Raw genomic sequence first — 287,488 nt, forward strand, 5'->3', positions numbered from 1 at the left:
GTGTCACAATCAATCAATCAGTCATTAGGCTGGGCTCTGTGACTCATGTCTGTAATCCCAGAACTTTGGGAGGCTGAGGCAGGCAGATCACCTGAGGTCAGGAGTTTGAGACCACCCTGGCCAACATGGTGGAACCCTGTCTCTACTAAAAATACAAAAATTAGCCGGGCGAGGTGGTGCGTGCCTATAATCCCAGCTACTCAGCAGGCTGAGGCAAGAGAATCATTGGAACCCGGGAGGCAGAAGTCACAGTGAGCCAAGATCACGCCACTGCACTCCAGCCTGGGCAATAGAGCGAGACTCTGTCTCAAATAAATAAATAAATAAATAAATAAATAAATAAATAAAATTAAAACCCTGGTGGCTAAAAGAGGACAGGAACAGAATCTGGAATAGAAAAGACCCAAAGCCCTGTATTTCCTGTTATAGCTTATTTGCTGATAGATGTCAGAGCAATGGAGGAATGGCAAGTGTGTTTTTAACCTATCTCTCTGAATTTTCTTTGTATTCTCAAAGAACACGAAGGCCCTAAAGCAATAGTTCTCAACCTTGTTGCACATTAGAATCACTTGGAGCCTGAAAAAGTCCTGATGCCCAGACCATACCCTAGACCAGTTAAATCAGAATGTCTGGGGCGTGAGATCCAGGCATATGTGTTTTTTTAAAATATAAAACAATACTTCATTTCCTTTATTACCTAGTTGTATCGTTAAAATAAGAACAAATACAGTGGAATGGAATACTTCATATGACTTCATGTGAAAAATACTTCATTATACAATAAACAACCCTCATGCATTTCAACATTGCCACCAGTAACACTAAAGACTCCCAGTTCTATTCATATGTGATCATCACTGCCCTACACCCCAACCCCAGCTCCTCCAAGCTTCAACAGGCATCAGTATTTTTCGTAGCCCCTGGCTTATTCCATCATGCAGCCAATGTGGGAATCTAGAGATTGACTTCCTTGGAAACAGAGGCTCTAGAGACTAATTCTTATTGGCTCAGCTATAGACACGTTGGCAGCCAGACACGTTGGCACACTAGTCTCATGGTACTATAAGCATTTTTTAGAGGTATAAACTCAAACAGCACACTCAAGTGTCATTTATCTTTGAGTGATAATTTAACAGTTGGCATTTGGTGGCCCCACATAGCTAATGCTAATCTGAAAGTGTCCAACTGAAGTCCACAGGTTAATTGCACACTTAGCAGGATATGGTGTGATGATCAGAGAATTCTTTGAGATTCACCAGTGTAAAGAATTTAGCAAAAATGTGGCTGGGCATGGTGGCTCTCGCCTGTCATTGGATCCCTTGAGTCCAGGAGTTCAAGGCCAGACTGGGCAACATGGTAAGACCCTGTCTCTACAAAAAATACACAAATTAGCCACATGTGGTGGTGCACACCTGTAGTTCCAGCTACTCAGGAGGCTGAGGCAAGAGAATTTCTTGAGAATTTCTTGAGCCCATCAACAGGTTTTGAATGTTCCAGTCTTTTTTTTTTTTTTTTTTTTTTTTTTTTTTGAGTCAGGGGTCTCATTCTGTCACCCAGGCTGGAGTGCAGTGGTGCGATCATGGCTCACTGCAGCCTCAACCTCCTGGGCGCAAGCCATCCTCCCCTCTCTGCCTCCTGAGTAGCTGGGACAACCATGCCCGGCTAATTTTTTTTACAAGACCACTGTTAAAAGCCCGGAAGAATCCTGCAGCTCGCTGTGGTGGGCTGTTTTGCGTGTGCTAGAGTCTATTCAGCATTTCAGACAGAAAAGCCTCAGCATTCCTCTTCTGTGGGTCTCCACCGTAGCTCCTTTGAAATCTCTGCTTTCTCACACTTTCCCATCTGAGTCTTTGTGCCATGGCCGTCCCCTCCTCTCCAATACGAAGAGCCCACACTCAGTTTCCCTCCCTCCTCCTCCATCCCACACTGCCCGAGCACCTCACCTCCCAATGACTGACTCGTCCCCGGTCTTGCACACACCTGGGGAGTGTAGCTGGCCTGTCCTGCACACCAGCCTTGCAGGCTCAGTGAGTAGACCATCCTTGTCTGCTCTTGCCGGGTGCAGCTGTGTGTAGTGGCCCAAGGGGGGGTCATCTGGGAGGGCACCAGGAAGCATAAGTGACATGCACCATGAGGAAGCGTAAGTGATGTCCACCACAAGAGGTGTGGGGAGCGGCAGCAGCGCGTTCATCCACTGTGCTTGACTTTGTTTATTTCCCCGATGACCTTTTCCCGGACTTCCTAGCTGGATCTCCGTGAGTGCCAGGGCTGGGTCTGGGAAGGGTTTGGGACCCAGCACATCACCTGGCACAGTCAGTGTTTGCTCAATATTTGCTGAGAGAAAACCCCAGCCATGTCACCGACTTACAATAGGAGCTTCTCGTACGGAGCAGAAATGTGTTGTTGCCTGTGGCTTTGCAGGAGCTCCGAGCAGTGGCGAGAGGAAGTCATGGGTGACCATGGTAGGCATTACCGCCTGATGGGGTTGCTGGCTGGTCCTGAGCTCATCACCGTCCATCTCCTGCATCCACAGTGATTTCTATTAAGTGCAGCTTTTCGTCAGGCAACCACCAACGGCACTGAGGGGTGGGATGATGGCAAATTGACCAAAACGCTCAGGGGGTGCTAGCCACGCGGCGGGTGCAGATGTGGACTCCCCAGCCCCACGAGCTTGGAGTGCCATTCAGCCCCGCTGCACCCCCGTCTGTCTCCAAGGCGGAGGAACTGGGGTGGGAGGAGGAGGCACAGAGCTGTCTGAACACAGCTAGAGCCACTCACTGGCCCCTGCAGGGGAGCAACGCAGTGGGGAAGCCTGGAGGGAGGGAAGGTGCAGTTGCAGTGGGTGGGCACGGGGGCTCAGCTACTGGCACAGAGAAACACAAGGGAACTACGAAAGAGCAGGAGGGAGGACGCGGGGGTGGGCGCAGGGCTGGAGGACCGGGTGGTCCACAAGGTGGTCAGGACCTCAGCTGGTGGCTGGGCTTGGGAGGGGCTGGCATGGAGTCACGGGCCACCATCCCCTAAGTGTTTCCATAGGCAAGGTTCTCATTCCCCTAGTCAGGGGAGGGGACGGGTACAGAGAAGCGCAGCAATGAGCCAGGAACAGAGCTGAGATGAAACCTCAGCCTCCCGTCTTCAGAATGAGAATTAATCCACAGAGGAGCTAAGGAAAATGCCGGGCACCGAGTTGACGGGTGAGGGGTGTGAGCCATGTGGCCGGCATGGCCGCCCCACCACCAGCTCCATCCTGAGCACTTCACAGACATGGCCCTCTTCATCCACACAACTGCCCCAGGAGCCACTGAATGAGGCTCGATGAAACCTCAACTCGCGTTGCAGCGCACGTCTGATCACACTCGCCTTTGATCACTTTTATCACTGGGGATCCTGCAGTCAGGGCTTTGTGTCTGCAGCGGTCCCTGGGAAACAATCTACAACTCGAAGCTCCACCAAACTCACTCAGAGTCACAAAATTTCTATCACTGACTGCTTTCCTCCAAGGCCCAAACTGGATTTATAAACTTCCAAAGAAAACTTCATATTGAAAAAGCGATGTACCCACAGCATTGTAGAACGATGTTCACAAAGGAAAAACAAGGCCGGGCGTGGTGGAGTGAGGCTCTAGTCCCAGCTACTTGGGAGGCTAAGGTGAGAGGGTGGTTTGAGCTCAGGAGAAGCTTGCAGTGAGCCCAGATGCACTTCAGCCTGGGCAACAGTGCTAGATCCTGTGTCAAAAATAATTTTTTTTTTTTTTTTGGTGGCTCACATCTGTAGATGCAGCTACTCAGGAGGCTGAGGTGGGAGGATCAATTGAGCTCCGGAGGTCGAGGCTGCAGTGGGCTGTGATTGCACCACTGCACTGTAGCCTGGGCGACAGAGCAAGATCCTGTCTCCAAAAAAAAAAAAAGGAAAAACTATTGTTTTTGCCATCGCCACCCAGTAAACATAGTTACTGATATTTTTACTTGCAGTGTAACTTTCTGGCCCCTTCCCATAATCACATGTATTTGGTAAGCTTTTGTTTTCAAAATAAGCCAATAACATTTAATAAGAAACAACAGTATATTTGTCTGTTTTCATGCTGCTGATAAAGCCATACCCGAGACTGGGTAATTTACAAAGAAAAAGAAGTTGAATGGACTCACAGTTCCATGTGGCTGGGGAGGCCTCCCAATCATGGCAGAAGGCGAAAGGCAGGTCTTGCATGGTGGCAGCCAAGAGAGAGAATGAGAACCAAGCAAAAGGGGTTACTCAGGAGCCTGTGGCAGGAGAATGGCGTGAACCCGGGAGGTGGAGCTTGCAGTGAGCGGAGATCGCGCCACTGCACTCCAGCCTGGGTGACAGAGCAAGACTCCGTCTCAAAAAAAAAAAAAACCCATCAGATTGGCTGGGTGCAGTGGCTCACGCCTATAATCCCAGCACTTTGGGAGGCTGAGGTGGGTGGATAGCTTGAGGTTGGGAGCTCGAGACCAGCCTGGCCCACATGGTGAAACCCCATTTTTACACTACACTACATTTTTAGTGTAGATCCCAAATATTTAGCGTAAGTATGGTTTGTGTAATATTTAGGATGCTCATATTTTAAAACGGTGATACTGGAATGCTTCTCCCCACCGTCATGAAGCTGGCACTTTCTTACCAGCTGGGACTTGGGTCCAACGGGGTCTTTTCTGACCATGTTGTGTAACGCTCACAACCTCCCTCAGTGGAGTCATCGCTGGCTTATCACCTGGTTTCATTTTCATCCAGCACTTATCGCTATCCAAAACCATCTTCTTTCTTATGTACATATTTGTTTATTTTTCTGTAAACTTGCATAGAGAAGTACCTATTTATTAATTAATGTTTACTAATTTTCTTATTCCACCAGAAGGCAAGCTCCATGGGAGCAGGGGTTTCCCTTTCTTGATTGATCCTTTCTCCCTACAAAAGACCACACAGCACACAGGGGTCACGGTGCACCTGGGAAGCATCTGGGAAGGTGGACGATTAGAAATGGGCTTTTGGGCTGGGCACGGTGGCTCACGCCTGTAATCCCAGCACTTTGGGAGGCCAAGGTGGGAGGATCACAAGGTCAGGAGATTGAGACCATCCTGGCTAACATGGTGAAACCCTGTCTTTACTAAAAATACAAAAAAAAAATTAGCCGTGCATGGTGGCAGGCGCCTGTAGTCCCAGCTACTCCGGAGGCTGAGGCAGGAGAATGGTGTGAACCCGGAAGGCGGAGCTTGCAATGAGCCAAGATCGCGCCACTGCACTCCAGCCTGGGCGACAGAGCAAGACTCTGTTTCAAAAAAAAAAGAAAAGAAAAGAAAAGAAAAAAGAAATGGGCTTTTGGATCCAAATGATAACAACAGTGACTCCACCGCCTGACATTTTGTCTAACATGATCCCACCCCTGGTCACAATTGATTGGACAGGGATGGGCACTCAAACCATGCTGGACCAATCAGAGCCCCTTCCTCAGTCCCGCTCCTAATTAGTGCAGGGCTGGGCCAATCAGAGTCACTGCTCTGGGAATTTAGAATCTGAAGTGAGCAAGAACAGGAACAGTGGCTCCCCAGTGGCTGAATCTCTAACAGGTAAACTTTGAAAGCTGTTTGGTACATTTTCATTTTTCAGTCTTGAGGACCAGAAAGCAGAGAAAACATCTGTAGAGAGCGAGGCGACACTGACTTCTACCTAACTTCCCCAAAAATATTCACACCCAGGCCTGAGGGAAGAAACAGGAGCTACATACAGAATGGAGATGGAAACACACATGTGTTCACACACGCACACACAACACACGTGCACACACATGTGCACAATGCACATGAGCACACATGCACATACGTATACACACATGCTCATGCAGTGCACACACGCATACCCGCACACGAACACACACGAACACATGCACACACGGGCACACACACATGAACACACATGCACAATGTATACACAGTGCATATGTGCACACATGCACATGAACACACACATGCACACACACGCACATGAACACACACACATGCACACACACGTGCACACACATGTAGTCGTTTTAGGAACTAGACTGCCAGTTTATGAATTTGCAATGATAAATCACTTTCCCGGGATATAAGCGTGATGGTCACATCCTTTCCTCTCAGTCCAGGGGTCGTCCTTGAACTGCACAGCCACAGTGCCAGTCCCAACAGTGCCAAGATTCCCCTCCAAGGAATTCACTCTTCCCGTCTCTCATCTTGAAGCTGCCGATTTGTGCCCCACTAGAGGAGCCAAGACGTCCCTAGAACCTCCTCCTCTCATGCGGACAGCCTGGCAGGCACCCCCCAACTCCGGGCTCTCAGGCCTCGTTTGGATTTATTTTGAAGGAAGCTATTGTTTACTAAATGCTTAATTCTCCCGGAATGGTGCCAAGCGCTTCATACAGCCCTGCCCAATGAGCTGGGCCCTCCCGCACCTTTAGGGAATGAGCTGAGCTATCTGCGGGGGTACTCGAGGTGGGACAGGCACAGTGTGGCAGCGCGTGGATCTGGCTGCTGTTTTCCTTTGTGACTGGCACCTCTCCTCTCCCCCTTCCCTCCTCCCCACCGCTTTGCTCCCCCAGCCTTTCTTCCTTGGCCTTCAAGGCCATACACACTCCCTGGAAAGAGCCCTTGCTGCCACCTCTGTTACTCATCGTCCTTGGCCCGTGCTTGCTCCAAGTGCTGGCACCCCCAGCTCCTAGGAAAACTGCTGGCAGTGTCCCCACCAACGGAAATTTCCTTGGCCTCTCTGTTTGTTTCGCTTTGTTTCTGGCCCTGCCACGGTGTGGCCCAGGCCTCGGGAGCCTGTCTGTGTGCAGTTCTCTGCACCTTGTCCGCTCCCTTCCCTTCGTCTTATGGGCACTGCCCCTCCTTCCATCCAGGGTTTGCTGTGTTTTCATCTCATTCTCTGTTTCTCTCTGAAAACCTTTCTCTAGCCCTACCTGTCCTTCATCTGAGGTTCTCATTCCCTCCATCCCCAGCAGCTCCAGATTCCCAATCTGGGTGAACAAAGAGGACAGAAAATCTGTGAAGGAGAGGACCGAGAACCTGGAAAAATCAGCTGCAGAGACGGGGAGGGGACCGGGAGCAAGTGAAGCTGAGTAGGAGAGAAATAAAAAGGAAACTGGGTTTTGGAGAAAATGACAAATAAAGTGAAACCAGATTGGCCCACGTGGATGGGAGCCAAGGGAGGGATGACCCAGCTCATTTCCATGGCCCGGGAGAGACACCGGATCCTTCTTTCGGTCTGTGGCAGGGAGGGCCTAGATCCTTTGAGCAGATGTGAAGCCGGTGGGGAAGCCAAAAGTGGGGTTGGGACAAGGTCAGAGGCTGACACTGGGAGACAGAGACAGCAGCAGTGGCCTTGGACCTGAGAGCAACCGAGTCAGGGAGGGGCCGAGGTCAGCTCGGGGTCCATGGCCAGGACGCACGTCCAGTGAGGAGGGCGCCCCATCCTCACTCTGGGAACAGCGTCCTCGGCTGTCCTGCGGGAGTGCTGCCTCCCACTCTCCAAGCACACCTTGCTCCAGGCGGGGTCACCCTCGGGCTGGCCAGATGAGCAGCCAAAGCCGGGCCCCTGAGAATCAGCCCTGGGATGGTGGCTGGAACTGCCGGGAAAGAGGTGACGTCGCTCCACTGGAGGCCAAGCCACAGCCTCGGGTGGCCACCATTGCCCCATCAGGGAACCCCCATGAGTGTCCCCTGGGGAAAGCAGAGCCTGGGGGAGCACTCAGAGCCCTGGCAGTCGACAACCCCTGCACCCGGTTGCAGCCCTGACTCTTTAGGATCGGAGCTGGCAAATCTCCCTCTTCTTTGCTTAAGCCAGTTTGAGGTGGGGTTCTGCCAGGTAAACCAAAAAGAAGTCTTAAGAAGCCTTACTGGAATTCCTCACTTGGAGAGCAGCAGTGAGATCCCAGGCTGCAGGGACAAGAGGGAGGAAGGCAGGGGGCAGTGACGGGTGGGAGATGGTGCATGCTGGCTCTGGAGCTGACTGTGCAAATCTCTTCCCAACTCCACTATTGGTGACTGCACCTTCAAAACTTGAACTCGGCCATGCAGGGGTAATTGCACCATGGAAAGTGGCGAACACCACACATCACCGCTCTTGTACCTCCACCCAGCCCCGGAAAGCCAGCTGCTAGGCCTGTACCAGCATTCCCCACCCATGGACTCAGGAGGGCCAGGCTTACCTGGGACCACTTCTGAAAGTTGCACCAGCCCCAGCTTCCCTGAGGACAAGGCTGAGTCACGAAGCATGGACGAGGCTGAGCTGCAGTCTGCACAGGTGGAGTTAAACAGGCCATAGCCAACTCGCCCCTCACCCAGGGTCTGCACAGACCTCACCTGCAGCCAAATTACATTTGAGCACACAGTAAAAGGATGGAAACTGATGATCCTCCTGCTCCCTCCCTTCCATTTCTTTGCTCTCAGTTTAGTCACTGTTTTTTGTTTGTTTGTTTGATTGTTTGTTTGTTTTTGAGACAATGTCTTCTTGCTCTGTCACCCAGGCTGGAGGGCAGTGGTGCAATCTCAGCTCACTGCAACCTCCGCCTCCTGGGTTCAAGCAATTCTCCTGCCTCAGCCTCCTGAGTAGCTGGGACTACAGGCACGCACCACCACACTTGGCTAATTTTTCTATTTTTAGTAGAGACGGGGTTTCACCATGTTGGCCAGGCTGGTCTGGAACTCCTGACCTCAGGTGATCCACCTGCCTCTGCCTCCCAAAGCACTGGGATTACAGGCATGAGCTACTGCACCTGGCCAATTTAGTCACTTATTTTATTTTATTTTATTTTATTTTTTTTGAAACTAAGTCTCACTTTGTTGCCCAGGCTGGAGTGCAGTGGCGTGATCTCGACTCACAACTTCCGCCTCCCAGGTTCAAGCAATTCTTCTGCCTCAGCCTCCCCAGTAGCTGGGATTACAGGTGCTTGCCACCACGCCCAGCTAATTTTTGTATTTTTACTTTTTTTTTTAGACCAGGTTTCACTCTTGTCACCCAGGCTGGAGTGCAATGGCACGATCTCGGCTCACCGCAACCTCCACCTACCAGGTTCAAGCGATTTTCCTGCCTCAGCCTTCCAAGTAGTTAGGATTACAGGCATGCACCACCACGCCTGGCTACTTTTGTATTTTTTGTAGAGATGGGGTTTCTCCATGTTGGTCAGGCTGGTCTCGAAATCCTGACCTCAGGTGATCTGCCCGCCTCAGCCTCCCAAAGTGCTGGGACTACAGGCGTGAGCCACTGCACCCGGCCAATTTTTGTATTTTTTAGTAGAGATGGGCCTTCACCATATTGGCCAGTCTGGTCTTGAACTCCTGACCTCAAGCAATCCACCTGCCTCGGCCTCCCAAAGTGTTGGGATTACAGGCATGAGCCACTGCACCTGGCCACTTTTATTTGCTTGTATCAGGACTCTTGGAAGCAAGTGATAGGAACTTAAATCAAACTGATTTTAAAAAGAGGCTTATTAGTACAGGGGTTGACTTGGCTTCAGGTACAGCTACATTCAGAGGCCCCGAAATTGGCTTGGGCCTTGATATCCCCCACCTTGGCTTTGCCCTCCTGTGTGGACACTTTCTCAGGAGGGCCCTCACCTGCTGCGGGGCACAGCTATGGAAATAATCTCTTTAAATACGTCCCAGAAAAAAACTCCTTGGCTCTCATTGGCTGGTCTTGAGTCACGTGCCCATGCCTGTACCAATTGCTGCAGCCAGTGACAGGGCTGTTCTGAGTGGCCATGCCCAGGTCCCCACCCACTCCTGTCTCTGGACCCCGTGAATGGGAGTCGGGGATGGGCTCCCAAGGAAAACAGGAATGTTGGACCCAGGACGCAGGAGGATGGAAGCCGAGCCAGCAACACAGCAGATACCCTTACAAAGCCACGGACTGGCGGGATCAGCGGCACCTGGGAGCCTGCTGGCATGAGATTCTTGGATCTGCCTTGCACCTGCCAAGTCAGAATGTCTAGAGGGAGCACAGGTTGTGTTGTGTGTATGTTATTGTTATTATTATTATTTTTTTTGAGAGACAGGATCTCACTGTGTTGCCCAGGCTGGAGTTAAGTGGCACAATCCCAGGTTACTGCAGCCTCAATCTCTTGGGCTTAAGCAAGCCTCCTGCCTCAGCCTCCCGAGTAGCTGGGACCACAGGCATGCACCACCACGTCCAGCTAACTTTTTTATTTTTATTTTTGTAGAGATGCATTCTCGTTACCCTCCCGCCTTGGCCTATCACAGTGCTGGGGTTACAGGTGTGAGCCGCCGGGCCGACAGGAGTCTGTGCTCCAACACACTCTCCAGGGGATGTTGGTGCACACTGGTGTGTGAGAACTGTTTGTCAGCCCCCCACTAAAATTAGCATTTTATTCACTGATGTGAATAATATCCTCGCCAGGACCAGGTGTAGTGGGGAAGGGGAGGTTCCAGGGAAAGTTGCGAGGCTGTTCCTGAGGAGGGTGTGCCACACAGACAGGCACGCAGGTTGAGATTCTTGACCAAAAGCAGCCTTTGACTAGTGATCCTGGGGGATAATTACCATCTGCAGTTGTCTTGTTTTCTAGCCTAAAACCTGAGCCTGGGTTCCCTTGGGGATACAAAAAACATCTAGATTCCAAGGCACACCTGCTGCCACGAGCTGAACAAAAAATAACAAGTGTGCCCTTAAAGCACTGCAGGGATGTTCCTGCTCCACCGCCAACAGGGCTGAGGCGTGGGCTTGTTCTTGCCCTGGGGGGTGAGGGACGGGCCTCCCGTGCAGACCTCAAGGCCCAGTGGACACAGCCTCTGCTGGGCTTGAGCCAGAGGCCCATCTGGGCCCTGGGCCGGCTGCCGGCTCTCCTGGGGACTGACTGTGACCTTGGCCTCACTCACCCAGAGTGCTGGTGCTTCCTCTCTGCATGGGGGTCAGCTCCTGGTGGCCTCCTGCTGGATTTTGTGGATGTTCGATGCAGATTATTTCTCTAAAGGGTGCCTGCTCCCCAGATTCCCTTCTTTGCAGAGCACAGAGTCCCACTGGGAGGCCTCTGTGGCCTCTGGCCAAGGAGTTCCCCAAGCCTCCTTTTTCCCCATCTGTAAAATGGGGACTGGTCTGTGTCTCCCACGACTGTTGAAAGGAAGACTGCAGTGGTGCAAGTGAAGCCCTTGGTGAGGAGAAGTGAGTTGGTGAAGGGCTAGAATCTGCAGTCGAACGGAAGCCGGCTCCTTGCACTGGGTCACTCACCCTTGGAAGTCGCCCCTTCTCTGAGCCTCCATTTCTTGCTACATAAAACGAGGGTCCCGCAATACTCTCTCTAGTGGCTTCTGTTTTGTGCCATGCTGCTATTCATAGATGGCAGTGCTTTTTTTTGTTTGTTTGTTTTCCATGATGGAGTCTCGCTCTGTCACCCAAGCTGGAGTGCAGTGGCTCAATCTCTGCTCACTGCAAACTCCACCTCCCAAGTTCAAGCGATTCTCCTGCCTCAGACCCCCGAGGAACTGGAACCACAGGTGTGGGCCACCAACCCAGCTAATTTTTGTATTTTTAGTAGAGACGGGATTTCACCATGTTGGCCAGGCTGGTCTTGAACTTCTGACCTCAGGTGATCCACCCACCTTGGCTTCCCAAAGTGCTGGGATTATAAGCATGAGCCAGCTCATGCCAGGGTGGGCGAGCTGGCTTGAGGTGAGCCGAGATCACACCACCGCACTCCAGCCTGGGCGACAGAGCGAGACTCCGTCTCAAAAAGAAAAAAAAATCCACCTCCTCCAGCATCAATGTTTAAAAGTACCTACCTCTTCAGCACACAGGGATCAAAGGGGACGAAGGTGTCCAGTGGGTTTGTGCAGGTCTGCACTGAGTCTCCTCCAGTGGTACTCCTAATGACTGGCAGCATCTGGCGATTGTTCCTCTCGATGATGGTGTAGCAGAAGACGAGCTGGTACTTACTGTGGAACAAAAAAACAACACAGACAGAGGCATTAACATGCTGGAGTGACTCTGCGGATGTGAGCTGCATGTGACAACTGTACCTACCACAGAGAAATTGCTGAATATAACAAGTGCTGGTAAAAATAACAATATAAAGCAGAAAGTAACACTTTTAGGGTACCGTTCTATGGGTCTTCTATCTGCAAGTTTGCTAAGGAGAAAGAAAACGTGGCTATCACTCAGAATGTGAAACTGGGCTTATATTTTAATGAGTAATAGATATTATTCATTAAAAATAAATGTTTGCAAGGCAAAACTCTTAGATTACATAACTACAGGTGTCTTTATTTTTACTGTTTGCAAAAGAATTAGAAGGTTGGTGGAAAAGGGATTCAGGAGTTACTCAGGAGGAAATAGTGGTTGGTGAAGAGACTTGCTGAAGAAGCACTGAAGAAGAAATAAGCCTTTACTGAAGGAGGGACATGGGGTTGACTAAGTCATGACCTCAAAAACAGGCACAGAAAGGACTAGGCATGCCGAGTGAGAACAGTTAAATGCATAGAAGAAAACATAAAATAAAGACAATTATGTTTTTAATTTTTCCAGTAGTTGTCTCTAAATGATTGAGCAACTTGAAAAATTATTTATTGGACAGCTTCTCCAAGATGAGGACTTAGATCTCACTTCTGTCACTCTCCATCTCAGGTTCTCCGGTCACCATGGCAACTTCAAGCCACATACTTTGATTTCTGTCCTGTTAGCCAAGGCTCACGGCACTTGACCCCTCCTCCTGGTGGAGGACACATCAGCAAAACCACACTGGAGGGTGGTTTGCACTATCAGGTAAAGTTGAAGATCTACATCTCCTACAACCCCGCAGCTGACCGCACTTCCGGGTGTGTGACAAGGAAGCGTGTGCCCACACACAAGAATGTTCCTGAGCACTAAAACACTAACACAGCCGGCTGGGCACGGTGGCTCACACCTGTAATCCCAGCACTTTGGGAGGTTGAGGCAGGTGGTTCACTTGAGCTCAGGAGTTTGAGACCAGCCTGGTCAACATGATGAAACCCCGTCTCTACTAAAAATACAAAAATTAGCTGGGTGTGGTGGCAGGCGCCTGTAGTCCCAGCTATTCGGGAGGCTGAGGCAGGAGAACTGCATGAGCCTGGGAGGTGGTGGTTGTAGTGAGCTAAGATCACGCCACTGCCCTCCAGCCTGGGTGACAGAGCAAGACCTTGTCTCAAAAAAAAAAAAAAAAAAAGACAAAAACTAACAGATGAAATCCCAACAAAGACTCAATAAAAAAGATTCCCAGAACATAACACAGCAGTTAAAATCAATATAAAGCTTTGTGTCAATATGGTTCAATCTCAAAAGCATCAAGCAGGCAAAAGCAACAGCTACAGAATGGTACACGCCTTTATTTACCATATCTGTACCTAGGCAGAGACTTTTATTTCAATCCCCTGCTCTTAGCCTCACATCGCATCACACTCTGTCCCTCCAATGCGCATGCCAACCCCAAATCGAGAGCCCCTGGACCAGATGGTTCACAAATGCAGTCCTCTGTCCCCACCCTGAGAACATACCAGGGGCAGCGGCCTCTGCTTTGCTTCATCCATCCTCACTCTTTGAGCTGCTCACCATCTTAACCAACGTGCTGAAGCCTCCACCCACTCACCGCCGTTGCTTATTGGTCTCTTTATGCCTTTTCCTAATCCTTTACTATCACTGAGACTCAGAAGAGAGGACACCTTGAACCAGACGCCTAGCAAAGGAGAACTAAAGAGGCTGACAGAGCTCAGCAAGCTGCTGGCTCTTATCTGTTGAAGATTTTAAGCTATGATCTGGCCTAAATATCCTCATTGAATATTCAATTCTCCAATTCGCTTTCTCCATAAAGCAGAATAACTTAGTGAAAGCTTACAAAGGAGCCAGACTACATTTAAATCTGTGCTGCCAGTCTAGCTCTATGACTTTAGGCAAGTGATTTCACCTCTCTGTACCTCCACCTCCCTGTTGATAAACAGGGTTTCATCCTAGAGGGTTGTTTGAGGATCAAATGAGTTCTATGTAAAGTGCTTAGAACTGCCTGGCACAGAGGAAAGGCTATGGATTAGCCATAGCTACCAGACCTGAGAGAACAGAACTCTCTAAACCAATCTCTTACAGGTCAACATTTGCCTCATGTCCAGTTTATTTCTATTACTATTACAGGAGTCACTCTAATAAGCATCTATGGCTTTGCCCCTCTCAGCTTACTGGTTGCCATACTTATTTCAAAGTGCTGCCCTTTGGATAAGAAGTAGTAGTAATTTCCAATGCCATCAAAGTATAAAAACAATAGCTGTATCACAGTATTTCCTGTAAGGACTGGGTTGTTTTTGTTTGTCTAAGAGACAGGGTCTCATTCTGGAGCCCAGACTGGAATGCAGTGGTACAATCAGGGCTCACTGCATCCTTGACCTCCTGGGCTCAAGTGATCCTCCTACCTCAGCCTCCTGAGTAGTTGGGACTACAGGCACAGGCAACCACACCCAGCTAATTTTTAAAATTTTTTTATAGAGATAGGGTCTCACTATGTTGCTCAAGCTGGTCTTTTAACTCCTGGCCTCAAGCAATCCTCCCACCTCAGCCTCCCAAAATGTTGAGATTACAGGTGTCAGCCACCACGCCTGGCCTTTTATAATGTTACTAATTTCATAGAAATTTAACAGACTCTTACAATACTAGATAAACATAAATAAAAATATTTTAAATAACTCCCATCAAGAAAGCGTAAATAACTTACTTTGTGATTGCAGCAAAAAAGTTAACCACTGAGGGCAGGCAAATCTTCAGGGGATTTAGCTGGCTCATCACTATCCGCTCAAAATTCAGACTCTGAAGATACTGCAAACCTTTGGTTTAAAAAAAAAAAAGATTTTTTAAAGGTACAAATAAGTGAAAAGTGTAAGATATCTTTAAAAGCACAAATTATCACACATTTAAAAAAAACTTAAAAAAATTATTTGCAGAAATGCTTTCAATAAAGGTCCATGCAGATAGTCACACAGTATATGGCCCAGAAGAGTATCACTAGGCTAACCACATTCATTGGTCACCAAGGCAGCTTCTCTAAAGGAAACTTAGGAAGTAGCAGGCTGTAAGATTCCACGACAACGTGAAGTTCATACGTTTGTAAGCTCAGTGTATGCTGAGCTAATACAGAGGGAGAAAAAGACCTTGTGATTTGGTTTCAGCTAACAATCACGACAGGCAACAAAACAAAACAGCAATTTGATTCTAGCTTGCATGTCTCGTTAGTGAAGCTGAGTGCTGTTTTCAGGTGCACAGTAGTCATCTGTAGTTTTTTTTCTAAACAAGAAAACTCCAAATTTGCCTTCTACCTCAACGGACGGCAAATTTAGACAGAAGCCACTTTCTTAGACTTAATAAATACAATTCTTTCCTACATGAGTAAAATAAAGACATCACATTTATTTTAAGAGGCAAGCTGACCAACTTGTACTTAAGTATATTTTCTTAGGAGTTTCTTTGATGCATATTTCAATAAAAATTACCTAAATGGGATGTCACTGCTTACAAAAACAAGATATTTAATTCAGATTCCTGGCATTAATTTATACAAAGAAAAGCAGAGCTTGTATTTACTTACCTTGTGATAAAACCTCATCCTACTAGTTCATACAACATCTTTTAGAAGCATGTAGGATGTAGGTAAACATATATAATGCAACACGTACAACTGTCAGTTTAGAGCTGTGGCTGTTAACCTAAGGAGACTGCAACCCCCACAGAGGACACCTGGCAGTGTCTGGAGACACTTTTAGTTGTCACAGCTGGGGGTGGTCAGGGACTGCTGTTGGCAGCTAGTAGGTGGAGGCTGTTAAACATCCTACAGTGCAGAGGACAGCCCCCGACGATGAAGGATGATGCAGCCCAAATGGCAATCATGCAGGGTTGACAGACCCTGGTTTAGAGGAAGTGACCCACAAAACCATATGAATTATTCATAAACATAAACAGAACAATTTACAATGACTTATAAACACTGTTCTTGGAGACTCTCTTCAACTAAAATACGCTAATCTAGTAAGTTTCAACTGATAGATTTGAATTATAAGTAACTCTTAGAAATTAGCAAAACAATACTGGTCAATTAAGTCTCAAGGCTTCAGGCAGAGTGTAATCTATATAAACTCAAACTTTAGGGTCAGCTGAACCTGGCTTCAGTTTTCTAATCCTGCCAGTAACCATGTGATCTTGGGAAAATGACTTCCCCGTGCTTTGGTGCTGTCTGTAAAGGGAGAATACCTGCCATTTACTGGGCTGTTACAAGGACAACAAAGAGAAGGTGCATCCAACTGAAGCTTTGTACAGGGCGCTGGCACAGCCCAGGGCTCAGCCTCACCTCTGGAGACATCTTCACATTTCAAACCTTCAAAGGCAGAAACCTCTTTCTTAACCTCAAATCCATCTTAAGGGGTTTGTAGGGTTCTCAAGCTCAAATCTATCTTAAGGGGTTTGTAGGGGCCTATGAGCTGCTTGAAATTATTATTAGAAGTTTGAGTGTACATGCAGTTTTCTGAATCCAGTTTTTATAAAAATCTCAAAAAAGTAATGAATCACCATTCTGAAGGGTGACAAGAACACAAGGAAAATCCAGTCCAGCACTCCCACAACACTGACCTTCTTTCAGGTTTCCGCTCAAAAGCTGCTTGTGTCTAAAAACAAAGGTGTAGAACACAGCTTGGCAGGCTGAGTAAAATGGTCCATGGAGAGCAACATTGCAGAATGCCTTTGTTCCCGAATCCTGGTTATTAAGGTATATGTGCAGCCAGTTAACCAAAAGATCTAGGCATGGTTTTACAGTACTAGAGAAAAGAAAAATTCAAGTCAACTTTACACTTCATAAAAAAACCAGAATAACATAAAAACACACAACTGCCTTTCATTACAAACCATGCTAAGTAAGTTCATAGGTTTCTTTAAATAATACCCATGGGTACAGAGGAAAAGCAAAGAAAGGAAGGATAAGGATGGGTGCGTAGGAAGACAACCTTCCAATTACAAGGCAGAGTAGCTCTGACCTTCTAGGAACAGGTGAGCCCCTAAGAACGTCCCAAGGGATGGAAAGCAGGTTCTCCTAACCATCTCAAAGGCACCCCTCTTAGGGTGATTGGCCAAATAGGACATGTTCACCAACACGTCTCAAGAGAAAGACAGTCTGGTGGACTTCAGTATTCCCTGATGCATCCAGTCAAGTCCTATGGTGAATAATTTTGTTCTTGGGGAAGGGATTCAACAGCATCCTTGTCCAAAGATATCTTCATGGGCCACTGAAAGAAACTGGCCTCCTAGATAGGTCTATTACCTTTAAAAGGGTTTTTCTTCAGCTTTAACAGATACAATAGATTTGGAATGCAAATGAAAAAATGACAAACCTACAAAAAGAATCAAAACAGTATACAACACTGTCCTCTATCCACAAAACAAATGGATCTTTAAGTGCAACCACACAAAAGAGATGACAAAAGCCTTACATACAGGGTTTTATATATAAAAAAGGAGACACTTTATTCTAAAATCACCACTTAGAAATATAAACATCTTACACAGAGTAGGAATTTTATTCACTTTAAAAACATGCCAAAAACATATGGGAGATATTTCTGACTTGAGACAATGCTATACTCTTTTTAAAGCATGATATTAAAAAGTACTCGGAAAATTAGGCTACTTACATAAGAGGAATAAATTTAGCTCTTGCCAAAAAGCTTCCAATATAATTTCCAGCAGCCTGCCTGATGATGGCAGGATTACTTGGATCCTGCAATTTTTTCCAAAGATGTTCCAAAAATGCCTCTGCGAATCCCTATAAAAAGAGAGGGCGTCGGTGTGATATTTTTTAATGCCTAAGATAATCTGACTATCAAAATCCCAAGATTTTTACTTCACCAATGTAGGGAAAAGTTCTACTATCTCATAACTATCTCATGCGCTTCATTTTTAAAACACGTTGAGAGAATATCATTAGAAACAAAAGGCACCTCGGGTGTTAAATAATCCAATGGATCCCAAACCTAGCTAAGCATCAAAATCAACCCAGGGCCAGGCACAGTGGCTCACGCCTGTAAATGTAATCCCAGCACTTTGGGAGGCCGAGGCGGGTGGATCACCCAAGGTCAGGAGCTCGAGACCAGACTGGCCAACATGGAGAAACCCTCTCTCTACTAAAAATACAAAAATTAGCCAGGCGTGGTGGCAGGTGCCTGTAATCCCAGCTACTTGGGAGGTTGAGGCAGGAGAATCGCTTGAACCCAGGAGGCAGAGGTTGCAGTGAGCTGAGATCATGCCACTACACTCCAGCCTGGGTGACAGAGTGAGACTCCATCTCAAAAAACAAACAAACAAAAAACAACAAAAAATTCAACCTGGGAGGTACAAATTCAATAGGTTTGTGACAGGGCTTTGGAATCCACATATTATAAAAACTCTTCAAGTGATTCCAATGTCAGCCAGAACTGGTGACCAACAATAATTCACATCCCATGGAGCTCCACATGGGCACTCCTGTGAGTGCAAAGCACCTTCCGGTCTCTGGACACACTGAACTCAACCATGAACAGAAATACGGACTAACGTACAGCTGGTATTTGAGTTAATTATGCCAATCATGGAAAAAAACAGACACAGCTTCTCACCAAAGGGTGTAACTTCCAACTTCTCCTAAATAGCGCTGTTCTAAAGCTAGGCACGCCCATGTGGGCAGACTGAATTCAACCTTCTTTCCCATGACCAACACTCTCCTGACCTCTAGGAAGCCACAAAATCGTTGCAGAGAAGGAAAAGCCTTCTATATTGTTTCCCCCACCAAAAAAAAAAAAAAAAAAGAAGAAGAAGAAGAAGAAGAAAAGACAAAGCCTAAAGTTTTTAAAATCCCGGTGCTTTCCGGGAAGCGTTCGGGAGAAAAGTGTGTGGCCGCACTAGTGGAGATCCCCGCCGACAGGACCCGCCTCTCTCCCCAGGCCCGGCGGGGCCGACCCCGCTTCTCGCTCCCAGCATACCGTGCGATAGCGGCGGCGCGGCCAGCGGAGCCGGGAGGCGGGTTAGCAGTGGCCTTGTGAGCGTGAGGAGCTGCCGCCACCGCCTGCTCCTCGTCGTCCTCGTCCTCCGCGGCCCCGGCGACGTGGGCCGCGCACGGCCCTGGAAGAGACGTCGCCTCCCCTTCATCCACCTCTCTCTCACCGCGCCGCTCCCGCCTCCTCGTCCTGTGCTGCGGGCTCAGGCGGAACCCGGAACGGTCGTCCTCTTCCCCCGCCCGCCGCCGCCTCCTCCTTCTCCTCCTTCTCGGCTTCCTCCTCAGCCCCGGGCCGGAGCGGGGTGTTGGCGGCGGCCGGTTCGGGCGGCGACTCGCGCTTCTCTGGGCGGCGGCGCTTGGCCATGTCGTGTCGGGGAAGGTAATGAGCCGCAGAGCCCCGGGGTCTCGGCTGAGCGGCGGCGGCGGCACCAACGGCACCAACTATTCGCGGAGCTGGAATGACTGGCAACCCAGGTGGGTGACCGGCCCGGGACCCCGCCCCGACCTCCCGGGCTCCGCCTCGGGCGGGCCGAGGCCTAGGCCCTCCACCCCCGGGAGCCGGGCGCAGCTTCCTGGGTCTCCTCCGCCCCGGCTGGGGGAGGAAGGCCGCGGGGAGGCGAGGCCTAAGTGCCTCTCCCCTCCCTGCTTGTTCAGCCCGGGGCTGAAGCCGAGACCCGGGGCTCCCGGCGGTGGCACTGGCCTAGGGTCGGGACCAGGAGGTGAGAAAGAGGCGGGGGTGGGGGGGCGGGGGGCATTCCACTTACCGCTTCCCCCTGACCCCGAGTTGGGAGATCCTGAGAGTCCAGGACCCTCCCTGTTACTCATTCACTTTCTCGGTTCCCCAGTCTTTCAGCCGCCACGTGAGAGCTCTTCTAACCTCTGTTCCTTTCTGTGACCCCCACGTGGTAATATTGAAAAAACCAAAACAAAACTCCAGCTAAGGCATTGCTCTGACTTTAGGCAGAACATTCATTAGTGGAGCGTGAGATGAGATTGTGTGACTGTTGATGGGATCGACCTACTCTGGTCTTGGGCGATGGAAGTTTTCCCTAAGTGCAAGGCCGGTTACTCTGGTGAATCGTAATTCATACCTGGACACTTGAGTGAACTCTGGGCACCCACTTAGAAGTCTAGAGAATTTCCTCTTTTATGGAGGATTTGATGTCAGACCGTTTTGGGGCTTAGTTAGATTTGAATATATTAGGAACATTAACTTTTTAAATAAATGTAATTTCCTGTCTTTTTGATCAATGGGGGGAGGGCAGCTGTGCCTAATTTAGGATTGATTTATTCTAACCTCTCTTACTAAATAAATGCTTGTATTCAGAGTCTGTTTGGAATTTAACCCAATGCTTAGAACTCCTTAAATATACAGAAATATATTTTAGGGGTAATTGATTCATGGAACTCTCCTACTTTGGAGCACAATTGTATTATAATTGTCCGGAAACTGGCCAGATAATGTAGAACGCACAAGTTGTTGAGAAGCCCTTTTGTTTCCTGATAGTTACATGTAATTCCAGCAGTATTTGGAAATAATTTGCTAAGATGTTAGAATGTAACATTTGAAGACTTGTTAGAAAAATCAATAAAATTATCTTTGGCTAATGGGTAGTACACATCTTAGTCTGTTTAATATGCCTTTCCAAAAAAAACTGTGTCTGTTGAGAATTGGTGTATATAACTACATGACTTTAATAATTAGTGCCTGAGTCTAGAATTGAGATGTTTAGTCGTAAAAAAAAATATTGTTCGATAAACAGCGTTGACTTGTCTTGTACCACTTAAGAGTTTGTGAGTGCTTTAAATAAAATTAGTTGATTAAGTATTTTTTTCCTATGATTGACATGCTTAGTTTTGCCTTTTTATTGAAATGTGTAAAATTTGGTTTTCTGGCATCTTAACAAATTAGGTGGTAAATGAATGACAATGGATTTTCTATTATTTTTCAGTATTGTGATCAGTATAAGTATATAAGAGAATTTAGTAACCTTTTAGAAGAATAAAGTGCCCTTCCCAAATAGTCCTACAGCTTTTGGAAAAGTGTAAATTGTAGTTTGTAGTTCTAAATAAATAGAGAAGAGTCGCAGCCACGTGCTAGGGCCAGCTGACTTCATTGCTGACAGGTATGAAGCCAAATGGCTTATGTAGTTATGGAATATGTACATGAGCTATTAATAAATATTATCCATGTTGTTTCTTTCAAGTGCTTTATTTCTTGGCTCTGGGGAGGGGCGATGGGGGAAGGGAGGAGCTTACAAGAAAGCTTGCAAGGTTTCTTTGAAGCTGTGCTTTTTGTAGGAAAGTTTCAGGATGTAACGCCTTGGTAGACGATACTGTGATACATTTGGTTACAGGCAGTAACAGTTTGTTAGGATGTTGGAAAAATTTGATTTTCTCCTGTTGTAGAGGGAACAGGGAAGTGTGGACATACCCCATAGCATAACTTGATTTGTTGCTAAGATTGTCATAGCTGATTTGTTAGTCAATAAAAATACCTGGGGTGTTTGCCAAGTCATAAATTTTTATTAGTTAAATTTGAGGTGATTCTGTCCCCTATTCAGAAAGATGACAGACTCCAGGTAACTGACGGAACAGATCTTGATCTTGCTTCTTGCTTAAATGAAGGTTTAGAACATCTTCAGATGCAGGCACATTTATTATTGTTCATCTGAATAATTTTGGTGAAAATTTTTTTGCCTCTTATGTACCATTTTGTCCCTGGTGTTTTGGTTCTGTTTTCCTTGATGTAGGCTTTTTTTTTTTTTTTTTTTTTGTCTTCCTGAGATGGAGTCTTGCTCTGTCTCCCAGGCTGGAGTGCAGTGGTGTAATCTCAACTCACTGCAGCCCCTGCCTCCCGGTTACAGGGAAAAATTCTCCTGCCTCAGCCTCCTGAGTAGCTGGGATTACAGGCGTCCAGCTAATTTTTGTATTTTTAGTAGAGACGAGATTCCACCATGTTGGCCGGCCTGTTCTTGGACTCCTGACTCAGGTGATCCGCCTGCTTTGGCCTCCCAAAGTGCTGGGATTACAGGTGTAAGTCATCGCACTCAGCCGATTTAGGCTTTTGAAAAAGCAATACTTGTTGATTTCTTTTAGTGTTAGTTTGCCAGTTGGTGTGGAAAATGACTGTTGAGACAATTTTGACCACACATGATACTTCACACATACTGACAGGAAGTGTTCCAGGTGGCTGAATATGTGAATGTCATATGGCAAGAGAGCAAACCCGTGTTCCATAGAAGCATACCTCCAACAGTAAGCATTTATATGGCACTGGCTTATAGTCTTCCTTTTCATTCACTGTGCTCTCAGTCAACTCTTCTGTCAATTTTTTTGAGACGGTCTTGCTGTGTCACCCAGGCTGGAGTGCAGCGGCACAGATACTTGGCTTACTGCAGTCTCGACCTCCCAGGCTCAAGCCTCCTGCCTCAGCATCCACAAGTAGCTGGGGCTACAGGCGCTTGCCAACAGCCCGGCTCATTTTTGTATTTTTTGTAGAGATGGGGTTTTCACCACGTTGCCCAGGCTGGTCTTGAACCCCTGAACGCAAGCAATCTGCCCACCTTCAGCCTCCCAAAGTGTTGAGATTACAGGTGTGAGCCACTGCACCCGACATTTAAGAATGGTTAAGCAGGCCGGGGGCAGTGGCTCACGCCTGTAATCCCAGCACTTTGGGAGGCTGAGGTGGGTGGATCACCTGAGGTCAGGAGTTCGAGACCAGCCTGGCCAACCGACATGGTGAAACCCCTGTCTCTACTAAAAAAAAATAAATAAATAAATTAGCGGGATGTGGTGGTGCATGCCTGTAATCCCAGTTACTCGGGAGGCTGAGGCAGGAGAATCACTTGAACCTGAGAGGCAGAGGTTGTAGTGAGCGACATCACACCACTGCACTCCAGCCTGGGCAGCAGAGCAAGACTCCTTCTCAAAAAAAATAAAAAGTTAAAAAAAGAATGGTTAAACAAATGAGTGTCTTAGGTCAGTTGTATTATTTGAAATCTGTGGGTTCCTCAAGCGTAAAGTTGAGAAGGTTTTGGGAACCACTGGATGCCTCTGGTTTTTTTCATATGAAGAAACAGGGGTGGTGGCTTCTTAGAACAAAGGGATATCTGACCTATGGAGGTGGCCCTCTTTACTCCTCTTCCCTAAAAAAATGACCTATCATTGCCAATAGCTAAAGTCTGTCATTTTTTCCACCTTAGTTTGGAAGATAATCTTCTAGTATCAATCAAGACAGAGATCAGAATGATGTGTTTTAAAATTAAATGTGTAATTCATAATTGTACATTTTAATATTCTAAAGTGACATTGATTAATTTGACATTGGAGTCAAATAGATTGATTAATTCAACAAAGAAGAGAAGGCGTTCAAGTCAACAGAAAACAAGTAGATTTTACTTCTCCACTCGGGGTATTAGGACATTAATTGTGTAATTGGTCTTACTTGTTTAGTAGTAGATCTATATTGAGTGTCTTACTGTGCCCAAACTTAGGATCTTTCTATATTTCTAAAAGGATGAAACTGTATAATAAAAACACCTTCCAATTTTGGTAGATTGTAGACAGATCAGAGTATTCAAAAGTACACACATCTTCTCTATTGTGAAAGACCAAAAAATGGAAATGTGTTGTGAAATTAGAAAAGCTGTATACTAGTATGTCTGATGTTGTGAGAAGCTGGATTTTTGAAACCAGAGTTGTCTATTCAGCCTTTTATCAGTCTGTACTAAGTTTGATGTCCATAGGTACATAATATAGGGAGATACATAAAGGATAAAATTAAGTGAAGTTACATATTTTATACCTATTAGGTAGGTGCAAAAGTAATTGCGGTTTTGGCAAAAACCGCAGTTACTTCCACACCAGTCTAATATTAAATGGAACTAGAGTCAAATAGAATTTAGCGATTGCCAGTTCTGTTCCACAGATTTCAAAGTACACTAAGGAAAATTTCAGCAAATTGTGTATGGCTGTTTTACTTGGGGGAGAGTAAAACAGCCATAATAAACTAAAAAATAAAAATTAAAACTAAAGGAACATTTGTTTTTATGTTTTTCTTTTCTTTTCTTTCCTCTTTTTTGAGATATGCTCTTGCTCTGTTGCCCAGGCTGGAGTGCAGTGGTGCAATCACTGCTCACTGCAGCCTTGACTTCCTGGGCTCTGGGAATCCTCCCGCCTTAGCCTCCTGAGTAGCTGGGACCACAGGTGCATACCACCACACCTGGCTAATTTATTTTTCCTCTCTCTCTCTCTTTTTTTTTTGAGACAGAGCTTTACTTTGTCGCCCAGGCTGGAGTATAGTGGCACAATCTCAGCTCACTTGCAACCTCCGCCTCCTGGTTCAAGTGATTCTCCTGTCTCAGCCTCCCAAGTAGCTGGGAATACAGGTGCATGCCACTATGCCCGGCTAATTTTTGTGTTTTTAGTGGAGATGGGATTTCACCATGTTGGCCAGGCTGGTCTTGAACTGCTGACCTCAGGTGATCCACCCGCTTCGGCCTCCCAAAGTGCTGGGATTACAGGCGTGAGCCACCACGCCTGGCTTCCTCTCTCTTTTTCTGAAACAGAGTCTCGCTCCATTGCCCAGGTTGGAGTGCAGTGGAACCATCTCAGCTCACTGCAGCCTCCACCTCCCAGGCTCAATAAGTCCTCCTACCTCACCCTCCCAATAGCTGGGACCACAGGTGCATGTTACCACCCCCAGCTACTTTATTTTTTTTTTGTTTTCTGTAGAGACGGGGTTTTGCCATGCTGCCTGGGCTGGTCTTGAATACCTAGGCTCAAGTGATCCTTCCTCCTTGGCCTCCCAAAGTGCCAGGATTACAGGTGTGACCCACCATGCTTGGCACGCTAATTTTTTATTTTTACTTTTTTGTAGAGATGGGGCCTCCCCATGTTGCCCATGCTGGTGTCAAACTCCTACTCCATTATGAAATAAGTCATTCCTTATGAAACACTTAGTAATTGTATCTTTAAGTTGAACCTTCCCCTCACCCCAACTTTTTTTTTTTTTTTTTTTTTTTTTTTTTTGAGACAGAGTTTTGCTCTTGTTGTCCAGGCTGGAGCGCAATGGTGCAATCTCGGCTCACTGCATCCTCCGCCTCCCAGGTACAAGCTGTTTTCCTGTCTCAGCCTCCCAAGTAGATCAGATTACAGGCATGTGCCACCACACCCGGCTAATTTTTTTATATTTAGTAGAGATGGGGTTTCACCATGTTAGGCTGGTCGTGAACTCCTGACCTCAGGTGATCCACCTGCCTCGGCCTCCCAAAGTGCTGGGATTACAGGTGTGTGCCACTGCACCCCGCCTTTTTTTTTAAAGACATAGTTTCACTCTGTCTCCCAGGGTGGAGTGCAGTGGCACAATCTTGGCTCAGTACAACCTCCACCTCCTGGGTTCAAGTGATTCATGTGCCTCTGCCTCCCGAGTAGCTGGGACTACAGGCGCATGTCACCAGGCCCGTCTAATTTTTGTATTAGAGACAGGGTTTCGCCATGTTGGCCAGGCTGGTCTCGAACTCCTGACCTCGAGTTCCCACCTTGGCTTCTCAAAGTGCTGGGATTACAGAAGTGAGACACCGTGCCTGGACCCGCCAACCCATTTTGTTTTGATTCCTTTATAAATTAGTATAATGGAAGGTTTTTTTGTTTGTTTTTTATAACAGGTAATGAAATACTCTAATTCAGTAAATATTGATGCTTCTGGGGAGATGTGTGTGTGTGTGTGTGTGTGTGTGTGTGTGTGTGTGTGTGTGTATATAATAAATTTTTTTTTTTTTTTTTAGGATGGAGTGTCACTCTGTCGCCCAGGCTAGAGTGCAGTGGTGCAATCTCGGCTCACTGCCAGCTCCACCTCCTGGGTTCACGCCATTCTCCTGCCTCAGCCTCCCGAGTAGCTGGGATTGCAGGTGCCCGCCACCACGCCTGGCTAATTTTTTGTATTTTTAGTAGAGATAGGGTTTCACCGTGTTAGCCAGGATGGTCTCGATCTCCTGACCTCGTGATCCGCCCGCCTCGGCCTCCCAAAGTGCTGGGATTACAGGTGAGAGCCACTGTGCCCGGCGAAGCAGCGTCTCTTTTTAAGGTTGTAAGGTAGCTTGGGTTAGAAATAAAGGCAGAGAGCCACTCCATACCTGTAGTTCTAGCTACTGGGGAGGCTAAGACCAGAGGAATCTCTTGAGCCCAGGAGTTCAAGGCTGCAGTGAGCTGTAATCACACACTGCACTACAACGTGGGCAACATAGAGTGAGACCTAATAAATAAATAAATAAATAAATAAACAAATAAATGCAAGGAGAAAGTCAGGAACTTGGTGCATTTAGGTGTACAATTAGTTGGCATAAACAATTTTTTTTTTTGAGATGGAGTTTCTCTCTTGTTGCCCAGGCTGGAGTGCAGTGGGGCAGTCTCGGCTCACTGAAACCTCTGCCTCCTGGGTTCAAGTGATTCTCCTGCCTCAGCCTCCCGAGTAGCTGGGATTACAGGTGCCCGCCACCACGGCCAGCTAATTTTTGTATTTTTAACAGATGGGGTTTTGCCATATTGGCCAGGCTGACCTTGAACTCCTGACCTCAAGTGATCCGTCCGCCTCAGCCTCCCAAAGTGCTGGGATTACAGGCGTGAGCCACTATGCCAGCCAAGAATTTTTAAAAAAGGAGTTTCATTCAGCCCACCTCATTCCTCTGCAGGGCACCTGTGTGCAGGGCAAAACTGCCCAACCCTACTCAGAAGCCCTGTGAAAGCTGCTGAAAGGATGAGCAGATTGAGGCCTGAACTGTATCTTGGATTTAGCAGCCTGGAGGTCATAATGGATTTTGCCAAGAGTGATGGGGCAGAAATTGGACCAGTGTGTGTTAAGGAGCTAGAAGAAGTGAAGAAATGGGAGAGGGGAATCTAGACAACTTTAGTTTGGCTGCAGCAAGTAAAGGCAGATTGTTTGATGGAGGGACGTGTGGGATTGATGGAGTTTTTCCTTTTTATATGTTTTTGTATTTTTCAATGGAATACATTAGAAAGTGTTGCATGTTTATGGGGGGGATTTAGTTCAGTGGGAAAAGTATTTGAAAAGTTACAGTAAGGTGGAAGTAGATGGAATCCTCAGTAAGGTCTAGAATCGGGTACAGGTATTTTATGGTATCTTCCTCACCCCACCCCGAGACGGAGTTTCGCTCTTATTATTGCCCAGGCTCTGGAGTGCAGTGGTGCAGTCTTGGCTCACTGCAACCTCCACCTCCTGGGTTCAAGCGATTCTCCTGCCTCAGTCTCCCATGTAGCTGAGATTACAGGTGCGCACCACCACACCCAGCTAATTTTTGTATTTTTAGTAGAGATGAGGTTTCACCATTTTGGCCAGGCTGGTGTCCAACTCCTGACATCAAGTGATCCACCCGCCTTGGCCTCCCAAAGTGCGGGGATTACAGGCGTGAGCCACTGTGCCCAGCTGGTACCTTTTTTCTTGTTGGTGAAGTAGAATGTGTGTATGGGGAGGGGAGGTGATAGGATATTTTGGAATTTGAAGAGAATGGGAATGTCTGGATAGTGCATGTATAGAATGGGAAGTAAACACTGGAGGACCTGGGAGTGTGGTGCTTATTGATGGATCGTTGGGTTTATCCAGGATTGGGGTTTTGCCAGATGGGTGTGATGAGAATCTTAAGAGTTAAGGGTATAGGCAAGAGTGTTGTTGAAATGATACACAATGAAATCTAAGCTGGTTAAAGAAGTGAAGAAGGGGCCGGGCACGTTGGCTCACGCCTGTAATTCCAACACTTTGGGAGGCCGAGGCGGGTGGATCCCTTGAGGTCAGGAGTTCGAGACCAGCCTGGCCAACATGGTGAAACCCCGTCTCTACTAAAAATACAAAAATTAGCCGGGTGTGGTAGCAGGGGCCTGTAATCTCAGCTACTTGGGAGGCTGAGGCAGGAGAATCGCTTGAACCTGGAGGTGGAGGTTGCAGTGAGCCAGTATTGCACCACTATACTCCAGCCTGGGCAACAAAGTCAGAGTCTGTCTCAAAAAAAAAAAAAAAAAATGAAGTGAAGAAGGAGGAGAATACTTGGATTGGGATAAAGTAGAAAGAGTCACTGGATTAAAGTTAACTAAAAAACTCATAAACTTTAGAGTGGTATTGAGAAATTGTAGGGTGAACTGAAAAAGGCTCATGGGATTTTAGAGCCAAGAAGGCCTTGAGTGGCAGTTCCTACCTTAGTAGGAATAGCTTCAGTGGTGTGTTGCAGGTGGAACCCAGATTAAAGTGGGTTAAAAAGTAAATGAAGGCAAGGAAGATAAATTTTTCAACAGGTTTGTCTGTGAAGAGTCCAGGCTATTAGATTGATAGAGGGAGAAAGGCAGTTAAAGGGTTTTTTTGTTTTTTGTTTTTTTTGAGTCAGAGTCTCACACTGTTGCCCGGTCTGGAGTGCAATGGCGTGACCTCGGCTCACTGCAACCTCCGCCTCCGGGGTTCAAGTAGTTCTCCTGCCTCAGCCTCCCAACTAGCTGGGAATACAGGCGCCCACCACCACACCCGGCTAATTTTTTGTATTTTTAGTAGAGACGGGGTTTCACTATGTTGCCCAGGCTGGTCTCAAACTCCTGACCTCATGATCTGCCTGCCTCGCCCTCCCAAAGTGCTGGGATTACAGGCGTGAGCCACCGTGCCCGGCCTTATTTTCTTAATTTTTAAATTTATTTTATTATTATTATGATTATTTTTGAGATGGAGTCTCTCTGCCGCCCAGGCTGAAGCGCAATGGTGCAATCTCGGCTCACTGCAACCTCTGCCTCCCGGATTCGAGCGATTCTCCTGCCTCAGCCTCCTGAGTAGCTGGGATTGCAGGCGCCCGCCACCACGCCTGGCTGATATTTGTATATTTAGTAGAGACGGGGTTTCACTACATTGGGCAGGCTGGTCTTGAACTCCTGACCTCATGATCCACCCACCTTGGCCTCCCAAAGTGCTGGGATTACCAGCGTGAGCCACCGCACCCGGCCTTTAGTTTTTTTTTTTGAGACGGAGTCTCGCTCTGTCACCAGGCTGGAGTGTAGTGGCACGATCTTGGCTCACTGCAAGCTCTGCCTCCCGGGTTCAAATGATTCCCCTGCCTCAGCCTCCCAAGTAGCTGGGACTACAGGTGCGTGCCACCACGCACAGGTAATTTTATTTTTTCTATTTTAGTAGAGACGGGGTTTCACCGTGTTGGCCAGGGTGGTCTCAATCTCCTGACCTTATGATCTGCCTGCCTTCGCCTCCCAAAGTGCTGGGATTACAGGCATGAGCCACCGTGCCCGGCCATTTTTTGTTTTTGTTTTTGTTTTTTTTAAAGTAAGACTTTTGAGAGTGCTCATATGTTGATGATGTGATAAGCAGTAGTAAAATGGGAGATTTTGCAACGTACAAAAGAAACAGGCCGGGTGCAGTGGCTCAAGCCTGTAATCCCAGCACTTTGGGGAGGCCAAGGTGGGCGGATCACGAGGTCAGGAGATCGAGACCATCCTGGCTAACATGGTGAAACCCCGTCTCTACTAAAAATACAAAAAATTAGCCGGGCGTGGTGGTGGGCGCCTGTAGTCCCAGCTACTCGGGAGGCTGAGGCAGGAGAATGGCGTGAATCCGGGAGGCAGCGAGTCGAGATCACGCCACTGCACTTCAGCCTGGGCGACAGAGCGAGACTACATCTCAAAAAAAAAAAGACAAGACATACCTTGGAAAATGGGGGGAATAGACAGATGATTTCTATGGATAGGAGGTTTATTTGTTCCATTATGCGAAGATGATGGGAAGAAAAGCTGTATGTGCAGATGCAGGTGAATTTGTGGATATATTAGAAGGAAGATGACAGGCAGTGATGGAGTGTTGAAGAGCTCAAACATTAGACAGTACTGGGTCTGAGTTCTGACTCTGCCTTTTGCAAGCTGTGCAACCATAGGCCAGTTATGAAACCTTAGTTATCAAGTTATAACTAATAGGATTGTGTTGAACACGAAATGACATGATAAACATATGTAAACTGCTTGGATCAGTTGCCCACTAGCTCTTGTTAGGAGCTAAAATGTTAGCTCTTGCTGAGGGTGCTGTCAAATGGCTTCTGTTTCTCATGGAGCAGAAATCTATAAGGTCATCCACTGGTAGTGGTGGGAGAAGGAAGAAGGTGCAGAAAGTTTTACAGATGTCTTGGAAAGGAAAGAAACCTGGTGAGGGAAATGTGGGCAGCATCAGAGGCCCACTTGAAGTCAGAGAAAAGGAGCATTGGGGCATGGAGGTGAGGGGGTACTTTCTTCAGCTTTTCTCTGAAGACAATTGTGCATGTGAAACAAGGGTTAAAATCAGATCTATTGCCCTCCTGGATTTATTGGCTTCGTTTGCTCTTTCTGGCTAATTTGATTGGAGTTCTGAAAGTAGAGAATATTAGAGGTTCCTTGGAAGGAAAATAAGCAACACTGAAGTCAAATCTTTATCATGTTTGCTGGAAATGTTATTAAAAAACAAAATTTATGGCCGGGTGCAGTGGCTTATGCCTGTAATCCCAACCCTTTGGGAGGCTGAGGTGAGTGGATCACTTGAGCTCAGGAGTGCGAGACCAGCTTGGGCAACATTTTGGGAATGTTGTAGAGAATGGGACAAAAAAATACAAAAGTTGCTGGGCGTGGTGGAGTAAGCCTGTGGTCTCAACTACTTGGGAGGCTGATGTGGGAGGTTTGCTTGAGCTCGGATTGCACCACTGCACTCTAGCCTGGGCGACAGTGTGAGACCCTTTTTCAAAACAAACAAGCAACTTTTTTTGAGCTACAGTATATTTAATGGTTTTAAATATGAGTGCAGAGTAAGAGGGAGTCCAGTCCATAAGATGACCCTTGCTTCTAATACTAGTTGCAAGTTTGGGGGTTCCCAAGACCACTCTTTTTTTTTTTTGAGACAGGGCCTCTCTCTGTCACCCAGGTGAGAGTGCAGTGGCATGATCACGGCTCACTGCGCCCTGAACTCCTCCCTCCCAGGTTCAGGCAGTCCTCCTACCTCAGCCACCTGAGTTGCTGGATCTGTGGGCACACACCACCTCGCCTGGCTAGTTTTTCTATATTTTTTAGAGACAGTTTCACCATATTGCCAGGCTGGTCTCAAACTCCTGAGCTGAAGTGATCCGCCTGCCTGGGCCTCCCGAAGTGCTGGGATTACAGGCTTGAGTCACTGTGCCTGGCCAAGACCACTCTTAGGTTGGATGATTTGCCAGGAGGACTCACTAGAACTCATTGAAAGCTCTCATACCCATGGTTAGAGTTTATTGCAGTTTAGGGATTCAGATTAGAACGAGCCAAGGGTAGAGGTGCATAGGGCAGAGTTCGGGGAAGTTCCAAATGTTGGAGTTTCTAATTGTCCTGTCCCTGTAGAGTTGTGAAAAATGACACCTTCCTGGTGGCACTGGTGTGCGACCATACTCATGGATTATTGCCAACCAGGGAAGCTCACTCTATTTTTTATGTCCAGCGTTTTTACTGGGGTTCCATGGTTGCATGCCCATGTGGCTAACCTTAGTCTCCAGCCCCACTGGAGGCCAAGCTGATCCATGTGACTCAAAGCCCCCACCATAAGCCACATTATTAGACTGTGCTGTGGCCTAAAGCCCCCAGATGAACAAGGACACTTTCCCCCACCGCCGCCCCCCCCCACTTTTTTTTTGGAGATAGTCTTGCTCTGTTGCCCAGGCTGGAGTGCAGTGGCATGATCTCAGCTCACTGAAACCTCAGCCTCCTGAGTAGCTGGGATTATTACAGGTGCCCGTCACCATGCCTGGCTAATTTTTGTATTTTTAGTAGAGACAGTTTTCACCATGCTGGCCAGGCTGGTCTCAGAATCCTGACCTCAAGCGATCTGCCCGCCTTGGCCTCCCAAAGTGCTGGGATTACAGGTGTGAGCCACTGCTCCTGGCCAGGACCCTCTTATTAGGTATGACATTTCAAGAGTTTAGAGATTACCTTCCAGAATTCACAGGTAGAAGCCAGACCTCTCCTTGGTGAAGATACAATTCTTTACAATTTTACAATAGTTAAATATATTTTATCAGTCTATATTGGCTGTTTAGTTGACAGACAGTTAAAAATTGGTGACAGTCCAGATGTGGTCACTCATGCTTCTAATCCTAGCATTTTGGGAGGCTGAGGTGGGAGGATTGCTTGAGTCCAGGAATTTGAGAGCAGCCTGAGCAACATAATCAGACACCTGTCTCCAAAAAACATAAAAATAAAAAATTAGCTAAATGGAGTGGCATGCACCTGTGGTCCCAGCTGTTTGAGAGGCTGAACCCATGAGGTCGAGGCTGCACCCATGAGGTCGAGGCTGCAGTGAGCTATGGTCATGCCAGTGCACTCCAGCCTGGGTGACAGAGTGAGACCCTGTCTCAAAAAAGGAAACAAATCACCCATAAATGGATAATTAAGATTTGGTTATTATAGACACTTAATACTTAGGTAGCTAAGGTAGTTTTACCAATAAATTATATTAATTTAATATTTCAGTATTGCAAAACTGATGCATACTCATTTACAATTTTGACATGGAATGGTTCTGTTTTGTTTTATTAAATTTGAACTTAAAAGTTCTCTGCAAGAAGAGATTTGTATAATAAATTCTCTGAGCCTCTCAAATTAATATTTTAGCCATAGACTCATATTTAGAGCAGTGTTTCTAATGTAATGATACAAGGCCCAGGGTTATTCATAGTTTCACCGTTTCTCTTATTCCTCATTAAAGCATGTTTGAATCCAGGTAAGAGGCATTACAGGGGAAAACCTTGAATTTATTTTTGAAGGGTAAATCATTTCCAAGTGGTATTAACCATTAGTATGGAAAGCAACATATCCTATAACTGCTCTGTGACAGTGAGACTATCTTTGCTGCTTTAGAGAATAAGTACATTCCTACTTCATTGGCTTTAGTGCAAATCTCATTTCCTGGTTTATATCCATTACAAATTAGATCTCACCATGAGAGCAAAATCCCTTAATAAACCTAGGTAAAAGCAATTTGAAGTAATATGATGCTTACTCCAGTGACACCACTAGGTGTGGTGTTTGCATCAAGTCATTTTGGGGTGCTTTATGGAAATGCTTCCTAGTAGGGAATTCCCTGACTTCACACTTTCCAGAGATGATGCTCTCTCTCTTTTTCTCTCTAATACTTACAAGAATGGACTGCAAGGCTACATTTAGTCAGGCGATACCATCCCCAGCACATGGTGGCTTGTTGGTGTGAGGTCTAAGGATTCCGGTCATTTGAAACGAATGGCCTCCTAGATTTGTGGCATTTTTCTGTATATGGAGAATAGGTAACTAAAATAAGTGGTAACTGTATTTGCATGTGATTTGTATGTGATAGTTAACATTTAAATTCTCTTATGTACTAAAATTTTTTTGGTTGCCACATTAAGCCTCTTTATCCTGTAAGGCACAGAGTGTCTTTCCACCTCAATTTTTGCTTTAATGTATGAACCCTAATGGGACCATAGTTCAACTAAAGGCACCTAACTCATGAATGATATTTGCTCCATGTTTGAACAACAAATGTTTTAACCCACTGTCTTCACTAATATTGTAACTACTGTCTTACAGATTGACTTGATGCACAACATCACAAAGGCGATTTTTGAGGTATGAGCTTTAGAAACTTACCTCTCATGTGGCATGTACATCAGGCTTTAACTTCAGTTTGATCGTTTTGGGGAAATTTATGCATTTCTTTTTTTTTCTCTCCATGATATTTTTAGAATATTAAAGGGGCTGTAGAGGTATTTTTGGTTCCTTGCTAGGATTCTTAGACTTAACAGATAGATTTTCTTTTTTCACTAAATTGAGACACTAATTCTGGCAGATGATATCCCTTTCAGCTCTTCTAACTAACTAGCCTAACATTCATGCCTGCTTCTTGGAGTTCAAATCTGCAGTTTCTATTTTGTGGCTTTGATTGCCTCATTTTAAGTGCTCATTTCCGTTCTTCAACAGTTCTCTATTTATTGGACTGGGATGATCTTGTTGGTGCTAACAGCCTGACATTGACATTTTTTGAAACCTAAGCAGTCAAGATTGTATAAAAATAGAAATTTCTTATAAATGCTAAACCATTTTGTGCTTTTAGGTTCAGAATGCTTACAGCCTGAGTTCTGGTTGGGGATGCTTTGATCAATTTGTATTAAAATAATTTGGCAACTAGGGAGTTTTGAGGTATTTCTGAGACGGTGGCTCTATTCCAGTTTTTTTTGTTATATTTCTGAAAACACAGATTTTTTTTGGGAAAAAAATCTCAGTGTTCATAACTTAGGGGATTTAGAAACCTTATTTCTAACCAACGGGGAAGCTGCTCCTGGTTTTACAGTTTAGTTTGAAATCAGAGGCTTCCTAGTTGGAAACACATTGTTGGTAGCAACAGATTACCTGCTTTCTTCAGTGAAGTATTTAAGTTGCTCTATATTGACTGTAAAAACTTGTTTTGATTATATTCATATACTCATGAACTGTTTGTACATTGTCTTTTAGACTGGAAGCTTTGAGTTTATTTTGTATTATGGTCATAACAACTTTTAACATACCCTGCAAACTAAGTGTTTCTTTATAATTCATTATCTTATTTTAGCCTCACAACAACCTTACATGTTAGATAGGTATCATCCTCATTTTATGCAAGAGACAACCAAGGCTTGGAGATCAAGTAATTTGTGCAAAGGCACACATACTTTTCAGTGCTGGAGCTGGGATTTGAGCCCAGATCTTTTTTTAACTTGTATTCTCTGCTGCCTTATGGTACTACTGTGTCACCAGAAAATGATAGAAACATTTAACTCTTAATAGTAAAGGTAGTGTAGGAGATAAGTAAACATGATGAAAACAGGAAGTGAAGATACGTTTAAATATTGGCAGACTTCAGTTATCTTTGTGTTTCTGAATTAGTCAAGTGCTTATTTTATTCGCTCATCTAATAAGAGCTTACTGTGGCATACATATAAAGTTCAAACCCTGTCAGAAAAGATTATAAGCTCTCTTAACGTTTCAGTCTCCTTTCAGAAAGTAATGGTATGCTATGATTTATATAGACGCATGTTAAGTGTGCTATTTTTAGGTACATAAGGAATGTCTTTTCATTAGTTTAAAAAAGTTATGGTCCATTGAGTTAATATTTTAATGCTTATAGACTTAGTATACTCAGAAAATATTCTCATACATTTTTCTTGAAATTCCATAGATTTTATTTTCCCTTATGTTCGAAGTACTTAGCTTTATGAATAAGTGAACTCTGAATATTAGAAGATACTCCTTATGGAGCCTTAGTCATTTTAGTATGCTAGGTTTTGAATTTCATGAAGTTTCAGATTGAGATCCTTTATAAGTAATGACTTGTACCAGTTAGATATCCAAGTTTAATTGGACCTATTGTCTGCATTCTGTATTAACAGTGATTGCAGTAAGTGCAGATCAAGGTGTCCAACTGATTGAGCTCATGCAAAGTTTTATGTTTAGTATTTTTGGGAGCAAGGAAAGACTAATAAACTCTAAACGAAATATATACAGTATACAAACACTGCTGTCACTTTTACACCATAGAGGGAGGGGCAAAGCGTAGAGGAATAGGTTAGTTTCTGGCCTTGCCAGTGTCCTAAACTTTTCTAAAAGATTCAGGTTCTAAAAGGTTGAGAAAGCATTTTTAGTAAATATCATAGAAGTGATTTTCTTTTTCTTTTTCTTTTTTTTTTTCCTCAAAATTGTTCCTCTCAGGAGAAAATCAGTAGGGGAAGAACTTACTTGGATTTTTCATATGCTATAACAGATTATTTTGTTGTCTTCTTTCTTGATAGTTTATGATTGATGGCTGAAAGAGTAACACTCATGAGAAGTCTTGTAACTAAGCTCTGTTTTACTTATGAGGCAGTTGAAGCATAGAGCAGATACTTAGATGAGGACACACTTTTACCCTTGGCTGTACCCTACTTGTTTACTAATAAGCATCAGGTATTATTCTAAACAGTACCTGAATTTTAAATAGATTACGAACTACAACTTTCTGATATAACTTTATTGCATTTCTGATACCTTTTATTTTCTTAAAATGTCTTCTTTTTTACTTTTTAAAATTTTGATTGCTACTCTTTACAATTAAGGCATCTTCAATGGGGTCTTCAATACTACAGTACCTAATCAGTACTTAGAAAATAACTTGGTAAGACATTGCCCGTCCCTGACATGCTGCCAGTGTTTTTTATTTTTATGACAGGAAAGGCTGAAATGTTTTGACTGATTAACCGTCTCCATGGGGGAGAATTTAGAAAGAATTATTCTTATTATCAAGTCATGTGAGGAGAACACTGGACCAGAGTAACCAATTGTCCTGTTTTGCCTGGGACAGGAGACTTTCAATGCTAAAACCAGCAAAGTCACCCTAATCCCAGTAGTTATTCATATTTCTGAATGGGTCTTTAGAACAGTAGAAGAGAGTGAAAAGTTGGCATTTCGTCCATTGAGACTCTCTTCCCAGTGAAAGACTTCTTATTAGACGGCTGAGTGCTTACATATAATATATAGTGCATATTACACTAAATACAATAGTAATGGTTAAATGTAAAATTTGGGAGAAGAGAGGCTTGTTTAAAGAAAGATTTATTTATGTTATTTAAAGTTCTAATCTTAAACTTTTCTCTTTTTATAGAACTGATAGTGCATCAGCCGACCCAGGTAATTTAAAATATTCTTCATCCAGAGATAGAGGTGGTTCTTCCTCTTACGGACTGCAACCTTCAAATTCAGCTGTGGTGTCTCGGCAAAGGCACGATGATACCAGAGTCCACGCTGACATACAGAATGACGAAAAGGGTATATATATTTTCTTATTGCTACAAGCATGTTTTTTGAACCTACCTATCCCACCTTCCTGCCTTCTTACACCCCCAACTTTCTCGCTTTCTTCTAATATATTTAAAATATGAATAACAAATGCAGTGTTATTTCTGAAAACTTCATAGGACGTTTATCCACTTTATTATTTTTAAAATTTAAAATTTTTCCATACATAATTCATCAATGCAGTTTTCTTACAAAAAAGATACAATACTATTTTTGTTTTTATTTTCAAAAATATTTAGCTAAGGTTGAAGTTCCTCTTGGCTACTGTCTCTAAACTTCAAGAAAGTTTTAAAACAAGGTGCAAAATTTGATTTAATTTAGTTTTCATTTCTTTGCTTATTTTCCAATGAAGGGATCAAAATAAAATTAATTTAACTTCAAAGGTGTATTAAAAGAAATGAAAATGATTTTCAAGGCAGACAGTACAGGAAAAAGGTAGGAGAAGCAAAGGCTGGTTGAGCTGCAGATTGAGTCATAAGATCCTGAGCTATCAGGAAATTGACTGAATGAAACGAACAATCATATTTAAATGACGTACACATGGCTGTTTGTAGGTGGCTACGGTGTCAATGGGGGATCTGGGGAAAATACTTATGGTCGGAAGTCATTGGGGCAAGAGCTGAGGGTTAACAATGTGACCAGCCCTGAGTTCACCAGTGTTCAGCATGGCAGTTGTGCTTTAGCCACCAAAGACATGAGGAAATCACAGGGTAAGGCTGGGAAAACGGGGACCAATCACATACACCTTCCAAAGACTTGTATCTCCTCTTATTCTGGATGCCTCTTACTAATGCCTTGCAAAGGCATAAGTTGATTAGTCTACTGTGCAGGTAAAAATTGTTTACATTCTTTTCCTGTGAATTGTTAATTTCCCACTAGAAAGGCTATAGTACATTTTAAAAGAGAATTCTCTTAAAACAAGATTAGAAGACTGGATAAGATCTTACAGAAAAGGTTTACCCAATTATCGTGGATATTGAATGTATAGTGCATAGTAGGCTCCTACTACAGCAAGTCCTTGAACTCTTGGGCCTGTGGAGGATATAGATATATGTAGAGAGGGGGTACTTTTCTGTCTTTTTTTTTTTTTTTTTTTTCTCTCTTTTAAGTTCAGGGTACATGTGCAGGATGTACAGGTTTGTTATGTAGGTAAACGTGTGCCATGGTAGTTTGCTGCACAGATCATCTCATCATCTAGGTATTAAACCCAGCATCCATTAAGCTATTCTTGCTGATGCTCTCCTTCCCCCCGCCCCCTAGAGTGGGTACTTTTCTGGTTTTTTTGTTGTTGTTGTTTTCAATATATTTTTTTGAGACAGAGTCTTGCTCTGTCACCCAGGCTGGAGCGCAGTGCTGCAATCTCTGCTCACTGCAACCTCCGCCTCCCAGGTTCAAGTGATTCTCATGCCTCAGCCTCCCAAGTAGCTGGGATTACAGGTGCATACCACCATACCCAGCTGATTTTTGCATTTTTAGTGGAGACAGGGTTTCACCATGTTGGCCAGGCTGGTCTCGAACTCCTGACCTCAAGTGATCACACGTGCTCATTACAGGCGTGAGCCACCGGGCCCTGCCTTGAGTGGGCACTTTTCTAAAGTTAAATACACTGATAGCATTTCTGCCTTATGACATAGCCTCACTGTATAGGTGAGTGCCTTGGAAGTTCAGAGGATTGGCCGGGTGCAGCGGCTCACGCCTGTAATCCCAGCACTTTGGGAGGCCGAGACGGGCAGATCACGAGGTCAGGAGATCGAGACCATCCTGGCTAACACGGTGAAACCCTGTCTCTACTGAAAATACAAAAAATTAGCTGGGCGCGGTGGCGGGCGCCTGTAGTCCCAGCTACTCGGGAGGCTGAGGCAGGAGAATGGTGTGAACCCGGGAGGCAGAGCTTGCAGTGAGCTGAGTGCGCCACTGCACTCCAGCCTGGGCGACAGAGCGAGACTCCGTCTCAAAAAAACAACAACAAAAAAGAAAGTTCAGAGGATTAGAGGTAATGATAATTTTTTTCCTTAAAGAGAAATTTATCGGTAAAGCTGAGTTATGGGCTTTGTCAGATGTAATTACTTTTTGGACGTTTAGTTTTTGACTTTTTTTTTTTATTTTTTATACTGTGTGTGTGCTTCGTGTATCTTGGTGAAAATCTTTGTGCCTGTAGCTTTTATTGTTGGTATATAACTTTTAAAAAACTGATTTCTTTTTATGTTTTCACAAGTGGAATGAATTCAAAGGCTATGTATGCTGTTTGTTAAAATAGAGTGTTTGAAGCCTTAGACTTATGATATTATAGAAGCTAAACAGCGACTCTAAAGTAGTTCAGTAGAGAATTCCTCTTCTTCAAAGGCTCAGGGTCATGTAGTTTGCTAGTGACAGAATTGTAAGTAGAGCCTAATTTCCCAGCTGGTAACTTGATGACATATTTGGTATCTGTCCTTATTGAAATACTCTATGGGCTACGGATTTGTAAAAATCCTATTCTTCTCTCAGTCATTGTAGTTTCTTTTTTTTTTTTTTTTTTTTAACTTAAATTCAGGATACAAGTGCAGATTTGTTACAGTGGTAAACTTGTGTCATGAGGGTTTGTAGTATAGATTATTTTATCACCCAGGTATTAAGCCTGGTACCCATTGGTTGTTTCTCTTGATCCTCTCCTTCCTCCCACCCCCCACCCTCCAAAAGGATCCAGTGTGTGTTGTTCCCCCTTGTAGTTATTTATTTATTTATGAGATGGAGTATCTCCCTGTCACCCAGGCTGGAGTGCAATGGCGCGATCTCAGGTCACTGCAGCCTCCACCTCCCAGATTAAAGTGATTCTCCTGCCTCAGCCTCCCGAGTAGCTGGGATTACAGGAGCGTGCCACCACGCCCGGCTAATTTTTTGTATCTTTAGTAGAGACGAGGTTCCACCATGTTGGCCAGGCAGGTCTCCAACTCCTGACCCCGTGATCTGCCCTCCTCGGCCTCCCAAAGTGCTGGGATTACAGGTGTGAGCCACCATGCCCAGCCTTCTGGTTTCTTTTATTATCAATTTTTTCTCATACCTTAGAAATGAAACTGTCAGACCCTTTGTGATTTGTTGTTTACGTATGTATTGGCTAATTATGGTAAATAGCACAGTTGAAAATGTTTTGCAAAAATTGAGTTTTTTGTTTTGTTTTGTTTTTTGAGACAGTCTCGCTCTGTCACCCAGGCTGGAATGCGCTAGTGTGATTTCACTGCAACCTTTGCTTCCCAGGCTAAAGCGATCCTCCCACCTCAGCCTCCTGAGTAGCTGGGATTACAGGCATGTGCCACTGTGCCCAGCTAATTTTTGTATTTTTCGTAGAGATGGGGTTGTACCATGTTGCCAAGGCTGGTCTCGAACTCCTGTGCTCAAGTGATCTGCCTGCCTTGGCCTTCCAAAGTGCTGGGTAATTACAGGCAAGAGCCACCTCGCCCAGCAAAAATCTAGTTTTTAAAGGCATCGTTAATATACTAATAGTATTCACTATTGTTTGCTTGTTCTTGTGATTAAAAAATAAAGGGAGAAAAGTTGTGGTTTGCTACCTTTCTAGTGGAGGCATGCCTTGCATGTGGTAGATGATAATTAGACATTTGTTGAACTAAATGTGTGATTATGGCTCCCCAAAACTTCATCCCAGGGAAATGATGATAATGTGAATAAGAGGCTTTCCTCCAGTGGGATACCTAGATGATAAGTAGAAGCCTATATCCTGTTTTTACTCGATTGAGACTTTATCCATACCCCTTGGAAGTTGTTTAATTTACCTACACCCGGGCTCTTTACCTGCATGTTGAAAACAGTTTGGAATGGACCCAAAGAAAGTTGTTACTAAGGCCTTTCTTTTTTCTCTCCCAGCCAGTCCTCTGGAATGAGGTGTTCAGTTGGCCTAGGGTTATTCATTTCTTGTTTCCTTCAGCAAATATTTTTTTGAGGGTCTGTTATGTGCCAGGCACTCTGCTGGGATTTGGAATACAGAGTTGAACAAAAGAGCGATAGGACCTATATTCCCTGAGCTTTTATTGACCAGTGGACTGTGACTTTTGATGTAATTTTATTTTTGAGAGAGGGTCTTGCTCTGTCACCCAGGCTGGAGTGCAATGGGGTGATCTTGGCTCACTGCAACCTCCGCCTCACGGGCTCCAGTGATTCTCCTGCCTCAGCCTCCCGAGTAGCTGGGACTACAGGTGCACCCCACCTTGGCTGGCTAGTTTATGTAATTTTTTGTGTGTCTGTGGAGACAGGGTTTCACCATGTTGCCCAGGCTGGTCTCAAACTCCTGAACTCATGTGATCTACCCGCCTTCCAAAGTACTGGGATTACAGGCATGAGCCCCCATAATAATTTAATTATTATTTAAATAATTTTTAATTTTAAAAATTTTAAAATTATTTTAAAATTTAAAATTTCCTTTGCTTATTTATACTCAGTGGACAACAAAATGTTTATATATTCACAGAGAGATCGATGTCTTATTGTGATGAGTCTCGACTGTCATATCTTCTTCGGAGGATCACCCGGGAAAACGACCGAGACCGAAGATTGGCTACTGTAAAGCAGTTGAAAGAATTTATTCAGCAACCAGAAAATAAGCTGGTAAGTATAGTATGTTTGGAAATATGAGGATTTTTGTGTTTCCATAATAAACTAGGTAATGCTACCTTGAGTAGTTTAAGAATGGGGAAAGTCTGTATTATGATGATCAAGAACTTAATGCTCTCTAATATGTAATTTCTTTTTCTTCTTAAAGACAAGATCTTGCTCTGTCGCCCAGGCTGGAGTGCAGTGGCACAGTCATAGCTCACTGCAGTCTCAAACTCCTGGATTCAAGCTATCCTCCCGCTGTGGCCTCCTGAGTAGCTGGGACTTCAGGCATGTGCCACTACACCTGGCTGAGGTGGAAGAATCACTTGAGCCCAGGAATTCAGGGTTGCAGTGAGATATGATCACACCTCTGCATGTCAACCTGGGCGACAGAGGGAGTCCTTGTCTCTTAAAACAACAACAGAAATGTAACAAAGTATAGGAAGGGTTAAATTTTTTTCTTCACTTTCTTTACACCAATTAAGAACTTGATATGGGCCAGGTGTGGTGGCTCATGCATGTAATCCCAGCATTTTGGGAGGCCAAGGTGGGTGGATCACCTGAGTTCAGGAGTTCGATACCAGCCTGCCCAACATAGTGAAGCCCCCATCTCTACTAAAAATACAAAATTAGCTGGGTGTGGTGGCACATGACCGTAATTCCAGCTACATGGGAGGCTGTGGCAGGAGAATCGCTTGAACCCAGGAGACGGAGGTTGCAGTGAGCTGAGATCACGCCATTGCACTCCAGCCTGGGCGAAAAGAGTGAAACTCCATCTTAAAAAAAAAAAAAGAACTTGACAATGAGCAGGAGAAAATTAATGAAAATGGTCTAGTGAGGCAGATGACACTTGGATCAAAGCAAGTTTCTCCTCCTTCCAAATTTTATTATGAGTAGTTTCAAATATATAGCAAGTTGAAAGAATTTGACATTGAATCTGTTAAACCCATCATCTAATTTTTGTCGTTAACATTTTACCCTAAATACTGCCTTGTCACATATCTCTCCATCTATCCCTCCATCCGTCAGTCAATTTTTCAAATGGATTTCAAAGTAAATGAAACAAGCTTTTTGAGTTTATTTTTTTGTTGATGATCACAGCTCTATGTTTCCAGTGGGTGAATTTCTTTCATAGGCTGAAAGGAAACATGACATTCCTGATACATGCTCATTGGGGAGTGGGAATAATAAAGAAAGTAAAGTACTGTTGAATTAGAATTTGGAGGGAAGACAAGTAAAAAAGTACACAATGCTATTCTTAAAAGTATAGGAATTTGAAGTTTTTATAAATGTGTTTTCTTTTAAAGGTACTAGTTAAACAATTGGATATCTTGGCTGCTGTACATGATGTGCTTAATGAAAGGTAAGTAACTAATAATGGTTCGGTTTAAATGACTTTAAAATATATTTTTAGAAATTACTTAACAATACACAAGAAGACAAACCCACTGGCTTTGTTTATGAACATTTATTGACATTTCAGTGGGTCTTGTCATTTTTATCTGCATTAATTATGTGTTAATTACGGTTGAATACAAATGGAATCCACTTGAAAAGAATATTTATTTTTTGAGCCGGAGTCTCACCCTGTCGCCCAGGCTGGAGTGCAGTGGTGCGATCTCAGCTCACTGCAACCTCCACCTCCCGGGTTCAAGTGATTCTCCTGCCTCAGCCTCCCGAGTAGCTGGGACTACAGGCGTGCACCACAACTGCCAGCTAATTTTTGTATTTTTAGTAGAGACAGGGTTTCACCATGTTGGCCAGGCTGGTCTGGAACTCCTGACCTCAGGTGATCCACCCACCTTAGCCTTCCAAAGTGTTGGGATTACAGGCATGAGCCACCGTGCCTGGCTGGAATATTTTATTTTTTTAATTTGCTAGTCTCACTGGATAACTGAGTCTTGACTTATGGAATGGCATAAACTCTTGATGCAGGCATGAAGAATAAAATTAGTTTTTGTAAACAAGAGAATTTGAAACTGCTTAGAGAATAGAGGTAAAAAGGAATTTCCTTCTTTGGGTAAGAGTGGATCCAAACCATATATTCTCTGGCTATTAGAGTCTCCAGAGGTGTGTGGTCATTTTTTGTTATGGTGATTCCCAAAGATTTGCAGTGTTGGCAAGTACCCAAAATTTATCTCAGCTGGTCATAAACCTTAGTGCCTTTTGATGGTTTTGTTTTATAGAGTTACTTATTAAAGTTCTATGTAAATCATTACTGTTATCCTTTTAAGTTTCTGTATTTAACTATTACCATTTTTTATTTTATAGTCATTACATATTGGATATTATGTAGAATGTAGTTATGTATAGAGTGTTTTATCTACTTATTTGTTGCTGCCCTTTTCTGAGAGTTATTTAATACAGTTTGAGATGGAATTTAGCATTTTTGGGCCTTCCCTCACTGTTTGTAAATAATTGATTTTGTAAAAAGAAAGTGATGTCAGACAGATACTTGAGGGCAATGCAGGCTAGACAGAATGTAGTATTTAGAGTGGAGAAAATTTCAACCTTTTATGTAGTTTGAATAGAAATTTAAAAAACCACTTAAGACATTCTTTTGTAAGATGTATTACTCGTGTCATCATAGAAAACTTAAGCCTTTTGTGTGTGTTTTTTGTTTGCATTAAAATAAACACAGTAGCAAATTGCTTCAGGAGTTGAGACAGGAGGGAGCTTGCTGTCTCGGCCTTCTTTGTGCTTCTCTGAGCTATGAGGCTGAGAAGATCTTCAAGTGGATTTTTAGCAAATTTAGCTCATCTGCAAAAGATGAAGTTAAACTCCTCTACTTATGTGCCACCTACAAAGCACTAGAGACTGTAGGAGAAAAGAAAGCCTTTTCATCTGTAATGCAGGTAAGAATGAAGGGGGAAAAAATGCATGATATACTTGGGAAGAAAATTGTCCCTTTAACACATGTCCTTGGAGGGGAGCTTGAAGAAGGGAATCATAGAATAGGGGTTATCTACTGATAGGAAATATGTTTTAAAAATTCCTCTTTCTCAGTTTGAGTAAAGGATACACTGTTCAAGGATCAGTGCTACATACATATATGCATATATGTGGAGAGAGAGGGAGAGATTTCTTCTAAAAAATTGGCTTACACGCCAGGCGTGGTGGCTCACGCCTGTAATCCCAGCACTTTGGGAGGCTGAGGCAGGCGGATCATGAGGTCAAGAGATCGAAACCATCCTGGCCAACATGGTGAAACCCCGTCTCTACTAACAATACAAAAATTAGCCGGGCGTGGTGGCACGCGCCTGTAGTCCCAGCTACTCAGGAGGCTGAGGCAGGAGAATGGCTTGAACCCGGGAGGCCGAGGTTGCAGTGAGCCGAGATCGCACCATTGCCTGGGAGACAGAGCCAGACTCTGTCTCAAAAAAAAAAAAAAAAAAAAAAAGATTTTTTTCCCCTTTGGTTTTTAGAAATGTTTTTTTTGAGATTGCTTAGGACCAGAATTTGCAAAGTTGAAAATAGGAACTCCACTAGTAATGCCGGATAGAAGAGTGCTTCACATTTGTAGAGGGAGACAAGAACTAAATATCACAACTTCTTTCTGAGCCTTTTGGTTTGCTAACGTGCCCCAAATTCTTATTCCAAATGGTATAAGATAATTATGTGTAAATGAATACTGGCTCTACTTAGTTGTATTTCATATTTGTGTATCTGAATATATTAAAATGTCATTCGTTTTTTTTTTTTTTTATGCAGAGTCTTGCTCTGTTGTCCAGCCTGGAGTGCAGTGGCATAATCTCGGCTCACTGCAACCTCTGCCTCCCAGGTTCAAGTGATTCTCCTGCCTCAGCCTCCCGAGTAGCTGGTATTGCAGGAGTGTGCCATTAGCCTGGCTAATTTTTGTATTTTTAGTAGAGATGGGGTTTCATTGTGTTGGCCATGCTGGTCTTCAACTCCTGACCTCAAGTGATCCTCCTGCCTCGGCCTCCCAAAGTACTGTGATTAGTGTCATGAGTCACCACACCTGGCCTAAAAGATCATTGATTTAGTTTTGAGTAAGATTTTAAGTGATTAAATTATGGTATTGTTGTGTTTGGAATATCTGATATTAGGGTTTTTTTTTTTTTTTTTTTTTTTTTTACAGTTTTTGATATGCTTTATTTTGGGTATGTAGTTTAAAAAATATAAAGGAAATATAAGGAATATTCTTTTTTTTTTTTTAAAATAAAAAATGTATTTTTAACTGGGCATGGTGGCTCACTCCTGTAACCCCAGCACTGTGGGAGGCTGAGGCTGGTGAATTGCCTGAGTCCAGGAGTTTGAGACCAGCCTGAGCAACATGGTGAAACCCTGTTTCTATCAAACAAAAAAAAAAAAAAAAAAAAAAAGGAAAAAAAATAAGTTGGGCATGGTGGCATGCACCTGTAATCGCAGCTACTTGGAGGCTGAGGCAGGAGGATCACTTGTGCCTGGGAGGTTGAAGCTACAGTGAGCTATGGTCAAGCTACTGCACTCCATTATAGGCAACCCTGTCTCAAAAAAGCAAAACAAAATGAAACATTTTCCCCTTGATTATAGAGGTTTGAGAAAAATTTGAGGGAAGATTCAGAAAATTACCTGTAACTGAACAGAATGCCACCAGCTTGGGCTTATTCTGCATGCATAATTATGAACATTTTCCCAGCTCTTGTGAAAATTCTCACATTCATAGAAAGATAGATGCACCAGTAAAATAAATACCTGTAAATACGATAATAATTTCATAATATATGCTTCACCTAGATTTACCAGTTACTAATATTTTGCCACAGTTTTATTTTCTCACACACTTTTGTTGAGCATCTGAAAACCATACACATGATGACAGTTCACCCCATAATGTTTTAGTATGCATCTCCCAAGAATAAGGTTTTTCTTCTGTATAACAAGAATATTGTAATCATACCTAAGAAAATGAATTTTATTACATATGTGTTCTATATTCAAATTTCTGTAATTACCCCAAGATGTCTTTTAAATGATTTTTAGCATTGATAGTCTGTGCCTGTGTAGATTATAACATTGGCTATTGCAAAATAATGGTTTTCTTTTTCTCTTTTTTTTTTTTTGAGACGTAATCTTGCTCTGTTGTCCAAGCTGGAGGGCAGTGGCACGATCTCGGCTCACTGCAACCTCCGCCTCCCAGGTTCAAGCAGTTCTCTTGCTTCAGCCTCCTGAGTAGCTGGGATTACAGGCATGTGCCACTGTGCTCTGCTAATTTTTATATTTTTAGTAGAGACGGAGTTTCATCATGCTGGCCAGGCTGGTCTTGAACTCCTGACCTCAGGTGATCCACCTGCCTCGTCCTCCCAAAGTGCTGGGGTTACAGGTGTGAGCCACTGCACCCAGCCTAAAATGATGGTTTTCTGATTCTAGCATTTCTTTGATAAGATTGCTATGTAAAGCACAGCTTTTCCTTTTTTAGGGAAAAATGTTTTTTAACAGCTGCAAAATAAATATTCTTTCAATGGAATGACAAATAGTTATTTATTATTTTATTTTTGCCATATATTTATTTTAAAAATTTATGTATAATGGTAACCTGAGCCTGCATGTTATTCATGTGTGGTGCCATACTGATCTTCCTTAATTTTAATATGAAGCAAGTACTAATATACTAAAGCATAAATTATATAAAATTTGCTTTATATTTTGGATTGCAAAGTAATTGTTGTACTTTATAGAAAAGTTTCCCAAATCCATTTTACTTTTTTGTATTTGAAATTTAATCACAGGTAGAATCTTAAAGAGAGCATTTAGGGATATTGTAAACAGATGTTATTAAGGACTAATGTTAACTGATGTCAAAGGACTAATATTAACAAACATTGAAGAAGAGAAAACAGTATCTGTTTTTAGCTTAACAGCTTAGTGGAGCGAAATATTTTCAGTTTATTTATTTTATTTATTTATTAATTTTTTTTTTTTTTTTTTTTGAGATGGAGTCTGGCTGTATTTCCCAGGCTGGAGTGCAGCGGTGCAATCTCAGCTCACTGCAACCTCTGCCTCCTGGGTTCAAGCAATTCTTGTGTCTCAGCCTCCCAAGCAGTTGGGATTTACAAGTCAATTCTTTTTTTTTTTTAACTAAAACTACAGAATCTATTTTTCTTGGTCTCATACTCAGGTTTTTATGTAGGCACTTCGTAAATAATGAACCTAATTTGCTTGTTTTCTCCCTATTTTGTTGAATGTTCACGGTTTGTAACTTTTATTTTTAAGCTTGTAATGACCAGCCTGCAGTCAATTCTTGAAAATGTGGATACACCAGAATTGCTTTGCAAATGTGTTAAGTGCATTCTTTTGGTGGCTCGATGTTACCCTCATATTTTCAGCACTAATTTTAGGGTGAGTTCCTCATTCCGCTGTTCAGATCATGGGGTGAGGGGGATGGTTGTGTGTGTGAGGAACTGAGGAATCAGATGGAAAACAGTGCCTCTGCTCCTTTGAATATAATCAGTGATATTTGAGGTTCCAGGGTTAAATGCCGCATTTTTCTTTCTGACGTTCGTACCTTAAAATATTTGAAGAAAATAAACTATTTCATTGTTGTCAGAAATGTAGTTCTTTTATTTTCCTGCCCCTCTCCCCTTTCTAAGTTTCTAGAATGTCAAGTAGGTAGAACATAGATGCTCCTTTTAGGATCTTTTGCTGTGAAATGGTCCACAGGTGGATTGCAGTAATATCTTAAAATGATTGGCCCCCTCTCTCTTTGTTTCCATCAAGGATACAGTTGGTATATTAGTTGGATGGCATAGAGATCATACTCAGAAACCTTCGCTCACGCAGCAGGTATCTGGTAAGTCTTGCAGCCTATACCAGTTATTTAAATACTGTCGGGGAGGAGCAGTGGTCCCCCAGTGACCATCTATCAATACCATTTCTTTAATAATGCAAGAAAACTAATTCAGAGAAATGTTTTATTGTAAATGAACATGACTTGTTAGCTAAATATATATTTTCAGAGGAAATTACTAGTAGGTGGGTAGAGTAAGTACAGACAGGACTTACCCAAGTTATTTGTAGTTTGTACTGGTAGGAAAGTATATGGTAAGAATATATTGCAGTGGCAATACCCTGAAGTGGACAATGGAAGATCCAAGTTATTTGTCACATTTTATTGTTTTTCTGGTTATTTTTTTAAAAAAGGAAATATAGGGTTAATTTGGAGAATTGTCATAAATGAGAAGTGGTTTTGTTTCCCACTTTTTTGGAGTTAAGTGAATGACTAGCGTGGCTCATTTGCACATTTCAGCTTGTTTCAAGTGTCATAGTTTCTCGTAACTTACTTGGTGTAATAAACTTTTGAAAATAAGATATTCAGGTGATAGTGGTCTGTTTCATTTTCACTGAGGAGATGAGTATACACCTTTAATGGTTAGATGTGGCCCTGGGATTAGCCGGGCCAATGGTAGATTGTGGCATTTTAGTCTTAAGTCATGTGTAGTGACAATATAGATATGAAATTTACTGAAAAAGTAAGGAAATAACATTTACCTGTTAATTTCTGCAGAAATTAAGGAGGTATTAATTAAAGAGGTATTGGTTAATCGTGATCAGCATGTTTAGCAGTCTTAATTTTATGATATAGGACATGTTTTAGGGTATGCTGCTTGAAAACCAGATACTTTTTAAAAGAAGCCTCTTATATTTTTTAATTTGGATTTTTTGGTGTTTTTTCTCCCCCCTACCCTTTCACAATTTCTTACGCGATTCCAAGGGTGGTTGCAGAGTTTGGAGCCATTTTGGGTAGCTGATCTTGCATTTTCTACGCCTCTACTTGGTCAGTTTCTAGAAGACATGGAAGCATATGCTGAGGTGAGTATATAGAAAGCTGTTTCTTAAAATTTTGGTTAAGAAAAAATCTTAAATTGTGCTAGATTTATTTTAAAATGGCTCAGACCTCCTGACATTTAAGCAGAAATTACAAGCCCATTGCAATATTTTGAAAAATTTTTTCTTTTTGAGACGGAGTCTCGCTCTGTCACTCAGGCTGGAGTGCAATGGCACGATCTCAGCTCACTGCAACCTCCACCTCCTGGGTTCAAATGATTCTCCTGCCTCAGCCTCCCGAGTAGCTGGAATTACAGGTGCCCGCCACTACGCCCAGCTAATTTTTGTATTTTTAGTAGAGACGGGGTTTCACCATGTTGGCCAGGCTGGTCTCAAACTCCTGACCACTGGTGATCCAGCCGCGTCGGCCTCCCAAAGTGCTGGGATTATAGGCATGAGCCCCCGTGCCCAGTCAGTATTTTAAACATTTATTTCAGATGTGTTTAAGTTACCAGGAGAATTACTGGAGAGACTAAAAGAAACGTTGCAAGCTTCGTATTTCGCAAAGCTTTACATACTCTCGGTAGCTGGTATTTTTCTAAAGACATATTTTGTTATTTATTTTTATTTTTTGTTCCCAGTCTTCAGAGTCTTAAAGCAAATTGATGTTGTGTTATAAAAAAACACAAAACACCAAAAGCTCCTAAAGATTTTCCTCTTACATATGTACAGGAGATCTTGAATCGTACTTTGGAGGACAAGCCTTGGCTTCAGCCAGCTTTTGTGGCTGTACGAATATAGCATAGGAGCTTTAAGAGCGCTGCTGAAGCCTCTGTTACTGGTACTTGGCTTTTCTGGCCCCACTGTCATGGCTTAACTCTGTGCCATCTCTTATCTGAATCTCTTTGTGTTTCTCCCTTATTCAGATCAACCAGTCAAGGCTCCCATAAAGATTTTGGCCTCATCTTGTTTTTTTCATCTTTGCTGCTTGTAGTCAACAGGAATTCAGTACCTTTAGCTGTACTGATGTGTTTACTCTTTCCTAGAAAAGCAAGGAAATGTTTTGCTTCTGCGTTGTTTTTTCTTTGCCCCCACACCTAGAATGTCTTTTTTCACAGCCCACGTTTAAAGCTGATCTACCTCTCATAAGCCACACATTCTAGTTTGTAGAGATGCTTCCCCTTGTTATCCTTAAGATCTCATTCTCTTCTGTTATTTTGGTGCTTAATTTTAGGTAGATGTATACATTGGTTCTGGTATCCTAGTTTTTGCGAATCTTGTCCTTTTCATATATCGTACTTCTTCAGTTACACATCTGTAGACCAGGTCTTGTAATCTCCCTTTGCTCTTCATGTGCATGCTCTTGGTTTGGAGGACTTACTGTTGAGCTGAGTGGCTCAAAGAATACCTAGAATGAGATTTTTAGCCAAAAACTAATTCAGGAGTGGCAAAAGCTTCCGTCTTCATTTATACCTACATATAACTAGAGCATATGTGCTAGAATTTATTTTTCCCCAACAGCTTTCTGAGTTGATTTAAGAGATTATTTCCTTAATTTGTTGTCTATTGGGTTTAATGTTGGCTTTTTGAAATAATTAGGTAAAACCCATTTTTATATTCAGAGTCATGAATATTCTCATGGGCCACAGTTCTCTTTCTAAAAGCCTAAAAATCTATTCTAAAATGAATTGATTGAAATATTTTAGAGTTTTTTTTTGTTTTGTTTTGTTTTTTTAAACAATGTACTACTTATTAAGAATGCTGTGAATTCACATCTAGGACCTCAGCCATGTGGCCGCTGGGGAATCAGTGGATGAAGACGTCCCTCCTCCATCAGTGTCATTACCAAAGCTGGCTGCGCTTCTCCGGGTATTTAGTACTGTGGTGAGGAGCACTGGGGAAAGCCTCAGCCCAATTCGGGCCCTCCAATTACTGAGGCATACGTAACAGATGTAAGTGCTTTTGGGCATTTGAAGTGTCATTCAAAAATAAAATTGTTTTACATTGTAAATGCTTCTCTTTACCAGGTGAACTGTTATTAATCCTTCATTTGTTTAGCATGTATGTATGTATGTATATATGTATATATTGTCTGACTGCTTTCTTAAACAACCAGAAAAGCAGGGAATCCTGTTATATCTCATCCTCCTTTCATCCAACTCCCCTACCCTCCCATGACAAAAGGCCACTCTGAATTTTTAAATCTTATTCTTTCATTTTTAAATAATATTTCTTATAATTTTACTTTTAAATTATTGGGTTTCCTTTTAGTTTTTCAACATATTACGAATAGCACACTATAGGAGAAGCCTCAGAAAGTAATCTTCTCTGAGCATAAGATGGAACTCATATGAAAACTTGTGTATCTTTATATTCTTTGATAGCCTGATATCAAAGAACATAAACAAATTAAAAATGAGGTAGCTAGATTGCCACACTTCAGCAGCCTCAGACATTAGCTGCACTGTATATAGCACATCCAGTGAGGGTTCAGTGGAAAAGACACAAGAAATGAACCCCAGGCATTGTACTCTGCTTTGAATAAGGAGAAAGAAGCATGTGTGATACCGTCATAAAAAATTTAATCTAACTGATGAAAATTTTACCGTTAGGATAAAACTTGCTTTTAGGAGCATATACTTTTGCTGAACATGTTGCTAAATAAAATAGGATATTGATTATATAGTAAGTTGTGTACTTGAGCAGAAATGTCAGAACTTAAAGATAAATGAAACCAGCATATCGGTATTTTAAACCAATATGGTTTCAAAATGGTTTAATATCTTTGCTTCATTTTTAATGTCTAAAAGGTGGTTGTTTGAAGACTGTACAGAGTTGAAATAAAAAGCCGTTAATTCAGACATAAAATAAAGGGGACATAATTTATAGGATAGGTGTATATTGATTTATGAGGATCTTTTAGGCCTTTGAGAATGGTAGAATGGTGGGGTTTTTATTTTTTTTATTTATTTTTGGAGCTGGAACCTCACTCTGTCACCCAGGCTGGAGTGTAGTAGTTCAATCATAGCTCACTGTAGTCTTGAACTCTTGGGCCCAGGTGAACTTCCCACCTCACTCAGCCCTACAAGCGGGTGTCACCATACCCAGCTTTTTTTTTTTTTTTTCCTTTTTAAAGTGGGGTGGTGCCATCACGACTCAGTGCAGCCTCTATCTCTTGGGCTCAAGTGATCCTCCCAGCATAGCTCCTGCTAATTTTTTATTTTTGTAGAGATGGGGTCTCAGTGTTTCCCAGGCTGGTCTTGAACTTTTGGCCTCAAGCAGTCTTCCCACCTCAGCCTCCCAAAGTGTTGGGATTATAGACATGAGCCACTGTGCATGCATGGCCAAGAATGCTTCCCCCTCCGCCCTCTCCCCTCCACTCTTTTTTTTTTGGAGACATGGTCTCTGTTGTCCAGGCTGGAGTGCAGTGGCACGATCTTGGCTCACTGCAGCCTTGACCTCCCAGGCTTAAGTGATCCTCCCACCTCAGCCTCTCAAGTAGTTGGTGGGACTACTGGTGTGAGCCACCACACCCAACTAATTTAGAAACAAATTTGGTAGAGATGAGGTGTTGTTATGTTGACATGGCTGGTCTCAAACTCCTGGACTCAAGAGAACCTTCCAGCTAATCCTCTCAAAGTGCTAGGATGATAGATGTGAGTCACTATGCCCAACCTCTAAGGATACTTTTAATGAAAACTATGGGTAGACTAAATAAAATCCTGTATGTATTGGTTGTTAAATATTATAGAAATATTTTTTAACATTTGCTCTGTTTTCTCCCCTATTTTATTAGAAATTTAGTACACAATTATTGGCCATTATAGTTAAGTGGGGGATTTTGTGTGTGTGTGTATTGGAAATAATATGATTTTTGAAGATATTATGTGGCAAGCATGAGAGTGCTTATCTTTCAAAAGAGACCATCAGTAGATAGAAACTTTAATAAGCTTAAAGTGACTTGTATGTTCAGTTTTGAAAGATTGATTCCCAAAAGCCCAAGAGCTAGCTTGTAGTATGTGTGGGCAGGCTATTCCCATGCTGTCAATACCATTACTGTCGTGGTGTATTTCATGATAAAGATTCTGAGCTTCAGCCATTTAGTGACATTGGGAGAAACGAAGTTGGGTATGTGGGAAATAGAGGATGGCAGCTTCCATTTCCTGTCATAGTAGCACTTTAGGATTTTTTAGCCAAGATCATGTTTACATATTGTAGTAAAGGCATCATTATTATTCAGCTACTGAGAACTAGAATATTAAGAGACTGCTGGCAAGGCAAGCAGTTAATTTTCAGTTGAAATTGCATTAAATAGAAAGTATTTTCTTGCTTTGTGGAAGCACGTGAATTTTTTTAAAAAGCTGCTGGTTTTCCCCATTTACAGGTTCTGTACAGAGTAATGAGATGTGTGACGGCTGCAAACCAGGTGTTTTTTTCTGAGGCTGTGTTGACAGCTGCTAATGAGCGTGTTGGTGTTTTGCTCGGCAGCTTGGATCCTAGCATGACTATACATTGTGACATGGTCATTACATATGGATTAGACCAACTGGAGAATTGCCAGACTTGTGGTACCGATTATATCATCTCAGTCTTGAATTTACTCACGCTGGTATGTGAATTATTCTTTTCCTTTTTAATGTGTTGGTTTATTCAGGCCCTTAAATGGATATGTAAGAAATTAAGGGCTTTGTCTGGGTATGGTGGCTCATGCTTGTAATCCCAGCGCTTTGGGAGGCCAAAGCAGAAGGGTTGCTTGCATCCAGGAATTCTGGCACAGCTTGGGCAATGTAGTGAGACCCCATCTGTACAAAAAGTCAAAAATTAGCTTGGTGTAGTGGTGTGCACCTGCAGTCCTAGCTACTCGGGAGGCTGATGGAGGAGGATCGATTAAGCCCAGGAACTTGAGGTTGAAGTGAGCTCTGATTGTGCCACTGCACTCAGCCAAGGTGACAAAAAAGGCCCTGTCTCCAAAAAAGAAAAAAAATAAGGGTTTTGCTTTATTATATAATTTTTTTAGAGTACATTCATCAGTCTTATAATCTGTGCTTTCATTTTAGTGTCTATTTACTTTTATTTTTAATGCAATTTTTTTTTTGAGACAGGGTCTCACTCCGTTGCACAGGATGAAGTGCAGTGGCATGATTTTGGCTCACTGTAGCCTTGACCTCTTGGGTTCAGGTGATCCTCCCACCTCAGCCCCCCAGGTAGCTAGGACTACAGGCGTGCACCACCACACCTGGCTAATTTTTTATATTATTTTGTAGAGATGGAGTTTTGCCATGTTGCCCAGGCTGGTCTTGAATTCTTGGGCTCAAGCAATCCACCTGCCTTGGCCTCCCAAAGTACTGGGATTATAGGCATGAGCCACTCTGCCAGGCCTCTATTTTTAGTGGTTGATAGCTAGTCTCAGTGTAGCTTTACTCGTTTTTTCTGAGGAAACATTGCTCTACGCACCAGATTCTTTTTTTCTTTTCTTTTCTTTCTTTTTTTTTTGGTCACAGGATCTTGCTGTATTCCCCTGGCTGGAGTGCAGCGGTACAATCAGAGCTCACTGCAGCCTCAAACTCCTGGGCTCAAGTGATCCTCCCACTCAGCCTCCCGACTATCTGGGACTACAGATGCATGCCACCATGCCTGGCTAACCTTTATATTTTTTGGAGAGAAGGGGTCTCGCTACATTGTCTAGGCTGGCCTTAAATTCTTGGTCTCAAGTAATCCTCCTGCCTTGCCCTCCCAAAGTGCTGGGATTACAGGTGTGAGCAATCATGCCTGGCCTCCTTTAATTTTTTTTTTTTTTTTTTTTTTTTTTTTTTTTGAGACGGAGTCTCGCTCTTTTGCCCAGGCTGGAGTGCAGTGGCACAATTGTATTTTTAGTAGAGACGGGGTTTCACCATGTTAGCCAGGATGGTCTCGATCTCCTGACCTCGTGATCTGCCTGCCTTGGCCTCCCAAAGTGCTGGGATTACAGGCGTGAGCCACCGCGCCCGGCCGGCCTCCTTTAATTTCTTAACCATAAATATCCTCCCCCCACTTTTATTATGGACGTTCTGAAGCACATAAAAATAGGGAGCATAGTATAATAAATTTGTACATATTTAACACTCAGCTTCTATAATTAGAAACAAATGGCCCATCTGGTTTCATCTAGGCCTCTTTGCTATCCTTTCATCTCCAACTGGATTATTTTAAAGCAAATTCTAGATGACATTCTGCTGAGCATTTCTGCCAGAATTACACCTCTCTTTGCTAATGTGAAAAAATGCCCATGATAACTGTAAAATACGTGTGTCCTATTTAGGTGTCTAAACACTTTAATGTCACAGTATTAAGGCCTTAAAATATAGCTTAGATATATTTTTCTAAATTAAAAGACTTCATTTTTTAGATATACAGAAAATTGAGCAGAAAACAGTGAGTTCCCATATACCTTCTTCATCCCAACAGTTTCCCCCTCATTAACATATTGTGTTAGTGTGGTACATTTATTACAAAGGAGTGAATATTGATATATTATTATTAACTAATTTTATAGTTTACTTTGTGTTATGTATTCTATGGACTTTAACATGTGTAATGACATGTTTCCCCTATTACCAGTATCATACAGGATAGTTTCACTTCCCTAAAAATCTTTTATGTTCTACCCACTCCTTCCTCGTTCCCTCTCCCCACTCCTCCCTCCCCCCATCTTAAGCCCATGGCAACCCCTGATCTTTTTACTGTCTCCATCGTTTTGCCTTTTCCAGAATGCCATGTAGTTGGAGTCATATAGTATGTAGCCTTTTCAGTTGGCTTCTTTCACTTACCAGTGTGCCTTGAAGGTTTCTCCATGTCTTTTTGTAATTTGAGAAGCTCATTTTTTAAAAATTTTATTCTTTTAGATTGTTGAACAGATAAATACGAAACTGCCATCATCATTTGTAGAAAAACTGTTTATACCATCATCTAAACTACTATTCTTGCGTTATCATAAAGAAAAAGAGGTAAGTAATACACTGATAATGAATTTTGACAACTTGAGTCACTGAAGAGTTGGACCTAATGTTGCTTACCCCAGGCTATATAAGTGAAATTGAGTGAAATGTGAAATGTTTGATTTAGAATATAGTGATTGTATTTGTTCTTTTAAATTTATATTTCTTGATAATCATACTGAATACTTTCATGAATGGTGTGCCAGATACTCTTTTCAGACTATGCATCTTTTGCTGTTATTAAATTTATTAAATTTTCATAAGGGTAAAACAAGTTGACACATTTATAAAGTTATAAATTAAGAAGTACTGTATATTTGGTAAACAAAAATGACTGGCTTTTCAACCACCCCCTAGTCAAATCCACCACAGACTTTCCTGGTAGATTTAAGAAACCCAGTCTTAAACTGCTGTTTGCATATGTCTTTTGATGTTGATTATTAAAAAAAAAAAACAAAAACGGCCATTTTGGAAATTTCCTATTGACAGTTTTCATTTATAGTACTCTTTATTTGTGATAAAACTTAATAGATTTGAAATAGCATACTGATCTGTGTCAGTTTTCTGATTGGTTTTTAAAAAATTAAAATATTAAATGCTACAGACAGTGAATTGATCGATCTTAAATTTATTTGTATCATCAGCACTAATACAGATAGTGATTTATTTTCCATATAATTTTAGAAGATTTATTTTCCATTTATCACTTCCTTGAATTTTTTGTTTTTCAGGTTGTTGCTGTAGCCCGTGCTGTTTATCAAGCAGTGCTCAGCTTGAAGAATATTCCTGTTTTGGAGACTGCCTATAAGTTAATATTGGGAGAAATGACTTGTGCCCTAAACAACCTCCTGCACAGTCTGCAGCTTCCTGAGTCCTGTTCTGAAATAAAACATGAGGCTTTTAAGAATCATGTGTTCAATGTAGACAATGCAAAATTTGTAGTTAAATTTGACCTCAGTGCCCTGACTACAATTGGAAATGCCAAAAACTCACTAATAGGGGTGAGTCTTTAATTGTAATGACTTTGTTTTATCCACATTACATATTTATGTATTTCACTGTTATGTCAACATGTCTGCAGAATCACTGTATGTAACAAACAGCCATATTTAAGACATGCCTGGATAAATAAAATTGGTAGGAATGTTTTCTTGCCATTATATTTAACTTTTCTTCTTTTTCCTTGACAAATCTTGATAAGTTTTTTTATATTAGTTTTATTTTCTAGAAAATGTCTTATGAATTTCTCCTATTTGCTCTAGCATGCTTACAGAAAATGTCAGTGTTTCTTACAGCTCAAATTTGTATAGTTGTTTTAAAATGCGGTCTCTTTCTTCTTCCCCTGGTACTTTTTTCTTTCTGTGTACTGAAGTTAGTTCTTATACATGGTCTTATATTTTGGCTGTCTCTTTTTCCCTAGGAACATTCATACAGGTTGAATATTCCTTATCTGAAATACTTGGGACTGGAAGTGTTTTCGATTTTGGATTTTGGAATACTTTTTTTTTTTTTTTGGAGATAGTGTTTTTACTCTTGTTGCCCAGGCTGGAGTGCAATGGCGCGATCTTGGCTCGCTGCAACCTCCGCCTCCCGGGTACAAGCGATTCTCCTGTTTCAGCCTCCCAGGTAGCTCGGATTACAGGCATGCACCACCACCCCTGGCTAATTTTTTTGTATTTAGTAGAGATGGGTTTTCACCATGTTAGCCAGGCTGGTTGTGAACTCCTGACCTCAGGTGATCCACCTGCCTTGGCCTCCCAAAATGCTGGGATTACAGGTGGGCACCACCATGCCCAGCCGGAGTTTGGAATATTTTCATAACACTTACTGGTGAGCATCCCTAATCTGAAAATCCTAAATCTAAAATGCTCCAAAATTTGAAACTTTTTGAGCACCAGTATGATGCCCCAAGTGGAAAATCCCACACCCGACCTCATGTGATGAGTCCAAACTGTTGTATGCCCAAAATTATTTAAAATATTGCATAAAATGACCTTCAGGCTATGAATAGAAGGTGTCTATGAAACATAAGTGAATTTCGTCTTTAGACTTGGGTCCCATCCCCCACATATCTCATTTTATATATATGCAAGTATTCTCAAATCCAAACATATACAAAGTCTGAAACACTTCTGGTCCCAAGCATTTTGAATAAGGGATACTGAACCTGTAGTCTTCCTTTTGGTGGTGGTGGGGGGACTTTTTTTTTTTTTTTTTTTTTTTTTTTTGGGGGAGACAGAGTCATGCTGTTGTCAACTGGGCTGGAGTGCAGTGGTGCAATCTCGGCTCACTGCCACCTCTGCCTCCCGGGTTCCAGCAATTCTCCTGCCTCAGCCTCCCGAGTAGCTAAGATTACAGACACTTGCCACTACGACGGGCTAATTTTTGTATTTTTAGTAGAGACTTGGTTTCACCATGTTGGTCAGGCTGGTCTCAAACTCCTGACCTCAGGTGATCCACCTGCCTCAGCCTCCCAAAGTGCTGGAATTACAGGCATGAGCCACCGCGCCCAGCCCGTGTGGTTTTTTTTTTTTTAAGTAATTCGACATGGCCCTGCTCTTGATTTGTATTTATTGTTTATGGTTTGTGTATTTCTTCTTCCTATTGGACCACACAGAGTTGAAAAACATCATTTTTAATAGAAAATAATAGGTGTAGGCTGGGCACGGTTGCTGACACCTGTAAACCCAGCACTCTGGGAGGCCAAGTCAGGCTGATCACCTGTGGTCAGGAGTTTGAGACCAGCCTGGCCAACATGGTGAAAGCTCGCCTCTACTAAAAATAGAAAAATTAGCCAGGGGTGGTGGTGCACACCTGTAATCCTAGCTACTTTGGAGGGTGAGGTAGGAGAATTGCTTGAACCCAGGAAGTGGAGGTTGCAGTGAGCTGAGATCACACCACCGCACTCCAGCCTGGGCTACAGAGCCAGACTCTGTCTCAAAAGAAAAAAAAAAAAAAGAAAGAAACAAAGAAAGAAATGGATGTAATTAGGGAATAAAGTTTTTAGGAGGAAGAAGGTAAAATTTGATGTTTGCGCTTCAATGTGCTCCGTGTTGTTTGATTGGATTGCCTTGTATAATTCCATAGCTGCTTCGCTTATTACCAGTTACAGTTTATGTTTGAAGTCACAATAAACTCTTCTTCAAACATGAAAGCTTGATTTTTGAGGAAAATTATTCACATTATTTACAGATTCAAAGATGTTTATGTCCTGTACTCTAGAAATAAGGAGAAAGTGGGTGGGGATGGGGCAGTCAGGTGGAGTGGAGTGTCTTGGCAGTGTAAAGGAAAAAGATGGATGGAAAAGGTGTAGGGTGGCAGGGTGTGCCTCTGTTTCCTTATTGAACAGGGCACCTTGCCATTTGCAGTATATGGAAAATTGAGGAAATACAGTCTACTTCCGCAAAAGGCACATACAAAGGGCTCTGTTTAGACCAGAGATCAGCAAACTATGGTCTGTGGGCCAAATACAGCCCAGCACCTGTTTTTTGTCTGTTATTTTAAGTGTATAATTCACTGATTTTTACTATATTCACAGAAGTGTACAACCATCACAACACTAGTGCCTGTTTTTGTAAAGAAAGTTCTTGTTGGGCTGGGCGCAGTGGTTCACGCCTGTAATCCCTCGGGAGACTGAGACAGGCAGATCACCCAAGCTCAGGAGTTCAAGACCAGCCTGGCCAACATGGTGAAACCCTATCTCTACTAAAAAAATACAAAAGTTAGCAGGGCATGGTGATGGGCACCTGTAATCTCAGCTACTTGGGAGACTGAGGCAGGGAGAATTGCTTGAACCCCGGAGGTAGAGGTTGCAGTGAGCTGAGATCGCCCCATTGCACTCCAGCCTGGGCGACAGAGCGAGAGACTCCGACTCAAGAAAGTTTTCTTGGAACACAGGTACTCTCATTCCTGTGTTTTGTGTGTGGCTGGTGTTTTGTTTTGAGAGAGAGAGTCTTAACTTTGTCATCTAGGCTGGAGTGCATTGGTATGATCTCGGGTCACTGCAACCTCTGCCTCCCAGGTTCAAGCGATTCTCCTGCCTCAGCCTCCCGAGTAGCTGGGATTACAAGTGTGCGCCACCATGCCCAGCTACTTTTTGTAATTTTAGTAGAGATGGGGTCCCGCTGTGTTGCCCAGGCTGGTTTCAAACTCCTGGGCTCAAGTGATCTGCCCACCTTAGCCTCCCAAAGTGCTAGGATTACAGGTGTGAGCCACAACACCTGACCTGTGGCTGTTTTCTTACTGTAGCGATAGACGAGGAGTTGCTGCATTGCATAGAGATGCTATATTGCACGCAAAGGCTTTACTGACTTCACAAAAAAGTATTTGTCCCAGGTGTAGTGTACTAGATCCCTTCCAATCTGTAATTTTAATTTAAAAATGTCCAAATACCCCTGTTTTGAAGGATAAACTCTGTATGCTTGTGCTTATTTTGGAGAAGCCATAAACTTACTTTGTTTTGTACATGATCAGATGTGGGCGCTATCTCCAACTGTCTTTGCACTTCTGAGTAAGAATCTGATGATTGTGCACAGTGACCTGGCTGTTCACTTCCCTGCCATTCAGTATGCTGTGCTCTACACATTGTATCCTCATTGTACCAGGTACTGTATTCACAAATTTTTCTTAAGAAAAGAACCCCACAAAACATTTTATTTTTTTAATGGATAGATTTTGAAGATGTATGTTGATTTAACTTTGGACTTGCTTGCTTTCTTTGATTAAAGATGAAAAGATAATCTATGCTTTGTCTTTCAGGCATGATCACTTTATCTTTAGTAGCCTCAGTTCTTCCTCTCCTTCTTTGTTTGATGGAGCTGTGATTGGCACTGTAACTATGGCCACAAAGAAACATTTCTCAATTATATTAAATCTTCTGGGAATGTTACTTAAGAAAGATAACCAGGACACGAGGTAACAGATATTATATAGTATTAACCATTCCTAACTTTGTTAATTTGCCTTTATAATTTGAGAAGAAGAAATGTGGATTACAAAAAATTTAAAAAAATGTGGATTATAGAGGTGAGGTAGAGCAGCTTCTTTATTGTCAAACACCTTATAATTTGGTTTTATTATTTAATCTAGGCTTTCTTATTCTTTCTGAAAAGAAATACATGAAAAACCTCAATCCCCCACGCCCAGTGTTTCATAGAAGAATATATATAGATTTTTAATATTCTTTGCTTTTTTTTTTTTTAAGACGGAGTTTTGCTCACTGTAACCTCTGCCTCCCAGGTTCAAGCAATTCTCCTGCCTCAGCCTCCCAAGTAGCCGCGATTACAGGTGCCCGCCACCACACCTGGCTAATTTTTGTATTTTTTTTTTGTATATATGTTAAGGTTTAATACCCAAAGTATATAAAAAACTTCTACAATTCAACAACAAAAAGACAAAACATTTTAAAACAAAATGGTTGTAAACAAACAACAAAAAGACAACCATTTTTGTCCATCTTACAATGGACAAAAGGCTTGAATAAACATTTCTCCAAAGAAGATAAACAAATGGCCAATAAGCACTTGAAAAGATGTCAACATCATTAGTCAATGGAGACATACAAATTAAAACTCCAAGCTATCACTTCACACTTACTATGATGACTATTATTAAAAAATGGAAAATAACAAGTGTTGTTGAGGATATGGGGAAATTGAAATCTTTATAAGTTAGCAATAGGAATGTGAAATGGTGCAGCTGATGTGGAAAACAGTTTGGCAGTTCCTCAATAATTTTTGTATTTTTAGTAGAGATGGTGTTTCACCATGTTGTTGGCCAGGCTGGTCTTGAACTCCTGACCTCAGGTAAGCCACCACGCCCGGCCTCTTTGCTATTATCATGCTGCGTTGGGAGGTTTTCTTAAAAGGCACACAACAATTTTGACAGTAATTTCTATAGTTTCATTTTTTATTTTTATTTTTTATTGTTTGAGATGTTTGAAAAACCAAGAGAAAACCAATGTAAGAAGACTAGGCTTTTAACTTTTTTTTGTTTTTGTTGTTGTTTTTTTTTTAATGTACAGTCAACTGTATATTTTGTGTTTCAGGAAACTGTTAATGACTTGGGCTTTGGAAGTAGCTGTTGTAATGAAGAAGTCCGAAACATATGCACCTTTATTCTGTCTTCCGTCTTTCCATAAATTTTGCAAAGGCCTTTTAGCCGACAGTAAGACTCTGGTTTTTTTTTTCTATTTTGTTTATCAGTCCTTAAAAGGGTCTTTGGTAATGGGAGATGGTCATGAATCGAGCTCTTTTCCTGACCTGAAGATGTGTAATCCTCATTTTAATGACAGATACACAGTCTTGATTTTTTTTCATTCTTAGTATTAGAAAAATGTTTTGAAGTGATTGTCACATTTTTAAGCTAACGTGAATGTTTATAGTTTACATATACTTTTACATTTTCTCTCAGAAAAAGTTTTGTGTGATGACCCATCAGTTACATTACGTGGGTTTTGTTGAATGTGTCATTTTTCCAAATGTGACAGTCAATGAGGATTCTGGACAAGAACAGTGCCTAGTCTATAGTAGGCACTCACTCTTTGTTGAATGAATGAATGGATTCAGATAATTATGACAAACTGGGATATAATTTCTTTTGGCCAGCTGAAAGTAACTGTCTTTTAATGTTTAATAGCTCTCGTTGAAGATGTGAATATCTGTCTGCAGGCATGCAGCAGTCTACATGCTCTATCCTCTTCCTTGCCAGATGATCTTTTACAGAGGTATGAAATTAAGATCGTGTCTTTTGACATTAACCCTAATAACCTGGAACTGTTAACACACCTGCTTTGTCTATTTCGTTCTTTCATAGATGTGTTGATGTTTGCCGTGTCCAACTAGTGCACCGTGGAACTTGTATTCGACAAGCATTTGGAAAACTGTTGAAATCAATTCCTTTAGGTGTTTTCCTAAGGTATAACAGTTGTTTTGAAGCAAAGACATTCTGTGATATTTACAGCCTCTACTGGTTGTCTACTTTAGGAGAAGACAGATCACCTATTAGAGCATTAATGACACATCTTTTATGGCCCTGCTTGTCAGTGATTGAAGTGATGTCAAATAACCAAATTTTGCAGGTCTGCAAGAAAATTAAAAATTTTTAATGAGCTTTATAGGCTCACAATAATTAGTATAGAATAACTCATGTAGTGCCAAAATATGTTTCTTAGTAGCTCAGATATTTGAAAAACTAAACAGTAATCTTTTATTGTTTTTGATCAAGTTGATTTGGGAGCTTTTAAGAGCCTAAACTTGATCCTTTTGTAATAGATAAGCATAATGATTGGGTTTTTATGTTCACATGTTTGATATGCCTCCCTCAAATCCTCTTATGATGTCGGCACATGACCCATCTGAGGTGAATAAAAAAAGGATCTAAAGTTGTAATCACATCTCTGTATCCATTTGAAAGTCTCAATTTTACTATATTTTTACCTCCAGTGAGTTAATAAGTAAATAATCCACTTACAGTATGTGCTAACCTTTTAAGCTAAAATATTTTGCATAACAACAACTTTATTTTCTGTCTACAGCGATAACAATCACACAGAAATTCAAGAAATTTCTTTAGCATTAAGAAGTCACATGAGTAAAGCACCAAGTAATACATTCCACCCCCAAGATTTCTCTGATGTTATTAGTTTTATTTTGTATGGGAACTCTCATAGAACAGGGTAAGACATTTCTTTGACTATTTTATCTGGGAAAGAAAATTTTAAGATTCCCTTGACTTTACATGCAGTTTTGAAGAGAAAATATGTTTGGGGGTGGCAGAGTATCAAGTAACATTCTTCTCATATGGGTTATTTCAGTTTTCATCAATAGGAAAATTGCTTTGAAGATAGCATCTGTAGAAACAAAAATGGGCTTTGAAATTGAGTAATGAAATGTGGTTAACAGTTAACTGATGTGATGTCATTAACACTTTGGGGAGTGGGGTGGGGGTGGAGATATTCTAGAGATGCTTAGTTGCATTGAATGAGTTTCATTCCTGACTGGCATGAGCCGTTTACCCTAATCATCCTTCCACACTGTACCTCATCCTGTTAACTATACAAGACCTCAAAATGAGAGGGGGGGACATAATGCTTCTCAATTTCATAGGTTTTGCCTTTTTTTGGAGTAGGGAAAATTACAGTTCCTTATTCCCATTCCCCTTGCATTTTTTTTTCATTATTAAAATGAAGTTGTCATTGTCTTTTAAATATGAAACTACTTTTCCCAGGAAGGACAATTGGTTGGAAAGACTGTTCTATAGCTGCCAGAGACTGGATAAGCGTGACCAGTCAACAATTCCACGCAATCTCCTGAAGACAGATGCTATCCTTTGGCAGTGGGCCATATGGGAAGCTGCACAATTCACTGTTCTTTCTAAGCTGAGAACCCCACTGGGCAGAGCTCAAGACACCTTCCAGACAATTGAAGGTAACTCGCTCAAGCTTTATGATGTGAATACTTTCAAAGCCTTATTGAGAAATAATGGATTTTTAAATCTTTGTTAAAGATTTGAGGGTATATGATTTTTTTTGAAAAAAGTCAATAATTTTCAGGTTTGTTTGTTAGAATAAGCTTTCATTGAATAATTGCATTGGAAATATGTTTGTTTTTTTTCCAAAACTTATGGGAGTTGTGTGGAAAAAATATATATTTTTTTCCCCTAAAATGAAAGATCTTTCATGTTGGGATTTTTTATTTTTAAATGATGGGTAGACAGAGGATACTTGATAAATGTGAATTGGTCATAAAAAACTCACACTTATTCTAGGAACTTTTAAGATTTTTAAAAATTCAGAATGTTGTCTTTGCTTTCAGGTATCATTCGAAGTCTCGCAGGTCACACATTAAACCCTGATCAGGATGTTAGTCAGTGGACAACTGCAGACAGTGATGAAGGCCATGGTAACAACCAACTTAGACTTGTTCTTCTTCTGCAGTATCTGGAAAATCTGGAGAAATTAATGTATAATGCATACGAGGGATGTGCTAATGCCTTAACTTCACCTCCCAAGGTTGGTTTCCGGGAGATAGTGTTGTTTTATAGCAGTTTAATGGTCACAGCTGGCAGTATGTGCAGAGCTGAAATCACAATAGACTTGTGTATTTGGTTTATATATAGGTGAGACATCCTTACCTACAAATTGAACCAGTCCTGAGCTTTTCTTTCTCTTATCGTAAAGGTCATTAGAACTTTTTTGTATACCAATCGCCAAACTTGTCAGGACTGGCTAACGCGGATTCGACTCTCCATCATGAGGGTAGGATTGTTGGCAGGCCAGCCTGCAGTGACAGTGAGACATGGCTTTGACTTGCTTACAGAGATGAAAACAACCAGCCTATCTCAGGTAAAGTGGTGTGTTTGAAATTCATTTTAAGTCTGTTAATAAGAAAAACATGGTTTAATTCCTTTGGTATGATTTAATCTATGGATAAAATAAGTTAAAGCTTGGATTCATTTTCAAAGGTTTTGATCCTGTATTTTGTAAAAGCAACAACTGCCAGAGTTACCTATTTTATTCGTGTTAAAACAGTGTTAGAAGTCAAAATAATGTTCATGTTTTTGTTCATGTTAAAACAATATTCATGTTAGAACACGTTAAAACTCTATTTCTTCCGTGCAAAGTTTAGAACTTTAAAGGTAATTCTGAAAATTTGTTTATGGGGGAAAATTTTTATTTATTTATTTATTTTTTTGAGACACAGTTTCACTCTGTCGCCCAGGCTGGAGTGCAGTTGTGCGATCTCGGCTCACTGTAAGCTCCGCCTCTCGGGTTCAAGCCTCTTCTTGCCTCAGTCCCTGGGATTACAGGCACCCACCACCATACCCGGCTAAGTTTTGTATTTTTAGTAGAGACAGGGTTTCACCATGTTGGCCAGGCTGGTCTCGAACTCCTGACCACAAGTGATCCGCCCACCTCGGCCTTCCAAAGTGCTGGGATTACAGGCATGAGCCACTGCACCTGGCCAGGAGAAATTGTTTTTATAACGTATGACAAATGCTTGAGTAATTCCTGGCTTGAAAGTGGGCTCACAATAAATAACTGGAATCCAAAAATAACAAAATGTTTAGCAATTCAGGTAATGTCAAGCAGTATTCAAACACATGAAGTTAATCATTCCTTAATTCCTGTTTATTTATATTTCATTTTTGCTTTCTTTTTACTCCATGTGTTATTCCTACAGAGGTCACAGGTTAAATGTTTTTGGGTAACTTTGGGGTGGGGGTACAAACATCCATGTGCTGCTAAGGTTCTGTTAGTCACCCTTTGTGGCTATTTTATATGTAACATTTTAAAGAATTCTGAGCTAAATAATGTGAAAATTGTGACAATAATTGTTAAATACATTTGGCTTTAAGCAGGCACAGACTGTGATCAGTTGTAAATTTTATAGGGATTTATGTTTTAATGGTATTGGGTGACTAACTTTTCTGAATGCGTTTTCAGGGGAATGAATTGGAAGTAAGCATTATGATGGTGGTAGAAGCACTATGTGAACTTCATTGTCCTGAAGCTATACAGGGAATTGCTGTCTGGTCATCATCTATTGTTGGAAAACATCTTCTGTGGATTAACTCAGTGGCTCAACAGGCTGAAGGGAGGTAGGTTGGAGGGAAGGAAATGGGTGATAGAATTACTTTATGTTTAAGTTCTTTGTATTACTCACTGACATTGTAGCCAAATCTTAAAACAGCTTTGTTTGCTTTCAGCATTGAAGCTTGCTATAAATCCCTTCACCAGGAGGCATCTTCAGTTTGTTCTTCAGTTAGCAGCAATACTGGAGTGCCTTTCTTATTTAAGAATTAGTGGCAAATCACACTGTAAAACAAGACCTGTCAGTTGTTTTATAAATGCTTTTGAACTTGATCCCTAGTTGAGCTCCTTCCCCCTCAGAGTCTGATACAAATTACCCTTTATTGTCAGAGTATTTGCTCGTTAGTCCTGTGAACTCTACATTCAGACTCATTGCTTCCTCCGGGTAGAGGAGCTTGTACCATAATATTCTGTGTCCATTTATGTTAGTTTAATGAAATCTTGCGAACTTAGGAAAATAAAAGAACTGCTCATACTTCCATATCTTTGTAGTAACTTCTGTTGTGTGTCCTTTTGTAGTCCCATATTTCCATATCCATACGCTTTGTAATTCTTTTTTCTTTCATGTCGTTTTCTCCATTCTTCACCAAAACATCAGCGTACATAGGCACATGGTTTTATGATCTGTTTTTCCCACTCAATATTTAAAAAAACAAAATTTGCCATGTTAGGTAGGCTGGGTTCGGTGGCTTACATCTGTATTCCCAGCACTTTGGGAGGCCGAGGCAGGCGGATCACCTGAGGTCAGGAGTTCAAGACCAGCCTGGCCAACATGGTGAAACCCCGTCTCTACTAAAAATACAAGAAAATTAGCCGGGCATGGTGGCGAGTGCCTGTAATCCCAGCTACTCAGGAGGCTGAGGCAGGAGAATCGCTTGTACACGGGAGGCAGAGGTTGCACTGAGCTGAGACAGTGCCATTGCACTCCAGCCTGGGCAAGAAGAGCAAAACTTCATCTCAAAAAAAAAAAGTAAGTAGTTAGATAAATAAAGAAATAAGACTGCTTCAATTTGCTTTTCAGGTTTGAAAAGGCCTCTGTGGAGTACCAGGAACACCTGTGTGCCATGACAGGTGTTGATTGCTGCATCTCCAGCTTTGACAAATCGGTGCTCACCTTAGCCAGTGCTGGGTGTAAGAGTGCCAGCCTGAAACATTGTCTGAATGGTGAGCGTTCAGCATTTTTAAATAAAGCAAAAGTTATAGTAATATATTTCGTACTGATGATCTTATCATGTTTTTAGGTTTCTGTGCTCTTTGAAATATTTCTAATTGATCTGAATCTCTCTCTTCTTATTTTATAAAATACTTTCAGGTGAATCCAGAAAAAGTGTGCTGTCCAAACCGACTGACTCTTCCCCTGAGGTTATAAATTATTTAGGAAACAAAGCATGTGAGTGCTACATCTCAACTGCCGATTGGGCTGCTGTGCAGGAATGGCAGAACGCTATCCATGACTTGAAAAAGAGTACCAGTAGCACTTCCCTCAACCTGAAAGCTGACTTCAACTATATAAAGTAAGGCTTTCTGTTTCCAGTTATAAAACAAATTTCCAATAACTATGATGTTTTTCCTATGGCAAAAAAAATATTAAAATTGGTCATATGCAGTAATACTCAAAATGGTTATATTTCTAACTTACTGCCATTATGAAAATGACAACAGGAAACTGACATCAGAGATGAGGGAAGGTATTTGTATAATGGGAAAACACTGCTGAGATAGTCATTTGGTATTAATTTTCAGAACCTGTCGTTCTAAAACCTTAATACAGTTTGAAGATTATGCCAGAGTGAATATAAAGAAAAATTTGTACTGCTTTAGAAAGAATCACATTTGATGGCTTTGTTTCGAAATGAGGTCTGAATATATCAAAAACATTTATTCTAATGAGGACAGAGTTTGTGAACATCTGTAAATTAAACTTTCTTCTCATTCCTCTGTGCTTTTATTAATTCTGTAATTCAAAACTGAGCACTCACTCTGTTGCAGACACTTGGCTGGGAAGATAAAGGTCATTAGACTTTGTCTGATACCCTTGCCTTCTACTGCTAAATGGGTTAATGTGTAATTGCTTCACTGAGCATGTGCTGTGACCCAGGCAGCACATAAAACAGACACAAATTCCAACCTTTTAAAGCAAAGATTAGATAAAGATTATTGATAGAAGGACTAATTGGACCTCACTCACCTTTTCTGTGCCATAAGGAAAGCAGTTAGGTAAAGCTGACCTTCTTTGGAGGGAAGACACAAGGTCAAGACATGCCCATCAGGATGCCCTTTGGGCCTAGACCTGATGTGAGAATGATGGGCTTGGAGTGTTCTGGAAATAGCTGGGAGGCCTGTGTGTTTAGGAGCGCCTTAAACAGTAGGATATAAGGGCAGAGAAGTAGCTGGGAACTGAGAAAAGAACTTTGGCTGTTATTCTAGTAAGACTGAAAATTTCAGGTGGGATTTGAACAGAGTTGTGTTGTGATCTGACTTGGTTCATTCTGCTGTGGTGAAGAGACTGGAGGTGCGGGGCAAGTATGGAAGCATGGAGACCATTAATTTATGGGGGCAATGGTAGAGGGAAGAGAAACAATGCTATTAACTGGAGTAGGAGCACACAGAGAACAAGCCATGTTTTAAGATTTCTAATGAAATGTGCAGATGAGATTGTTGGGTAAGCTGTTAAGAATTGGATTTTGAACTAAGGAGACAGTCTAAGCTTGAGAGATTTGCAGATGATTAGTACACAGAAAAGGCCCTCTTTCCTTTTCAGTCTCTATACTCTAGAGCCTTTGTAAGCAACCAAACCAGAGAGAAGCCTCTGGAGAATAGTGAGTGAAGAGGAAGGAAGGCCTGGGTCAGAATCCTAGTTTAGCATTTTTGTGAAAGGATAGAAGAGGAAGCCATTCAAAAAAATACAGGGACATTGAGAAGGGAAGTGCCCTAGATATAGGACATCCAGATGGGAGTAGTCAGCCTTGTCAGATGCTCTAGGGATTATAAGGAAAAAGAGTTTTGTAGAGAGACAGAAGAAGCTAGATTGAATAGTATTGAGTGGTAGAGACATTTGAAAATGAAAAGCTTGAGGTAAGTTATTTGGTCAGTGAGTTTTTCTTGAAGTCGAGGATAGGAAGCTGTTGCTGGAGGGAAATATGAGATGTTTATTTTAAATGTTGGAGAGATTATGTTCTTTTGGCCAAGGGGAAGGAGCCACTAGAAAGCAGAGGTTGAAGAAACAGGAGAAAGAACATTGATAGATTAACTGGCCCTCACCTTTTCTCTGCCTCAAGGAAAGCAGTCAAAGTTGGTATAGACAGAATTTCGGCAGTGTATGGTGGATTGGGGGTAGGGGTAGAGGAAATTAAAGCCTGTGTTTTTTTGTTTATTTGTTTGTTTTTTCTGAGGACTGAGTCATTAGCTGAAAGCATAGGGCATTATAGAGCATAGTGGGGACTTGGGGAACCTGCCACTGGAGAGGACTTAGGACCTTTTAATGGCAGAAATGATGACTGTGTTGGCAGCAGTTCATCAGTGCCCAGTACTCAAGGGTCCCCCTGAGAAGCCAGTGGTTGCACTGATCTAGGTAGAATCAGGCACAGAATAAGTCAGGTGATGTGCCTTTCTAGCACTGGCCTCAGGCTGAGTTATAAGGGAAGTTACACAGCGAGAGGGACAGGCAAAGATGGAAAAGAGAGAGAGTGAGAAACAGTGTCTTCTTCCTGGCTGGAGAGCCCGTGTCATGAAAATGGGGACAGGGTAAGGGATCTGAAAGGAGCAGCATAGAAGCTGGGAGGATGAGGCCTGTCTTCCTGGCATTGATGCTGCAGAACTACAGGAAAGAATTTCAGAGGTGTCATTATTTTTCATATAAGCAGATGAAAGAGAAGAATTCTTTGAAAAAAGAAAAGTAGGTGAAAAAGGGAGAGACGGAGGGATGCCAGCAGTGAAAGAAGCCAGGACTGAGATACAAGATTGTGATGCTGGGAGAGCTGTGCAAGGGCTCATGCTGTAGGTGAGGAGTGAGGCTGCACAGGGAGCTCACTGGCAGCTTGGAGAGAACTGGGTGTCAAAGTTGTCCTGCAGAGGTCTACTGTCAGTGTGTCAGGCTCTGAAGAGAACAGGCTGCAACACATGAAAACAGGAAGGAGACACAGGGGCGAGTCAGCTCCACTGAAAGTCTGTAGCTGTGACTTTCTGGTTTGCCACTCCAATTTGAGTACTAATTAAGTGGTAGTCACATCTTCAACATAAAAACCAAAATAATGGCATCCTCGTGGAAGGAATTTTGTCAGAAAAGTGCTGTGTACTTTGCTGTCTTCCTAGGATTTGTTCTGTTTTTGTTTGTTTGTTTTTTTTAATGGTTCCACAGGCTGCATAGGAATACAAGCTAACCAATATTTTAATTACAGATCATTAAGCAGCTTTGAGTCTGGAAAATTTGTCGAATGTACCGAGCAATTAGAATTGTTACCAGGAGAAAATATCAATCTACTTGCTGGAGGATCAAAAGAAAAAATAGGTAGGTATTTGAGAAAATAGTTTTAAAGTTATTTTAGTGGACAAGTTGCTCAAAATGTTTGGCTTAGTATATTTTACTGGAAAATCTGGAAGTTATTTTACATTTTTGTGGGGGCAGAATCCCATGTGAAGCAACAAATTTAGGGCTGCCCTATTTATGTTTGATTTGGGAAATGAAAAGCACTTAAAATTAAGTCAAATAAAAAAAATGACCACCTTAATACTTTGAGATTTATCTAGCCATTTTGTTTGATAAAGGACAAAGTAGTGTTTCAGCTAAATATTTTTCTTGATTTTCATCTTGATGTGGCTCGTTAATTAAGTTCTTTATCACAAATGGAACACTTGATAAGATGTTATTAAAAAGTTTAATGAGTATTCTGGATTGAGCAAGATTTGCTAATGCAGGTCTAGATTTGTCCCCTTAAATAGTAGATTGACTTACCGATTTTCTTTTTTGTTGAGACAGAGTCTCACTCTGTTGCCCAGGCTGGAGTGCAGTGGCGCGATTTCGGCTCACTGCAACCTCCGCCGCCCTCTGAGTTCAAGCGATTCTCCTGCCTCAGCCTCCTGAGTAGCTGGGATTACAGGTGTCTGCCACCGTGCCCAGCTAATTTTTTGTATTTTTAGTAGAGACGGGGTTTCATCATCGTGGCCAGGCTGGTCTTGAACTCCTGACTTCGTGATCCACCCACCTTGGCCTCCCAAAGTGCCGGGATTACAGGCGTGAGCCACCACGCCTGACCTCGACTTACTGATTTTTGAGCCTTTGAAGGCAACTGCTTTTTAGGGGTCTGAGGTACAGTAATTTTGTATGAAGTATGATTTTTATATAGCTCTCAGTAATGCTTATAGTGTTTAACTGCCTGAAATATTAAAGGAGCTGTTCATTGGTGATTAGTTTTTAATAATGCCAAACATAAATCAAAATTTATAATAAAAGCACATTAACTTAATGACATTTCATTTAACTTCTGTAGACATGAAAAAACTGCTTCGTAACATGTGAAGTCCAGATCCAAGGGAACCTCAGAAATCCATTGAAGTTCCATTGTTAAGAAGTTCTGTTTGTTTGGCAACTGCTTTAAACCCGATAGAACAAGATCAGAAGTGGCAGTCTATAACTGAGTAAGTTTACTCTTACGGAGGTAAATGTACATTGTGTATATCATGTGATAAACATACATGGGGTGAAGAGGGCTGGAAGGAGAGTTACTAGATTACTAAATACTAGTGCTAATAGCTTCATTTTAGTTGTAGAAGTCATATGATATATGAATGCTGCTTGCCAACAAAAACTGAGGTTGAAATGAAATAAAATGTAAAAATCCCCAAAAGCAAATGTCTTGACTTGCTGATACCATTTTATTATAGAGCAGGCTGCTCCTCTTACTGCCCCCTAACTTTGGATGTCAATTTGATAGCATCTTATCAATTGCTTTATTCTTTGAGTGGTTATGAATTGTAATTTTTATTAATTGACAGTAAATATTTTGTTTCAGAAATGTGGTAAAGTACTTGAAGCAAACATCCCGCATCGCTATTGGACCTCTGAGACTTTCTACTTTAACAGTTTCACAGTCTTTGCCAGTTCTAAGTACCTTGCAGCTGTATTGCTCGTCTGCTTTGGAGACCACAGTTTCTAACAGACTTTCAACAGAGGTCTGTATATTTTTACAAGCACACTCTTATGACTATTAATGGTCATTACTGTAGAACAAAGACCTTATTTTTTGAGTTTTTTGGAATAGGATTTGTAGTTGGGCAAGCTGGTAAATCCAGAAATCTAACATGCTGTTTTCAGGCAGTCTTTCATTTGGGAAGTACATGGGGCAGATGGAAGAACCTGAGATAATCGCAAGGATGGCAAATTGCTCAGTTTTTTCTTCTATTTTTGGGGTGGGAGGTGGTGTATGTAAAGACAGTTCCTTTAGGCAGATCACGTAAATTTTAGATTTGCTGCAAACAAAGATCTCTCCTCTTCATCCTAAATGGGGTAAAGTTCGACCAGAGATGGGGGCTTCTGAATGAATGGTGATCTTCGAGAACTTCATAATAAAGCATTAGTTGTAATGTTTTTCTGCAGTCTGCTTTATAGTAAATGTGCTGTGACTTTTTTTTTTGTAATGTGCTTTATTAAGTATATTGATAAATTAGACTTAATATTCTGAAGAAGATTTCCCTTCAAAACAAAAGGCTTTCTCTTACTGTGTGCTTGCCTCTTGTGAGTAGAAGATAAATGATGTAAGGGTATAGTGTAATAGATAAAACTACTGCAATCAATCTGAAGTAGCCAAACTATATTGCAGTCTTGGACTTAAGACTTGCTATATATCTGCAAACATATCAACAGCCTGTTTTACGTTGAGTAATTTTGGTTTTTCTCTGGCAGGACTGTCTTATTCCACTCTTCGGCGAAGCTTTACGTTCATGTAAACAGCATGACGTGAGGCCGTGGATGCAGGCATTAAGGTATACTGTGTACCAGAATCAGTTGTTGGAGAAAATTAAAGTTAAGTGGTTTTCCTTTTTTTTTTTTTGTAAGAGAAAATTAAAGGTGGTTTTTTTTTTTAAATTTTGCTTTATTGAGGTTTATATTACACATTCTAAGTGTATGGTTTGATGAGTTCTAACATGTCTTCACTTGTGTGACCACCAATACGATCGAGATAGAGAACAGCGTCTTACCCCAGAAGGTTCCCTTGGGATCATCTCCTCATTTGCCCCTGTCAGCAGTTACTGATTTGCTTTCTGTCACTATGGATTAGACTTGTCTTTACTAAAGTTTCATGTACGTGAAATCATAACAACATGTTCTCTTGTGTTTGGCTTCTCTTGCTCAGCATGATATTTTTACGGTTCACCCATATTGCATGTATCAGGAATATAATCCTTTTTATTATTGAGTAGTGTTCTATTGTATGTATATACCACAGTTTATTTCTCCCTTCATCCTTTGCTAGATTTTGGGGTTTTTTCACATTGCGCTATTCAGTATAAACCTGCTCTCAACATTCATGTGCAAGTCTTTGAGTGGACATATATTTGCGTTTCTCTTGAGTGAATGCACCTTGTTGGGTCACGTGGCTTAACTTAAAAAAATTTTAATCACTGTGGTGCATATGTAGTGATTATTAGTGATTATCTCATAATTTTATTTTCTTGTTTAATGATGTTGAGTGTATTTCATTTGTATTTTAGTTTGCAAATGTTTGTTCAAATTCTTCACCTGTTTTTAATGAAGACGTACGACTTATTTTTGTGTTCTGAACATAAGTTCTTTGTCACATAAAATGTGCTATGAATGTTGAGTTTTAAGTACTCCAAATGAATGGCTAGAGAATTACTATTTGTAGAAATATTTATATGTCAAAGGGATGCTAACAATTTACTTTATTGCTCTAAAATAGAAAAGTTGCCAGAATGCTGTGGAGTTTTAGTGGAAAACATGATAGCTGGTGTTACTGAGTAAATTTGAGTGTTAAATGTCAATGTAAGCTAACGGCCAAGATAGGGACCACTGCAGGGTGGTTACTTGCAGCTGTGACTCAACTGGTCCTTCACTGCCAAACATACCTGGGGTTGGATCATTGGCCTGACGTTTGCAAATTGAGGAACCTTAGGGCAAATCAGTGAACTTCTGAACTGCCTTCGTCTTCAGTTATATGGGGATTTCCCCACTTTTGAGATCCTTGTAAGGATTATATGAGATGAAGAGATGAGACAAGGTATATAAAAGTCCTAGCACAGAGCGTGTCATATAATATGGCTTCACAAGTACCCTCATCTCCTTTCCAGTCGTTTTTTGTTTTTGTTTTTGTTTTTTTGAGACCATCTCACTCTGTTGCCCAGGCTGGAGTGCCTCTTCATTTTTATTTCTTTATTCAGCAAGTATTGATCAAATGTGCTTTGTACCAGGTACTGAGCTCTTCGTTGGGATATAATGGTGATCAAGGAGATTGTAGATTCTGGCAGGGAAAACTGACATCAAACACGGCGACCCGACATAGTGAGACCCTGTCTCTACTAGAAGAACTTTAAAAATCACCTAGGTGTGGGCCGGGCACGGTGGCTAACGCCTGTAATCCCAGCACTTTGAGATGCTGAGGCAGGTGGATCACGAGGTCAGGAGATCGAGACCATCCTGGATAACACGGAGAAACCCCGTCTCTACTAAAAATACAAAAAAATTAGCCGGGCGTGGGGGCGGGCATCTGTAGTCCCAATTACTCGGGAGGCTGCAGCAGGAGAATGGCATGAACCCGGGAGGCGGATCTTGCATTGAGCCAAGATCACGCCACTGCACTCCAGCCTGGGCGACAGAATGAGACTCCATCTCAAAAAAAAAAAAGAAACCAAGGATATAGAATAAAACAAGAGTGTAGATTTGGGCATTGAGGCCTTCAAATTGGATTGTTCTCAATGTCCAGAAGAAAAAAAAAATTTAGAAGAGACCCAAATCAGAAAACAAAAGTTGGGCTGAATTCAATGCGAATTATTTTCTAGCTCAATATTAATACTGCTTATGTCAGCTGAATTTCAGCCTTTCAATAACAGCTAGTCAAGTATTTTTTTAGTTGGTTCCTATTGATCGTCATCTTATTTTAGTGGAATCCATTATATTGAAGATGTCAAGTTCCTCATTTCCCATACAAAGAATGTGAGATTCATCTTTCTTGAATCTTTGCTAAGTGTTGAAGGGGACTTTTGGCATCTTTTCAGGAGGACTATAATTGGGCCCTCTAACTAAAAAGTCTCCTATGCCCCTTAGATAGATGAGATTTTTTTTTTTGACCTTGTACCCACCAACATTGGTGGGAGGCTCAGAAGGGACTGTGTTTGTAACTTTGTAGCACTTTCTAAACAGTGACCTGTTGTATGGGCATTATAGGACAGTCCGTGGGGTGGGGCGGGGGATGGGGGAGATGGACAAATGAGGTCTGGTTTAAAGAATGAGAAGTGTGACCAGGCATGGTGACTCATGCCTGTAATCCAGCACTTTGGGATGCTGAGGCAGGAGGATCACTTGAGCCCAGGAGTTTGAGGTTACAGTAAGCTATGATTGTGCCACTGGGCTCCAGCCTGGGTGACAGAACTAGACCCTGTCTCTAAAAAAAGAAGAAGAGGTGTGTATCCTTCTAAATGATAAAACAGATCACTCCCCTGCTTACATAAAACTTTCCGGTGGCTGGCCAGGCACGGTGGCTCACGCCTGTAATCCCAGCACTTTGGGAGGCCGTGGTGGGCAGATCACGAGGTCAGGAAATCGAGACCATCCTGGCTAACGTGGTGAAATCTTGTCTCTACTAAAAACACAAAAAATTAACCCAGGTATGGTGGCATGCACCTGTAGTCCCAGCTACTCGGGAGGCTGAGGCAGGAGAATCGCTTGAACCAGGGAGGTGGAGGTTGCAGTGAGCTGAGATTGCGCCACTGCACTCCAGCCTGGGTGACAGAGACTCTGTCTCAAAAAAAAAAAAAAAAAGAAAAAGAAAAATTAGATGGGTGTGGTGGCATGTGCCTGTAATCCCAGCTACTGGGGAGCCTGAGGCAGGAGAATCGCTTGAACCTGGGAGGCAGAGGTTACAGTGAGCCAAGATTGCACCACTGCAGTCTGCCTGGGTGACAGAGCTAGACTCTGTCTCAAAAACAGAAAAACAAAAAAACAACTTTCCAGTGGCTTCTCACTGCTCTGAGAATAAACTCCAGGCTCTTCCATTGCAACCAACAGGATCTGGTGATTCGACCCCAGCCCCTCTTTCCAGGCCCTCATCACCTTGATCCTCCCTTAACCTATCCTGCTCCAGCTGCACTGGCTGCCTTCCTATTCCTCCAGCATACCAAGATTGTTTCTGCCACAGGGCCTTTGCATCTGCTGTTCTCTTCGCCTGGACACCTCTTGGTTCTTTTTTTTTTTGTTCTTTGAGATGGAGTCTCACTCTGTCGCCCAGGCTGAAGTGCAGTGGCGCGATCTCGGCTCACTGCAAGCTCCGTCTCCCAGGTTCATGCCATTCTCCTGCCTCAGCCTTCCGAGTAGCTGGGACTACAGGCATCCGCCACCACGCCCGGCTAATTTTTTTGTATTTTTAGTAGAGACGGTTTCACCGTCTTAGCCAGGATGGTCTCGATCTCCTGACCTCGTGATCCGCCCGCCTGGGCCTCCCAAAGTGCTGGGATTACAGGTGTGAGCCACCGTACCCGGCCATAGAGCAGCCTCTTCCTTTTCCTGTTGGGTCTCTGCTCAAATGTCATGTCAGAGAGGCAGACCTCTGGGGCGGTCTATCTGAGGGAATGCACCCATCTCCCTTCCTCTGACCAGTTAGTTACCTTGCTTATTCTTTCAAAGCTCTTACCACCACCTGAAGTCATCTATCTGGTTTGGTTATTTTATTGTTTAGTAGCAGTCTTTATTTTATTATCATTATTATTTTTTGATGGAGTCTCACTCTGTTGCCCAGGCTGGAGTGCAGTAGCATGATCTCGGCTCACCAGAACCTCTGCCTCCCAGGTTCAAGCGATTCTCCTGCCTTAGCTTCCTGAGTAGCTGGGACTACAGGCACGTGCCACCATGCCCAGCTGATTTTTGTACTTTTAGTAGAAACGGGGTTTCACTATGTTGGCTGGTCTTGAACTCCTGACATCAAGTGATCCGCCCACCTCGGCCTCCCAAAGTACTGGGATTACAGGCATGAGCCACCACGCCAGGCTGGTAGCAGTCTTTCCTAGAATGTGGATGCCTTGGAAAACAGGGGCTCTGCCTTGTTTCCCTAGAACCTAGAATGGCATCTGGCACACAGCAGATGCTACATCTATTGTAAATGAATGAATGAAAGAAGTGTCCTTGCAGCCACACTGGCAGCCGTAACATAGTGGTTATAAATCTAGACTCTGGAGTCTCAAGTGCAAATGTCATTGGCCTCTCCTCCAGCCTCCTCAAGGGGCACTCAATGACTGGAAGTGCCCTGATATGACTGTGGTTGGACTGACATGACTGCCAGATGGTGGGACTTGGTCTGGAGCAGAGACTACTTGGAATGGTAGAGGCAAAACTCAACAGCCCCTGGAGCTGCGCTTGTGGTGGAGCTGGACCCTGATTTTAGCTGGACCTTGTTTTTAGAGACAGGGTTTCCTTCTGCAGTCTCAATCTCCTAGCCTTGATTGATCCTCCTGCCTTGGCCTCCCAAAGTGCTGGGACTACAGGTGCATGCAACCACACCTGGCTAATTTTCTTCTCTTCTTTCTTTTCTTTTTTTTTTTTTTGATGGAGTCTTGTTCTGTTGCCCAGGCTGGAGTGCAATGGTGCCATCTCGGCTCACTGCAACCTCTGCCTCCCGGGTTCAATCCATTCTCCTGCCTCAGCCTCCCAAGTAGCTGGGACTACAGGTGTGTGCCACCGTGCCTGGCTAATTTTTGTATTTTTAGTAGGGATGAGACTTCACCATGTTGGCCAGGCTGGTCTCGACCTCCTGACCTCAGGTGATCCACCCACCTTGGCCTCCCAAAGTGCTGGGACTACAGGCACATGCAACCACGTCTGGCTAATTTTCTTGAGTTTTAGTAGAGACTGGGTCTCGTTATGTTGTCCAGGCTGGTCCCGAGCTCCTGAGTTCAATCGATCTTCCTGCCTTGGTCTCCCAAAGTGCTGGGCCTACAGGCGTGAGCCACCATCCCCAGCCCAATTTTTGTATATTTTGTAGAGACACAGTCTTGCTATGTTGTCCAGGCTGGTCTCAAACTCCTGGGCTCAAGGGATCTTCTTGCCTTGGCCTCCCGGAGCACTTAATTACAGGAATGACTGCATGTGCTGTTGTGCCTATACTTTCTGGAGATACGTTGTTAGGAATTTATGTAGTTGGCCGGGCACGGTGGCTCACGCCTGTAATCCCAGCACTCTGGGATGCCGAGGCAGGTGGATCACCTGAGGTCAGGAGTTCGAGACCAGCCTGGTCAACATGGTGAAACCCTGTCTCTACTAATAATACTAAAATCAGAGGTTGCTTGCAGTGAGCCAAGATCATACCATTGCACTGCAGCCTGGGCAACAGAGCGAGACTCTGTCTCAAAAAAAAAAAAAAAAGGAATTTACATAGTTGAACAACTATTCTTTGGACATCTTTTAGTCCAGTAGACGGTGTTAAACTTGAAGACAAATAACGATTTGACCTGTGATATTTGTTTTTCCCTCTTATCTTCTAAGCCCATTCATCCAGATCATTCATCACCTTTAAAGGCATCCCCAGAGGGAGGCAGGTCTGGACAGAGCTGAAGATTGCACAGGCCATTTGCAGGCTGGATTAGTTCTGTGGTGACCCACCTGTCTGACTCGAGTTATTTTTTTCCCATGTCTGGACAAGACTGACCTCTGCCCAGCAACTCAGGCCTGGATTTAGTCCAAGGGCCCTCAGTGGCTTTTTTGTTTGTTTGTTTTTTCAGGAAGTGAAGAATTTAGAGGGATAAAAGGCGGAAATAACTTTTCAGCCTCTGACCTTTGTAACAATCTAGTTTCCTTTTAAAGGAGCATTGTTTGGGCCTGGGGCCACCTAGACCTTCTGATGCTCTTTCCCCACCCTTGGAGGAGGAGGAAAGGAAGAAAATGGGCCCTGAGCGATCACCACATACCAGGCCCTGGGGGTCTAGTGGCGAAGGAGGCAGGTAGGGTCTCTTGCTTTCATGGAGCTTCTAGTCAAGCGAGACGCACTAAACAGTAAAGGGACAAATAGGATTACTGGAGGTAGCCCTAACTACTGGGACAGAAACAAGATGGTAAGATAGAGAAGGAAGAGTGGCCTGCTCAGATGGGGTGGTCCAGAGGCCTCTCGGGGGAGGTGACTCCTTTTTATTTTATTTTTTTTGAGATGGAATCTAGCTCTGTCGCCCAGCCTGAAGTGCAGTCGTGTGTTTCATGCGCGTCCGTGTGAAGAGACCACCAAACAGGCTTTGTGTGAGCAACATGGCTGTTTATTTCACCTGGGTGCAGGCGGGCTGAGTCCGAAAAGAGAGTCAGCAAAGGGTGGTGGATTATCATTAGTTCTTACAGGTTTTGGGATAGGGGGTGAAGAGCCATGTTTTGCAGGCAGGGGTGGATCTCACAAAGTACATTCTCAAGGGTGGGGAGAATTACAAAGAACCTTCTTAAGGGTTGGGGAGATTACAAAGTACCTTCTTAAGGGTGGGGGAGATTACAAAGTACATTGAAGAGTTAGGGTGGGGCAGAAACAAATCACAATGGTGGAATGTCATCAGTTAAGGCTATTTTTACTTCTTGTGTGGATCTTCAGTTACTTCAGGCCATCTGGATGTATACGTGCAAGTCACAGGGGATGCAATGGCTTGGCTTGGGCTCAGAGGCCTGACAGTGTGATCTTGGCTCACTGCAAACTCTGCCTCCTGGGTTCAAGCAATTTTTGTGCCTCAGCTTCCCGAGTAGCTGGGATTACAGGTGCCCGCCACCATGCCCAGCTAATTTTTGTATTTTTAGTAGAGACATAGAGTTTCACCAGATTGGCCAGGCTGGTCTCGAACTCCTGTCTCACGTGTCTGTGTGAAGAGACCACCAAACATGCTTTGTGTGAGCAACATGGCTGTTTATTTCACCTGGGTGCAGGCGGGCTGAGTCCGAAAAAGGAGTCAACAAAGGGTGGTGTGATTATCACTGGTTCTTATAGATTTGGGGATAGGCGGTGGAGTTAAGAGCAGTGTTTTGGGGGCAGGAGGTGGATCTCATAAAGTACATTGTCAAAGGTGAGGAGAATTACAAAGAAACTTCTTAAGGGTGGGGGAGATGATAAAGAACCTTCTTAAGAGTGGGGCAGATTACAAAGTACATTGATCAGTTAGGGTGGGGCAGAAACAAATGACAATGGTGGAATGTCTTCAGTTAAGGCTGTTTTCACTTCTGTGGATCTTCAGTTGCTTCAGGCCATCTGGATGTATACGTGCAGGTCACTGGGATATGATGGCTTAGCTTGGACTCAGAGGCCTGACATTCCTGTCTTCTTATGTTAATAAGAAAAATAAAACAAAATAGTGGTAAAGTGTTGGGGTGGCGAAAATTTTTGGGGGTGATATGGAGAGATAATGGGCGATGTTTCTCAGGGCTGCTTCGAGTGGGATTAGGGGCGGCATGGGAACCTACAGTGGGAGAGATTCAACTGAAGAAAGATTTTGGGGTAAGGGCTGATACTGTGGGGTTGTTAGAAGGAGCATTTGTCATATAGAATTATTGGTGATGGCCTGAATATGGTTTTGTATGAATTGAGAAACTAAACAGAAGACACACGGTCCGAATAAGAGAAGGAGAAAAACAGGTATTAAAGGACTAAGAATTGGGAGGACCCAGGACATCCAATTAAGAGAGTGCCCAAGGGGGTTCAGCATAATTATTTGCTTGGTTGGCAAGTTTTTGGACTCTATCCTTGAGTTTTTTTATGTTGTCATATACCAGGCCAGATTGATTTAGGTAAAAACAACACTCTTCATTTAAAAATATACAGAGTCGTCCTTTTTCAGCAATGAGTAAATTGAGGCCTTGGCGATTTTGGAGGAAAGAGAATTGCAAAGCCAGCAATTGTTTCTTTTTTTATTTATTTATTTACTTATTTTTTTAAATTATACTTTAAGTTATAGGGTACATGTACACAATGTGCAGGTTTGTTACATATGTATACATGTGCCATGTTGGTGTACTGCACCCATTAACTCGTCATTTACATTAGGTGTATCTCCTACTGCTATCCCTTCCCCCTCCCCCACCACACAAGAGGCCCCAGTGTGTGATGTTCCCCTTCCTGTGTCCAAGTGTTCTCATTGTTCAATTCCCATCTGTGAGTGAGAACATGCGGTGTTTGGTTTTTTGTCCTTGTGATAGTTTGCTGAGAGTGATCGTTTCCAGCTTCATCCATGTCTCTACAAAGGACATGAACTCATCCTTTTTTATGGCTGCATAGTACTCCATGGTGTATCTGTGCCACATTTTCTTAATCCAGTCTATCATTGATGGACATTTGTGTTGGTTCCAAGTCTTCACTATCGTGAATATTGCCGCGATAAACATATGTGTGCATGTGTCTTTATAGCAGCATGATTTATAATCCTTTGGGTATGTATCCAGTAATGGGATGGCTGGGTCAAATGGTATTTCTAGTTCTAGATCCCTGAGGAATCGCCACACTGTCTTCCACAATGGTTGAACCAGTTTACAGTCCCACCAACAGTGTAAAAGTGTTCCTATTTCTCCACATCCTCTCCAGCACCTGTTGTTTCCTGACTTTTTAATGATCGCCATTCTAACTGGTGTGAGATGATATCTCATTGCGGTTTTGATTTGCATTTCTCTGATGGCCAGTGATGATGAGCATTTTTTCATGTGTCTGTTGGCTGCATAAATGTCTTCTTTTGAGAAGTGTCTGTTCATATGCTTTGCCCACTTTTTGATGGGGTTTGTTTTTTTTCTTGTAAATTTGTTGGTGTTCTTTGTAGATTCTGGATATTAGCCTTTTGTCAGATAAGTAGATGGCAAAAATTTTCTCCCATTCTCTAGGTTGCCTGTTCACACTGATCCTAGTTTCTTTTGCTGTGCAGAAGCTCTTTAGTTTAATTAGATCCCATTTGTCAGTTTTGGCTTCTGTTGCCATTGCTTTTGGTGTTTTAGACATGAAGTCCTTGCCCATCCCTATGTCCTGAATGGTATTGCCTAGGTTTTCTTCTAGGGTTTTTACGGCTTTAGGTCTAACATTTAAGTCTTTAATCCATCTTGAATTAATTTTTGTATAAGGTGTAAGGAAGGGATCCAGTTTCAGCTTTCTACATAGGGCTAGCCAGTTTTCCCAGCACTATTTATTAAGTAGGGAATCCTTTCCGCATTTCTTGTTTTTGTCAGGTTTGTCAAAGATCAGATGGTTGTAGATGTGTGGTATTATTTCTGAGGGCTCTGTTCTGTTCCATTGGTCTATATGTCTGTTTTGGTACCAGTACCAGGCTGTTTTGGTTACTGTAGCCTTGTAGTATAGTTTGAAGTCAGGTAGCATGATGCCTCCAGCTTTGTTCATTGGGCTTAGGATTGTCTTGGCAATGCGGGCTCTTTTTTGGTTCCATATGAACATTAAAGTAGTCTTTTGCAACTCTCATCAGCCCAGTTTAATATTACCTATTTATTATAATGTAATGCTGCTCGCACAACTGAGAAAATACTGTTGCTTTACCCCCTCCAGCTCTGTAGCAGCCACGCAGAAATCATAGAACTGTAAACATATGCTAATTACACAACCTATGTAGGCAATCAATATTAAGAAAAATTTTTACTGCCCGGTATTTCTGTGGTTGAAAATGTAGAGTCTAATTTTGATCCGCAGTAACATCTAGGTTAATGTTGATTCAGAAGGAAAACGTTTGTTGTTGCCATGAGAAGAGGCATTGAAATGCTGAATCACCACCACAAATGTTACCACTATTAATATAAGGAGATACATAGGAAGATGGAATTAGACCATCTCGGACCACCAGGTTTACAATTCCACCTGCAGATACATGCAAGAAGTATTGTCACAATACTTATGTCACGTTATTCCGTTGAGGTCATCACCAACTAAGCTTATAATTAATGTGTGGTCAATTTGGTCAATGTCACCAGCGTAGCATACTAACAAAAACAAGGGTTGCAAAGTCAAATGCCTATAAGGCAGAACGTAAGACGGTAGGAAGCAAAGTCTATAGGGAGCTATATAATAGAGGCTGCAGATTCATGGCAGATTCTAAAGCACAGCAGTCCCCAACATTTTTGGCACCAGGGACCGGCTTTGTGGAAGACAATTTTTCCACAGGCGGCAAGGGATGGGGCGCAGGATGGTAATGGTCTTGGGATGAAACTGTTCCACCACAAATCATCAGGAATTAGATTCTCATAAGGAATATGCAACCTGGATCCCTCGTGTGTGCAATTCACAACAGGGTTCATGCTCCTGTAAGAATCTAATGATGCTGCTGATCTGACAGGAGGCAGAGCTCAGGCAGCAATGCAAGCAATGGGGAGCAGCCAGAAATACAGACGAAGCTTCAATTGTTACCCACCATTCACCTCCTGCTCTGTGGCCCAGTTCCTAACAGGCCACAGACCAGTACATGTCCATGGCCCAGGGGTCAGGCACCCCTGCTGTGGCACATTGCTTAATAGAGGACTGTAGCAGCCATGTGCCCTGACCTTTCCTTTTTTTTTTTTTTTTTTTTTTTTTTTGAGATGCCAGAAACCCAGAATTTTTTTTTTTTTTTTTTTTTTTTTTTTTTTTTAAGACAAGGTCTGGCTCTGTTGCCCAGGTTGGAGTGTAGGAGGGCGATCTCAGCTCACTGTAACATCAACCTCCCAGGCTCAAGCAATCCTCTCACTTCAGCCTCCCACGTTGCTGGGATTACAGGCACACTCCACTACACCCAGCTAATTTTTTTGTATTATTTGTAGACATGGGGTTTCGCCATGTTGCCCAGGCTAGTCTGGAATTCCTGAGGTCAAGCTGTCTGCCCATCTCAGCCTCCCAAAGTGCTGGGATTGCAGGAGTGCACCACCACACCTGGCCTGAAACCCAGATTTTATTTATTTATTTATTCATTTTTTGAGATGGAGTCTTGCTCTATTGCCTAAGCTTGAGTGCAGTGGCGCGATCTTGGCTCACTGCAACCTCCACCTCCCTGGTTCAAGCGATTCTCCTGCCTCAGCCTCCCAAAGTGCTGGGATTACAGGCATGCAACACCACACCCAGCCTGAAACCCAGATTTTTAATATGAAATCAAAGTCTTCAGACCTTGTAGGTGTCATAAAAAGCACGCTGAGGACCACTAGTTTGCAACTGCCAATCTAAAATATCATAGACATTATATCACTTCAACCACGAAAAAAAAAGTATGTGAGGCAGAAAATGGAAGCAACCATGCCTAATTTATTGTTGAATACTTTTTCCGTATACCAAGAGCTTCCTTTGCACTAGCATCTGAAACTATATCCAGAATGACACTGGTTTTCATAAAAGTGTTGATCCTCACACCTCTTTATAGTCTTGCACCTAGCACAGTGGAGTGAAACACTTTAAATAGCACTTGTTCCTTGAGTATATATGGAAAAAAGTGAAGTATTGATAAGTGCTCAGCTAATATGAGCAGCATCTCAGGAGTCTCCAATTCTTGAATTACCAGGGAGTATTTTTACCATTTTCCCCCAGTGAAAGGCCTATTTTGAGAGACTTACCCTCCAAAATGAATGTATTAAGTCATGTTCCTTTTTTTTTTTTTTTTTTTTTTTTGAGACAGGGCCTTGCTCTGTTGCCCAGGCTGGAGTGCAGTAGCATGATAGTTACAGGAAAGGGGTCCCAATCTAGACCCCAAGAGAGGGTTCTTGGATCTTGTGCAAGAAAGAATTCAGGGTGATGCCACAGTGTGAAGTGAAAGCAAGTTTATTAAGAAAGTAAAGGAGGAGGGGCACGGTGGCTCACTCCTGTAATCGCAGCACTTTGGGAGGCCGAGACAGGTGGATCACGAGGTCAGGAGATCAAGACCATCCTGGTTAACACGGTGAAACCTCATCTCTACTAAAAATACAAAAAAATTAGCCAAGTGTGGTGGCGGGTGCCTGTAGTCCCACCTACTCTGGAGGCTGAGGCAGGAGAATGGGATGAACCCGGGAGGCGAAGCTTGCAGTAAGCCGAGATCGCGCCACTGCACTCCAGCCTGGGTGACAGAGGGAGACTCCATCTCAAAAAAAAAAGAGAGAAAGTAAAGGAATAAAAGAATGGCTACCCCATAGACGGAGCAGCCGTGAGGGCTGCTGGTTGCCCATTTTTATGGTTATTTGTTGATGATATGCTAAACAAGGAGTGGATTTTTCATGCCTCCTCTTTTTAGACCATATAGGGTAACTTCTTGATGTTGCCGTGGCATTTGTAAACTGTCATGGTGCTGGTAGGAGTGTAGCAGGGAGGATGATGGGAGGTCAGTCTTGTCTCTATTTTGGTTTTGGTGGGTTTTGGCCAGCTCCTTCACTGCAACCTGTTTTATCAGCAAGGTCTTTATGACTGGTATTTTGTGCTGACCTTCTATGTCATCCTGTGACTTAGAATGCCTTAACCATCAGGGAATGCAGCCCAGTAGTTTCAGCCTCATTTTTCCCGGCTCCTATTTAAGATGGAGTTGCTCTGGTTCACACACCTCTGACATGATCATTGCCCACTGCGGCTTCCACCTCCCGGGTTCAAGAGATCCTCCTGCCTCACCCTCCCAAGGTGCTGGGACTACAGGTGTGTGCCACCAGCTCAGCTAATTTTTGTATTTTTTGTAGAGATGGTGTTTTTCCATGTTGCCCAGGCTGGTCTCAAACTCCTGGGCTCAAGCAATCCTTCTGTCTCAGCCTCCCAAAGTACTGGGATTACAGGCATGTCCCACCATGCCCAGACTAATATTTACTTTTAATCAGACTAAGATAGGGTTACTACTTGAGTTGCTATGGCTCCAGCTGAAAGAAAGCCCGTGCAGTCATATCACGCGTAAACATTTGCTTTATGCTAAAAATATGGTGGACCTGGCATTACAGCTATTACAAATCTCCTAAGATGTCTCGGGTAGTGTATTAGTTACTTTTCATACTGCTATGAAGAAATACTGGAAACTGGGTAATTTATAAAGAAAAAGAGGTTTAATGTACTCACAGTTCCACAAGGCTGGAGAGGCCTCAGAATCATGGTGGAAGGCAAAGAAGGAGCAAAAAGGTATGTCTTCCATGGCAGCAGGCAAGAGAGCACGTGCAGGGAAACTGCCCTTTATAAAACCATCAGATTTAGTGAGATGTATTCACTATCACGAGAACAGTATGGGAAAAACCTGCCCCCATGATTCGATTACCTCCTACCGGGTCCCTCCCACGACACATGGGGATTATGGGAACTACAATTCAAGATGAAATTTGGGTGGGGACGCAGCCAAACCATATCGGGTAGCAACAACCTAGGGTCAGTTTTGCAGGTGGTAAAGCCATTTACCAAGATAGTTGTAGGTAAAGAAGGGCAGATTTATTAGAGAAATTGTGAAAATATGTTGCAGTGGGCAGCTCAGCAGAGAAGGGGCTACCTGCAAAGAGGCAAGGGCTGGAGGAAAGTTTTATAGGGTCCTGCTGAAGGGTGCTACGTGTGGAATGAGGTCATTGTGCCCGCAGGTTGTTTGTGATTAGCTGTCTCTAACAATTGTTCATACAATAATTGTTCATTATTGTTCTCAACTTGGGGCTCTCCCCAACCTGGGGACCCTTCCTTATTGTTGCTTACTTATCAGGTCTCCACATAAAGGTGTGGAAACTTCATTCATTCATATCTTCAACACAAATTGTAGGTAGCCTGTTTTTTAAAACATTTATTCAACAAATATTTAGTCCAAGCCACTATTACTTACTACCTTCTCTACTATTGTATGGACTTTTAACTATCTCTGACACTATTCACTATTCTTCCACATTCTCTATTATTTATACCTATGGTAAAATTTGCCAGTTTGACCATACAACTAATACTCACAGGGAATATATAGAGTCTAGAAGAAAATATACAGGTCCTTAAAGGCTGCCCTGCCAACAAAACCATAACGCAGGAACAAACATCACAACTATGCCAAATAATCAATCCTACAATGTCCAAAATTTTACTTTAAAACTGGAATTACCAGACTTCCTTTCTGCATTAACCAGTTTAACTAGACAGTAACGAAATATTCCTACTTTATGCTGTGATAGTTTGTTTGTTTGTTTGTTTGTTTATTTATTTATTTATTTAAGACAGAGTTTCGCTCTTGTTGCCCAGGCTGGAGTGCAGTGGCACGATCTCAGCTCACCACAACCTCCGCCTCCCAGGTTCAAGCGATTCTCCTGCCTCAGCCTCCCGAGTAGCTGGGATTACAGGCATGTACCACCACGCCCGGGTAATTTTGTATTTTTAGTAGAGACGGGGGGTTTCTCCATGTTGGTCAGGCTGGTCTAGAACTCCAGACCTCAGGTGATACCCCTGCCTCAGCCTCCCAATGTGCTGGGATTACAGCTGTGAAGCCACCGCGCCCGGCTGCTGTGATAGTTGAGATGTAAACCAAAAATAAAATTCTAAGCCACCCAGTCCGACTGAATGGACCCTTCCTGTTGAGCAAGGACATTCCAAAGTAAACTGAAAAGACCAGCTTAGGCCATGATGGGAAGGGGAGGTGTCAACATGCCTCATTCTACCTTCCTCCCTCTGGAATCCAGACACAACTGACCAGCATTAACATTAAAACAGAGATCTTAAGCTGGGCACAGTGGCTCATGCCTATAATCCCAGCACTTTGGGAGGCCAAGGTGGGATCACCTGAGGTCAGAAGTTCAAGACCAGCCTGGCCAGTATGGTGAAGCCATGTCTCTACTAAAAATACAAAATTAGCCGGACATTGTGGTGCACGTCTGTCATCCCAGCAAGGCAGGCGAATCACTTGAACCCAGGAAGCAGAGGTTGCAGTGAGCCAGGATCATGCCATTGCACTCCAGCCTGGTCAACAGAGCGAGACTCCGCCTCATTAAAAAAAAAAAAAAAAAAAAAAATTAGCCGGGCGTGGTGGCGGGCACATGTAGTCCCAGCTACTAGGGAGGCTGAGGCAGGAGAATGGTGTGAACCAGGGAGGCGGAGCTTGCAGTGAGCCGAGATTGTGCCACTGCACTCCAGCCTGGACAGAAATGCATTTCATAATGCATTTTAATTGCATTAGCAGTGATTTAATTTTTTTAGATGCTAAAACTTATGGGTGAAAGTGGATTAAATGTAGCCAAATGCAACATCAAAATCTTCAGGCACAAAAACCCATTAACTTTTTCATACTCTCAGAAGGTGAACCTAATTTCAAATGAAAGCTGCCTCCAGAATATATTGTTAAGCGTATTCTAGATATAATTCATTTTGGCAAACATACTGTAGAAATTCACATAACATTTTACTGTACTAAAAGTAAATTGCCCATGTAACAAAAAATATCTTTTCAGAGCTTGAAATGAATTTTAAAGGATGACTGATGGTCCTTGGAAGAGAAACAGTAAACAAATAAGGTTTGTAGCAATGATGTATGAGTTAGAAATTGCAGTTCCAGATGATCTCTTTATTAAAGAGACGATCTACACTTAATTTGGTCAAGTGTTATGAACATAGTTCATGTTAAGTCTCCATTTAAATACAACCTGAAATACCAAAGTTAATTTTCTTTTCTTTCTTTCTTTTTTTTTTTTTTTAGAAGGAGTCTTGCTCTGTTGCCCTTCCTGGAGTGCAGTGACGTGATCTTGGCTCACTGCAACCTCCACCTCCTGGGCTTGAGCGATCCTACTGCCTCAGCCCCCCAAGTAGCTGGGAGGACAGGCGCAAGCCACGGCACTCAGCTAATTTTTGTATTTTTCGTAGAGATAGGGTTTCACCATGTTGCCCAATTTGGTCTCGAACTCCTGAGCTCAAGTGATCCGCCCGCCTTGGCCTCCCAAAGTGCTGGGATTACAGGCATGAGCCACCGTGCCTGGCCAGAAAATTGTAAACACACACAAACTCTCAAGTGGCCTAATTCCCTCTCACCAAACCAATCACAATACAGATAAAAGAGAATAACTTGTGTTCATTTTTGTACAAACAAAAAAGATATAAATTGTGAATGATGCATGATTTTTAATTACAAGTAAACTGGGCAAATGCTTCTGCATTATTTAAAGCTAAAAGGTGATCAGTGGAAACTTTCCTCTGTTAGTACTCTAATACTTTTTATATTTATCGGCTCACTACAACCTGTGCCTACCAGGTTCAAGCGATTCTCCTGTCTCAGCCACCTGAGTAGCCGAGACCACAGGCACGCACTACCATGTCCGGCTAATTTTGTATTTTTAATAGAGACAGGGTTTCACCGTGTTGGCCATGCTGGTCTTGAACTCCTGACCTCAACCGATCCGCCTGCCTTGGCCTCCCAAAGTTCTGGGATTACAAGCGTGAGCCACAGCGCCCAGCCTTATTATAATTGTTACTATTTAAATCTCTTTTGCTCTCTCCTTCAAGAGAGACCTCATCCCATTCAGTTGCTTCCATTTATTTATTCATCTTCTGCCTCCTGGGCTCGAGAGATCCTCCAGCGTGAGTCTCCCAAGTAGCTGGGACTACAGGCTCACACCACCAAGCTTGGCTAAATTTTGTAGGTTTTGGAGAGACAGGCTCTTGCCACGTTGCCTAGGCTGGTCTCAAACTCCTGGGCTCAGATGATCCACCTGCCTTCGCCTCCCAAAGCACTGGGACATGAGCCACCACGCCCAGCCGCAAGTACTTTTACACAAAATGCAAACACCATTCTTCCATCATAAAAGTGATACCACAGCTTCCGTGAAGTTTTGCCAGGTAGTACTCATAATTACCTTGGGTAAACTTTTTGATGTTAAACTGTATCTTCTTATTACGAGTTTTTCCATTGTATTAACTGCTTTTACAACAACACAAATAACAAGTTATTTTACAAACCATTTAGAAATTTCTGTACTATGGTCCCAGTAATGTAAAAATATATTAATGCCTATTACATTCAGATAAATTATACACTTGGAAACCACATACTTATGACTTACAGAAACTTACATAAACAAATTATAGAAATTATATGCTCAATTTTTAGGTATATAGTCTTAAATTAAGCTTAAATATACATTCTCAAGATAAATTAACAGTTCAGGGCTTCACAACTTGAAATCTGTGGAAGATGACATTGGAGACAACAGAACTCTGGTGGAATTCTTAGATGGAATTTGCCGAAACTTTTTTTTTTTTTTTTTTTGAGATGGAGTGTCGCTCTGTCGCCCAGGCTGGAGTGCAGTGGCGCAATCTCAGCTCACTGCAAGCTCTGCCTCCCGGGTTCACGCCATTCTTCTGCCTCAGCCTCCCGAGTAGCTGGGACTACAGGCGCCCACCGCCACGCCCGGCTAATTTTTTATATTTTTAGTAGAGATGGGGTTTTACTATGTTAGCCAGGATGGTCTCGATCTCCTGACCTTGTGATCCACCCGCCTTGGCCTCCCAAAGTGAAACTTTTCTTTAAAATAGAGATGGGATCTTGCTGTATTGCCCAGGCTGGTCTCAGACTCCTTGCCTTAAGCAGTCCTCCCACCTCAGCCTCCTAAAGTGCTGGGATTACAAGCGTGAAGCATTACATCCAAGTGAAACTTCTTGAGATGGTTACATAATGTCTAAATCTGCTGGTGTAGAAGTTAATAAAGTGTAGAACTGAATAAATATTAAATATTAGATCAAGTTTCTCATGTTTATCTTAACGTATAACGATTTATCTTAAAGCACTGATTTTCACAAAATAACATCAGTGTGAAATTGGAAAAGAAGCCAAATATTTTATTTCATGTATCTGGGAAATGAGGTGCTTTAGTCAACTGAATCTGCCCAAAACTAAAAAGCATTAATTAAAAAGTACTTAACTCAGAAATTATAAAAATAGCAGACATCAATAAAATACATTCTACACAGAATACGCCAACCATACACTACTCTTTTTTGATAATAAAAAATGTATTTACTGAGCCAGTTGTGGTGGCTCACGCCTATAATCCCAGCACCTTGGAAGGCCAATGAGAGTGGATCAGTTGAGGCCAGGAGTTTGAGACCAGCCTGGCCAACATGGTGAAATGCCGTCTCTACTAAGAATACAAAAATGAGCCGGGCACGGTGGCACGCACCTGTAATCCCAGGTACTCCGAAGGATGAGGCAGGATAATTGTTTGAACTCAGGAGGTGGAGGTTGCAGTGAGCCAAAATCATGCCACTGCACTCCAGCCTGGGTGACAGAGTGAGTCTCTGTCTCAAAAAAAAAAAAAAAAGAAAAAGAAAAAAAGTCAGTTGCAGTGGCTCACGCCTGTAATCCCAGCACTTTGGGAGGCTGAGGCAGGCGGATTACAAGGTCAGGAGATCGAGACCACCCTGGCCAACATGGTGAAACCTCCTCTCTACTAAAAATGCAAAAATTAGGCTGGGCACGGTGGCTCACACCTGTAATCCCAGCACTTTGGGAGGCCGAGGCGCGGAGATCACGAGATCAGGAGATTGAGACCATCCTGGCTAACACAGTGAAACCCTGTCTCTACTAAAAATACAAAAAATTAGCTGGATGTGGTGGCAGCACTTGTAGTCCCAGCTACTTGGGTGGCTGAGGCAGGAGAATGGCGTGAACCCGGGAGGCAGAGTTTGCAGTGAGCCGAGATCCCACCACTGCACTCCAGCTTAGGCGACAGAGCCAGACTGTGTCTCAAAAACAGGAAAGAAAACAAAAGAAAATTTGGACTATTGCCAATTACAAATATTTTTAGAGAAGAATTCAAAACAGTAACTGTGGATGATGGAAACAATAGTTATGATAAAAGTCTGATGAAACTTCCCAGTTCACAAGGAAATTTACTTATGTGCAGCATTTTAAGACAGTAATCAGAATCATGACTGACAGCATCATATCAGGGCCAGCAGACTTTTATAAATTTCATACAATCTTCAGAAATAATAACTTTTTTTTTTTTTTTTGGATAGATTCTACCTTTGTCACCCAGGCGGGAGTGCAGTGGCATGATCTCGGCTCACTACAACCTCCGCATCCTGGGTTCAAGCAGTTCTCCTGTCTCAGCCTCCCGAGTAGCTGAGATTACAGGCATGTGCCACCAGGCATGGCTAATTTTTGTATTTTTAGTGGAGACAGGGTTTCACTCTATTAGGCTGGTCTGGAACTCCCGACCTCAGGTGATCCACGTGCCTTTGTCTCCCAAAGTGCTGGGATTACAGGCATGAGTGACGGTGCCCAGCCATTCGTGACATGTTTATACAAATATAACTTTAGCAAATATTTAGCATAACTATCAAAATTACAAATCATATTAAATTTGTATAAATGTATGCAATTTTTGGAACACGCATATCAACAACATACCCATAAATATAACTGAGATGAGATCTAATGTCACCTCACTTGACAGTGCCCTCCCATGCAGTATCGCCACATTTGACAATGCCTGCCCATTTAATCTACCAAATAAATCGAATCACTTAATACCTCTACAAGATGAGAGATACATTCTTTAGACTCCCCAAGGGATGCAGCTGAAAAAAATCCCAAAGTTAGTTTTAAGCCAAAAAGACTTGATTTAGGATTTTGACACTGGAGAAACCCATCAAAGATGTCAAGTTTGAAAACACTTGATCAAAACAGAATCACAGGTCACTATTAAAAGAGTATTAATTTAACCAGAGACTTCCAAAGCAATACAGAAACTTACATGGATATAAAAACCCTAACCCTTTTAAAGGTCAGATTTGCTAAGTGATCAAAAGGGGTACTTGAATTGAATCGACACAGGAAGAGTGTGTACAGGGTTATGAGTGTAGGCAGGTGGTTACTTTGGTCATATCTCCATTTGCCACCTGATTACACATGAGAATGGCATCTTTACTCACCAGAAAGCCAGTATTATAGGAGGTGTAGGAGGCATTCTTGGACTTGAGACAAGAACATTGTTGTGTAGAAATTTCATTGACTGTGTTAAAATTATTCTCCATGGGCTGGAGAACACATAACATGGCCTTTAGAATGAGACGGGCATTGATTGGATGCAAGGTCTCCACACTTACTAGCTGTGTGACATTGGACAGAGTGCTTCATCATTCCGAGACTCAGTTTTTAAAGGAAAAACAACTAACTACCTTGCAAGCTTGCTAGCAGGTTTAAGTGTAATAATGTGTGGGAATGACTGCACCGTGACTAACATGCAGTGACAGCTTAATTAATGTTAACCCTTATCATTATCATATAAGAATGTGAGTTACATAAGAGAGGAGTCCTGTCAGTTCGTTCTCTGCTGTGTCCCCAAGACCATGAATCATGGCTGGCATGTAGTAGGCATTTAATAATATATGTTCAACAAGTATTTGGCAGTCTTGGAGGGCAGAAAAGGAGGTGGGGAAGATTTTTAAATAACATTTTTTAAAAAGTCACATTGTCCTACAATACCGATTTTTCTTGCATATTTAGGAAATTGAGGGTTTTTTTCTAAAACATGCGGACATATGGGAAATAGGATGCAACATTTGCACTAATGTTTCAGACACAGTTAGAGGTTTCCAAGAGATTTTGCGCTGGGGAGGCTGCTTGCTACAAGCTCCCAAAGCTCTGGGAGGACATAGTATTCATTCCTCCCTCAGCAGAAGCGGTGAGGCAAGAAGCTCTGGGGAGCACCCAGCGTTGGACTTTTAGCATAGTGTGTCAGGTCTTCATAGTTTGGGCCCAGGGCACAGAGAAGTCACAGCTCTCCGGCATCCTGTGACCTTTACCCTCTTTGCCAAGGGAAAATGTGGCCCACCAAAGCAAGAAACTTGAGGGCATGGGTCACCCCAGCCCTGGCATCTGCCCAGAGCCCGAGAAGGAAGGAACAATGATCCTCCAGCTACCTCACGGGGCTGGCACAGGTGACCACTGCCCTGGCATCACCCAGCTGTGTCCGGCAGCCTGAACCCCATCTGTGGGGATGCGAGGAGGAAAATACAAAAGTCCTTAGGTGAACACTGAGAAGGCAGATGCAGCAGAAACCTCCAGGCCAGAACTACCCAGTCTTGGACCTATGGTGGAGATAGAGCATAGCTGGCGATCATGTGTACTTACACTCTAAGGTCACCTGGTTGCACTATGGCCTCATCTGTGGCTCTGAAAATGAAGATTTGGAAGGAGATCATCACAGCTAATGTTTAACAAGCCCCTCCTGTGTGCCAAATCATTCACCCCTCACCACAACCGAATGAGCTAAGGATTCTCATTATATATAGTTTATGGAGAGGGAAGTGCAGACATAAAGAGGTGAATTATCTTACCCAGATCACACAGCTGATAAGTGGTGGAGGCAGAATAGAATCTAAACAGTGTGGCTCCGGAGCCCACATGCATTGATTCGACAAGTGTTTATTGAGCACCTGCCGCGGACAAGGCCTTGTGTGATTAAATAGGGTTATAATTAGTAATATAAAAATGAGAAATCACTAATGCTTTTTAGACTTAACATTTTGTTTTTTTGTAGGTTTCAGGCACAGAACTGTATATCCAATAATAGTGAAATGGATCCCACTAATTATGACAGAAATGATGATACATTTAAATGACTTGGATGTTTTATAGGTATGATCTCGTGAAATCTTGAGAGAAACTGAATGACGAATGAAACTATTGTTCCTGTTTCACACAGAAGAAAACTGAGGTTAAAAGGGGTAAAGTAATTTTGCATGGCATGAAGTAGAAATTCAAAGTACAGGAATTTGAACTTGGTTCTGTCCTTTTCTGAAGCCCTTGACCACTATAGACTCAAACATCACCTTGTTTTTCCACTCATTCAACACTTTTTTTTTTAAATTATCTAATAGGTTGGCACTCATCATGAGCCCCTGTTCTCATTCTGCAAATGGTGAAGCTCTCTATTGTCCTGACCCCACAGTTCCTGTCCCATGACCAGGGCCAGCTCACCAAGGAGCTGCAGCAGCATGTAAAGTCAGTGACATGCCCATGCGAGTACCTGAGGAAGGTGAGTGAGTGCAGACAGATGGGGCCTGGTGCCCTTGAGCAGTTCCCGGGTCTCAGCTGCCACACATCTCATAGCCGGTGATGCTGGGGGAAGCTTACGCAGTCACAGTACTGGCTTCTTCCTCTTTTTCTTTCCATACAAGTGGCTTAGGGATGGGGTAGAGTAGTTGACTTATTTGGATGAAAACCACTATCTTCTGTCAGAAACTCAAAAGGAATCATTGCTGGCATGGTAACCTAAAGAAAAACAACCAGACAAGTGCCCAACGACACTTAAAAAGGTGATTTATTATCTTGCCAAGTTTAGGCTGGGCATGGTGACTCATGCCTCTAATCCCAGCATTTTGGGAGGCTGAGGCTGGTGGATCACCGGAGGCCAGGACTTTGAGACCAGCCTGACCAATATGGCAAAACCTCGTCCCTACTAAAAATACAAAAATTAGCCGGGCATGGTGGTGTGAGCCTGTAGTCCCAGCTACTCAGGAGGCTGAGACAGGAGAATTGCTTAGATTCAGGAGGTGGGGGTTTTAGTGGGCCGAGATCACGCCATTGCACTCCAGACTGTGCGACAGAGCGAGACTCTGTCAAAAAAAAAAAAAAAAAATTATCCTGCAAAATTTGAAAAGGAAATTCAAATCAACAGCTTCTAAACTACTTTTTAACATGACTCATAATAATACATTCTATAGTACATATGTATGTTCTATAACTTTGAATAAAAGAGTTAACCACATCACATTTATTTTATAACATGTAATACATATTTTTTATTCTCCTTCATTTGTTTTGAATGCTCTGTGCAGTCTACAAAAAGTCCAATAGTAATAATTAAATTAGTCATTAAGTTGAACATTATCTTGTCTTTTAAAATGATAATCTCAAAAATGATCTTTTATTTTTGAGATTTATATAGATACACACACACACACACACACACACACACACACACACACACACACACACACACACACACACACACATATTTTTTGAGACAGAGTTTCACTCTGTCCCCCAGGCTGGAGTGCAATGGCACAATCTTGGCTCACTGCAACCTCTGTCTCCCGGGTTCAAGCAATTCCTCTGCCTCAGCCTCTGAGTAGCTGGGACTACAGGTGTGTGCCACCATGCCCAGCTAATTTTTGTATTCTTAGTAGAGATGGGGTTTCACCATATTGGCCAGGCTCGTGTCAACTCCTGACCTCGTGATCTGCCCACCGCGGCCTCCCAAAGTGCTGGGACTATAGGTGTGAGCCGCTGCACCCGGTCCAAGTAAAATTATTTTAACAATATACTATGAAGAGAAAAACACTGGCTATGAAAGAATATGCATAGTTTTACCCTGTTTAAAAATAAAGATTGAAAGAATACATATGCAAATAAGTTTACTTTTATTTTTGGTAACACTTTACTGCATTGTCTGAATATTGACAATCAGTATGCATTATGAAGCTACCTGGCTAACATTGTGTACTCACTGTGTGTGCCAGGCCCTGGGTTCAATGCTCTACATGCACTTATATTTCATTTAATTCTCTCTGCAACCTGAGATGGTATAGCCACCTCATTTTACAGAGTTGAAACTGAGGCTCAGAGACTGAAAGTTAAGCCTGAGGTTGCAGTCAATAAGAGGCAGAGCTGGAACTGAAACCTACCTGTGTCTGACCACCAGTTCGTGTTCTGACGGCAGGCTAGTCTGCATCACAGAGTGTGGAGTAGATGGTGCATGCCTGCTAGGATGGGCTAGGTATCACTGTAGGTAAGAAACAGCCCCAAACTATGGAAATGTACACCACTGAAGGCTCTTTTCCTGCCCATGCTGCACATCCTCCATGGCTCTCCTGTGCCCTGTGCCCCACATGCCCTCATCCTGCCACGAGAATAAAGGAGCAGCCTCCATATGGGAGCTGTCAGCTGCTCTAAGAGATGAAGGAGAGAGTGGCCCGTCTCAATGGCTCCCAACTCTTTTGCCTCGAGGTGACACGCTTCACTTCCACGCACATCTCCTGGGTCAAAGCAAATCCCATGGGTACATCCACTTTCAAGTGGCCCAGGAGAGAACCTGAAATACTCGGTGGACTCCATTAAGGCCGTCATATGGTGTCAGCCTGCATGGGAGACTGTGGAGGGGCAGAGGAGGAGAGTGGGGAACTGATGGGAAATGACAGGAGGACTAAGTCACCGCAGATTTGCTTTATCTTCAGCCAGGTGGAGTTTGTCCCAGAGCCGCACAAAATCATCACCAGCATGATTAAACGGAGTAGACTTCAGAAAAAGCAGTTTGGTCGGATGTAATCAGCAGTGAACTCAGAATCAATTGAGTGACATTGAGTCAGTAAATCTCTGACTGCCTCAGTTACCCCATATGATAGTTTTGAGGATGGGAACATTGAGAGAGTTGATTTGGAAGGATATCAAGAGTAAAAATTCCAACATTTTTAGTTCCTTTAAGTTAAATCCAGGCACTGTCTTTCCTGCAAGTCTCCTGTTCCTTTCAGATTGCACAGGTGAGAGTGCTCAGATTAGGGCTGGAGGTTGTAAACCATTGCTCCCACACTGACAGTGCCCCCGTGTCGTGCGTGTATTCTGCGCATTTTCCTGTGCTAAACACTCTCCCAAAACATCGTGGGGCCTGATTCTTCCTCTTTGTTCCAATGGCCCTGGGTGACTCAAGTGCCCATTCAATGACCAGGACACAGAGGTCTTAGAGAGATGCTCCTTGAGGCCCCAGGTGCGAGCCTGTACCCTGCCGGAGCATGAGGCAAGGGACAGGGCATCGTCTGTGGGGATAGTGGGGGTAGTGGGGGTAGTGGTCAGCCAGATTTGGTGACTCTACTTGCTCACCAGACGATCCTACACCTGCCACCTCCGATGGATCCACTGCCTCTGTGCCTGCCTGTACTGCTGATGCTCCAGTGGATAACTCAGCATCCCAGCCTAGGCCCAATGCCACTGAAGATGGACCTGCCCCCTGGGGACCCAGGAGTCCTACCACTCAGCTGTCCCCAGGAGTGCCCAGACCCTCATTCTTATCCAGGACCTAGGAGCCCTACCCCTGGCCTTCCCTCATCAGCCGTAAATGATGATTTACTGCTGTTACCATCATCACTGCCTTCAGTGACCAAGGGCCTTCCAAGGTGCCAGCTCTGGAACGAAGGATGCCCTTGGGAGGTGATGACACTCAGGTACACGGGTGCTCAACAGATTGCTTCCTCCTATCCTCAGACGGTCTTTGCATGCATGCAGCCATTGGCACTCCCATTGTGTGGAAGGAAACCAGCCCAGGGTCACACAGCTGGTCAGCAGCAACATAGCTGGTCTCAAATCTAAGGTGCCTGACCATGCCTCCATGAGGGACCGCCTCCAAGGGAGGTTGATCCTGGCTTTGGGGAGCCTTTCCTGGGCTGCACGAATAACCTCCATTGTTCGAGACCCCAAACTCTGCTCACATCTTCCTTTCCCTATCTCTGCTTGGGCTATGATCACGGTGACTCTAGCAGCCCTTCATGGACATTATAGTACTCTCTGCCATTCACTTTTGCTCTAATCTGACTTCAACCCCCACTTACTTGGTCTCTCCTTTTACAACCACCACAACCGAAATCTAGGGCTGCTTTTTTTTTTTTTTTTTTTTTTGAGACAGAGTCTCATTCCATTCTGTCACCCAGGCTGGAGTGCAATGGTACGATCTCGGCTCACTGCAACCTCCGCCTCCCGGGTCCAAGGGATTGTCCTGCCTCAGCCTCCTGAGTAGCTGGGATTACAGGCGTGTGCCACCATGCCTGGCTAATTTTTGTATTTTTAGTAGAGACGGGGTTTCACCATGTTGGTCAGGCTGGTCTCGAACTCCTAACCTCGTGATCCGCCTGCCTCAGCCTCCCAAAGTGCTGGGATTACAGGCGTGAGCCACCATGCCCAGCCAAATCTAGGGCAGGAACATGGCTGCAGCATATAAAAAGAATTGAATTCCATACTTTTGTTAACCCTGTTTTTTGTTTGTAGTTGTTGCTGTTTTTGAGACAGAGTCTCGCTCTGTCGCCTAGGCTGGAGTGCAGTGGTGCAATCTCGGCTCACTGCAGACTCTGCCTCCCGGGTTCAAACTATTCTCCTGCCTCAGCCTCCCAAGTAGGTGGGACTACAGGCGCCCACCACCACACCCGGCTAATTTTTGTATTTTATTAGAGACAGGGTTTCACCATATTGGCCAGGCTGGTCTGGAACTCCTGACCTTGTGATCCGCCCACCTCGGCCTCCCAAAGTGCTGGGATTACAGGCGTGAGCCACCACACCCAGCCCCTGTTTTGTTTTTGTTTTGCTTGCTTCTTAGGGTTGTTTTTCTATTTATGGTAAAGGCATTGGCTTTCCATTTGTAGCATCAATAGAATATTTCCTGTTTACAATAACCTTATGTCATAGTAAATGGTAAAGGGATTTAAAGCAGTGGTTTTCAGCTGCCAGAGGCCTGAGAGAGTTTGGGCATACTCTGTGTGATCGGGCAGAAGGCCTGTGGGAAGTTTAGCAGAGGACAGGGCCAGGAAAGGTGATGGACAGTGGGGGTCTGTCCTGGTCACCAGGCCCCTGGGTCCTGCCCACCTGCTTGGAGCTCCCCACCCATCACACATGATGCTGCCAAGCCCTCTGGGTATTGTGGGCAAATACCTTAGGAGAGAAGCTGATGAACTTTGTTTCTTGAAATGCACAGATTCCTTGGACGTCCCTGAGAGCTCAGTCATGAAAGTCAACTTGGTTTTCTCCCCCTCATTTGGGTTCAGAATTTAAAGTCCACACACACAGGCAGTAAGATGATATAGATAAGGACGTCATCACTCGGTTTCGGATGTTAAAATGTCTAGGTGGGTTAGCGGTGATTTGAGATCACACAACCTTGTGCCACAAAGAGGAATTCCCAGGCCAGAGGGAGACATTTTATTGCCATGTTATGATCTCATCATTGAGTTGAAAGGCAATCTTGTTTCATTTTGGATTCTTTCTTATGTTTATGTCTTATAAGGGCACTTTGAATTTCCAAGCAAATAATAATTTTGAATTAGCTTTTAATCATTGACTTCTAGCACAGTTATATGATCAGAAACATGCTGTGTGATTTGATTGCTCTCAAATATATTGAGATTTGCTGGAACAAAATAAGTCAGGTTAATTTTTGTAAATGTACCAGGCATGCTTAAAATGAATGTATCTACATTTGTTCCTGAGATACAGGTTGATGGACGGATGGCTACATGGATGTGATGGAGATGGTTTACTATCGGGACCTTCCGCACCCTGCTGATGTTTTGTTGCTTAGGATATGAATGGCTGAGCGGAGGCTGTAAAACCTGGCACTCTGCTTGGGTATGAGGTTCTTCCTGCCATCCTGCCATCATTTGTTTTTTATGTTTTGTCGCCATAAGTGACCTTGAGGAACCCTGGGAGCTCAGGAAGGAAGGAGCGCCCAGAAGCAGGGACAGGGAGCTGGTTGGGGAGGACCAGAAATCAGGTTTGTGAAGGTTCCAGAGAGGACCTGTCTTTGGGAGGAGTGTGGGAGACTGAGATGGGGGAGGGGTCATTGGAATGATGCGGGCGCTACTTGGCATTGTCCATTGTGAGGCACTGTCCATTGTGAGGCACCACCGGGGTCATCAGGGATTGGTGGAGAGGGAGTATAAAGCCCCAGGGTTGGTAAGGGAGGGCCCAGACCGAAGAAGGTTTGGTGGATAGCAGAACCTTTTTGTCTCCCTCTGATTGCTCCTAAGCCTCACGCTCCCTTGCCCCGCGTGTCCTGTTGCTTCCCTGATCTTCTCCGTGACCTGTAGCTAAACCTTCCACCAGCGCTTGAGAACTTAATTTGAACCGGATCCTTTCCCAGACCCCTTTCTTCTTCTCCTCCTCCTCCTCCACCTCCTCCAGGTGCCCAACAGCCCCCTTCTCCTCCTTTCCCTTCCCTTACTTCCCCCCTTCCCCTCCCCTTCCCCTCCCCCTCCCCTCCCCCTCCCCCTCCCCAACTCAGATCCGGCCCCGGTCCCCGTCCCCTTCCCTCCCCCCTGCCCTAAGCCACCTCCACCTCTGTCCTGGCCGCCTCAGGGCGCCCTGAAAGGACCAGGACATGCGGGTGCGGTGGATGCTCTTTTGGCTCCTCTTTGGGCTCCTACTGGAATTTATCAGCCATCAGTGCATCTCTGTGAGTAGACGCTGGACCCGTGGGGTTTCTTCCTTTTTACTGGGCTGTATCACGTGGCATGAAATTACACAGCTCAGGCCTGTAATCCCAGCACTTTAGGGGGCCGAGGTGGGCAGATCACTTGAGTCCAGGAGTTGAAGACTAGCCAGGGCATCATAGCGAAACCCCATCTCTACAAAAAATTCCAATAAAGATTAGTCGGGCCTGGTGGTGCGTACCTGTTATCCCAGTTACTGGAGAGGCTGAGGTGGGAGGATCGCTTGGGCCCAGGAGCTGGACGTTGCAGTGAGCCGAGATGGCCCCGCTGCACTCTTGTTTTTAACAAAGAAAATGGACCAAAACAAAGTGAAATGTCATTTGATTTGTGTCATCTGGTTTGATGACTTTTTTTTTTTTTTTTTTTTTTTTTAGACAGAGTCTCACTCTGTCGCCCAGGCTGGAGTGCAGTGGCAAGATCTCGGCTCACTGCAACCTCCGCTTCTGGGGTTCAAGCAATTGTCCTGCCTCAGCCTCCTGAGTAGCTCAGATTACAACGCCTGGCTAATTTTTGTATTTTTAGTAGACCACCACGCCTGGCTAATTTTTTTTTTTTTTTTTTTTTTTTTTTTTTTTTGAGACGGAGTCTCGCTCTGTCGCCCAGGCTGGAGTGCAGTGGCGGGACCTCGGCTCACTGCAAGCTCCGCCTCCCGGGTTCACGCCATTCTCCTGCCTCAGCCTCCCAAGTAGCTGGGACTATAGGCGCCCGCCACTACGCCCGGCTAATTTTTTGTATTTTTAGTAGAGACGGGGTTTCACCATGTTCGCCAGGATAGTCTCCATCTCTTGACCTCGTGATCTGCCTGCCTCAGCCTCCCAGTGCTGGGATTACAGGCGTGAGCCACCGCGCCTGGCCAAAATATATAACCTTAAGTGTAAGTTTACTAACTTTGGAAAGTACATACACCAGCATAAACCAACCCCCTTTCAAGATCTACATTATTTTATTTATTTATTTATTTATTTATTTATTTATTTTGAGACAGTTTCTCCCTTGTTGCCCAGGCTGGAGTGCAATGGGGCAATATCAGCTCACCGCAACCTCTGCTTCCCAGGTTCGAGCGATTCTCCTGCCTCAGCCTCCCGAGTGGCTGGGATTACAGACATGTGGCACCACTCCCAGCTAATTTTGTATTTTTAGTAGAGATAGGGTTTCTCCATGTTGGTCAGGCTGGTTTTGAACTCCCGACCTCAGGTGATCCGCCCGCCTCGGCCTCCCAAAGCGTTGGGATTACAGGCGTGAACCACCATGCCCAGCCAAGATCTACACTATTATGTCACCCCAGAAAGTGAACTCTCAGTCTTCCCAGCCAGTCTCTTTCTTATCATAGGTTAGCTTGCTTATTCTGGAATTTCGCGTATACAGATGCATGCCATGCCATAGGTACTCTTTTGTGTCTGCTTTGTTCTGCTCAACACCATGTTTCTGAAATCATTACCATTGTTGTATGGTTCTCTAACTTCATCATTTCCATTTCAGACTCAGCATATGCTGAGTTCAACCTGTTGAAGGGCTATCTCTGTTTAATTCACCATCTTGAAAGAAACATTTAAAATTGAGATGTTTTCAAGAATATATAGTTAAATCCTGAGGAATCGACGTAGAAATGTTATCACAAGCTGTCTGAACTTACTCAGGGGAAGTCTTCGTCTTCACTCACATAAGAGTCTAATGGAATTAATATCAACAATCTTAGAGAAATCCCACACTATTCATGCCATTTTCATGATCTCCACCTTGATAATTTTTTTTTTTTTTTTTTTTTTTTTTTTTTTTTTTTTTGAGACAGAGTCTCGCTCTGTCACCCAGGCTGAAGTGCAGTGGTGCGATCTCGGCTCACTGCAACCTCTGCCTCCCGGGTTCAAGTGATTCTTCTGCCTCAGCCTCCCAAGTAGCTGGAACTATAGGCACGTGCCACCATGCCCTGCTAATTTTTTGTATTTTTAGTAGAGACGGGTTTCACCGTGTTAGCTAGGATGGTCTCAATCTCCTGATCTCGTGGTCCACCCACCTCGGCTTCCCAAAGTGCTGGGATTGCAGGCGTGAGCCACCACGCCCAGCCCACCTTGTTAATTTTTAAGCACTAAAATTTGATACTTATTTGTGAATGAAGTAATCTCTTCATTGTATTTTTTTTTTTTTTTACTTATGCTGAGATTTAAATGACAAAGATTCATATAATCCAAGAGAGAAGTATTATTTAGAGGGATTCTTTTACCATGTGATATATAATAAATGCATCCAATGTTATACATCAATTTAAAAAACAAGTAAATAACTTTAAAGAAAAGATAACTACTGGCCAGGTGCAGTGGCTCACACCTGTATTCCCAGCACTTTGGGAGGCCAAGGCAGGTGGATCATGAGGTCAGGAGTTGGAGACCAGCCTGGCCAAGATGGTGAAACCCTGTTTCTACTAAAAATACAAAAATTAGCCGAGCGTGGTGGCAGGCGCCTGTAATCCCAGTTACTCAGTAGCTGAGGCAGGAGAATCGCTTGAACCCGGGAGGCGGAGGTTGCAGTGAGTTGAGATCATGCCACTGCAATCTAGCCTGGGTGACAGAGCAAAACTTTGTCTCAAAACAAAAAGAAAAGAAAAGATAAGATAATTACTTTATACTTAGCTTGTCTTACCCATGAGTGACGGGCTGCATGTGGCCCAGGACAGTTTTGAATGCAGTTCAACACAAATTTGTAAACTTTCTTAAAACATTAGGAGATTTTGGCCAGGTACAGTGGCTCATGCGTGTAATCCCAGCACTTTGGGAGGCTGAGGCGGGCAGATTACCTGAGGTCAGGAGTTCGAGACCACCCTGACCAACATGGCAAAACCCCATCTCCACAAAAAATACAAAAATTTGCTGAGTGCACTGTCAGGCACCTGTACTCCCAGCTACTCAGGAGGCTGAGGCAGGAGAATCACTTGAACCTGAGAGGCAGAGGTTGCAGTGAGCCGGGAGCACACCACTGCACTCCAGCCTGGGTGACAGAGTGAGACCCCATCTCAAAAACAACAAACAAAAACAAAAACAAAAAAATGGCTGGGCACGGTGGCTCACACCTGTAATCCCAGCACTTTGGGAGGCCGAGGTAGGCAGATCGCCTGTCAGGAGTTCAAGGCCAGACTGGCCAACGTGGTGAAACCTCATCTCTACTAAAAATACAAAAATGAGTCGGGCATGGTGGCAGAGACCTGTAATCTCAGCTACTCGGGAGGCTGAGGCAGGAGAATGGCTTGAGCCCAGGAGCTGGAGGTTGCAGTGAGCCGAGATTGCACCACTGCACTCCAGCCTGGGCGACTGAGTGGAGCGGAACTCTGTCTCAAAAAAAAAAAAGAGGTTTTTTTTAGATCATCAGCTATTGTTAGTGTTAGTGTATGTTATGTGTGGCTCAAGACAACTTTGCTTCTTTTAATATAGGCAGGGAAGTCAAAAGATTGGATATCCCTGCTTTATACCAAGAAAGACAACACCCCACATTTGCAATGCCTGAAAACACTACCAGCCATCTGAAAAACATGTGACTTCTAACTTCTGTTCTTTTTTGTAGCAGTGGAATCCCACGGTGATATCTGAGGGATGTGGTTACCTTTTGGAGGAGGTTGACGGTTTCTAAGGATGATTCTTTCTGAGTGAAATATTGTCAGTGTCATTGACCTTTTCATTATTTCAACTATTATTATTCCAGGTTATCAATACTCTGGCTGACCATCATCATCGTGGGACTGACTTTGGTGGAAGTCCTTGGTTACATGTCATTATTGCGTTTCCGACAAGTTATAAAGTTGTCATTACCCTCTGGATAGTTTACCTTTGGGTGAGTATACTAACTTTCTGTAGAGGTATACTTGTAATCACAAATAAGAATAAATTATATAAAACAATTCACATTTCTGGACTTCATTATGAATATGTGGTTTTACCCAAAAAATCAGGGAAATGATTTATTAGTATAAGAATTATGAAAACATCTGCCATTTGCATTATGAAAATTAAATAGGTCGGTGTTTGTTTAATAGAATGTCAACAGAGCTTTTGGTCAAAAATAAGTTTTTTTAACCTTTGTGCTATTTATCACAAATGGAGTATGAGGTTTCGTCACTTAAATAGGAAATTCTTTCTAAACTCTTCTGCTTTATAGTTCTATCGTATGGGTGGAAGGAAAGCTTCCAATCTCCTCTCTGAAGATTCACTGCAGAAATGAGCTGACAACAGACAGCTTAACAGGAAAAGAAAAACATAGAACAGGCATAAACATGGGAACCAGCTGAAAAATGAGACTGCTAGAAGGGCCGGATGGCTGATGCTTAAAGAGCACCCTCTTCTGAGGGGAGAGGGAGATAGATGGAGATGTAGGCCATTTAGAGGGGCAGCAAATGATTTTTAGGGGAAATGAAAGAGGCCAAGGAACAAACAATTGGCCTGAGACAAAGTTCCTGTGAGGTCATAGGGACGAGGTGACAAACTGCCGGAAGGTGAAGGGCAGAACTGCACTGCGTCTCATGATGCAGAGAAAGCCCCAGAGACTCTTAGAACTGCCCTCCAAGAGAATCAATGAAAAGTGTGTCTGGGCAGGGTAATTTTGAATGACATCATTCAAAGTGCATGTTCCGACTTGGAACTGGAGAGAGATCAGTATGTCAAAAGTCTGTACTTGGTAAGAATTTGGCTGCTAAGTTGTGCCATAATTTGTCTTTTGAGCCTTTTTTCCTTTGGGTAAGTTGAGCTCTACATTTTGTCTTGCCATTCATGACAGTAAAAATGTGGTTGTCTGGGGGCTGAACCTCCTTCTGAACAATGATCCAAGATAAAAGTACTAATACCACAATGCTTTTTTATATTCAAGGGAAGAGGAAGTATGTTTCAGTTTTACCACCTAGATAATTACACGTCATTTGGCACTGCCTTTCAAGATATGTAGAAAACAGAAAATATATGAGTTATGAAGATATCTAGGCACATTTAACATTCTCTATGCCACTTAGTCCTGAACAGAGAATTTTCGGTATAAATTGGAGGAAGCTTTTTTCTTTTTTTTTTTTCTTTTCTCACCCCGAAGACGAGTCTCCTTCTGTTGCCCAGGCTGGAGTATAATGGTGTGACCTCGGCTCACTGCAACCTCCACCTCCTGGCTTCAAGTGATTCCCCTGCCTCAGCCTCTCAAGTAGCTGGGATTACAGGTGCCCACCACCATGCCCAGCTAATTTTTGTATTTTTAGTAGAGTCGGGGTTTTACCATGTTGGCCAGGCTAGTCTCAAAACCCGACCTCAAATGATCCACCCACCTCAGCCTCCCAAAGTGCTGGGATTACAAGCGTGAGCCACCACGTGAGCCAGGGGAAGTTTTTAAATTTACCACTTTTTAACAATTCCACTTAGGAAAGTTCAGTTGAGCTGTTGGACTTGGACAACTTCGCACCTCTCATCTTTGTCCTTGTCATCTAGTCATCTATACCATTACCTCCTTAGCAGGGACATCATGGGTGCCATGAAGCATTCATGCGTGATGGCATTTCTTGGCTTCTCATTTCTTCATGTGTTTGACATTTCCCCTAGCTCCAAACTGGGCCAGCTACCTTTCCTATGAAATCTAGCAGTAGCTGTGGGATTGACGTGGTTGCTCTTTTCATCTTTTTAGATTACCCATTGCTTCTCTCGAAATCCTAGTACATGATTTTTTTTTTATCCTATGTGCAGAAATCAGGAAAAAACAAATTCTACAAAGAATTTGAAAGATATTATTTCAGGCCAGGTGTGGTGGCTCATGCCTGTAATCCCAGCACTTTGGGAGGCTGAAGCAGATGGATCATTTGAGGTCAGGAGTTCAAGACCAGATGGGCCAACATGGTGACACCCCATCTCTACTAAAAAGACAAAAATTAGCCAGGCATGGTAGCAGGCACCTGTAATCCCAGCTACTTGGGAGGCTGAGGCACAAGAATCGCTTGAATCTGGGAGGTGGAGGTTGCCGTGAGCCAAGGTAGCGCCACTGCACTTCAGCACGGTTGAGAGTGACACTCTGTCTCAAGAAAAAAGTCATTTCAATGACCACCTCAGGAGATTCATAGGTATCTGACCCACATCTGAGATGGGATTTGCATTGCATTTTAGCTATGATGAGAAGAAATATTTAATATCTTAGAAGATTAAAAGCATACTGTGATAATATGGAAATCTTGGTGGGAATTCAGTCATTAGTGAGAATGTTTTGCGTTAAGTTCAAACCAGCCTCAATGAAGCTGATGTGAGGGAAGGGAAAGTGAACTCTGAGTAGAGCAGGGACAGAAGGAAGATGCTCCAGTGCAGATCAGGAAGGAGCAGGGGATGAAATGTTACAAATTCTAGAACTCAGAGAGCTGAAGGTAATTACTTCCTTTTCAAGTTGTGAAACATGTTAACCTGTGGTAAAATACTTATAAGATGATAATTACCATCTAACCGTGTTGAAGTGTACAGTTCAGTTGTGTGAAGTATATTCATGTCATTTTTTTTTTTTTTTTTTTTTTTGAGACGAAGTCTCACTCTGTCACCAGGCTGGAGTGCAGTGGTGGGATCTTGGCTCACTGCAACCTCTGCCTCCTGGGTTCAAGCAGTTCTCCTGCCTCAGCCTCCCGAGTAGCTGGGACTACAGGCGTGCATCACCATGCTCAGCTAATTTTTGTATTTTTAGTAGAGACGGGGTTTCACCATGTTGCCCAGGATGGTCTCCATCTCTTGACCTTGTGATTCACCCGCCTCGGCCTCCCAAAGTGCTGGGATTACAGGCGTGAGCTACCGCATCTGGCCTATTTTTTTTTTTTTTTTTTTTTTTTTTTTTGAGACAGAGTTTCAATTTTGTTGCCCAGGTTGGAGTGCAATGGCACAATCTCAGCTCACCACAAGCTTTTCCTGCTGGGTTCAAGTGATTCTCCTGCCTCAGCCTCCCGACTAGCTGGGATTACAGGCATGCACCACCATGCCTGGCTAATTTTGTATTTTTAGCAGAGACAGCGTTTCTCCATGTTGGTGAGGCTGGTCTCAAACTCCCGACCTCAGGTGATCCGCCTGCCTCGGCCTCCCAAAGTGCTGGGATTACAGGAGTGAGCCACCGTGCCAGCCTCATGTCATTCTTGTGTGTGTGTGTGTGTATGTGACAGAGTCTCATTCTGTCGCTCAGGCTGGAGTGCAGTGGTGTGATCTCGGCTCACTGCAACCTCCGCCTCCCAGCTTCAAACGGTTCTCTGCCTCAGCCTCCCGAGTAGCTTGGATTACAGGCGCCCGCTGCCATGCCCGGCTAATTTTTGTATTTTTAGTAGAGACGGGGTTTCACCATCTTGGCCAGGCTGGTCTTGAACTCCTGACCCCGTGATCCACCTGCCTCGGCCTCCCGAAGTACTGGGATTATACGCATGAGCCACCGTGCCCAGCCGTCATTCTTATATTATTATTTCCTAGGTGTCTCTCCTGAAGACTATCTTCTGGTCTCGAAATGGACATGATGGATCCACGGATGTACAGCAGAGAGCCTGGAGGTCCAACCGCCGTAGACAGGAAGGTATGGCTCTGTTGGAATCCGCATAGTGTGGAAATGAGTTTGCCCTGGAAAGGGAAAGAACAGCTTCTTGCCCTCAGGTTTCTCACCTTCTCCTCTCCTCACTCTCACCAAGGGCTGAGGTCCATTTGTATGCACACAAAGAAAAGAGTTTCTTCCTTTCGAGGAAATAAAATTGGCCTGAAAGACGTCATTACTCTACGGAGACATGTGGAAACAAAAGTTAGAGCTAAAATCCGTAAGAGGAAGGTGACAACGAAAATCAACCATCATGACAAAATCAATGGAAAGAGGAAGACCGCCAGAAAACAGTAAGATGTGCCTTGACACAAATACTGTTGTATGAACCATGTGCCAATCAAAGTAGACAACTGTAAAGTCCTTGAGAATATTTTCTACAATATTTGTGGCAAATTCAGTGGGTTCAAAATTGAGTTTGTCCTTTCTGCTTCATTAGTTTAAGCTGTATAATTCCTTTCCCTTCCTACATTCTTGTTTTCATTTTTTCGGAGGAAGAGGAGTTGCTAGTACTGGCATTGGTTTTCCTTTCTCTTTTTTTTTTTTTTTTTTTTTTTTTTCCTGAGATGGAGCTTTGCTGTTGTTGCCCAGGCTGTAGTGCAATGGCACAATCTCAGCTCACTGCCTTTTGGGTTCAAGCAATTCTCCTGCCTCAGCCTCCCAAGTAGCTGGGATTACAGGTGCCCACCACCACGCCCAGCTAATTTTTGTATTTTTACTAGAGATGGGGTTTCACCATGTTGTCCAGGCTGGTCTCGAACTTCTGACCTCAGGTAATCCACCTGCCTCAGCCTCCCAAAGTGCTGGGATTAGAGGCGTGAGCCACCACAGCCAGCCTTTTTTTTTTTTTTTTTTTTTTTAATTTTGCGATAGAGTCTCGCTCTGTCGCCCAGGCTGGAGTGCTATGGTGCAATCTTGGCTCACTGCAACCTCTGCCTCCCAGTTTGAAGCAATTCTGCCTCAGCTTCCCGAGTAGCTTGGATTACAGGTGTGTGCCACCACATTTGACCAATTTTTTTTTTTTTTTTTTTTTTTTTTTTTGAGACAGAGTCTCACTCTGTCACCCAGGCTAGAGTGCAGTGGCATGATCTTGGCTCACTGCAGCCTCCACCTCCCAGGTTCAAGCGATTCTTATCCCTCAGCCTCTTGAGTAGCTGGGACTACAGGCATATGCCACCATGCCCGGATAATTTTTGTATTTTTAGTAGAGGCGGGGTTTCACCATATTGGCCAAGCTGGTCTAGAACTCCTGACATGATCCGCACACCTCGGCCTCCCAATGTGCTGGGATTACAGGCGTGAGCCACCGTGCCCGGCCCAATTTTTGTATTTTTAGTAGAGACAGGGGTTCACCATGTTGGCCAGGCTAGTCTTGAACTCCTGACCTCAGGTGATCTGCCTACCTCAGCCTCCCAGTGTGAGCCACCGCACCCAGCCTGGATTGTTGAATTCAATGCTTGGGTCACCTCCAGATTCATTTTCACAGTCTTTCATGTTTTGGTCATATGACATTGTATTTTGCTGCCATATGACTGATCTTTTTTTGTTAAATGTGAGATACTTGTTAAAAAATGTTTAGCAATGAATTGAGGCCTAGTAGCATGTTATCTTGCTGCAGAAGAGATGGGAGTCTACTTCTGGGGGATGGTCAGGGGTCCTCCATACAGGCTGCAATTGAAGTCGTCGGTGCAGGCTCAGTCCCTACAAAGGCCAGGGTATTTCCTGTCCACCTTTATTCTGATGCATGACTCTTCTGGGTCTCAACCAGAGCCAGTGGACTTCAGTATGGGTCGCTTTCATTGGCAGACCCTCAATCCACTTGTTTTCCATCTAATCCCACGCATGTGTGCAAAAGCTGCTGTGCTTCTTTGCATCTCAGTAGTTCCTTCTGGAATTCAGCAATGAAACGCAGGGAAATGGGTTCCAAATGCGAGGCTGACTTTCGTCCTGGGTTTCCTTCTTCTCCATCTTCACCTCATGTCTGTTTACTGCCATGTTAGCAATTTGATGTATTCAATCATGGGTTTTATATTCTGTTTGGTGTCCCCCATTGTTCTCATCGGAGATCAGAAGCTTCAGATGCACTTATGTCAACTCAAGAGTAGAATGCTTCCTTAGCTTCCCTCCAGAGTCAGGTTTTGTGTTTCTAGTTCCCAAGTGCACAGCAGGAGTAGTGATGTCCTCACTGGCTTCTCATTTGCATTAAGCTGTGAGCTTCTTTAGCGTGGGGACAGGACCCTGCTCCCATTGCATTCTCAGCACCACACCACACACTCCTTGTTTGAGGCCACTCCAGACAGCATGTGCTGAAGGATGCCTTGTGGTCAGAAACAAGTTCATTAACTTTCTCTTTGAAGTGTTTTCGCCCCTGTTTCCTAGCGTTCTGGGAATTTTACACATCCTTCCTATAAAGCCAAGTATCAGGTGAGATCCTTAGGATCAGGACCATGAATCAAGTGGTATGAGGGCAACACAGCAAACTTACCCTTTTGAGGCCGTTTCCTTTTTCTGCCCTCAATCTCTGTGAACTGAACCTTGTTAAAGTCAGTCAACACCAGGGTGGATGGTTTGCCGTTGTCACCTATTTTCAGGACATAACACCCTGACTTAGGAGCCATTCCGATCATTTCTAATTCAATAGATGCGCCCAGCATTCAGATTGCCTTTTCTCTCAACCAGGATCTTTAAAGTCGATGACAAGAGTTCCAGTCCTGAATCATGGCAAAGTGCAGTAGTGAACTGCGGGGTTATTCTGGAAGGATCTCTCTATGGCTGATGGTCTCAGTTCCGGCATCAGCCTCTGACTGAGAATCAGGTCTCACACAGGAGGAGTCAGATGAGGAGCAATCCTCTGCTTCCGATGGAGTTAGTTGTGATGAATTGGTGAGGTCTGGTTTTTCACACTGAACTAAAATGAGCTTTCGCTGTGTCAAGCACAAGACTGACCCCAGAGACACACATAGTGCACCTCATAGAAGCTTTTAATAGTCTTTATATTTACTAAAGAATAGGACTAACTATGGAACTATGAAGATGAGCTGGAAATGACAGGTGACTTGCCAGCAGGCCAGAGTGTGACTTTTTTTTGTCCCTCAATGGGAGGTGTCAATTCTCCCTTCGGTTGTGAGAATCAGTTGGTTCATTTGTGGGAAGGTTGCAGGGGGGATCTTTGAATCACAGCCTTCAGATGCCAGAAGGGCAGAGGGAATCCCACACGGGCTGGTGGATCATGTGTGTGCATTTCTCTCCCTTCTAATCTGAGGAAACTAAGCGTGAAAGAATGTGAGCATGCAGAAAAGGAGAGGCAGGTATCAGAGGCAGAGGAAAATGGGAAATTGGATATGAAAGAAATACACACCTACAAGTGAGTTCAGAAACTGTACCCCACCCTCTTGGGAAACGCCCATTGGAGTGTTGTTTTTAACCTTTGTACAGTATTTAGACCCAGTAAATGCAGAAATAGAAACAAACGGTCAGAAGACATATCGTGAGAGAGAGCGAGAGAGAGTTCACAAAACAGAAAACAAAGTACCTTAATATTTACCAGTGACCAAAAGATGTGAAGTAGCAAAACGTCTCCTGACCCCATTGCCAGCTAGACTGTGTGGAAACTCGGTTCATACCAGCCATTCTAGGGGTGGGGTGAGTTGTTGTCATCCTTAGGAAAGTGTGTTGTTGTAGGATCAACCACATCCTTCAAAAGGACTATGCCTGTTTATAAGCCCAGCTGTTTCTGCCCTGTGAAACACGGTAAGGATATTAATACAAAGAGAATACAGCTTTATGATAAAAGATGCTCAATGAAGGATGAATTAGGGATGTACTGAGAATGGGGAAGGAAACTATCATCTCAGAAGTCAGCAGGCAGTAAGCAAGAGGAGGAATCAATACAGCAACAGTTTGGATCAGACTGTACAGTTTTTTTGTTTTTGTTTTTGTTTTTCTGAGATGGAGTCTCGCTGTGTCACCCAGGCTGGAGTGCAATGACGTGATCTTGGCTCACTGCAACCTCCGCCTCCCAGGTTCAAGTGATTCCCCTGCCTCAGCCTCCCGAGTAGCTGGGATTACAGGTGCCTGCCACCACGCCTGGCTAATTTTTTGTATTTTTAGTAGAGAAGGGGTTTCACCATATTAGCCACAATGGTCTCAATCTCCTGACCTCGTGATCCATCCGCCCCGCCCTCCCAGAGTGCTGGGATTACAGGCGTCAGCCACCGTGACCGGCTCAGACTGTACTCTTCTAGCCATCTGAAATACGTTTTCTAGGTAGAGATAGATTGTGTAAGGGTACAGTTGTGAGGATAACAGAAACATGGCAGATTATTTAAAATCATCCTGAAAGTGGTGCTTTATCTGATGAAAGTGATTGTAATCCATAGGAAAATGTTTCAACGTGCGCAAGAGTTGCGGCGGCGAGCAGAGGACTACCACAAATGCAAAGTAAGGAGCTTCCTCCCTGCAGTTGCAGGATAGTTCAGTGCTGATGCAGATGATGCCACGGCCCTTAGACTCTCTCAACATTCAATTTCTCATGTGTTGGCTTTTTCAGATCCCCCCTTCTGCAAGAAAGGCTCTTTGCAACTGGGTAAGTTTGCTTGTTTTCCTTGCTTTTGGACATAGTCTGCCAGGTCAGGACATGGATACATTTTTCTCCCTACAGCTCTGTGCTCAAGCCCTGCAGAGGGAGATGGCAGAGAGAAAGGCTGCCTACAAGCATCACAGTCCCATCCCTGTTGGTAACCGTGTTGCGCAAAAACACCTTCATCCCCACCCAGTGGGGCCCCTGATCTAATATTCTAAGTGTCAGAGGTTCCGTATTTGTAATAGCAGATGGGCCCTGACTGTAAACTAGTGAAGAGTGAATGTAACTTATTACCCACAGGGACAATTCCAAATGAAGGCCTTAAATGATGCTCAGCTAAGCTGGTTCTTGTGTGGCCTCTGTACCTTCAAAAGCTGCCGAGTCCTATGATTACACGTGATGGGACTTGTACACTTGAAGTGAAACACAGTTTTAAAACTTGCTTTGTTTAGAATTCCCACCTCATTTTTCCATGGACAAAAGTATTCTTTATGTCCTAGTGCACTTACAATTTGGTATTACCTGGGAGTGAAAAGAAATATTACAGCCATGCCTAAGTGACTTCTTGAGGTGAGATTGTTCTGTCAGAAAACCCTCTCCCAGTTCCCCTGCAGCTCTTCAGGAATCCACATCTCTCCAGAGCTCTTTGTTCTCATGGGTGGCACCTCCAGAGTGAAGAAGATCCTTTGTCAAGAAGGGAAACAGAAGGGAAATGAGAGGGTCCTGCAGGCAGAGCTGGAATCAACTTCCACTCTGCCTCTTGCAAGCTGTGTGACCCTGGGCACAATTTCTCCTTCCTCTGGAAACCTCTGTTTTCTTAGATTTGGAGCAGGGTGGTCACACTGACCTTGCAGAGTTCTGAGAATCAGAGACAGAACATAAAAGGCCTGGAAAACATTCTCCAAAAAGAAGCTGCAACATGTGTGGACAGTGGGCTTTTCATGCCTCTCTTACTGTCTCTTACTGTCTGTTGACCTGGTGCAAGAAACATGCTCTGGTGATGGCTGTGAGGGAGGAATGAGGATAGACATAGACACTCCTGTGTCTCAAACATGCTTCTTTATTACTCTGTTATGACTCTGTCTTCCCTGGGGCAGGACCCCAGCCTGCCTACATTTGCAGACAGACACAGTGGCATGTGGAGACAACAGTGTGTCCCAATGACTTTCCTTTACCCTCCAGCTGTCGGCAGTACTCAGTGGAAGGGTGATATTATGACACTGATACTGCTATTTTGAAACCTGGAGGATGGAAAGGTGCAAAAATCTATCACCAGCAACAGAAGGTGCAGACTGTGTTGGTGGCGGTAATTTTGTCCATCAAATGAATATGTGTGAAAACATTCCCTCCTTTGGCCCTACAGGTCAGAATGGCGGCAGCGGAGCATCGTCATTCTTCAGGATTGCCCTACTGGCCCTACCTCACAGCTGAAACTTTAAAAAACAGGATGGGCCACCAGCCACCTCCTCCAACTCAACAACATTCTATAACTGATAACTCCCTGAGCCTCAAGACACCTCCCGAGTGTCTGCTCACTCCCCTTCCACCCTCAGCGGATGATAATCTCAAGACACCTCCCGAGTGTGTGCTCACTCCCCTTCCACCCTCAGCGGATGATAATCTCAAGACACCTCCCGAGTGTGTGCTCACTCCCCTTCCACCCTCAGCGGATGATAATCTCAAGACACCTCCTGAGTGTCTGCTCACTCCCCTTCCACCCTCAGCGGATGATAATCTCAAGACACCTCCCGAGTGTCTGCTCACTCCCCTTCCACCCTCAGCTCTACCCTCAGCTCCACCCTCAGCGGATGATAATCTCAAGACACGTGCCGAGTGTCTGCTCCATCCCCTTCCACCCTCAGCGGATGATAATCTCAAGACACCTTCCGAGCGTCAGCTCACTCCCCTTCCACCCTCAGCTCCACCCTCAGCAGATGATAATATCAAGACACCTGCCGAGCGTCTGCGGGGGCCGCTTCCACCCTCAGCGGATGATAATCTCAAGACACCTTCCGAGCGTCAGCTCACTCCCCTTCCACCCTCAGCTCCACCCTCAGCAGATGATAATATCAAGACACCTGCTGAGCGTCTGCGGGGGCCGCTTCCACCCTCAGCGGATGATAATCTCAAGACACCTTCCGAGCGTCAGCTCACTCCCCTTCCACCCTCAGCTCCACCCTCAGCAGATGATAATATCAAGACACCTGCCGAGCGTCTGCGGGGGCCGCTTCCACCCTCAGCGGATGATAATCTCAAGACACCTTCCGAGCGTCAGCTCACTGCCCTTCCACCCTCAGCAGATGATAATATCAAGACACCTGCCGAGCGTCTGCGGGGGCCGCTTCCACCCTCAGCGGATGATAATCTCAAGACACCTTCCGAGCGTCAGCTCACTCCCCTTCCACCCTCAGCTCCACCCTCAGCAGATGATAATATCAAGACACCTGCCTTCCACCCTCAGCGGATGATCTCAAGACACCTTCCGAGCGTCAGCTCACTCCCCTTCCACCCTCAGCTCCACCCTCAGCAGATGATAATATCAAGATACCTGCTGAGCGTCTGCGGATTCCGCTTCCACCATCAGCCGATGATAATCTCAAGACACCTTCCGAGCGTCAGCTCACTCCCCTTCCACCCTCAGCTCCACCCTCAGCAGATGATAATATCAAGACACCTGCCGAGCGTCTGCGGGGGCCGCTTCCACCCTGAGCGGATGATAATCTCAAGACACCTTCCGAGCGTCAGCTCACTCCCCTTCCACCCTCAGCTCCACCCTCAGCAGATGATAATATCAAGACACCTGCCGAGCGTCTGCGGGGGCCGCTTCCACCCTCAGCAGATGATAATCTCAAGACACCTTCCGAGCGTCAGCTCACTCCCCTTCCACCCTCAGCTCCACCCTCAGCAGATGATAATATCAAGACACCTGCCGAGCGTCTGCGGGGGCCGCTTCCACCCTCAGCGGATGATAATCTCAAGACACCTTCCGAGCGTCAGCTCACTCCCCTTCCACCCTCAGCTCCACCCTCAGCAGATGATAATATCAAGACACCTGCCGAGCGTCTGCGGGGGCCGCTTCCACCCTCAGCAGATGATAATCTCAAGACACCTTCCGAGCGTCAGCTCACTCCCCTTCCACCCTCAGCTCCACCCTCAGCAGATGATAATATCAAGACACCTGCCGAGCGTCTGCGGGGGCCGCTTCCACCCTCAGCGGATGATAATCTCAAGACACCTTCCGAGCGTCAGCTCACTCCCTTTCCACCCTCAGCTCCACCCTCAGCAGATGATAATATCAAGACACCTGCCGAGCGTCTGCGGGGAGCGTCTGCGGGGGCCGCTTCCACCCTCAGCGGATGATAATCTCAAGACACCTTCCGAGCGTCAGCTCACTCCCCTTCCACCCTCAGCTCCACCCTCAGCAGATGATAATATCAAGACACCTGCCGAGCGTCTGCGGGGGCCGCTTCCACCCTCAGCGGATGATAATCTCAAGACACCTTCCGAGCGTCAGCTCACTCCCCTTCCACCCTCAGCTCCACCCTCAGCAGATGATAATATCAAGACACCTGCCGAGCGTCTGCGGGGGCCGCTTCCACCCTCAGCGGATGATAATCTCAAGACACCTTCCGAGCGTCAGCTCACTCCCCTTCCACCCTCAGCTCCACCCTCAGCAGATGATAATATCAAGACACCTGCCGAGCGTCTGCGGGGGCCGCTTCCACCCTCAGCCGATGATAATCTCAAGACACCTCCCTTAGCTACTCAGGAGGCTGAGGCAGAAAAACCACGCAAACCCAAGAGGCAGAGGGCGGCTGAGATGGAACCACCTCCCGAACCCAAGAGGCGGAGGGTCGGTGACGTGGAACCGTCACGCAAACCCAAGAGGCGGAGGGCCGCTGACGTGGAACCATCATCACCCGAACCCAAGAGGCGGAGGGTCGGTGATGTGGAACCGTCACGCAAACCCAAGAGGCGGAGGGCCGCTGACGTGGAACCATCATCACCCGAACCCAAGAGGCGGAGGGTCGGTGACGTGGAACCGTCACGCAAACCCAAGAGGCGGAGGGCCGCTGACGTGGAACCATCATTACCCGAACCCAAGAGGCGGAGGTTGAGCTGAGAAGAGGCCAGTGCACTCAAGCCTGAGCAATAAGAATAAAACCGAGTAGAACAAAATAAAAAATTCAAAAAACAAAACAAAACCCACACTCCAAAAACTAACAAAGAATAAATAAATAATATAAAAATAAAATAAATACTGCAGTCCTTATGTTATTGCTTTGTTTCGATATCTGGTATGATTGCCTGAGGGACCTGAGGTTTTTAATCATAGGGGTTTTTTTTTAATCTTTAGAAGTGGTTGGTTATGTAAAATATTATTATTATTTTTTTTGAGACTGGATTTTGCTGTGTCACCCAGGCTGGAGTGCAGTGGCTCGATCACAGCTCACTGCAGCCTCAACCTCCTGGGCTTCAAGCAATCCTCCTGCCCCAGCCTCCCAAGTAGCTGGGATCACAGATGATGTGTGCCACCACGCCTGGCCAATGTTAAAAAATCCTTTAACTTTTTTGTAGAGATGCACTCCTGGACTCAAGCGATCCTCCTACTTGTCCCGACCACCAGCCTCTTTCTGATAAACATTTACACTGTTTATTATCTGATGCCATTTCTATCTTCTTCCTTGTCGTCCAGACATCAAAGAATTAGGTTTCTTCAGGGTTTTCTTTTTCAAGTGCTCAGTGTTAAAGATCACTCACATTAGGGCCACACACCACGGCTCATGCCTGTAATCCCAGCACTTTGGGAGCCCGAGGCGGGCAAAGCACTTGAGGTGGGGAGTTTGAGACCAGCCCAGCCAACTTGGGGAAACCCCACCTCTACTGAAAAAAATACAAAAATTAGCTGCGCGTCATGGTGCATGCCTGTAGTCCCAGCCACTTGGGAGGCTGAGGCACGAGAATCGCTTGAACCCAGGAGGCAGAGGTTGTAGTGAGCCGAGATCACATCAGCACACTCTAGCCTGGGTGACAGAGCGAGACTGACTCAAAAAATAAATAAAATAAATATCACTTACATTAGATATACCCAAGGGGTGGTCTATAGAGACTTGGAAGCAGTGGTTATTGCAACAGGGGCACGGAAGTCATCTGGCTATGCCAGGATGCCCAGGGGATACTCGGGGTGGGTGGCATGGTGGTGCTGGGGACTCACCGCACAGGACGCTCTGATTGACGCACTGCCAGGAGTAGCGCTCTGTCTTGGGGCTGCAGCCGGCCTCCTCAGCTCGAGTGTAACATCAGTCGTGGCCATGGCAGCACCTGCGGATGTCACATGGGCAGGACAGCAGGTGGGTGAAGCTCTCTCCTGGCCCTCCTCTCTTGCCAGGACTATGGGTGACTGAAGACCCCCAGGGAGGCACAGCATCCTCTTATCTAAGATTTTTTTTTTTTTAAGAGACAGGGTCTTTCTCTGTCGCCCAGGCTGGACTGCAGAGGCACAATCATAGCTCACGGCAGCCTTGAACTCCTGGGCTCAAGCGATCCTCCCACTTCAGTGTCCCAAGTAGCTGAGACTACAGGCACACGCCAGCATGCCCGGCTGGTTTTTTAATTTGTATTTCCTTTGAGACAGCGTATCTCTCTGTTGCTCAGGCTGGAGTGCAATGGCTCAATCAGCTCACTTTAGCCTTGAACTCCCGGGCTCAAGTGATACTGCCACCTCAACCTCCCAAGTCTGCTACTACAGGAACACAAACTCCTTTTTTAAATTTTTTATGGATATGGGGTCTCACTATGTTGCCTAGGCTGGTCTCGAGCTCCCAGGCTCAGCAGTCCTACCTCAGCCTCCCCAAATGCTGGGATTACAGGTGGGAGCTACTGTACGCCTGGCCTTATCTAAGCTGTTTCCCTGAAAATCTCCGTCTTGGGTAATGATTCCATTGGCCCCACCATGCCCTGTCCTGCCTTCCTGGCTGTGCCCAAGCTTGGTCCCTGCCTCCCTGCCTCACTCTCTGGGTCTCGAGCTCCTGTGACACATGACTCCTCTCTCTTCCTGGAGTGATCCAAGCCCTGCCACTTCCTGACTTTGCCCACACTGTACCCTCTGCCTGGGGCAACTTCATGTCTGCCCATTGTCCCTTAGGCCTCAGCCCAGGCACAAGCCCCTGCCTCCGGAGGTCATCCAGGCCTCACCAGGCTACACCCTCTCGTAAAATTGGATTCCCTCCCTTCAGGGCAGGTTTATAATGAAATCCTCCTCAGAGGCCAGGTGCGGTGACACCCATCTGTAATCCCAGCACTTTGGGAGGCTGAGGTGGGAGGATCACTTGAGGCCAGGGGGTCGAGACCAGCCTGGGCAACATAAGAGAGACTCTTGTCTCTCTTGTCTCTATAACAAATTTAAAAATTAGCTCACCAGGCCAGGCTCAGTGGCTCATGCCTGTAATCCCAACACTTTGAGAGGCCGAGGCAGGTGGATCACGAGGTCAGGAGTTCGAGAGCAGCCTGACCAACACGGCGAAACCCTGTCTCTACTAAACATACAAAATTAGCCAGGCATGGTGGCACGCACCTGTAATCCCAGCTACTCGGGAGGCTGAGGTAGGAGAATTGCTTGAACCCCGGAGGTGGAGGTTGCGGTGAGCCAAGATCACGCCATTGCAGTCCAGCCTGAGCAACAGAGCAAGACTCTGTCTCGAGAGAATAAAAACACACAAAAAATTAACTCGCCAGGATGGCACATGCCTATAGTCCTAACTACTTGGGAGGCTGAGGTGGGAGGATTCCCTTCAGCCCAGGAGTTTGAGGCTGCAGTGAGCCACTGTGATTGTGCCACTGCACTCTAACCTGGGCAAAAGCGAGACCCCAGGCTAGAGTGCATGATTTTGGGTCACTGCAACCTCCACCTCCCAGGTTCAAGTGATTCTCCTGCCTCAGCCTCTTGAGTAGCTGGGACTACAGGCATGTGCCACCACGTCTGGGTAATTTTTGTATTTTTAGTAGAGACAGGGTTTAGTAGAGACCATGGTGAAACCCCATCTCTATTAAACAAATCTCTACTAACCCCATCTCTACAAAAAACAGCTGGGCGTGGTAGTGCACACCTGTAATTCCAGCTACTTGGGAGGCTGAGGCACGAGAATCATTTGCATCTTGGAGGCAGAGTTTGCAGTGAGCTGAGATCGCACCACTGCACTCCAGCCGGGATGACAGAGCAAGACCCTGTCTCAAAAAAAAAAAAAAAAAAGGGCCGGGCGCGGTGGCTCACGCCTGTAATCCCAGCACTTTGGGAGGCCGAGCGGGCGGATCACGAGGTCAGGAGATCGAGACCATCCTGGCTAACACGGTGAAACCCCGTCTCTACTAAAAATACAAAAAATTAGCCGGGCGTGGTGGCGGGCGCCTGTAGTCCCAGCTACTCGGGAGGCTGAGGCAGGAGAATGGCGTGAACCTGGGAGGCGGAGCTTGCAGTGAGCCGAGATCGCGCCACTGCACTCCAGCCTGGGCGACAGAGCGAGAGTCCGTCTCAAAAAAAAAAAAAAAAAAGAAAAGAAAAAAGAACAAACAACAGCAACAACAACAAAAAAACCTCTGTGTCAATCACAGCCTTCGAGCTAGGGGAGAGGCGGCCGAATTCTGCCCTCCGCTAACGAGCTATAGCTTTGTGGAAATGGGCGAGTGGCGTGCCCTTGTGAGCCTCAGGGCCGCATCTGTAAAATGGGCATAACTGTCATGCCTGTCTTTAAGAACAGCCTTGGGGGTAAATGAGTGGAACTCATGGAAAGATCTCAGCCCACAACCTTCCACAGAACAGGCGCTTCTCACACAGTAAGTAGCAGGAGTGCAGAGGCTGCAGGCATGAATCCAGCCAGACTGCCTGGGTTCAAGTCCCAGCTCCCACGTCTTGGTAACTAAGTGGCCTCAGACAAGTTACTTAGTATTTCTTCTTCTTCTTTTTTTTTTTTTTTTCAGACGGAGTTTTGCTCTGTCACCCAGGCTGGAGTGCAGTGGTGTGATCTCGGCTCACTGCAACCTCCGCCTCCCGGGTTCAAGCAATTCTCCTGCCTCAGCTTCCTGAGTAGCTGGAATTACAGGCACCTGCCACCACACCCAGCTAATTTTTGTATTTTTAGTAGAGACAGGGTTTCACCATGTTGGCCAGGATGGTCTCGAACTCCTGACCTCGTGATCTGCCTGCCTCAGCCTCCCAAAGTACTGGGATTATAGGCATGAGCCACCACACCTGGACACGTTACTTAATATTTCTGTGCCTTGGTTTCTTCATCTGTGAAATGGGATTGTTGTGAGAATGCAAAGGGATTCCCAGGGCAGTTCCTTGTGCATAGTCTGGCTGCCTTTGTGTGTGTGTGTGTGTGTGTGTGTGCATGTGTGTGTGTTTAATATAGAGACAGGGTCTCACTATGTTGCCTAGGCTGGTTTCAAACTCCTGGGCTCCAGTGATCCTCCTGCTTCCACCCAAAGTGGTGGGATTACAGGTGTGAGTCACCACACCTGGTCACTTTATATTATTTTTTTCTTTTGAGACAGGGTCTCGCACTGTTGCCGAGGTTGGAATGCAGTGGTGCAATCTCAACTCACTGCAAACTCTGCCTCCCGGATTCAAGTGATTCTCCTGCATCAGCCTCTTGAGTAGCTGGTACTATAGTCACCCGGCTCCTTGCCCAGCTAATTTTTGTATTTTTAGTAGAGATGCGATTTAGTGATTCTTCTGCATCAGCCTCTTGAGTAGCTGGTACTATAATCACCTAGCTCCTTGCCCAGCTAATTTTTGTATTGTTAGTAGAGATGCGGTTTCCTTTTTTTTTTTTTTTTTTTTTTTTTTTGAGATGGTGTTTCGCTCTTGTTGCCTAGGCTGGAGTGCAGTGGTGCGATCTCGGTTCACCACAGCCTCCGCCTCCTGGGTTCAAGCGATTCTCCTCCTCAGCCTCCCGAGTAGCTGGGATTACAGGCATGCGCCACCGCACCTGGATAATTTTGTATTTTTAGTAGAGACGGGGTTTCCCCATGTTGGTCAGGCTAGTCTTGAACTCCTGACATCAAGTGATCTGCCCACCTCGGCTTCCCAAAGTACTGGGATTACAGGCATGAGCCACCACGCCAGGCTGGTAGCAGTCTTTCCTAGAATGTGGATGCCTTGGAAAACAGGGGCTGTGCCTTGTTTCCCTAGAACCTAGAATGGCATCTGGCACACAGCAGATGCTACATCTATTGTAAATGAATGAATGAAAGAAGTGTCCTTGCAGCCACACTGGCAGCCGTAACATAGTGGTTATAAATCTAGACTCTGGAGTCTCAAGTGCAAATGTCATTGGCCTCTCCTCCAGCCTCCTCAAGGGGCACTCAATGACTGGAAGCGCCTTGATATGACTGTGGTTGGACTGACATGACTGCCAGATGGTGGGACTTGGTCTGGAGCAGAGACTACTTGGAATGGTAGAGGCAAAACTCAACAGCCCCTGGAGCTGTGCTTGTGGTGGAGCTGGACCCTGATTTTAGCTGGACCTTGTTTTTAGAGACAGGGTTTCCTTCTGCAGTCTCAATCTCCTAGCCTTGATTGATCCTCCTGCCTTGGCCTCCCAAAGTGCTGGGACTACAGGTGCATGCAACCACACCTGGCTAATTTTCTTCTTTCTTTCTTTTTTTTTTTTTTTTTTTTTTTTTTTTTTTTTTTTTGATGGAGTCTTGTTCTGTTGCCCAGGCTGGAGTGCAATGGTGCCATCTCGGCTCACTGCAACCTCTGCCTCCTGGGTTCAATCCATTCTCCTGCCTCAGCCTCCCAAGTAGCTGGGATTACAGGTGTGTGCCACCGTGCCTGGCTAATTTTTGTATTTTTAGTAGGGACGAGACTTCACCATGTTGGCCAGGCTGGTCTCGACCTCCTGACCTCAGGTGATCCACCCACCTTGGCCTCCCAAAGTGCTGGGACTACAGGCACATGCAACCACGTCTGGCTAATTTTCTTGAGTTTTAGTAGAGACTGGGTCTCGTTATGTTGTCCAGGCTGGTCCCGAGCTCCTGAGTTCAATCGATCTTCCTGCCTTGGTCTCCCAAAGTGCTGGGCCTACAGGCGTGAGCCACCATCCCCAGCCCAATTTTTGTATATTTTGTAGAGACACAGTCTTGCTATGTTGTCCAGGCTGGTCTCAAACTCCTGGGCTCAAGGGATCTTCTTGCCTTGGCCTCCCGGAGCACTTAATTACAGGAATGACTGCATGTGCTGTTGTGCCTATACTTTCTGGAGATACGTTGTTAGGAATTTATGTAGTTGGCCGGGCACGGTGGCTCACGCCTGTAATCCCAGCACTCTGGGATGCCGAGGCAGGTGGATCACCTGAGGTCAGGAGTTCGAGACCAGCCTGGTCAACATGGTGAAACCCTGTCTCTACTAACAATACTAAAATTAGCTGAGCGTGGTGGCACATGCCTGTAGTCCCAGCTACTTGGGAAGCTGAGGCAGGAGAATGGTTTGAGCCCAGGAGCAGAGGTTGCTTGCAGTGAGCCAAGATCATACCATTGCACTCCAGCCTGGGCAACAGAGCGAGACTCTGTCTCAAAAAAAAAAAAAAAAAAAAAGGAATTTACATAGTTGAACAACTATTCTTTGGACATCTTTCAGTCCAGTAGACGGTGTTAAACTTGAAGACAAATAACGATTTGACCTGTGATATTTGTTTTTCCCTCTTATCTTCTAAGCCCATTCATCCAGGTCATTCATCACCTTTAAAGGCATCCCCAGAGGGAGGCAGGTCTGGACAGAGCTGAAGATTGCACAGGCCATTTGCAGGCTGGATTCGTTCTCTGGTGACCCACCTGTCTGACTCGAGTTATTTTTTTCCCATGTCTGGACAAGACTGACCTCTGCCCAGCAACTCAGGCCTGGATTTAGTCCAAGGGCCCTCAGTGGCTTTTTTTTGTTTGTTTTTTCAGGAAGTGAAGAATTTAGAGGGATAAAAGGCGGAAATAACTTTTCAGCCTCTGACCTTTGTAACAATCTGGTTTCCTTTTAAAGGAGCATTGTTTGGGCCTGGGGCCACCTAGACCTTCTGATGCTCTTTCCCCACCCTTGGAGGAGGAGGAAAGGAAGAAAATGGGCCCTGAGCGATCACCACATACCGGGCCCTGGGGGTCTAGTGGCGAAGGAGGCAGGTAGGGTCTCTGCTTTCATGGAGCTTCTAGTCAAGCGAGACGCACTAAACAGTAAAGGGACAAATAGGATTACTAGAGGTAGCCCTAACTACTGGGACAGAAACAAGATGGTAAGATAGAGAAGGAAGAGTGGCCTGCTCAGATGGGGTGGTCCAGAGGCCTCTCGGGGGTGGTGACTCCTTTTTATTTTATTTTTTTTGAGATGGAATCTAGCTCTGTCGCCCAGCCTGAAGTGCAGTCGTGTGTTTCATGCGCGTCGGTGTGAAGAGACCACCAAACAGGCTTTGTGTGAGCAACATGGCTGTTTATTTCACCTGGGTGCAGGCGGGCTGAGTCCGAAAAGAGAGTCAGCAAAGGGTGGTGGATTATCATTAGTTCTTACAGGTTTTGGGATAGGGGGTGAAGAGCCATGTTTTGCGGGCAGGGGTGGATCTCACAAAGTACATTCTCAAGGGTGGGGAGAATTACAAAGAACCTTCTTAAGGGTTGGGGAGATTACAAAGTACCTTCTTAAGGGTGGGGGAGATTACAAAGTACATTGAAGAGTTAGGGTGGGGCAGAAACTAATCACAATGGTGGAATGTCATCAGTTAAGGCTATTTTTACTTCTTGTGTGGATCTTCAGTTACTTCAGGCCATCTGGATGTATACGTGCAAGTCACAGGGGATGCAGTGGCTTGGCTTGGGCTCAGAGGCCTGACAGTGTGATCTTGGCTCACTGCAAACTCTGCCTCCTGGGTTCAAGCAATTTTTGTGCCTCAGCTTCCCAAGTAGCTGGGATTACAGGTGCCCGCCACCATGCCCAGCTAATTTTTGTATTTTTAGTAGAGACAGAGTTTCACCAGATTGGCCAGGCTGGTCTCGAACTCCTGTCTCACATGTCTGTGTGAAGAGACCACCAAACATGCTTTGTGTGAGCAACATGGCTGTTTATTTCACCTGGGTGCAGGCGGGCTGAGTCCGAAAAAGGAGTCAGCAAAGGGTGGTGTGATTATCACTGGTTCTTATAGGTTTGGGGATAAGCGGTGGAGTTAAGAGCAGTGTTTTGGGGGCAGGAGGTGGATCTCATAAAGTACATTCTCAAGGGTGAGGAGAATTACAAAGAAACTTCTTAAGGGTGGGGGAGATTATAAAGAACCTTCTTAAGAGTGGGGCAGATTACAAAGTACATTGATCAGGAAGCAAAGTCTATAGGGAGCTATATAATAGAGGCTGCAGATTCATGGCAGATTCTAAAGCACAGCAGTCCCCAACATTTTTGGCACCAGGGACCGGCTTTGTGGAAGACAATTTTTCCACAGGCGGCATGGGATGGGGCGCAGGATGGTAATGGTCTTGGGATGAAACTGTTCCACCACAAATCATCAGGAATTAGATTCTCATAAGGAATATGCAACCTGGATCCCTCGTGTGTGCAATTCACAACAGGGTTCATGCTCCTGTAAGAATCTAATGATGCTGCTGATCTGACAGGAGGCAGAGCTCAGGCAGCAATGCAAGCAATGGGGAGCAGCCAGAAATACAGACGAAGCTTCAATTGTTACCCACCATTCACCTTCTGCTCTGTGGCCCAGTTCCTAACAGGCCACAGACCAGTACATGTCCATGGCCCAGGGGTCAGGGACCCCTGCTGTGGCACATTGCTTAATAGAGGACTGTAGCAGCCATGTGCCCTGACCTTTCCTTTTTTTTTTTTTTTTTTTGAGATGCCAGAAACCCAGAATTTTTTTTTTTTTTTTTTTTTTTAAAGTCAAGGTCTGGCTCTGTTGCCCAGGTTGGAGTGTAGGAGGGCGATCTCAGCTCACTGCAGCCTCAACCTCCCTGGGCTCAGGTGATCCTCCCACCTCAGCCTCCCAAGTAGCTGGGACCACAGGTGCACATCACTGTACCCAGCTAATTTTTGTATTTTTTTTTAAGGGATGGAATTTCACCATGTTGCCTTGGTGGGTCTTGAACTCCTGGGCTCAAGGGATTCACCCACCTAAGCCTCCCACAGTGTTGGGATTATAGGTATGGGCCACCATGCCTGACCCTAGAGACTATTTTTAATACTAGTTTTAGGTTCTCAGAAAAATGGAGAAGATAGAGATTTCCCATATCCCTCTGACCCCATACATGCATAAGCTCCCCATGATCAATATCCCCCCCCAAAGTTGTACATTTGTTAGAACTGATGAACCTATGTTGACATTATCGTCATTGGATTCTCATTATCATCCAAAGTCCATATTTTACATTAGGGTTCACTCTTGGTGCTTTACATTCTATGGGTTCAGACAAGTATATAATAACATGTATTCACCATTATAGTATCATATGGAGTATTTTCACTGCCCTAAAAATCCTTCCGGGCTTTGCCTGTTCATTCCTCTCTTACTCCTAATTCCTGGCAACCACTGATACTTTTGCCTTTTCTAGAATATCATATATTTAGAATCATACAGTAGATAGCCTTTTCAGATAGACTTCTTTCACTTAGTAATATGCACTTAAGTTTTCTCCAGGTCTTTTTTTGGCTTGATAGCTCATTTCTTTTTAGTGCTGAATCATATTTCATTATCTTAATGAACCACAGTTTATTTAGCCATTCACCTACAGAAGGACATTTGGTTGCTTCCAAGTTTTGGCAATTATGGATAAAGCTGCTATCAACATCCATATACAGGTTTTCATGTAGACGTAAGTTTTCAACTCCTTTGTGTAAATACCAAAGAGTGTGTTTGCTGGGTTATATGGCAAAAACATGTTTGCTTTTGTAAGAAACCAACAAAATGTCTTCCAAAGTGGCTGTATGATTTTGCATTCCCACCAGCTGTCACTGCTAATTGGGCAGACCTCCTTTAGAGATGCCGCCAAAGATAGTGTAATGCTCTTCACTGTAGGCATTTATGATCTATACAAGAATAACAGTGGATTCTGGGTCAGTGCCTTTATTTTATCCTGCCAAGTTCAAGAGAAAGGTTTTTTCTTATTCTAAGAGAAGACTGTTATGGTAAAGTAAAAGGAAGAAATATATAATTACTCTTCTATTGAGGAGGGAGAAGAAGGACACACTGTGATGTAAATGGCAGAAATTCAATAATTTAATTCAAACTAAAGAGAACGGGAATGTATTGAATTCAGGAATGGAATGTAACGGGAAACTCCACTGGTGGTCTTCAGGCATGGCTGAATCCCGTGTCTCCAATGATATCTTCAGGAATATGTTCCTCCCATCCCTCAGCTCTGTGTTCCTTGGTGTGGTCTTTACTTTTTCCACTTGGTAATATGAATGTCCTCCAATATCCTCCCCTACTGCCAGAGATACCAAGAAAGGAGAGCTTCTCTGATAGTTCCATCAAAACTCCCAGGGATGACTCTGATTGGTCAGCCTGCATCACATGCCAATTTTCTCGGTCAAGGAAGTGGGACCATGTGATTGACATGAGTATAAGACAATCTGTTCCTGAAAGAAAAGGGTGCTGGGGGAAAAGGCAACAGATGTCCACCACAGCATGTTTTTTCACTTTACTGGTTATTATCTCTTTTTAGACTCCCTCAGCACTGGACAGCTGAGACCACGAAGGACTTGGGACCCTTTCTAGTACTTTTCTCAGGAGATGAATTAAGCTCTATAGCCACAAAGGTAATGTTGTGCTCCATCTTAAGAAGGCTGAAGGAGTTTGAAGGGGAGAGAAAGTGTGGTCAGTTATACAGCATTGGGTTTACTGCTGTCTATGGTTCTGGAAGCTTCCTCCCTGCCTCCAAGGGCTAAGATGTTTCCAGCTCCATTCCAGGATGTGCAAGGTTCTGGAAAAGGGAGTGAGTCCACAGCTAAATGAACTCAGGCCCTTTTGTGTGGCCCCCCAGGCAGATGTGTGCAGACAGATATTACTTAGCTACCACTCTGCTATTAGTGTACATCTCACACGCATGCCTGTTCTGGCTCTCACACTGGCTGGTGCCCTATGCACATGCACATGTATGTCCAGTGTATGCAATCACATGTGCAAGCACATTTAATCCAATAACAAGTCTTTATTCATCATTACATTTGGGCATGACACTTTTCTAGGAGTAAGGCCCCAGAAGTTAGACAGTCTAGGCCAAGGGTCCTGCAAAATAAGCATGAGTTAGTCATTTGTGCTGCATAACAAAGCCACACAATCTCAAGGGCATAGAACAATTCGCATATGTTTCTTGCTGCCTGATTTGTGGGTCACTGGGGCAGCCCTGCTCTAGAACTTGTTTTTCTCACCATGAAGGTGTGAAACTACCAAAAAAGGGAAGGGATAAGTACAATTCTCCTTAAGTCCTAGGTTGGAAATTGGCACACTATCACTTCTGCCACACTCCAATGGCCAAAGTAAGTTACATGACCAAGACCAACTTTAATGGGGCAGGAAGGAGTCTCCTTCCATGGAGGTGGAGGGCAGGAAAGGAGTGAATGTTTGCTGAATGACAATCAGATCCCCCACAAAGCACATCCACACACTCTCATACCTGCACTTGCAGGCACAAGGTACACATGGTCACACATGCTCAGCAGGGCCTGAACACACACAACTTCACCTAGGATCACACGCAGCACACATTCTGAAGTCCAGTCACAGTAAAATCATATTCTGGATGTCTGAATATATAGTTATAAGCAGTTGATGCACACATGTTTATTTTTATTTTATTATTTTATTTTATTTTGCGATGGAGTCTCCCTCTGTTGCCCAGGCTGGAGTGTAGTGATGCAATCTCGGCTCACTGCAACCTCTGCTTCCTGGGTTCAAGTGATTCTCCTGCCTCAGCCTCCCGAGTAGCTGGGATTACAGGCCCCTGCCACTATGCCCAGCTAATTTTTATATTTTTAGTAGATATGGGGCTTCACCACGTTGGCCAGCCTGGTCTTGAACTCCTGACCTCAAGTGATCTGCCCGCCTCGGCCTCCCAAGTGCTGGGATTACACGCGTGAGCCACCATGCCCGGCCCTGATGCACAAATGTTATATATCCATCTATTTTTTTTCCTTCCTTGTTTTTCTTATGTTTAGATGTTTATTATTATTTTTATTTTTCCATAAGGTATTGGGGTACAGGTGGTGTTTGGTTACAAGAGTAAGTTCTTTAGTGGTGATTTGTGAGATTTTGGTGCACCCATCACCTGAGCAGTATACACTGCAACATATTTGTAGTCTTTTATCCCTTGGCCCCTCCCACTCTTCCATCCAAGTCCCCAAAGTCCATTGTATCATTCTTATGCCTTTGGGTCCTCATAGTTTAGCTCCCACATATCAGTGAGAACATCCATATATCTATCTAATCTTAAAAAAATCAACTTCTGAAATTGAAAAAGTCTTGTATCAACACTGTGAAATCTCAAAAACACAGTGTAGAGTTAAAAAAAAACCCAGATTGCAAAAGAATATCTATGGTAGGATACAAAGTAAATAAATAAATAGTAGCTGAATTAATTGAAAGCAAATGTAAGCCAAGTTTATATGTAAGAGAAGTGTAAAAGTGAATGCCAAATTCAGAGTGACAGTTACTTCTGGGGAAGGAGGAAGGCAAAGAGTGAAGGAGGGACTTATTATTTATATTGTGATGTTTTATTTCTTAAGTTGGGTTGTGAGGACATGGGTGTTTTGTTGTATTATTCTGTATACTCTTTTTTTAAATACTGGAAATGTTTAATAAAGCAAGTAATACATGCTCCTGGTTAACAAATCCCAATCGCACCAAAGGTAATAGGATGAGAAGCAAGTCTCCCTCCCACCCCAGACTTCTAGTTCCCTAGCCTCCCTCTTCAGAGGCAATTGCTGTCCCCAATCTCTTCTGCATCCTTTCAGAAATATCCTGAATATCTATATAACAAGTTTTATATAGGTATAAAAATACCTATATAACAAGCCTCGCCAACATGGCGAAACCCTGTCTCTACTAAAAACACAAGAGCATATACACACTCTTCTTTAGAAAATACAAAATGGAAAATGCCATTCACTCCGCTATGCATATTGCTTTCTAAAAGTTAACTGTCTTAGAGTGGTTGCCTTCAGCCTCAGCTGCACATTAGAATCACCTGGGGAGATTCCAAGAGGGACCAATCCATGGTATCCAGCCCAGCCCGACTGAGTGAGAATCTTTAGGGGCTGGCTCTGGGTGTCCCAGGTGACTCTTAGGTACAGCCAGGGTTGAGAACTGCTGGCCTAGACTGTGACTCTAATTCTGAAGATGAGACTAGAAAGGGGAGCTACATAGGCTGAGAGGCTTGCTCTCTGGGTGAGCCGGGACCCAGTGAGGCATAGCTGTTTGTAGAGCCTGATGGATTATCTGGGCCCATGGGCAGGCCTTCTAATAAAATCCCAAGTCTTGACAAAGTGTATTCGTTCTAGATGAGAAATGGCACTTTCTCCAAGGCAACCCAAAGTCCCCTAAGTCCCCTCATTGCTAGTCTCCACCCAGGATGTTGAGACAACCCTTCTTCACCTCCTTTTCATGACAAATGTTGTGTTAGGCAATTCTTTTTTTCTTTCTCTTTTTTGAGATGGAGTCTAGCTCTGTTGCCCAGGACAGAATGCAGTGGCATGATTTCGGCTCACTGCAACCTCCGCCTCCTGGGTTCAAGTGATTCTCCTGCCTCAGCCTCCTGAGTAGCAGGGATTACAGGCATACATCACCACGCCGAGTGAATTTTTGTATTTTTTGTAGAAATGGGGTTTCACCGTGTTGGCCAGGCTGGTCTTGAACCCTTGACCTCAGGTGATCTGCCTGCTTGGGCCTCCCAAGTGCTAGGATTACAGGTGTGAGCCACCGCACCTGACCTGTGTTAGGCAATTCTTGCATTGCTATAAAGAAATACCTGAGACTGGGTAATTTATAAAGAAAGGAGGTTTACATGGAATACTATGTGGCCATAAAAAAGAATGAGATCGTGTTCTTTGCAGGGACATGGATGGAGCTGGAGGCCATCATCCTTAGCAAACTAATGCAGAAACAGAAAACCAAATACCGCATGTTCTTACTTATAAGTGGGAGCTAAATGATGAGAACACGTTGTCACATAGAATGGAACAGCAGATACTGGGGCCTATTGGAGAGTGAAGGGTGGGAGGAGGGAGAAGATCAGCAAAAATAACTAATGGGTACTAGGCTTAATACCTGGGTGATTAAATAATTTGTACAACAAACCTCCATGACACAAGCTTACCTATATAACAAACCTGCCATGTACCCCTGAACTTAAAATAAAAGTTAAATTAAAAAAAATAAAATGAAAAGGGCCAGGTGCAGTGGCTCATGCCTGCAATCCCAGCAGTTTGGGAGGCCGAGGCGGGCAGATCACGAGGTCAGGAGATTGAGACCATCCTGGCTAAGAGGGTGAAACCCCGTCTCTACTAAAAAAACACAAAAAATTAGCTGGGCGTGGTGGTGGGCGCATGTAGTCCCAGCTACTCGGGAGGCTGAGGTAGGAGAACGGCGTGAACCCAGGGGGCGGAGCTTGCAGTGAGCCGAGATCGTGCCCCCCACTCCACCCTGGGTGATAGAGCGAGACTCCGTCTAAACAGACAAACAAACACTGCCAGGCACAGTGGCTCACATCTGTAATCCCAGCACTTTGGGAGGCCGAGGTGGGCGAATCACTTGAGGCCAGGAGTTTGAGACCAGCCAGGCCAAGATAGTGAAACCTTGTCTACAATAAAAATAAAAAAAAAATTAGCCTGGCTTGGTGCTGCATGCATGTAATCCCAGCTACTCAGGAGGCTCAGGCACGAGAATTACTTGAGCCTGGGAGGTGGAGGTTGCAGTGAGTGGAGATCACACCACTGTATTCCAGCTTGAGCAACAGAACAAGACTCTGAAAAAAAAAAAAAAAGAGACAAGAAAAGAGGATTGATTGGCTCGTGGCTCTGCCGACTGTACAGGAAGCATGATGCTGGCATCTGCCCAGCTTCTGGGAAGGCCTCAAGAAACTTACAATCATGGCGGAAGGCGAAGGGGGAGCAGACACATCTTACTTGGCCGACACAGGAGCAAGAGCGTGATGGGGGAGGTGCTACATGCATTTAAACAACAAGATCTCGAGAGAACGCACGCACTATTGTGAGGACAGTACCAAGGGGATTGTATTTAACCATTCATGAGAAATCTGCCCCCATGATCCAATCACCTCTCACTGGGCCCCACCTCCAACACTGGGGATTACATTTCAATAAGATTTGGGTGGGGTACACATCCAAACTATATCAAATATAAAGTTTAGTAAAAACTTAGAAATAGCACCAAACCAAAAAAGGGGTAGGTACACATACATTTTTTTTTGTTTTTTTCTGAGACAGGGTTTTACTCCCATCACCCAGGCTGGAGTGCAGTGGCATGCTCTCGACTCACTACAACCTCAGCCTTCTGGGCTCGGGTGATCCTTCTGTCTCAGCCTCCTAAGTAGCTGGGATGACAGGCTCATGCCACCACGCCTGGCTAATTTCTGTATTTTTAGTGGAGATGGGGTTTCACCATGTTGGCCAGGCCAGTCTTGAGCTCCTGACCTCAAGTGATTTGCCTGCATCGACCTCCCAAAATGCTGGGATTACAAGTATGAGCCACCACACCTGGCCTAACCTAAATTTTTTTGTCGATATTACCAGATTGCTCTGCTAATAGTGCACAGTTTGACAGTCCCACGGAAAAATGAATGTGCCCAGCATTAAGTATTAGCACTTTATTTTATTTTTGACAATCTGATGGGTGAAAAGTGATTTACTTATGTTTTTTAGACTTTATTGGATTTTTATTGAAGTTGAGTATCATTTTATAGGATTCTTTATAGAGACCACATTAGTGGGACTAGGGAATAGATTTATATGAGAAGTTGCTATAACAAAGAATGAAGGCAGTAAGTAGTGTGACAGTTTCAACTCTAATTTCAATCTGTATTTAAGGGGTTTTAATTATTATTCCTCTTCTTTCATCTTCTTTCACACAGTTTCCTGAGATCCTTCTGCAAGCAGCTTCCAAGATGGCCAGGACCCTGCCCCCTAAATAATTCCTCTGGGCTGTCTTTCAGTCTGTTCGGAACAGCAGTGATAAGATCCCCAGCTCTGACCCTATGCCTGGTGAGTGTTTCCAGGGTATCTGAGCCACTGTTGGCATAGTAATTAATGTTTTGGGCAGGGTCCCTAACATCAAGAGGCCTCCTTATGCAGGGAACTGGATGAAATGTCTGCAAAGCAATAGAATGACAAAATCTATAAGCAAAAGAATTACACTTTTGGTTCAGGTGCGATTGCTCAAGCCTGTAATCCTAGCACTTTGTGAGGTTGAGGCAGGCAGATCACTTGAGGTCAGGAGTTCGAGACCAGCCTGGCCAACATGGCGAAACCCTGTCTCTACTAGAAACACAAAAATTAGCCGGGTGTGGTGGTGCACACCTGTAGTCCCAGCTACTCAGGAGGCTGAGACACGAGGATTGCTTGAACCCAGGAGGTGAAGGTTGCAGTGAGCTGAGATGGCACCACTGCACTCCAGCCTGGGTGACAGCGAGACTCTGTCTCAAAAAAAAAAGAGTTACACTTTTGTAAAGTGACCTGGAATCATGTCCCATACTCCATATCCAGGCTAGTAGGTTTAATGCGTGAATATGTGTAACAAACATTTCAGTAGGATTGACTTAGAGGACCAACATGGATTAGTGGTTTAACATAGCAGTGACAGGGCCGGGCTGGCTAGATTTCACTCCTGAGTCTGCCACTTACTGGCTGTGTGGCTTTGGGTAAGCTCTTTAACCTCTGTGTGCCTCAGTTTTCATCCTTTATCAAATGGGGATAATGAAAGTCTCTACCTCACTGGGTTATTGTGAGAATTAATGGGTTTAAACCCAGAAACATGTTTACCGGAATGCCTGGCATGTAGCAGATCTTTAATAAGTATTATATATTTTTAAAATTTGATTTTTTTTATTTTTTGAGATGGAGTCTTGCTGGAGTGTCACCCAGGCTGGAGTATAGTGGCATGATCTCGGCCCACTGCAACCTCCACCTCCCAGATTACAGCAACTCTCCTGCCTCAGCCTCCTGACTAGCTGGGATTATAGGCATGTGCCACCACACCTGGCTAAGTTTTGTATTATTAGTAAAGACGGGGTTTCACAATGTTGGCCAGGCTGGTCTTGAACGCTGGCCTCAGGTGATCCACCTGCCTTGGCCTCCCGAAATACTGGGATTACAGGCGTGAGCCACTGCCCCCGGCCTAAAATTTGATTTTATAGAGGCAGGGCCTCGCTCTGCCACCCAGGCTGGAGTGCAGCAATCATGGTTCACTACAGCCTCGACCTCCTGGACTCAAGGGATCCTCCCACCTCAGCTTCACAAGTAGTTGGGACTACAGGCATGAACCACCACATCTGGATAATTTTTTATTTTTTTGTAGAGATAGGGTCTTACTGTGTTGCCCAGGCTGATCTTGAACTCTGAGCCTCAAGTGATCCTCCTGCCTTGGTCTCCCATAGTGCTGGGATTATAGATGTGAGCTACCATGCCTGTCCAAGTGTTAGATATTTTATTATTATTACCATGCACCTACTAAGTACAGACTGGGGCCAGGCATGAGGAGACAAAGTTAATCACCCCCAGTGATAGTAGTTGACAGTCAGTGCTTGCTTTCATCCACCCAACAAATATTCATTAAGCACCAATTTTGTAAATAAAGAGCTTACTTTCAAATGGAGGGTAGCAAGACAATAAATTTCCATACATAAGTAAAATATATGGTATATTGTATGAAAAGTGCCAAGAAGGAAAATAAAGCAAGGGAATGCACCACGAGTGTTGAGAGGGGACTGTCATGTGAAAAGAGAATCATGAAGGAACATCTTATTGAGAAGGTGACATTTGAATGAAGACCCAAGGGAGAGTGGGCCATGTGGATATTTTCAATTAGAGTCTTCCAGGCAGAGAGTGCAACAGGACCACTTCCATGAGTGGGAGGTAAGGGCCAGTGTGTTTGGAGGGGAGTGAGAGACAAGGCCAGCCATGTAGTGACTGTTAAAGGAAACCCTAATGACTTTGGCTTTTACTCTGGGTGGAGGCATCGTGTGACATCGAGCAAAGAAGTATCACAATTGGATTTGTGTCTACCTTGGGTGATTATCCCTCCATGCATTATCTTGTTCTCCCGTTTTTTTTTTTCTTGGTGAATGTGGGGTTTTATTGGGTAATGGAGGTGGCTCTCGGTGGGATGGATGGGGAGCTAGAAAGGGGATGGAGTGGGAAGATGATCTTCCCCTGGAGTTTGGCTGTCCTGTGACCAATCTCCTCTCCAACTGTCCCCAGCCAAACTCTTCTTGGCCTTCAGATGCTCCTTTCTCTGCCATGCTGCTCTTCTGCTCCTCTTCTCTTCTGTTCATCTGCTCATCTGCTTGTATGCTCATGGAGCCTGGGGTTTGGGGTTTATATGGGTACAGGATAGTGGGATGTGGCAGGCCAAAACCTAACATTTGGGCATGAAAACAGGAATGCCTATTCCCATTTAGGGCTGCAGATTTCCAGGCTTGGGTGTTCTCTTGTTTTTTAAATGAAGGAAACTGGGGCTTAGGAGACTAAGGGACTTGTCTAAAGTCACAGAGTTAGTAAATGGCAGTTCTTGGATTTGTACCCAAAGTTGGTGGTGACCACCACTGGCTCCCACTGCCCTCAAGGTCTAGCAGTCCATGTCATCATATTGCAGAGCTCTTACTGTGTGCATGTGGTACACAAAATAAGGCTTTCTATGCTCAGGGGAAGGAAGCTCTGGTATCAGTGCATAGTTTGAGTGTTCTTTAGTTGGTTCTGGGTATTAATTGCTGCTGTGCTTTAGTGATTGATGGATTAGCAGAATTACCGCTTGGTTTTATATTAATTTGTGTGTGTGTGTTCACTCACTCCACAGATATTTGCTGAACACCTACGATGTACCAGGCTCTATTCTAAGCCCTGGACAGACACAGTGATAAGACCAAGTTCCTGATATACTAGTCAACCATTCTGCCCTCTCTAGTTCTGTGCTATCACTGATGTTGTTTTCACTAGAGGGTGGGCTGGGGGTTGGCCTAGGGAGGGATGGGTCTTTAGTCCTCTCCAAGTGGCTTATGATAAAGATGTTTGAGGACCACAACTGGCATCTTTGATCTGGTCTACTTTTGCCTCGTGATTGGAATGCAGTGAATTTCCATTGAAGGTGCAATGAGAAGAGAGAGGCCATGGGACTCGGGAAATACCCTGGCCTTGGGTGGGGTTGGTGCATCTGTCAGCATCAGTGGTGGTCTGCGGCTAAGATAAGAAATCCAGGGTTGCTCTTAAGGATCCTAGAGTTTTCTCCCAGGTTGGGCACATCAGATCCAGCAAAGACAATATCTCACTTGCATGTTGGTTGGTAGCTGGTTTGAGTAGGTAAGGTTCACATTATTCAAAGACCGAAATGGATGTTTTTCCTGTTGCCAAGAGAAATGCAATAGGCTCATTTCTCTTTTCTCTTGGGATGGGAAAGCCACAACCCCCACTATGATTTTCATGGACAGCAACTCATCTTCCTGGTTTTTATTTTTTATTTTATTTTGACACAGGGTCTCACCGTTACCCAGGCTGGAGAATAGGTGTGATCACGGCTCACTGCAATCTTGACCTCCCAGGCTCAGGTGATCCTCCCACCTCAGCCTGCTGGGTAGCTGGGACTACAGGCATGTGCCACCATGCCTAGCTAATATTTTGTAGTTTTTTTTTTTTTAGAGGTGAGGTCTTACCATGCTGCCCAGGCTGGTCTTGAATTCCTGGGCTCAAGTGATCCTTCTGCCTTGGCCTCCCAAAGTGCTGGGATTAAAGACATGCGCCACCGCACAGCCCATCTTCCCATTTTTATAGGAAGGCTGCTGCATAATTTTGGAATCTTTATGCTGGGCTGCAAACTCAAAGGCATAGGGGGTAAGATAGGCAACAGAAATTGTGTATCGAGTGCTTACTGTATGCGTGGCACTGTTCTAAGTGCTTTACATATAACACATTTAGTTTTCACAACCATCCTATGAGGCGATTTTATTTCCATTTTATAGACAAGAAAACTGAAATACAGAGAGGTTAAATAGCCTTGGATTTGAATCGAAAGTCAGGACTGTTCACCACCAGCTCTTACTGCCCTCAAGGAATTTGTAGTTTAATTGTAATGTTGCACCGCTCCTAGTTTGTGCATGTGGATGTGCAAAAAGCTGGCATTTCCATGACTTTGTTACCCAGTAATTAGCAAGAAATGGCAGAAGTGGGATTCAAACTGGTCCCTGCCTCCTGCTCTCTGCTTTTACTCTGTAGTCCCTTCCATGCATAAATCTGACTGGCAAAGAATGTTACTCATTTCAATACACTAACATTTCCTGAAATTCTCTTTCCTCTTCTCCTTCCCTGCATCTCTCCTTTCTTCAGGTTGCCATGGAGTCGTGGCCCCCTCTTCTGATGACATCTTCAAGTTGGCCGAAGCCAACGCCTGCTGGGCCCTGGAGGACCTGCGGTGCATGGAGGAAGACACATTCATCAGGACCGTGGAACTGCTGGGAGCTGTCCAGGGTTTCAGCCGGCCTCAGCTGATGACCCTGAAGGAGAAAGCAATACAGGTGAAGCCCACCTCAGGGAGGAAACATTAAACAGAGGAAAAAAGAAAAACACCAAAACCAGTTCAGCATTTCTGCACATAGAACCCTCCTCGAGCAGTTTTCCCATACATCATCTTGAAATTTTACTGCATCAGCTCAGTGATATTGTGATCTCCTTATCTGAGAAAGGAGGAAATTTCCAGTTCCTCCCTCTTAGGGCTGTGGCAGAGAATGGGATGAGATGTGTCTTGGCATCTAGCAGATGCTCAGTGAATCAAGTTCTGTGGATGTCCCAGTGCCTCTGACCAAGGCGGTTTGCAGGAATTAGGCTTTATTCCTTCACCTGGAGAGCCCCAGCTGCTGCTCACAGCAGGTTTTCTCAGAATCATTTGCAAATTTGTCTGAAAATATAACAGAAAGGAGTAAAAAGAGGACTGGAAGTAGCTTTCCATCTTTAAAAAGGTCCCTTTGTTGGCTGGGTGCAGTGGCTTATGCCTGTAATCCCAACACTTTGGGAGGCCGAGGCGGGCGGATCACGGGAGGTCAGGAGTTCGAGACCAGGCTGGCCAACATGGTGAAACCCTGTCTCTACTCAAAATGCAAACATTAGCCAGGCGTGGTGTCATGTGCCTGTAGTTCCAGCTACTCAGGAGGCTGAGGCAGGAGAATGGCTTGAACCCGGGAGGTGGAGGTTGCAGTAAGCCAAGATTGCGCCAGTGCACTCTAGCCTAGGCGTCAGAGCTGATACCTTGTCTCAAAAATAAATAAAAATAGGCTGGGTGCAGTGGCTCATGCCTATAATCCCAGCACTTTGGGAGGCGGATCACGAGGTCAAGAGATCGAGACCAGCCTGGCCAACATGGTGAAACCCCATCTCTACAGGTGGCATGCACCTGTAGTTCCAGCTACTCGGGAGGCTGAGGCAGGAGAATTGCTTGAACCCGGGAGGCGGAGGCTGCCATGAGCCGAGATTGCGTCACTACACTCCAGCCTGGTGATAGAGCGAGACTCTGTCTCAAATAAATAAATAAAAGGAAAAGGTCCCTTTGTGGCCTGTTTTAGCTTTTCTTTCTTTTTTTTTTCTTTTTCTTTTAAGACAGAGTCTTGCTCTGTCGTACAGGCTGGAGGGCAGCAGCGCGATCTGTGGTTCACTGCAAACTCTGCCTCCCGGGTTCAAGTGATTCTTGTGTCTCAGCCACCTGAGTAGCTGGGACTACAGGCACAAGCCACCATGCCTGGCTAATAATTGTATTTTAGTAGAGACGGGGTTTGTTTGGCCAGGCTTGTCTCAAACCCCTAGCCTCAAGAGATCTGCTCACCTTGGCCTCCCACAGTGCTGGGATTACAGGCATGAGCCACTGCACCCAGCCCTGTTTTAGCTCTTTACATGGTTGTGGAATATCTAGTTACCCTCAAGGGTTAAACAATTCAATGTCTTAAAATTATAAATATAACTGTATTTATGTATTATATGAGTACTTCAAGTTTATTGTAGAAAAGTCAGAAAATAATAAAGAAGAAAATCAGTGATAATCTTTTACTCACTGTTGATATTTTGATAAGCACTGTTCAGCAGATAAGCACTGTTGATATTTTGGTATATTCACTTGAAGCTTACCAGACTCCAAAACTATGTATATAAAAAATATTATTTTATATATTTCATACATATATCTCATGTTTTACAAAAATGATATTATACTTACCTACTATTCAATAACTTGCTTTCTACACCCAACAGTACAGACTGCATATTTTTTCATATCCAAAATGTACATCTATGTCAGTATTTTATTTATTTATTTATTTTTTGAGATGGAGTTTTGTTCTTGTTGCCCAGGCTGGAGTACAATAGTGTGGTCTTGGCTTACTGCAACTTCTGCCTCCCAGGTTCAAGCAATTCTCCTGCCTCATCCTCCCAAGTAGCTGAGATTACAGGCATCCGCCACCATGCCCGGCTAATTTTTGTATTTTTAGTAGAGATGGGGTTTCACAATGTTGGCCAGGCTGGTCTCGAACTCCTGACCTCAAGTGATCTGTCTGCCTGGCCTCCCAAAGTGTTGGGATTACAGGCGTAAGCCACAGCATCTAGCCTATATCAGTATTTTAAATAGCTTTGTAATACAATTAGCCTTCCATATCAGTGGGTTCCACATCTGCAGATTCAACCAACCTCAGGTAGAATGTATTTAGAAAAAATGATCCAAATAACAATATAACAATAAAAAACAATACACATAAAAATACAGTAGCATTTTTGACATAACATTTTGTACATATTTACATAGCACTTATATTGCATCAGGTATTATAACTAATCTAGAGATGATTTAAAGTATACATGAGGATGTGCATAGATTATATGCAAATACTACACTATTTTATATAAGGGACTTGAATATCCATGGATTTTGGTATCTTTAAGAAGTCCTGGAACCAATCCTTGGTGGAGGTATCCACAGGGGCAACTTCATTTTATTTATGGTTAGTTCTTATTTATTTAGCTAATTGTTAGACTTTCATGTTGCATTAAAAAAATGCCTCAATGTATGCCTTTATACATATACTGTTGGGTACTTGTCTCATTTACTCAGGCTAAATTCCCAGAGGTGGAATTTCTGGGTCAAAGAATATAAATACTTTAAAAGCTTTTGATACAGATAGCCAAATTGCCCTCTCAAGAGTATGTACCAACTTATATTCTCAACTACAACAAATGAGGGTATCCCTTACCTTGTATCTTTCCAGTATCGTAAATGGTGATAAGTCTTTATACTTCTTGACATGTGATGAATCAACATGGTCTGATTGTTTTTAATGTATATTTCTTTAATTATGACTGAGAATAAAGTTTTCCCCATACATTTAATTTTTCTTTTGTGAATTCCTTGTTGATGTCTTTTGTCTATCTTTTTTTTAAAACAAATATAGTCATCTTTTTATTATTGATTTAAAAGAGAGCTTTATATTAAGATTTACCCTATGTCTTTTTAATTTTTATTTATTTTTTATTAAGGGATAGTTGACAAATACAAATTATATATATTTATGGTGTATACATATATACAATATGATGTTTTGATGTATGTATACATTGGGGAATGGTTAAAGCAAGCTAACATGTCAATCACCTTTCATACTTGTCCGTTGTCAGTTTTTGTTGTGAGAATATTTAACATCTACTCTCTTCACAATTTTCAACCGTTCAACACATTATTATCAACTGTGGTCACCATGCTGCACAATAGGTTTCCCTATGTCTGTTTTATTTTTATTTCTTTGAGACAGGGTCTCGCTCTGTCACCCAGGCTGGAGTACAGTGGCACCATCTTGGCTAACTGCAACTTCTGCAAGTGAGTCTTGTGCCTCAGCCACCCAAGTGGCTGGGATTACAGATGTGCGCCACCATGCACAGCTAATTTTTTTTTTTTTGTATTTTTAGTAGAGGCAGGGTTTCGTTATGTTGGCCAGGCTGGTCTTGAACTCCTGGCCTCATGTGATCTGCATGCCTTGGCCTCCAAAAATGCTGAGATTCCAAGTGTGAGCCACCGCACCTAGCCTCCTTATGTCTATTTTAGATACTGCCTTTGTCCATTCAGGCTGCTATAACAAAATATCATAGACTGGTAACTTATAAACAGAAATTTATTTCTCACAGTTCTGGGGGGTGAGAAATCAAAAATTGAAGCACTGGCAGATCCAGTATCTGGTAAGGACTTGTTTTTCATAGATGGTGCTTTCTCACTGTGTCCTCACATGGTGGAAAGGGACTAGCTTGTAGCTAGCTCTCTGGGGTCTCTTTTACAAGGGCACTAATCCCACTCATGAGGGCTCCACCCTTATGACCTAATCATCTCCCAAGGCCCAACCTTCCAATACTATCACATTGGAGATTAGGTTTTAACATATGCATTTTAGAGGGGCACAAACATTCAAATCATTGTAAATACCATCACAGTGTTCAGTCTAATCTATTTTCTTTTTTTGCCTAAAGGTTTGGGACATGCCATCTTACTGGAGAGAACACCATATCGTCTCCCTGGGGCGCATTGCTCTGGCTCTTAATGAGAGTGAGCTGGAGCAGCTGGACCTCAGCTCCATAGACACTGTGGCTTCCCTAAGCTGGCAAACAGAATGGACCCCGGGACAGGTGGGTGGATGTTTCTGGGTCTTTTAACTATTCCATATTTATAAGAGCTGCCTTCATATCCTTACTGTTAATTTCCTCATGATGGTCATTTTTGAGTCTGTTTCTGTTGACTGATTTTTCTCTTAGTTATGAGTCATATTTTCTTTTTTTGTTTGCAAGCCTAGCAATTTTGATTGGGTGATGAGCATTGTGGATTTTACATTGTTGAGTATTTGATTTAGTTGTATTTCTTTGAAGAGTATTGGGCTTTGTTCTGTCATACACTTAAGTTACTTTCAAATCAGCTTGATCCTTTTGATGCTTCCTTTTGAGTTTTGTTAGGGTAAAACCAGAGTGACCTTTATTCTGTTGTTAATTTATCATCATTACTGTGACATGATTCCTTTGAGGATGTTACCTAATGCTCCATGTATTTCAAGATCTCTCTACTTTGGCTGGTGAGAATGTGAACTATTTCCAGCTCCATATGAGCTCTGGAAGTTGCTCAGCCTAATCCTTTCTGATTACTGATGACTCTTTTCCTGCCTATGTGGAGTTTCACTCTTTGCATGTGCAAAATAGCAGTCAGTACTAGACATCTCTGCAGCTTTCTGGAACCCTCTGCAGTTTCCTCCTCTCCAATACTTTGCCCAAGTGATAAGTGCCGTGGCCTCTCTGAACTTGGATATCTGTATCCTCAACTCAGCTGGGCCACTGGGCTTGTTTTGGTTCCTCTTCCTGATCCATGTCTTGGAAACTGCTTTTTGGCAGTAAGTGAGGGTAATTTTAAGGCTCATCTTGTTTGTTTTTCTTCTTCTGGGATTATGATTCTGTTGTTCCATATCCGGATGCAGTTGTCTGATGTATTTTGTTAAATTTTCTAGTTGTTTATGGTGGGTGGCCAATTCCTATGTTAATTAATCCTTCATGGGCTAAAGAAGAAGTTCTTCCCAGAATTTTAATTGTTTTGATTGGGAGAGGAGTTTAGGGTGTCTAATCCACTGTACTGCTGGAAAGGGAAGTGTTAGCCCTTCCATGTTATCTTCGTTCTTAGGCAGCTCTCTCAGTGGTCATTTTCAGCACTAGGCTTATATACAACCTAATTAACAAGCCCATAAAAATGTGCCTCTTCTTTATTAGTTTTTGGAAAAGCCTCAGCATTGACTCCACTCATGTAGTTGCCCGCCCCTGAGCAACCACTCTGGTCAGGGGTTGAATATGTTGGTTGGCGAGGCCTGCATCAGGGAGCGGAGTCCATCTTATCAGCATCTCATGACCACATGAGCCGAGTGGGGAAGGATATGTGGTGGGCTGATTAAGGTCCCCCAAAGATGTCCATGTCTGAACCCCTGGAAGCTGTGACTATGTTAACTTATGGAGCAAAAGGGACTTTGAAGATGCGATTAAGGATCTTGAGATGAGGAGGTTATCTTGGATTATTTGGGTGGGCCCAATGTAATCACAAGGGTCCTTTTAAGAAGGAGCAAGGAGGGTCATAGATAGAGAAGGTGACATGATAATGGAAGCAGAGGGACCTAGAAAGAGATCTGAAGGTGCTCTGCTGCTGATTTTGGAGATGGAGGATGGGGCTATGAGCCAAGGAAATGCAGGTGGCCTCTTGAAGCTAGAAAAAGCAAGAAAATGAATTCTTCTTAGAACTCCCAGAAGGAACCCATCCTTCTAGTCCATTTTAGGACATACAGTCTCCAGAACTATAAGAGAATAAACGTGTAGTTTTAAAGCCACTATGTTTGGGGTAATTTGGTAGAGTAGCAATAGGAAGCTAATGGAGGGTAATTTTCCAAAGAAAAAGTGTGGACGCTGAGCAGCCAAAACCAATGAATGTCCCCCTACTCTTTTGAGCTTTTTGTAATCACGGTGGCCATGTTTCATAACTCTGAGTGGCACCATTCAAACAGAATACACTGTGAATGGTGCACCCCTAGAGCTGGGCAACATGCAGATCCTGGCCATGAAGATTACATGAGTTAATACTTGAAAACATTTTGAACAATGTCTGGTACATAGTAGTCAATAAAAATTAGCTGTTTTTATGTTGATATTGACATCATTGCATTGTCATCATCAACATTATCATCATTACAGCCCCTTTCTCTGGGTTAGTCTCCTCCTTTGCAAGATGAGAGGGTTAGCCCCAACAATCTGAGGTTCCTTCCAGTCTGATATTCTATAATCCCATGGTTCTTTGACTCTAAAACTGGTTTTGACTAGTTTGAGAAGTGCCACATCACACTGTGCTATTAAAATCATTCTATTTGCAGGCTCGGAGAAACAGAAAAATACATCCAGAAACTAGGGTATCTCCTTCCCTTCGCACCGATTTTAATTCTCATGGATGGCAGTGAGATTTATCAATATGTTTGAAGAGGATATGAAAACCTAACATTTGCATGTATCATTTGTAGTCAGTTCTTCAACTTTAGCTCCCAATCAACCTTAAATGCAGGTTTCTAGATTAATAGTCAGACCTGACGGAACTACATTAACAGATAGTTCAGCTCAAAAACCAATATAAGGGAAAAAACTATTATAGAAGCCAGAGGGATGAACAGAGAGATTGAAATCTTAAAGCTATTCATTTTTCAACAGTTAATATTGCCTAAAAGTGTTGGTATTAATTGTCTTGGAATCATTACATATACACTGGTCTCGTCACTCAAGGAAATTTATTTTAACTTATCACCTTGCAGGCTGAGCTTGCATTTTCCGGGTTTCAGTGGCAAGGACAATTTAATACCATATCTTCAAAGTAATTTTATTTAAATTGTATTTTTGCACTTTCATTTTAAAGTGAGCATGCCTGATAGTTGAGGAGCCCAAATTGCTCTGAGTCAACTAGTGAAACCTGATTATGAAGACTTAATAAGAAAAATTTGAAAACTAACTTGAATCTCCATCTTTTCTCCATAGCCAAACACCTTCACTGGCTAAGAGTATGGGCCCTGGAATCAGACTGCCTGGGTTTTGATCCTAGAACCATCATTTTCTTTTCTCTTTCTTCTTCTTCTTTTTTTTTTTTAGAATGAGTTTTGCTCTTGTTGCCCAGGCTGGAGTGTAATCTCCACTCACTGCAACCTCTGCCTCCCGGGTTCAAGCAATTCTCCTGCCTCAGCCTCCTGAGTAACTGGGATTACAGGCATGCATCATCACACCCTGCTTATTTTGTATTTTTAGTAGAGACGGGGTTTCTCCATGTTGGTCAGGCTGGTCTCCAACTCCCGACCTCAGGTGATCTGCCCGCCTTTGTCTCCCAAAGTGCTGGGATTACGGGCAGGAGCTACGGCGCCTGGCCAGAACGATCATTTTCTAGCTGTGTGATCTTGGCCTAGTTACTTAACCTCTCCTTGCCTCAGTTTGCTCATCTGCAAACTAGGGATACTATTAATACTTACCTCATAGTGTTATTTAGGAGGATTAGATGAGATAGTATGTGTAAAGTGGTCAAAGTGGTGCCAGCACACAGTATGCACTCAAGAAATGTTAGCTACAATAAATGTTAGCTATTACCACTTTGGATATACAGTCCCATTAAGTCAAAGACATATAAGTCTAAGCATGGTGTTACTGCATCCCCCGCCCCCATAGTAGCTGTGAGCTTTGTAATCATGGAGGACAACTTGATGAGGACACTGACCAGTCCGATTTTCAGAAACATGAGAAATCTTCCTGAAGCCAGTCTATTACATGAAGGCAGCAAAATGAAGCGTGTCAAATAATATATATTGCCCACGACTTTTGTAAGTCACTCACTCAGATGTTGTTTCATTCATTCATTCATTCACTCATTCATTTACTTACTCAAGAAGTACTTATTGAACTCCTACTCTGTGGCAGGCATTATGCTAGGTGCTGGGGACTCATTGGTAAACTACCTGGATATGGTCCTTTTCTTTTGGGAGCCTACTTGGTGATACAGACAAAAAAGTGAGTAATCAAAGTGAAAAATTTGAAAAATCACGATAAGTGATGCGGAAAATGGACAAGGTGCTCATGGGAATAGTGGGAAGAAGGGCTGTTTGAGATGAAAGAGTCCAGAGGGCAGTTTTCTCTGAGTAGGTAGCATTTAAACACACCTGAGGGGTGGGAAGCACCAGCCCATGAAGACGGAATTTCATTGCAACATTTCACAATCTTCCTCAACACTTTCTCTCAACACCTTAATGATCTATATTGTGTGATGGGGATGACTAACATTAAACGGAGATGGGGGCCGGGCATGGTGGCTCATGCCTGTGATCCCAGCACTTTGGGAGGCTGAGGTGGGTAGATCACTTGAGGCCAGGAGTTTGAGACCAGCCTGGCCAAAATGGTGAAACCCTGTCTCTACTAAAAACACAAAAAATTAGTTGGGTGTGGTGGCGGGCGCCTGTAATCCCAGCTACTTGGGAGTCAGAGGCATAAGAATTACTTGAACCCTGGGGGATGGAGGTTGCAGTAAGCCAAGATCATGTCACTGCACTCCAGCCTGGGTGACACAGTGAGACGCTGTCTCAAAAAAAAAAACAAAAAAAAGCAAAGAGAGTTGGGAAGATTGACTATAGCCTGTGATTTTCGCTTCCACTTAGGGGTCTCTCCTTGGATGTCTCCTCATCTTTGCCTTGTGAGGTCTTATAATCTCTTTTACTTGCTCCCATGAGCACTGAAGGAACCAGACTTTATTTTGTGAGACAGAGTCTCCCTCTGTCACCCAGGCTGGAGTGCAGTGGCACAATCTTGGATCACTGCAACTTCCACCTCCCAGGCTCAAGCAATCCTCCCACCTCAGCCTCCCAAGTAGCTGGGACCACAGGCACGTGCCACCATGCCTGGCTAATTTTTGTATTTTTTGGTAGAGACAAGCTTTCACCATGTCAGCCAGGCTGGTCTCAAACTCCTGACTTTAAGTGATCCTCCTGCTTCGGCCTCCCAAAGTGCTGGGATTACAGGTGTGAGCCACCGTGCCCAGCCCAGACTTTATTTTGTAGCTGATCTTCATAGGATTGGCTTGGATGCCTCCTCAGGTCCTACATAGGTAGATAAAATGAATCAGCACATGTTTAGTTACAAGTGGCAGAAAACCCAACACAAACTGCTTGAACAAATAAAGGGGCTGGGTGCAGTGTGCAGTGGCTCCTACCTGTAGTCCTAGAACTTTGGGAGGCTGAAACGGGCAGATCACTTGAGGTCAGGAGTTTGAGACCAGCCTGGCCAACAGTGAAACTACTTCTCTACTAAAAATACAAAAATCAGCCAGGCATGTTCATGCCTGCCTGTAATCCCAGCTACTGGGGAGGCTGAGGCATGAGAATCGCTTGAACCTGGGAGAGGGAGGTTGTAGTGAGCAGAGATCATGCCGCTGCACTCCAGGCTGGGTGACAGAGTGAGACCTTGTCTCAAAAAAAAAAAAAAAAAAAAAAAAAGGAATTTATTGACTCCCATTACTGGAAAGTTCAGGGGTAGTGTTCAGATACAGCTGGATCCAGGATCTTCAACACTCTGGGTGGGAATCTGTCTCTTATCATGTTTTTGAACTTTGCTTTTCTTTGTGTTGGCTTCATTGAGAGACAGGCTCTATGCCTGCATGTGGTAGGTTCCAGCAGATCCTTGTGTATATCCTTCTAAGTTCAAGTCCAGAGTAAAGAAAGCTCTTCCCCTAATGCTCCACTCAAAGTTCTGGTTGACTCTGGTTAAATCACATGTCCAATCCAGAACCAGTGACTGCAGCTAGGCTAAGGTATGAATTGAAATTCATCACTCCTGGAACTTGGTGCAGTTAGCTTTGACTGAACCACATGAAGCAGGAATACAAGAGAGGTGGTTCTCCAGAGGAAGTTATGAATGATGAATAGCCACTGTGCTAGAATTATGGAGACTTATGTGTCAGCCGCCTTAAATCAAGGCTTAGTTTAAAATAGTTTAACACCAAAGCATTTTGTGTGCTACTCTTGGAATTGAAGAGTAAACATTGGAATTGAAGGGGTGAACATATTTCTGTAGGACCACAGAGGAAGAAAAAATCATTAAGGGGTAAACATATTTCTGTAGGACCATAGAGGAAGAAAAAATCATTCTGGCTGAAACCTCATGAAGAAGGTGACATTTGAGTTGAACCAAAGAAAAAAAAAAAAGAATGTCTGCACTTGGAAGTGCAGAAGGGCATTTCAGATGAAAGGACTGGTTTGAACAAAGGCAAAGAGACAGGAAATTATAAGGTTTTGTTGGAGGTTGTGGAAAGGCTGGGTGCGGTGGCTCATGCCTATAATCCCAGCACTTTGGGAGGCCGAGGTGGGTGGATCACTTGAGGTCAGGAGTTTGATACCAGCCTGGGCAACATGGTGAAACCCCGTCTCTACAAAAAATACAAAAAGCCAGATGTGGTGATGTGCACCTGTAATTCTAGCTACTTGGGTGGCTAAAGCACGAGAATTGCTTGAACCTGGGGAGGTGGAGGTTGCAGCGAGCTGTGCCACTGCACTCCAGCCTGGGTGACAGAGCAAGACTCCGTCTCCAAAAAACGAAAAAAAAAAAAAAAAAGGGAGAAGAAACGTTGTGGAAAAAGATGCTGGAAAAGTTTGGATCCTGATGCAGAAGAAGTTGTATGTCCAAACTGTCTGAGGGTCATAAGAGTGACTGAAGGAAATAAGCAGCAGACACACAGGACACAAGTGCCTTTAATATTGGTGAAGGATGTAAGAGATTCGTTGCCTGAAGACACTTCCATAGATTAGGGGACATACTCAGTTGAAGTAGTATCTTAAGGACATGAACTTGGATGCAGAGGCCAGGATGGTTTGGAGTGGGGATTCCAGAGGAGTAGGATGGGAGATCAGTCAGGAGACTACAGCAACAGCTTATTTATCCCCTCAGGCCTGGGGACCTTGATCATTCCTGGATGGTTTATCTTTTATTCTTACTATTTTTTAGGCTGAATCCATTTTGCAAGGGTACCTGGATGATTCAGGATACAGTATCCAGGACCTGAAGAGCTTTCATTTGGTAGGACTTGGTGCAACCCTGTGTGCTATAAACATCACTGAAATCCCACTTATAAAGATCTCAGAATTCAGGTAACTAAAATATGAATGTGCAAAATGGCAAATGGGTTAATTCATCCATCCATCCATCCATCCATCCATCCATCCATCCATCCATCCATCCAGATATTCCACCTCCTGACACTTGGCACCTTTCTGGGCTAAAATCCCACTGGGCTAATGGGATAAGCTGGATCTGCTGTCCCTGCTGAGCCTACTGTGCAGTGTGTGTGTGTATGTGTGTGTGTGTGTGTGTGTGTGTGTGTGTGTTTGTTTGTTTTTGGCTGAAGAGTCCAAGCTCATATTATATCCCTCCCTCTTTAACCACTACCAGGGTGGTAGTGGCCAGAATTGGGACCCTGCTCTGCAGCACACATGTCTTAGCCGAGTTTAAGAGGAAGGCTGAAGTTGTGTTTGGGGATCCCACTGAGTGGACCAGTTCTGTCTTGCAGGAGCTTGGGACCATTGCAGGTAAGACTCACCCTGAGCATACCTTTCTCTCTCTTTCCAAACTTAAATGTGGGGACACAAAATAAAACATTATCCTTGGCCATGTGTAGCAAACATCAGTGGCGTTACAGTAGAACCTACATTTCATGATTTGAAGTTGCAGAGGGTGGGTCTGCAAATCTGCTTTTAAAACAAGCTCTTTTGGAGATTCTTGTGTACACTAAAGTTTGGAAAACCGCTAGTTTAGAATGTGATTTAATTGGCCCCTAAGTAGGTTTATACAAAATTTGAAAGTGTGTAAATTGAAGTTCCTTCTGGGCATGCGTTTCACTGTAGGAGGCCAATCAGGGCTAATGTGACCCACATTTTTTTTTTCTGAGTTGATGAAGGAACTTGATTCCCCAGTGTGATTTCCAGGGCCTTTTGTAAGGAATGATGCCTGCCTAGAACACTCAGATCTGAGCATTATGCAGCACCATTAATAAAACAAGCGGAGTTCTGATGGCTTGAACTAAACCCCCGTGATTCCTTTTTCTCCCCAGCTGGATTAACTAAGGCAGAGCTCCGGATGCTTGACAAGGATTTGATGCCATATTTCCAGCCATCAGCAATAAAATGCCTTCCTGATGAGATATTCAAAGTAGGTGCTCAGTTCTTCAAGGAGAAATGGGAGCTTGACCCCATTTCAAATCACACAGGGAAACAGGTGATGGGCCTTGGAATTTAGAGGCTTGTGACCAGGCTCTGCTGATGGGGTCAGAGGAGATCTGTGTGAGTTTAGGTGTTTTTAAAAAACATTTTTTCTTAAAATTACAATATGTAGTTTAATTATATTTATTTTTACGGTCATCTTCTCTTCTTCTAGCAGGTGGTACTGATTTTCTACTTATGGTGGTATGACAGGTTCATAAACCCTTACGAAAACCCCTGGGGACAGATATAGTTCAGAATTCAGAATTTCTCAGATTTTGAAAAGATCACCCTGTACATTTACTGTATGTAACTTCATACCCCCAGCAGTGTCTGGGGAAGCACCTTGTAAGCAAACACATTAATATTTCTGTGAAGAAATCTGTGACAAGCCACACTAATTGGAATAAATAGAGACTATAAATAAATAGCCTCACATTACTTCAGGTCAAGTTTTGCTGATAAATAAGTTTGACTTAAACTTTGGGGGAAAACTTGCAGTTTTCAGATTATTTTTGGACTTTGGAATTGCAGATGAGGGATTGTGGACCTCTGTAACATTTCCTTTTAAGATATAATTAAATAAAAATATTTTAGTTGATTTAGGTCAGGCATGGTGGCTCACACCTGTAATCCCAACATTTTGGGAGGCTGAGACAGGCCAATCACCTGAGGTCAGGAGTCTGAGACCAGCCTGGCCAACGTGGTGAAACCCCATCTCTATGAAAAATACAAAATTAGCTGGGCGTGGTGGTGGATGCCTGTAATCCCAGTTACTTGGGAGGCTGAGGCAGGAGAATCACTTGAACCCGGGAGACAGAGGTTGCAATGAGCCAAGACCACACCATTGCACTCCAGCCTGGGCAACAAGAGCGAAACCATCTCTCTCTCTCTCTATATATATATTTTTTTCTATATATATATATTTTTAGTTGATTTAAAGAAAAGTATTAGGAAAATCACAAGAGGACAGGTGAAAAACTGCTATGAAAAAATTGAGAGGGTGAAATTGGATCATTTGAAGGAAGGGAAGCAGGGTATCTAATGACAGGTCCTTTTTTTCTGTCTGTATACAAGATTAGGGGAGTGTTTGGTGGGAATAGTCTGCTCTGATGAGGAGGCAGTCATTCTGGTGTTCCTGTTTGCTGCGTAATGTGGGAACACATTTTGTCCAGCACTTCTGGATAAAACACACAAACCAGGCTCGACAAACTCCCCCAGTGCCACATCACTTGTTCATTTCAAGAAAGATAGCTGAGGCCGGGTGCAGTGGCTCACACCTGTAATCCCAGCACTTTGGGAGGCCGAGGAGGGTGGATCACGAGGTCAGGAGATTGAGACCATCGTGGCTAACATGGTAAAACCCTGTCTCTACTAAAAATACAAAAAAATTAGCTGGGGTGGTCACATGTGCCTGTAGTCCCAGCTACTCAGAAGGCTGAGGCAGGAGAATGGTGTGAACCCGGGGGGCGGAGCTTGCAGTGAGCCAAGATCGCTCCACTACACTCTAGCCTGGGCGACAGAGCGAGACTCTGTCTCAAAAAAAAAAAAAGAAAGCCAACCTTCAATCACTTCAGCATCCTGGACAGTTCCGAGCACATTGCAGGCATAATAGCTGTTTGAGGGCAATAAATAGCAGTCCTCAAAGCCATTGAGCAAATACCTGCTTCCCCTCTGGGGCACTCTGCATGGGACAAGCAGCTTGGTCTTGGATGCTGGCATTTTGCTAAGCACTTTCTCTTGGTCTTGTTTGGAGTGCTGTTGTGCTGCTTCCTTGTACAGGTATTTATCTATTCCAGAAATCCCTACTGATCACCTACATTGTGGCAGGCTCCAGGGTAGGTGCACCTAAGGATGCACAGGTGAAGGGGTTATCACATAGTGCCTTCAGGGGCCTAAAAGGTAACATAAGGTGCAGTAGGCTGGGTAGAGACCGAAGTGAACTGGAGAGCCTTGTCTAAATGTGGAGGCTGCTTCTCATTCCTAGCACATTCATGCAGTGTGGCCATGTGGGCCCAGGATTGCTGAATTTTCCTTTTCACTTTTTTCGAGAAGAAGTCAGAAATCTTCATTTTCATATGGAATTGCTTGATAATTAAATGTTGGCAGCCAATCTGAATTTATTTTTGAAAACACAGTGCCGTAGGCCTAGAGATTCAATCTGGCCTGTGGGTCGCAAGTCAGCAACATTGATAAAAGAGATAATTTTTAGAATACAGACTCTGTGTTAATGGTATATGGAAGCCAAAAAAGTACCTCTCTGACCACCCCACCGTGTGTGTGTGTGTGTGTGTGTGTGTGTGTGTGTGTGTGTGTGTGTAGTGAGAGGAGAGGAGGTGATGCTGAATTTTAATTTTTTTGAGACAAAGTCTCACTCTGTTGCCCAAGGGAGTGCAGTGGCACAATGATGGCTCACTGCACCCTTGATCCCCTGGGCTCAAGCAATCCTCTCACGTCAGCCTAAGTAACTAGGACTACACACTTGGCTAATTAAAAAAACTTTTTGTAGAGAAGGGGGGTCTCACTGTGTTGCCCAGGCTGGTCTCGAACTCCTGAGCTCCGTTAATCATTCTGCCTCAGCCTCCTAAAGTGCTGGGATTGTAGGCATGAGCCATGGCGCTTGACCGACCAGATGCTGAATCTTGGAGAACAGCTGGCGATGAAGAAGAAACAGTGTTCCAGGCAGAAGGAGGTGCACAGGAAGATGCTGCCTCTAGGGAACTGTAAATATTGGCACCCACTCTCCTGGAGTGAAGAATGCCATGTGTGAGGCTGGAGAGGTGGGCAGAGTTTTTTCCAGGAGCCTGAACTGTGTTCTGGAGTGGGGTTCCTGGAAGGGCTTTACACAGAGGGATATGATTCCAGGGAAGTATCTACCTGGACAAAAGAGGAGGAGAGGGTGACTGACAGGAGAGGAAGGGATGAGGGAGCATAAGCATCTTTCCCAGATTCTTCAGGGCCTTTAGAAAATAAACATGATGATATAGAGTCCCCTTCGTATTCCAGTCCCATTGGAACGAGTCACCAAGTCCTTTGATCTGGAAGTGACTTCAGAAGACACCTTGTTCACAGTCCTTGAAGACATAGTCTGGCCGGCAGAATTCCCAACTCATGTTGTCCATAGCAGATATCACCAATAGATGACTGCATTTTCCCTCCATGGAGCCCTCACAGAGCTCATCACATGGTGCTCAGGAAGTCAAACCAAAGGATCAGAATCAGTCAGCAGAGGAGATGAGTTCTCTATGCCATCTCACATTTATCCCCAAAGCCCAGGGAGGCTGTGTAATTTGTTCAAGGTGACACAGCAAGTATGTGGCAGAGCAGGGGCTCGAATTCAGGCCTCTGATCTTTAAGGCCTGTGTTTCCCCCTCCACATCAGTGTTTCAGGAGGTGGAAGACTTGAAGCACTGGGAAGCTGTCTTGCATTGCATTAAACAACATTGCCACATAGGGAGGAAATCATGCTTCCCTTTTCAACTCTCCATTAGTACTTCTAAATACCTCAAGAAGGAAGTGTCAATTTAACCCTGTATAATACATTTTATATTCTCTCTCTCTCTCTTTTTTTTCAAGAGGCCAGGGGTTCAGATATTGTTGGCGGACAAATCTAGCTAGGATTCAACAATATTGTTTTATTTTTATTTTGCGGCTCCTATTTAATGCTTGCTTATGGCAAGTCTGCCGGCTTTCCATTTTTGGAAACTTCCATTTTAAATTTTCTATTTTTAAATGCATTTACTTTGGTAGTGCAAGAGTGATCTAATTTTAAGGAAATATCTTAAAGAGGACCACACATGATACACACAAGGGGATGGCAAAGTTGTGTGCATCCTGCGCGGACGCCCGAGATGTGGGAAATCCGGGGAGGGGCCCCGTGTGAGGGTGCTGCCCCTTTGCCTCCTGCAGGAGCTGTCCGCGGAGCAGATCGCCTCCCTGGGTCCGGAGAACGCCGCGGCGGTGACCCACGCCCAGCGCCGGCGGCTCAGTCCACTGCAGCTGCAGAGCCTCCAGCAGGCGCTAGATGGCGCCAAGACTCACTCCTGGCAGGACGCGCCCGCTAGCGCCGGTCCCACTAGAACCTCATCCTCGCGTTCTCCCGCAGGTGAGCAGAGCCGCCCTCTGCCCCGCGTCCCAGCCCCACTCTCCTTCCTTGTCCTCCCTGTCAGGCCTGGGGTGGGGAGGTTCTTAAGATTCAGAGCGAGGTCTCTGACAGTCACTGGGGATTCTGCCCTCAGTGAAAAACCCAAAGTCCCTATCAAGCTTCCCTACCAAGCTTCAGAATTAGTGATTCTCAACTATGGCTGCCCTTGGGTGGGGGGCATTAAACATCTTCCAGTTCTCCCACCCCTACCCAGAACGCATAACATCAGAAACTCAGGACTAATTTCATTTTAGCCGCTCCTTTGCAAACTCCCTCCTCACTATCCAATAATAATGAACTATTATTATTATTATTATTTTGACTCAGAGTCTCGCCCTGTCGCCCAGGCTGGAGTGCAGTGCCGCGATCTCGGCTCACTGCAACCTCCACCTCCCAGGCTCAAGCGATCCTCCCACCTCAGCCTCCCAGTAGCTAGGATCATAGGTGTGTGCCACCACACCTGGTTAATTTTTGTATTTTTAGTAGAGATGGGGCTTCACCATGTTGGCCAAGCTGGTCTTGAACTCCTGACCTCAGGTCATCTGCCTACCTCAGCCTCCCAAAGTGTTGGGATTACAGGCGCGAGCCACCAAGCCTGGCCTGTCCAATATTAATTAATTCAACCCATGTTTACTGGGCACCTACTATGTTCCAAGTCTGCAGTAGGGGCTGGGAATACAGAGGTGTGCAAGATAGATAAGGCCCTCTTGTAAATGAAGAAGATATTTCAAATCTGACAAGACCAGGGAGGGTGATAGTGACTGAGGGCTGAGCTAAGATAGAGAAGCCTCCCCAGGGAGTGGCATTGGATCCTGGGAACATGGCCTTCTTTCCTTTTTCTCCCCCATGCCTTTCTTACAGCTCTCCCCATTTCCCCTTCACTTTCTCACTTCTTTGTGGTACCTTCTGTTCTTAACACCACATTTGGACCATGCTCTGGGGAGATAGCTTCTAACAAGATGGGGAACAGAGATGTTCCCTACCCTCATTGAGCTCTCAGTGCAGCCTGGCGGGGAGGGAAGACATGTACCCTGGTGAACATGAGGCAGGTGCTGGGTGCTGAGATGGGGAACACACATGGGTCAGGAAACCTCCTAAAGTCAGTGATGTCTCAGGTGAGACACAAGGTGAGAAGAAGATGGGCTTAGCGAGGTAGACAGTGTCTCAGGAGTAGGTACCGGCATGGGCAAGTGCCCAGAGAAGTCAGAGGACTTGGTGCTTGACTAAAACCTCCACTCCACCTTTTCCTGACTTGAATGTCTCCCTGTCCTGCCTTCACATAGGGATGGTGAATTGGAGTATTCCCCATTTCTGCAGCCACAAGTGGCCAGAGGTGGCACTTGAAAACATAAATCATGCCTTTTGATGTATTATATTATTACTTTAAAACACTTTTCATTGAGGCTGGGCACATTGGCTCATGCCTGTAATCCTAGCACTTTGGGAGGCCGAGGTGGGCGGATCACCTGAGGTCAGGAGTTTTGAGACCAGCCTGGCCAACATGGCAAAACCCCGTCTCTACTAAAAATACAAAAATTAGCCAGGTGTGGTGAGGGGCACCTGTAATCCCAGCTATTCGGGAGGCTAAGGCAGGAGAGTTGCTTGAACACTGGGGGCAGAGGTTGCAGTGAGCTGAGATCATGCCAGTTCACTCCAGCCTGGGCAAAAGAGCAAAACTCCATCACAAACAAACAAACAGCAACAAAAAAAAACTTTCCATTGAAATATGATATGCATATATTTAAAAGTTATTTGTAAATGTTATAGCATTTTGCATGAATAGATAATATGTGCAATAGATAATGCACAGGGTTCCGAATATGTAAAGTCTGCAAGGCATGTGGTGAAATCTTTTCCTCCAGCCCCTGTCCCCCAGCCACCCTGTTCCCTCCCCAGAGGCAACCAATGTTAGCAGCTTCTTGTGTATTTGTCCAGAGATATTCTATGCATACACAGCAAATCAAATATAGATGATCTCTGCACTTTTCACAAAAGCTTATTATACACCTTATTCTGCACCTTGTATTTTTCACCTAACCATATACTTTGGAGGGAGTTCTGTATCTGTGCACAGGAGCTGTGCCATTGTTGGTTTTATGGCTATGCCGTAACTGTATTCAACCAGAGGTCTGTAGATGGACCTTGCAGTTGTTTCTATTTTTTTTTTTTTTTGCTGTTATGAACAATGCTGCAGCTCCTGACCTGATATAATTTGCATCTGTGCAGTATGTCTGTAGGATAAACTCTTCAAAGTGAGATTGCTAGATCACAGGGTCTGCATTTATAATTTTGATGGATGTTGGTTGGATGTGGCAGCTTATGCCTGTAATCCCAGCACTTTGGGAGGCTGAGGCAAGTGGATCACTTGGGGTTAGAAGTTTGAGATGAGCCTGGCCAACATGGTGAAACCCCGTCTCTACTAAAAATGCAAAAATTAGCCAGGTGTGGTGGCACATGCCTTAGTCCCAGTTACTAGGGAAGCTGAGGCAGAGGAATCGCTTGAACCTGGGAGACAGAGGCTACAGTGAGCCGAGATGGCGTCATTGCACTCCATCCTGGGTGACAGAGCGAGACTCTGTCTTAAATTTTTTTTTGTAATGGATGTTGTCAAATCCCCTGCAGAAAGGTGTGACCAGTTTTCCCTTGAAACAGCAGTGTCAGAAAGTGATGAGGGCCCCTTAAAAAGATGTTCCCTGCATGTCCCTGGCTGGGCAAGATCCTGGATGCCCCTCCTTCATTCACCCCAAGGGCCTAAGTGAGGGCTGCCATTGGATGAACCCTTCCTATGGACCAGAGCCCTAATCTTTTCTTTCCTAAAGTTGCTTAATTATCAGAATCACCTGGGAGAGATGCTTAAAATACAACAAATTCCTGGGTCTCCTGGCAGACTTGCTAAATCAGAATCTCTAGGGGATCCTGGAATTGGTGTTTCTAACAAGCTCCCTAGTACATGCTGACTGACACAATCTCATTTAATTCTCACTCCCCCACCCCTCCTCCTCTTTGGGGGTCATTGTTCCCATTTAAGAGACGAACAAATCAAGGCTCTGCATCAAGTGGCCCCAGAGAGAGACTCGGGGAGTTGGACATGATGTGTCTACCTTCTGCTTGCTGCCAGAACTTCATGTGTACTCTTATTTTGTATTTGCTTTTAGGAGCTCTCCAGTCGTGGGGTCTTTGGCTTGGTTGTCCCCTGCTGGTTCTAATGGCCAAGCTCCTGTGGTGAGTGGCCTGAGCACATCGTCCTGTGTTGCCCCAAGCAGCTGGCCAACGTGTGTAGAGACAGGATGCTCCAGATGGTGGGACACCGTTCCCTGGATCCAGACCCTCATCTAGGGCAGGGAAACCCTGGGGCCTTGATGGTGAAAATGCACCCCAAATGAAAAATAATTATTAAAAATGATCTTGCAAATTATTTTTAATTTTTTTAAATTTTAATTTTCGTTAGTACATAGTAGGTATATATATTTATGGGGTACATGAGATGTTTTGATACAGGCATGCGATGTGTAATAATCACATCATGTAAAATGGGGTATCCATTACCTCAAACCTTTATCCTTTGTGTTACAAACAATCCAATTGTACTCTTTCAGTTATTTTAAAATGTGCGATTAAATTACTATTGACTATAGGGTCGGGTGCAGTGGCTCATGCCTGTAATCCCAGCACTGTGGGAGGCCGAAGCAGGTGGATCACCTGAGGTCAGGAGTTCAAGACCAGCCTGGCCAACATGGTGAAACCCCATCTCTATAAAAATACAAAAATTAGCTGGACATGGTGGTGTGCGCCTGTAATTCCAGCTACTCGGGAGGCTGAGGCAGGAGAATCGCTTGAACTGAGGAGCCAGAAGTTGCAGTGGGCAGAGACCATGCCACTGCTCTCTAGCCTGGGTGACAGAGTGACGTTATCTCAAAAAAAAAAAAAATTACTGTTGACTATAGTCATCCTGTTGTGCTATGGAAAAGTAGGTCTTACTCATCTTTCTGTTTTTTTTGTACCCGTTAACCATCTGCCTCCTCCCCACCAACTCTCCCATTACCCTTCCCAGCCTCTGTTCACTCTCCTTCTACTCTATCTCCATGGGTTTAATTGTTTTGATTTTTGATCTTGCAAATTCTTAAGCCCACTCATCTCCTCAGCAGGAAGCCCTTCTCTGTCCCATTGCAGCCTCTTTTGTTTTCCAGCTTGGAGACAGAGAACCTGTGGGGAAGGAAGGGTGTTTTCTGTTAACAGCACGAGACCCTTACAATCAAGTTGCTGCCCTCACTTTAGAGAGATACCAGAGAGAGGCAGTGCAAGAAAAGGCACCATTTTAGCCAGGGCCTCATCTAGTTTCTACTTGGGCTTAATTTCACTTTCTTGAAGCTACAGGCTACATTGGATTTCTCCTCTACGATATTTAGCAGAGCTGAAATAAATGAATCCCTGAGCAGAAGCCAATATTCTTGCCTGATTGCTGGGACTAATTGATGTTTTGGTGGGCATTGCATTGGTTGGAAGTTAAAACATTTAACATGGCTCAACGTTAAATCAATTTAAAAATACATTTTTCAGGTGTCTTCCATTTCCTTGGGACTCAGCTGAATGGATGGCTGTGAAGTTATCATTAAACTCTCAAAATATTCCCTGTTTTTGGTGGAGATGGTGGTGGCTCTTCTGGTTTTAAGTTGCTCTGGGCTTTGGGGAATTGGTTGAAATAAAAAATAAAAGTACATTGGGTAAGTCAGTCACTGATGTGATCCTGGCGGGCTGAGAAAACTCCACCCACTGGCTCGATCCTGCTAGAATGAAGTTACTTCCGGGAATTGCCAGGATGCTTTTAGCCTTAGGTTTAGGAAGTCAGGGCTCAGGGAAGGGGGGCAGCAGTGGTGTTTGCAAACACCTTCTCGAAGACAGCATCACAGCTGCTTGTCAGGGCGTTTCCCTGGTGGCATCCTAGGTGCTTCTGTTCTGCCATCAGCACACCTTGGGTTCTCCTCCTAGTCACCTATCCACAGTAGACATCTCATCTGGAGGTAAGAAAACTGCATGTTTCCGAAAATCTTGGTGTCCCTAAAAGGCGGTGGATTTTACAAAGCGTCATGAGTAGGTGTTGCAGAGGCTGGAGTGTATTTTCAGAGGTCACGTGGTTTTATAGAAAACTAAGACTGCAGTGTGAAAGGTGTGATCCTGTGATCCTGCACGTGTTATTTAATGTCTGACTTGGTTTTCCTTCATCCTGGCAGGGAAGTAGCAGCAAATGGGTGCTCCTCAGGTACAGAACATTAATTTTTTTTGTTTTTGTTTTTGAGATGGAGCCTCACTCTGTCACCCAGGCTGGAGTGCAGTGGCATGATCTTGGTTCGCTGCAACATCCACCTCCCGGGTTCAAGTGATTCTCCTGCCTCAGCCTCCTGAGTAGCTGGGATTACAGGCATGCGCCACCATGCCCAGCTAAGTTTTGCATTTTTGGTGGAGACGGGATTTCACCATGTTGGCCAGGCTGGTCTTGAACTCCTGGCCTCAAGTGATCCGCCTGCCTTGGCCTCCTAAAGTGCTGAGATTACAGGCATGAGCCACCGTGCTTGGCCCAGAGCATTAATTTTCTTACAAACAGCAGCCCCCAGTTTAGCTGGGCTGGACCAGCTGCTTGGAGAGGGGTTCTTGATGAAAACCTGTCTGCACAGACTCCCATGAGGATGTCCTTGGATCTCAATCGGTATTCTCACTTTCTGCCAGTCTTGGATTATCCTGGACAAGAAAAAGCAAACAGTAACAAAATCCACTCTCCTGCGAGTCAGGCTTCACACTGCCGACTTCATGTAGCTTTTGTATTTCATCTCTCTTTCTGGTCATTTGTTTCTGATCTAATTCCTGTTTCTTTCCTCCCATCTTGAATAATGACTCCCATTACAGAGGTCTGACTCTGGGTCAGGCTGTCTAAGGGCTTTCACTGTGTCATTAGCTCATTTCATTGTGGCCATGCTCCTGCCAGGTAGGCACTGTTAGGATTCCCATTTACCAGATGAGGGGACTGAGTGTGAGAGAGGTTAAGGAGCTCTTGTCTAAGCTTCCCAGATAGGACAAATTTGAATCCTGACTTCTTTATCTCTGTACTGTGCTGCCTCCTGGACGGGTGTCCTTTAACTTCTCTAATAAGTCAGATCAGAGAGAGATTCTGTAAATCCCTTCACCTCCTCCTCTGGCGGGAGGACAGTTTGCCTCACAGCACATATAATTGGTGATCATCCCAGGCAGGAAGACAAATCTAGCTGATGCCCTGCAGGAACCCCAGGGTCTCAGGTTGAAATGCACCGTCCTTTGCATGCAGGAAAGCAGCAGGTCACGCTGGCAGGTGCTGCTCCCATTCACCTTTCAATGTCAGCTCTCCTGATGGATTTCTAGCCTCCATCCTTCACAGCCCTCCTCAGCTGGAGGCAGGGATCACTGGCACTTGTATGCAGATCACAGCATGTTGGCTCTGGTTCTTATCGGTCAGGACCTGTGCCATTCTGGCTTCTAAATTTTTTGAATATCACCCCAGTTAGATCCTTTTGCAGAATCTCTACCTTCAGGCCCGCTCCAGACACCAAGCCTGGCTTGATGGGGGCTGCAACTTCAGCCTAACATCCAGTGGAACTTACAATGAAGTTATCCTCTCTAGTCCTGGTACCCAGGGGTTCAGCCACAGCTGCTTGTGATGGGCTGTACTACCAAACAGAGGTTACTGTGTCTTGGGGCATGTGTGTGTTTACTCTGCTTTACTGAAGTCATGGAAGAGAGTTACAACACAGTAAACAACTTAATATTCAATACTAGGCATTTTTTGTCCTTAAAAGTCCTTTGCCCACTTTTGCCTCTTGAGGGGCCTTTAGAAATATTGGGCCAGGCCTGGTGGCTCATACCTATAATCTTAGCACTTTGGGAGGCTGAGGCAGGAGGATCACTTGAGGCCAGGAGTTCATGTCCAGCATGGGCAACATAGGGAAATCCTGTCCCTACCAAAAAAAAAGAAAAAAAGGCTGGGGGCAGTGGGTGGGTCACTCCTGTAATCCCAGTATTTTAGGAGGCTGAGGCGGGCAGGTATCTGAGCTCAGGAGTTCAAGACCAGCCTGGGCAACATGGTGAAACCTCGTCTCTAGTAAAATACAAAAAATTAGCTGGGAGTGGTTGCACGTGCCTGTAGTCCCAGCTACTTGGGAGGCTAAGCAGGAGAACTGCTTGAACCTGGGGGGTGGAGGTTGCAGTGAGCTGAGATTGCACCACTACATCTGAGTCTGGGCAACAGAGTGAGACTCTGTCTCCAAAAAAAGAAAAATTAGCCCCCGCCTGGTGGCACACACCTGTAGTCCCAGCCACTCAGGAGGCTGAAGTGGGAGGATCAGTTGAGCCCAGAATTTTGAGGCTGCAATGAACTATGATTGTGCCACTGCACTCCAGCCTGGGTGATGGAATGATCTATATCTATCTGTATATGACATATATATCTCTCATATATGAGAGATATATATGTCATATACAGAAAAGCGTAATACAAACTACCTATGGTATTGGAAGAATCCCAGGAATCGTTGGAGGTCTTGAATGAATTTGAAGAGGGTACTCAGTTCAAGACTACTTTAAGACACACATTTTGTAGATGTCCCAACTAGACACTGTGTGGCCTGGGAATATAGATGTAGATAGATATCTATATCTGTATATGAGATATATAGCTCTCATATCTTATATATATGAGATATATTTCATATATATAAGAAAATAATATATATGAGATACATATAACTCATGTATATGATAATATATCATATATAAGATAATATATGAGATATATATCAAAGATTATATTTAGATATATAATATATCTATATTATATTTAGATACATAAGCTATATATAATCTTATATATGATATATATTTCTTATAAATATATTATAACATAATATAATTGAAAAAAAGTAAACATTGCAGAATTCCCAGGCCACACAGTGTCTAGTTGGGACATCTACAAAGTGTGTGTCTTAAAGTAGTCTTGAACTGAGTACCCTCTTCAAATTCATTCAAGACCTCCAACGATTCCTGGGATTCTTCCAATACCATAGGTAGTTTGTATTACGCTTTTCTGTTGTCACTTCCCCGATTACTGATTGTTTCAGAAAGAGACATGGGCTTGGCTGATCCATGGAGATATCTGCAGCTTGCCAGCAGCTGAAGTCTTTATTTGCCTTTATCTCCGTTGTGGCCTCTGATGAGCCAGACTACAGAGATGCTGATGAAATCTGGGAGGCAATGGTGGAGGCTGTAGTTTCCCAGGAGAACTCTGGCCCTGGGGAATTCCTTCCAGTCTCTGAGTCCCTGTGGCACATCTCCATGTGTGGCGGACTAGGTGATTGCTCCTAGTGATTCTGCTTAGTTCCTTTATTAGAATTATAAGCTTTTTGCCATGTGACTTTGTAGTACATCTCAATAGGTAGAGTCTAATTCCTTGCCCTTCTAACTTTGGGCTTTGGTCATTGGAATGTGAGCAGACACATTTTCCCCCAGCAGAAGTTTTAAATGTGCTGCATGATTTGACTTGACCTCTTGGCAATTGCTTCTCATGTGAAGGGACATGTGGAGCAGACCTGAACTCAACCCAAACCTTGGAGCCAAGCTGAGCTCAGCAGAACCTAGCTGAGCTCAGCCAAGCCAAACCCAGTGTAATCACAGCCAACCTGAAGACTCAGAAGCAAGAAACAAATATTTGTTATAGGGATCTATTGGGATTTGAGAGCTATTTCTCTTTTTTTAAGTTATTGTTATTTTTTGAGATGGAGTCTCACTTTGTCACCCAGGCTGGAGTGCAGTGGAGTGATCTCGGCTCACTGCAACCTCTGCCTCCTGGGTTCAAGCACCACTAGTGCCTCAGCCTCCCGAGTATCTGGGATTACAGGCAGTGCCACCTTGCTTGGCTAATTTTTGTATTTTTTGGTAGAGACAGGGTTTCGCCATGATGGCCAGGCTGGTCTCAAACTCCTGACCTCAGGTAATCCACCCGCCTTAGCCTCCCAAAGTGCTGGGGTTATAGGCATGAGCCACCGTGCCAGGCCTAGGGAGTTCCTTGTTATTGTAGCAAAAGCTGTCTTATATATCATGTCATTAACATGCCCACCTTACACAGTGCTGGTCCCATTCTGATGACAGGAAGATGATACATTTTATCCTTTACCCTTACCATCATTTACTATGTACACTATGCCCATTTGTCAAGCTCTTCTGCCTCCAAAAAGTGCTATGGTACTTGATACCTAATAATGGTCTTTAACTTCTGTCATGCACCCATTTATTTCCCATCTTCAAGACCAAGGGTCCTAGAAATCACAGGAAAGCTGGGGTCAGAACTTATACTCATAACATGGTTGTTCCACCTACTTTGCCATGGCAGACTTTGTATCTCATGGCTCACTTAACTACTTCCCTTGAGCACTCACTGTTCTAACACTCATTTCCCCCAAATCTACAACTTAGCTTCTCTCCCTGGTGCAGTCAAGGCCCTTTTACCTGGAGTCTCCCAGAAGGATTTTCAGGTCATGTGCTATATTAGCTCATCCTTAGGGAAGAACGTTCCAATTGAAGAAGCCATCTGACTCTCCCCCAGGTGTGTGGTCATCTTCTTTGCTCATGCTGGAAGATGGAAGACCCTTTGAAGTAACTTAGTTCAACAAATCTGCCCTTAAGTTGTCTTCCCCCTGGGGATCTGCCCCATCTTCGTCTTCTCCCTGCCACACCAGGTTCATTGAGAGCTCACTCTCCCCCACGGTCCTCTCTCATGTTCCCTGGCATCTTGCAACAGGGAACTTGAGATGCTGATGGGCAGTTGGGTGGATTCTCAATGGTGGCCAGTCCAGCTCCAGGACCTGCCATACTGGAAAGGGTTTGGGGTTGGAGGAATCGGCATGACAACTCACCAGCCTGTATTCCACCCGAATGTAAGCTTCTGTGGGCAGGAGGCTCATCTGTCTTGTTCGCTGCCGTGTTGCTACTGCCAAGCAGTCCCCAGTAGGCTGGTCATGGCTGGTGTCCATTACATATTTGTGCAGCGTATGGGTGAACATACACACATCCTTTCTGAAACAAAATTGAACTCAGTAGGACACTCACTCAGGCAAAGTTTGGGAAGCTTTAGATCCATTCTGGAGGAGGGGGGAGATAGAATCAGAATATATTCATTTAACAAACATTTATGGAGAAGCTACTTTTTTGGCAGACCCCATGCTACAGAAGCAACAGTACACAAAGCCCTGCTTTCATGAAGCTTACAGTCTACCGGGGACTGGGAGAGGCGGACCATAAACACACACATGCACACATATACATGTTCACATCCACACACCCCTGTATCAGATAGTGATAAATATTATGGAGCAAAGAAATCTGGAGGAAAGGATCAAGAGCTCCAGATGGTGATGGTAGGGATAGGGGTGGTGCAGAACAAGCTTTAATAAAACATTAGGTGGTCAGTAAAGGCTCTGCCCTCAAGAGGGATACAATCGCTTCTTAAAGGTCCCACCTCTCAATGCTCCCACTTTTGGGATTCAGTTTCAACATGAGTTTTGGGGGGTCATTTGAATCATAGCACATGGTGTCCACCATCAGCTCTAAGTTTACAGCCTAACACTTCCGCAATAACAAGAAAGAGAGAGAGAGAGAGAGAGAGAGAGAGAGATCTTTCCTAGTTACTTCAGCAAAAGTCCCCAGGTTAGGTCTGATTGGGCTTGCTTGAGGCAGGTGCCCATTTCTGATCTGACCACTGTGGCCCAGACAATGGTTACACCAATTGGCCAAGGCTAGGTCTGATTACCCTAAATCCTACCACAAATAACATTGACTGAGCAGGAAAGGACTGATTCCAGAAGAGATCAATTACTAAAATGTGGTAGGCAGAATTCTGAGATGGCCCCCAAGATCCCTGCTCCCTGGTGTGCACAATCTGTGCAATCTCCTCCTCTCCAGTGCTGCACAATTAGAGGATGTGATGGAATAGCCCTGCCCTGACTGGGCTACTAGTTAGTTGATTTTGAGTTAATCAAAAGGGAGAACATCTGGGTGGGCCTGACCTAATCAGGTGCACCTTTAAAAGGGACTAGGCCCTTCCTGAAGTCAGAGATGCTCAAAGTGTGAGAAAGCCTATGGAGAGGCCACAGGGCAAGGACCTAGGTTTGTCTTTAGGAGGTAAGAGAGGTCTCTGGTCGATAGCCAGCAAGAAAACAAGACCTCAGTCATATTGATGCAGGGTAGATGAACTCCAAACTGGGGCTTAGCCTGTGAGGGTTCTTGGCCTTGCCCAGGAAAGAATTCAAGGGCAAGCTGGAGGTAGAAGAAAACAGCTTTACTGAAGCGGTGGTGTTACAGCTCCTGCAGTGTTACAGCTCCATGACGGCTCCTGCAGAGCAGGGCTACCCTGTAACCAGAGAGTGGCATCTCTGGGCAGTTTTGCAGTCATATTTATACCTGCTTTTAATTATATGCAGATTCAAGGGTGGTTTCTGCAGAACTTTCTAGAGAAGGGGTAGTAACTTTAGGTCATCAGGTCATTGCCATGGAAAGGGGTGGTAACTCCCAGGTATTGCCGTGTCAATGGTAAACTGACCTGGCACACTGGTGGGTGTGTCTTAGGGAAAGCTGCTTCCCTCCCAGCTCTGTTTTAGTTAGTCCTGAACTTGGTCCGGTGTCCAAGCCCCACCTCCAGAGTCAAGTCCTGCCTCCTATCTCAAGATAATCAGAAGGAGCGGAAGTCTGAAAACAACCAATCATCCTGGAAGAAGACCCTGAGCTTTAGATAAGACTACAGCTCCAGCTGACACCTTGATTTCAGCCCCATGAGACCCTGAGCAGAGAATCCGGTTGAGCCGTGCTTGGATTTTGACCTATAGAGCTGTGAGATAATACATTTGTGTTGCTTTAGTTGATGCACTTCTGTCAATTTGTTACACAGCAATGAGAACTGAATAAGGGAGAAACAAATGCTGGGTAGACAGAAGCGACGGATGTGCATGAGGAGCTGAGACAGACAGCTGCCTGGAATTGAGCCTTACTTAGCCTGGAAGGTATGACTATGTCTGTGAATCCTTATTGGAAGAAGTTTTATTGGTCAGACATCCTGTTCCATGTCAGCCTCTCCCTCTAGGATCTTTTGCTTCCTGCAAGGAGTGGGGCCTGGTATGTTTATCTTTTGCATTTGTCATTTATAGTGAGTCAGCATCAATTCATCCTTTCCCACAGTATTGTGAATTTCCTTTGGGGAAGCACACTTTTGGTACTCTCCAGTGGATTAGGTGGCATTAGCCCCACCTTCACTCCAGTGCTGGGCCCTGATTCCCTTAAGTCAATTAGCGTACTCCATTCCCCAGGCCATAATGACTGATTCAGGGATGGACCAAAGAGAGCCAGGCTTTGGATTTTTTATTCAACTGTCAGAGTAAAGAGAAAGAACTTCTCTTTCCTCTGCACATGAATTGGGCAGCCATCTTGAAATAGTAAGAAGAGAAGCTTTATAAAGGAATGAAATTAAGAAATGGAGTGAGAAGAATGGAGTTAAGAAATGGTGTGAGGTCAGGCATGGTGGCTGACACCTGTAATCCCAGAACTTTGGGAGGCTTAGGTGGGTGGGAGGATTACATGAGCCCAGGAGTTCGAGACCAGCCCTGGCAACATAGTGAGACTCCCTGTTTCTATAAATAATGAAAAGAATTAGCTGGGCATTGTGGTGCATGCCTGTGGTCCTAGCCACTCAGGAGGCTGAGGTGGGAGGATTGCTTGAGCCTGGGAGGTTGAGGCTATAGTGAGCTGAGATTGCACCATTGCACTCCAGCTTGGGTGACAGAGTGAGATCCTGTTAAAAAAAAAAGAGAGAAAGAAGGAAAGACAAAAAGAAAAAGAAAGAAAGAAGGAAAGAAAAAAAGAAAAAAGAAAGGGTGTGAGAAACACTGGGTCCTGGCAAAAGATGTTGGCACCTGCATCAAACCATACCTGCAGGTTTGCCCCTGGACCTTTCAGTTATATGAACAAATATGGGTTGGATTTCCTTATACTTACAAGTAGTTGGGTTGCTTTCTTTTTTCCTGTTTATTTTTCTTGCTCATGAGATGCACACAAATTGTTTTTTATTATGGGTATAAGTGATCACAAAGTGCCCGTTTTCTCTATAACCTGAACAGAGAGAGTATGGGCATCTCAGCTTCACTGGGCCACAGCATCAATCTTTACCCTGAATTCAGCTTTGATGCACCTGAGTGCCTGATGAGCTACAGGGATCCTGTTTCTGAAAACTTTACGTGGGTGACAAAATAGCAAAATAGTGTGTGAGGCCTTTGCCTTGAGACCTGGGTTTGTTCCGGAGACAACTCTAATGGAGGAGAGAGATTTGCTCCTCCCACTCTCCTCGCTGACATTTGGCCTCAGGGGACTGAGTCATACCCGACTGACTCCATGTATATAAGTGTGAATGGCAGTCTGGTAGTCCAACCAGGTGATGCTTCCTGTCCCCGGAGGGTAGCCAATATCATCTCCTGCTTTTCTTCCTCCTGATTTAGCATCACTCAGGGCAGGAATTCTGGGCTGGAGGAGAGGGGCCTATAGTTCTCTTGTATGGTCTGAGTTTGCTCACACAGCAACCTGCTCTTATCTAGTCTGATTTTTTTCAACAGCATCCTGTTGTACCTTGTCATCTGGCTCTGTGGACAGGCCTTTCTGGTCTTCACACTGATGCAGGTTTGTTAGTTTTTTTCCTCCTTGTTAATGTATAGTCAGGAATTTAACATCCTTGACTGTCCTCATCATCGGACACCCTCACTAGTCTTGTCAAGTCTTAGCTATACAAATGAAAGCATGGAAGCTTGGAGGTGATATGTCATGATGCTGAATCCTAGGACTGAGCCCCGTGAATATGCTGTTAAGGTTCTTCAATCCCCACTTGCCTTCTGGGCCTGCCGCTCTTGCAACATCCTTGTGTCATGCTCAAAGACCTTTGCAGTGCCCAGTTCTGTGTTTCCTAACAGCATCTTTGTTTTGGGTGCATTCTTTGATATTGGATGCTTGAAATGGACTAATCAGGTCCTGGCAGGCAATGGATGCACATTAAAATCAATTACTTGAGGACAGTTTAGCAAAGAGAGTATTTACAGAAGCATGGACTGGGTTAAATGAAACAAAGGATGTGAGGTACTCTGGAACTGTCAACAGCACAGAGCCCTTACCAACCAGGTCTAAAAGGGAAGGGGAGAGAGACTCCTGGAATCCAGAAAGAACTGTAGTGTGATTACTCAACCTTCCTACCCACTGCATAGACAAAACCAGTTTGCTGAGACTGTGGTATTGCAGTGAAGAAAGAGTTTAATTAACTTGAGGCTGGCCATGTGGAAGAACTGGAGTTATCACTCAAATCAGTCTCCCCAAAAACTTGGAGGTTGTGGTTTTTCTTTTCTTTTCTTTTCTTTTTGAGGTGGAGTTTTGCTCTTGTTGCCTGGGCTGGTGTGCAATGGTGTGCTCTTGGCTCACCGCAACCTCCGCCCCCCGGGTTCAAGTGATTCTCCTGCTTCAGCCTCCCAAGTAGCTGGGATTACAGGCATGTGCCACCATGCCCGGCTAATTTTGTATTTTCAGTAGAGACAGGTTTTCTCCATGTTGGTCAGGCTGGTCTCGAACTCCTGACCTCAGGTGATCCCCTCGCCTTGGCCTCCCAAAGTGTTGAGATTACAGGTATGAGCCACCGCACCCAGCCTGTGGTTTTTCAAAGATAGTTTGGTGGGCAGAGGACTAGGCAATGGGTGCTGCTGATTAGTTGGGGATGCAATAGAGGTGTGGGAAATGGTCCTGGTGCTCTGAGTCCACCTCTGGGTAGGGGCCACAGGACCAGTTGAGTCATGAGTTACAAGTCCAGGTGGGGTCAGTTATTTGCCAGAATGCAAAGTCTGAAAAACATCTCACAAGACCAATCCTAGGTTCTATAATAGTGATGTTATATATGGGAGCAATTGGGGAAGTCACAAATCTTGTGACTTATAGAACAATGGCTGGTTCTAAAACTATGCCTAAGACTATGCCTCCATTTTAGCAGAATTCAGGCCCCTCCCTAATCTTGTGGCCTTTCCTTAGTTTTACAAAGGTGGTTTAAGCCCTGAAACAATGAGGGAATCAGTTTTAGTGGAACACTATTATCATCCTTGCTTTCAAATTAAACTATAAACTAAATTCCTGTCCAGGTGCAGTAGCTCACACCTGCAATCCCAGCACTTTGGGATGCCAAGGCAGGCAGATTGCTTGAGCCCAGGAGTTCAAGACCAGACTGGGCAACATGGCGAAGCCCCATCTCCACAAAAAATACAAAAAAGTTAACATGCACCTGCAGTCCTAGCTACTCTGGAGGCTGAGGTGGGAGGACCACCCTGAGACCAGGGAATTCGAGGCTGTGGTGAGCCGTGATCATGCCACTGCACTCCAGCCTGGGTGACAGAGTGAGGCCTTGTCTCAAAAAGCAAATAAATAAAATAAAAAAATTCATCCCATGATTAACTTGGCCTATGCCCAGGAATGAGTGAGGACAGTTAGCCTGTGAGGCTAGAAACAAGATGGAGTCAGCAACACCAGATTCTCTCACTGTCATAATCTTTGCAAAGGCAGCTTCAGTAGCTGTGAGAAAGAGCCGCCCAACAAGGGCTGTAGCAGCTTTTCCCAGTGGTGCCAATGCTTCCCTAGTCCAGGCTCTGGGGAATTCTCTCTTGGAAGACACAGCAGGCTGGAGTTGAGGGTGGGGACTTTAATCCTCCTCTGCACATTGCCAGGAACCACCTTTTCCCTTCCAGAGCAGACTTTCATTTTAAAAGCTATTTTGTGTTCAGCTTCTGAAAGCCCATGTGTTTGCTCATTCCCAGGAGAATTTTTATGACTTCTACACTTTTAAAAAGCTCATGTGAAGCTGCCTGGCTTCTGTCTAGGTTTTGGATACTTTCTGCTTGCGCCTCCAAATCCGCTGTCCGTTCTTCTCAACTCTAGTGTGCCCAGGGAGCCAGACTGGCCAGTGGGGACCCAGTAGGAGATTGGAGGGTGGAAGGGGAGGTCAGGGTATTTATTCCTTTGGCTTCTTTCCTTCCGGGCTGAGAGTTTGCAGTGGCTCAGTTTCTCCCCAAAGGCCACAGTTCCTGTTGGGCAGCTCTGTCTTACAGCGACAGCTCTCTCTGGGTTCCAGGATTCTCTCTCTCTCTCTCCTTCCCTTTTAGACCCCACTGTTGATAATACCAGCGTGCTCCACATCCTTGTTTTCTCTTAATCCTGTCCACACTTCTGTAAATAATCTCTTTCCTAAACTGTCCTCAATTACCCCATTGGAGTGTGCATCTGTTTTTTGCTGGGGCCTTGATTGCTCCATTTCAAACACCCAGTGTCAAAGAATTCACCCCTGAAGGCTGCAAGGGGAACCTCAGGGAAGCTTCCGCAATGTCTCTCTGTTTCCAGGTGGTAGTCCACCTCCGGCGTAGCCTGAACCAGGTCAATGAATGCTGCCTATTTTATATGATCAAGTTTGTCATTGAGGTCGTGAAGATGCATACCTCTTACTTCTGGCTTGGGGACAGTTGGGCACTGCCCCCTAGTTAATGACTGTGGATACAGTTCTCAAATTAATCTGGGTGTCAGCTGAGTCCATCAGCCAGTGAGTAGCCCCTGATTGCATGGCCAAGGAAAACCAAAACTTCACCAGGGTTTCTGCAAATGACTGTCTCAGGACTCCTTCTGGTTGCATGCTATCGATGTACCTCCTTGCCCCAGGTGTGAATCCTCTGAAATAATTCATAGTGGAACATTGTGGTAGACAGCTTCTAAGATGACCCCAAATGATCCCTGCCACCTCATATTCACGTCCTTTTGTGACCCCTTGCCCTGACTGTGGGCTGGACCTAGTGACTAGCTTTTATTTTTTTATTTTCACTTAAAAAATAATTTCTCGGCCAGGTACGGTGGCTCACGCCTGTAATCCTAGCACTATGGGAGGCTGAGGCGGGCGGATCACGAGGTCAGGAATTCAAGACCAGCCTGGCCAACATAGTAAAACCTTGTCTCTACTAAAAAAAAAATGCAAAAATTAGCTGGGTATGGTGGTGCGCTCTTGTAGTCCCAGCTACTTGGGAGGCTGAGGCAGGAGAATCGCTTGAATCCAGGAGGTGGGGGTTGCAGTGAGCTGACAGTGAGCTGTCTCTTTTTTTGAGACAGGGTCTTGCTCTGTGGCCCAGGATGAGTACAGTGACACAATCACGGCTCACTGCAGCCTTGAACTCCTGGGCTCAAGCAATCCTCCCACCTCAGCCTTCCAAGTAGTTGGGACCACAGGTGCACACCACAATGCCTGGCTAATTTTTAATTTTATTGTAGAGAGGAAGTCTCCCTATGTTGCCCAGGCTGGTCTTGATTTCCTAGGCTCAAGTGATCCTTCTGCCCCAGCCTCCCAAAGTGCTGGGGTTACTGGCATGAGCCACTGTGAACAGCCTATAATTTCAACTTTTATTTTAGATGTAGGGGATACATGTGCAGGTTTGTTACATGGGTATGTTGTCTGTTGCTGATGTTTGGGGTATGACTGGTTCTGTCACCCAAATAGTGAGCATAGTTTGTCAGCCCTTTTGTCTCTCCCTCTCTCTCATCTAGCAGTCCCCGTTTTTTGTTTTTTTTTTTTTTTTGAGACAGAGTCTTGCTCTGTTGCCCAGGCTGGAGTGCAGTGGCATGATCTTGGCTCACTGCAACCTCCACCTTCCAAATTCAAGTGATCCTCATGCCTCAGCCTCCTGAGTAGCTGGGATTACAGGTGCTTGCCACCACGCCCTGCTAATTTTTGTATTTTTAGTAGAGACAGGGTTTTGCCATGTTGGCCAGGCTGGTCTTGAACTCCTGACCTCAAGTGATCCACCCAGCTTGGCCTCCCAAAGTGCTGGGATTATAGGTGTGAGCCACCATGCCCAGCTGTAGTCCCCAGTTTTTATTGTTCGTATGTTTATATCCATGTGTACCCAATGTTTAGCTCTTGCTTATAAATGAGAACATGCAGTATTTGGTTTTCCATTCCTACATTAATTCACCTAGGAAAATAGCTGCCAGCTGCATCTATGTAGCTGCAAAGGGTATGATTTTGTTCCTTTTTATGGCTGTGTAGTATTCCATGGTATATATGTACCACATTTTCTTTTTCCAATCCTCCATTGATGGGCACCTAGGTTGATTCAATGTCTTTGCTTTTGTGAATAGTGCTGCAATGAACATATGGGTGACTAGCTTTTAATCAGTAGAACACAGCAAAGGTGACGGCATTTCAGTTTGAGATTAGGTTACCAAACACACGGACTTCTGTCTTGCTAGCACACACTCTGTCTTGCCTTCTTGCTGTTACTGAACCTAACTTGGGTCCCCCTGCCCAGCACAGCAAAATCAAACATTGATATTGGGATTGTAGCAAGAGGAAGTGGGGTATTTATTGGAGGGGCACCAAGCAAAGATAATTAGTTAATGCTTAAGTCCCAAGCTCCCGGATGGCTTATAGGTAAGGATTTGTAATTGCAGGAAGGCAGAGGTTACATGCAAAGTTATAAATCAATATATGGGAGGCTCTACATTGGTTTGACCTAAAAAGGCAGGACGTCTCAAAGTGGGAACCCATGGGTCAAAGGTAGATTTAAAGATGTTTTGATTTGTAATTGGCTTAGGAGGAGAAGCCTTGTCTAAAAATTTGAGATCAGTGGAATGTTAGTTCTGGCCTGGGGTGTGACTTCCTCTACTCCCCTTAGGAAGAAATTTAGAACTGAGAAAAGTATTAAGAGTTTAGCCTTCAGGTCCCCCTTATCTGAGTCTTGTGTGTTGCTGGACCCATTTAGTGGGGAGTCCTCATTTTTGAAAAACAATCTATGAACATTAGTTTTTATAGGGAAGCCAAACATCCCATGATTTTAACTTTTTTGCCCATTATTCTAAGCTACTATTATCTTCTTGCTTATTAAGTTGTTTATTGATGTATTTATTTATTTCTGAGACAGAGTCTTTCTCCATTGCCCAGGCTGGAGTGCAATGGCATGATCTCGGCTCACTGCAACCTCCACCTCCTGGGTTCAAGTAATTCTCCTGCTTCAGCCTCCTGAGTAGCTGGGACTACAGGCATGCGCCACCACTCCTGGCTAATTTTGTATTTTCAGTACAGATGGGGTTTTGTCATGTTGGCCAGGCTGGTCTTGAACTCCTGACTGCAAGTGATCCACCTGCCTCAGCTTCCCAAAGTGCTGGGATTACAGGCATGAGCCCCCGTGCCCGGCCTTATTTATTTTTTAAGGGCTAGCTAAGTGCCTGGAATTTTTCTTAAAGGAACTTAAGATTTTTCTTTATTTCTATGTTTGAGGGTGGGAGTGCTGCATGTCCCTAAGAGAGGTCCCTGTTCTGCCTCATTGCCTGCTTGCTCTGATAAATCAAGCTGTTGTGTTGTGAGCTGCCCTTCGGAGAGGCCCACGTGGCAAGGATCTGAAAGCGGCTTCTGACAACAGTTCATGGGAAACGAATCCTGCCAATAATCATGTGGGTGCACTTGGAAGTGGATCCTGCCCCAGTTGAGTCTTGAGATGAGACCTAGCTTACACCTAGATAGCAACCCATGGGAGACCCTGAAGCAGGGGGCCCATCTTCGAATTCCTAACCCACAGAAACTGTGAGATAATAAATGTGTTGTTTTAAGCCACTGAGTTTTGGAATAATTTGTTACACAGCAATAGATAGCCGATATAGCAGTGTAGACTTTAGTTGATGATTCCGGTGGGGAGACCAAAGTGAAATTTACATTGCACACTTCACAAAAAGTAACTAACTAACCAACCCATCAGTCATTTCTGTGCTTCCTCAGCCCTCTCAATGCTGAGGGCTCCTCTTTCTTGCTCTTGTTCTCTCTCAATATCATTTTCTAATTTGGCCATGTCTAGCTTCATTGCATATTATCTTTCTCTGGATTGTCAGTTTTTTCTGTGTCCATTTTGGCAGAGAATTTTAGTTTTTTATGATTTTTTTTCTTTAGAGATGGAGTCTCACTCTGTTGCCCAGGCTGGCCTCAAAGTCCTGGGCTTAAGCAATCCTCCCCACTTGGCCTCCCAGAGTGCTGGGATTACAGGCATGAGCCATCACACCTGGCCCTTTCTACTTCTACTCCCAAACGTGTTGGCCAACTCCTCAAGGTATTCAGCAGGAAAAAATCCTCTCTATTAATGCAGCGCACCTTTCCTGGGCAGCAGTGTGGGTTATAGATACATGAAATATCTATTACATAAGTCTCTCAGCTTCTTCCTGCATATATTGCTATTCAACTGCTTAAAGCTATTGAAAAATTCATGCAAACAAAATTTTAATCTAACAGAGAAAATATCTTTGTGACATTGTTCAAATCAAGTTATATCATGTATGAAGGAGAAGCACATTCCACCGAGAAAAGCTTTTTAAACCCTCTGCTTTTTGACATTTTAACCAGTATGTTAGATAAGAAGGCTGGTATGGAAATATAGTTAGCAACATTGTTGGAAAATATAGGCTAGAAAAGAGTTCAAGAATATGTATCCATTGAACTTGATGAAATAATTTTAGAAGCTGAGGCTGTGAAATCTTGACAGCAAAACTGAAGAGACACTGTAGAGTTCCCATTTTGCAGATTTATATTTGGTTGGTTCATGCAGGCAGACTCCAGGAGAACTAAGACTTTGTTAAATACCTAACACATACCCAGTAAGAAGGATAAATGTAGGTGTTCACATCAGGGTTTTAAACACGTGATCCAATAAATCAGCAAAAAGGCAGCAAAGCAATTGTAGTAATGGTTAAAAAAAAAAAAAAAAAGGAGTGGGGAAGACTTCAGGAGCAGGAATTGTATAAAAATACATCCAAATGTGGCTATTTCTGACTACTTCATTTAAATGTGAGCCTCTATCCGTTCTCACCTGGATTCCAGCAAGAACTTCCTAGCAGTTTTCTCTGTTTGAGATTTGCTTTCTTGGGGTCTATTTTCAACAAGGCAACTGGAATAATACTTAAAAAAAAAAGTATCAGGCTGGGCACGGGGGCTCATGCCTGTAATCTTGGTACTTTGGGAGGCTGAGGTAGGAAGGATCACTTGAGGTCAGGAGTTTGAGACCAGCCTGGGCAACATAGCTAGACTCTGTCTTTACAATACATAAATAAATAAGTAAATACATACATTAGTCAGGTGTGGTGGCACATGCGTGTAGTCCCAGCTGCTTGGGAGGCTGAGGTGGGAGGATCACTTGAGCCTGGGAGGTTGAGGCTGCAGGGAGATGTGTCCCTGCCACTGCATTCCAGCCTGAGTGACAGAGTGAGACCCTGTCTCCAATCTCTCTCTCTCTCTTCTATCTTCTATTTAATTTATCTATCTATCTATACACACACACGAAGTATCAGAACATTATTCATGATAGCCAAAAGGTTAAAAAAACCCCAAATGTCCATTAGCTGAATGGATAGTTAAATTGTTGTACAGTATATCCATACAATGAAACATTACTTGGCAATTTAAAAAATGAAGTATGAGTAGTCATATTTATAGAGACAGAAAGTACAATGGTGGTTGCCATACCAGGGACTGGGGTGGGGTGGGGAATGGGAATTGTTGTTTAATGGGTACAGAGTTTCAGTTTGGAGAGGTGACAAGAGTTCTGGAGATGGATGGTGGGTATGGTTACACAACAGTGTGAATATACTTACTGCCATGAAACGATACACTTGAAAATGGTAAAGATTGTTAAAAAAAAACTCAAAAGGACTGAAGTGCTGATATATGCTACAACATAGACGAACCTTGAAAATCTTATTCTAAGAAGCCAGATGCAAAATGTCACATGTAGTATGATTCCATTGATATGAAATGTTCAGAATAGGCAAATGTATAGAAAGTAGATTAGTGGTTGCCCAAGGCTGGGTAGGGGTTTTGCGGGAAGGGTTGAGAAAATGGGGAGTGATGGCTAATGGGTAAAGACTTAAATGGGTGATGGGATGATAAAAAGTTCTAACGTAGATTACGGGCAGGTGCTGTGGCTCATGCCTGTAATCCCAGCACTTTGGACCCGAGGCAGGTGGATCACTTGAAGCCAGGAGTTTGAGACAAGCGTGGCCAACGTGGTGAAACCCCATCTCTACTAAAAATACAAAACTTAGCCAGGCGTGATGGCACATGCCTGTAATCCTAGTTACTTGGGAGGCCAAAGTGGGAGGATCGCTTGAACTCAGGAGATGGAGGTTGCAGTGAGCTGAGATCACGCCACTGCACTCCAGCTCTGGACAATAGAGCTAGACTCTGTCTAAAAAAAAAAAAAAAATTATAATGATGGTTGTACTACATTGTGAATATATAAAAATCCATTGAATTGTAAACTTTAAATGGGTGAATTTTATGTCAATTAAAGCTATTTTTTAAAAAAGACCTATATGAAAAACTTGAATTTTGGGGAGTTAGTTGTATTAACCAGGCCCTATCCAGTCTTTTTTTCAAAATTACAGATGGGGGTCTCACTCTGTCACCCAGGCTGGGGTGCAGTGGCGTGATCATAGCTCACTTCAGCTTCCCAAAGAGCTGGGATTACAGGCGGATGCCACAATGTCTGGCTAACTAAAAAAAAATTTTTAAGAGATGAGGGGTCTCACGATGTTGCCCAGGCTGGTCTTCAACTCCTGGCCTCAAGTGATCCTCTCGCCTCAGCTCACAGGCGTGAGCCACCATACCTGGCTTATCTAAGAAAGCCACCATACCTGGCTTATCTTTCTCTCATCTTGAGAAAGAATGAATTCAGTTTGGTTACTGCACATTGAAGAGTAAGCTATCCTCAACATCCAGTAACACACCATAGCCTTTCCAAAGGTAGAAATGGTGATAGGGTCAAATAAGTATTTGTTTCACAGCATTTGAAGAAAAAAAGGCAGATTATGTTATTCCTTTGCTCAAAACCTTCCAGTGGTTTTCCATGTTAATGAGTGGAAACTAAAGTTCTTAAAATTGCCTACAAGGTCCAATACACTCAGTTTCCCACCTGCGACTTGTTTGAGCTTACCCCCTACTTCCTTCAGCCATGCTGACCTTCTCCCCATCCGTCCCATGCCCTGGACCCACTCCTGCCCCAGGCCTTTGCACCTGCTGGCTGTGACCTCCGCCTCCGAAATTGTTTTGCCAAATTCCCTCATAGCTTGCTCACTTATACCTTCTTTAGTTCAAATGTCACTTCTTGGCCACCTGTCTGGCCACCCGCCACGGAAGTGCATTCCTGACATTTTCTGCTTTTCCGCTTTTCTTCCCTCCTTCATTTTTTTCCCATGACACACCTGCACAATACACAGTTTGTTCATTCTTTGGTTCATTGTCTCCTCACACCCACTCAAGAATGTAGTACAAAGGCAGGGATTTTTGTCCATCTTGTTCACCGCTGTATCCTCAGTACCTTTATAATGGTGTTTGGCACATAGTAGTAACTCAATAAGTATTTGTTAAATGAACAAATGAAAAGCTGCCATGTGTTCAAGAAGTCATTGTGTGTTGCATAGGAAAACAGTAGCTGTTAAGGAGATACCAGCATCCTACAAATAGTGGAGGAAAATGCCATGCAAGTTGCCAAATTGATTAAAGTGTGCCTTTTAACTTGTAGACTCCGGAGGGTAGCTTACACAAATATGAACAATTGTTCCCTTATATGTACAATTTGCCCCTGATTTTTCATTCCAGCTGTCACACAATTGCCTGGAGGATTTTTTTTTTTTTTTTTTGAGACGGCCGTCACCCAGGCTGGAGTGCAGTGGCACGATCTCGGCTCACTGCAAACTCCACCTCCCAGGTTCACACCATTCTCCTGCCTCAGCCTCCTGGGTAGCTGGGACTACAGGTGCCCGACACCACGCCCGGCTAATTTTTTTGTATTTTTAGTAGAGAGAGGGTTTCACCTTGTTAGCCAGGATGGTCTCGATCTCCTGACCTCATGATCCACCCACCTCGGCCTCCCAAAGTGCTGGGATTATAGGCGTGAGCCACCGCGCCCGGCCGAGGATTGTTAAACATCATTTAATAAGTGGGTCTTTGCTGCCCTTCTCCCAGGAATAGAGTGTATAGAGTTGCCCATGTGAGAAGCAGCCAAAGCCCAGGTCAGCACCTGCAATGAGGAGTGGCTGCCTGGTTGAATGGAGCGGGGCTTCTGTTTGAAACCTCACTGGTTTTCTCTGTTGACAGCATCTTGATATATATGGCATGTGTCTCCTGACCTTAGTGGCCTCTCACAAAACTCTGGAGCATAACAGTGCATCTCTTTGAGATTCTCTTAGCAGCATAGTCCATAGGTGAATTCTCTATGGACTATGTGTCTTATATTTTAAACCAATTTAAACCAAACCCATCACAAAAGTACCCTCCAACTTTGGTGAAAACCTGTCCAGCCATTTTCTTATGATATTGTAAGACAGAAACTTAATTTTTTTTTTGGAGACAGTCTTGCCTTGTTGCCCAGGCTGGAGTGCAGTGGTGAGATTTCAGCTCACTGCAACCTCTGCCTCCTGGTTTCAAGCGATTCTTATGCCTCAGCTACCTGAGTAGCTGGGACTGTCGGCACACACCACCACACCCGGATGATTTTTGTATTTTTAGTAGAGACAGGGGTTTCACCATGTTGCCCAGGCTGGTCTTAAACTCCTGGCCTCAAGCAATCCACCCACCTTGGCCTCCCAAAGTGCTAGGATTACAGGCATGAGCCACCACGCCCAGCCTGTATTTTAATCTCCAGGTAAAATAAGAACCAGAAAGACTGGGTCTTGTGTTTGCAGTATGTGGAACTGCAAATTAAGACTTTCAAATAAGGTTGAAGCCCGAGAGACAATGGTAGGTAAGGGATGGGTCTGTGGAGGGCTCTGGACAAAAACCTATGTCTACCCACAATTGGTATGCAGATTATCTTGAGTAGTTGGGATTACAGGTGCCTGTCACCATGCCTGGCTAAGTTTTGTATTTTTAGTAGAGATAGGGTTTCACCATGTGGCCAAGCTGTTCTCAAACTCCTGACCTCAAGTGATCCACCTGCCTTAGCCTCCCAAAGTGCTGGGATTACAGGCATGAGCCACCACATCAGGCCTAGAAATGGTATTTAAGGTTTACTTATCTGATAACCTGATTTCCTCCCTAGAGAAAGAATTAAATTGTTTTTAGCTGATTGAATGGGGGCTTGGGTGACATTTCAGGAGAGTTAGAAAGTGTACGTGTATATTTAAAGACTGATTTGTAAGTTGACACTTGAATATATGTAAGAGTAGTCAACTTGGTTTGAAACAGTCTTTTTTATTCTTTTTGGTTTATTGGTAACTGTGAGTTGATTTATCCCTAAAATAGTTCAAAGCCTTTTCTGTTTTAGCTCTGGGAATAATGTTTTTCTTCTTTTCAAAGATGTAATATTTCTGTTAACACTATAGAAAGATAAGAAAGATAAGAACCTTCAGGGCTCTTTGAAGACAAAATTGTATTCTGAATTGGGCATTCATTAGACTGAGCGGATAAATCTCTAAATCTGGGTTTTATGATTTTAGGTTTGTTTGTTTAATGGATTTCTTTGCTTAAACTTCAGGTGCATGCATGATAATTTTGAAGAGCAGAGAGATGGACAAATGTGATTTGATTTATAAGTCTTTTCAAAGGCATTTGAAAATGTATTTCAGGTTTAGTTAAGCTTATTTTTCACACTCTTAGTTGAAGGCAGGAGTGATTGTTTTCCTCCCTCCACACCTCGAAAGATGGAATGGTTTTTCACTTATAAATTTTTCCATCTCAGAAAAGGAGGAGCAGAGGTTTTCCAGAAGGGTTAAGAATAAAGGTGGGGAAGGCAAGCCCTTGTTACCATAAGAGCAGGAATCCATACGGAAGAGTGGCTGGTTTAGATTTGCTGGCTTGAGAGTGGATTATTTTATCCAACTCTTGATCAGTGTTGTGAGAATTAAGTAAGATAATGGATTTAAGGGGCTTAGAAGTGTCCAATCAATGTTAGCTACTGTTGTTATTCTCAGTACTACATGTAGGCTTGATGGATATATTTGGAGACATTTGTACCAAGGGTTATGGGGCAATAAGTGCGTGGTTCACCATTTGGCCCAGTGAACTTTTCAGGACTTAGGATGAGGAAGGCGGGAAAAGCCCTGGGGCTGGCAGGTTTAGAGGGAGACTCTTGCATTATGGTCCTGAGAGCCCCAGGATAGGAGATGACCTTTATCACAAGATCTGAGAACTGCTGCTATCTCGGGCTTCTGGGATAATGAGCTGGAAGCTCACACTCTGACAATGGAGGGATTTTTTTTTTTTTTTTTGATGGAGTCTTGCTCTGTCACCCAGGCTGGAGTGCAGTGGCGCGATCTCGGCTCACTGCAAGCTCCGCCTCCCGGGTTCTTGCCATTCTCCTGCCTCAGCTTCCCGAGTAGCTGGGACTGCAGGTGCCTGCCACCACGCCCGGCTAATTTTTTGTATTTTTAGTAGAGACGGGGTTTCACTGTGTTAGTCAGGATGGTCTCAATCTCCTGACCTCGTGATCCACCCTCCCCGGCCTCCCAAAGTGCTGGGATTACAGGCATGAGCCACCGTGCCCGGCCCAATGGAGGGATTTTTTATAGCATTATGTCTACCTGGCTTTTCATATGACTTGTGTCCTGCTCATGCAGCTTTGATGACTTCTGAAGTACAGATGTTCCTTGACTTACAATGAGGTTGCATCTCAATAAACCCACTGTAACTTGAAAATATCTTAAGTAAAACTTGCTTTAATACACCTAACCTACTGAACATCATAGCTTAGCCTAGCCTACCTTAAACATGCTTAGAACACTTACATTAGCCTAAGGTTGGGCAAAGTCATCTAAAATAAAGCCTGTTTTATAATAAAGTGTTGAATATCTCACATAATTCATTGAACATTGTACTGAAGGGGCAAACCAGAATGGTTGTATGGGTACTTGAAGTACAGTTTCTACTGAATGCACATTGTTTTTGCACCATTGTAAAGCTGAAAAATTGTAGATTTAACCAATGTAAGTTGGAGACCATCTGTGTTTTGTTCCTCCTTAAAGCATACAAAAGTGTAGCCAAAGAGTGTTTCAAAGCTGGATTACATAATGAATTATTATTATTTTTTTTTGAGATGAAGTCTCGCTTTGTTGCCCAGGCTGGAATACAGTGGCGTGAGCTCGCCTGACTGCAACCTCCGTCTCCTGGGTTCAAGCGATTCTCCTGCCTCAGCCTCCCGAGTAGCTGGGATTACAGGCATGCCTGGAATTACAGGCACACGTCACCACACCCAGCTAATTTTTGTATTTCTAGTAGAGACAGGGTTTCGTCATGTTGGTCAGGCTGGTCTCAAACTCCTGACCTCAAATGATCTACCCGCCTTGGCCTCCCAAAGTGCTGGGTTTACAGGTGTGAGCCACTGCACCTGGCTGAAAATCCAGATTTTTGTCCAAGATTGCAGAATAAATTGCCTGGGACAAGTCAATGAGTGAGGAGAGATAAGTCAATGGACTGAGAAGGGGTAAACTCAGTCTTGCATAAACAGAATACAGAGGGGATTTGGGTGGATGGGGAGCAGTGAGTGAATGGGCAAAGATAGGACAAAACCAAGCCCACTTAAAGAACAATAATATTACAAAGGACAAAGTTGAGAATAAGAGGCAAAGGGAGGAAATTTAAAAAGCACATTTTTGAGCACTGACTAGTGATGCTTTCCCTGCATAATCTCATTTAACCAGTTTAACAACCTTAAAAAGGAAGTAGTAGTGTTCTTATTTCATAGATGAGGAAACTGAGGCTTGGAGACAGGAGAAATGTTCAGAGAAGACTGTTTCTAAAAGGGTATGTGGTTAGCTATATTCTAAACATTCTTGATACCTCCCCCAACCCCCCTGCCCTTGAATAGTCACTGTCTTCCCAGCCATCATCTATTCTACCTTCAAAACATATCCCCAGTTCATCCACTGCTTCCCATTTCCTGCATTGTCACCCTAGGCTACCACTGCGTCTCAACATATACAGCCTCTCGATTCTCCTATTTCCTAATCTGCCTTCTGCTTAAATTGTTCTTTCAACAAAATCCAGAGAAACCCCAAACAAGTGCACATCTGATAAAGATACTGCCCTCATTAAAACCCTCAAAGGCTCCCTTGCAATTACTTTAAGAATCTCAAGTGCTCATGCTGGCCTGCAAGACCCAGCATGACCTTGTCCCTGCCAGCCTTTCTGGTTACATCTTCTTCATCATCTCCTTCATCCCGGTGCCCCACCAATGCAGTCCTTTCATGTCTCTAACTGCATCCTCGCTTTCCTTCTCCGTGGTCTTTACTCATGCTCTCCTTGCTACTTAAAATACTTTCTTTCCACTTTGCACTGACAAAGTGACTTGTCTTACAGTTCTCACTTTAAACATCACTTTTCTAACTTTCCAAATTAAAGTAAGCCTCCTGTACTTATTAAGAGTGGCATATTTTTCTTTGGGACACTTCACAATATAGAATTATGTACTTGTTTGTGTGATAATTTTTTTTTTTTTTTTGAGTTGGAGTTTCGCTCTTGTTGCCCAGGCTGGAGTGCAATGGTGCGATCTCAGCTCATTGCAACCTCTGCCTCCCCGGTTCAAGCAATTCTCCTGCCTCAGCCTCCCAAGTAGCTTGGATCACAGGCATGCACCACCATGCCTAGCTAATTTTGTATTTTTAGTAAAGATGGGGTTTCACCATGTTAGTCAGCCTGGTCTTGAACTCCTACTCCTGACCTCAGGTGATCCACCTGCCTCGGCCTCCCAAAGTGCTGGGATTACAGGTGTGAGCCACCATGCCCGGCCTGTGTGATAATTTGTTTAACATCTATATCTCCCTAGTAGACTATAGCTCCACCTGGTGAAGGAGTGTGTTTTTATTGCTCACTATTGTATTTCCAGGGCCTCATGAAGTGCTGCCAGGTAAATAGGCCCTCCATAAATATTTATTGAATGAATACGTGAATGAATGAATGAATGAACTGCACCTAGGATTGCTGACAATTCTGGCTTTTGGGACTTTAGTGTCATTTTTCATTTACTTTCTTAAAGAGCAGTAAGTTTAAACTTATACTTTCACCTAGAAGACGGAAGAGTTTTTGAAGCAAAACCTTGAAGCTCGTGACGTGTGCCACGTAATGAATGGATGTTCACCCAATTCAAAGTCCCTGTGTTGTGATCTGACATGACCTCTGAGCTTGCCACAATGAACTTGACCACAAAGACACTGCGTGCACTGCCAACCACAACTAGCAATTGAGTAGCAAGCAGTGGTGTCAATCTTAAAAGCCTAAGATATTCTTAGATGCTTATTTTTATAATCAGTTTTATTATAGAGTTGCTAAAATGGGCCCAAACCATATGTCTCTCCATCGAGAAAAGTCAGCACTGACTGCATGAAACAAAACACTTGCAGAGACATTGAAAAGCCACTTGTTTGACTTTGGAAATAGAGCGCTAGTATTTTTTGCAACTCAAAAGACAAGCCTTGTCTTGGAGCAGTACAAGGAGAAGTGCAATCAAACAAATAGATAAAAAATCATTTGTCTCTTCATTCGAGGTCGGTTTAGAATCACTATGAAAGGTATATGCAATAATAGAAAGCCTGGTGAAGCCCGGAGCTGCAGAAAAGGGTTGAAATTATTTTGGGTCAAAAAGAGGCAGCCAAGTTGAAAAAGGTGCCCTTATTGAGTGACACCATCAAATGGGTTCAAAAGACGTGCTTGAAAATTGGTGGAGAGTCCCAGAGGCAGCTAGTTCTTTACATTTTGATGAAAGGGGGAGACATCCATGACTTGGCTATTTTGCCATCTTTAAAATAATGAAGTCTAAGAAGGTATGCTGATTTTCCCAATGCTGAATGGTATAGCAGCTGGTGAATTTTCAATAAGATACACTTTTCTCCTGTTCTAGCAAGTTTTGATATTTGCCATTTGGTTCCAGAAACTTATTGTGTCTATGTTCCTAAAGCACTTTGACTCTGAGAGAGAGGACAAACTGAACCTGATATATGATGTTTGTGCCCCTTGACGGAGGCTGAATTTTCTGAACTTGAATGATCAATACAACAGTGTCTTGCTAAAAATTGTCTCGCAGAAAATTTTTCATTCATTTTTCTTGATGGCAAGTAATGTATTCCTTCATCAGAACAATTAAACATCTTTAATGATTTTTAAAGACAGGGTGTAATTACATGCACATGATAAAAATTTAAGCAGCACCAAGGGCGTACAGTGAAAATTAAGTCTCTTTCCTGACTGGAGATCATAGTATGAGTGTTTCATGGCTCCTTTCAGAGAGATTCCATGTCTAGCATTTATACATGCACATAAATTCATTTCCTTTTTAAAATTAACACAAATGACAGCATGCTGTATTCTCTCTCTTTTAAAACATTGAGATGGGGTCGGGCACGGTGGCTCACGCCTGTAATCCCACACTTTGGGAGGCCGAGGCAGGCAGATCTCCTGAGATCGGGAGTTCAAGACCAGCCTGACTAACATGGAGAAACCCCGTCTCTACTAAAAATACAAAATTAGCCGGGCGTGGTGGCACGCACCTGTAATCCCAGCTACTCAAGAGGCTGAGGCAGGAGAATTGCTTGAACCCAGGAGGCGGAGGTTGTGGTGAGCCGAGACTTTGCCATTGCACTCCAGCTTGGACAACAAGAGTGAAACACCATCTCAAAAAAAAAAAAAAAAAAATTGAGGTGAAATTCACATAGCAAAATTAGCCACTTTAAAGTGTACAATTCGGTGACATTTTACTCCATTCACACTGTTGTTCGGTTATCACTTCTGCCTAGTCCCAAAACGTTATGTTCTCTTTTGCAATTTACTATTGCTCTTTCACTTAAAAATCTATCATGGAGATTGTTCCATACTAATACATATAGATTCATGTCTTCCATCTTCATCCTATGGGTAACCCTTGTGCCAGACCTGGAGATGAGCTGCTCAGATCTTCCTTAAACAAAGGCTCTCTGTCCAGCTGTGGGGAGTGAGGAGCTGATAGCCTTAACCTGGCAGCTCTTTCAGGGTCCCCTTAGCTGTTAAGTCATGGTCATGCTCTTCTTGGAGTGGCTCCCATCCAGTGACTGAGGGTACAAGGGCCTGACCATTTCTCTAACAGGCAATCTTTGCTGCCTTCTGAAATGGTGGTAGCTCTAAATTGTGCTCTAATGGCCCCTCCTGCCCAATCCTATCTCTTCTGCTTTTCTGGCAGAGGTGTTACTCCCTAATGAATCTTTTGCATTCTATCCGGGCATGCGCTTCTCGGAGAACCCAACCAACATGTACAGTATCTCATGTACACAGTCTTCTAAGGATTGACACTGAGGTTGCTTCTGGATTTTTGCAATTACAGATAGTGCTGGATACAAATCTTTGCAAATATACCTTGCACGCATGCATGAGAATATCTGGAGAATAAATTCCTAGGGTCTAATTGTGGGTCTATTTAAATTTTGCATAAAAATTTGATACATGTTTTCTAACCACCTGCTCCTCCCAAGAGGTTGCACCAGCTTACAGTCCCACCAATCAGGGAAGAGGGATTTTTTTTTTTTTTTTTTTTTTTTGGGACAGGGTCTGGTCCTGCCACCCAGGCTAGAATACAGTGGCGTGATCATGGCTCATGGCAACCTGGTCTTCCCCAGTTCAAGCAATCCTCCCGCCTCAGCCTCCCCAGTAGCTGGGATGATAGCCGCATGCCACCACACCCAGCTAATTTATATTTTACTTTTTGTAGAGACAGAGTCTCACTATGTTGCCTAGGTGGATCTTGAATTCCTGAGCTCAAGCGATCCTCCCACTTTAGCCTCCCAAAGCTCTGGGATGACAGGTGTGAGCCACCATGCCCTGCCTGAGAATTGTCTTCTCACACCCTTGTTAATAGAACTATTATCACATTTTAAAATGTTCTCAATTTTGTAGGTGAAAATATGTCATAGTAGTTTTAATTTGCTTTTATTTTATGATGAGTGAGGTTGATTGTATTTTCAACTCCTTAAAAATGATGACAAGCAAATGAAAACTATTTCATACTAAAACAAGCAGAGAAGATAAACATTTGCCATGGAATCTTGAGATAAAACACAATGCTTTAAAGAAATCCTCCGCTTGTAGAGGGCTACTTTGTGCTAAATTTCCATACATCTTTTGGCACAAATTCTCCTTCCTATTAAGAAAACTGTGATAGAAAAATTTGAGAAGTCCCGCATATTGATGTAAGATTTTCTTAAAGTACAGGAGGAAAGGTGTCTACCTGTATAAGGGATTTCCTGAGTACTGAATCTATTAGGTTTGGACATTAAGCATGTCATAATTTAATATGTATAATGAGTTAAAATGATTTTTTTCGGGAGTTGTTGTGAGTTGGCAATTAGAATGTTTTAATTCCTACCATTGGTTACACTCTGTCAGGCTCCATGAGATAAAGGTAATGGCAGAAATAATTACGTTTCCTGTTTTCCCAAATGAGTCTAAGGAGGAACCAGGGCAGGGAAGGCTAAGCTCCCATTTCAAATGTAACAGCTGTGAGTGCAAAGGACCAGTGGGGAATTTGTCCTGTCTGATGACAGGGGCAAGTTGAGGTGACATAGGAAAGGAATATCATAACATTCTGAGCTTTGGTCACAGACCAAGGCTATATCTATTAATTAATGGTCTATTTATTTTTATTTTTATTTATTTTTTTGAGACAGAGTCTCACTCTGTTACCCAGGCTGGAGTGCAGTGGCATGATCTCGGCTCACTGCAACCTCCCCCTCCTGGGTTCAAGCAATTCTCCTGGCTTAGCCTCGTGGGTAGGTGGGATTACAGGTGCACAACACCACGTCCGGCTAATTTTTGTATTTTTAGTGGAGACAGGGTTTTGCCATGTTGGCCAGGTTGGTCTCAAACTCCTGACCTCAAGTGATCCACCCGCCTTGGGCACCCACAGTGTTGGGATTACAGGTCTGTATCTATTCCATTTGGATGATGTTTTGAGACTCATTTTGCTTCTTTGTCTCCCTTAGGAGCAGGAGACTTGGTGAGGTATATTGATTAGACTAGAGGGTAGGCTGCTGTCACAAAGAAGCCCTAAAATGCAGTGCTTCAAAAATATGATTAGGACTTATGTTTTTCTCATGTTATAATCCAGGTGGGCCCAGGGTTGGATAGGTAGCTTGGTTCTGTGAACTCATCTAGGGACTTGGGTTCCTTCTGTCTTATTGCTTAGTCATCTCCTGGAGTTTGTTTTTATTCATGTGACTGAAGCTGACTCACCAGCATCACATGCATGTTCTGGCTCATTGGAAGGGTGAAAGAGAGGAAGTGGAGGACCAGCAGTTCCCTTTTTAGGAAAGTGATGAAGATACTGACACATCACTTGCACTCACATTCTGTTCATGAGAATTTAGTCACAAGGCCACATCCAGTTGCAAGGGAAGCTGAGAAGTGAGATCCCAGTAGGGTGACCACATGCCCTGTTAAAACTCCATGGGAGGGTATAAATGGAAGAAGAGAGGATAAATTTTGGAGGACAATTAGCCATCGATGCCACATGGACTCAGAGCCTGGCAGAATTATGATCCAAGAAAGGCAATAGGTCTACGTCTATCATTAGCCACATCCATTCCAAACCTCCTGAACTGGCACCACAAGTGGGCAAGATAGTGGCAGGGGAGAAGGTAGCACCACTTTCTTCTTTGATCCTTCAAATAGGCCAGAATCTGTTATCAAGGGTGCCCAGTTAACTAACTTGGAAGCCATTCAGTCATTCGACAGATAATTAATGGAGCATCTGCTATGTGTCTGGCATTGCCTAGGCACTGGGTGCAGGGATGTCCTTGTGGAGTTTCTAGGAGAGTGGAGGAGGTAGATGTTTAACAACAAAGAACTTTGCTAGATATATAATTACAAATTATGACAAATGCCATGAAGGAAAGAGTAGAGGATTCTGTGAAGAACTTGAGATATGGATTTCATTCATATTAGAGATAGAGGGAGGTCTTGGAGGGAGTATTTAAGCTGAGATCTAAAAGATGTGCTGGAATTGGCTGGTGGATGATGAAAGGGAAATAATGGTCTAGGTAGACTGTCTTAGTCCATTCAGGCTGCCGTAACAAAATGCCATAGGCTGGGTAGCTTATAAACAATAGAAACTTGGCCGGGCGCGGTGGCTCACGCCTGTAATCCCAGCACTTTGGGAGGCCGAGGCGGGCGGATCACGAGGTCAGGAGATCGAGACCATCCTGGCTAACACGGTGAAACCCCGTCTCTACTAAAAATACAAAAAATTAGCCGGGCGTGGTAGCGGGCGCCTGTAGTCCCAGCTACTCGGGAGGCTGAGGCAGGAGAATGGCGTGAACCCGGGAGGCGGAGCTTGCAGTGAGCCGAGATCGCGCCACTGCACTCCAGCCTGGGCGACAGAGCGAGACTCCGTCTCAAAAAAAAAAAAAAAAAACAATAGAAACTTACTGCTCACAGTTCTGGAGGCTGGGAATTCCAAGATCAAGGCATTGGCAAACTCGTATCTGGCAAGGGCCTGCTTCTTTTTTCACTGTATCTTCACATGGCAGAAGCAGCAAATGAGCTCTCTGGGTTCTCTTTTATAAGGTTACTAATCCCATTCATGAGGGCTCCACCCTCATGACCTGATCACCTACCAAAGATTTACCTTCTAATACCATTACCTTGGAGATTAGGATTTTGACATGAATTTTGGGACACAGACTATAACACAGAGGAATTAGAATAGTAAATGAGAAGAGAAAGAAATTGTGTGGCTGGAGAGAGAGGCAGCATAGTTTTTCTATAGACTTGTAGGCCTATATGTATCAGAGAGCTATTGTTGCATATCAAATTCCCCCAAAAGGTAGTGACTTAAAACAATAGTCCCTTATTACTTCATGATTTGGCAGGCTGGCAGTCTAGGCTAGACTCAGCTGGGAGGCGTTCTGGATCTAGGCTGAGCTCCCTTATGCATCTGGAGTCAGCTGTGGGTCAGCAGATGCCTCTGCTTCTGGGGTAGGCTGGTTGTTGGCTGGGGCACCTCAGCTCTCTTCCACATGGTCTCTCATCCTCCATTAGGCTAGCCCAGGCAGGATTGTTCACATGGTGGCAGGGTTCTAAGAGAAAGTTGCTGCATGCAAAGCCTCTTGAGACTCATGCTTAGAACTGTCACGCCATAATTTCTGCCACATCTATTGGCCAAAGCAAGTCCCATGGCCAGCCTAGATTCAAGGGGTGAGGAAATAGATTTTAACTCTTGATGGGAGGAGCTGCCAAGCCACATTGTAAAGGGGGCAAGATAGAGGGAGGGGTGAATTATCAAGGGCATTTTTGCAACCAGGTAGGAAATTTGTGTGGTTGGAAGTCACAGGAGATTTTTAAGCAGGGACCAGCAATAACAGGGCACATAGCCAAGGTCATTTGTGCTGCACTGTGATGGAAACTTTCAAGAGCTTGTGTCTTACCTTGCCGTTGTGGTTATGAGTTCTTAGGATGCAAAGTCTGCGATGTCCTTTCCCAAGGCTGGACACAGTGCCCATCTGCCAACTCAACTCCCTTGGTTGCAAACAAGAATTGAAAGCTCTGTTTTCAGCACCTCCAGGTTTGCCAGTGAGGTGTTGTTGAGGAGATTTCACACAGACAGCTTAACTTGTTTGGAGTTGTGAAGCTAATACCATCACCACAAGCTGAGCTGTGAAGAATCCCAGACTTGTCTAAATTATAATTTGTTTGTTGGGCCTTAAGGGGGTCTGAAAAGCCTGTTCCAAATTCTTTCTCTCCAACACAAAAGCATATTTACCCAAACTGGCATTTCCCCTTTTGAGCATGTTTTTTTTTCAATGATAGTGTTTTGCCAACTATGGTGTGCTGGTTGTTAAGCTATTGTCTCTCGATGAACCCATGAACCCATCCTTCTAGACTTTTCTCTGCAGTAGCCTCTCTGCTTTCTCTCTCTCTCTCTCTCTTTCTTTCTTTTTCTTTTTTTTGACAGAGTTTCGCTCTTTTTGCCCAGGCTGGAGTGCAATGGTGCGATCTTGGCTCACTGAAACCTCTGCCTCCCAGGTTCAAGTGATTCTCCTGCCTCAGCCTCCCAAGTAGCTGGGATTACAGGCATGCACCACCATGCCTGGCTAATTTTGTGTTTTTAGTAGGGACGAGGTTTCTCCATGTTGGTCAGGCTGGTCTCGAACTCCTGACCTCAGTTGATCCACCCGCCCTGGCCTCCCAAAGTGCTGGGATTACATGTGATAGTTTTTCTATAGCCTTGTAGGCCTATATGGATCAGATAGCTATTGCTGCATACTGAATTCCCTTAAAGGTAGTGGCTTAAAACAATAGTCACTTATTAGTTCATGATTTGGCAGGTTGGCAATTTAGGCTAGACTCAGCTGGGAGGCATTTGTGTGACCTAGGCTGAGCTTCCTCATCTGCAGTCAGCTGTGGGTCAGCAGATGCCCGTGTGATGTTGGGGTGGTGCTCTGTGGAGCACCTTTTCCCGTCACCAGCCAGATGCTCTGTCATGAGGGAGACTGGAAGGAAGGAAGAAGGGGAAGGGACACCCTCCTTTTTGTTTGCTTGCTTTTCCAGTAGCATCTCTTCAGCAGTGATTCTTTACCCTGGCAAGGGTCATTGATTACAGAGGAAATTGTTCCAGTTTCCAGTTTCTTTCCCTACACTGCTAGAATCAGCCTCAGGAGCTCCCTTAGAGACACCAGCATTGTCAGGGGCCAACCCTCTCCTCATAGGGTCCCAGCTCCTGGTGGTTCCAAACTTCTAGGTTCTAATAACCCCATGCTCTTCCCTTTATTCCTTCAGGACAGTAACTGCTTTATGTAGTTCTTATCTCCTTGTTAACTCAAGGGTTCCCTTTTTTACTTTTTTAGTTCTCCCATACCGTTTAAAAAATTCTGATAAAATAAACTCATGCAGTTTCTGTTGTGTTGCCCAAACCTTGGCTGTTATATATAGTATATAAGATTATTTTAAATGATACCCACTTGAGCACTCAAACAAAAATTTGAATGGGCATTTATTAGTATAATATATATTATGGAAAAATATAACGAATACACAAAACTCATTAGTTCTTGAATATTATTGCTTAAGATTAAAACAATAAATTAAGAATGGGTTAACTTAAAGAACAATATTATGCAAATAGGACGAGTGGAACACAAGCAAAATAGCTGTGGGTGTAGGCTAGCTGCTGGCTGGGGCACTTCAGCTCTCCTCCACGTGGTCTCTCATCCTCCATTAGGCTAGCTTTCGTAGGCTTGTTCACATTGTAGTAGAAAGCATATGCATGCCGGAGAAAGCATATGCATGCAAGAAATTTTGAGAGTACGCTAGTGAGGTATGTCTACCCTGCCCATTACTGTAATAAAATGACCTTTTAGAAGGAAAATCATCTTGATTCCAAAAAAGGATCCCGATAGAGAGATTAGAAAAGTCATAAATTCAGATTTCCTACGTTTCTTTACATTCCCAGGTCCATATATGATGTCACCAGGGTTCCCAACGTAGCAGCCAACCGTGGTCATTCCCCAGCACCTGAACTCTATCCTATAGCTGACTGTTTGCTGGGTTTGAAGGCTGAACTTTACATATTCAGATCAACCAACAGTTGAGAGGGTTGGCTGCCATTTTGAAAGTCATATATAGAAAGAGCTGCACAAAAGCAACCAGTGGAGTCTCCAAAGTTGGTGGCCCAGATATTTGTGTTTCATCATCATGGTGTTGCTGAGCTCTGAGTTGCTTTCTGGGTGGCAGTCTGGAGGTCAAATACCACACCTGGGAAGACTGTGTAGCGAGGTCGGAGAGGGAGTTGGGGAGGCTTGAGGAGCCACTCAAATATCTTACCTGTAGCTGACAAGGCACAACCCGTAATGACATCCTGTTCTCAGAACTCTAATGCTATCTTGTTTTTTGCTTTCGTGACAAGGAGTTGAGGTAGTTATTTTTGTTCCAAGCAACTCCAGATGGGTGAAAGTCAACCCACACAGTCTGGAAAGGATACTAATCCTTCAAATCAGAGACTTCACAAGAAGCACAGAGGTGGCCAGGCCTAATGAGGTTACCCCAGTGGAAACTGTGAACCCAAAATGTGACTTCTGGATTATGTGCAAATGAGTAGAAAAGTGCAGCCCACTAAGTGGGGACCTGGCATTAGACAGTTGTCTCTGGAAACACTTCAGCAAAGGCTAAGTGGGGAACGTGTCCCTCCATGACTGACACTCAGTGTCATAGCTTTAATTTTATTTCACTTCTGAGAGGAAAGTTGACATAGGTGAGCTACAGATGGAAAGGAAGGGGATATGAAGAACGATTTCTCTTTTACCTAAATGTGACAGCAAAAATTTTTCAATTTATACATTCAGTCCTTCACAGAGACTTCTTAATCTTCAGAGAGATTGTGATGTGCTGAAATTTTCTGGTTGAATGTTTTTCTTTAGGATTGGTGGTTCAGAGATAGAGGCAAAAGCAATTGAGAACCACAATTTTTCTAAGATAGCTAACAGTTCCACTTGAAATGATCAATATGATATAGAAAAAAATGGTTCTTTGGTTTCTGCATTGATTTTAATCTTTTTGGAATTTTTTTATACACAGTGTCTTAAAAAGGACCAGGTTTGCTATTTATTGATAGATCTTCCTGAATGTCTCATCACCAAAACTTTTTTTAAAACATTGTTTCCTTAATCACTAAAGTTTGCCAAGTGTAGGAATGAAGTGTATCAAGGCAACTTGCTTGTTCTTGATTTCTGAATTATTTTTGACTTGTTCCTTTTCTCTGCCTATATCCAATCACTTCCCAAGCCCCACACACTGGGGCCATTCACTCATTCATTCATTCAACAAATATTTATTGAGCACCCGATATGTGCAACCTTCTTCCTCAACCTGGAGATATTTATCCTCAAAATTTTCATTCAGTGCTTTTTATTGTGGACCCTTAGCATCTGGTGACATGAGGTATCTGCCATTGGCCCAGAAAGTGTTCTGACATCTTTGGCATCACAAGCATCACTTAGATTAGTTTATTGCCTCTCTTGTGTCTAGGCATAAGTATGATAATGATCAGGTTTGCATATATCCATCAATTTAAATAGAGAAATAAATATAACAGAGACAAGGCGCGGTGGCTCACGCCTGTAAGTGAGGTCAAGGTGGGTGGATCATCTGAGGTCAGGAGTTCGAGACCAGTCTGGCTAACATGGTGAAACCCCATCCCTACTAAAAATACAAAATTAGCCAGGTGTGGTGGCGCATGCCTGTAATCTCAGCTCCTTGGGAGGCTGAGGCAGGAGAATCACTTGAACCCGGGAGGTGGAGGTTGCAGTGAGCCAAGATCGCACCACTACACCCCAGCCTAGGAAAAAAGAGTGAAATTTCATCTCAAAAAATAAAATAAAATAAATATGACAGTAATCTCTGTTTATTAAACACATAATGTGCCAGGTACTATTGTGGTCACCCTGCAAAGACATGGACCCCACCACCCAAAATTTGTTTTAGATGTCAAGACTGATGATACACCACATGCACCAAGAGGGTAGGAAAAGGTTTATTGCTCATATAATGAAGCTTTCTGAGAGAGCAGGGCAGATTCCCAAGCAGGTCCAAAAATGGCTTCAGAAAACCAGGCAAGGAAACTCCCTTAGCATTTATGGTGGTTAGGGATGGGGATGGGGATGGGGATGCGATGGGGATGGGGATGAAATGTGGGTCTGGTGGGAGGGCTAGGGCTTGTTGGGTATGAATTTCCAGCTGGTGCCAGAGGAGAGAGCAGCAGGCTTTCTTAGCTTGCCCAGATGTGGGGCAGAGGGGGAGAGGGAGGGTGGAAGATGTTAGCAGTCCCATATCAAAAGTGGAGGCAGACTGTTTTTCCCTCTACAATTTTTTTTATTATGGTAAAATACACAACATAAAACTTACCATCTTAACCATTTTGAAGTGCACGGTTCAGTGGTATAAAATAAATTGATATTGTTGTGCAACCATCACCACCATCCATATCCACAAGTCTTCATCCTGTAAAATGAAAACTCTGTACCCATTAAACAATAATTTCCCCACTCTGTCTTTCTGCAGCTGCTGGGGACCACCATTCTACTTTCTGTCTCTCTAATTTTGACAACTCTATGGGCTTCCTTTAAGTAGAACCATACAGTATTTGTTTTTCTGTGACTGGCTTATTTTACTTAGCGTAATGTCCTACAAAATCATTCATGTTGTAGCGTATTGCAGAAATTCCTTTTTTTTTTTTTGATGGAGTCTTGCTCTTGTCACCCAGGCTGGAGTGCAATGGCACGATCTCAGGTCACTGCAACCTCTGCCTGCTGGGTTCAAGTGATTCTCCTGCCTCAGCCTCCTGAGTAGCTGGGATTACAGGCGCCCACGACCACACCCAGCTAATTTTTGTATTTTTAGTAGAGACAGGGTTTCACAACGTTGGCCAGGCTGGCCTCGAACTCCTGATCTCATGATCCGCCTGCCTCGGCCTTCCAAAGTGCTGGGATTACAGGCGTGAGCCACTGTGCCTGGCCTTCCTTCCTTTTTAAGGCTGAATAATATTCCCTTGTATGGATATACCACATGTTGCTTATCCATTTGTCTGTCAATGGATAAGCATTGGATTTTAACCATTGGGAATTATGCTGCTATGAACCTGGAGGGGTATATAAATATCTTTTCAATAATCTGCTTTCAATTCTTTTGGGTTATATACCCAGAGTCAAAATTGTTGGCAGGCCTTTCATTGCAATTCGCCCTTGATATTTGACTGATGACTAAAAATGTGCCATGTTTCAGTTAATTGAGTTTGAACTGGTTTAATTAAGCCATTATGGTTCTCTATGAGGCTTGTGTCCTGAGGCTGGTAAGGAAATTGAAAGTCCCATTGAATGACTCATTCCAGAGCCCAGCATTATGTCTGTTGAGAAGTGAAATGCGTGCTTTGTTCAGAACACAAAATGATATAAGAAGTGTCTTAGGGAGGCTTTGTACTGTGGTTTTTGTAGGTACAGAGACATGTGTGACCTTGATTTATATGTTGGATATCTATGAGGCAAGAGATTCGTGGAGTTCTGTACTCCAAAGGCAGAAACTCTGGGTAAGAAATTGTTGTTCCTGCCATTGGCAAGACTAGAAGGCCAGATGATTGGCAGTGGTCCATGAGTCTGTAAAGGTGTGTGGACGGGCTGATTATTAGCCAAGGCATCCTGGGCTAAGATTACTTCCTGAAGTTCCGCCAATTGTGTTAACCTTTGGATCCTCTCCTTTTTCAAGAATGTCCTGGTTAGGGATGGAATGCAGCAGCTTTCTAGCAAGCCCTATCACATTGAATGTGGTTAAGATCTCGCCCACAAAGATTGTGTGCAATGGCAAGGCTGTTGAGTGCTCCAGCAAAGGTATATTGTATCCCTCTGAAGGTGAAGACAAAGTGCAGCTAAGAGACTGTAAAAATAGGCATTGAACATAAGAGATTTAGCTAAATCTACGACTGCAGGGTATTTACAAGTTGCTGATTTGATGAAGTCAATAGTTTACTAATATTGGGTATGAGAACCTCAATGGGTAAGGCATTGTGACATTAAGATTACGGTATCAGCCAGGTGCAATGGTGCACACCTGTAATCCCAGCACTTTGGGAGGCCAAGGTGAAAGGATTGCTTGAGACCAAGAGTTTGAGACTCACCTGGGCAATATGGTGAGATCCTGTCCCTATAAAAAATAAAAAAAAAATTAGCTGGGTGTGGTGGTACACAGCTGTAGTCCCAGCTACTCTGTAGGCTGAGGCAGGAGGATTGCTTGAGTCCAGAAGTTTGAGGCTGCAGTGAGCTGTGATAGCGCCACTGCACTATAGTCACTCTGAGTGACAGACAGACCTTGTCTCAAAAAAAGAAAAGAAGACTTCAGTATCTATAGTGAGGCACTATTCTTTCCTTCCAAGGTAAAAGAGGTCAAATTGAGCTATTAAATGGAGAAGTAGTGGGAATAATCACTCCCTTTTCAAAACGGACCTTGCATAATGAGTTTCAATCTTAAATGCCTTGTTTTGATTTATATTAGATCTTATTAAATATTCTAACTAGGGTCAGGGACGTCTTAAATATTCTAACTAGGGTCAGGGAGGTCCAGGGGGTCACATTTTGTGTTAAGCCCATTGTAAGTGTCAAAAACCTAATTTAACTTTAAGTTATCACACTTTGGGTTAGAGCATCCCTGCCCACTATGAGATATTTTGGGGCCATGGGCATTTTAACTAGGCGGAGTTTAGGTAAGGCAATATGTCTGGTGGTTAAGGAGAGGCATACCTATTTGTCTTCCATTTATGTTCAGTAACTCTCCCAAGATTATAGGGGGTACCTTGTTTAAATTTAGTGGGATCCCAGGTATGACCATAATTTCAGCCCCCGTGTTGATGAAGGCCATTAAAATTTGCCAACGGGTACATCTCAGTAGATTTTGAAGTTAATTCACAATCTATGCTGCAGAGCTGTAAAGGCCAATCTTTTATCTTTTTGTTGTATACATTCTTTTGGTGCATCTTGGATTTCCAGTTGGGTCAAATTGAGGACTTCTGTTTCTGTTTTGTAGTTGTTGTTGTTGTTGTTTCCTCTGGCTCTGGCATCCGGGTGTTATTATTGTTATTGTTTTTTGATGGTTACTGGATATACTTCAGGGAGTGGGTGTTCTCTACCTTGCTTATATTTAGAAATTTCACCTCAAAGAGCCTGAAATTAATACAGTCCGAATTAGGGGCCTGCCTTTTAGAAATGGTTGCTTTATTGGGTTTAAGGACCCAGGGTTTAAGTTGTGTTTGAATTAACCCTTTGGCTATGTCACCAGGGTGCTAAGCGTATTTTTTTCCGTATAACTCTCAGGATTGAGAACTTTGTTGTGAGAAACACATAAGCAGCAGCGGCAGCAGCAAAACCATTCTGTAGGGTCCTAGTGAGTCACCTGTTTTTAGGAGTATGACTTCAGCATATACTTCCATGCAAGGACCACTCAATGGCATGCATATTGCATAGGGTATCCGTCTTTTCCCAAGCACTCTATAAAATGGGGACTAAAGTCCTGTTGAGACATACAACGAATGGTAACAGAGTAAGAGTCATTCCCCTGAGCCTAGTGGCAGTCATGGCTTATGCTGGAATTGAGACACACAAAGGAGTCCAGACACATGATCCAAGGTCACTTTAAGGAGGGCCCCAATCCCATGCTCCTGTTTCTAAATGCCAATTAGTGAAATTTCTGATTTAGGTTGGTTAAGTATATAACAGAGGCTTGAAAGCTCAGCAAATTCAGCAGAAAGCAGCTCAGCTCAAAGAGCAAGTCAGCCTGCCGGCAGCGGCACAACTCAAAGCGCATGCAAGCCAGCAGGCAGCAGGGCCTGTTCACAAGTCAAAGCCAAAGAAGAATGACCCCCGGTGGTGGTGGTCATTGCCTAGGCATACTGCTCACAGAGTTGTGGTCACCCTGCAAAAGTGGGATGGACTCTGTCACTCCAGATTTGTTCATATGACACACACACACACACACACACACACACACACACACACACTATGACAAGGTTTATTACTCACGTAATAAGCAAGGCAGGCTTCCCTAGTAGGTCCAAAATGGCTTGAGAAAGCAAAGAATGGAGGTTGGCTTGGGTTTGATGGTAGCTGGGGGATAGGGTTGGGTTGTGGGTTTCTGCCTACAAGTCAGGCTTGTATAGTGTTGAACTTCTTGGCATCACCAAAGGAGATAACACCCAGGTTCTGTTATTGGTCTGTTCAGATGTGAGGCAGAAGAGGAAGAGGAAAGGTTGGGACTTGAAAGCTATCAGCAGTCAGATATCAAAAATGGAGCGAGATTATTGCAGATATATTATTTCCTTTAATACCTAGTTACAGATTGGAAAATAGGCTTAAATAGGCCACATGGCTATTAAAAAAATCAAATAGTGGAACTAGAGTCAAACTCTGGCCCATCTGACTTCCAAACCTATTCACTTTTTTTCCTTTTTCGGTAAACATGGGGTCTCGCCCTGTTGCCCAGGCTGATCTCAAACTCCGGGCTTCAACTGATCTACCTGCCTTGGACCCCGGAAGTGCTGGGATTAAAAAGAGCCACTACACCTGGCTCAAACCAATTCACTCAACCGCTAGGCTACATTGCCTCAGGAAGAAAATAAAGGGTCTAAGCTCTAACAATCCAGGCTCTACAGATATCATGAAGGAAACATCATTTATCAGTGAAAATAAGGAGTTGGTCAATGTTAGAGTATAAAACAGAGAAGAATAGGGAATGTGGGCCAATTTGGGCTTGAAATGTATGTTGACTAGAGATCTCTGTCCCTTGGTATGGTTGGTCAGAGCAATTCATTATAACTCTATTTGATTATCCCCACTTAAAGTTGCTGTCCCAGTAGTCCGTACAAGCATTGGTGGACTTGCTGGATGCAGTGGCTCATGACTGTAATCCCAGCTCTTTGGGAGGCTGAGGCAGGCAGATCGCTTGAGCCCAGGAGTTTTGAGACCAACCGGACAAACATGGCAAAACTCTGTTTCTACAAGAAAGTAAAAAATTAGCCAGGTGAGGCAGAGTGCACCTATGGTCCCAGCTACTCAGGAGGCTAAGGTGGGAGGATCAACCAAGCCTGGAGAGGTGGAGGCTGCAGTGAGCTGAGATTATACCACTGCACTCCAGCCTGGGTGACAGAGCAAGACTCTGTCTAAAAAAAAAAAAAAAAAAAAAAAAAGCATCGGTGGGCTGGAGTCTAGTATCAATATTAATTGCAGAGTTTCTTAACCTAGAGTAGGGGAAGAGAAAGAAGGGGTCAGAGAAGGGGCATATAGATGAGTATCAAGAGTTCTGTGCATCAGGCCGGGCACAGTGGTTTATGCCTGTAATCCCAGAACTTTGGGAGGCTGAGGTGGATGGATCACGAGGTCAGGAGTTCGAGACCAGCCTGGCCAACATGGTGAAACCCCGTGTCTACTAAAAATACAAAAATTAGCTGGGCGTGGTGGTGCATGCCTGTAATCCCAGCTACTTAGGATGTTGAGGGAGGAGAATCATTTGAACCTGGGTGGCGGAGGTTGCAGTGAGCTGAGATCGTGCCACTGCACTCCAGCCTGGGCGACAGGGTGACACTCCATCTCAGAAGAGTTCTGTGAATCAGATACGCGCGCACACACACACACGCGCGCACATAGCTTTTCTTCCAGTTTTCTTTCTGTTACTTTGAAAGTCATCTTTGAAAAAAATTTGGTGTCAAATTATATGATTATGATATTGTTCCATTTCAAACAGTTGTGGAATGGTAATATACAAAGTTTATGGTTATGGTTGTGTCAATGCCTATATTAATTTCTCACTGATAAAAATTAAAGAAGATATGCCTTGCCTTAATACTCAAGGGAATCTGTCTTTGTTCATATCAAGTTTAGCTGAATTGGGAAGTATGAAGAGATAAAAGCATGACGCAACTGACGTATCCCTTGGTTTCGCTTTCCTCATTGAACATTATGGGACACTAAAGCCACAATGGTTCTGTGAATGCAAATCGCTCATCAATGGGTGCATAAAACAAACAAAACCAAAGAAGCAACTTCCATCTCAGCATCTTTCAGTGTGGGTGTGTTTCCTGAGACAAACCTTAAATTTGGAAAGGCTGGAACTCCACCTGATCTTACGTTTGCCCCAGCCCCAATGCCATATCTAGAAACATTCTACAACATTGTCACTCACATTGCCAAAAATGCAGAGTATCTGTACAACTGGGGATATCTTGAGGAAGACCAGTACCTTAGCAGTGATCAAGCTGGTTTATGACTTGGAGCAGAGAAATCAATAAAGTAGTGCCTCTCTCAGATAACCTCACCTACTCCAAAAGATGAACACTTATTTCTTTTTTTTTTTTTTGAGACGGAGTCTCACTCTGTTGCCCAGGCTGGAGTGCAGTGGCGCGATCTCGGCTCACTGCAAGCTCCGCCTCCCGGGTTCACGCCATTCTCCTGCCCCAGGCTCCCGAGTAGCTGTGACTACAGGCGCCTGCCACCACGCCCTGCTAATTTTTTTTTTTTTTTTTTTTTTGCATTTTTAGTAGAGACGGGGTTTCGCTGTGTTAGCCAGGATGGTCTCGATCTTCTGACCTCGTGATCCGCCCGTCTCGGCCTCCCAAAGTGCTGGGATTACAGGCGTGAGCCACCGCGCCCGGCCGATGAACACTTATTTCTTCGGGATATTTTAAAGCAAGAATTGTAGCGATTTCTCCTTCCTTCAGCTTGCAACTGCGTGCAACTGTCGACGCCTTTCAGTGCGGAGGTAGTACTCTTTATGTACTCTTCATCCACTATGTGCATTCTGACACCTTCAGAAGAAACATTTTCTTTTGGTGAGTCCCGTTGGAAACATCATGCCTGAAAAGTTTATTTTCTTCAGACACAACTTTAACTGGGAAAAATGTCTGGGTATGGATGACAGCATCTGGCATGCCTTACAACACATATGGCTTCCTTGTTTTAATGGAGACGCTGCGTGCTTCATTACTTTCTACACTGGCATGGGGACTCGGCCAAAATCCTGAAGGGAGCCTTGTCTCGTGCCCTAAAAGCTGGCCTTTTGAGGAGTTTTTGCTACCGAATGGATGCAGAATATCGTGTTCTTCCTGTTTACATACAAGTATGCTGCCTTTCCAGGAAACAATTCCCCCAAGCTCTTGATTGAACCTGGGGCAGAATTTTCACCTTTATGAGAGTATGAAAAGCTCCTTTGCAGTTCCCCACCCTGTGTCCAAGTGTTCTCATTGTTCAGTTCCCACCTATGAATGAGAACATGCAGTGTTTGGTTTTCTGTCCTTGCGATAGTTTGCTCAGAATGATGGTTTCCAGCTTCATCCATGTCCCTACAAAGGACATGAACTTTTTTTTTTTTTTTATGGCTGCATAGGGAAGGGGCAGGGATAGTATTAGGAGGAATACCTAATGTAAATTACTAGTTAATGGATGCAGCACACCAACATGGCACATGTATACATATGTAACAAACCTGCATGTTGTGCACATGTACCCTAGAACTTAAAGTATAATAATAATAATAAGAAGAAGAAGAAGAAGAAGAAGAAGAAGAAGAAGAAGAAGAAGAAGAAGAAGAAAAGCTCCTTTGCAGAACAATTTGGCAGGAAATTCTTTTACCACTGGACTTACTTGGAAGAAATTATTGTTCACCAGAATGAAGCCAATATTTCCATGCAAGGTCCTTCAGTTACTATTATGGTCAGTGCAGAAAAATCGTGAGCTTTTTTTGGCAAAAATGTTAACCTGCAGTGGTTAAGTCTCTGCTCTGAACTGCTGTGTGAACCAAAATCTTACCCTGCAGGGGGATAACTCTGCAAACTTCTCAAGGCTGAATGAAAGCGATTCTGCAGATTGGAGCCAAAAATGACAGCCTTATAAATTTCATGGCGCACCAAATCTGAAAACACCTTGAAACACTGATGAAGTCACTTGAAGGTTACTTACACTCAGATCATCTTCAAATTTAATGATAGATTCATAAACTCTTCCCTCGTTGACCCAGCCTCATTAACTTAAGGACAAAAGAAAACAGGCGACATGAATTTAATTTACCAAGTCTTGGAGGATTTGGTGTTTATTGACATAGCCCCACTCTAACTTGGCAAAGCAAGCAATGGGAATGTTAATTTTGTCTTTTCCTGTGCATTTTGGGGGTTCAGGGTTTTTGACCCTTAGTGCCATTTAACGGAAAATTTAAAATTGATTTGGGATTGATATCAAAGACTACTTCACAAAGCCAACTTTTGATTCAAGCCAAGAAATTATAGTATTTTCATTAAAATGTGATTTTGAGAAGAAGAAAATTTTAAACATTTGTTTTATTTGCAATTTTGGATTGACCCCCTTTACCATTTAAATAGGCCTTAACTCTTAGAATAAGTTATAAAATAATTAGATCAGGAGTTTTTTTTTTTTTTTAAGACAGCTTTTAACTTATATTGATATACAAGACATACATTTCAAATGTAAAACAAATTAAATGCAAAAGTTTTGGTGTGTGTATTTTTGTGTGTTTTTCTGAGAAGGAGGAGCATAGCTTTCTTCAGGTTTTCAAAGAAACCTCGGATGCTCATACCGGAAAGAACTGTAGCATATGGCCAGGTTGGCTACTCTGACTTCGGTTCTACTGGTTCCAATTACTCCCAATCATAGGTTTAGGCTGTTGAGTTCTCGTCAGGCTGTTACACCTCAGCCAACTCCCCTTTTGAAAACAAAAACCCAGGAAGGTTAATCAGTCCAGTCCCTGGTCCTTAAGTTAATCAGTACAGCATTGAAGTTATGCATGAATTTCCCAAAGGTAAACAGATTTCTATTTAAATGTTATTGCTCTCATTAGCATCAGCAGTTTTCATTATAAATGTGCTGAGATGTTCTTTTCTAATCTAGTTTATAAATTATGCTTATTACTTTCAGATGTTGAAAAGAAATCATTTTTTTTTTTTTTTTGGTTCCCAGTGTCCTTTTCCCTCACGCTTTTATTTACTCTGCTCCCTCGTGATGAGCAGTATTTCTATTACAGCCTTCACTACCTTTCTCAATGGCCTATTTCCCCCGAGTTCCTCTGATTCCCTGCTATTATAAATCCTCCTTTTTCTCCTTCTACTCTGAGTGTTCTTTCTTTGACTCACACTAATAATTGTAGTTACACATTTATTTTATTGTTACCTTCCATCTATGGCAAGAAATGCTGGTTTTCAATTACATTGGCTATATCATGTGTCCTATTTAGAAATGCATTTAAATTAAAAAGTGAGTTGATTTAAAGCAGGGATCAACAAACTTTTTCTGTAGAGGACTGAATGGTAAATAATTTTGGCAAAAAATTCAACAGATAATTACAGGGAACAGATAATGACAGTGGGTGTGAGAGTGACCTCAGAGTGCCAACAGATATGTGTGTGTGTGTGTGTGTGTGTGTGTGTGTGTGTGTGTGTGTGCAGGACCAAGGGAGCTGTGTTGGCCCTGAAAAAACTTGCCCTTTTCTATCCACTCTAGATTATCCACCAATACATTATGATACACTTTATGTTAGCCTTTGCCATTTTACAGATGAGGAAACAGGCTAAAGGGCTGGGCAGGGTGGCTTGTATCTGTAATCCCAGCTATTTCGGAGGCCAAGGTGAGCAGATCACTTGAGGTCAGGAATTTGAGACCAGACTGGCCAACATGGCGAAACCCCATCTCTACCAAGAAACAAAAATTAGCTGGACGTGGTGGTGCATGCCTGTAATCCTGCTGCTTTGGAGGCTGAGGCACAAGAATCGCTTGAACCTGGAGGTTGCAGTGAGCAGAGATCACGCCACTGCACTCTAGACTGGGCGACAGAGTGAGACACAGTCTCAAAAAAAAAAAAAAGGGCTAAAGTATTGCTGAAGGTCACAGAACTAGTAGGTGGAAGAAGTGAGATTTGAGCCAGATACTCTGACCCCAAGACCCATGTGCTTCACCAATGTGCTTCCCTTGCCCCAATTATGTTGACTAAGGAATTGACTCTTCCCCTTAGGAGGTCTCAGTATAACAGAAACCAGTTCAGTCTTTAGAAAGTTGTCAACCTATGGACATGTGCTTGGCATCCTCCCTCTTACAATTTCCCTGCAAAGGTGAGCAATGCAAGCCCCGTACATGGAAGAGCTTGGCCTCTTCCCTTGTATCAGGGAATGGACTGAGAGCCTGCTTGCCGATAGTCAACTCCAGGTGTCTGTGCAGATGGGCAGGCAACTTATTTGTCCATTGTCTGCTATTGCTGTAATGATAAGGGATGTCTGCTTATGGGACAAAGCAACCACAATAATATCAACAAATAATAACAATTACGCCACACTTGTATGATTCACCAGATGTCAGACACTCTCCTAAGCACTTTGCATGTGTTGCATGTATAATCAATCCTCATTTGACACCCTCTGATGTCAATTGACACCCTCTGAGCTGGGGTATTAATGTCCCAGGGCTACTGTAACAAATGACCACAAACTGTGTGGCTTAAGACCACAGAAATCTATTCTTTCATAATTCTGGAAGCTAGAAGTCTAAGGTCAAGGTGTTGGCAGGACCATATTTCCCTCCAAAGCCTTAAGGGAAGAATCTTTCCTTGCATATTCCAGATTCTCGTGGTTACTGGCATTCCCTGGCTTGCAGATGAATCTCTCCATTCTCTGCTGTGGCCTCATGTGGCCTTCCTGATGTATCTGTCTCTGCGTCTCCAAATCTCTTCTTCCTCATAGGGACACCAGTCATTAGATTTAGGGGTCTCCCTAATTCTGCATGACCTATTCTTCACTTGATTACATCTGCAAAGACTCTATTTCCAAATAAGGTCACATTCACAGGTACCACGGGTTGAGACTTTAACATATCTTTTTTTTTTGGGGGGGGTACAATTTAACCCACAACATGTGGGTACTGTTATTATTTCCATTTTACAAATGGGAACTCAAAGGGACTGAGAGGTTAGGAATTTGTCCAAGGTCACACAGCTTTATCAGCAGACTCAGGATTTAAACTCAGGTATTCTGGAAGTCTCTGCTCTTAACCACTGTGTGAACAACTGCTTTGCCTGCAGAACTGCCTGGCCCTCCCAAAGCACCTGGCATTGACAAACGCCAATTGAATTAGCTGAACGTGAATGTCTAACGCATGTGTGGCCATGTCAGTGGTGGCTCCCAGGAGCCTGAGGACAGGTGAGGGACTTGGCAGAGCGTGAGGATTCTCATTCGTCTGAACAGGGAACCGGTCTCTCCGTGCGGCTGGGTGGGCACATGACCAACTCCGGCTGCCACCTGGGTAATTGGTTTCCTGTGTTCCCTTCAATAATGAACAATATTAAAGGAGGCTGGAGATGCAATGGAGATAGAAGCATTGTGGAAGAAACAAAGAGATTTTAATGTGTTGAGTCTTGGGTCCAGGGAAGATGAGGGACATGATAATCGAGTATTAAAACAGAAAAGATTATGCAGCGGGCCTGGCACCATTCATCATCACTCCCATCCTCGGCTGGCGGGAGAACTGGGCGTCTGACGAGACTCCGGCATTATCTCCGCAGTTTATTTACATCTCAAATCAGGTTGCACTCACAGGAGAGAGGAATTCCAAGGATGAAATGTAACTACATGATATATTTCCTACAGAAAGTGCAAACACAATACAGACTATCTGGTTAAATATATCAACCCAAAACGACCCAGCTGCCAAATGCTTGAGTTTGCATTTTATATTTCTTGCTGTGAGACCATTATATACCCTCTGAGACCACCTGCCTCTTCTGTCTTCTATTTTTCGGACTGCTTCCCCACCACCTTTTCTTCTACCCCACTCCTTAAACTTCCTTCTCTCTTCACATCTGTCTAGACAACTTCACCTTCTTCATGGCTTTAAATGCTGGCTGTGTGCTGATGGCTTCCAAGTTGTACCTTCCTAGGCACACAGCTCTTTTTTTCCTTTCTCAGTTATTTAAAATCTTTTTGAATGGGCACTGCATTTTCATAGTTAAAAATCCAGATAGTATAAACAGTTAGTAAAAATTCTCTCTCTTCGTTGTCTTGTATATGCCTAGTTTCTGTCCTCATGAGAGATTATTGCACTTAATTTTGCGTTTCTTTCCTTTCCTTTCCCCCAGCCCCTTTCATTTCCTTTCTTAACAAAGTCTTGCTCTGTCACCCAGGCTAGAATGCAGTGGTGCAGTCATAGCTCACTGCAGCCTCCAAATCCCGGGCTCAAGTGATCGTCCTGCCTCAGCTTGCCAAAGTGCTAGCATTATGGGTGAGAGCCACCACGCCTGGCACTCTTGGTTTCTTATGACTCATTCCAGAAGTTCTTTACACGTATGCAAAAAGATTGATATATAAATTGTAATTTTTCCTCATTTTCCTTCAAATGTATCATATTACACACAAATTCTACACTTTGCTTTTTTCACTTTAGATCTTTCTGTGATAGCATATAGAGAATATCTTCGTTCTTCTTTTTCTTCTTAAAATTTGTAATTGCACAATGTTCTATTGTCTGGATGTCCCATCATTTACTTAACCAGTTTCCTATTGATAGGCATGTGAGCTGTTTCCAGTTGCTTGTCATGTTGGATAATTTTATGTGTCACCTTGACTGGGCCACAGGCTGCCCAGATGTTTGGTTATATTATTTCTGGGTGTGTTTGACATGAGGGTGTTTCTGGATGAGATTAACATTTGAATTGATCGACTGAATCAATCAAGCAAACTGTCTTCTACTGTGGGTGCCCCTCATCAAATCTATTGAAGGCCTGAATAAAATAAAAGGCTAAGTAAGGCTCTTTCTCTGCCTGTCTTTGAGCTGAGACATCAGTCTTATTTTGCCTTCAGACATGGACTTGGATAGAACTTACTGCATCGGTTCTCTTGGGTCTGGACTTCTCAGCTTCCATAATTGTGTGAGCCATTTCCTTATATTCTCTTTCTCTCTGTCCCTTTCTCTCTCTCCTCTTCAAACACACACTCACATATATATGCATGTACTTATACATACACATTTGTATTAGTCAGGGTTCTCTAGAGAAACAGAACCAACAGGGTGTGTGTGTGTGTGTGTGTGTGTGTGTGTCCTGTTGGTCTGTTTCTCTCGAGGACCCTGACTAATACACTTGCATTACAAATGATGTTGTAATGAGTAATTTCGTGCAAATACAATTCACAGTTGTGCATGTATATCCTTAGGATAAATTCTCCAAAGTGGAATTTTTGGAATAAAGGATATGTACATTCATAATTTCACTGGAGTGCCAAATTGCTCTTCAGAGTGATTATATGAAATTAAATCCTCACCAGCAATGTAGAAGCATTCCTGTTTCCCCACAGCCCTTATCAACAAAATGTGTTACCAAACGTTTGGGTTTTTTCCAATTTGATAGGTGAGAAATGTTATCCAGGTAGTCAATTTGCATTTCTTATATTATGAGTGAGGTTGAACATCTTTTTCTATATTTAAGAGCTGTTTTTGTCCTTTTCTGTGAACTGAGTGATCATATTCTTTGTCCCTTTTTTGATGTGGGTTTTTCTCTAGGGCCAAGCTCTAGATTTGAACATCTGACACTCTACTTGGATATCCTAGATGTGCCTCAAATTTACCATAGCCCCAAAGAGAACAAATCATCGCCTCTTTCCTTGCCTTAGCCCAGGACCTTCTTGTATTTTCCTAGCTTGGGTAATGAGACCCAGCCCAGAAATTTCCAAGCTATTCTAGATTCTTCTCTTTTTCATTTGGTCAAGCAGCACTATAAAAATACCTGATCTAGTTCCTTGACAGGGAGAGGTAATCTGGGTGTAAGTTTGTTTTGCAACTATAGATGAGAGGCAACAGTGAAGAAGAAAGTACCCCTGCCTCTGAGCCACAGGATGTTATGAGAAAAACCTGGTACTGTATGAAAAAATGTCCCCCCAAACTGGGAAGGAGCCAAGAGACCAAAGAATGACTCGGACCAGTCCAGCTTGATGAGTAGATGAGTTTATTGGGACTTACATACAGGGTACTCCTGGGTGGCGGCAAGACAGCTCCAGAGACCCACCCGCCTCCTGTCTGTAAGCTGCTATTAAGCTACCTGTTTTGGCTCTTTACCTATTGCATACAATGAGACTTTCTCTTGGTATAATCCCAGATATGCTGTGGGATGTTTGGGTTGTCAGGGACACCTGCTCGTTGGCTGGGTGCTATGACCTTGGCCCACTGCCCAGCCTTTAGGGTTCCACCAGCAGACACACACCGTTAAGTAATCTCACGAGGATCAATCACTGTATACTTACAAAGAACAAGAAGCCCATGAAACTTGGGCATTACTACTCCAAAGAGGCTGGCTCACCTAAAGAGGGTGGATGCATGGACTTGTGAAGAATACTCTCCATCTTACACCAACAAGATGAGCTCCAGACAGGTAGAGCTAGTCCCAGTATAGAAGGTTAGCCAAATTCAGAGGGGGGTGAGAGAGAGAGGAGAGAGAGAGAGAGAGCGAGCCGGTGGGGGGGTGGTGGGGTGGGGAGGGGGTTGCGGGGAGAGAGAGAGAGAGAGACAGAGAGACTTTAAGAAAGATTGTGTCTGAGTGTGGTGGCTCACACCTGCAATCCCAGGAGGCCAAGGTGGGCGGATCACTTGAATCACTTGAGTCCAGGAGTTCAAGACCAGCCTGGACCACAAAGTGAGACCCCATCTCTACAAAAAGATAAAAAATTACCTGAGCATGATGCTGTGCTCCTGTAGTCCCAGCCACCCCAGAGGCTGAGTTGGGATGATTGCTTGAGCCCAGGAGGTTGGGGCTGCAGTGAGCTATGATCATGCCACTACCATTGCACGCTGGCCTGGGTGACAGTGAGACGCTGTCTCAAAAAAAAAAAAAAAAAAAGAAAGAATGATTGTGTCTTTCTCACCTTTAAGTCCTTACGTTCCTTCAATGCTGGATTATGGGATGGGCCAGCCAGGCCGCTGCATGCAATGTTCGCTTATAAAGGACATTAAAATATGTCTATGATGCTAAAAAGTTCCGGAAATGTGATGAGAGGAGAACATTTTACCCATGGGAACACTCTGGGAGACTACCAAATGCAGCTGGAAAGAATCCAACTCTCACATCTTTGGGACAGGGAATGGGAACCTCTCCTTTCTTTGCAGAAGGGGGTATGATCTTAGTAGAATCACAGGTGGCTGCTAATTGGCCTTGTAAGGGGCCTTATTGATTTTGGGGCTTTGGTTTTGCTGACTGGGGCATGCAGTCGGATCAGAGAGGAATTGCTGAGGATGCATAGGAGAGGCTGTGCATTGTCAACACACACCCATCGTCTCTCCCTTTCCCCTGATAGGCCCAGTGTCTTCCTAAATACATGTTGAAAAAAATACTTAGACCTTAGAAGTTTGAAGGTCTTCACCTTATTACCCCTCATCAGGCTCTGGTCCTGTGTCTCTTTCTTTCTTCAAAGTTGGGGAATTAGAGGCCTGCTTTGTGCTGCTACAGGTCAACCAAAGGGGGTCTGGGTCTATTGCCATAGTTATTTCTCAATGCACCCTTTTCTAGGATGTCTAACAGGTAAGGAGATATCCAAGGGAAAGCGAGTGGTGGGGCAAAGACTTCTTAGAGCAGGACAACAGTACACCCTTAGGGAGAAGGAGAAGAAAATTAGAGGAGGAAGGTATAATCTCTGGCTGGGCCTCCTCATTTTGGGAATCATCATGATCTTGACTGATTTGTCCAGGATTCTGAGAAAAGGAGCCTGTGTGTTGTTGTTACAGGATACAAGTCATGGCCCATTGTTATGGACAGAACTGTGTCCTTCCTAAATTTATATGTTGAAGCCTTAACCCCCAGTTTGACTGTATTTGGATATAGGTCATTTAGGGAGGTAATTAAGGTTAAACGAGGTCATAAGGGTGGGGCCCTAATCTAATAGGACTGATGTCCTTAGAAGAAGAAGCATAGATACTAGAGAGCACCTCTTCCCCTCCCTCTTTGTGTAAGCACAGAGAAAAGACAATGTGAGGATACAGTGGGAAGTCAGCTGTCTGCAAACCAGGAAGAAAGGGCTCACTAGAAACCAACCCTGAGCTGGGCATGGTGGTTCATGCCTGTAATCCCAGCACTTTGGGAGGCCAAGGTGGGAGGGCCACTTGGGCTCAGGAGTTCGAGACCAGCCTGGGCAACATAGCGAGATCCTATCTCTTAATAAATAAATCAGTCAATCTTGTATGTATGTATTTATGAAATTATAGAAACCAACCCTGGCACCTTGATCATGGACTTTTAACCTCCAGAAGGTGAGAAAATAAATGTCTGTTTTTGTTTTTTGTTTTTTGTTTTTTTTTCTGAGACAGAGTCTCGCTCTGTCACCCAGGCTGGGGTACAGTGGTGCGATCTTGGCTAACTGCAACCTCCACCTCCCGAGTTTAAGTGATTCTCCTACCTCAGCCTCCTGAGTAGCTGGGACTACAGGCATACGCCACCACGCCTGGCTAATTTTTTTTTGTATTTTTAGTAGAGATGGGGTTTCACCATGTTGGCTAGGCTGGTCTTGAACTCCTGACCTCAAATGATCCACCCAGCTTAGCCTCCCAAAGTGCTGAGATTACAGGCGTGAGCCACTGCACCTGGCTAACAAATGTCTGTTTTTAAAGCCACGCAGTCTGTACTATTTTCTTTTAGCAGCCTAAGCAGACTAATACACCCACATCTTTGTTTCAAATTCATTTTAATTACATATGTAAGAGATGCTTTCATTCTCCCTGTAAAAAAAAAAAAAAAAAAAATTAAACATGAGAGGCTTCACACCTCTCCTCTTGGTTCTCCAGACCAGGAGTTGGAAAACTACTGCAGGCCCAATCTGGCTCGCTGTCTTTATTGAAATAAAGTTTTATTAAAACACAGCTCATTCATTTGTATATTATCTGTGGCTGCATTCACACTCCAAAGGAATTGCTGATTAGTCATGACAGAGCCCCTAAGGCCTGCAGAGCCTAAAATATTTACTATCTGGCTTTTTACAAAAGAGGTTTACCAACCACTCTCCTAGATAATCTCGAGAAACAAGCACTGTTGCCAGTTTGATGTGAATTGTTTCAGCTTATAAAGCTCTGTATTGATGTATGTGTGTGACATTAATGTATTATATATTTTTGCACATTTTTCTTTTACTTGTTGTCTAGTTGACAAATAAAAATTGTAAATGTTGACCATGTGTGGTGGCTCACGCCTGTAGTCCCAGCACTTTACGAGGCCAAGGTGGGAGGACAGCTTGAGTTCAGGAGTTTCAGACCAGCCTGGGCAACATGGTGAGACCTTGTCTCTACAAAAAATACAAAAAGTAGCTGGGCATGGTGGCATGTGCCTGTGGTGCCAGCTACTCAGGAGGCTGAGTCTGGAGAATCGCTTAAGCCCAGGAGTTCAAAGCTGCAGTGAGTGATGATTGTGCCACTGCACTCTAGCCTGGGCGACAGAGAGAGACCTTGTCACAGAAAAAAAATTGTATGTTTATGGTGTACAGTGTGATGTTTTGATATATGTATACATTGTGGGATGGCTAAATCAACCTAATTAACATATTTACCACCTCACAGACTTATTTTTTTTTGTTGTGAGAACATTTAAAATCTATTCTTAGCCTGGGCGTGGTGGCTTACACCTGTAATCCCAGCACTTTGGGAGGCCAAGGCAGGCAGATCACCTGAGGTCAGGAGATAGAGACCATCCTGGCTAACATGGTGAAACCCCATTTCTACTAAAAATACAAAAAATTAGCAGGGTGTCGTGGTGCACCTGTAGTCCCAGCTACTCAGGAGGCTGAGGCAGAAGAATCACTTGAACCAAGGAGGCTGAGGTTGCAGTGAGCCGAGATCACACCACTGCACTCCAGCCTGGGCAACAGAGTGAGACTCTGTCTCAAAAAAAAAAATCTACTCTTAGCAATTTTCAAGTATACAATACATTATTATTATTATTATTATTAATTATTATTATTATTACTTTGGACAGAGTCTTGCTCTGTTGCCCAGGCTGGAGTGCAGTGGTACCATCTCAGCTCACTGCAACCTCCCCCTCCCCAGTTCAAGTGATTCTCATGTCTCAGCCTCCCAAGTAGCTGGGATTACAGGCGCACGCCACTATACCAGGCTAAGTTTTGTATTTTTTGTAGAGATGAGGTTTCACCATGTTGGCCAGGCTGCTCTCGAACTCCTGAACTCAAGCTATCTGCCCACCTCGGCCTCCTAAAGGGCTAGGATTACAGCCGTGAGTCACTACACCTTGCTTACAATACGTTATTATTAACTATAGTCACCATGCTATGCAATGGATCTCCTGAACTTATTCCTAACTGAAGCTTTGTACCCTTTGACCTACATCTGCCCATCGCTTTCCCCTCCCCTTGCCCCTGACAATCACCATTCTCGATTTTTCTTACGCAATAGTAAATCTTGGAGATTTGTCCATGTTAGTAGACATACATCTACCTCGTGGTTTTAACTCCTGCATAATATTCAAAGTATGAACGTGCCACAGTTTATTCTGTAACTCCACTAATGGACATTTTGGTTATTTCTACTGTGTTTTCCTCTATAATAAGCAGTACTACAACAAATATCCTTCTATATACCTCCTTATGCACATGTGTGAGTGATTCTCTATGGTTGATACCAAGACTGAAATTTCTGGGCCATGAGGCAGGCCCATGTTAAAATTAAGTTCTCCTTTTTGAATAGGTCACACATTTAGTTAATTCAAAAATAAAAAATGATATGCAAGATATATGTCACAAAGTCTTTCCCCCATCTTTTTCCTAATCTATTTTCCCTTCTCTCACCCCTGTAGATATTAATTTGTTGTGTATACCTCCACAGTTCCTTTATGAAAACAAAGCAAAGAAGAACATGTATTCCTATTTTCTCTTCTTTCTTACACAAAAGATACCATACTATATATATATATATATATATATATATATATATATTCTTCTTTATTTCACTTTTTTTCACTTGATAATATATCTTGGAGCTCTTCCCATAACCATAAATCTTCTATAACTATAGAGAGTGTATACTCATGCTATTTTTTTTTTTTTTTTTTGGAGACAGAGTCTTGCTCTGTGGCCCAGGCTGGAGTGCAGTGGCACAATCTCAGCTCACTGCAACCTCTGCCTCCTGGGTTCAAGTGATTCTATTGCCTCAGCCTCCTGAGTGGCTGGGATTACAGGCACGTGCCACCACGCCTGGCTAATTTTTGTACTTTTAGTAGAGATGGGGTTTCACCATGTTGGCCAGGCTGGTCTTGAACTCCTGACCTCAAGTGATCCACCTGCCTTGGCCTCCCAAAGTGCTGGGATTACAGGTGTGAGCCACAGCACCCGGCTAACTCATGCCTTTTTACATAGTATTTAATTTACATAGTATTTCTTTACATAGATGTGCTATAATTTTTTTAACTAGTCTCTTATAGATCACTTTTCCCTGATCTTTTGCTACTACAAACAAGACATAAGCATTTTATTATTTTTTAAAATTTTTGTAGATTTAGGCTTTGAGATGTTTTATTCATTCATTTAGTTATCCAAGTATGTATGTCTGTACTAAATATTTGCTAAGGTCTTGTGTGGTGGCATTATCTTAGGCACTGCTGATAACAGGATTCACAGAACAGGCACAGCCTTTCTTCTCACAATGCTTAAGATCTTGTTAGGACAACAGACCTTGGAAAGAAAACACAATCGTAATGTATTTCCATAATGAATATGAACCTCTGTTAACCCATCCAAGATTTTTTTTTTCCCTCGTGATCGCACATTTTGTGGAGGAAATGTATAATTATGCTTGTGAGACAGAGAAAAACTAACTGGGCCATGAGGACCTGAATCCATTGCCTCCGTAATTATTACAGAGACAGGCACATTTTAAATTTCAATAGACATAGCCATGCTGCCTTTCAAAGGGGTTGTGCAGTTTACATGTCCACCTGGGTGGATTTTATTTTTAAAAGCTTTTTATTTATACTTATTTAATTTAAAAAATTATTTATTTATTTAGAGACAGGATCTCACTTTGTCACTCATGCTGGAGTGCAGTGACGTGAGATCGTAGCTCATTGTAGCCTTGAATTCCTGGGCTTAAGGGATTCTCTTGCCTCAGCCTCCCTGTAGCTGGGCCTACAGGCACACCTCACCATGCTTAGCTAATTTTTTATGTTTTGTAGAGATGGGGATGTCTTGCTATGTTGCCCAGGCTGGTCCTAAACTCCTGGCCTCAAGCGATCCTCTCACCTCGGCCTCCCAAAGTGTTGGGATTACAGGCATGAGCCACAACAGCTGGCCTTGGGTGGATTTTTAAAGGAGCCAAAATAGAACAGACACTGGCACCTTCTGCTTTAGCCAGATAAAACTCCTGTGGTTCCCAGAACAGGACGCACGTCGTCAAGTGTTCTTGCAACAGCAAGAGAACACTCTTGATGGAAACCCCCCTTTCTACAGTTTGTCTGTCTAGCTAACATCTTCCTCTAAGCTACACCATGAAAATCTGTGGCACCATCTCCAACCCCTGTAGGTAGAGTTGATCACCCCTCCTCTGTATCACCACTGACATTTGCCCATATCTCTATTTTTGTACTTGTTCCTAGTTCGTTTTCTTTCCCGGCCTCGTCTCACTTCCTTCATTGTGGACTTCTTGAAGGAAGAGACCATATCTTTATTTACCTTTGTATTCCTAAAGCCTAAGACAGTGCCTGTTTCCGAATAGCTGCTTCATCATGTTGGCTAATGAATAAATTAACAAATAAATGATCACTGAAAATGGAGATGAAACCACCAAATTGAATTTGGACAATGAATCCTGGGGTGTGTTTATCCACTAGTTTGCCAATCATGCAGATGAGCTTATCTGCGTCTGCTGATGGGATTTCGGCATAATTTGCATGCTAGAGGAGGAGGCTGCCAATTCACAGAGGATTCTTCTAGGCATTTGTCATTCATTATAGAACATAAGCTTGCATTGGAGTCTATGCAGCACAGCATCAGCCAATTAGAGGAGATTGTAGCTTTGGAAACAAACATCTGCTTGATGCTGGGTAAATAATATTTAGAGTCTGGTGTTTTATGCCTGTCCATGTGATTAATTTGAATCCTGTATAATTTTGTATTTGATCATGTGGGACTCACAGAGATCATTTCTATTACCTAAGTTACAAAAGCCATATCTGGCATTTCCCAGGATTGGTCCCATGTTTTAGGAGAGGCTTTCTGGTTTGGGTCACACCTGGGACTGGAGGTAAGTGTCTATACAGTGGTAGCCAACTTCCATAAAGGAAAATAGAGAAGGACGTCTGTCTCCAAATTCTATCCTGGATAACACTTCTGTAGAAAATTCAGGAGTATTGGGAAAACGTGAATGTCTTTTCTTAGCTGTTGCTAATTGGTTCTCCTCTTTCCAGGGGTAAGGAGGTTAAAAGAAATGTAGTGAGTTGAGTACCATTTATAAAGTTCCTACTCCATGGCAGTTCTTCCCCAGATGCTTTTCTTACATTTTCCCCATTTGAAACTCTTTTTTTTTTGGATGGAGTCTTGCTCTTGTTGCCCAGGCTGGAGTGCAATGACGTGATCTTGGCTCACTGCAACCCATGCCTCCCAGGTTCAAGTGATTCTCCTGCCTCAGCCTTCTGAGTAGCTGAGATTACAGGTCCTGGCCACCATGCCCAGCTGTTTTTTTTTTTTATTTTATTTTATTTATTTTTAGTAGCAATGGGGTTTCACCATGTTGGCTAGGCTGGTCTTGAACTCCTGACCTCAGGTGATCCACCCACCTTGACCTCCCAAAGTGCTGGGATTGCAGGCATGAGCCACTGTGCCCAGCCCCATTTGAAACTTATATTACTGTGGGGTCAGTAGAATTCTTTCCAGTTTTACAAACAACAAACAGGGTTGAAAGAACATATCCTGGGCCCCCAGCTAGCAGGCAGCAGTGCTGGGAGTTAAAGCCAATCTGCTACAGTCTCTGCTCCTCCCAGGACACCATCCTGCCTTCCCAGGGGATGCAGCCAAAGGTATTCAACAGAGCTATTTGCTGTAACATAGCTGTGATTCTCTGCAGAGAGTGCTGGGTGGATTGGCTGTGAATTTTGCCTCCCTTGCTTCCAAATGAAATAATCAAATGCATTGGCATCCTCATCCATGGGGTTCTCAAGTATATCATCCAAATGCTTTTTGTAAAAAGATGAGAGACCCAGTAAAGAGCCTGCTGCTGGTGGGCTTGGGTATACAGCAAATGCTAGCCAAGTGGTTAAGAGTACAAAATATTTGCTAAGCTAATAGTACTGCCTAGCTCTGTAGCTACCATCAGAATTAAACAAAGAGATAGGCCACTGCATTTCAACAGAATCACCTATGGAGCTTGAAAACATATGCATGTCTGGTCACCACCCACAGATATTCTGATTCCATTGGTATTTTAAACGAGCTTCCCGTGCTATTCTGATGCACAGTCAGGCTTTGGAATCTGTGATCTAGTCTATGGATCATTTGAGTCATCAGAACTTGAATAAGAATTGCTTTCTTTGGATACATCTTTTCTTTATCACATCAAATCAATCTCCCCCCAACCCCCACCTTCCCTCTCCCTTTTTCTCTAGCAGTCAGAAATTCTTAAAAGCTTTTTGCCACTAAACCATCTGCTGGAGAAATCTCCCACTAGGTTTCAAATGCCAAACCTTTCCCAGTAGCAATTTTCTTTATTATTTTGGGGGAAAAGAATGCATTACATTTCTTCCCTATGAAATAAAGTACTTTAAAAATAAAAATGTTCATTATGGAACCATAGCAGTTGCTTATATTTTAAAAAAGAAAATAGCTGTATTAGACATGTGTCCTGGGAGTTTACTCCAGGCTTCCTTCACAGGCTTGATTCGGACTTCAAGGACAGGAAGTGTGGCTGATCATAGCACCACGATGCCCCGGTGAAGAGCAGTCACATAGAGAATGGAGATTAATTTCAGTCAAAGAATAGTAGGATGCTTTCTTGGCTTCCCGATGCCCACAAGCTTTATGGCAGCAGACCACGCTTAAAGCCTAATTTAAAGGTTTATGTAGGTTATAACCTTGTCACACTGCATAATCCCCTCCCAGTTCGAAGTCTTTACCCATTGGCATAAAAACCTATATCCTGTGACAGGGAACAGGAGTGTTAAGAGACTTGGAAAGAATAGGCTGGATGTGGTGGCTCACACCTGTAATCCCAGCACTTTGGGAGGCCAAGGCAGGAGGAATGCTTGAGGCCAGGAGCTTGAGACTAGCCTGGGCAACATAGCAAGACCTGAACTCTCTAAAAGAAAAAAAATAGCTAGGCATAGTGGCACCCGTCTGTAGTCCCAGCTAGTTGGGAGACTAAAGGAGGTGGATTGATTGAGCCCAGGAGTTCAAGGCTGCAGTGAGCTCTGATCCCACCATTGCACTCCAGCCTGGGTGACAGAGTGAGATCCTGTCTATTAAAATAAATACATCTGAAAATGTTGTGTTTTTTTTTCTTTTTTGAGACAGAGTCTCACTCTGTCACCCAGGCAGGAGTGCAGTGGCACAATCTCAGCTCACTGCAACCTCCACCTCCCAGGTTCAAGCAATTCTCCTGCCTCAGCCTCCTGAGTAGCTGGGACTACAGGCATGCACCACCACGCCCGGCTAATTTTCATATTTTTAGTTGAGGCAGGATTCACCATGTTGCCCAGGCTGGCCTTGAACTCCTAACTTCAAGTGATCCACCTGCCTCGGCCTCCCACAGTGCTTGGATTACAGGTGTGAGCCATGGCGCCTGGCCTGGAGATTTCTTAAGAGTCTCATTAGATGATTTTCTAATTCTAAGTAGAAGATCATCTGAGTCCTTTGCAATTCATTGGCTGTGGCAGATGACTAGCTATCCACGAAAAATTCCTGATCCCCTTTCTACAGCATGAAGTGGTTGCTGTGAGGCAACTTCTAGGCCAGCAATGCCATTTCCCAGTTTCCCTCACATCAGCAGGGAGTCATGTGATTAGTTCTCATCACAGGAACACGAGCAGAAGTGATGTGTGTTACCTCTGGGTTAGCTTTACTTATTTATTTATGTTTTGTGAGAGTTTCTCTTCTTTTTTTTCCCCCCAACTTTTATTTTAGAGGTACATGTGCAGGTTTATTGTAAAAGTGTATTGTGTGATGCTGAAGTTTGGAGTACAAATGAGTCTGTCACCCAGGTAGTGAGGATAGTACCCAATAGGTAGTTTTTCAAATCTTGCCCCACTTCGCCCCTCCTCCATTTTGTATTCCCCAATGTCTGTTGTTCCCATCTTTACGTCCATGTGTTAGGTCAGGATTTTTTTTTTTTAAGAAGTGGGTACCCTCTTTCCTTCTTTATTTCTCTTTCCTTCTCTGCCAGCGGAGTGCAGATAATCCCAAAGCTTTAGGGAAAAGTGGAACTGTAAGATGGAAAGAGCCTGGGTCCCTGAATCACTGTGTGGAAGAAAGTTGCCTGTTGATCAGATACACCCCCACTGTGCTTTATGTGCATGAGAAATAAGCAAAACCACTGGAATTGGAGGGATTTTCTTATGACGTTGGTTTGGATCACCCTCATTAACCATACACTGACCAATCATCAGGATACTGAAGACTTTCATCTGGCTGGAGGCACTTTGGCTTCCTGACACAGGGAAGCTGCTAAGAGCAAAGATGGTTTCTAATGTCTGGCACGAAGCATATGGGATGGGTAAAGAGTTTTTGTCCTGTGACAAACATTCTAGGTGAAAAGGGAATAATATTTGTTATCAGAAAAGAGTAGATAAAAATATTAAGGATGAGAGAGGTCTGTAAAAGCCATGCCCATTGTGACAAACAGGCAGACAAATAATTTCTGCCCCTTAAGATGGGAGAGTATTTCTCACCCCAGTCCTGTTCAAGCCTCCAGTAATAGGCTCTGTATTGTCCAAGCACTAACCATGCAGTGACAATTGTGGTAGTAACCAGGGAGGAGGATCCCTTTGCAAATAACATGTATCAATAGCAGTAAATAGGGCCAGAATGCAGTGGCGCGATCATAGCTCACTGCAGCCTCGACCTCCAGGCTCAGATGATCCTCCCACCTCAGCCTCCTAAGTAACTGGGATCACAGCTGCATGCCACAATGCACAGCTAACTTTTTGTATTTTTTTTTTTTTTTTTTTTAGAGACAGGGTCTCCCTATGTCATCCAGGCTAGTCTCAAACTCCTGGGCTCAAGCAATTCTCCCACCTCGGCCTCCCAAAGTGCTGGGATTATAGATGTGAACCAGCCAATAAATATCCTTGAAGGTCTACTACAAACCAGTCAGTAGGTTAGGTACAGTGAGGCCAAAAAAAAAAAAAAAGTTGCCCAACTGTATGTCTTCACAGTGCTTACAAAGCAGTCAGGGTGACAGAACATAATAACAAGAAATATTAAGCAACAGAGGCTAAGTATGAAATAAGTGGGAGGAAGGGAGCTGACACAGGCCTGCAGAAAACAATGAGCACACTCAGGTGCATGACATGACATCAGGGAGAGTCTTGGGTAGCAATCCCAATTCAGCAGCTTGCATCTGGGCGAAATGCAAACCAGAATCATTTTTAAAATTTGGGTAAGCCTATGAGAGTGAGTCCTTTATGTAAAAGTCATTTGACATGTGAGTCATGACCGCAATAAAAATTGCGAACCGATGTTCTAAAATTCTTCCAGCAGGAGCGTCATTATGCAATTCTGATTGGAGCCAACATGAGGTTTAAAAAAAAAAAAAAAATCACCACTTTTTTGGGGAGGGGAAAAAGACGATATTTTAAAAATTAACAATTTTCCCAGCCTGTAAACAGATCAAGCTGAATGGACCCTGCCCTTAGAATTATATTAGGGAATCTGGAAGCTCCCGGATGTACTTGGTGTTAACCCTTCACCTGCTGGATCGTGAGTGGATTGGGGAGAGTTCTTGTGGGGCTTGGGACAGTGGCTTTCTCCAGCTAGTACAGAAGCATTTTATTATTTTAAATACCCACACAGCTGGTGAAACATACTGCATATTAGCCACATGTCAACCCAATATAGAATCTGCTATGGTCTGATTATTGGTGTCTCCCCAAATTCCTAAGTTGGAACCTAAACCCAGTGTGATGGTATTAATAGTGGGGCCTTCAGTAGGTGATTAGGTCATGAAGGCCAAAACCTCAGCTAAAAGTTGCTCTCAGTGAGGAATGGGACCTCACTAGGCACTGAATCTGGCAGTGATATTGGACTTCTCAGCCTCTAGAACTGTGAGACATGGAATGTTTGCTGTTTATAAGCCACCCAGTTTGTGATATTTTTGTTACAGCAGCCAAACAGACTAAGACAGAATAATTATAAAAAATGAAAATACTGGTGAGAAAGTAAAATCTCACTATGATCCCTCCTCTCAGAGATGCCTACCATTAACAGTTTAGGGTATATTTTTCCAGACTTTGAAAAGTTTTCTATGCAAACATAAACAAGATTATACTGTACATTCTATACTACAAGCTGTCCTTCCCTTCCCTCTCAAAACAGAGTATATTGTGAGTATGATGCTATGTGAGCACATAAAGAATTATCTTTTTCTCTTGCTCTTTCTTTTATCACCTAATTAGAAGTTTTGGACCTAAACCAATACTGTTATTGCAGTGTTTTTGTGCACTACCAAGCTACATCCTTACACTCAGGCTGCATTTTTAAGTGTACACAGTTCTTCGGTGTTTCTGAAACTACATTGAGTCCTCTCCTCATGAACATTTTCACAAAAAGACATACATGCAGCCAACAAGCATATGAAAAGAGCTCAATATCACTGATGATTAGAGAAATGCAAATCAAAACCACAATGAAATATCATCTCACATCTGTCAGAAAGGCTATTATTATTATTATTTTTTGAGACAGAGTCTCACTCTGTCACCTAGGCTGGAGTGCAGTGGCACGATCTCAGCTCACTGCAAACTCTGCCTTCCAGGTTCAACCGATTCTCTTGCTTCAGCCTCCTGAGTAGCTGGGACTACAGGTGTGTGCCACCACGTCCAGCTAAATTTTGTAATTTTTTTAGTAGAGATGGGGTTTCACCATGTTGACCAGGTTGGTCTCGAACTCCTGACCTCAAATCTGCCTGCCTTGGCCTCCCATGCTGGGATTACAGGCATGAGCCACTGTGCCCAACCCTGAATGGCTAATGGCTATATTAAAAAGTAAAAAAATAACAGGTGCCGGCAAGGTTGTGGAGAAAAGGGAACACTTATACACTGTTGGTGGGAGTGTAAATTAACCATTGTGGAAAGCAGTATGGCTATTCCTCAAAGAGCTAAAAACAAAACTGTCATTCAACCCAGCAATCCCATTACTGGGTATATACCCAAAGAAATATAAATCATTCCATTGCAAAGACACATGCATGCATATGTTCACTGCAGCACTGTTCACAATAGGAAAGACATACATTTAACCTAAATGCCCGCCAATGGTAGACCGGATGAAGAAAATGTGGTACATATACACAATGGAATGCTACACAGCCATAAAAAAGAATGAAGTCATATTCTTTACAGGAACATGGATGGAGCTAGAGGCCATCATTCTTAGCAAACTAATGTGGGAACAAAAAACCAAATACCGCATATTCTCACTTATAAGTGGGAGCTAAGTTGATGAGATCACGTGGACACAGAGGGGAACAACACACACTGGGGCTTATCAGAAGGTGGAGAGTGAGGGGAGGGACAGGATCAGAAAAAAATAACTATTGGGTACTGGGCTTGGTACCTGCGTGATGAAATCATCTGTACATCAACCCCCTATGACACAAGTTTACCTGTATAACAAGCCTGCACATGTACCCCGAACCTAAAATAAAAGTTTAAAAAAGTGAGTCCTCTCCTGAAGCTACCCTTCTTTCCATTATCTCCCCACGCCATTTTCCCAGTTTCTCTCACCCTATATTCTGCAGGGCTCACTCTAATCTTGACTTCCTGAATGAACTTCAGCCTTTGGAAGGATCTGTTGAGCATGAATAATTTTTCAGCCAGTTCTCTTGTAGTGTAGCATTTGAGGAGGTCAGTGGGGCAGTGAGGGATAGGACAGAAGGCAAGATACATAGGAGGCTGATTTAAACCTAGATTTGTCAAAAGGGCCACTGGGAGAGCTGTCCAAGGTGCTACACAATGGGTTCTGACACATCCCTGAATATGAAATGTATCAGCATGGTTTTTGTCAGCAACAGCAGGGGCACGAATCAAACAAGACTCACAAGATAGAAGCTTTTCTTTCCTGGCTGTTTCTTCTTTACATAAGGAGAGTCAGAACAAATATAGGAGGCTGGCTGAATTTTCTTTCTGGACATATCCTCTTGAGTGCCTTGCAGTCATCTCAAATTCAGCATGTCTAGAAATGAATTCATCACCCTTACTCATCAAACCTACCCCTCCTTCAGTTTTCCCTATCTCAAAATGACACCATTGTCCTTAAAAGGTTAAATCAGCTTCCATGCTAACTTCTCTACCTTCATATGCTTGTTGGCTGCCTGTATGTCTCTGGCCTCATGCAGTCTCTCACCAGGTTTTGTTGCACTTACCAAAAACATGCCTAGATACCATCCATTTCATTTCCAATGGTTTAGCCACTGGAAATGGCCAGCTTTCATCTGGACAATTGCAAAGGACTGCAATTTACTTCCTCCTTGTTCTCTTATTTCTTCCCACACAGCCATTAGAATTATCTTTAAGAATGCAAATAGATCCAGTCACTCCTTTGCTTAGATCATTTAATGGCTTTCCCCTGCCTTCAGGATAAATATGGACTCCCTGAGATGACCTGTCAGGCCCAATATGATCCAGTATCTTTGCTTTATCTTACATCACTCTCTTCCTTGTTCTATAGTTCTTTCTCTTATTCAAAGCTGACATACTCTATCCTGACTCAGGGCCTTTTCTCACATTATTCCTTCTGCCTGGAATGATTCGTCTGTCCCCCCTACCATCCAGCTAACAACTGCTTCATTTCTTAGCTCAGATATCACTTACTCCAGGAGACCCCATGCTGGTTTAGATCTACCATGATATGTTTCTGGTGTACTCTGTACATCTTCCCAATAGCCATACTCTGTACATCTTCTCAATAGCCAGTTAACTTACTCAAAGTTTGTTTTCCCTTGTAGACTTTGTTTCATGAGGGCAGAACCTGCATCTTTCTTGTTCACCATTGTATCATCAAGAGCAATGTTTGGCACATAGCCGGTGCTTAGCAAGTATTTGTTAAATAAATAAGCAGAAGTCCAAGGACCCAGACTCGTTGGAGACTGAGATAAATACCCTAAGACACTTCATGTTTGTCCACAAGCCTGAAGTGACCTCAGAGAGGGAACGGTTACAAGTTTAAAACAGCTGCAAAGTGCAGAGAAAAGGCCAGCAGATGTTCTGACTGTTAGATGTTCCCGGTGGGTTGTGTGCTGTGTCATATGGGACTGCCAGCCAGGGCCTGCCATGTCGGGAGACCTTGGGGGAAGGAGCAGATCTCAAGCTATAGCAGATGGTAAGTGCTGTCTTTAGTCTTTAACATTTAAGGAAAAGAACTGGGAATAGACGTTCGGCTCAGTAGCAGTTATGATGCATTTAAATAAGCCTTGCAAATCATTTACAGAATGCATATGCCTCCAAAATTCTTCATTGCTCATAGATTTTGTGGGAGCTTCCTCTGGTCCATCTTTGTATCCTCAATGTACAGTAGTGTCTGTGGCATGGGGCGAACCTTCAGTGTGGGTGGGCTACCCACTGAAGGAAGGCACATACTTGAGACATATTGGCATTTGGCCGGCTGTGGGTAATTGATCATCTTCCCCAGGAGAGTCACGCCCCCTAAATGCAGAGACTGTGCCTTGTGCCTTTTTGTACTCCCTCTCCCACTTTACTCAGTTTCTTGTTCCCCTCCAGCTAATATCAGGGCAGGTGGGTGGGACACTACTCGCCCTATCTTAGTTCAGGTTGCTGTAACACAAATACCATAGATTGTGTGGCTTAAATAGCAGAAATTTCTTTCTTACAGTTCTGAGTCTGGGAAGTCCAAGATCAAGGTTCTAGATGATTTGATTTGGAGAGAGTTTTCTTCCTGGTTTGCACAGACACCTTCTTGCTGTATCTTCACATGACAGAAAGAGAGAGAGATGGGGGTGGAGTGAGGGATGAGAGAGAGAGAGAGAGAGAGAGAAAGAGAGAGAAAGGAGAGTGAACTCAAGAGTGCTCCATCTCATCTTAGAAAGGTACTAATGCTGGCCAGGCATGGTGGCTCATGCCTGTAATCCCAGAACTTTCGGAGGCTGAGGTGGGTGGATCACCTGAGGTTGGGAGTTCAAGACCAGCCTGATCAACATGGAGAAACCCTATCTCTACTAAAAATACAAAATTAGCCAGGCGTGGTGGCACACTTCTGTAATCCCAGCCACTCAGGAGGCTGAGGCAGGAGAATCGCTTGAATCTGGGAGGCAGAGGTTGCAGTGAGCCGAGATCGTGCCATTGCACTCTAGCCTGAGCAGCAAGAGTGAAACTCTGTCTCAAAATAAATAAATAAATAAACAAATAAATAAATATATAGGTACTAATCCCATCAAGAGGGCTCCACCCTCATGACCTAATTACCTCCCAGAAGCTCATCTCCAAATACAATCACATAGGGCATTAGGGTTTCAACGTATGAATTTTGGGGTGACACAAACATTCAGCCCATAGCATGCTCTATCATATTTTCCTGGAGAACCGTGGTTTTGGAACAAGGGAAGTAGGGCTTGGATATTTCAATTAGCTTCCATTTGAAAATGGGAATGAGAATACCTGCTTCATAGGATTATTGTAAAGATTAAATGAAATTGCATATTTAAAATGCCTCAGCCTATGCCCGACTCATGATAAGTAGTTAGAAAATTATGGAATTGAAGAGACAGTATGCCATGCCATTATGGTCATGGGCCTTGCAGCCATAGAGTCCTGGGCTTCATTATGGGCCCTGCCACTAGTAAGTGAACTTGACAAGTTATTTAACTTTTCTGAGCCTCAGTGTCCTCATGGGGAAAAACAGGGCTAAAAATCTGTCTAGCTCATGGAGTGGGTGTAGGATTAAATGCAATATACATATAAAATGCCTTGCCATATAGTAAATGCTCAATAAAAAGATAGTAATTGTTATTACCATCGTTATTATTGAACAGCAAGTGATAAATTGGGATATCCTGACTGTCCTAAATTGTGTCAGAAATGTGGGATCTGGTTCATATTTATAGAGACTTCTTGTTCTTTCAATTGTTCAACCTAAAAAGCTTAGAGTTGTCGTTAAATCTTCCATTTTTCTCACTTTCCACAACCTGTCCATTGGATATTCTTGTTGATTCTACCTTATAATCTAGGTAGAGTCAAGCTACTTCATTTTTTTTTTTTTTGGCAAAATTCAGAAGACAATGTAAAATACATGTTATCAAATGCATTACAAATAACATTTCTATATTGATCAGTGATTTTTTTTCCTTTTCAACTTCTATTTTAGGTTCAGAAGGTATGTGTGCTGATATGTTACATGAGTAAATTGCGTGTCACTGGGGTTTGGTGTACAGATTCTTTTGTCACCCAGGTAATGGGCATAGTACCCAACAGGTAGTTTTTTGATCCTCACCCTCCTCCCACCCTCTATCCTCAAGTAGGCCCCAGGGTCTGTTGTTCGTTTCTTTGTGTCCATGTGTATTCAGTGTTTAGCTTCCACTTATAAGTAAGAACAGGCAGTATTTGGTTTTCTGTTCCTGCATTAATTCGCTTAGGATAATGGCCTCCAGTTCCATCCATATTGCTGCAAATGACATGATTTCATTCTTTAGTATGGCTGCATATTATTCCATGGTGTGTATGTACCATATTTTCTTTATCCAGTCCCCCATTGATAGGCATTTTGGTTGATTCAATGTCTTTGCTATTGTGAATAGTGCTGTGATGAACATATGCATGCATATATCTTTATATATTTTTTGAGACAGGGTCTCACTCTGTTGCCCAGGCTGGAGTGCAGTGGTGCAATCAGGGTTCACTGCAGCCTTGACCTCCTGGGCTCAGGTGATCCCCCCACCTCAGTCTTCTGAGTAGCTGGGACTACAGGGGTGTGCTACCATGCCTGGCCAATTTTTGTGCTTTTTTTTTTTTTTTTTTTTTGTAGATACAGGGTTTTGCCATCTTGCCCAGGCTGGTCTCAAACTCCTAGGCTCAAGCAATCCACCTGCCTTGGTCTCCCAAAGTGTCAGGATTACAGGCATGAGCCACCACACCTGGCTGCATGCACTGTGTCTTTATGGTACAATGATTTATATTCTTTTGGGTATATACCCAGTAATGGGATTGCTGGGTCTAATTGTAGCTCTGTTTCAAGTTCTTTGAGAAATCTCCAAACTACTTTCCACAGTGGTTGAACTAATTTACATTCACACCAGCATTGTATACACATTACCTTTTCTCTGCAACCTCACCAGCATCTGTTGTTTTTGACTTTTTAATAGTAGCCGTTCTGACAGGTGTGAGATGGTATCTCATCGTGGTTCTGATTTGCATTTCTCTGATCAGTGATATTAAGCATTATTTTCATATGCTTGTTGTCCACATACATGTCTTCTTTTGAGAAGTGTCTGTCCATGACCTTTGGCTATTTTTTAACGGAGTTGTTTGTTTTTTGCTTGTTAATTTGTTTAAGTCCCTTATAGATTCTGGATATTCCAGAATCTAGCTACTTCTTAACACCTCCATTGCCTTCTTAACGCCTCACTCTTGTCTGAGCCACTGTTGTCTCTCTCCTAGATGCTGCTACAGCCTCCTAGCTGGTCTCCCTGCCTCTCCATCCTTGATCCCTACAGGCTTCTTTCAACATAGTAGCCAGAGGGATCCCGGTAAAAATACAAGTCTGTCTGTGTCTCTTCTGCACTCAAAACACTCCAATGGTTCTGCAACTACCCCAGAGTAAAAACCAAAGTCATTCCAATGACCTAGGAAGCCCCACGTGCTCTGCTCCCTCCCTGATGCCTCTCTCTTCTCACCTCCTGCCAGTCTCTCCCTCATTCAGTTCATTTCAGCCACCTAGTTTATTTACTGTTTCTTGAACACACTGGGTACATTTCTACTTTGGGGACTTTGCACTGGCCATTCCTTCTTCCAATGCTCTTTTCCTAGATATTTGCCTGGCTAATTTCCTCTTCTTCTACAAATCTGTTTTCCAACGTCACCTTCTGTATGACCACTGTGTCTAAATATCAGTAGGCAACCCCTGCATGATTTCCAGTTCCCTGCCCACTGTGCTTTTTCTGTCTTTTCTTAGCACCTCTCCCATTTAACATACCATATGCTTTACTTATCATGTTTATTGCTTATGGTCAATCTCCCTCTTCTAGAATATAGGCTTCCTAAAGACAGGGATCTTTGTTTTCTTCATTGTTCTATCTCCAGTGCCTACAACAATGCCTGGGACATATTAAGCATTCATTAAGTATTTGTTAAAGGGGAAAATGAACCAAAGGGAAGGAATAACCAAAGGGAAGGAATAAGTTTTTTAAAAAAACTTTGTTGGAATAAGTTTTTTAAAAAAACTTTGTTGAAAAAAGTCTTTTCTTCCCATTTAAAAACGTGGTTTTGTTTCCGATTACAATCCAAATACACAAATTTTAAAGAAGAGTGAAATGATTTGCCATCATTGGACCCTCATTCCTTCATGGCAACTGTGGGCAGAGTAGAGAAAAGTTGCCCTCTTTAGATCAGGCAGACCCTCTCCAGTTTGCTGTGGTGCCAACTGAGCTCACTTTCCTCTTAGAATTCTGACACCTGGAGGTATCAGGGTTTGCTTCCTTTGATACACTTTGCTAGGAACTGGAGTGTCTATGCTCCCATTTGCAAGGAAGGAGTTCCGTTCCTGGGAGCTGGATCTTCCCCTCTGCCTGGGCTCTCTATTCATGTTTGCAGTAATTAGACACCAGGTTGATTGACCATGAAAGATAAGTTCTCAATCACTCCTGAACACATAAACATACCATGAGTACATGAAATAAAAATGTTACGTGCTGGGAACATCAATCAGAAGGGTAATGTTTATGTAGCATTGTTAATTGGATTTCTACAATGGGATATTCGGTGGGTTGGGGTTTATCTGATAACACCGTAGTCTGTGACAGCAACTTCTGTGACTCAGTGTGGCTTCAAGGTCAAGGAACTGAGCGTCCTCCTGACCAACAGGCTGAGGAGATTGTTGGGAGTTCTTGTGGGCCAGGCTCTTATCGGTGAGCTGTATGGAGAACACCATCTCTCAGATTTATCCATAATTTTAATGAATGCTCTGTTTGAGATAATGACCCATATCTTGACTTGCACAAAGCCCTGAAAATACTTCTACGAATTGTGTTTTATCTGAAGTACTGCAGCATGCAGCATCCAACATTACCATTGATATCATCTATTGAGAACTCTTTCCCAGGTTCTTTATTAAGGTTTAATTAAATTTTATGTCTTATCAATTAGGATTAATCTATATTTAGTCTGAATTAGAGGGAGCCAATTATAAATAACACCACTTCTCATTTATTCCTGAATACAAAATGAAGGTTTTTAAACTTTCTTTGGAGGAAAAAATAAAAAACCTCACAACCCCCCTGACTCAAATGTGTCCCTTTAAAGAGTTTTATGCCCAGGAGACCACAAATTCTATTATAATAAAGTGAAAAGATGATAATTCCTATAGGAAGGTGTTACAGACAGAAATGGGGGTCCGGAGGGAAAAGAGAGAGAATTTCTGTTATGATGTGGGCAATTGAAACAAAGAGATTTTCAACTTTAAAGTTTTCACTTGGAGCAATGGCACAAAGATAAACTGAATTTTCCAAGGTTATTGTGACATCTCTGTTTCTAGAAGAGGACAGACCAGCTTGTGCCCTGCGGTTGTGTTCAATGCTGTTAATTAAATATTTCCAATTCTGTTACTTCTGGGCACGAATTGGATCATACTCCTCCCCTCTCTTCACCTTGAAGTCAAATGTGGGCATGGGACTCGTTTGGTCAATGAAATGCAAGAAGAAGCAATATCTGTCAGTTCCATTTGGAAGCGCCCATATGGACTAGAGTGCAATTTCTCATGTTTTCTTCCTCCTGCTGCAGTGGTCATGGAAACACAATTCAGACAAAAGCCCCATTAGCCCAAGATGGGTGGCGTCTTCTCTGCCAGCCTGCATTGTTTGTGCAACATGAGCAAGAAGTAAACTTTTGTTGTGTTAAGCCATTGAGATGTTGAGGTTTTTGTTACTTCAGCGTCATGTAGCTTATCCTGCCTTATAGAAGCTCTATAAGCTTTAGTTTCTTCTAAGCTTTGGTACTGACTTCATTGGGTTGTTATATGAGGAAGAATAATGAAGTAATTAACAAAAAGTGTTTCATTTAGTGCTGGCACACAAGTACTCGGTAAATATTAGTGCTTCCTATTATTGTTGTTGTAGTTGGGGATGTCTATGTATTATGGCTAAATGATCCTATTTGGAATATTCTGATGGTATGTTCAAAGTTTATTTAAACTCTTAGTATTTCAATGTCTTGCCTTTCCACCTGATCAGAACAGAAGCTTCACATCGAGCACTTCTATTACCCCCTGCTAAAGAGTTTACAAAGCCTTCTAATGCACAGTTCTATTTACTTTCTTCTTTCCCTTACAACGCTATTGAATAGTCCTGTGGTATATAGTTTAAGAAAAGGCAAAAAGCCTTATGATAAAAGTCTGTTTAGGAAGGTACTGTGTTTTCAAATGAGCCTTTGGAGATCCGGCCTGCATAGGCTTTCTGGCAGACCTGTGAATTCAAGGACCCCCTTTCCAAAATTATCCAGAGTAACTTGTAATTTATAACTTGGGTTTCTGTACATGTTCCGGCCTGGACCTCATTTAAGTGCGTCCAGCCAATATACAGTGGTGTAAGCCATGAGGTTTGTAGAGACTCAAATTCTTGTTGTGACCAATATAACAGGTACACACTGTGAACTCGTCCCATGAGCTTGGTGCATTATTGAGCCAAGAATCCTCTAGAGGTTGCCTCATAGTAGGAAATCAGAGAGCTATCCAGGAACAATGGTGAGACCAGTTCAAATATTACCTGGACCCAGCATTTAGAAAGTCCAGTTCTTATGGATGCAAAGGTCTTGTTCTAGAATCAGGGTGTGGTCCCAATATACGCAAACTCACCACAGTTGGGAGGATTTTGGTTGCAAGTGACAGAAACCCAGCACAAACCCCAAAGGAAAATCATTGGCTCTTGTAACCCAGAAATTTAATGGATAAACCCTTCCAGCTTCAAGTATGGCTGTATGTAGGTGTCCAAATGATGTCATTAGCTCTTTCTCTTCCCCCACTCTAACTCGTTTTCTCTGTATCTACTTTCTTTTTTATCAAACTCTATCTACATGGCAGCAAATATGGCATTGGCACCTGTAGGTTCCCATTGCTTTTATTGCAGTGATCCCAGAAACAAGACTGCCTCTTTTTTTTTTTTTTTTTTTTTTTTTGATAGTTTCAGGAAAAATAGTTGGGAGGGTGCCAGGGCTAGTTTTTCTGTTTCTTTTCTTTTTTAAACTTTTATTTTAAGTTCAGGGGTACAAGTGCAGGTTTGCTACATAGGTAAACTTGTGTCATGGGGGTTTGCTGTAGGTTATTTAATCATCCAGGAATTAAGCCTAGTACCTATTAGTTATGTTTCTGGATCCTCTCCTGCTCCCACCCTCCACTCTCTGAAAGGCCCCAGTGTGTGTTTTTCCCCTCTATGTGTCCATGTGTTCTTATCATTTAGCTCCCACTTATGAGAACGTGTGGTATTTAGTTTTCTGTTCATGTGTTAGTTTGCTAAGGATAATGGCCCCCAGCTCCATCTGTGTGCCTGCAAGGGACATAATCTTGTTTTTTATGGCTGCAGAGTATTCCAGGGTGTATATGTACCACATTTTCTTTATCCATCTCTCATTGAAGGGTATTTAGGTTGATCTAACCAGTGCTAATTTTTCTAATCCACAAATAACTTCTGCAAATTGAAAAAGACTTAAAAATCCAGTACAGAAATAGGTAAAGAATAGAAGTAGGCAATCTTTAGAAGTGGAAATGCAAATAGCCAATAAACAAATGAAATTATGCTCATTCTTTTCGGGGAAGGGGAAATGTAAATAAAAATGACAATAGATTACTTTAGAAATTAATCAATTTGACCCAAACAGAAATGATTTATTACCATCACTTATGATTGTATGGAGGAAGAAAGGACTCTCATACTTTGCTGTTATGAGTAAGAATTGCTTTAACCATTCAAGAAAAATCTGAAAGTAGCTACTGGAATTCAAAATATACTTATGCTCAGAAATTTCACTTTTGGCATGCAGAAATGGAAGTACCAATTCCACAGAAAAATGTTTATTACTTTAAGTACCTGATTCTTGCAAAAATCTGGAAACAAAATTAATATCCAAAAGCAGGGATTTATTGAATAAATTATAATGTTTTATGTTTCAGAATTTTATGCAACTGTTGAAAAAAGCCAGGTATATGGAGAGATGCCTATACTTTCTTGTTAAGTAAAGAAGCACATTTGTGTAATATCATCCTATTTCTGAAAAAAAAAAAAAGAAAGAAAGAAAACCTTTCATCTGGTTTTCATGTATGATGCTTGCATGAACTCAGGAAAAACATGGAAAAAATACATAGTAAATTGTTGACATTAGTTACTTTGAAGGGAAGGCGGCATGTGACATATACTGCAACTTGAATTTGAAGTGAAAATTCATTAAAGTGCATATAAAACAGGATAACTTGTACCTGTGTCCTTAAGACAAATTACCGCAAAGGACAGGTACAGTGTGACATCCTAAATCTTGGGGTAGGCATAAGGGGATATGCATGTCTTGTCAAGGTCTGTTTCATGGTGTTTAAAGAACTTTATTTTATTTTATTTTATTTTTATTTTTTTCTTTGCCTTCTTTTTTTTTCTTTTTTTTCCTATTTATTTATTTATTTTACTTTAAGTTCTAGGGTACATGTGCACAATGTGCAGGTTTGTTACATATGTATACATGTGCCATGTTGGTGTGCTGTACCCGTTAACTCGTCATTTACATTAGGTATATCTCCTAATGCTATCACTCCCCGCTCCCCCCACCCCCTGGCAGGCCCCAATGTGTGATGTTCCCCACCCTGTGTCCATGTGTTCTTATTGTTCAATTCCCACCTATGAGTGAGAACATGTGGTGTTTGGTTTTCTGTCCTTGCGATAGTTTGCTCAGAATGATGGTTTCCAGCTTCATCCATGTCCCTATAAAGGACATGAACTCATTCTTTTTTATGGCTGCATAGTATTCCATGGTGTATATTTTTTTGAGACAGGGTATCATTCTGTCGCCCAGGCTGGAGTGCAGTGGCACAATCACAGCTCATTGCAGCCTCAATCTCCCTGGGCTCAGGTGATCCTCCCACCTCATCCTCCCAAGTAGCTAGGACTACAGGTGCTCACCACCGCACCCCAGCTGACTTAAAAATATTTTTTAGTGATGGGGTCTCATTATGTTGCCCAGGCTGGTCTTGAACTCCTGGTCTCAAGCAATCCTCCTGCCTCAGCCTCTCAAAGTGCTGGGATTACAGGTGTGAAACACCATGCTTGGCCCAGAAGAAGTTTAGACAAATGAAATTTAACAGAGTTTAACTGAGCAAAGAACAATTTGAGAATAGGGCAGTCCTCCTTTTCAGAGAGACTCCTGCACTGCCGTGTGGTTGGAGAGGATTTATGGACAGAAAAGGGAGGTGAGGTGCAGAAACAGCTGGCTTGGTCACAGCTTGGCATTTGCCATATTTGAACACAGTTTGAACAGTTGGTTGCCTGTGATTGGCCGAAACTTGGTGATTGGCACAAGAGTAGATTACAGACTATTGACACATCCAGTTAGGTTACAGTTCACTAAGTGCGGAGAAACCTTAGGCCCAACTTAGAATATGTCAGGAGGGGCTGGGTGCAGTGGCTCACGCCTGTAATCTCAGCACTTTGGGAGGCCGAGGCAGGTGGATCACCTGAGGTCAGGAGTTCGAGACCAGCCTGGCCAACACGGTGAAACCCCATCTCTACTAAAAATACAAAAATTAGCCGGGTGTGGTGGCATATGCTTGTAATCCCAGCTACTCCAGAGGCTGAGACAAGAGAATCGCTTGAACCCGGGAGGCGGAGTTGCAGCGAGCCGAGATTGTGTCATTGCACTCCAGCCTGGGTAACAGAGAGAGGCTCTGCCTCAAAAAAAAAAAAAAAAAAAAAAATCACCAAGATGTTACAGTGTGACTCTATGTAAGGAAATACAAATGATTCAATGATGCAGATATTTTTAATAAAATATGAATTACAAAAATTGAATTATGAAAAAGTAATGTCTGGAATAAAAAAAATATACAAAAATAAAAAGTGCTTGGGCATGCTGGCTCACACCTGTAATCCCAGCAACTTTTTGGGAGGCCGAGGTGGGAGGATTGCTTGAGGCCAGGAGTCTGAGACCATCCTGGGCAATATTGTGAGATCCTGATCTTTACAAAAAATAAAAAACTATCTGGGCTTGGAGGTGTGCACCTGTATTTCCAGCTACTTCGGAGGCTGAGGTGGTAGGATCCCTTGAGACCAGGAGTTTGAAGATGCAGTGAGCTATGATCACACCACTGCACTCCAGCCTGGGTGACAGAATAAGACCCCATCTCTTTAAAAAATAAAATAAATAAAAATAGAAAAGTTAAAGTATTATCAAATGGTCATTTTAAAATAGCCTCCTTAAACAGATTTTTCTAATGTATTTGTTCTCTTCAAATTTTCTGGTGACAAATTTATTCCTATACTCAATGAATGGTTCCAGATTATAGAAAACCATGGAAAACTTTCTAATTCATTTTACGAGAACGATACAACCCTGAAATTCAATCTTGAAGAGTATAGTGGAAAAAAAATAGAACAGAAGACCAAGGCACTAGATGAAAAACTATAAATAAAATAATAGCAAACAGAATTCAATAATACATTAATAGAGTCACTAACCATGACCAAGGAGGATTTAGCCTAGGAATGCAAAGACGTTTGTTTTTCAAATCATTTTATTAAAAAAAAAATAATAAAATCTTATAGGTTACAGTGACACTTTTTGTACCCCTCCTGGGTTTTCTTCTCTTCCTTTTTCCATCCCCTATAAATTGCAAAAACCAGAGATAAGGACTATTTTGAAGTTGGTATTTATCTTTCCAATATATGTTTCATATCCCTACCACTTTTATAAGTATCCATCAATATTTAGCTACATATTATCTTGTATGTTCTTTAAAATTCCATAACTGGTTTTATTCTAGGTGTGTTCCTGTGGAACTGGCTTTTGTTCATTTAGCCTTCTGTTTTTGAGATTATCCATGTTGATACAAGTAGATCTAGCTCATTCATTGTATAAATGTACTGGTGGGGCATGGTGGCTCATGCCTGTAATCCCAGCACTTTGGGAGGCGGAGGTGGGTGGATCACATGAGGTCAGGAGTTCGAGACCAGCCTGACCAACATGGTGAAGCCCTGACTCTACTAAAAATACAAAATTTAGCCGGGAGTGATGGTGCGTGCCTTAGTCCCAGCTACTCGGGAGGCTGAGACAGGAGAATCGCTTGAACCCGGGAGGCAGAGGTTGCAGTGAGCCAAGATCATGCCTTTGCACTCCAGCCTGGGCAACAGAGCAAGATTCCATCTCAAAAAAAAAAAAGTGCCATTATTTATAATTTTTTACATGTAGACTGAATGTTTGTGTCCCTTGTCCCCCAAATTGAAATGTTGAAATCCTAACTCCCGATTTGATAGTATTAGAAGGTAGATCCTTTGGGAAGTGATTAGGTCACGAGGGTGAAGCCTCATGAATGGAGTTAGTGCCATTACACAAACAGCCCCTGGGAGCTTTCTTTCCCTCATTCCCCCATGTAAGGATACAGCAAGAAGGTAGCCACCCGCAATCCGGAAGAGAGCCCTTACCAGAACCCGACCATGCTGGCACCCTGATCTCAGACTTCCAGCCCCCAGAACCGTGAGCAATACATTTCTGTTGTTTATAAGCTACCCAGTTTATGATATTTTGTTATAGCAGCCTGAACTAAGACAAATTTGGGTTGTTTTATTTTTTTCGGTAGCTATTATAAACAATGCTATAACAAACACGGTGCACATTTTTTACACTGCCATGTGTGAATAAGGTTGTGGCAGTTTACTGTCCTATCAACAGAGTGTGAGAGTTCTGTATTCCACATTCTTGCTAACTCTTGTGTGGGATGCGATTTTATTCCCATTTTTATTTGCATTTCCCTGATTACTAGTGAGGTGGAAATTTTTCCAGTGTTTACTGATCTGGAGTACTTCCCATATTCAGAATTGTCTGTCTGTATCCATTGTCTAATTTATACTAGATTTTAAAAAAATCCCTTTCCTATTGATTTGTAGGATTTCTTTTTATATTCTCAATGCCGACCCAGGACTGTTTAATAACAGGAAATCTATTAATGTATTCTATCAAAAGAAGAGATAAAAATTCTGTATGATTTAGTCAATAAGTACCAAAAGGCATTCAATAGGCCTGATATCCATTCCTGATAAAAAAGCTCTTTGAAAATTTGAGATAGAAATGTGATAAAAATATCTCTTTTAAATCAAAGTACACATCAGGCTTGAAGAAACATCAGATATCTTCCTATTAGAGACAAGAAATGTTCACTGTTATGGATTGAATTGCATTTCCACAAAATTCCTTTTTTTTTTTTTTTTTTTTGAGACAGAGTCTCACTCTGTCACCTTAGCTGGAGTGCAGTGGTGCGATCTAGGGTCACTGCAACTTTCGCCTCCTGGGTTCAGGTGATTCTCCTGCCTCAGCCTCCCGAGTAGCTGGGATTACAGGTGCTTGCCATCACGCCCAGCTAATTTTTGTATTTTTAGTAGAGACGGGGTTTAGCCATGTTGGCCAGGGTGGTCTTGAACTCCTGACCTCAGGTGATCTACCCGCCTCGGCCTCCCGAAGGGCTGGGATTACAGGTGTGAGCCACGACACCCGACCCATTTCTCCAAAATTCTTATGTTGAAGTCCTAACCCCAAATGCCTCTGAATATGTCTAGAGACATTACCTTTAAGGAGGTAAATATGTTGAAGTGAGGTCGTTATGGTGGGTACTAATCCTATATAACTGATGTCCTTATAAAAAGAGAAAATAAGAACACTGACATGTACAGAGGCAAGACCATGTGAAGACACAGGGAGAAGATGGCCATCTGTAAGCCAAGGAGAGAGGCCTCAGAAGAAACAGACCCTGCTGACACCTTGATGTTAAGCTTCTAGCTTCTAGAACCAGGAGAAAATAAATTTCTGTTGTGTAAGCCACCTGGTTGTGGTACTTCATTAGGAAGCCCTAGTCAACTAATATCCTTTCATTTACTGATCTAAGTGTGCTGTGATTTTTTTTTTCTTTTGACACAGGGTCTTGCTCTGTCACCCAGGCTGGAGTGCAGTGGCATGATCTCCACTCACCGCAGCCTCAGCTTCCCAGGTTCAAGTGATCCTCCCACCTCAGCCTCCTGAGTAGCTGAGATTACAGGTGCACACCACTATACCCAGCTATTTTTTATTTTTTAAGAGATGAGGCCTCACTATATTGCTCAGGCTGGTCTTGAATTCCTGGGCTCAAGTGATCCTCCCGCCTCAGTCTCCCAAAGTGCCAGGATTACAGGCCTGAGCCCCCATTCCTGGCCTGCTGTGAAGTTTTTGACCAATGGTGTAAGTGAGAAATAAGAGACAGAACTATGAGAATGAAAGAAACCAATTTATCATTTATAAGTGACATGATTATATGATAAGAATTATAACAATCTCAATAAGACAGTTCAGGAAAGTGGTCAGATGTGAGATAAACCTCTGAAAATCAGTAACAAATAAGGAAACGATTATTAAAAGTATTTTGTGCAATAGCAATGAAAAAATAAAATAACCAGTCTGTATGTAACATAAGATGTACATGAGGAAAAACTATAAAAATTTACAGAGCAATACAGATGGTTTAAATAAATAAAGAGAGGTTTCAGTTGCTTGCATTGGAACCTAAAGAGTTTAGAGATTTAAATTCTTCCAAAATTAGCTGACAGACTCAACATATGGAATTTACAGTTTTTAGTAGCTTAATAAAATAATCCTGTGGTTCAATTAGAACAATTTGAGAAAGGTGGGAACATGAGATATAATGACTTATTTCAAAGCTCTAACAATTAAAACAAGGTGGGATGGCTAAAAATTCAAAGCCAGGGAAATGGAACAGATACCTAACCACGTGTTACTTTATTATTATTGTTATTATTATTATTATTTTGAGACAGAGTCTCACTCTGTCGCCCAGACTGGAGTGCAGTGGTATGATCTCGGCTCACTGCAACCTCCACCTCCTGGGTTCAAGCGATTCTCCTGCCTCAGCTTCCCGCGTAGCTGGGACTACAGGCATGCACCATCACACCCGGCTACTTTTTGTATTTTTGATAGAGACGGGGTTTAACCATGTTGGCCAGTGTGGTCTTGAACTCCTGACCTCAAGTAATCTGCCCACCTCAGCCTCCCAAAATGCTGGGATTACAGGCATGAGCCACCGTGCCTCACCACGATGTTACTTTACCTATTAGCAAAAGTAGTAAATAAGGAATAAATAACGCAAAGATAATGTTTTATTATTATTATTATTATTGAGACAGGATCTCACTCTGTCACCCAGACTGGAGTGCAGTGCAGATCATGGTTCAACGCAGCCTCAATTTCCTTGTGTTCAGCCTCCCAAGTAGCTGGGACTTCTAGTTCTAGATCCCTGAGGAATCGCCACACTGACTTCCACAATGGTTGAACTAGTTTACAGTCCCACCAACAGTGTAAAAGTGTTCCTATTTCTCCACATCCTCTCCAGCACCTGTTGTTTCCTGACTTTTTAATGATTGCCATTCTAACTGGTGTGAGATGATATCTCATAGTGGTTTTGATTTGCATTTCTCTGATGGCCAGTGATGATGAGCATTTTTTCATGTGTTTTTTGGCTGCATAAATGTCTTCTTTTGAGAAGTGTCTGTTCATGTCCTTCGCCCACTTTTTGATGGGGTTGTTTGTTTTTTTCTTGTAAATTTGTTTGAGTTCATTGTAGATTCTGGATATTAGCCCTTTGTCAGATGAGTAGGTTGCAAAAATTTTCTCCCATGTTGTAGGTTGCCTGTTCACTCTGATGGTAGACCCAGACATCCCATTACTGGGTATATACCCAAATGACTATAAATCATGCTGCTATAAAGACACATGCACACGTATGTTTATTGAGGCATTATTCACAATAGCAAAGACTTGGAACCAACCCAAATGTCCAACAATGATAGACTGGATTAAGAAAATGTGGCACATATACACCATGGAATACTATGCAGCCATAAAAAATGATGAGTTCATGTCCTTTGTAGGGACATGGATGAAATTGGAAACCATCATTCTCAGTAAACTATCGCAAGAACAAAAAACCAAACACCGCATATTCTCACTCATAGGTGGGAATTGAACAATGAGATCACATGGACACAGGAAGGGGAATATCACACTCTGGGGACTGTGGTGGGGTGGGGGGAGGGGGGAGGGATAGCATTGGGAGATATACCTAATGCTAGATGACGAGTTAGTGGGTGCAGCGCACCAGCATGGCACATGTATACATATGTAACTAACCTGCACAATGTGCACATGTACCCTAAAACTTAAAGTATAATAAAAAAAAATAATAAAAAAAATAGGGTTTGTAATGTAAGTTTGATATGGTTTGGCTCTGTGTCCCCACCTAAATCTCACCTTGAATTGTAATTTCCATAATCCCCACGTGTCAAGGGCAGGACCAGGTGGAAGGAATTGAATCATGGGGGCAGTTTCCCCCATGCTGTTCTTGTCATAATGAGTGAGTCTCACTAGATCTGATGGTTTTATAAGCATCTGGCATTTCCGCTGCTTGCATTCATTCTCTCTCCCACTGCCCTGTGAAGAGGTGTCTTCCACCATGATTGTAAGTTTCCTAAGGCATCCTCAGCCATGTGGAACTGTGAGTCAATTATACCTCTTTTCTTTATAAATTACCCAGTCTCAGGTATTTCTTCATAGCAGCGTGAGAATGGACTAATATGAAGTTTTAATTTAGATAAGTCCATCTTCAAATAATACTATACTCCTTCATGTTTTTTGCTAGAACCTCATGCCAGTGTTTTCCCAATTCCTCCTTCCCACCCCTTGTGCCATTGTTGTTATACACTTTACTCTTACATATGATACAAATACATAAACATTGTCACTATTAGTTATTTAACTTTTATAGCAACTAGAAGAAATTTTAAAAACTATTTTATTACTGATGTTTTAAAAATTTATTTATGGCCAAGAGCGGTGGCTCACGCCTGTAATCCCAGCAACTTTGGGAGGCCGAGGCGGGCAGATCACAAGGTCAGGAGATCAAGACCATCCTGGCTAACACGGTGAAACCCCGTCTCTACTAAAAATACAAAAAATTAGCCAGGCGAGGTGGCGGGTGCCTGTAGTCCCAGCTACGCAGGAGGCTGAGGCAGGAGAAGGCGTGAACACCGGGGGGCGGAGCCTGCAGTGAGCCGAGATCGCGCCACTGCACTACAGCCTGGGTGAAAGAACGAGACTCCGTCTCAAAAAAAAAAAAATAAAATAAAATAAAAAAATAAAAATTAAAAAAAAAAAAAAAAAGTAGCTGGGACTACAGTCTTGTGCAGCTATGCCTGCCTAATTCTTGTTTTTTGTTTTTCTGTAGAGACGAGGTCTTGTTATGTTGCCCAGGTTGGTCTCCAACTCCTGGCCTTAAGTGATCCTCCTGCCTTAGCCTCCTCAAGTGCTGGGGTTACAGGCATGAGCCACCATGCCCCACCCAAAGAAAATATTTAAAAAATCAAAGAGCAAGTGGAACTTGGAGCAAAGGAGCAACATAGATCTAGTAAGGCCAGAATAGGCTGTGAATACAGTTGCTGGAAAGTTAGAGGAATCTACAGTGTCTGCCTCTGACCCTCATCTTCCCTTTGCATCTATTCCTGCTGGCTTTGGGACAGGGCTGTGGGATGGTCACCCTAGGCATTCCATCCTTATTTCTCCTCCAGCTGGCTGCATAGAGTTTCTATAAGGGCCCCTCATGGAAAGACTTCGTGCGATAAAAGTCAGACTTGAGATGAGTGTTTCCTAGAACTCATGCAGCTCAGGGCCCTATGGTTGCCTGTACATAGCACGAGTACTTCTTAAGAAATCACTTGTGGGATGTGTGCTCCCCAGGTGAGTGCTCCACAGGTAAGTCCACTGGCTCATTCCCTGAGGTAGCAGAACTGGTGTAGGAGGCACAAGTTTTCCAGGAGTCCTGCTTGTGATGGCCTAGGCTTCACCCTACCCCTCCTCTCAACAACAGAGCAGGACAAGGAGGAAGGAAGCCAGCTGGGGCCAGGCGCAGTGGCTCACACCTGTAATCCCAGCATTTTGGGAGGCCAAGGTAGGGGAATCACTTGAGGTCAGGAGTTAGAGACCAGCATGGCCAACATGGTGAAACCCTGTCTCTACTAAAAATACAAAAATTAGCCAGGCGTGGTGGCGTGCACCTGTAGTCCCAGCTACTCAGGTGGCTGAGGCAGGAGAATTGGTTCAACCCAGGAGGCAGAGGTTGCAGTGAGTTTGCAGTGAGACTCTGTCTCAAAAAAAAAAAAAAAAAAAAAAAAAAGACGGAAGGATGCCAGGGGTCTTTGCAAGCTGGCTGTGGGAGTGGGAGGATCCCGGGAGTCCCACTCAACCATCTGGAATAGGTCTCCAACTTGTGAGTGGGGTGGATGGTATAGAAATGTCCTGAAGGAGTAGGAGGAGGAGTTATGAGGAAACGCTCGCTGTGCAATGTATGTTCTAGAACAGGAATTGGCAAACTTCTTCTGTAAAGGGACAGACAGTAAATATTTTAGGCTCTGTGGACCATCTGGTCTCTTTTGGCAAGGACTCAGCCCTGCCCTTGGAGTGGGAAAACAGCCATAGGCAGTAGGTAAACAAATGGTCATGTTTTATGTTCCAATAAAACTTTATTTACAAAAACAAGGGCAGGTGGGATTTTGCCCACAGGCCATCGTTTGCAGATCTCTGGTTTTAGAACTTGTTTTCATAGTTAGACCCATCTCCACTGCTTCCTTGTAAGTCATTGGCAAATATTTCTGAGATTCTGTTTCCTCAAGTCTAAAGTGGGGGTGATAATAGGTCTGTCTCCTAATGTTGTACATAGTAAGTGCTCCAGAAATGGTATCTGTTGTTGCTTGGTTGTTAACTTCTTCATTATGATTATTATTTCTTGTGAGGAACAGAAGGTACTCAGGAAAGTCACCCTAGGACAAACACGATCTCCCCTCCTGGCTTAAAAATAAAATGGGAACACTGATTCTACTTAACACTTCTGTCAGTAGGCATGAGTCTCTAACATTTCCAAAACCCTCTAACATCTGTTGGCAGGTCTTTGGATAGACTTAACAGTAAATCTGAATTCCTGAAGGATCCAAACTCATTTTTGTAACTTCAAATTGGAGACTGAACTAGAGATTTTTATGGAACTGAGACAGGTCAGGACTTGATGGTGGTTTAGGAGATTAAGTCATTGTCCCCGTAAATCATATCTGACTTCTAGTTTCACAGTGTGGCAAGACCATCCTTCTGCACTCTAAATTTCTTTCTTGCCGGGCAGTCATTTGTTGCTGGACACTTAGGAAGGAACATACATTTTCCTTTTACCTCTCTGTGTGCTGCCCGAACATCCCCAAGTCCCTGCGCTGGGGACTGCCTGTGTGGTGGCTCTGTTTGTCACTGTGAGGACCCAACATGTGGTCTCTGAAAAGCTGGCTTTTATTTAATCAAAGGGCCTCTGGCACTAAGATGTCCAAATTATTTTATTTGATTTTTTCAGAGCCAATAAATCAGAGTCTGAGATATATCTTGCAGCCATCTCCTTACCTGTATCCCTACCGCCTTGATAGAGGCCATTGTGTTGCCTTCCTGGATTATTTTCACAGCCTCCAGACTGAACTCTACGCTTCTGCTCTTACGGGTCCTCACCACAGCCTCCCCACCGCCCCCATCATCACACAGCAGCCAAAGTGGTCTTGGAAACATGAAGATCAGATTACATTAAAACTTTTTAATGGGGATGGGCATGGTGGCTCACGCCTGTAATCCCAGCACTTTGGGGAGCCAAGGAAGGAGGATCGCTTGAGGCCAGAAGTTTGAAACAAGCCTGGGCAACATAGTGAGACCCCGTCTTTCAAAAAAAAATTTTTTTAAGTTGAAAGATTAGCTGGGCATGGTGGTGCTTGCCTGTAGTCCTAGCTACTTGGGAGGCTGAGGCAAGAGTCTGCAGTGAACTATGATTGTTCCACTGCACTACAGCCTAGACAACAGAGCTAGATCCCATCTACAAAAACAAAAACAAACAAAAACCAAAAACACTTTCTTTTTTCTTTTTTTGAGTTGGAGTCTCGCTCTGTCGCCCAGGCTGGAGTGCAGTGGCACGATCTCAGCTCACTGCAACCTCCACCTCCTGGGTTCAGGTGATTCTCCTGTCTCAGCCTCCCGAGTAGCTGGGATTACAGGCATGTGCCACCACACCCAGCTAATTTTTGTATTTTTAATAGAGATGAGATTTCACCATGTTGGCCAGGCTGGTCTCGAACTCCTGACTTCAACTGATCCACCCATCTTGGCCTCCCAAAGTGCTGTGATTACAGGTGTGAGCCACCACACCCTGCCCCACAAACACTTTTTAATGGCTTCCCGTCAATCTTAGAATAAAATCCCAACTTCCTGTGGAGGGTGGTACATGAGGGCCTGCATCATCTTGTCCACTTCTACCTCCTGGCCCACTGGGTACCAGCCACATGGATCTGTTTCACATTTCTCAAATAAAAGCCCTCCTGCCTCAGGACTGTGTACATGCTGATCCCTCTGAGGTGACACTTGTGTTAATTTCCTCTTTGTGCTGTGACTTCATGACCACGGACTTAGTGGCTTAAAACAACACACATTTCTTATCTTCCAGTTCTGTAGGTCAGAAGTCCAAGATGGATCTCCCTGGGCTAAAATCAAGGGGCATTCTTTCTGGAGGCTCTCAGGATAATCTGTTTCCTTGCCTTTTCCAGAGGTACAGGCAGCCTGCATGCCTTGGCTCATGGCTACATCACTCTGACCTCTGCCTCCATCATCACGTCTCCTTCTCTGACCACCCCCCTGTCTCCCTCCTTCCCTTATTAAGGACCCTTGTGATTACAGTGGAACAACCTAAATCATCCAGGATGATCACCCACCTCATGATTCTTAGTTTAATCACATCCAGAAAGTCTTTACTGCCATGTGAGGTTACATGTTCACAGGTTCTGGTGATCGGGACGTGAACATCTCTAGGGGCCACTGTGCTCTTGTGAAACAGCTGATCCCTCTCCATCTTCTGGTCTTGATTTAAATGCACCTTCCTTAGAGAGGCTTTTGCCAACACCATCTGCATTGACTTCTGATTTTCTCTTCCACAACACCCTGTTATTTTGCTTTATAGCAATTCCTTCAATAAACATGTCTCTATTATGTAAGCCTTTTTAAAATTAGGTAGTCTGTGTCCTAAAGCTGAAGACATCCTTGCTACAAAAACCTTAACAGCCTGCACCTCAGCCCCCTAAGATCCTCTAGTCAGAGGAACCTCCTTCTCTCCACCCAAAAGCTTGGTTCTGCCCTGCCCTGGTCGCACATAACATCTTTTCTTCTTCTTCTTCCTCTTCTTCTTCTTCTTCTTCCTCTTCTTCTTCTTCTTCTTCTTCTTCTTCTTCTTCTTCTTCTTCTTCTTCTTCCTCTTCCTCCTCTTCCTCCTCTTCCTCCTCTTCCTCCTCTTCCTCTTCTTCCTCTTCTTCTTCCTCTTCTTCTTCCTCTTCTTCTTCTTCTTCTTCTTCTTTTTTTTTTGACAGGGTCTTACTGTGTTACCCATGCTGGAGTGCAGTGGCACAATCATGGCTCACTGCAGCCTCCACCTCCCAGGTTCTAGCAATCCTCCTACTTCAGCCTCCCAAGTAGCTGGGACAACAGGTGTGCATCACCATGCCCAGATAATTTTTTATTTTTTGTAGAGATGGGATCTCACTGTGTTGCCCAAGCTGGTCTCGAGCTTCTGGGCTCTAGCTATTCACCTACCTTGAGAAGGAGCAGGAGCATCTTAAAGATGATCTTGGCTTACCCCCAAGTCAGTCTTGCTGCTGAGCTCCAATGTCCAGTTTGGTTGGGATCTCAGTGGCACAGACTTCTCATGCTGTCTCAGTGGGGCACTGGGCTAGTCGGGGAGAAGGTTCAAGACTAGAGGGGCTTAGCTTGTTGACATGAATATGCCCTGCCAGTTACAGTGTTACTAGCAGGACTTTATCCTTGTCTGAATCAGCAAATGGCCTGTCTGGTTAGAGTGCTTGCATGCTCTAAAATGTATGATCTTAATCACAGCTCAGTGAGAATATTTGCAGGCAGAAGACTCTCTGTTTTAGGTTGGGCTCCCTGGAAGCAGACGCTGAGACGAGGATTTGTGTAAAAGTGATTTATTATGAGGGGTTCTCAGAAACACTAGTAGGGGAGTGGGAAAATAGAATGGAGAAGAGAAGAAGCCAAGAAGGGTGTTGGATCAAGCAAGGTCCTACAGGAGGACTGCTGTGGCTCAGTCCCCAGGACAGCTCCAGGGAGAGTTCAGGCTGCTCCTTGCAGTTTTCCGATCAAGACAAGAGAGCTGGCGTGATGTTTCAGAGACAGGGGCTTGCTCTGTCACCAAGGTTGGACTGCAATGGTGCGATCATAGGTCACTGCAGCCTCAAACTCCTGAGCTCAAGCAATTCTCTTGCCTCAGCCTCCCAAATAGCTGGGACTATAGGCACTCACCACCATGTCCGGCTATTTTTAATTTTTTTTTTTTGTAGAGATAGGGTCTTGCTGTGTTGCCCAGGCTGGATTTGAACTCCTGGCCTCAAGTGATCCTCCTGCCTTGGCCTCCCAAAGTGTTGAGATTACAGGCATGAGCCATTCCACCCGGCCAGCTGGCATGCTTCTAAGCCTGCCTTCACCACTAATTGGTTAAGGGCTGGCCTCCAAGGGGAGTGCAAATTCCCAGGCACTCCAGTCTCAGCACACACAGGCAAAGTGAGAGCAGCCCTCTGCCAACATGCAGGTGCTGGCTAAGAGAAAGCACACAAGGAGCTGTGTGCAGAGCGTGGTCTGAGTGCGTGTGGGCAGAGGCCCCAAGAGCCCTGCTATGTGCTCTTATTCCAAGTGGATCCATTAGTTTGTTCTGCACACATTCATCCATCTTCAACTCTGTGCCAGGCTCTGGGCATGCAGGCGACAAAGACACAGCCCTAACCCTCATGAAATTTTTACAGCCAAGTAGGGGAGACAGACATTAAGTTTTAAAAATCCTCCCAAAATGAGGAACTGTGATTGTGAGTAGCGCTGTGGATGAGAAGAACACCTGGGAGGAGACCTCGTCTAGCAGGTGGGCGGGGATGAAGCTTCTCCAAACAAGTGACGCTGAGCCAAGAGCTGAAGGATGAGTAAGAGTGAACCAGGCATAAAAGGGAAGAAGGAGCATTACAAGCCTGGGGTGCATGTGCAAGGGTCCTGGGGCAGGAATCCACAGGAGCAAGTGAAAGGCTGGTGTGACTGGGGTCCGAAGACCCAGGGGAGAGCAGTAAGTGATGAGCCTGTGGGTTGCTGAGGAGTGATTATTCCCCACTTACCACCTGGTTCCTTTTCGAGCCTGTTCAATGTCGTTCAGACCCAGATGTGTGAGCCATTCTCTGGTACGTTCCCTGGAAGCAGAGGGGAAATGGGGACATAGCGAGGATGTTAGGGTGGAAGAGACTATTTTCAATGGTTCATCTTTTCCCCACTGAAGCTTATAGCTGAAATTAATACATAAATTTACAGCCACAAGTCAGTTGTGATAAATAATCCCAGAAGTGTTCCGATTATTTACATTTTTATGGAATCTTGCCTGAGCAAACCCAGAGAGCACACCAGGCACTTGAAGAATTATGTCTTGTTCAAAACCAATTTAATAGCAATGGAAAATAAAGCCATCTGTGGGAACTTGTAGAGCAGAGTAGTAATTCTCTGCCAGATGAGCAATATACAAAAAGCACCAAATCAACCCGAGCACACCAAGCGTTTGCACAGTTCAAGGGAAAGTAACAACTGCAACTTCAATGAACCGTCGGAAGACATCAGGCCTCAGAGTGTCTTTTGCTTGTGTTTTCAGCAGATGTCAGACAGATGAGGATTCTGCTCACGTAGCAATGTGAGAAGAGTCCCTCATGGTCTCCCTACATACAGTGGGGCTGACTGGTGAGAGGCTGTGCAAAAGGGAAGAAAGATCACATGGCGGAGGGGTTAAGAGCATGCGTTTGGGGCCAAAGAGTTGGGAGTTTGCATCTGGGCTCCCCCACTTACTAGCTGGGTGACATAGGGCAAGTCATTGTTTCTTATTTTCCTAATGTGTAAAAATGGGTAATATATGTGAGTGTTTTTCTCTCCCAGTCCAGCATCCTTTCCCCCTGTGTTAGTCTGCTTTGCATTGCTGTAAAGAAATGCCTAAGTCTGGGGTCTGGGTAATTTATAAGGAAAAGGGGTTTATTTTGGCTCACAGTTTTGCAGGCTGTACAGGAAGCATGGTGCTGTCTTGGAGCTCAGGAAGCTTCCAATCATGGCGAAAGGCGAAGGGGGAGCCCATGTGTCACATGGCAAGAGAGGGAGCAAGAGAGAGAGGGGGAGGTGCCAGACTCTTTTAAACAACCAGATCTCATGTGAACTAAGAGCAAGAACTCACTTATTACTGCAAGGCGGGCACCAAGCCATTCATCAGGGATCCACCCCCATGACCCAAACACATCGCACCAGGTCCCACTCCAACACTGGGGATCACATTTCAACATGAGACTTGGAGGGGACAAATATCCAAACCATATAATCCCCAATCTAACAGCATCATGGTTTCCTCTTTTCTCTTGCTTATTTTTTCATGGTTTATTATTTATTTTTTAACAGCTTTATTGAGGTATAATTTACATACATTAAAATTCACCCGTTTAAAATGTACAGTTCGATGAGTTTTAGCAAATTCATATAATGCCACAATTATCTCTACAATCCAGTTTTAGAAAACTTCCATCTCTCCCAAAAGTTTTCTCATTTCCATTTATAGTCAATCCCAACTCCAACCTCCAGCTCCAGGCAACCACCAATGTGGTTACCATCTCTACTGTTTCCCTTTTTCTAGAAATTTCATGTAAATGGAATCATACAATATATAGTCTTATATGTCTGTCTTCTTTCACTTAACATAATGTTTTTGAGATTAATCTATGTTGTTCATTTATTTATTTATTTTTTGAGACGGAGTCTCACTCTGTCGCCAGGCTGGAGTGCAGTGGCACGATCTCGGCTCACTGCAGCCTCTGCCTCCCGGGTTCAAGCAATTCTCCTGCCTCAGCCTCCCGAGTAGCTGGGACTACAGGCGCGTGCCACCACACCCAGCTAATTTTTGTATTTTTAGTAGACATGAGATTTCACCATGTTGGCCAGTATGGTCTTGATTTCCTGAGCTCATGATCCGTCCGCCTCGGCCTCCCAAAGTGCTGGGATTACAGGCATGAGCCACCATGCCCGGCTGATCTATGTTGTTTTAAGTATGTATAGTTTATTCGTTTTTATTGCTTTATGTATACACCACATTTTGTTTACCCATTCACTAATTGATGGATTTAGATGAATTTGAATTTGGATTGTCCACTTTTTTTGGCTGTTATGAATAATGCTGCTTTGAGCAATTGGATATATGTCTTTGCCCTGATATATCCTGCATTTGAATCTTGATTAAATACTTATGAGTGGAATTGCTGGATATTTGGTGCATAACTTAAAAAACTGCCCAATTGTTTTCAAAAGTGGCTGCACAATTTTACATTCCTACCATCAATATATGAGGATTACAGTTACTCCATGTCCTTACTAACATTAGGTATTGTTGGCCTTTTCTATCTAACCATTCTATTAAGTGTGTCATGGCATCTCATTGTGGCTTAAACTTGCATTTCTGCAACAGCTAATGGTATGGAGCAACTTTTTATATGCTTATTATTCATTGGTATATCATCTTCTTTGGTGAACGGTCTATTCTTTCATTTATTTAAAAAATTAGGTTATCTATCTTCATATTATCGAGTGTAAGCATTCACTGTGTTCAGTACAGGTCCTTTATGTGTTTTGCAGATATTTTCTTCCAGTCTATGGCTTATCTTTTCATTTTTCTTGGTGGCATCTTTTAAAGCGCAAAAATGTTAAATTCTGATGAAATCTAACTTGTCAATTTTTTTCTTTCATGAATTGTACTTTTTAGGGTTATTTCTAAGAAATGTTTGCCTAGCTCAAAGTCACAGGAGTTTTCCTCCCAGCCCAAGGTCACACAAGTTTTCCTCCTATGTTTTCTTCTATATGTTTTATAGTTTTAGCTCTTATATTTAGGTTTCTGATCCATTTTGAGTATTTTGAGTTAATTTTTGTGTGTGAGGTAAGGGCCTAAGTTCTTTTTTTTTTTTTTTTTTGACAGGGTCTTGCTCTGTTGCCCAGGCTGGCGTGCAGTGGTGCAATCATAGCTCACTGCAGCCTCAGACTTCTGGGCTTAAGCAATCCTCCTGCCTCAGCCTCTCCTGAGTAGCTGGTACTACAGATGTGCAACACCACCATGCTCAGCTAATTAAAAAAAATGTTTTTTAGAGATCTTTTTAGGTCTTGCTATGTTGCTCAGGCTGGTCTTGAACTCTTGGCCTCAAGCGATCCTCCCGCCTCAGCAGCATATATGTATCCAACTGTTCTAACACCATGTGTTGAAGATTGTCCTTTTCTTCTTGAATTACATTGTCCACTTGTTGAAAGTCATTTGATCATTTGTGTGTGGATTTATTTCTAGGCTCTTTTAGTTTCCTTTTGAGGAATAAGCTCTTTTCTATTTGATGCAGATTCATAGGACAGTAATAGGAGAATTGATCTGGGATTCTCTGAGGCTTTCAACCTAGGATTTGAATCTCGAGCAGAGAGAAAGACTTTGGTTATAATAGTGGTTTCGTAGCCACAAAACTATCAATGGTAACAGCTAGCACCCATATGGCTCTAAGTGCCCAGCACTCATGCAAAACACTTTAATTATATTAATTCATTTAACACTTATAATAAAACCATCAGACACATACTATCATTGTCCCCATTTCTCAGAGGGGAAAACCAAGGCATGCAGAACCTAAGTAACTTGCCAACCTCAAAATTAGTAAGTAGCAGGGCCAGGATTTGAACCCAGGAAGTCTGGCTCCAGAGCCCATGCCTTATTTTTTTAGAGACAGGGGTCTCAGTATGTTGCCCAGGTTGATCTTGAACTCCTGGGCTCAAGCGATCCTCCTGCCTCAGCTTCTTAAATAGCTGGGATTATGGGTGAGCCACTATACCCAGTGTGAGCCTATGCTTTTAAACATCAGGCTATCCTGTGTTGGTTATGATTCCTCTTTTCTACCCTCTGGGGATGCCTTAGTTCCTGTCTTCTTCCAGGCTTGGCCATAGTATAAGCCCATCTTAGAGGATCTGGTCCCAATTTCCTCCCAGGAAATGGTACAGGAGTTGCTGAAGGGGTTTACTTCCTGGGGTAACATTGTCAGATGTACGTTTAAAAAACAACTGTGATTTCCACCACAAAGTGATATTTTCTTCAATAGTGTGTGAGTTTGCTAGGGTTGCCGTAATGAAATTCCACAGGCTGTGTAGCGGAAAGAACAGAAATTTACATCTCACAGTTCTGGAGGCTGGAAGTCCAAGATCAAGATGTTGGCAAGTTTGCTTTCTCTTGAGGCCTCTCTCCCTGGGTTGCAGGCGGCACCTTCTTGCTACATCCTTACATGCCCTTTTCTCTGTGCACACCCATCCCTGGTGTCTCTTCCTCTTCTTATTAGGACACCAATCCTATTGGATTAGGCCCCACCCTTATGACTTCATTTAACCTTAATTACCCCTTTGCAGGCCATATCTCACATTGGGGGTTAGGATTTCAGCATATGAATGAGGGGCAATAATTTAGTCTATAACAAATAGCTACAATTTGATGGAACATTTATTATCTCCTGTCTGTGCTAAGTAATTCCCATGCAGTCTTTCATTTCATCCCATACTAGCTTTGCAACCTTAGACAACTAACAACCTCTCTGTGCTGAGTTTCCTCATCTGCAAAATGGGGACACAAATAGTACCTGCCTTATAGTGTTGTTACGAGTATTACGAGTATTAAATCAACGAATATGTGTAAAGCACCTAGAACAGTGTCTGGTGCAGAGAGTTTGTTAAATAAATAAACCCGCGCTGTGAAGTTGGTAGAATTCACATCCAAAGATAAGCAAACCAAGCTCCTCTGAGGATATGAAGCAAGCACTTTGTCCAAGGTCAACTGGCAGAAACATGTTTAAATTCAGTGCTGTGGGCAAGGTGCGGTGGCTTACACCTGTAATCCCAGCACTTTGGGAAGCTGAGGTGGGCAGATCACCTGAGGCCAGGAGTTCGAGACCAACCTGGCTGACATGGTGAAATCCCGTCTCTACTAAAAATACAAAAATTAGCCAGGTGTGGTGGCGGATACCTGTAATCCCAGCTACATGGGATGCTGAGGCAAGAGAATCTCTTGAACTTGGGAGTTGGAGGTTGCAGTGAGACGAGGTCGTGCTACTGCCCTCCAGCCTAGGCAACAGAGCAAGACTCCGTCTCAAAAAAAAAATCACTGTCATCCTGGATCCTTGTAATGGGCTCAGGAACTGGCCCCAGAGTCCTGGTAGATTCTAGCGTGCGTCTCCAGGGAAGGAGAGACTGACCAATCTTACATTTGGAGAGCAGGACTTAAGAAAAAGCAATCACCAACGGCCATTCTGCCCAAGCAGAACTCGCACTCTGATCCACTGCAATCCACTGCCTCGAGTGATCGGTAGGGAATTTTTCAGGTGAGGAAGCGGGAATACAGCAGAGAAATCTATGCCATGCTTTGGGAGAAAGAGCAGGAATTCCATGTGACTGAAGCGGCAGGTGGCTGGGGGGATAGGGCAGTGGGGAGGCAGGGGCTTGGAAAGTGGGGAAGCTGAGCCACAGTTGTGCACATTGGGACTTGTCTGTCCTGTCTGCCCTTTGTGTTGTAGGCCACAAGGATGCACTGGAGAGTTTTATGCAGGATCACTGACTGCATCAGTATCAAGCCACAAAAATGGATTCTGGCCAACTTAAGCCAAAAAAACAAAAGCTAAAATAGAAAGAAAGCTCTTTTGAAAAGGCTGCCTCAAAGATCTAGGCAACAGGAACTAACTGAAAACCCATTAAGGTACCTTACCACGTTTCTCCGGAATGGGGCCTGGGGGGCACCTCCAGGCCTATTCTAGGGAGAGCTAATCTGATTGGTTTAGCCTGGGTCACATGACCATGCCTGGGCAGGCAGAGAGCCTCTTGATTGACAGTCCCACCCGACAGTTTTGAATGAGGGAGGGAGGTTCCCCAGCGTGAGGGTGGGTGCTGTTGCCTGAGGAAGGGGAGTTGTTTAAAACAAGAGGAGAAGCTGCAAGTAGACTACTAGTAACGAGAGAGCAGACCTGAGAAGCAAACCAGAAAAAGGGACTTCTATTAATTTGTCACCAGGACACACTGCCGTTTCATGTGCAATGCAGCTGTGCTTCAAATCGGCCCCCTGTGTAATTTCAAGGATAAATATAGAGCTTTTTCAATAGTTAAAAAAAATCTAATGGCAAGAACTAGATACATTTCTGTGCGTTTTATGAAGAAATTTACTATTTTTTTGAGTAGAGAATACTTGAGTAATATATTCATGTAGTTCAGAACTCAACATGATGCAAAAATATATACACGTGACAGTCTCATTCACATCCCATTCTCACCCTCAGGCTTATATGTAAGCACTTACTTGTTTCTTATATACCCTTCTGGTTTTTTTTTATTATTATTTATTTTTTATTCTGCTATAAGTTCAGATGAGTATGTATGAGTATATGAAAGATTTGTGCTGAATTTCCTTTCTGGATGGTGTTGGGGACCTGAGGAAGCCCAGGGGAAGTTGGAGGTCTATTTCATCAGCCTAGTAACACCTCTGGGATTCTCCCATTGACCCTAGGTCTTTTGTGGGGTCTTGGGTACACTACAGTCCTCGGCCCCCTGCTGTATTTCTGGGGGAAGGTCTCAGGCTTCCGGGCCTGGGAATAAGTACTCTTATTTCAATGGAATACTCCAGTTCTTCAGGCCTGGGGAATGTAGGAGTTCAGCTTAGTTTCCAGATTCCTCCCAGTCCTCTAGGGCAGGGGTCTGCAAACTGCAGTTGGAGGGCCAAATCCTGTCCATCACTTGTTTTTTTTTAAATAAAGTTTTATTGGAACACAGCCACAATAATTTGTTTACATATTACTTGTGGCTGCTTTTGCTTTATAGCAGCAGAGTTGAGTCATTGAGACAAAGATGGTACAGCTTTTGAAATCTAAAATATTTTTTATGTTGTTCTTTATGGAAGTTTGCCAGTCCCTGCTGTGAGAGCTGAAAAGGAAATGAGGACCTTGTTCTGGAAGTGCTTCCCAGTGGTTGGAGAAGCCCTTAGTGGCCCAAAACGAGGAGGCCATCACTGCAGAGAAGGAGCAGCTCAGTCAAAAGTCTGGGAGTCATCCTTGTCACCTCCTTTCCTTCATCCTATCCCCACCCCACATTCGATTCCATACCAATGACTCTTGATTTTTCTTCTCCAAAATATTTCTGGATTCTGTCCTCTTCTCTCCGTCTCCAGCAGCATCACTGCTTCATCTCTTGCCTGGACCACTGCAGTCACCTCCTCAGCCCCTTTCCTCCTGCTTTCACGGTGAGGCTGTTGCAATCCATTCTCCACCGAGCAACCGAAGTCATCCTTGCAAGGTGTGGATCTGAAAATCCTTCAATGGCTTCCTGTTGCACTTGGGATAGTGACCCAAAGCACAATCTGGCCTCTGCCCACTTCTCCGGAGCCCTCTTGTGTCATGCCTACCACCAGCTCTCTCTGCACTCTGGCCACACTGGTGGTGCTGGGCTCCTCCGGAACAGGGCTTTCCCACAGACTATTTCCTGTGCCCACATGCTCCCCACTCTTCCTGCTTTTCCAGTGAGCTCCTTCTCATCCTTCAGGTGTTACCTTGACCATCACTTCCTCTGACAAATCTCTCTTGACGTCTTTTACTGGGTAAATGCCCTCATTACAGGCTGCTGCAGCCCTGTGTCCCCATTCTCCTGAATCGTGTTGAAGTTGCAGTTCTACATGTATGTGTGAGTGTGTGTGTGTGTGTGTGTGTGTGTGTGTGTGTGTGTGTGTGTGTTGGTCACCTTCTCCATGAAGGCAGGAACCCACATCTGGCCTTGCTGACTATGGCGTCCCCATTGCCTAGTATAGTGCTTGGCACATAGACCCTCCATAAATATTTATCAAATAGATAAATAATGAATCTTACTCCATTCCAGCCATTTCCGGGTATGGGAGAGATTCTGCTCTGCTCTGCAACTTGCTGAGGTTTTAGGTGCCAAAGTCTTAACTTCATCCCTTGAGAACCACGTTTAACAGAGTGAGTTGGCAGAGCCAACCTAGCCTGGTGTTGATTGAATGCCACTTTGAGATGGCAGCTGCTGTATTTCTTCCAGTTGGTGTCTCCAGCCCCAAACAGGGTGTACACGACAAGCTTTTCTCCAGACTGTGTCTTGGAGATCTGTCATACCAAGAGGGATGGATGCTTGTTCCATTTGCTTTTCCAGCTTCTCTGCACCTGGTCTCCCCACAACCCAACCAGTGAAGATGCTAGTGAGGAAGGCAGACAGGTGTCTCAGCGCCTTCCCCATCCACACCCCCACTAGCTGTTAAGTATTCCATGGGATCCAGACAGAGAATTTTATTTGTTTTTCTGGACCCAAGCTGCCCCTTGACACAGCCGGTGATTGCTTTTTTTTTAAAAACCACGAAGGAGAAACTAGGTTTTTTCATATACTGATAAGGTGTCAGGTGACAGAGAGATCAGCATCCCAACACATAAATCTGCAACTAATCCTTAGAAATCAATATTTTTCATTAAGAACCTGTGAGAGTTGGACCATTATGGGGAAAATCTGTTTAGGTTGACACCTTGATGAAGTTATTCAGTTCAGGGGCTTAAGTCATTGAAAGGTAATAAAGAGCACGGAGCAATCTTGGGACTGGTTAGGGGAGAAAACGATGGGAGTATTTAGCTTCAGTTCAGTGAAAAATGACCTCCTGATTTATTGGGGAATGATGGGGTGCTGGCCTCTTGGGCAGGCTGAGCCAGACACCATGCACATGGCAGCCTTTCACTCTCACCACCTCTCCTCCCTCTGCAGTCACTGCTGTTTATAAGCTGCCTGGCAATAACAAAGCAGTAGGGATATATTTAGAGGGTTTGGGAGATTTCCAATATTCTCTAAGTCCCCACCCACATAATGCTCTTTCACATTTTGGACTTTCTCCTGTAGGTCACAAGGAATGGGGGTATTTAATTATTCTAATAGTTTAACAATGAGATTGAATTCACTTTTGTAAAATTGCCTTTATGACCTATTAGATCTGAAAGGACCCAGTTCATTGTCAGAAAGAACCAGGGTTATTCGAAGCCAATCCCTGGTATCGTCAGGATCAAAAGGGTAGCATCAAATATTTCCTCGTGGGTCTCAATTGTCCATAGACAATCACATTGGATGGGATCTAGGAAGTACATTTTCTTATCTCTCTCTCCTTCTCTCCTTTCTTTCTTTCTCTTTCTTTCTTTTTTCTTTCTTTCTTTCTCTTTCTTTCTTTCTTTTCTTTCTTTCTTTCTCTCTCTCTCTCTTTCTTTCTTTCTTTCTTTCTTTCTTTCTTTCTTTCTTTCCTTCCTTCCTTCCTTCCTTCTCTCTCTCTTTCCCTTCCTTCCTTCCTTTCTCTCTTTCTCGCCTCTCCTTCTCTTACTCTTTCTTTCTTTCTTCCCTGTCCATGATCCCAGATCCATCTTTCTCCAGTCCTCTGTAATCAATGCCAGATGACAGCCATTCCTGATTTTGTCCTGGGAACTGCATGGTGGATTCTCACATTCTTGGAGTAGACCATTTAGAAGACAAACAAATCTCTGTCTTATGACTATTGATTCCCTCTCAGCATAACTTTCATCCATTTATAAGTGCTGGCAGCCACGCTGCATGGAAATATCCCTTTGGTACCTTCTTGAAAGGTCAACAGAGTGCTGCAGCACAGTGTTTTAGATTTGATGAAATATGATATGATTTCTGATTTAATACAGTTGAAAGATGTCCTGTCTGGGTGTGAGGCTGAGGAAGTATTCAAGTGATGAAAGGTACAGAGAGTCCCATTCCACTGAAAAGCCACACTGGCAGCTGGGTGGGATGTGTGTGGGCAATTGCAGTAGGGATAGTAAGAGGAGGGTGGATTCAAGAAAGAGTTAAGAATTCAAATGGATAGGAGTGCTAACAATTTGGATTAGGAATCCGTTCATGTGTTGAGCTTTCACTACCTCCTCATCACTTAGAAAGAGTGGGAGGAAAAAGAAGATAAGAAGAGCCAAGAAGGGAATTCAGATGAATGTCAAGAACTAAGGCACAAATAGAGGCACAGTCAGAGAGAGAGAGGGAAAAGCAGAAGGGAGTGGAGTCAGGGGAGCCAAGGGTGGAGAAGGACAGAAGGATTGACCGAGCCACTGTCCTCAGAGGTTGTGTAAGATCACTACTCAAAATGTCTATTTCGCTGGGCAAATATGGTGTTTTCTATGACCCTACTCAGAACTGGCTCAGTGCGGTGATGAGAGCCAGAGAGCAGTGGATGGAGGGGTGGGTAGAACTCAAATCCTGGGGCTTCTCTCTTGCTGTGTTCCACAGAGCTATGTTTCCAGATATGTCACCCTCACAGAGCATGATGTGAATGGCACTCCTGGAGGTTCTGGATGGAAGTGGAGTCCCTGAGCATAGACTACACTACTCTTGAGTCTCTTGGCTGAGAAGAGAAGGGAGGAGGCAGTAGCTAGTGGGGAGTATCTAGCTCTGAGGGGATGGTGGTGGTGAAGAGGCATCCATTACTATTAAAAACAAAGAGGGGCCAGGTGCGGTGGCTCACACCTGTAATCCTAGCACTTTGGGAGGCCAAAGTGGACAGATCGCCTGAGGTCAGGAGTTCAAGACCAGCCTGACCAACATGGTGAAACCCCGTCTCTACTAAAAATAGAGAAAATTAGCCTGGTGCAGTGGCACGCACCTGTAATCCCAGCTACTTGGGAGGCTGAGGCAGGAGAATCGCTTGAATCCGGAAGGCAGAGGTTGTGACGATGAGCTGAGATCGTGCCACTGCACTCCAGCCTGAGTGACAAAGCAAGACTTTGTCTCAAACAAACAAACAAACAATAAAACAAACAGGGCAGGAAATAAATGAAAGGGTGGGATCTAGAAAAAAAATGGGGAACCTAACTTTGTACAGGAGCCACCTGTCTTCCACTGAGCAGCAGGAAAGGGGATAAGTGTCCACCCATCCCTAGCTCTTTAATGGAGCTCGTTCCCTGATACAACATACGCTGGGATTCTGTTGGGCTCAGTCTTTTTCTAGATCACAGTTGCCAGGCCAGACCAGGAATTGGGCTCAGTGTTTTTCTAGATTACAGTCTGGCTTGCCTACATGAGCTGTCAGTCTAGCTCTTATTTCCTGGCAGTGTATTCTAACACCTCATCCATTCACTTATCCATTCAACAAGTATTCATTGAGCACCTACTCTGTTCTAGATATTGTACTAGGCACAGGTGAGTACAAAGCTGAACACGATCCAATTCCTGTCCCCAAGGAGCTTAGAGTTTTGTGAGAGAGGCCAACAAGCAAACAGGAGATTACAGCATCATGTGGTAGGGGCTTTTCTATGGGTAAATCGCAGGCAACAGACTCAGTCTTGGAGCAAGATGCTACCTGGAAGAAGAGACATCTGAGACTAAAAGGGCAAGTGCAGTTTAGCCAAGCCAAGAGGTGGTAGGAATGGTATTTTGGGAGAAGAGCAGTCCAGTGAAAAGGCTCAATGGGTAGGGAAGGAGTGGCACATTGGATGAATGGAATAAGGCCTAAGAGGCTGGACTGTGGATTGAGAGGAGGGAAGTGGCAAGAAGTGAGGCTAGGGGAGAGTTTCTTAGCCTTGGGACAATTCACATTTGGTGCTGGGGTAACTCTTTATTACAGAGGTCTGTCGTGCACACTCTAGGATGCTTAGCATCCCTGGCCTCTTCCTGCTAGATACCAGTAGTACTCATTCCCTGCTTGTGACCACCAAAAATGTCTCCGGGCATTATTGCCAAATATCCCCAATTGGAGGTGGGGGAGCAAAATCACCCCCGACTGAGAACCACTGAATTAGAAAAATCAGGCAGGGATCCTATCGAAAAGGGTCCTACAAATCATGATAAAGAGTTAGGGCTTTATCTGGGAGGCAATGGGCAGCCCTTGAGGGTTTTAATCATGGGGTGGGGGAGGGGTTCCACGAACAAATCCATGACTTAGAAAGATCACCTTGGCTGCAATGACCCAGAGATAGAAGTGAGATCAAAGGCAGGAAGACCACTTTTGAGGCTGCTGCTGTGACCCTGGTGAGAGAGAATGGGGACACGGATCAGGGGGCAATACAGTTCTGGTGGCCCAGTGAGATGTTTTCTTTGGTTTACAAATCTCAGCTTCTCTCTCCCCCTACCCTGTTTCAGGATGTTCCCTGAGTTGGAGACAGTGGTTCTCAAACTTTGTGGGCAGTCACCAAGAGTGCTAATAATAAGTGCAGTGGCTCAGGCTCCTTGAAGGAGGAAAGGGCCCAGGCCTTGGCATTCCTCCTGGCTTCCCTGGGTGATTCTGATTCCCACCAGCATTTGGAAACCATTGACTTAGGGTATCCATAGCTACAGGCAAGATACATTCTGTGGGTCTCAGTCCCACCTGACCTGCAGAATCTGGGATGAATGTCCCACCTGATGCACAGAATCTGGGATAAATGTCCCACCTGATCCATGGAATCTGGGATGAATGTGCTACCTGACCTGCAGAATCTGGGATAAATGTCCCATTTGACTCTCGGAATCTGGGTTGAATGTCCCACTTGACCCACAGAATCTGAGATAAATATCTAACCTACGCACGGAATCTGGGATAAATGTCCCACCTGACCCATGGAATCTGGGATAAACATCTGACCTACCTGTGGAATCTGGGATAAATGCCTCACCTGACTCATGGAATCTGGGATGAATGTCCTACCTGACCCGCGGAATCTGGGATGAATGTCCTTCCCCTAGACGTGGTCTTTTCCAGGCTGCTCAGGGTTCATACTCGGAACACTTGGTTCCTGGGCGTCCCTCCTGTCACATATCTGGGAGCAGTGCATGAGGTCCTGGTTGTGAAATTGCATATGTGCCTCTTGCTGACAGCTCCTGCAGGTCAGGGGATGCCTTGAGGACAGAAGTTGGCCATGGACATGTCTGCTGCTCCCATACAAGAGAAATTCGTAGGTGATTCCAAGCCCAGCTTCCTGGCCCTGATGCAGTCATATATCAAAATAAAGAGGGGCTGTTTCCAGGGGAACCTAGGCAACAGTAATAACAATAATCAAGAACAGTAGTGATAACAGCAATGGTAAGAACTGCCATTTACAGGGGGCTTACAGTGTACCAGGCATTATGCTGAGAACATCGTATATATTATATCATTAAATCTTCACACTAAACTAGAACATAATTGCTAGAACATTACCCACATGTTACTGATAAGAAAAGGGAGGCTCACAGAGGTTAAGAAACTTGCCCGAGTTCATGTAGCTATTAAAAGGTAGAATTAGGAACTCAGGTCTGCTTGACTTGAGCATAAGCTCCTAACCACCGCACAGCCACTATAACCTTTCCCACGTCAGCCCAGCATCCATCTCCAGTAACTTGAGACAGAGAATTTGCGAGTCCTTGTTTAGCCCCTGAGTATATCCATTAGGATCATGTTTGTCTGTGACAGAAACCCCAAATAAAAGTAGTTTATGCAAGGTGGAATTTTGTCTCCTCTAAAAAAGAAGTCCAGAGGTATGCAGTTTAGAGCTGGTGTTATGCCCCTTTTACCTTGATGCTCTGTGATTCTCAGCAGACGACTGCTACCTCATGATCCAAGATGGCAGCTCACATGAAGCCATCACATCTGCATTCCAGCCAGCAGTAGGGAGGAAGGATCAAAGAAGGTGCTGTCTTTCTCCGAAGTCACACATAACCCTAGTTACATGTTGTTAGCCAGAACTTAGTCACATAATACCCAGTAGCAAGGGAATCTGCTCATCAACTAAAAATGAGTGTTTATTTCTAAGGTAGGCAGAGGAGAAGAAATTAGTGGCAGCTAATGGTCTCTGCCAGTGGAATGCTGCTAAGGATCTAGGCTAGATAATTTTTTAGATTGTTTTATTTTACAACTTTCACTTTTGTGGGTACATAGGAGATGTATATATTTATGGGGTACATAAGATATTTTGACACAGACATACAATGTGTAATAATCACATCAGGGTAAATGGGGTATGTATCACCTCAAGTATCTATCCTTTGTGTTACAAACAATCCAGTTATACTCTTTTAGTATTTTAAAATGTATAGTTAGATTATTATTGGCTGTAGTCAATCTATTGTGCTATCAAACACTAGATGTTACTCATTCTTTCTATTTTTTGTAGACATTAACCATCCTCCCCTCCCCCTATTCCCCATCATCCTTCCCTTCCCAGCCTCTGGTAACCATCACTCTAGGTTAGATAAATGTTTTGGGAGGGTAGCCATGTAATTTATCATCGTAAGTGGGACACTTTGGGGGAGCAAAAGAAAGCACTAAAAATACTGAATAGGTATGAATAGATTTAGTTCAGGCATGGGACTGTCCAGGAGAATTGGAATGTAAAATCACCCTACTGGAGGAATCTGCCTCCTGTATTAGAAACAAGACTGGGTCAAGGTCGTTCTCATTATAAACCTGATAAAGTCCGACTCCATCCCTGCAGAATGTATATGTCCACTCTCTGGCTGGCTCTCAGCACAAACATTTTGATTGAGGTTTTGTCTAAATGCCAACTTGAGGTAACATCTTTGCCTTAGGTATTTGTCCTCAAAGGGCAGCAACCACCATTGATTTCTGCACTATGTGGCAGCTGTTTAATTCATTCCTTACCTAATTTCCCCTCCACCCTCTGAGGTCTATGAGTCAGGTGCTATCATCTCCAGTTTACATGCATCCACTGAGGCTGGGGGTGGTGGGGTTGAAAGACGTTCCCAAAGTCCCTCAACAAATAAATGGCAGAGCCTGGGTTTGAACTGGTACCTTGTGGATACTGAGCACCCTTCTTATAACCACTCTATTATACTTCAGCCCCATCTCAGGCCATCCACTTGCCTACCTGACCCACTGTACTGCTCACCTGTCTTTTCCATTCCTGATTCCATAAACTGGGCTGCCTCATCACTGGGGCAACCATTTGGACCTCCTAGTTGATGTTCCTTTGTTATTCAAACCTCCTCCTTAGCTCCACATCCTCTCCTTTCCTATTCCACTCTCAGCTCTCCATGCCATCTTGGTTTCTATTCATTGGTAGCTCCATGGCCTTGGGCCCTTCATGGAGCTCAGACCAACTGGATCATCTCTGAGGTTTTCCCCACAGTGAGGAAGGATGAAGATAAGACACAAAGAATGGAAGACGTAGAGGCAGAGAAGTTTGCTGGTGGAGCGGTGGAAGCTTTAAGCTCTTCCTACTGTTGGCCACAGCTTTATAGGAGAAAGAAGATGTGGGGTCTTAAGAACTCACCTTGAAGATATGGAAGGGGGAGCTGACCAGGTGCACTTGAAAGGATGGCATAGCAGCATGAGAGCTCTGCAGAGGTTGAAGAGTTTGTATGTAGAGCTGCACCAGTTCACAGTGTGGTGTGATTTGCTTTACTATGGCTCAGTCTCCTCTGGGATGGGGAAAGAGAAGGCATGGTTGAGGGAAGCCTTGGTGTATATCCCCTGTGCTATTCTGCCTTAACTCATAGTTAATTTTTCACATGTCTCTCATCTTATCAATTCTTGTATCCCCAGGGTCAGACACAAAGCCTGACACCTGGGAAGGTGTTTCTCAGATGTGAGTGATGAATGTTTCCTTTCAGCTCTAAACCCTGATGGCCTTTCAAATGCTGAGTACTCCTGTACCCCTTTCATGATCCATCCTCTGCCTCCCTCCCCACCAAATACTCACTCAAAAAAGATGCAGCTTTTTAAAACCAGCTATATTTATTAATAGCCATTAATGCATGTGGTCATTTAAACATTAATCATTCAATAAAGCAATACATCACAACATAAAATAGAAATAACACAAAAAACAGTGCTTTCCCTTTATTTAACTAGTTGGTTGGGTCTTTGTGAGCCAGCTGTCTTTTGTAGCGAAATGTCCACATTTCATTAGGTGTTTGTGACGCCCTGGAAATAGCTTGTCGGTTCCCTTTCCTCTTCCTGCAGATGGCAGCATGGAGTAGTGGTTAAGCCCGTGGACTTTGGAATCAGGTTTTCTGCGCTCAAGTCTTGTCACTGCGATCTACTAGCTGTGTGACCTTGGGTGAGTTACTTAACCTCAGTTTCTCCATCTGCAAAATGGAGAGAATAATAAATACCCGTCTCACAGGGTTGTTATTAGATCTTTCATAAAAAGCTGTGAATAGAATTGCTACTTTCCTTTCTACCACCCAGGTGGGGTGGGAAACTTCTGCTCTTGGCAGTCATTTAAATCCTGTGCTCTGGCCAGGTGGCTCACGCCTGTAGTCCCAGCACTTTGGGAGGCTGAGGCGGGTGGATCTCTTGAGGTCAGGAGTTCGAGACCAACCTGGCCAACATGGTGAAACCCCATTTCTACTAAAAATACAAAATTGCAGGGGGTGGTGGTGCATGCCTGTAATCCCAGCTACTCGGGAGGCTGAGGCAGGAGAATTGCTTGAACCCGGGAGTCGGAGGCTGCAGCAAGCTGAGACCGTGCCACTGCACTCCAGCCTGGGCGACAGAGGAAGACTCTGTTTCAAAAAAAAAAAAAAAAAATCCTGTGCTCTGACGATCCAGTGACTTACTTCTTCATAGACAGCAAGAAACTCCTGGCCATCCGACTCTTGGTGGAGAGGAAGGGGCATTGCTTTTTAGTTTTACTCTCCATGATTTACAAAGGCAGCAGCATTTCTGAGTGAAAACGAATGCTCGCCTGCTGCTGGCTGGTTCTGTATGTATTGATTAGCGTCCCAGGGGTGGGACTGGGGGTACTGTTCTAGAAACACTCACTTTGATTCCTCAGATAAAACCCCCCTGGGTCCTGCTAGGAAACTAATTGGGAGTTGATTCTGATGAATAAATGTGCTGCCGCCGCCTGAGGAATTGACCACGCCGGCAGATGGCTGGAGAATGAGAAACACTCTGTTGTGGCCTTCTAAGGGGCCCATCAATAATAGATTGGCTCCAGCCTGGGGAGAGGGAAGCATTTCTGCTGCAGGTATGAATTATGGATGCCGTTTAGGGTAATGCGGATCTATCTCAAAGGTTCCGCTCAGTTTATGTGCTAGTAAAAGCCGGCAATTTGCTTGTGTTCCAGCTATAATTTGCGCTACATTAAGGGACCCTCCTTTCCATAATGGATGTGTGGTTGAACGCAGGCTCAGCCAGGCCTCGAGGGCAAGGCCTAGGCGGCCAGATCAGGAACACAGCTAGGTGTCATCCTCCGCAGCCCAGTCACAAGGCCCCAGACGTTTTGCTGAGGGTGCAAGTGGATGCCTTAAACTCTTTCCCAAGGTCCTGGAAAGAAACTGCACTACAGCCTTGCTGTGACTCACTGTCAAATGCAGTTAATGCACATACTGAGAGGAGCACAAAGGAAACCTATGGGCTACAGTCTGGACAAAGACACAGCAGTCTTGCAAGAGAAGCCATAGATAGGGTGGTTAAGAGCACAGATTCTGGAGCCAGATTGCCCAGGTCTGAATTCTGGCTTTGCCATTTTCTAGCCATGTACCCTTTGGCAAATTATGTAGCCTTTCTGTGCCTCAGTTTCCTCCTCTATAAAAAGGCAATAATAGCACTAACCAGTTATATGCTGAAGCCAGAGCAGACACGTGAAAGCCAACTGTTTAATTATCAGAAATTTTGCAAGCTGGTTGTTAAATACAGCCTTTATTAAAAATTAAATTTTATAAGCTTGCAATTAAAACCAAAGGTAATAAATGCTCCAAACTCATTAATTCCTAATTATTTTACTCCATTTTACTACTATCTATGCTCTTGGGGCTACTTATGTCTACTGTGTCTGCATGGTGGCAATGATACGTAATGTACATCCCTTTCCGATGATACATGATGTGCATCTTCCCAGTGATATATGATAGGCATTTCTTCCCAACGCCAAGATCGTGACATTACACTGACAGCTTGGAATTGGCCACAGTGGGAGTAGTTACACCAGGGACATTGGCAAGTGCTACAAATCAAAGCTTTCCCATTGAGAGCTGGTTGTTAAACTTTTAAGAGCACATCAGTGGTACTGACCTAATAAAGTTGTTTGGAGGATTGAATAGTTAACATGTTTATAAATTGCTTAGAACAGAGCCTGGCACAAAGTAAGCGCCATATAAAAATTTGCTGTTATTATTTTCAGAGATTTTTACAATTTTTTTCTAGCATAGATCAAGTGGTCACTGTGTGAATGAAGTCCTCCAAGGAACTGCAATCTTTTTCTTTCTTCCTAACCCCTGTGGTCCAACAGCCTGAGAAAAGTCTTATATACTTTCTCTTAAAGGCAAGGACACACTGAAATCTGGGGGGAAAATTGGTTTGGGTTCTCCTGAGCTTTTCGAAGTACTTTCCTTTAGTGTGAGCTGGTGTGATAGTGGACTGACTTTAGTGAGGAATGGGATTCTGGCTTTATCACTGATCTGAGCAGATTATTTTACCTCTTCAAATTAGGACCACAGGTGCACGCCACCACACCTGGCTAATTAATTTTTTTTTTTTTTTTTAAGAGATGGGGTTTTCACATTGTTGTCCAGGTTGGTCTCGAACTCCCGGTCTCAAGCAATCCTCCTGCTTTGGCCTCCTCAGTTGTAAAAAGGGGGTAATAACGGCTGCCTCATGGGTTTGGGTGGTAAAGGTGATATGGTTGCCTGAGGTCCAATTCTACCTCTAGCACTTGCTGCCCCCAAGACCTTAGGAAAGCTCCCTGATTTCTATAAACCTTAGTTTCCTCATCTATAAAATTGGAGCAATAATACTTCTGTTTCCTGGTGGCTGGGAGATGAAATGGGGTAATACAATTAAGAAGGTAGCATTTTACCTGGATATAGGAGATGCTTAATAAATATTAACAGTGACCTTAGCTGCTACTTGGCAATGATACCTCTTACCATCCCTGATAACCTGGGTGGTTTTGGCTGATCTGGCTGGTTGGCTGCGGAAGGCTCCCTTTCTTTCCTCTCTCTTGCAGAACTCTTCCTCCCAAAACTGTGCCTCACTGAGCTGAAGGGCTTGTGACCTCTCATACTGAGGCTGTGTCCTCTGGGATAGAGTGTGATCAGAAGGGCTTGTGACCTTCTCATACTGAGGCTCTTCCTCTTGGGTAGAGTGTGATCAAGCAGTGCATCCTTGCTCACGCCTGCAAGCAAATGGCTCAGAGCTGTTGTGAGGATTAAATGGGATAATGTAGGTGAGGATTGAATGGGATAATGTAGGTGCAGCAGGACCACTCATTAGGAATTTAACATGGCAGAATGGCCTGCTGAGGAACGAATTGTATCTTATTTTCTCAGCTGGATGTTCATCAGAGAAGGATGAGATGTTCTTTCTCTTCTCTTGCCCAGGGGGATGAATGGGTCTTTGTGTCCTTAAGGTTTGAGTTTGTACTGTCTCCTCTGTGGGAAGGGTTAACAGAATTTTTCTTAGGCTGTTGGATCTCAGGAGTCTAGGAAGGAAGAAAGGATTTTAGCTCCTTAGTGAGGTTTGCTCAAAAGCAGTGTCTGGGTGGTTTTCTCTGAAAAGCCAGATGCTATGGGCAGGGGCTTGTGAATCATATGAGGATATCCTGAGGCCAGGCTCTGAACGGTGGGTGACCCCTGGGTTTGCTGGCCACTACCTTCTCCCAAGTGGGAAACAGAACTTATGGCACCTTTGAATACTCAGTGGGAGGCTAGGCACTGAATGTGATTTGGGGCTTTCCAGGATCACAGAAAGAGGAATGTGGGCTTCGAGATAATGGGGAGAATCTACTTATTTGTTTATTTATTTGAGATGGGGTCTTGCTCTATTGTCCAGACTAGAGTGCAGTGGCTCAATCACATAGCTCACTGCAGTCTCTAACTCCTGGCCTCAAGCAATCCTGCCTCAGCACCCTGAGTAGCTGGGACTACAGGATCACACCACCACACCTGGCTAAATTTTTTTTTTTTTTTGGAGACAAGAGTCTCACTTTGTTATCCAGGCTGGTTTCAAACTTCTGGCCTTAAATAGTCCTCCCACTTTGGCCTCTCAAAGTGCTGGGATTACAGGTATAAGCCACCACACCTGGCTTGGGAGCGGCCTAATAAATGACTGGTAACTCAACTTCTTGATAACCTTGTTCTCTTGGGGTATGAGGTTGTGTTTGAACTGGATTATGTTTGGTGCAGACAGAGAAACATGCTTTTACTTTCACTTTTCAACTTGAGAGCAATTCTTATTTGTGACTCATGTAATATGCTGGCTTCATAATAGAGGCTCAATAAATGGTCGTTCTCTTCACTCTTCTGTTTATTCTTTATTACATTTAATCACAAATCTGAACCCTATAGCAGTTTAAGGGTTGAAACCTAGGGCTTGAGAGTTCAAATCCTTGATCCACCACTTACTTGGCTGTGTGAACCTTGGGTAAATTCCTTAATCTTCATGAACCTCAGTTATACCATCTGTAGAATGGGGATTAAAAAATAGTGCTGTCTGTGAAAATGAAATGACTTTTAACCCAGTGCCTCTGGTGTAATAAGTACTAAGTAAATGGTGCCTTTATTTTTGTATGCTCTATGAGTCAAGTGGGACAAAATAAATTCCATTAAACAAAGGAAGAAATGAAGGCACAGAGAGCCGGATGTCTCCCCTGAGGTCAGTAAAGGACTCATGTACCCAACACGTGGCTCTTTTGTGATCCAAGCCAGAAGGGAACATGGTGTTCCCAGTACCGCTCAGAGCCAGGATTCCACCAGCCTGAAAGTTCCATGTTCCCAAAAGTTTTTCAAAGCTATAAATATAGATGGAGCCTTCTGAGAAATGTGCTGGGTCAGGGCTTTTGCCTAAGCAGACAACTTTGGCTGGCTTTGGCCCTTTTTCCTGATTGCCCTGTTCCATGAATCTGTTGTTTTAGTGCACTCTGTGGTTTCTAGTTGAATCTTCCAGAACCACTTAAGACTTAGGGAGGAGAGGAGGGTAGGATGCCAACCTCTGGAAAAACATGGGCACTGGAAAGACCCAGTTTAACTTAGCCAGAGTCACCACTGAATCTGTCGGGGCAATTGTTTTTAAATTTTAAGTGGCATATTTCCTTGTTTAGTTATTTTTAGAGCTGGTTTTCTGATTATAAATGCATTACGTGGCAATTATAAAAAAATAAGGAAGTCAAAAATCCCATCTTTTTTTTTTTTTTTGGAAGGCAAGCAGGTTAGTAAAAACCCAATTTACCTAAATCCCATTGGAGTTTGAAAACTATACATGCCTTATAGAATTGATAGCTTTTCCAATGAATTAATCAGTAAATCAATTAACCAGAAAATCTTTATTGAGTGCCTTTTGTGTGCTAAGGCAGATTCCAGGATGAGGTAAGAAAATGAAAAGCTCTGAACTAATAAATGTCATCCAGTCCCAGAGGGAGATCAATCCAATGGCGATGGAATTAGTGATCAAGCTATTGGTCCTTAGAAGTGGCAGGAGTTGAGGCAGACAACAAATGTGCTATGAACTGTACGAAAAATGAGCCCCAAGGTGAAGGAAAGGCTTGTTGAAAAAAACCCAGTGGGGAAACATCCTGTTTCTTAGGCCACAAGTGAAGGGAAGGCAACCATATCCATCCACCCACTCAGCCACCCACCTGGTTTGCAGAAATTGAGCCAGTGATGCATCTAGTTAAAAATTGCATGCAGTTAAAAATTTTTATTACTCTGGCAGGGCGCAGTGGCTCACGCCTGTAATCCCAGCACTTTGGGAGGCAGAGGCGGGTGGGTCACGAGGTCAAGAGATCGAGACCATCCTGGCCAACATGGTGAAACCCCATCTCTAACAAAAATACAAAAATTAGCTGGGTGTGGTGGCGCACACCTGTAGTCCCAGCTACTCGGGAGGCTGAGGCAGGAGAATCACTTGAACCCGGGAGGCAGAGGTTGCAGTGAGCCGAGATCGTGCCACTGCACTCCAGCCTGGGTGACAGAGCGAGACACTGTCTCAACAAAAAATGTTTTTTACCCTTAAAAAACAGCCTTTTGAGGTATAATTGGCATATAAGGAACTGCAATATTTAAAGTGTACAATTTGATAAGTTTTGACGTAAGTCTACACCAGTGAAACCATTGACACCATCAAGATAATGAACTTATGCATCACCTTAAAAGTTTCCTTGTGGCCCTTTCTAATTCTTTCCACCTACCTTCCCGGACAACCCCTGATCTGCTTCTGTTGGTATATATTAGTCCGGATTTCCTACAATTTTATAAAAATGGAATAATACAGTATTCACTAGTTTTTGTTGAGTTTACTTCACTCAGCATAATTATTTTCAGATCTATCCACATGGTAGCATATATCAATATTTCATTATTTCTATTGCTGAGTAGTATTCCATTGTATGGATATACCACAGTTAAATTCACCTGTTGTTGAGCATTTGGGTCATTTACAGTTCTTGGATACTAAAAATAAACTTGCTTTTTGTACAAACATGTTACACAATGAGAGGTCAAAGAACAAGACTGACAAATCCAGTTTCTCAGGAAGAAACATTTAACAGGGACTTATGAACTGGAGCAATGTCTTGGGAAGCCGCAAGATGTTGGCTCACTGCATTCACCCTAAAAAACATATTCTTCCTATAGTAAGCTTTTTTGATAAAACATGTGCAGCTAGTCATGTCTCAGACTTTCTTGCAAAACTCTTGACCACTGGATAGGTTAGATAAATGTCTTTATGAAGGATTATCTAAGCTATAAGAACATCTTGGTAGGCAGGAGTCGCACATTGGTCATCGTGGTGGTTTCCCTTCAAGATGGTGTCACACTCCTGCCATGCAACAGACTGTTTTCCTGCAAGACATATGCTTTCATTTGTTCATGGGTAAACTCCTAGGAGTAGAATGGCTGGTTCATATTGTAAGTACATGTGTAACTTTTTAAGAAACTGAGAGACCATTTTCTAAAGTGATTGTACCATTTTACATTGCCACCAGCAGTATATAAGAGTTCTATTTTCTTTTTCTTTTTTTTTGAGATGGGATCTCACTCCTGGGGTCTCACCCAGGAGGCTGGAGTGCAGTGGCACAATCTTGGCTCACTGCAGCCTTGACCTTCTTGGGGTCAAGTGATCCTCACACTTCAGCCTCCCAATAGCTGGGGCCACAGGTGCATGCCACCATGCCCGGCCAATTTTTTGTATTAAATATTTTGGGTAGAGACGGGGTTTCACTATGTTGCTCAGGCTGGTCTTGAACTCCTAAGCTCAAGCAATTCTCCCACCTTGGCCTCCCAAAGTGCTGGGATTACAGGCATGAGCCACCGAACCCGGCCAAAAGTTCTATTGTAACCATTCTAATTGGCATAGGAGTGATATGTGATTTTAATTTACATTTCTCTAAAGATTAATGATTGAGTCTCTTTTCATGTACATATGTCCTGTCTGTATGTCTCCTTTGGTGACGTGTCTGTTCAAATATTTTGGCCATTTTAAAAATTGGCTTGTTTTCTTAAGTTTTGGGAGTTCTTTATGTATTTGAGATATAAATTTTTTATAAACTATATGATTGATCAGACATATGATTCTCTAACTCTGTAGCTTGTCTTGTATTCTCTTCACAGTGTCTTTTAAAGAGCAAACATTTTTTAAGTTGATGAAGTCCAGTTTATCGGTTTGTTCCTTTTTGGGTCATACTTTTGATGATGAATCTAAAAAATCTTTGCCTAGATCAAGATTAAATTTTTCAATGCCCTAAATGTTTTATAATTTTAGGATTTATATTTAGATCTACAATCCATTTTGAATTAAGTTTTATATATGATGTGAGGTATGGATAGGAGTTCGTTTTTCTTTTTGCATATTGGGATCTAATTTTCTCAGTACATTTTTGAAGGAACTTTAATTTCTCCACTGAATTCCCTTTGCATTTTTGTTAAAAATCAGCTGTCCATATATATGGGGCTATTTATGGATTTTTGTATTCTATTTCATTGATCTATTTATCATCTTTTATGCCAGTATTACACTGTCTTGATTATTACAGCTTTGTAATAAGTCTTGGATGGTGTTAGCATTACAACTTTGTTCCTTTTTTTTTTCCAGAGGTATCTTGGCTATTTTAGGTCCTTTGCAGTACCATATACATTTTAGGATGCATCAATTTCTACAAAAAATGCTTCCTGGAGATTTCTGTTTGGATTTCATTGAATCTATACATCAAGTTGGGAAAATTTACACCATCTTAACAATATTGAGTTTTCTTGAACCTATAAGTATAGGTTCAAGACCAACATTTTATTTATTTATTTATTTATTTATTTAATTTATTTATTTATTGCGATGGTATCTCTGTTGCCCAGGCTGGAGTACAGTGGTGCACTCCATCTGGGCTCACTTCAACCTCTGCCTCCCAAGTTAAAGCAATTCTCCTGCCTCAGCCTCCTGAGTAGCTGGGATTACAGGCATGCACCACCACACTCAGCTAATTTTAGTATTTTTAGTACAGATGGGGTTTTACTATGTTGGCCAGGCTGGTCTTGAACTCCTGACTTCAAGTAATCCACCTGCCTCGGTCTCCCAAAGTGCTGGGTTTACAGGCATGAGCCACCATGCCTGGCCTATTTTGGTATTTAACTTCTCTTGGCAGTAGTTAGTAATTTTCATAGTATAAGTTTTTCACATCTTTTGCCAGATTTATCTCTAAGTATTTAATATTTTTGATGTTATTGTGAATGGTATTGTTTATTAATTTCAATTTCTGGTTGTTTATTGGCATCATATAGATATATAATAGGTTTTTGTATCTTGAGATTGTATCCTGCAACTTCACTAAACTCAATTATTGGTTCTAGTAGCTTATTTGTTGCTTCTATCAGATATTCTGCATAGATGACCACATCATCTGTGAAGAAAGAGAGTTTTACTTCTTTCCTATCTGAATGCCACTTTTTTCTTTGCACTACTGCACTGGTTAGAACCTTTAGTACAATGTTGAATAGAAGCAGTGATAGTGAACATACTTGCCTTGTTCTTATCCTCAGAGGAAAGCACTTATTCTTTCATTATGATGTTTGCTATAGGTTATTTGAAGATGCTACATAGTTGAAAATGTTCTCTTCAGGTTCTACATTGCTGAAAATTTTTATTAGAAACGAATGTTGTTAAATATTTGCAAACGAGTTTTTTGCATCTATTGAGATAATTTTTTTTTCTTTTTTAGTTTGTGAATTTGGTAAACTACTTGATTTGTTTTTGAATGTTAAACCAACCTTGCATTTCTGGGATGAAGCACTACTCATCATAATGTATTATCCTTTTTACGTATTGTGGGATTCAATGTGCTAATATTTTGTTTTGCAGTTTTACATGTATAGTCATGAAGAATATCCATCTGCAGCCTTCTTTTCCTGTAATATCTTTGTCTGATTTTAATGGTAGGGTGATAGTGGTCTTATAGAGTCAGCTGGGGAGTATTCTTCCCTGTCCTATTTTCTGGATGACTTTATACAGAATTGGAACTTGCCAAGTATGTGAGCTTGGGGAACATGCATCTGCAAAATTGAGGAATAACAATGCAGTAGTGCCTACATCACAAAATTGTTGTGAGAATTAAATGAGATGATGTATACATTCAATAACTTTTACGTGTTATAATTATTACCATAAGCCAGTGTCTCCGAGACAAGACTAAACTGGAGAATGGGATAGAAAAGGGCCTCAAGGAAGGGTATGGACTGTTTTTCTCTCCAGATATGGTCTCACTTGGGCCTTCATGTGCCTTACTCCTTAAGGTCATTGGAAAGACAAAAACTGGCCCCCCTACTTAATCTCTGCCCACATTAATTAACTTCTGCTAGCCTTGTTTTCTTCATTCACAAGGAAGGGATATTATTAATAGCAAATATTTGTTGGGCACTTTCTAGATGCCAGACACTGTCCTGAGCACTATCCATGTGTCATCACTTAATCTTCACGGCAGCTTATGAGGTAGGTACTATTATGATCCCCAATTTTGGTGATGGGAAACTGAGGCAGAGAGCTGTTAGTAACATTTAAAGTCACACAGCTAATAAATGGCAGAACTGGGATATGAACCCAGGCAGTTCGGCTCTAGAGTGCACTTTCTTACCCTTTCTCTCTTCTTACCTTATAGATGTTGTTGTCATTGGTGGTGGTGGTGGTGGTGTGTGTGCATGTTGATTGAGATAACCTGGAACACATGAAAGATGTCAATAAATGTCACTTTACTTTCCACAAGTTCTACAAAACTCTGGAAGGAATAGCACACTGATTATTTTGTCTTCTCTCAACTTCCATCCCCATGCCAGCCCCAATCCAGGGCTGACTCCAATTAGAAGAGGCTCTGTTTCAGCAGACAGGATAAGCTGTAGTCCCAGAAGAACCCTGACTCTCAGGGTAGAGTGCAATGCCAAGGCCCCCTGGCCCTTTGCTACTCAAAGTGTGGTCCTGGGACCAGCAGCATTAGTATCATCTGGGAGCTTGTTAGAAATGCATGATCTCAGGCTTCACTATGACCTACTGCACCAGAATTTGTATTTTAACAAGACCCCAGGTGATTTGTGTGCACATTAAAGTCTAGGAATCACTGCCCAAAATCAATACTTTTTCTGTTTGATCCTTCCAAGCGGTCACTCATTTGCTGAGGTGATGGGAGTTCACCAATGCATCCCTTCACAGATGCGATGTTTATATTGAGTACACATTTATCTTCTCTGTGCAGGAGATGCAAAGTCAAATCCCTTCAGTTGGCCAGATGGGAACTCTGGTAGAGTGTGCATGTTCTGTCTAAAAGGGACAGCTACCATTTCACTCCAGCCAACTGCTACATGGAAACGCTATCCCAGTGTTTAGATCTTCTGATATTTTCTTTTAAGATGGGCCTCACTCTGTTGCTCAGGTTAGAGTGCAGTGGCATGATCACAGCTCACTGCAGCCTCAACTTCTCAGGCTCAAGTGATTCTCCTGAGTCAGCCTTTGGAGTAGTTGGGACTATAGGCATGCACCACCATGCCTGGCTTATTAATTTTTTTTTTTTTTAGTAGAGACAAGAGCTTGCTATGTTGCCCAGGCTGTTCTTGAACTCCTGAGCTTGAATGAGGTGTGATCCCCACACCTGTTGGGATCTTCTGATATTTTAATCAAAGCTGGAAATGTGGATCTTCATCTGAAATCTCTTATTTGTTAAATGTTAATAACTAATTCAAACTAGTAAAATAACTTTGAGGGCCAAAGAAGCATGTGTGCTGGCCATATTCTCCAAGGGATGCCAGCTTGTGACCTCTGACCTAAAAATGACTTCTAAAGAGTGCAGCTTCTCAAATAAATCAAGTATGTATTGTACATGACAGTCTTTTGAAAGTTCAGAGGTTTTTGCAAAGCATGCAAGATTTTCCATTACTTGGTTGTCTCTACTGTCAGCTACACTCAACCACAAATATTTAATTGCTGTTTCATCTTCTGTACTTTGGCATGTATCTGTTCTCTTTGCTTTGACTATCCATTCCCCTTCATCCGTCTAGCTAGCTTTGATTCATCCTTCAAGATGCAAACCAAATTTCACCTCCTCTGTGAATATTTTCTGGTTTCCCTCCATTACAGTTGCCCACTAGTGCAATTCTCCACCCTGGGCCATGTTGTGCTGGAATCATTTGTTTATATCATTGTTTCCCCTATAAATGCTCAGACGTCAGGGACCAAGTCTTATTCCTAACATCTAGGAAGTGTTAGGCACAGAGTAGATGCACTCACTAACTATTGCAGCATAACCAATCACTCCACAACTTAGCAGCTTGAAACAGCAAACATTTATTGTCTCAGTTTCTGTGGGTTAGGAATTTGGGCATGGCTTTCCTGTGTATCTCTGGCTTGAGGTTGCTTACCAGGTTGCAGTCAGACCTCAAAGTCTCTTACCAGGTTGCAGTCAGAGTACATGCTGGAGCTGTGGTCTCATGTGAAGTCTCAGCTGGGGAGAATCTGCTTCTAGGCTCCCTCCCATGGTTTTTGGAAGGTTTCAGTTATTTGTAGGCTGTTGGAGCTAAGGGTCTAGGGTCTCGGTTTCTTGCTGACTGCTGGCCAGAGGACTTCCTCAGTTCTTTGTCACTGGGATCCTTGGACAGCTCACAACATGGCAGCTGGCTTCCCTTGGAGTGAGAGTGAGAGAGTGCTCCAGACGGAAGATGCCATCTCTTTGTAATCTAATTCCAGAAGTGACATCTCTCCTCTTCTGCATTCTGCTTGCTAGAAGTCGGCCACTAAATAAAGCCCACACACAAGCGGGGAGGGAATTACACAAGAGTGGGGCTACCAGGAGGCAGGGAGTATTGAGGTCATCCAAGAAGCTGCGTACCGAAATGCCCTGCTTATAGTTATGTGCTGTGGTTACTCAGCCTTGGGATTCAGATTGCCCAGGTTCAAATCTTAGTCCTGTCACTCTGTGAAAGTTTACTTACCTGTAATGGGCATCAAGGGCTTCTTGACCCATAGAATTGATATGGGGACTGTGTTTAACAGAATGCCTGCTTGCCTCTAAAAAGGTGACCTATGATTAATGTTGTTTTAAGAAATGATGATGATGATTTTTTTTTTTTGAGATAGGTTCTCTCTCTGTCACCCAGGCTGGGGTGCAGTGCCATGAACATGACTCACTGCAGCCTGGACCTTCTGGACTTAAGTGGCCTCCTGAGTAGCTGGGACCACACGTGAATGCCACCATGCTTGGGTAATTTTTAAAATTTTTGTAAAGAGAGGGTCTCACCATGTTGCCCAGGCTGATCTTGAACTCCTGGGCTCAAGGAATCCTCCTGCCTTGGGCTCCCTAAGAGTTGGGATTACAGGTGTGAGCCACCGTGTCTGGCCAAAGTAATGATTATTGAATGTATCATAGGTATCTAGGTAAGAGAGTGACCATACGAAAAAATGGAAGAAGCATGACTGGTTATATGCTCAGTTCTCTGAATCACCCCCTCCGACTCAAGTTCCTCATTTCTAGATTTTTTCCTTCCTATAAATTAGCTTGATCTTTCCCTGGTATGACTCCTACAACTCTGCCCCGGCCTCCAAGTCTAAGTGAGCTCTCCCTATTGTGCTCAAATCCTGTCCTTTTCCCACACCAGATCATTTTAACCCTTGCCATTCTTCAAGCCAACAATTCTCCCAACAATTTATTTCTTCCGCTCCCACCACTCCAGTGCTCAGTCAGTGAGTGATTCTGGGAAGAGTGGTCTGGCTGGGTTGGATGGCCAGGTCTATTTCAAGTTCATCTCAGCTGTCTGGTCATTTTTTATTTAAAAAAAAAAAAAGCTTTGGGAAGTAGTCTATTTAAACACACGTAAGCAGCTGTTCCTCCCTTTCCACCTGCTTTCATCCCTTTCTCAGCAGATGGGATCATCATCTATTTTATTGAAATAACAATAATACCCCCAAGTTTTGTTTTGTTTCATTTTGTTTTTATGAGACGGACTCTTACTCTGTCTCCCAGGCTGAAGTGCAGTGGCACGATCTTGGCTCACTGCAACCTCTGCCTCCTGGGTTCAAACGATTCTCCTGGCTCAGCCTCCTGAGTAGCTGGGATTACAGATTTGCGCCACCATGCCTGGCTAATTTTTGTATTTTTAGTAGAGATGGGGTTTCACCATGTTGCCCAGGCTGGTCTTGAACTCCCGACCTTAAGTGATCCACCAGCCTTGGCCTCCCAAAGTGCTGGGATTACAGGCATGAGCCACTGTGCCCCGCAAATACCCCCAAGTTTACTGACCTCTTAACTATGTTAGATGCCAATCTAAGCCCCTTTAATGGATTATCTCCATTGTCACAATAACTCCTACGAAGATAGTACTGGGACTATCCTATTTTACATATAAGGAAAGTTAGGCTCAGAGATATGGAATGATTGACAAATGTCCAACAGTAGAGCTGAGATGTGAATCCATGTTAACCTGATCCCCAAATTGAAGCTCTTACCCACTTTTACTGAAAAGCCGTTTGGATTCTTTAGTCCACCTACTTTCTATCTCTGCTTAATGGGCTGCAAGATGCCCATTTCACTGAACTTGTTTCTCCTAAGGACCTGCAGGCTGCTTTGCTGAATGCTCCTCCTCCGCCTTGATCCTGCTTTGGCATTCCAAACTGCTGGGTTTGTGATCCTTTTTGGATCTCTTCACTAGTTTATGGGGCTCTGCATGCTCTTGGCTCTCCAACAACCACTAGAACTTCTTACTGACCGGCTGTTTTCATTCCATCCCTTAAATGTCAGCATGTTCTGAGGTTCTGTCTCAGCCTTCCTTGCAGGCTACACATTCTCCCTGGGTGACCTCATGTCCTCTCGTAGCTCCAGAATCGTTGCTTCTTAAATAATCTCTCTGTTAATTTTTTAGTCCCTGCTTTTATTTGAAGCTTCTGATCTGCCTTTCTAACCAGTGGGTGTTCTGGGAGTGCTTCAAAATCAGCTTGACTCAACTCAATGTCATCTTTCCCGAAATACTCTCTTCACCCGTGTTCCTTAGCCTAGTAGTAAAAACAGTCTACCCAGTCTGGACTTTAGTTAACAAATTCTGTTTATTTCTCCAAAGCAGTACCAGCGATTATTCCTCTGGAAAGACCTCTGTCTCAGCTCAATTTTCCTCTACCATTTGACTGGACTATTGCAATAATTTCCTAAGGGTCTCTCTGTCTTCAGAATCCTCACTGCTATCCATCTCCAAAGACATAGACCTATTTATGTTATTTGGCATCTTGAATTTTTCCTGCTATATATTTCATAAATACCAGATTTCTTGGACTAGCATTCCATGACCTTCTCATATTGCCCACACTGACTTTGCTAAGTTTATTTAATTATTAAAAGTACTATGTGGGGCTGGGCGCAGTGGCTCACTCCTATAATACCAGCACTTTGGGAGGCTGACGCTGGAGGATTACTGGAGCCAGGAGTTTGAGACCAGCCTGGGCAATATGGAGAAACCTTGTCTCTACGAAGAAAAATGCAAAAATTAGCTGGATGCGGTGGCACGCCTGTAGTCCCAGCTACTTAGGAGGCTGAGGTGGGAGGATCGCTTGAGCCCAGGATATGGAGGATGCAGTGAGCTGTGACTGCACCACTGCACTACAGCCTGGGCAACAGAGCGAGATCCTGTATCAAAGTCCCAGCTACTTAGGAGGCTGAGGTGGGAGGATCGCTTGAGCCCAGGATATGGAGGATGCAGTGAGCTGTGACTGCACCACTGCACTACAGCCTGGGCAACAGAGCGAGATCCTGTATCAAAAAAATAAATAAATAAAATAAAAAGTACTATGTGATAATTACTGATAGAAAAGCTCTTCATTTTTATAGGTTTATCTTACAACCATACAGCATCTGAAATTTCTACTTTAAGTGGTAGATATAATGGATCACAGTGATAGATTCTCCTGCATCAGCCTCCCAAGTAGCTGGAATTACAGGTGCCCACCATGATGCCCAGCTATGATGTTAAGCCATTCTTGTGCTCCTAATATAAGTGTATTATTCTTTTGATGAACTGATGAGCTTAATTTTCTAATATTTATTTACAAATGTGTATCTGTATTCATAAATGAATTTGTCTGTGGCTTTCTGTTTTTGTGCTTTCTTCATCAGGCTTAACTAATAAGGTGATTCTAATTTCATAAAAGTAGTAATATCAAATATGTATGCATGTGGGCCTTAATAGGCACCAGACACTGTTCTAAGCAGTTGATAGTTATAAACTCACTTAATCTTCACAACAATCTCCATGAAGTAGAGTTTCCTCGTCATTTAACAGAGAAGGGAGTGGAGAAAGGAAGAGAATAAATAACTTGCCCAAGGTCACACAGCCAGTAAGTATTATAGCCATGACTTGAACAAGGCAGAATGGTTCTAAGAGCTTTGTGCAAAGTGCTTTGCTAACTTCTTCGAAGTCATAGTCAACTTGGGGAGTTTCATTTTTTTCTGTAGTCTAAGATACTTTAATAATATAGGAAGAATTATCTTTTTTTTAAGGCTTGGTAAACTTGGATGTAAATCTATGCAAGTGTGGTGATTTTTAAAATGGTAGATCTTGACCTTTCCAATCGTTCATGTTATTGATCTGTTTAGGTTTTCTTCTTCTTTGGTCAATTACTTAAGTTTTAATTTTGTTAGACTTTCTTCAATTTCCCTTTGATATTTAAATCTGTTGCCATGGCCTTGCACAGATTTGAAGATATTGCTCCATTGTTTTCCAGTTAATATTTGTTGTTAATTAAAAATGTGATGCCAATCAGATTATTGTCTCCCCTATACTTTCTATATTGATTTCTTTCTTTTTCTTTCTAATTCTTTTTTTTCTCTCTCTCTCTTTTTAGTAGAGTTTCTCTGTGTTGCCCAGGCTGGAGTGCAGTGGCGTGATCTTGGCTCACTGCAACCTCCACCTCCCAGGTTCAAGCAATTCTCCTACCTCAGCCTCCCTAGTAGCTGGGATTACAGGTGTGTGCCACCATGCTTGGGTAATTTTTGTATTTTGTATTTTTTTTTTTAATGGAGTCTAGCTCTGTTGCCCAGGCTGGAGAGCAGTGGTGTGGTCTCGGCTCACTGCAACCTCTGCCTCCCAGGTTCAAGTGATTTTCCTGCCTCAGCCTACTGACTAGCTGGGATTACAGGCACCCACCATGATGCCCAGGTAATTTTTGTATTTTTAGTAGAGATGGAGTTTCACCATGTTGGCCAGCTGGTCTCGAACTCCTGACCTCAAGTGATCCTCCTGCCTTGCCTCCCAAAGTGCTGAGATTGCAGGTGTGAGCCACTGTGCCTGGCCTAATTTTTGTATTTTGGTAGAGATGGGATTTTTCCATGTTGGCCAGGTTGGTCTTGAACTCCTGGCCTCAAGTGATCCACCCACCTCGGCCTCCCAAAGTGCTGGGATTATAGGCATGAGCCACTGCATCTGGCTTCTTATATTGGTTTCATGTTGATGCTGTAGCAAATTACTACAAATTTAGTGACTTGAAACAACACAAATGAATAGGTGTGTAGAAGTCTGAAGTGGGTCTCACCGGGCTGAAACCGACAGGTGGGTAGGGCTGCATTCCTTCTGGGGGCTTTAAGGAGAATACATTTATTTGTCTTGGTCAGTTGTAGAGGTGATGCATCTCCAGCCCAGAAATAGGGCTTTATAGACAGGGAGTCACACTCTCTGTCTCTCTCTCTTTTTTTTTTTTTTTTTTTTTTTTTTGAGACAGAGTCTTGCTCTGTCACCCAGCCTGGAGCGCAATGGTGCGATCTCAGCTCACTGCAACCTCCTCCACCTCCCAGGTTCAAGCGAATCCTCCTACCTCAGCCTCCTAAGTATCTGGGATTACAGGTGCCCACCCCTACTCCTGGCTAATTTTTGTATTTTTAGTAGGGACAGGTTTTCACCATGTTTGTCAGGCTGGTCTCGAACTCTTGACCTCAAGTGATCGGCCCGCTTTGGCCTCCCAAAGTGCTGGGATTACAGGCATGAGCCACTGTGCCCAGCCTATCTCTTAATCTCCATTACTTTCTAGGGCAAATGATACAAACTTGGTCTTCTCTTCAGGGCTCATGCAGTTATTTCCCTAATCAACTTATCCCATAAATCACATGACCTACTTCAGAGACCAAATAATTACAAATAAAAGATTCCCCCCAAACCATAGATTCTTGTTGGCAATGAGCATCAGTTGAGCTCAGATTCGGTAAAAAGTAAAAATGAAAAAAGATCCATAGCTATAGATTTCTGTTAGCCTTTTTTCTATGGTTTTTGGTAACCACTGTCCAAAATACCAATAATGTAAGTATAAACCCTTCCCAATGCAAAAAGACCAGTCTTTTTTGTTTCGAAAGCCAATTTCTACCTGGTGGGATTTTTTTTTTTTTAAACAAAATCTAAAGTCTTCTTCTCTTTTAAATATTTCTGACTTGGAAAACTGGTAGGTAGAATAGCTGCTGGCAGCCCAAATGCTCAAAATCACTTCTTCATTCTTTCAATGGTTGCTTTGTTCATTTAAAACACTAACAACCACTGCAAACCATGATGGAGTGCCCACTGTGTTCCATGTGCTGAGGTTACAGAAATGATGAAGCCTGAAGGCCTTGAAATGCCTATAATCATGCATGACTTCCCCCTCCACCTTTCTCTCTCCCACTGCCTTCCTTTGGAGCTATTATACATTGGTCTCCTCTGAGTTCCTTAAAGCATCTAGATCCCTTTTGCCCAAGGCCTCTGCATGGAGAAGTTCTATTTTCTTGAAAAGCCTTTTCCTTTCTTCTGCCATCCAGGCCTCTTTCTTAGGAAAGCCTTCCCTGAGCCTCCAGTACCCGTACACCTTACTCACTGGGCACCCTGTACTTCTCCTTCCAGGCATGTAGCTCAAATGTAATTAACAATGTAAATAACTTTGGTTTATTGTGTGTTCCCTCCTGAACCCAAGTTTCATGCAAGCAGAGGCCATTATGTCTTTTTTGCTACCGTATCTCCAGTGCTTAGCACAGGGCAGACCATTGGTGCTCAATAAATGCTTGACAGGGAAGGAATGTGGACAGTTTCCCTACCCTTGGGATGTCCCCAATCCGGTGGGTTTGCTCGTCACCACCTGAGTGACTGTAGATACTTTACCGCCTTCTCTGTGCCTCAGTTTCCCCTTCTGTGAAAGGGATGATAACAGTACTGGTCATAGAGTTGTGGTGAGAATTCAATGAAATAATGCACGTGAGGTTCTTAGAAAGTGTGTCATGCATAGGAAGTGCAGTGTTCAACCAATCTTAGTAATTATGATGATGATGGCAAATACACAGAGTTCTGTACATCTGTGAGGAGGAAGCGATCTGAGTCAACTTTGGGTTGGGTTTCAGAGGATTCACTAACAAATACACATCCAAAAATCTGAAATTAGAAATGCTCCAAAATCCAAAACTTTTGGAGCACCAACATGATGCCACGAGTGGAAAATTCCACACCTGACCTCAGCGGATGGGAGCACAAAATTACTAAAAATATTGCATAAAATTACAATAAAATATTGTATAAAATTTAAATATTGTATATTTTATCTGATATACAATTGTATCAGGTGTGTATATAAAACAGATTAATTTCTTTTTTTTTATTTTATTTTATTTTTTTTTTAATTTTTTTTATTATACTCTAAGTTTTAGGGTACATGTGCACATTGTGCAGGTTAGTTACATATGTATACATGTGCCATGCTGGTGCGCTGCACCCACTAATGTGTCATCTAGCATTAGGTATATCTCCCAATGCTATCCCTCCCCCCTCCCCCGACCCCACCACAGTCCCCAGAGTGTGATATTCCCCTTCCTGTGTCCATGTGATCTCATTGTTCAATTCCCACCTATGAGTGAGAATATGCGGTGTTTGGTTTTTTGTTCTTGCGATAGTTTACTGAGAATGATGGTTTCCAATTTCATCCATGTCCCTACAAAGGATATGAACTCATCATTTTTTATGGCTGCATAGTATTCCATGGTGTATATGTGCCACATTTTCTTAATCCAGTCTATCATTGTTGGACATTTGGGTTGGTTCCAAGTCTTTGCTATTGTGAATAGTGCCGCAATAAACATACGTGTGCATGTGTCTTTATAGCAGCATGATTTATAGTCCTTTGGGTATATACCCAGTAATGGGATGGCTGGGTCAAATGGTATTTCTAGTTCTAGATCCCTGAGGAATCGCCACACTGACTTCCACAATGGTTGAATTAGTTTACAGTCCCACCAACAGTGTAAAAGTTTTCCTATTTCTCCACATCCTCTCCAGCACCTGTTGTTTCCTGACTTTTTAATGATTGCCATTCTAACTGGTGTGAGATGATATCTCATAGTGGTTTTGATTTGCATTTCTCTGATGGCCAGTGATGATGAGCATTTCTTCATGTGTAAAACAGATTAATTTCATGTTGAGACTTGGGTCCCATTTCCAAGGTATCTTAGTAGGCATATGCAAATGTTTCAAAATCTGAATTATCTAGAATTGGAAACAGTTCTGGTCCTAAGCATTTCGGTTGGATATTCAACCTGAAACATTGGACTGGGTGGTCAGGGGAAGGCAGCTTTGAGGAGAGGACTTTTGGGCTGAGACCTGAGTGGCAAGAAGGAAGGAGCCATGGGTAGGGCTTGGGGATGAGCCTCCCAGGAAGAGAGGACAGGAGGTGCCGTGGACTTTATGAGGAACCATGTTGGGTTTGCTCAAGGAGTGGCAAGGAGGCCAGGGTGGCTGGAGCAGCGCAAGCGAAGGGGAGAGTGGCAGGAGAGGAGGTCAGGTCAGGTCATTCAAGATCCTTTAGGTCATGGCAAAGAGTTGGGATCTTATATTGGAGTTTTAAGAAGCGGCATAACACAATCCAATTTTAAAAGGGTCACTCTGATCACTCTATGAAGACTGCACTGCGGGGACAGACTTGGAAATGTGAACAGAATGTGCCAGCCAGAGAATGGCATTTCAGGGGGAGAAAATGGCATAGTCAAAGCCCCTGAGCTGGGAATCAACATAGCTTGTTTTGGGGGACTGAGAAATTTCAGGGGGGCAGGAGCTTAGTGTGCCTAGAGGAAGATGTGTCTACAAATGTGACCCAGTCCTGCATTGCAATAGGCCTGAAGGACATTCCAAGGTGTTTGAATGCAATCGTGGAGAAAAAGATAGAGATTCTGGCAAAGTATTTAAGCAGGGGATTTATAAGGAGTATCAGTTGCTCAAGATCCAAGCAGAAAAACATAAACCTCCCTAGATACTTCTAACAGAGGCCATTTAAGGGAAGGAATTAGCTACACAGGTGAAGGAAGAGCGGAGAAACCAACCAGGGCATGTGAAGCAACTCATAGATTATTATCACCAGTAGGAAGCCAGTACCACCGTTTGGGCTGGGGGAATGCTGAGGGAGGAGGTGGTGTTAGTAGAATCTAGGAGCTGGGGCTGGTCAGTGGGATTAGATTCACTTGGGGACTGTCTGGAAGGAGCCATTATAAACTAGATATATGATGAGGGCTGTCCAGTAGGCATTAGTAGGAACTAGAACTGCAGTGGGGACTGTCCAGTTGAGCTTAAACCTTGGGAAAGATGCAGCAGCTTCCAGAGTCACTGCCTGGTGCACTGAGGCTGGGAGATAAATGCCCTGACTTCTTCCTTTCCCACCGTGACTCTCCCACCCATGCCTCCCACTGGCCAAACCCGGCCATAAGTCAGAGATCAGGAAGCTGGAGAAACCCAGCTCGCAGGAGAAGGACAAGCATAGGTCTGTAAGCAGCAGGACATGGCTGGCCCATAGGACCAGGTCTGTTTTCTAGGGAGATCCCAGTACTGACTGTGTGGGAAGGGCTGGCTGGCCTCAAGGAGTCAAACTGATTTTGAAGGATCCATAACGAGAATAGGGCATAAGCTCTACCATGAACTTGGGCAAAGGCAGTGGAGATGGAGAGGAGGGGTGGATTGAAAAGACCTGACTAAGTCTAGGTGACCACCTGAATGTAGAGAGGGAGAGGGAGGAAAGAGAGCAGGTGTTGGATGTTTCATGTTTGGGCAGCTGCACAGAATCCAGGTGCAGAGTGGGAGGAATGATGAGTAAAGAACTCCATTTCAATGTTCTAAGTTTGAGGTTCCTACAGGTCACCCACATGAAGGGGAAGCCCTTGTGCTTCTCTTCAGACCTCTGCTTAATGATGATGAGTAATAGTAGATAACATTAATTAATGTTTATTATGTGCCAGACATGGCTCTAAGCACTTTATGTGTAGTAACTAATTTAATCTTTACAATACCCTTATGAGGTTGATAATATTGCTTCCCCCATTTTACTCATGGGGCAACTGAGACACAAAGGGATGGTGATGCCTGACTACACTTACCTAGCTTGTAAGGGTGATGATTTAAACCCAGGCAACCTGGATTCAGCCTCCTAGTGCTGTTGTGAGAATTAATTGAGATAATGTAGATCACTTGTTTTTTTGTTTTGAGACAGGGTCTCACTCTGTCGCTAAGGCTGGAGTAGTGCAGTGGCTGTGATCATAGCTCACTGCAGTCTCGAATTCCTGAGCTCAAGCGATTCTTCCACCTCAGCCTCCCAAGTAGCTTGGACTACAGGCACATGCCACTGTGCCCAGCTAAATTTCAAGGTTTTTTTGTGTAGATAGGGGGCCTCGCTATGTTGCCCAGGCTGGTCTTGAACTCCTGGCCTCAAACAATCTTACTGTCTTGGCCTCCCAAAATGCTAGGATTACAGGTGTGAGCCACCACACCCTGCCACTTGTTTTTGTTTTAATATTATTATTGGAATATGTTAGTGTTTGCGAGAATTTTTGGCTCATACAACTTGACATTTAAGATCGTGTTAACATCACCCTGAGAGAGGAAGAGGATGTGAGGATGGAAATAACAGTATTAAAAGTTTAATAGACTTGAATTGAAATATGGTTACCTTTCTTGACATCTTGGTGATCTGGACAAGTTGACTTGAACTCTTTGAGCCTTAGTTTATTTATTGGTTAAAGATGGCACAATAACACCTCACTTGGATGTTGGGAGGGTTTAGCAAGGTTAAGTATGTGCAGCGCCTAGCTTGGTGCATGGTACATAGTAGGTGGGCAGCAATGTAAAGGTCTCCTTTCCTGGGGAATCTCCTGGTTTAATGGAGCAAGGGAATATGGGGTCTAATCCAGCCTCACTAGGGACTTGTCTTTGGTGAGTCCCTCCTACACTTGATCTTGGTTCCTCAACATCAAAAGAGTTGGACGGATCTCCAAGGCTCCAGCTCTGGAAGCCCAGTAAGTAACCTGTGATTTCATGTCCCCAAGATTCCATGCTGTGAAGTGGAACTATAACGTCAACCTCCAAAGCAGACTGAGTGCTGGGGGCCAGGTAGAGGACACATGGTCTTTGGGGATAGTGTTTTGTCCTCTGAGGGCATGGATTTGACATCATGAGAGCATTCTGAATCTACTCAAGGCGAAGGAAGAAGGCTTGGGGCAGGATCAGCGAGGGGATAACATCTGTAGGCGGTTTTTTTTTTGTTTGTTTACATGGAGTCTCATTCTGTTGCCCAGGCTGGAGTGCAGTGGCATGATCTCAGCTTAGTGCAACCTCCACCTCCCAGCTTCAAGCAATTCTCCTGCCTCAGCCTCCCAGGTACCTGGGGTTACAGGTGCACACTACCACTTCCAGCTAATTTTTGTATTTTTAGTAGAGATGGGGTTTCACCATGTTGGCCAGGCTGGTCTCAAACTCCTGACCTCAGGTGATCCGCCCACTTCGGCCTCCCAAAGTGCTGGGATTACAGCTGTGAGCCACTGTGCCCAGCCACATCTGTAGGAGTTTTAAGCATTTTTGAGAAGAGTGTTCTGTTTATAAAATGCCCTATTAATACTCTGTTAATTTGGGCATGGGCCAATAGATCAAATTCCTTTTGCTTTCCTTTATTTGCTCATGGAAAAATGATTGAGGACCTATTATGTGCCATGCAGAGCAAAAGGGGCTGCAGCTACAGCAGCAAACAGGAGTCCTCCTGGATCTTATAGTCTAGTAGGAGAACCAATGAACAAATCAACACATAAGACAATTTAGCTTGACAAGAAGTGTTATGCAGAAAATGAAACAGAGGCAAGGAATTGTGGTCGGGAAGGAGCGGTCAGGGAGGCCTTTCTGAGAAGGTAACGTCTGAGCTGAGACCTGAACAGTGAGGGGAAGAGAATTCCAGGCAGAGGGAACAGCAAGAGCTAAAACCCCAAGGCAGAATAAGCTGCAAGCCTGTGATGAAACGGGAGTGAGTAGGAGCCAGATTCTTGACGTCTCCTAAGTAGAGTTTTGCTTTTATTCCAGGTGTACTCATCGCCATTGGAATGCTTTTAGCATGGAAGGGGCAGTCTAGGTTGAGACTTCATTTACGTTTTAAGAGTGCTCAGAAATCTTCGGAAGCTGTTTTCTCTGCTGACTTAGGAGAATTAATTAGCTAATATCTGCACAACACTTGATAACCTTGGAGGAACAGAGATACATTATGATTATTTCCCCATTGAGATTCTCTAAATGGAGGTCTGAATACCTGGGATTCTCACCCTTAGGAGACTGAATGAGAAATGGCACACCGTTCCCTGCTAAAGAAAACATTTCTTTCTCCTGCCCTGCAGGGAAATCTCACTTCCATTTTTACGAGGCCAAAAAGGGACTTGAAAACAGGGCCAGTTCTGACTCTGTAATTAATTTCAAAGAAAGTCTTTTACCTTTACTGCCTATAAAGATATACAAAATAATTTTTATTTAGGTAAACCCTTTCTCTAGAGAGCTCACACAAGGAGTTTGATCTTCTCACCTTGCTGTGAAGTAGGCAGGAAACTTACTACCTTTTAATTTTTACTTTTAAAACAGGCAGAAGAATTACACAAAAGGGTTTCCGGCAACCTAGGGAAATCCAGCTCTCGGTAGCTCCACCCTTCACTGTATCCCAGATCCTTGTCCCTGACTCCATTTCATTTCTTTATTTTATTTTATTATTATTATACTTTAAGTTTTAGGGTACATGTGACTCCATTTCATTTCTTTTGAGAATTTGGATTTTTGCTGATTTTCATCCAGTTAATCTCTCTCCCTGCCTTTTCCTAATAACAGCTAAAGCTGATGGTGCTCTTACCCTAAGCCACACACGCTGCATGCATCATCTCATTTA

At 43.6% G+C, this 287,488-nt stretch overlaps 1 protein-coding gene, 3 long non-coding RNA genes, 1 other non-coding gene and 3 pseudogenes across 14 annotated transcripts, besides 10 other annotated features; 4 read left to right on the forward strand and 4 right to left on the reverse strand.

The window, feature by feature from the left end:
* Nucleotides 1–656: 656 nt before the first annotated feature.
* On the reverse strand, nt 657–19,446 carry RRN3P3 (RRN3 pseudogene 3; annotated as a pseudogene). The gene is made up of 7 exons (NR_027460.2): nt 18,990–19,446; nt 17,667–17,797; nt 16,612–16,796; nt 14,711–14,819; nt 11,781–11,933; nt 8,198–8,351; nt 657–2,579 (listed from the first exon to the last, which is right to left on the reverse strand). The product of NR_027460.2 is annotated as an RRN3 pseudogene 3 (transcript).
* SMG1P1 (SMG1 pseudogene 1) lies at nt 18,993–74,205 on the forward strand (annotated as a pseudogene). The gene is made up of 29 exons (NR_027154.1): nt 18,993–19,477; nt 36,687–36,850; nt 37,435–37,590; nt 41,340–41,476; nt 42,772–42,827; nt 44,106–44,319; nt 47,678–47,803; nt 48,182–48,254; nt 49,176–49,273; nt 51,008–51,180; nt 53,613–53,837; nt 56,110–56,211; nt 56,934–57,203; nt 60,676–60,806; nt 60,961–61,116; nt 62,249–62,367; nt 62,839–62,926; nt 63,016–63,117; nt 63,737–63,877; nt 64,429–64,628; nt 65,016–65,212; nt 65,381–65,545; nt 66,647–66,801; nt 67,815–67,957; nt 68,106–68,307; nt 71,191–71,300; nt 72,280–72,427; nt 72,802–72,961; nt 73,692–74,205. The product of NR_027154.1 is annotated as an SMG1 pseudogene 1 (transcript).
* Nucleotides 19,204–19,703: a silencer, noted in NCBI's record as "silent region_7270". NCBI's record gives its function as "represses an Ori minimal core promoter by ATAC-STARR-seq in GM12878 lymphoblastoid cells {active_cell/tissue: GM12878}" and the evidence as "EXISTENCE:reporter gene assay evidence [ECO:0000049][PMID:35858748]".
* Nucleotides 29,043–29,544: an enhancer, noted in NCBI's record as "H3K4me1 hESC enhancer chr16:22458379-22458880 (GRCh37/hg19 assembly coordinates)". NCBI's record gives its function as "activates a minimal SCP1, AML or CMV promoter by ChIP-STARR-seq in primed H9 embryonic stem cells {active_cell/tissue: H9 hESC(primed)}" and the evidence as "EXISTENCE:reporter gene assay evidence [ECO:0000049][PMID:30033119]".
* LOC124903802 (small nucleolar RNA U13) lies at nt 63,459–63,562 on the forward strand. Its single transcript, XR_007065247.1, has one exon. It is a non-coding gene; the product is annotated as a small nucleolar RNA U13 (small nucleolar RNA).
* Nucleotides 81,549–82,406: an enhancer, noted in NCBI's record as "H3K27ac hESC enhancer chr16:22510885-22511742 (GRCh37/hg19 assembly coordinates)". NCBI's record gives its function as "activates a minimal SCP1, AML or CMV promoter by ChIP-STARR-seq in primed H9 embryonic stem cells {active_cell/tissue: H9 hESC(primed)}" and the evidence as "EXISTENCE:reporter gene assay evidence [ECO:0000049][PMID:30033119]".
* NPIPB5 (nuclear pore complex interacting protein family member B5) lies at nt 85,584–118,520 on the forward strand. Of its 4 annotated transcripts, none has more exons than NM_001395851.1 (9): nt 85,584–88,220; nt 95,507–95,595; nt 95,749–95,906; nt 105,805–105,933; nt 109,551–109,650; nt 109,763–109,958; nt 114,045–114,105; nt 114,215–114,250; nt 115,611–118,520. In NM_001395851.1, exons 3-9 carry the CDS (start codon nt 95,787–95,789, stop codon nt 118,368–118,370), a joined length of 3,402 nt encoding a protein of 1,133 aa, NP_001382780.1. In that variant the 5' UTR covers nt 85,584–88,220; nt 95,507–95,595; nt 95,749–95,786; the 3' UTR covers nt 118,371–118,520. The 4 variants fall into 4 exon arrangements, with proteins under 4 accessions (NP_001382780.1, NP_001129337.1, NP_001382779.1 ...); NM_001135865.3 differs by lacking the exon at nt 85,584–88,220 and adding an exon at nt 89,000–89,384; NM_001395850.1 differs by lacking the exon at nt 85,584–88,220 and having other exon boundaries at nt 92,876–95,595.
* Nucleotides 95,406–120,864, reverse strand: LOC105371131 (uncharacterized). Of its 2 annotated transcripts, XR_007065022.1 has the most exons (3): nt 120,822–120,864; nt 119,463–119,569; nt 95,406–96,486 (listed from the first exon to the last, which is right to left on the reverse strand). It is a non-coding gene; the product is annotated as an uncharacterized LOC105371131 (long non-coding RNA). The 2 variants fall into 2 exon arrangements; XR_007065021.1 differs by lacking the exon at nt 120,822–120,864 and having other exon boundaries at nt 119,463–119,751.
* Nucleotides 120,865–127,682: 6,818 nt separating this feature from the next.
* On the forward strand, nt 127,683–158,850 carry OTOAP1 (OTOA pseudogene 1; annotated as a pseudogene). Its single transcript, NR_003676.3, has 9 exons — nt 127,683–129,041; nt 134,369–134,498; nt 138,828–139,015; nt 142,989–143,144; nt 150,048–150,190; nt 150,492–150,628; nt 151,150–151,247; nt 155,207–155,402; nt 158,597–158,850. The product of NR_003676.3 is annotated as an OTOA pseudogene 1 (transcript).
* Nucleotides 156,310–156,513: a silencer, noted in NCBI's record as "fragment chr16:22585646-22585849 (GRCh37/hg19 assembly coordinates)". NCBI's record gives its function as "represses an EF-1alpha promoter that drives an FKBP-Casp9 reporter gene in an ReSE screen in K562 erythroleukemia cells {active_cell/tissue: K562}" and the evidence as "EXISTENCE:reporter gene assay evidence [ECO:0000049][PMID:32094911]".
* A 598-nt stretch (nt 158,851–159,448) lies between the features above and the next one.
* LOC112268175 (uncharacterized) lies at nt 159,449–190,048 on the reverse strand. Of its 3 annotated transcripts, none has more exons than XR_002957911.2 (4): nt 189,970–190,048; nt 165,371–165,530; nt 164,964–165,086; nt 159,449–159,644 (listed from the first exon to the last, which is right to left on the reverse strand). It is a non-coding gene; the product is annotated as an uncharacterized LOC112268175 (long non-coding RNA). The 3 variants fall into 3 exon arrangements; XR_002957910.2 differs by lacking the exon at nt 159,449–159,644 and adding an exon at nt 160,979–161,174; XR_002957912.2 differs by lacking the exon at nt 159,449–159,644 and adding an exon at nt 164,685–164,773.
* Nucleotides 164,167–164,667: an enhancer, noted in NCBI's record as "H3K27ac hESC enhancer chr16:22593503-22594003 (GRCh37/hg19 assembly coordinates)". NCBI's record gives its function as "activates a minimal SCP1, AML or CMV promoter by ChIP-STARR-seq in primed H9 embryonic stem cells {active_cell/tissue: H9 hESC(primed)}" and the evidence as "EXISTENCE:reporter gene assay evidence [ECO:0000049][PMID:30033119]".
* A 2,468-nt stretch (nt 190,049–192,516) lies between the features above and the next one.
* Nucleotides 192,517–195,504, reverse strand: LINC02890 (long intergenic non-protein coding RNA 2890). The gene is made up of 2 exons (NR_186362.1): nt 195,439–195,504; nt 192,517–194,872 (listed from the first exon to the last, which is right to left on the reverse strand). It is a non-coding gene; the product is annotated as a long intergenic non-protein coding RNA 2890 (long non-coding RNA).
* Nucleotides 206,303–206,825: an enhancer, noted in NCBI's record as "H3K4me1 hESC enhancer chr16:22635639-22636161 (GRCh37/hg19 assembly coordinates)". NCBI's record gives its function as "activates a minimal SCP1, AML or CMV promoter by ChIP-STARR-seq in primed H9 embryonic stem cells {active_cell/tissue: H9 hESC(primed)}" and the evidence as "EXISTENCE:reporter gene assay evidence [ECO:0000049][PMID:30033119]".
* Nucleotides 217,060–217,616: an enhancer, noted in NCBI's record as "OCT4-NANOG-H3K27ac hESC enhancer chr16:22646396-22646952 (GRCh37/hg19 assembly coordinates)". NCBI's record gives its function as "activates a minimal SCP1, AML or CMV promoter by ChIP-STARR-seq in primed H9 embryonic stem cells {active_cell/tissue: H9 hESC(primed)}" and the evidence as "EXISTENCE:reporter gene assay evidence [ECO:0000049][PMID:30033119]".
* Nucleotides 217,617–218,172: an enhancer, noted in NCBI's record as "OCT4-NANOG-H3K27ac hESC enhancer chr16:22646953-22647508 (GRCh37/hg19 assembly coordinates)". NCBI's record gives its function as "activates a minimal SCP1, AML or CMV promoter by ChIP-STARR-seq in primed H9 embryonic stem cells {active_cell/tissue: H9 hESC(primed)}" and the evidence as "EXISTENCE:reporter gene assay evidence [ECO:0000049][PMID:30033119]".
* Nucleotides 246,663–246,822: an enhancer, noted in NCBI's record as "active region_10574". NCBI's record gives its function as "activates an Ori minimal core promoter by ATAC-STARR-seq in GM12878 lymphoblastoid cells {active_cell/tissue: GM12878}" and the evidence as "EXISTENCE:reporter gene assay evidence [ECO:0000049][PMID:35858748]".
* Nucleotides 263,028–263,812: an enhancer, noted in NCBI's record as "H3K27ac-H3K4me1 hESC enhancer chr16:22692364-22693148 (GRCh37/hg19 assembly coordinates)". NCBI's record gives its function as "activates a minimal SCP1, AML or CMV promoter by ChIP-STARR-seq in primed H9 embryonic stem cells {active_cell/tissue: H9 hESC(primed)}" and the evidence as "EXISTENCE:reporter gene assay evidence [ECO:0000049][PMID:30033119]".

The sequence above is a fragment of the Homo sapiens genome, chromosome 16 (genome assembly GCF_000001405.40).
Source record: "Homo sapiens chromosome 16, GRCh38.p14 Primary Assembly".
Taxonomy (NCBI): domain Eukaryota; kingdom Metazoa; phylum Chordata; class Mammalia; order Primates; family Hominidae; genus Homo; species Homo sapiens.

Coding starts and splice junctions, on each gene's coding strand:
- NPIPB5 (NM_001395851.1), top strand. CDS start 95,787: ATGGTGAAGCTCTCTATTGTCCTGACCCCACAGTTCCTGTCCCATGAC. Junction 105,934..109,550: donor TCTGGATAGTTTACCTTTGG/GTGAGTATACTA, acceptor ATTATTTCCTAG/GTGTCTCTCCTGAAGACTAT. Junction 109,651..109,762: donor CAACCGCCGTAGACAGGAAG/GTATGGCTCTGT, acceptor ACTCTCACCAAG/GGCTGAGGTCCATTTGTATG.